General features: G+C 38.5%; 1 protein-coding gene and 2 long non-coding RNA genes across 4 annotated transcripts in view; 1 reads left to right on the top strand and 2 right to left on the bottom strand.

Moving 5' to 3' along the window:
* Positions 1-32,100: 32,100 nt before the first annotated feature.
* Positions 32,101-36,084, bottom strand: LOC116759574. Its single transcript, XR_004351476.1, has 4 exons — positions 35,935-36,084; positions 34,482-34,704; positions 33,675-33,795; positions 32,101-32,564 (listed from the first exon to the last, which is right to left on the bottom strand). It is a non-coding gene; the product is annotated as an uncharacterized LOC116759574 (long non-coding RNA).
* A 27,682-nt stretch (positions 36,085-63,766) lies between these two features.
* LOC116759575 lies at positions 63,767-274,732 on the bottom strand. Its single transcript, XR_004351477.1, has 3 exons — positions 274,657-274,732; positions 196,721-196,812; positions 63,767-63,864 (listed from the first exon to the last, which is right to left on the bottom strand). It is a non-coding gene; the product is annotated as an uncharacterized LOC116759575 (long non-coding RNA).
* A 5,226-nt stretch (positions 274,733-279,958) lies between these two features.
* The window catches only part of SEM1 (SEM1 26S proteasome complex subunit), a 23,217-nt gene continuing 14,817 nt past the window's right edge, over positions 279,959-288,358 (top strand). For both annotated transcript variants that reach the window (XM_032643918.1, XM_032643917.1), the window contains exon 1: positions 279,959-280,150. In XM_032643918.1, coding sequence (XP_032499809.1) covers positions 280,075-280,150 — 76 coding nt within the window. In that variant the 5' untranslated portion in view covers positions 279,959-280,074. The remainder of the gene's footprint in view (positions 280,151-288,358) is intronic.

Below are 288,358 nucleotides of genomic sequence, written 5' to 3'. Positions count from 1 at the left end.
AGCTTATGAAGTTACAGCTGCCACCCAGTTTTCTTCAGAACTTGTAGAATGTGAGGAACACATGCAGATATCTGAATTCATTAAAAAACTTTTTCTCCTTCCAGTCATCCCTATAACAGTTGATTTTCATTTAACCTCAGTGGGCCAGCCTCCATGACAGCCCAAATCACACTGACAATGAGGCTACCCAAATGCTTTTACAAGTAGGACAAAGTACATTAAACTGCTTTATATCAAATGTGTCCTTTTAAAGTGATTTTAGACAACTAGCTTGGGAGCACAGCTTGGAAGGAGGACTAAAATGGAAAGAGAGAGTTCAGGAAGGAAGAGGGCAAGGAGAGAAAAGAGGTGAAGGAAAAAGAACCACAGGAGGGATTATTTAGGCAGAGAAATCTTTAGTGGTCATAGACTGTGTCCTGTGAATTGCTGAGGTTATTTTCAGACTCAGTGTCTGTTCTCACTTTAGTGGCCTCCCTTTTCCCTGATCCATTCCTCTAAATCTGCAACCATTAAAATCAAGTTCTAGAAAATTTGCTGTGGAAGCTACCACAATATTTCTTGATAGGATGTTAGAGATATTTTATTGGATACAGATACATAAAGCATTGCATTAAACATCCCAGGAATGCTCATTTTGGTGATATTTAGCTGAAAAACATGTGGTCACGTTCACATGAGCTGATTTGTGCATTGTCTTACTTGTGACTTAACCTGCCTCTACAGTTCATTTTGTAAGCCAACTTTATGCATATTTTGAAGTCAAAAGTACTTTCTGGAAAAGCAACAAATGTTGGTTACTTCTTAGTCCTTAAAGATGGAAATCAGCATTATATCTTAATTATATTTAGAGTTTTGCTAAAAATTCTAATCTCTTCAATCTGCTCTTTTCCTTTTACCAAATCCCAAGAGCCTAGCATGTCACATGTGTGTAAAAGGAGAGAATAGACCTCCTTGTCTTTTTAATTAAAGTTTATGCAGCTTGCAGAAAGTAGTAATTTTCTAGAAAATTAGATCATTTTAGGTCACTGTAGCTCCACTCTTCTATCTTTAACATGGTTCTAAGCAAATCTTGCCCTTTAAAAACCATCAATTAAAAGCAAAGAAGTATTCAGATTTAAAGTACTTGGATTTAGAAATATGACCCCACCCCCACAAGAATAGGTATAAATGACGGACCCTACCATATATGCTCAGTGTGACAACTCACGTTGGTTTCTGTACAGCATATCTGAGTAACACGTGGCAGGTACCCATTCCTGCTTGTTGGAAACAGCATCACTGTTACCTCCTTCCTGATTCTGGGGTTTATGATTCACACGCAACAAAGGATCTTTTAAAGTCACTGATCATTTTCTAAACAAGGTAGAAATCAAATTCAGCCAGAAGTAATCAAGGTGTTGAATCAACAGATAAAAAAACCCATAACACTTGGCAAAGAATGGGGGTCTTTTTCTCATAAACCATGTTAGACTTACTTTTAGGGGATCCACCTAAAATTTCTAGTGGCTCCCCATTGCCTATAGAGGAAAGACGCACTTTGTAGTCTGCCATACCTGAGGAGTTTTAGAACCTGGGGTGACCACGGAGGGCTCTGGAGTCAGACTGCTGGATAATCTTGAGCCTCAGTTTCCTTTCTGTATAATTGGAATAACAACAGAATTGACTTATCTGGTAATGGTAGAATTAAGTGAAATAAATGCCTATAAAAAGCTTAACAAGGTGCTTTATGAAAAGTAAATGTTCAAAGAATACCAGCTAATGCTTAACATTAACATTAATATAGAGCTTAACAAGGCCTTTTGGTTTCTGTTTCTGCATATGCTATCCCCTTATTCTAGAAAGCTCTCCCTGGCCCATTGCACACCTGGCTAACTTCTCACCTCTCCACCTTTGGTCAAGTAATACCATCCTGGGAGTCTTTTCCGACGCTTGAAATTAGGTGTCTGTCTTTATGCCTCTGCTTTGTAGGTTTCATTGTCATTGTTGATTTATTTATCTGTCTCCCTAATTAGAGTATAAGCTGTGGCAAGCATAATATAGTATTTATCTTTCTTTCTCAGAGCTCACACTCAGCCTGATGGACAGCAAATACGCCATACATGTATGTTGAATGAATAAATATTCAATCTTTTCTTTCTGTTTTTCTTATTTGTAAATGAGTTGTAATTGGATGAATTCTTGTACATTTAGCTTTTGCTACTTAGTATCCCTCAAGGAGAGTGCTCAAAGGAAGATAACATTTATTCCCATAAGTAACTTTATGAAGAGTTTTGCTTGTGGACTCTGTATATTCAGGACAAAACATCTTCTGTAAGTTTCCCATTTTAACTGAAGAACTCATGGACAAGTTGGGTGACCTGTCCAATCCTTAGACATTTGACCATACTACTATTCAACATATGGCATATGCATGTTCCTTGGATAGTGATTTGGATTATCTGTATGAGTGTTAATAGTTAGGTTTCAACTATCTCAATGCCCTGGCCAAGTGGGCTTCCAATGAATCCAATTATTCAATGAGTTTAGAGGATATAAGTAAAAGGATATATGTAAAAGTCATCAATAGAGATTGGAGGGATCATAAACATCTTCAAAAGACCATTCAGGCTTGTTTCACTGGTATCTTGGGTTCAACAGCTCTTGAACAGAAATCCAGGGAAACCCTCACTATGGAAGGCTAATCTGATGGAAGAGCAGTATAAACCATGATATACGAGAATATAGAATATTGTAACCTACTGTACAGAAAATATTTACACAAGCCAGAGACCAATACTCTGCAGCTGAGCCCTCATAACTGGGTCTGCTTCGATAAGTAGGTCAGAATTCTTTGTAATCATTTCGTTAATTGTCAGAAACAGTTATTACTGGAGTGTTTGAAAGCAGTTTGTTTTCTTAAGATTAATCACCCCCTGCAAAGCTTATTTAATTAGATTTGTAAACTCTCTTCCACGAAAGGAACAGTTAAGCTGATTTGGCATCTTGGAATTATCAAATGTTTCAAAGGCACAAGGTCCAAATTAACTAGATTTTCCTGGAATAACGATAAATATATGGGTTAAGTGATCATAATGATGATTCCTGCTGTTCTGCTCATGTAAACGAAATTAATGTTTATAAACTTTCTTCTAGTTCCCTCAAAAATAAAATAAAAGCAGGGACTTCCCTGGTGGTGCAGTAGTTAAGGATCCGCCTGCCAATGCAGGGGACACGGGTTCGAGCCCTGGTTCGGGAAGACCCCACATGCCGCGGAGCAACTAAGCCCACGCACCACAACTACTGAGCCTGCGCTCTAGAGCCCGCAAGCTACAACTACTTAGCCTGCGTGCCACAACTACTGAAGCCCATGCACCTAGAGCCCGTGCTCCGCAAGGAGAAGCCACCGCAATGAGAAGCCTGCGCACCACAACGAAGAGTAGCCCCCGCTCACCGCAACTAGAGAAAGCCCGCGCGCAGCAACAAAGACCCACCGCAGCCAAAAATAAATAAACAAACAAATAAATAAATTAAATAAAGCATACAAAATTTAAAAATAAAAAAGGAATTTCCACACCATTGTGGGAACAATAGAATTTCCATCGATGATGAAGGGATATTAGGCTCTTCAAACTAAAGAACAAAGTAAATAGTTTTACATGGTTGCAGGTCCAGAGAATGGGCCTCACAGCTGCTTGCAAGAAAAGGTCATGCAGCTTATGTTCTTGCACCCAGGCAAGGTACTCCTATGCTATCAGTCCTACTCAAAGCCCAGTGCAGCCCTAACCCCACGCTCACAATGTTCCTATGAGGCATTTCAGTTACCTGCTCAGACAAAGGGAGATCAAGGAAAGGGGAAAAAAAACGGTGAGACAGGAAATTTGTTTTTGCACCAGGGCCTAAGATGATATGGGGTATGGAATTTTAAATAACTAGTCAGGAAATGGTAAGGTTTGCCATGCGAGTGGATCTTTCCACTTCTGCCACTTCTTTTGTGCCACTTCCTATTTATTTATGCTCATATTTCCATGAAGGATTTGAAGTGGCTTTAACAACTGACATATAAAATAAATATTTTAACTCCTCCCACTCTCACTCCAGACTCAAGTTAGGGAGTTGCTCGCAGCAGGCTGACCAAGAAACTTTTGCCAATGGAACTAATCATTCACTAGTTTTATGATTAACACAGAGACATGCATAAAAACCCTTGCTTTCTTTTTCCTGTGTAGATAATATTGGTCGAGAAAAAGACAGCCTTCTTTCCTCCCTCCAAATATCAAAATCAGTTTTCGCTACATAAACATGGCCTAGCTAGTCCATCTTTCAACTGTATTTAAAAGATATTAAAACTAGAGTCTACAACTTCTCTTGGAAGACTATTTCTTGTGGTTGCTGAAAGGATAGTGTGAAAACTTTTTATTGTTTCAGATTGGACCTCCCAAGCCTGACTGTGAATTTTTATGCCCGAGTACCTAAAAAACTCCAAGAAAAACACAGCTCAAACCACCACATTTTGCTTGCTTTCAGGTTCAAACCCTATAAAACCACCACATTTTGTATGGTTTCCACCCCAAACCATAAGTTGGCATGGGATCCCACTCGATGCTTTCTGCTCAGGTCTAATTGAAATGTTTACCAACCTTGACAACATTTTCGACTAACTTGTCACTAACTTGGAATGCAGTTGAAACAAACTGAGTTCTCAGCAATAATTTCTTCATTAGGATCCTTTTACCCGACCCCCTGCCACCCAACTGGGGACACAGAGTCATTGCATTGTCCCCAGTCAATCATTGTTACTTCCTCTGTGACATTCTACTCATGCTTGCCTTGTCTCGGACCTTTCTAACTCTTTTCTTCCCCTAAAAACGAACCTCTTCTGTGTATTATTCCATCACTTTGTGTATTTTGAAGCTAATCAGATAAATCAGCTTTTGCATTAAGGAGTTAATGGATTTAAAATTTTTTTAGGGAATGCATAGGGCCCTAGATTATAAGTTCCTTGTGGTCAGGCATGATCTCTTGCTGACCATTTGGAGTTTCCAGGTCAAATATCAATACAAGATTTTAATTTGCTAAATCTGGCACACCTAGGACCGTTGTATCTCCACCTTCTAGAAAACCCCCCACACGGGTGCTCAATAAATATTGGCTGACTGAATGAATAAATGAAAATAGCAGGGGGATATATACCTCGGGATCTTTTGATTCTCTCTAAATTACACTGCATAGGGAGTTGGCTTACCCTGTAGGCCTGGACCTATTTTGTATGGTCTTAGGTATCTGCGTTTTTGAGAGAGATTGGGATAGGCGTGGTCTTGACTGTCTTCATTCTGCTTTTTTTCGTGTGACCATTGTTCTAGGAGGGCATCCTTCTTCCTTGGAGGAGCCTGTGGGATAGGAAGGGGTAAGGGAGTGAACACCTGCTATTAGCTCATAGCTCACCAAGGGAAGAGCAATCCTGACAATTGGATTGGGAGGTCTTGAGAGAGTGTGGGACATTAACTGATTGCTTCCTGCTGCCATTCTTTCTCCACCAGAAGTGGGAAGCTCCCTTGATAACCACGTATACAAATAGGAGCCTCCTGGGAATCCATGGGTACTTGGAGTGGGGAGTAATAATAGCAGTTTGGGCTGACTAGAATCTTTTATAAATAGTCCTAATGCCCCCAAAGTCATCATCATGAGAATTCGTAAGGCCTCCATGGAAGGAGAAAAACTGTCTCAACATGTTTATTTTATAATTATGTTAAATTATCAATTACATTTATTACTGAAACTGCTGTAAAATCATAAGGGTGCTTTTACATTAGGAGCTAGGGGCCACTGGACATAAAGGCAGTGTTTGACTTTGTCTTCATTTTTGCATCTACTGTTTTCTTCAGGAAGTTCCAGAACTTTCCTAGTACTTTGATACACTCTCATAAAAATGTGACTTGGAAAGGGAAGAACTTGCATCATATGTTAGCATGTTGTCTGTTTGTTTAGAGCTGTGACTAAAGTTCATGGGAGATCTATCTTCATATATTGGCTGCTCCTGAAAGACAAGGGAATGACTTTAACCTTGAGACAAATCAACTCTAAGCCAGACTGAACCGAGAATTCACACTCCATCCCACATACTCCCTCAAGTTCTGTTCTGTGAGTGGATTATCTCTGATGCTTGTTTATCTGATTTCTAGAATCTTTTTCTGGCCTTAGGCACTGACAGATATAGGAAACTATGTGCTGTCTGGCTACTGAATTCTGTTCCCCTAACAAAACAAGGTCAAAATGCCTTAAAGTCCTATCTAGGAAGAGTACTCTCAAAGGTGTGGAATTTTGGTTTTCTACACATGATGATTAAAAATGTGGGCTTGGGAGTCAGATCTATGTGGAATGGAATCCTGTATCTGTCCCTTTACTAGCTTGAATCAAGTTGCTTTACTCTTCTCAGCTCCAGTTTTCTCATATACTAAGGGGAGATACTTAGAGTACTTACTGTATAGGGTGCTTGTTAGAATTAAATGACCTACTGCATGGAGAGTCCTAGCTCACATATAGTACAACAAAAGAAGATTTTCTTTTAAAACAGACTCTCAGAATGTTTCTGTTCAACAAAACACACCTGTATGCCTGGATTGTGCTTATGAGCCATGATGGAAACTGTGGCAATAATGTCCCTGCACCTGGTTGGCCGCATTCCTGGCCCTTCCCCTGAATGTCCAGCTTCTGGTTTAACTGGAAGTTGGGAGGCAGGGTCAGGACACTCTTGCGCCCTCTGACATAGCGAAGACTGGAGCCCTCTGGGAAACTGCCTCTGACATTCGTGGCTGCTCACCCCCCACCAGCTTTCTGGGGGTTGTTTTGGGGATGGTGCATTCCCAGCACTGTAAAGGTGGTGGCTGAGCCTGGGGCTCTGCTGGATTTCTGGCCCTGCTTCCAAACTTCCAGTGCTCTTCTGGCTCAACCAGAAGTTGAGTTGTGGGATGGCCTGGTGGTGTGTGTTGGCCTGGGAGAGTGGGTGGGGTGCAATGGAAAACACTTAGGCGATGAATTTAGAGGCCCTGGGGCTGTTGGATTCTTTTCTTAAGTGGAATTTTACTTCATGCCATTTATCCTTTCTGTCTACTCTTAGCTTTCAAAGGGTTCAATCCCACCAGGAGTACAAGGGCCATTGCAGGTGAATTGTGGAAATAGATTAGAGGAAGAAGGAAGAAATTGAGATGGGTTCCTTCCTTCAGCAATGTCTCTTCTCCTGGAATCTCTCCAACACTCTTTCTCCTCCTAGCAGTTTTTTTCCCCCTGTTAGTCTTTCTAAAATGTCCATCCATTTCTGGCCATCCACAGAAAGAGAACTGAGGTTAAAGTTTAAGGAGCCTCAAAATTCTTGTTTTTCCTTCTTTGTTCACCCTTCTAGCCCTTTCATTCTTTTTTTGCTCTTCTTAGAGCATGTTAAAAGGGAGCTTTTAAATTAATACTCAAAACATGGGGAAAAAACTTCAGAGGAAAATAAAACAGAGGGAAACAAGGCTAGTAAAGTAGGAAGACGGAGAGGAGGAGGAGAAGGAAGTGTGAGCCCCTCAATCCCAAGATGACCAGAAATGGCCCATGGTTAATATGGAGAGGGCAAGGCCTCTTGTCTGTCTTAAACTTCAGAAAGGAATTTGCTGAAATTTGGTAAAAATGGAAAGGAGAATTTGAGGGGGCGAAAACCTCACCCACAAGACTAGTGATTATATTGAACAATTCAAAGTGTTGAGGAAATCTAGCCATACGTCTGCAGATGATGGATCCAGATAGACCAAAAGGATTAGAATTATCTCCTGATACTGGTAATTTCATTTTGGTGACGGATATGGTATATTTTATATATAAGGTAAGCATTATAACTATAGGTTTGCTGTAACAGGCTTTATTTTTTTATTGAGTGTACATTTAGTTCACATTTATTTATTTTGAGCATATTTGGAACATCCACCAATTCTGGTAGAGTCAGAGCAAAATAAAAAGATAATTCCTCTACTTATGGGAGCAATAAATTAAGGAGGAGACCCCCTGCAAATAGGAAAAAGCCAATTAACTTATGTCATGATGGGGGTGGGGGAAATAGGGAGGGGTTGGTAAAAACGTCTGGGGATCTAATGTATAACATATTGACTATAATTGATAACACTGTGTTATATACTTAAAATTTGCTATCTCTTAGAGATATTTAAAGACCTTGAATGCTCTCACCAGAAAAAAAAAGATAAATATGTGAGGTGATAAAATGTGCTAATTAATTAGGTGGGGGAATGCTTTCACGAGGTATACATATATCAAATCATCACAATATACACTTAAATATCTTAGAATTTTATTTGTAAATTATAACCTCAATAAAGCTGGAAAAAAAACTACTAAGAAGAGCAAATGCTTTCCTTTCATGGGATTATATTACCTGTATGGCTATATATAATAAACTTTCTAATGCTATTGCAATGGTAAAAGACCCCACTTGGAAAGAATCCCAGGTGTGTCATTCCTCCAGCAGAAGGTCAGGGAGTGGCCACATTTGTCTTTGTGTCTCCTGTGCTATTACAGTGCTGGGCACACACCAGTGTTTCTCAAGCCAAACCAAACTGATGGAGAATAGTGAAGGGGGAAGTTATCTGTTTGTTTGCTTATTTCAGCTTTCTTATTCTCTTGTTGGCAATCTGGTTTAGGAACCTATTCCCATTTTTCTCCTGAGACTAAACTCCCAGAATATTCTAATTAAAAAATATTTTTGGCCCCTATCTGTTAAGCGCTTATTATGTATCAGGCCTTTAAATACCTTGGGTGCTCAGTACTCCTCACAGGTGATATCACCTAATGCTTGCACAGTCCAGTGATACAGGGATCCTGACTGTTGTAGGCAGCACCTTGCTCATTCCAGGGCTCAGTACAGCTTAAACAATAGTAGCAACAGCTGTGAGAGGAATCCAAGGACCAATTTGTTGGAATAAAACAAAACAGGGTTTTACCATATGGGAGATATATCTCAGATGGGTTTACTAGATGTAGGATGATTTTTCTTGTAGCCTAAGGGCTTTCTGGAGGGAATCTGAAATCTTTTCACTATGCCCACATCATTGCCAGATGTGGAAGCAGTGAAATAGACCTTATCCTGTGTGTGCGCGCACACACACACGCATATGTGCACGTGTAAAATGGCAAATTCTGGCTCATAAACTGAATTTCAGTTTACCTCACTCTCACTTTCTTATGCAAAAGTTTCTTCATGAACCCTCTAAATATGCAGCAGGACTCCTGCCCCCCCCATTTGAATAAACTATAGGTCATATCATGTGCACCAATATGTAAAACCAGAGGCAGTAAAATAATGATAAACATGGTAATTTCATAAAAGCGCTTGTTAGTCTTGTCCTCTAATAGCGGGAGGTAATGGAGTGCTCCACCAAAACTTAAAAATTCATAATGATTATTGATACCATTAATCAGAATTTGCCATGTGAACAGCTCAGGGATCTGTTGTATTAAGCTGTCATGTGGTTGCAATTGTACTTTTTAAACTGCCATCAGAGGTAACTGTCAGCAACACCATATCTTCTCTCAATTACGGCTTCAGGTCCCCAGGGCTCCATCCTGAGTCCAGGGCAATTTGTACAGTTTGCTAATGACCTGCTGATTGTCTGCACAAAAGCAAAATTCAGGCAACACAGTGATTCCACACAAAAGCAAAGGACTGTCTGCTGTCAAAATAATACCACACTCTAACTTTGATAAAGGTTTTTTAACTGACTACAAGGTACTATTTGGTGCCAGAACGGGTGGCAGAAATAATGTTTATTCAAATAACTAACAAGTTGGCAGCAGGGAGGAAAATTTCAGGAGTGTGTGTGTGTGTGTGTGTGTGTGTGTGTATGTGTAAAAAGGATACTGTTTAGATAGCTGTTTCTGTTCAGATATTTGGTTCTGATTTTGAAAGGTACAGAAACTAGCAAATATCTGTTTCAACTGAATATTCATGTTGGTAATTATTAATATACTTTAATAATATGCCACCAAAGTGTTTTATTTCTAGGTAGTGAAAATGTGTGCTGAACACTACATTGATCTATCTACCTATTTATTTCTTGACCTACCTCTATGGTGTGCCTCAGGGAGCAGGTTTGGGGTTGTAGAGGGCTGGGTGAAGCCGTCTCAATACTCTGCATGGGTGTGTCTGCCCCATAGCATCTCCGCTCTAAACCTGAGGACACAGAAGAGAATCATTTAAAATCCTACCCTGCTCCTCTTTTTCCCTGCCCCCATACTCCACTGGCTCTGCAGGCTGGCCAGTATGTATGTGTGTCTAAGGGGCTGGTTCCTCCTTAGGGGACTTGTCACCAAGTCATTTATCTGTTTAGTGATGGAGGAGAACTCCTACTAAGGCTGTGACCCAGTTTCCAAAGCTTTACTCCAAGACCTGATTTATTTGATTGTTCATTCATTCATTTATTATTTTATTTATTTATTTAGTTTGTTAGTTAGTTATTTTTGGCTGCGTTGGGTCTTCGTTGCTGTGCAGAGGCCTCCTCTAGCTGTGGAGAGCAGGGGCCACTTTCCCTTGCGTGGGCTTCTCATTGCCATGGCTTCTCCTGCTGCGGAGCATAGGCTCTAGGCGTGCAGGCCTCAGCAGTTGTGGCACGCAGGTTCACTAGCTGTGGCACACGGGCTTAGCCCCTCCGCGCCATGCGGGATCCTCCCGGACCAGGGCTCTAACCCATGTCTCCTACATTGGCAGGCGGATTCCCAACCACTGCACCACCAGGGGAACCCCATTCATTTATTCTTTCACTCATTTGGTGATTTTTAAACCTGTTATTATATATCAGGCCCTATCTAACCACTGGGATGATAATGATGAGCCTCAGCCATTAAGCCCCTTGTGGACCAGTAGGAGTGAATTGGCAGTTATCAAATTCTTGATAAACTGTCAAGGATCCCTTCTCAGCTCAGTCTTGACAGTGACTCTTTTTTTTTTTTTCTTTTTCCGGTATGCGGGCCTCTCACTGTTGTGGCCTCTCCCATTGCGGAGTACAGGCTCCAGACGCGTAGGCTCAGCGGCCATGGCTCATGGGCCCAGCCGCTCTGCCGCATGTGGGATCTTCCCGGACCGAGGCATGAACCCGTGTCCCCTGCATCGGCAGGCGGACTCTCAACCACTGTGCCACCAGGGAAGCCCCCTCAGCTCAGTCTTGAAAGGACTTAAAGAGAATGTGAGTTGCAACATGTTGGCAAAATGAAAGCTCCTCCACTAAACTGTAAGCTTGTTTAGGGCAAGAAGTGAGCCTTGTCCTTGGAATTATTTATAGCTCTGAGCACAGGAAGCATATATATCACATGTCTAAAAAATATCGGTGCAATTTTTGGAATGTGTAAGAATCTTCAGCAATGGACAGTAAATTGCAGATGTCAAGAGTAGGGGGTTTTGGGGTCAGTTATGGGTTTGGCTTCCACTGATATAGCTTCACTTAGTAACTTGTGATGGCTCTTGCCTCATCAAATTATTATCCATTTTGGGCTTCCCTGGTGGCGCAGTGGTTGAGAGTCCGCCTGCCGATGCAGGGGACACGGGTTCATGCCCCGGTCCGGGAGGATCCCACATGCCGCGGAGCAGCTGGGCCCGTGAGCCATGGCCGCTGAGCCTGCGCGTCCGGAGCCTGTGCTCTGCAACGGGAGAGGCCACAGCAGTGAGAGGCCCGCGTACCGCAAAAAAAAAAAAAAAAAAAAAAAAAAAAAAATTATTATCCATTTCGAAACATGTGTTTAGCAACAGATACACCAGTGCATGTGCTAGGTGTTGTGGAGTCAAGAGTGAAAGAGATAGAAACAGGATCTTTCCTCCTGTAGCTAGCTCACAGTTAGAGGAAGTTTAGGGATCTCAGAACAGATACAGATAATTCCAATAAAATGTGTTTTGTGAGAAACAAGTACTACTGTTACCTAGACTAAAGGAGGGGTCAGGAGGTCAGGGAGAAGAGTGCTCCAGGCATTAGGGACAACGTGCAAAGGCCTGGAGGCGAGAATGATCCATGGTGCATTCCAGGGACTTAAATATATTCAGAGTCATTGATTTGTCACCTGCAATGAGAGGAGCTTGAGATGAGGCTGGGGAGGTGAGCAGGGCCAGATCCTGAGGGACCTTGTAGGGAATGCTAAGTAGTTTGGACTCCATTGAAAATCAAAGGGAATTTATTGAAGGGATTTGAGTAGGGCAGTGCCACAATGAAATTTGTTTTTGGATGATTGCTCTGGCTAGGCTACGTATTGGATGCAGGATGGAGAGGGTGAGCTTTACCAGTTGGGAAGGCTTTTGCAGTTATCTGGGTGGAAGATGGCCCATAGTCAAACAGTATGGTATAGTGGAGAATGCATAAGCTTGAGAATCCAACAAGACTTGGCTCTAAAACTTACTGTCTATGTGATTTTTAGCAAGTAACTATTTTACATAGTTTATTTTACACTTTCTCCTGCAAAATGGAGTAACTTTGACTGTCTGACGTGGGACTTACATACTGTACATAAGCTGCCAGGTATTATATGACACACACCTTCAGTAATGTCCCTTTCTGCTGCTCTTTCCTCTCTCCTGGAATTTCTTCCCCTTTAATGTACACCTTTATGCTTTTAAATAGGATCTTTTGTTACTGTTGTTGTTGGTCCTTTTTATCCCTGGACCATGTATATGGTGAAGGCTCCTCCTTTTAAAAATTCTGCCTTTGTGACAGCTGCAGTTCTCCCAGAATGTTCTGGCCTATCACAAGGTTACCTCTGAAGAAGCTGGTTCTGTTGAACACTTTATTCCGGTCTGGGCCATGTTATAACCAATGAAAAGCAAGCTTGGTAAAGATGAAAATTTTCACTCCTTTCCCTTTTGGAACGTTCTGGTAACTGCATTCTCCCCCTCATGCCCTTGGAATGCAGCTTTGGTGTTATCTTTGGCCATCCTCTGGGCTGCTTCTTAAGCACTTGTGGAGAGAGAACTTTGTGTTTTTTACAGAACAGACCTTATTTTCACTCTGAGAATATTCCAAAATCCTGTCATATTTTCCTTTCTGACATCTCTAAAATTCTTCTTTTCCCATTGATCTCCAATAACTAAAATCCTTTTCCATATTTTGGCCCTCTTTTTCTTCTATTCCTTATAAATACCTCTATTGTGGTCTCTGTTCTTGAATTCTGTCTCTGTTAAAGCAATCTCCTTGCTGCCTTTATTATAGCATCTTTTTAAAATGCCTTCCCTGATATCTATCATCAGCATTAAATATGGACTTTAGGGACCTTCACCGATCTTCATTGCCTGATTATTTTTTTCCCTGCTGGTTCCCTATATATCTTCTTAATTTCTTAATATATGACCTCCTTATATGTGTTCTTTTTATTTTTTTCATTCACTTTTTGTTTTCCTAGGCAGTTTTCAAGCTGTCTCCTCCCTAGCCTAGTACATTTTCTTTCCTTTTAACATGCCAAACCCAGCCTCAAACAAGTTTGTAACCTGAAACCCCTCTTATTTCTCCCATAGCTCTTTTCCTCATGTTTGCTGTCCCCCTCTTCATGATGATGGTCTTTTCTTTATCAAGTGATGCTATAGCTATGTGATTGAGTGTACGTATACTCTCTTTTGATACAAGCAGATCTATCATTTATTAAGGAAGGTCTTTGCTTAGTTGATTAAGTCCATTCTCTTGCTTTCATTGCCACCGCCTTGGTTTGGGGCTGACAACTGGTCTCACTGTCTCAGCTATCTTTCCCAGCTATTCTGTCCTTCACATGGATCTCAAAAATGTCTTTCTGATTTGGTCCCTTTCTCTTCTGAAACAGAACAAAACAAAACAAAACAAAACCACACAGCTTCTGCTTTCCCTAGCCTGTAGAATGAGATTTACCTTCCCCAGATGTGCATCAGGAGTTTTCATACATGGCCCCTCTTCACCATTCTAGACTCATCCTGTCACTTTTTAACCCTCGATCCTAAATTCCAGTCACAAAGAACTGCTGGAGGAGGTCATTTACCTTATTTGAAGGTTTGGAGTGGACTGCTACAGGACAAATATAGTCTGCAGAATTCTTTGCCATTTTTTTAAAACCAAAAGATTTCATGTAAAACTCTGTTTTTCTGGCTTCTCTCAGAAAATAGGGCAGTACTGCACCATATACACACCTGGCAACAAAGAGTTAAGAGTTGAATGGTGGCTGTCCCTTTAGATGAAGTGTGTTCTATCTCCAATTTGCCACTGTTTCTGTCACTTCTTTTTGTGTCCCCAACATTGAGAGAAAGTGTCATTTGCCAGTTATTACTGCTCTTGTGCTTTGTTCTGTCTTAAGTATTAAGAATATTAAGTATTAACAGTATTAAGAGAGAATTATATCACATCTCTATATCTACAGACTTACTGATAGATAAGTAAAAGATGGGTAGATACTGTTTTGCATTTCAAGAAACATATGGGGCCCACTTCACTCTTTCATCCTTAGACCCCGTAGGAATCTAAGTTTGGATCTCTGACAAAGTGACTTAGCACTAAGGGTCTGTGTTCAAATCCTGCCTCCATCACTTACTAGCTGTGTGGTTTTGGGCAGGTTACTTTAGCATCCTCTGCCTTACTTTCACCTCTGCAAATTGGGGATAACATTAGCGTGTACCTCACAGAGTTTTTATGAAGATTATATGAGATAATCTATGTAGAGAATTTAGTAGAGGGATTGGAACATGGAAAGCATTCAATAAATCTTCACTACATTGTTATGACTATTATTATTATTATTCTATTTTCCCCAAATCTAATGGTGGGAATATCAGATCCGTGAGGGACATGGTTTTGGGCAGAGTCTTTTGGTGCCTGTTTAACCACACCTCCCTAGCACTCAGTTTTGCCACTTATTAGCTATGGGCCTAGTCAAGTTCTTTAACCCCACTGTGCCTCCATTTTATCATCTGTAAAATGTTAACAATAACAGTATAATAATAGTAGCCACATCTTTGGTTCTGATATATCATCTGAGATAACTATGTGCTATGTATTATGGTGTCTGCCACATAGTAAGTATGCAGTAAATGGTAGCTGTTATTCTCATCAGCTACCCTGGCAAAATTTTGCCTTTGTGTCCCTGGAGATGTCACTTGATAGTTGTAAGGAGCCAGGGAGCCAGGTGATCCACCTGTATGTGATACGTGGGGCCCATACTTTTACATGAGCTTTTCAATAATTGAGATATAATTCATATACCATAAAAGTCACCCTATTAAAATGTATAATCCAGTGGTTTTTGATATATTCACAAAGTTGTGCAATCATCACAACTATCTAATTCTAGAATGTTTTCATCATCCCCCCAAAGAAACCCGGTATCCGTTAGCTGTCATCCCTCAAACTTACCCCCCAACCCTTGGCAGGCACTAATATGATTTCTGTCTCTAGGGATTTGCCTATCCTAGATGTTTCATGTAGATAGAATCATACAATATACGGCTGTGTACATTGGCTTTTGCCTGTGTGTTTCCCCAAAGAATAAAGCTGTACCCTTTTCCAGAAAACAAATTCCTACTGGGAAGATAAAGGAAGCCCTAAGCAGGAAGTAAGAAGTAGGAAGATAGCATAGGCCAAGACTGACCTAAGAGGAATAAAACCAAACAGACATGCATCTAGGGGCCAATTTGAGTAGGCTAGGAATGCTGAGGAGCTGTAAACTGTGACTATAAAGAGCAACTAAGCTAGATTCCTTTGGATTCTTCACAGTCAGCCCTCAAAACCAATATAAGGGTCTCAAATGCCCATCTGTGAATTCACCTGGGAGTTGGTTAAAAATGCAAATTCTGGGCTTTTCCTCAGGCTCGCTGAATCAGAATCTCCAGGATGGAGGTTTAGGAACTGCCACGAGCTTCTGCCAGGCAAGTGGGTTTGGAAATCATTGGACTACGTGGAACATGCTGGTATGACACTGAGCTGTGTTACTGTGTTCCATTTCAATGATACTGCTCTGTACTGTTGATGCTCTTCTTAAGTACGTATGTTGATCTTCCTTTTCTTTGTGCATCTCAGACCTGCTGCACAATGATACACAAAGTAGGGGCTCAGCACATTTTAGAAGATTGGTCATACAGGAACCTTGAGGGTATGGCTGGATTATTGCTGGCCACAAAGTCATTAAGGTCAACAGGGCCTAAGAGGAGACCTTTCTGGCACATTCTAAGCATTCTTTCTTTGAGATTTCAAGGCTGGGGTTTGTCTTCAGGGCTCTGACTTGTGCCCCAATGGTCAACAGCCCTTTGATCTCTGGGCTCCAGAGGATGTCCCCAGAATAGACCCTCAGGGGGACCTTCCAGCCATATGCATGGTCCTGATAGGTAGAGGAGTAACAACAGAAGCACAGGGGTGGTTCCTATACCTCACGGATCAGAATCCCCCAGGGGACCTGTTAACATTCCTATGCCTCCCCCAGACCCACTGAACCAAATTGTTGTCCAGGAAGGGGAAATTACTACTCAGACACTACCCAAATACTGCTGTAGAGTTTGAAGAACCTGATCCTCCCGCCTGTGTCTGGAGCTAAAACAGTGGGTTGTGCTCATGGGGATTTACTTGGGCAGGGCAGTGGACTAGAATTTGGGAGATCTAGGCTTAGTGTTGGTACTACCATTTAGTCGGTCCCTGTGTGACACTGGGTAAGCCACTCACCTTTCAGTGTGCTTCGTTGTAAAATGAGGGATTTGGACCAGGAGAGACATCTAGAATGCAGACACGATCATTGGTATCTGTAGGAGGCTTCTCTATAGGCTTGGATGTCAGCTTTAAAGGATCCTTTTCTTCATGTCTCTGAGGACAGACCTGCTATCTCAGTCTGGAGTTAGCCGCTGTTCAGTGTCACTGGAGGCAAAGTTGCTGAAGCCCTCTGTTTGGACGCTGCGGGGTGGTGTGGAATGGTGGTGAGATTAAACAAGAAGCATGACAGGCCCTACCCCTTTCCTTTCTCCTCCTCTCCTCTCTCTTCTTCCCATATTCCAGTAAATAAGAGTTTCATGTATATAAGTCCATTTTTAAATTGAAAATATCCCATGGGAATGTTAAAGTCACCAATTGTTAATACTCTAGTATGAAACACTCAAATCTAGCCATTGGAAGACTTCCTGTTTAGTATTTGTGGTATTATAGAAATTTGAGTGGATGGGTAATAGCACATACACTTGGGTTCCTGGAGCCTGAGGTAGGGGACAGAGTGGCACAGCAAGGGAGGGGATGGCAGCCAAAGATAGTCATTGATTTGGTGGTTTTGCCTAGACCCTGGCAGTGGTGCGACAATACGTCTCCTGTGATGCTTTGGGCAGAGATGCCCTAAACTAGTGATGCTTCACCTAGACCATCTTCGAGTGAAGTTCTATCACTCTTATTTTGTTAATTATACTGGAAATCTATCATTTTGATTGTCCAGGAACTGGGTAAAGTTTAGGTCACTGTACTTCTCCCTTTTCATGGGATCTTAAATCCAAATTTATCCCCCAATACTATTCTTTATTCAACTCTCACTCAGGTCACAAAATCAAACTCCATTCAGGTGAGCCCTGTGAAACACTGTGAAGAAACAGTGGCTGGTTTTGGATTCTGTGGGCTCTCTCCTTTTTCCCTAGTTTGTCTCTCCCTAGCCCACTCATTCTATATCCTTTCTACATGCGGATTCACTTGTATTTAGTAGCAATTATAATTTTTCCTCTTTCTTTGGTTTAGCGAAATAAACAAAGGAACAGAGAATCCTTAGGCATACTTTGTGTGTTCCTGTAGTCTCTGCCCCATTGTCTGAAAAACCAGACTTCATTTAGATGCCAGTGAATCCATCAACAGGTTTTGTTTAAGCCATGTATTTACCAAGATCCTCACTTGAGCAGTGGCTTAACTTTTGAATCTTTGATTTATAATTTTACAGTTGCTGAGACAGAAAACCCACTCCTTTGGAGGAGCATGGCCTTTTCCTATACTGCTTCCCACCGCTGCTTCTGAGCTTCTTGAACCCTGGCGCCTGGACACCACTATTAAGAAGACCTTATGGATGGGCTACCTACCGCCTGAGAGAAGAGGAACATCAACTGCAGTTTCTAACTAGATTGCCTTCTTCATTTCAAGTAATGGCTGCCATCAGGGTCAAATTAAAGACAGACCAGCTGGACAGCTGCTTGGAGGACTAACCCATAAGGGCACTAAAATGTCCACAGTGTGCTAACACATCTATGGAAATATAGGGAGAGGAAAATAATACCAGCTGTTCTTTTAGGGAGAACTCTGTGTGGGGCTGGAAGAAATGGTTTGAAGTTTCTTGGTGGTGGAAAGTAGGTAGTAATCAGAATCTAGAGGAGCATGGGGATGGTTTACTGCAGGGATCCTGTTTTTCCTACTGGGATATATAAATTGGGTGCCCCAGCTGGATTGTTTGTGACCATGGAGGGTAGGCAGACTACCCCAGTGGTCCTCCTGCTCAATTCTTCTCCACACACAGCTCAGCCTGTCCTCTAGTAAAGATCCTGCAAGCAGTGGTTTGAAGGAGACACCAATTTATTAGCATACACATCTCCATTCTGCACTCTAGGGCTTGTAAATGAAGACACAGTCATAGATTGTCTCTCTTCCAGTTCTAGAATGTTAGCCCTTAATGTGCCTTCATTTACTCGGGGGATAAGGGTTGTTAGCTAACAGAGCAGATCAAGTCAAATGGAGCTTGAATTCTGGTGGGCTGGGTGATCAGATCCTGTGTTAACTAGATGGAGACCAAGTGGAACTGAGATTTTCAAAAATATTTCGCTGAAGGGTGGTACTGTCAATTATTTGCAAATGAGGACATCAAGGAACATTCTTGGAATCATGAAATATAGAACTTGTGGTCGTGTTCAATAATTTAACAGACAGTTAAGTACCTAGTGGACACTGTGGAGACTTAAGACCAAGATAGACATGGTTCCTACCCTCATGGAACTTATATTCCAGTTTCTCTTGAGTGTGAAGAGCAGTGGCTACAGCAAACAAGTGGCCACAAAGATATTCTCAAGTCCAGGATTCCAATTAATAGAGTGCTTTCTCTTGCCTTAATCATGCCTAGTGACCAAGCTTTTACAAGAATTATAAGTCTGCATTCAGGACTAGAGCCACATCTTGTGTCTTCCTGTCCAGCACTCTTCATTATAAGTCTGTGAACCAGTGTGAACTGTTTCCCTAGCAAGCTAAAGTCCCATGGTGTCAAGGGAAGGGCTTAGGATTAGTAGGATTTCTGGAAGGGGTGATATTCAGTGACTTGGGTCAGGAAATATGAAGGGATAGAGCCAGCAATTGCTTCTGTCCTATGTAGGAAAACTGCAGTGTGAGACATGCTGGGCTGGAAACTTTGAGACCCAGATTTTATTCTAAGACTATCAAGCTATGTGACTATGGTCAAGTCACATGACATTCCACTTGGAGGTATCTTGAATGACTTCAAGATCCCTTCCAGCTCTAAAAATGTTAACATCAGGCCCTGGACTACAGGACAACTGTCTAGTTTCTAACTCAACTGTTCCTAAGCTGTTAGGTCAAATAGATCTGCAATAGTCATTTGACTGTTATTTTTTGGAGGGTTTTTTTTTTATCAACCTTGTAGGATACAGTGAGTCTGTCTCTCCCATTTGGAGTTGAGAAGGTTCTAGAAACATACCCTGTAGAGCTCATAGAGGCTTTATTCCCTTTTTAATCCTTTCTTCTCTCCCTGCCTTTCTCCCTCTCCTTTCCTTCATCACATTTCTATGGAGCATACACCACATGCTTTGCACTGGGTGTGGGCTAGGTTTGGAGATACAAGGTAAATCTGACATTTTCCCACACTCCAGAAGCTTTCACGGGAGAGGGGACAAAACCCTCCTTCCCTTCATCTGCTGGCTTTCCTTTTGATGATGTTCCAGGGGAGTGTGCTAGTGGGTAACCGGCTACAGGCAGGTGCCTCATTCTGCTCAAGCAATTTTGAGGTGCCCTGAGATACACATCCAGGTAATTATTTCAGCTCAGGGTCACCATGAAAAGATCTATGTCCAGATAAAAGGAAGAGATGACTTTTCACTTCTTGGAATAAATCTGAGATAATCCGCTATACAGTGATGGTCACTGTCTACCCCATCCTCTGCAATCCATCTTTGCTCAGTAGGGAGACTCTAGGTGACTAGTTCCTAAACTTAAAAAAAAATCCCTCTCAATAAATAGACATCTTTCTTGTATACTGTGTTTCATATATACACTATAGCTGGTGGCCTCTTTAAAAAGGAAAGGGAAAACACTAATCACACAAAAAGATATTGTTATATATTCTTACCTCATTGTGAATCCTATGTAAGTGCCTTCTCTTTATCTTTGTTTCTTCCATCATTAGCAACTCTATTTGACAGTTATCTCTAAGTGCAGAAAATACTTTATGGAAAAATAAATCAATGGAATTTCATATTCAGAACTGCTGACACAAACTGTTTTATTTGAGACTTTTATCTTGGGAAATAGTTTTAGGGACTTCAATATCTGGCTTAAACGCTGGAATTAATTACTCTTGACTCTCAATTTTGCCTCCCATTTGAGGTCGAGGAATGTACTGACACCTCCAGTTAATGCTTATACCTCTCTGTGGCCAAGAGCTTTAATTTTCTCTATTGCTTTCATTTTTCTTTGCAGCTGTACTGCATTACTAAATGGATTGATTAATGCTTCATCTCTTCTCCTTGTTCTTACTTTACCTCTTGTAAATATACTAAAAACAGTGTAAGGTTTACAACATCAGATGGCTGATAGGACTTACAAGAGAAACAAAGGGCCTGATAACTCACATAAATGGAAAATCGACCCTGGAATAATTGACAGCGTATTCAAATATCTTAGTGCAGTGTTACTCTCATTAAGCAGAAGTGGTATCAGTAAATCTATACAACTCTACATATTCTAATGAAAAGGGAAAATGTTTTCTTTTTACATGCTGGAGGAGCTGTAGCAGAAAAGGGAATATTTTGTCAAACGTTTCATATTTCCAAATATCTGGATGTTGGCCATTATGAAGAAAAAATACAAATGATGGACTACCTCTTATACGCCTACTCTGAAGTCTTGTAGCTCCAGCCATTGACTCTAAGGCAATTTACATTTGTTTTCTCTGTCCTTCTTGAGAGGAAACAAAAATCTAATTTTTTTAAGCAATTAAAATTCTTTTGCTTCAGCTAGGATGAAAGAATTAGGAGTTCTGTCTCCTTGTACATTTCATCTTTCTTAATGATTGACAGAAAACAGATAAACTGAGACATCTCTGAATTGGGGTTGAATGTACTCTCTTGGTGGTCCCATTGCTAATCTGTTTGACTATTTTGCAGGATTTCTTTACTCTGTAATGGAAAGGTGTATTAAATATGAGGGGTGCAAAGCTTTCTGAATACAAATGAACTTATTTGCCAAAATTTAAATGCTCCTTCTTGTCAGTGAGTGCCTGTCTCGCTTAACAGGATCCAAATTGAATAATAAAGAAAATTAGACTATATTGTACCTCAAGAGAAATCGTGCATGAATTATAACATAATAGTGAGGGGGAAAGGGGTCATATTTTTGAAAAAAGAGTAGATGATTTGGATCATATAAAAATGATTAACTCAGAGAAAATGAATTCTTTTCAAAGAAATATACTAATTCAATGAGCAGGATTTCCCATGCACAAGCAATCTACACCTTTGGCTAGCTTAGAATTTTTTTTGGCTGTGCCACATAGCTTGTGGGATCTTAGTTCCCTGACCAGGGATTGGACCTGGGCCCTCGGCAGTGAAAGCACCACGTTCTAAACACTGGACCGCCAGGAAACTCCCAGGCTAGCTTAGAATGAAACTCATAATCATATGGAAATGCATGGTAGATTTCAGTGGTTACAATTTACTACCTTATTCCATCATATACCTGTGATGGAGTTGGAAATCCAATAAACATCCATTGAAAAATGAACACAGATCTCCAGAGAAGTACAATAGGGAGACAGAATTTGAGAAATTGCCCCAATTCTTTCTTTAATCATGGGGTAATGAGGCTGTCCCTTGGTCAGTGTGTTTATTCCCATTGCCTTGATGTTATCACTAATAAAGCTGATGATCACAATGCCTTTCCCCTGCCAGCATTCGAGGGGCACTGTGGGAAGAAGAGGGCAGCCCTCTTGACCAGGGAGACAGGCTGGGAGAACTTCAGCAGCCACACAAACTGTTGACCATGCTCACGGATGGAAACTCGAGTAAAATAAACCAGTAGAGGGGAAGTGAGGAAGAACATAAAGGTGGGACTGTGCAAAGACAGGAATTGGTCCCTGTCATACACTTGAAATAGGAAGGTACCTGTTGGAAAAGGATGAAGTGAGGAAGGATCCTAAAGGAGAGAAAATGAAGGGAAGAATGAATGTCTCCAGAGTTTGCTGAAATTAATTATCCTGAGATTTCAGGAGGAGGAAAGGAAGATCAAGAGAAACGGAAGAAGGCTCTGAAGCCTGTGAAGTTTCAAAAACAAAAGAAAACGCAAACAAAAAAGTTTAAAAAGTAAAGTCATGCTTTTCTTGGAGAAGAGACTGGGCATTAACAGAAAGTTTGATGACAGCAGGATTTGTATTTAGGGGTTTACTTTCAATCTAAGAGAAGTTTTATATGACACAGATGCAAAAGACATTAGTGTCTTTTGGCCATGATACTGGGCTTCAATTGCAAAGGGGAAAAAGAATGGTCAGCGCATCTCAGATAAACACCAACTGTGCCATATTTCATTTGAGATTTGTATTATCTCCAATTAAGTAAAAAAAAGAGACCTAGTGAATTTGATTGCCTCTGTAGGAAGGCTTGAGAATTAGAAACCTAGATTTCCCACATGGGATGATAATTTGATATTAAAAATTAAGAAACAGAGAGTCTGGGGACATTAAGATCCATCTCCACCATTTCAAATCATGATCCACACCTTCAGAGAAAAAGAGCTTGGGACTTGGAAAGTAGAAAGGAGAAGGGAAAGAGATGACTGATGAGTGGGTGAGCAAGAAGGGGGAAATGAATGCTGCAAACCAAATAACTACACAAATTGTGAGAAAATTAAATGAACAACAGAGTTTGAAAGATAAGTGGTTAATGAGGAATATGAGATAATAAGACATTTAAAAATAGGAAATTACTGTGGAAAGTGAAGATGAATGATGAATTACATGGGAGATGATTAAGGTACACAGGAAGGCAAGGAAGGGAGGAGGTAACTGGGATGGAAAACAAAACGTGACTAATAGGTGGAAAGGGCAGGCTTGAACTCTCGGCAGCCTGTCCCCCAACCTCTGGAGAATGTGCACAACCTAGAAATAAAGGAGGAACAGATGAAAAGAGTTCACGGTTAACGTGAAATCGTGAGGACAACAGAGGAAGCAGTAAGTGCCATTTGTCCTCAGGAATGAAAGCATTTCTAGAGAAATGTATTAGTCTGGGTTGTCCATTCATCTACGAGTAGAATTGTCTTCATCTACTTCTTACAAAATGTTAAATTACAAAATGAGTGCTATTAAAGAAATGCTAAGCACTGTCAGGGGAAGTTGAAGAAAAGATTGCATCTAGAACAACTGAAGTGGGGACAAAGTGAGCAAATCTGTTCACAGTCTTTTATATAAAATTTTGAAATTCAGCCTCTTGAGGAAAAAAACTGGAGAGAATTTATCCAAATAGAAATGTGGGCAGTGATGGCGGAGGGGAGATTTTTTACTGTTGTAAATATTTTAGAATATATTCTTCTACAATATTTTTTTTTTCTCGTCAAATGAGTGAGATTAAGCTAAAAAGTTCCTGGGTATTGCTTTAAACACACTGGATGAGAGGGTTTACAGCAATGTAAAGTATTCCTAGTAGTAGAAATAGCATAAATTTTTAAGAAGATTAATATCTGGAGCAGGTCTAAATGCTTGTGATCATCCTTTCGCTTTCGTTTGTGCAGGGGATTCCTTTCAGCCAGACAGTACCAGACCCCCTTCAGAGGGAAGCTGATAAAGTAATTTAGGTGGAAAGGCCTAATGAGATAATGATGTTAAGGCCAGTTAACACCTAATAAGAACATAACCACCAGGGATGATATTGTTGCTTATTAATTATAATGATGATGTGGAGGAAAGAGACAAGGTGGCACTCATTTAGCAGAGAGCACTCAGGAGTAAAGCTGTTTTCTCAAAGGGCAAGTTGCAGGCAGTTAGAGTTAGAAGTAGGGCAACATGTAGCCGAGTTTGAAATTTATGGCCGTTGGGTTATACTGGCAACCACAGAACTGGAGGCCAAGCAGGAGGTAACAGATGCCTTCCTGATGGTGACCAAGACTGGAATGGAGACTGCTGTGGTTGCAGGGCCGGGCCATGCTCAGAGTCAGAGACTCCGGGCTGAGTTTTGGGGGCTGTCCTCTTGCCTCAGATTCCACAGTGGTCATTCGTGGGCAGACAGGCAGGTGTCCAAAACTGGACTGGGTGTGTTTCCAGTTCTGTGACCTTCCCCTCCACTCCACTTGGTCCTGGGAATCAGACCCATAGCATAACTCTTCAATTGGTGATGGTGCCCTTCCCTGTTGAGGGAGCCCAGAAGATCCTTTGGGCCTGTTTTTAGAGTCACAGACTTGATCTGTTGCCTTCATCTGCTGACCTGAATGTAAGGTTTCTTGGTGTTAGTCATTGCCCCTGCTCTGCTTCCTGAATTTCCCGTGGGTGTGGTTCATCCAGGGCAGGGGAATTGTATAAGTTCATTGCAGATACACTGGTGTCTGTATTAGTCACAGAGCAGGAGTCGAGGATATGAGAAAGAAGCAGCCATGTGAAAAAACTTGAAGCTTTTGGAAATCTTGAGAGTCCTCAAGGGAGGCACAGCAGCTTGAAGTCCAGGAACAATCTGGGTAAGCAGATTTGGGGCCGTTAGGGATACTGGAAACTCTTCTCCTGATACACTGTCTTTCGCCTCACTATGTGGGTCTCTATCTGGGTCCTAGAGACTAGGCTGTCACTCACTCGTCTCTGGGTCTTTGGATGCCACCTCTGCAATAATAGGACGTAGTTTTCCACACCTTCCTGTGCTATTAATTTTATTAGCTGGATGAGGGCCATCTCACAGGATTTTTCTTGTTCTATGTGATGACGTCACTGACCCTGCCATAGAAAGGAAATAAATTCCTCATCGTTAACTTCTTAAAGCAAGTATTTTTATATTTATTAAGTGTGTGGTTTGAGAGGCAGGAAGTGAAGAGTGCTGGACAGGAAGACAGAAGATGTGGCTCTATTCCTGACCCTTAGACATATCCCTGTAACCTTGGGTAAATCTCTTGCTTTTCTGAGCCTCAGTTTTGCCATCCATAAGGTGAGAGTTTGCTGAGGGTAATCTTTATGATTTTAAAGTTATTTCCAGCCTGAAAATTCTACATTTAAGTGTATATGTGTGTAAGGATCCTACCTCTATTAAACCTTTATGAGAGAATGACAAATACTGCCTTAAATCCATGGTTCAGAGTGGACAATTAAGGTTGGAGTTACTGATGAAACAGTGGCATAACTATTTATTGAGCACTAACTAGTGACCTGGCAGCCACAACCTTAAAGGCAGGTGTTTTACAGGTGAGGAAATGAAGGCTTCGAAAGGTGGAAAAGATTGTTTAAAATCCTATAGTTAATGAAGGAGTGGGGCCAACATTCAACTCTGCTCTTCCTGAAACAGAAGTCCTTGACCTTAATCAACGTGTGCCCATCTTCCACTCTTTAGAACCCAACACTTATGTCCCATACCTGCTGGAACTAGTCACTAAAGTTTTCTTCAGTTACAGTGGTTCTCAACAGGTGATGGAAGGAAGGAGCAACGCAGGGAATGGCTTGACAAATCTCCCTAGTTGATTCTGATACACACATCTCGCTGCCTCTAAACCCACTCTGAGACATCACCGGGTCAGTCACACTAACATGATGACAGAAACAGTACCTTACTGGAAAACTTTCTGCCATGTGCCGGTTCTCACTTCTGCTTCTCTCAGCATGGCTTGGGGGGTAGGTAGAGGCACCAGACACAATTATTTCTCTTGTCTTCCAAATGGGAAATTGAAGCAAAGAGAATAGAATAATGCAACTTCACACACCCAGTGGTCAAAGAACGACATGAGGACTCATACCTTAAGACTCCAGCCACTACAGGACATTGTCTTTCTAGACAATTCAATTAATAGTGTATTTTATATACAGGGAAAAACATTACTTTTTTCCCCTTGGAGTTTCCTAGTAGATGTGTCATTTCAGTGACATTAATTTATTCAGAATATCTGTAAACCCAGCCTCTATGAATAGTGTCAACTGTAATAGCCATTAACAAATACCAAATGGAGGAGAATGATTTCTTAACTAGGCGTTTTTATGAACAAAAAATGACCTTCACTGATTGGTCCCAGAAAAATGCTTTATCAGGGTTGTTAAGAGGGTTCAGGCATTCAAAACAGAGAGATGCTCTTCATTGTTCATATCTTCTTTGAAAGTAATAAAAAGATTAATTCCTTTTTGAAAATAAAAATATTAGCACCTAGAATTTCAAATTACTTTTCAAGAATTAATTTTAATGCCACATAGACAAAGCCTCAGACTTAGTTTTCTTTTTTTTCCAGACTTAGTTTTAATCTACAGTTCTTTATAGTTTAAAATGCCTTCTTTTGGTCTTTCTGTATTTTGGTTTCTTCTCTTTTCCTTTGCTGAATAAATTCTAAATTTTTGCTCAGTATGGTTGAATTCACTTCATTGTGAAACGTTAGAAATATCCAGCTATAGGATTTGATTAAGTAAAGATAGAATACAATATTGCCATTTAGAAGAATGAGGCAGCTCTATATGGAATGATGTCTAAGATATATAGTTAAAATTTAAAAAGCAAGATATACAACAACATGTATGGTAATCTGCCATTTATATAAATACAACATATCTGTGTTTATTCACATTGCCTAGCTGTGAAAGAGCATTTAAGGATCTGGTAATAGTGGTTGCCTCTGGGGAGAAACTGACTGCTGGGAAATTAGAGGGAGATTCTCTGTATACCCTGTTGTCCCTTTTATATAGTGTATCATGTTCATGTATTATCTATTCATTCTTCTTTATAAAGACAGAGGTAGAGCCTTTTTTATTGAGATGGAAAAATACAAAAGACATGTTCGGTATAAAAAGCAAGTTGAAGAATAGTATGAATAGTATATGATTCTATTTTTATAAATTAATTATACATACATATATGTATGTTATAAAGACACCCATACACATCTCTAAGGATATGTACCAAATTAACAGTGGTTCCCCCTAGAGAGTAGAATATGAGAAAGAACGTGTATGTGTGTGTGTGTGTGTGTGTGTGTGTGTGTATGTGTGTGTGTGCTTTCATTTCCTTGTCCTGTGTACTTCTATATTGTCTGCTTTTTTTTTACACAAACTACATACTAATTCACAATAAATAACTTATAAACCCAACCAAAGGATTGCACTTGACTTCTACACACCTATAATCAAAATTTCCCAGAACAGCCCTTCCAGTCAGCCAATTTTTGTTTTTTATATCCCACAGATTCACTTCAGATCTCTTCCTTGACTTCTTCCCTGAAGTTTTCTGAACTTTCTGTTCCTTTATCTTTGCTCTCCTACATTCCCCTCTATGAGTAGGGCCCAGATAAGGTCATGACCAAGAAATGATAGTAACACTAGTGACAGTTCCTCTCTCAACTTTCCCTTTAAATCAATCCAGAATGATGCAGCTAAAATCCCCCTCATTCTTACTTTACAGACTTCAACCTTGGGTTAAATCTAACTATCTATTTCAAGAAAATTTCTCTGCTTTCTGGATCAATCCTATCAGCACATAAATATGCTATAGCTCCAATCTCAAACAAAAACAAAACTCTTGGCTTTGTTTCATTTTGTTTGCTTAGTTTTAGTGGTGAAACCTCCACTCAACTCTCTCAACTCCACACCTTCTCCAAATACTGTTCCATTTCTCTGTGCTCCTTTACAGCAATTTTCCTTGAAAGAGCTGTCTTTCCTTTTGTAAAGACACTTCCTCCCCTACCATTCATTCTTTTTTTTTTTTCCCCATACATTCTTAAAACCACTCCTCTCAGGCTTTCTGCCCTACCACTCTCCCTCAACTGTCTTGTCAAGGCCACATAGGGCATTTACTTGCCAAATCCAATGATCAATTTTTAATCCTCATTTTCTCTCTCAACTCATTTACAGTTGATCACTTTCTCCTTCTTGAAACGCTTTCTTCTCTTGGCCTTCTGGACACCTTTCTTGGATCTCCTTCTCCCTCACAGTCTGCTGCTTTTTCGTTTCTCCTTTATCCTCTTCATCTTGAAATATCAGGACTGCTCAAGGCTCAGTTCTTGAGTCAACGTGCCTTCTCTATTTAAACTCATTTTCTTGGTGATCTCATCTAGCCTCTTGACTTTGAATACCATTTCCATGCTGATGTCTTTCAACTTTTATGACCAAACCCCAACCTGGCCCTAAACTACAGACCCCTTGTCTTCAAGGCCTATAATGCTTCCAGTACTCACACTACATCCCTGAACTCATCCTCTATCACCCCTTTCCCTGTTCTCAGGTCATATTGACCTTCTTGCAGCTTTTTGAACATGCCAGGAATACTCCCACCTCAGGACCTTCACACTTGCTGTAGCATCTGTCTGCAGTGCTCTTTTCTCAGATACCCACATGGCTCAGTTCCCTCTCTTTATTCTGCCCAAATGTCACCTTATCAGAGAGCCTTCCTTGAACACTTTTAGAATAGCACTTGCCTATCTTGCTGTGCCCCTTTACCCCTTTATTTTTATTCTGAGCAGTTACTATAATCTGAAGCATTATGTATCTATTAGACTATTATTTGCTCATTATATATCTGCACTGGAATGTAAGGTCCATGAGAACAGGAACTTTATTTTGTTCACCACAGTATTCTCAACATCAAGAAAAATGATTGTTATAGAGAAAAGTGCTCAAAAAAGATTTCCTGAATATTGAATAAGGAATGTTGAGGGATTCACTATAGTTTCCTTTAGCATATTCAAATTACATGAAATTTGTCTTAAGGCAGTTTATTTCTCCATCTCAACTTTCTCACGTTTTCTTTTTAAAAATCTGTTTAAACTTTTTATTTTGAAATAATTATAGACTCACAAGTATTTGTATAGTCCAGGGAAGTGCCGTGTACCCTTCACCCAGCTTCTCCCCAAAGTTACATCAGATATAACAATCCTTTTAAAAAAATTATTATTAGTTCCTTGGTGTCCTTTCCTAAAGTTTCACCTGTTCTCTTCTATGAGCTTTTCTTTACAGGCTTCCGGAACTCTTCATCTCTTATTTCTTGCCAAGCCATTGATGAGCTTTCTTCAACACCAACATCAAATCCCTTCTCCAAGATAACTGTCCTAAGCATGGGAGGGATAGAATACTTCAATTAAGTGTGAAAACCGGGTTTTATTTTTAATACTAACAAATAATCCAAAAGAAGAGAAAAACTGTTTCATCTCTTAAGCTTGCAGGATCTATAGAGAGATACTGTCTCCTCTGTAAGTTCTGAATAGCAACCTGCTTTGCTGTGATTTTTAAGGACATGCAAAATGATAATTTGTTGACTCCAGTGTGTACTTTTATCTTGTTTATGCAACTATTTAGAAAGAGTTGAATAAAAGCAAATATATGATTTTCTATATATGTATTCATATTTCTTTTAAAAAATTATTCTGCTGAGTACATGTCATTCACTTATTCAACAAATATTTATTGTGTACCTACTATGTGCCAAGACTCCATGCTAACAATGGTCTTTTATCCCCCAAGATGATATGGAATAAACATTACCTTTAAGACGCGACACGTCCAAAAAAATAGATTGAAAACTCCTGCTTTCCAGGTAAGTAGGTTACTCCCCAATGGAATGGGCATTCATGTTCAGGAGACAAGGGCATTATTATGCTCTACTAATTGGTTTTCAGGGTTAAAAAAAATCAATGTTCCTTTCAATGTGTCTGAAATATATAAAATAACCTACCATTTAACAAGATAAGACTCACTGATTTAATGATCAGTACAAAGAGGATATGACTGGGATATCACCAACCTCTATAGTTAAAATGAGCATGTATTAAACTCCTTTAAAAAATTCCTTTCCATATTAAATATTAATTAGAAACTTGCCCCATGTCAGTGTTCTTCTCTTATAATTAATCCTTCTCCTTTCTAGTATTAGTAGGGTGATCATTTGTCCCGTTTGCCTGAAATGTTCTAATTCACACCTGTTGTTCCAGCGTAATTGTCAATTGCACCCCCTTTTGCTCTCTAAAAAAAAAATCTTGGTTTGGATGATAAATTATACAGTCAAACTAAGTATTAGGGTCTCTGGGATGAACGATCAAGGCGCCATTCCTATTTATTGGTATTACCTTGTCACAAGCTGTAAAAACAGTTTTCCTTTTGATTGTTTCTTCCTGAGTTGTCACAAAGACCTTCACATAAAACCACTCTGTCCCATTAAAGCAATTATTGAAACCCCCTTCAGTAATGACCACTTGTTTTAGTTTTCCTCCTCAGATTCCAAAGATGAAATGTAGACATTGCTTTTGCTGGGTCAGCATCATAATTGTTCAGAGGCACAGCCTCGTACAGGGAAAATTTTGCCTATCTAATCCACAAGAACCTTAAAGAGACATTTTTCCTTGGTAACATTATCTGGTAGAAATAGTCTGTGATTCACTACTAATTTTAGCCCAAAGAAAGGAAAACCCAACATACTTAATTTCAATGGAAAATATGTATTTCTGGACCAAGATACCTAATGTCTCTAGACTACAACCAGGGAATGAATAATGGAAAGGTGAATTTGGGTGGCCTCCTTAGATATAATCTCCGTTAAAACTATTTAATCTCTGTGGTTCACAAGGAAAGCTTTTCTTGAGTTGATGAATGGAATGACATTTCTGAGATTAAATATTTCTCTAACTATATTCTTGGCTGATTCTAGTAGCTGCACCACCACTGATTCATTATTTAATTTTGGAAAATTGATCACTTTTTTTTCTTCTGAGGTTGTGTCCTCCTAGCACCAAAGCACTCAATCAATGTTTGTTTTTTTTTTTAAAAAACACATTTTAAAAACATGGGGGGACTTCCCCGGTGTGCAGTGGTTAAGAATCCACCTGCCAATGCAGGGGACATGGGTTCGAGCCCTGGTCTGGGAAGATCCCACAGGCCGCGGAGCAACTAAGCCCGTGCGCCACAACTACTGAAGCCCGCGCACCTAGAGTCCGTGATCTTCAACAAGAAAAGCCACCGAAATGAGAAGCTGGCACACCGCAAAGAAGAGTTGTCCCCACTCGCCCCAACTAGCAAAGCCCGCACGCAGCAACGAAGACCCAAAGCAGCCATAAATAAATAAATAAATAAATAAACAAACAAATAAATAAAATAAAATAAAAACATGGGATCATGAAGACAAAACAACTAATGAGGGAACTAAATTGTTTTTCACCTGATTGTTTGCCTGTTTCTTAACCCATCTGTAAACTGTGGATAATTCTGTTGGTTTTTGTCTTCCTGATGCAGTTGCTATGAGAGTAAATTACATACTTAGGAAAACATTAGCAACATTTGGGATAACAGAGGCTGAATGACTTTATCATTCTTATTTGTAGTTTGCCTGAAAAATTCAACTGAATGAGATGAAGTGGCTAAAGTGTGTTTTTCACTTTTCTTTTTTTCTTCTCTACTTAAAATGAAAGTACATCTTTAAAAAATATTATTACTGATACAGCTTTATCGGAAGACACTGATGGATCCTGAAATGACAATGACACTCCCCTGTTGTTGTTGTCGTTGTTTTAAAATCCATGCTTTTATCAAAATTAAGAAGGTATCAGGGCTTCCCTGGTGGTGCAGTGGTTGAGTCCACCTGCCGATGCAGGGGACTCGGGTTCGTGCCCCGATCCGGGAAGATCCCACATGCCGCGGAGCGCCTGGGCCCGTGAGCCATGGCCGCTGAGCCTGCGCGTCGGGAGCCTCTGCTCCGCAATGGGAGAGGCCACAACGGTGAGAGGCCCGCGTACCGCAAAAAAAAAAAAAGGTATCAGGAAAACCGGGCTCCTAAATTCCTTCTTAACCCAAGGGACTGGGTTGAATAGCTAAAGAAATATTTTCCTGATCATTATCTCTTTCCTTATTTCAGGCACGAACTCTATCTCCTTCACCCTACCTCATCTGTACCTCTAGAAAACGCATAACGAAACCTGGAGCGCCCCCTTTCTTATGAGTCAAGACAGCTCCTTTCCCACGAGTTCCAGGGCCTGTTTGTGAAACATGGCCTGGGCAATTTCCCCAAGAGTCCCACAGTCCTGAGTGGACAGGCAAGTCCCATGATTCGGAAGTAGTGGCATCGAGTGGTTGGGGAGGTGTGGTGACAGTCCAGGCTTCTGGTCTTCCAGGAAACCAATTTCATTGGTATAATCTTAACAGGTCATATTATATATTATATACCAAAACCATCTGCAGTTCTCTTAAAGGATAAAAACCTGCAAAAAGAAGATAAAGAATTGATAAGATAGTAAAAGATATATATATTTTTTCTGATTAAAAATAATGACCTATTCCTGACTATGGGATAGGAACTACCAGAAAGTACTGTATCTTCTTTTGACAAGGTTATGCTGAGTAGCCTGTGTACATCTCTACATTTCTCAAGAGGTTTACTTATGGTGTCTCAGGCAACAATATAACAAGGATTTATTGATGTTCCAAAGTGAGGGCTTGGGTGTCAGAACTGCGAAATCTGAGATATAAGATCATTTGGTTGAAGAGCTCTAGCTTCCTTGAACATTCTTGTTCCTCCAAAAAACCTTGGAGGCTGCCATAGTAACTGTAAGTTTCCCAAATGAGAAACTGGGGCAGAGAAACAGAGTGGGGGTGGGGTATTTGTTTATGGTGGAGGGGTGACATTTTTTCACAATATATTTTGCTGGAAGGTCTACACTCTAGCAGCAGGACCAGCCCTAGGAAATGCTGTTAAGTGGTTCTTTGGCAACATTTACTTATTTTGGAATGGCTCTTCCTCTTTCCTACTTCCCCTGCCTAGAGGTGTAATTCTGTAATCTGTTTACACAAGGTCCCCTCACTGTGGCCCTCACCTGAGCTGATATGCTCTGGACCTTTTCCACTTCTCATGTTGACCAAATTTTCTATCAAATTCTACCTGCATTGTGCCCCATTCCCACTGGATATTTACTTCCACTTTCAAGAGAGCAGGGCATTATCTGGTAATCTAATTAGAATGAGAGTAGAAAGGGTAAAAACAGTTTAATACACCTCTTACTATGGATGATTAGCATTAACTCAAAGATGTGAATTTTTAGTGGTGAAGTTTCGGAAGCTCTGTTGCAAATTGATGGGAGTAATATTTTAAGGACATAGACACATTTTTTTAGCACACCCTTAAAATCATGCACAAAGACAAATACCTAGTCTGAGTAAGGAAGGCCCGGCCCCGGAGCCTGGCACAGTCAGAGTACCTGTTTTGCATAGCCCGGTCTCATCACTGGTGAGGGAGGAAGTGCTGGCAGGGAGCAAGACAGCAGGAGAACATGCCTAACTCCTCTGTCAACAGGTAGACCAAGGACTGTACATACCTTTCTCCTGGGGGCGGGGGGTTGGCACCGAGAGAGGGTGCTCAGCACCCCTCCCACGTGCACATGCACCCTCATCCAGGCATTCCCGGCCTCACCCCGTGGTTTGCCTACAGGCTGATTCCTAAAAGATCAGAAAGACAAATGATTCAGAAGTGCCTGCAGCTGATTCCTACTTAGAATATGTAATCTCACAATCCGTGCCTGTTTTCTTTTAAGTGCTTATATGCCTCTGATCAAATCTTCACTCTGCTCTCTAACTGTCCCTTTGAAAGCAGCAGCAATGCTTTATTTCTGATTACATGATGACTTAAGCCAAATAACTTTAAAAATGCCCATGGCACTTTTGATTTGACACTGTTTATGTTTCATTTTTGCTATCCTCATCTAAGATTTTCTGAATATCTTCGTAGCCTAGCCGGGACACATTTGCTGAGTTACTGAGTGGGCAGGGCTCTGATTTAAGCTCTTAGGAAAATTTCCCATGTGACTTACAGTGATTTTCAGTGAGAATCAAGGGCACCATTGTTGGTTCCTAATAATTATGTGGTTTCTGTATGTAAACGCGTGTCTTTCACATACATAAATGCACACAGGGCATAGGATTTCCAGTGCTGGCTCAAGTGTATGTGCCTGAATACACTTTTCCTCTCTCACTCAAAAACAAATACACCCCAGTCAGGAGTTACATTTGTTGGTTTGAACAGTTTGTTGGTTTGTCACTCCCTTTCTTGGGCTTCTACCTGTTGGGGCTTGTGCTGGGGCTCCCAACACTTTAGTTTCCACATCTGTTGGATTGCTTTCGCTCACCTTGAGAGATCACTGTGAGGCAATATAGCTCATCGATGTCATCACAAACTGCTCTGCAAAAATATGTCTCAACCTCTGTGATGCCAGATTCAAAAGAGCTCGATTGTGTGTGTCTGGTCAAGTGCATGTGCCTGTGCATACACACACACAAACATCATGAATCTGTGGTCTTCATTTACTGATTGTTCTCTCATTTGAGGTAACTTCTCCACTGCTTCTATAGCTATTAGATAATAACAAACACACAAAAAATTCTTAAGGAAAACAACCTAAAGCCATAATTTATCACTTTTAAGAAAGAATGGCATTGCAACTAGACACATAACTAAACAGGGGTTTTTCTGGGAAACTGATGAGGTAAATACATTACAGAACTACAATAAACATCATCTGCTTTATCAGCAAAAGAGTAAATAGGTAGTTATGGGACTTCCCTTGTGGTCTAGTGGTAAAGGATCCGCCTTCCAATGCAGGGGACGCGGGTTTGATCCCTGGTCGGGGAACTAAGATCTCACATGCTGCGGGGCAACTAAGCTTGTTCACCACAACTACTGAGCCCATGCGCCTCAGTGAGAGAGCCTGCGTGCTGCAAACTACAGAGCCCATGTGTCCTGGAGCCCGCGCACCACAACAAAGATCCCGCGTGCCAAAACTAAGACCTGATGCAGCCAAAAATAATAAATAAATAAAATTAAAAAATATATATATAATAAAAAAGAAAAAAAGAGTAAATAGGTAGTTTTATTATTCCTTTAAATGGTGATAAAACATGAAGAAATGCCATTCAGAAGGTTTTGGGGTTTTTTTCACATGCAATGCATATCTGTGTGTGCAAGCCCACACCATTCCTTTCATTAAAACCACAATATTAACACTGTCTAGAGATTACTACAGTGGTGCACAAGGCTGCAGTGATGCTGCATTCACAGAGTCCTCAATAAACCTGAGCAGGAGGAAGTATATATGAAAAATAAACAAAAAATTGAAAGAACTGTAAATTAGGTTCAAGGCTACTCCCTGTAGAGAGGAAGCTATTGGTTATCATGATTGCACTACATTAAAAAAATCCCCACCATATCATGTAAGTCTTTAAATAATAATGGCAGATAATTTTTGAGTACCGACTATTTCAAGCACCATGCTTAGCACTTTACTTGCTTTCTCATCTGAGACTTATAATTTTTCTGTAGATGAAACTATTAACATGCCCATCTTATAGATGTGTTTTAGAAACATGTACGTGTAAATGCCAACACCTAGAACACGTGAATCTGAAATTCTCCCAAACAGATCTACATGACTTGGGAGTGGTGTTAGGCTATATAGAGAGGGTAATATTTTTTCTTAAAGTCACTATTGATGGGCTCCATAGCATCATGATGTTTCTATGCATGTGCACATGTGCAAAACACATTTTAGGTTTTGTCACCAGTTTTCCCCCTTTGTCTATTACCTTCATATTTATGGTGGACAAATCTCACTTTGAAGTCTCTTGGCTCGGAATCTCTTTTCCAGTAAAATTTCATGGTAGTTCACATTTCCCAGGAAGTCACCTTTAGAACTTTCAAAGGGATATTAACTTTTTAAAACACAAACATACAAAAGTCTTACACTCACCATGAGACAAAGGTTATGTCTCCCAGTGCATCTTCCCAGTTACTGCATACACCCTGAAGGCTAATATCATTTAAGCCAGGACCCCACCCTGTTCCTTTTCTGTCTTTCTTGCGGCTTGGGGCCTTTACAGCTTTCACATCTCTTTGCCTGGTTTTGAGATCAGGCTCTCTGACACCGTACCTCTGTGTTGCTTGGAGAGGCAACTTAAAATATACAATCTCCAGACGGGAATGATTTAGCAAAATTAAAAACAGACAGGGGGCAGAAAAGGCGGGAGGTGTCAAATGTTCCTTCCACCCCACTATCAGTTTGATGTGGTGGCCTTGTTCCTACCTAGTCCCCCTTCATGCTGACCACTACCCAAAGTTAAAATGCCTGAAAGGTTAACAGAATACACATGGATAGAGATATGGATACCCTTTCTTCTGCCTTGTAAAGCAACACATGGAGTTTTAATTGTGGCTTATTTCAACTTAATTTTGCTTCACCCTTAGGATGAAAGAGACTTGTTTCAATAAGTCTCAAGAGGTATTGTAAAACGTATAAGTACTTCAAGAATCTGCTAAGCCACCTCAAAAGAATACTGGTGGATATTGAGCACTTGATTTTGGAGTGAGCTTCCTTCCTCTTTCCAAACACAAACATGGTCATATTGATGCACTGATATCAAAGTTGCAGAATGTATAACACACACTCTTATTCATTATTAAAACACACGGGTAAATAAAAACTCTGCTTTGGTTAGAAACAAATCTAATAGAAAACAGGCAAAAGAGGTATGGACAGAGAAGCAGTATCATGTCATGTATCCTTTCCGCAGTCCCTGCCTGGGGTGAGATAAGGAATAAGGCAGCTCAGTAGTGCGAGGAGGTTTTATTACAAATGGAGAATTTCCCAGTTATCCCAGATCTTGAAATCAACCTGGTTCAACATGACCCATTAAGCCATCATTAGGCCCAAGGTAAAGACTGACATGGGGATGGGATGGCTATCACCGAATGCAGAAATGCATTGCTCCACTGTTTTCAGAGCTTATGTTTATTTTAAAATCCATACCAGACAAAAGGCTACTACAGGTTACGTTGTGTCTAATCTCTAGCATGACTCCTGAACAGGGTCATAGTATGTACTTAAAGCTGTGTTAGACTGTGACCAACTTTCAAAGTGGTTTCAAGCACAATTTCTGAGTTTCAGTGGGGATGAAAGCCCTTGTACCCTGCTCTAGTTTCTTGCTAGTGTCTTGCATGACTTTCTGCAAGATATGACCCATGGAATTCTGCAGCACAAAAACGATAAGATGTTTGCTATCTTTCATTTTCATCAAATAGTCTGTATTTACAATACTACTCCAGTGGTTTCTGACTACTGCTTAGGGCGATTTTGCTTAGCCTAGCGGAATGTCCTGGAAAGTAGTGGCAGTGATTTAGCCTCCAAAATTGGAACACATTGGTAGAGACAGAAAGCCTATGAACAAATAGTGGGCATGTGCCAGAGTAAATAAGTGTGGTTCATGAGTTGCGGTTAGAAATGTCTCTCTTTCAGTATGCAGGGCAAAGCTTTTGCCAGGATTTGCCATAAAGTCATCACACAAAGCAGTTTTTCCTCTTGGTAAGACGGACTCAATGGAAGAGGGCTTCTAGTTTCACAGTCTACTGTTGGGGCTGCAGTCATAGGTCATGCGAAGGAGATCTGAAGGGAGGGGTCCTTTTTTCAGCTAGCCTTTCTCACTCTGCCTGCTGCCAAGCTTATGTGAAAAAAGAATGAAACCCAGGAGGGAGTGAGGAGGAGGTTGGAAGGGTTGGAAGAGGAAAGACTCTTTTGTAAGGCTCAAAGCTCCTCCCAGGATCTCATAACAAACCACAGAGTCAGTTTGCTTCCTCTCTTTTCCAAACCCAAACTTGGCCCTTACTGTATAACTCCTTCGAAGCACTTGGTGAGGCTATCATTACTGGGTGAAGCATTAAGACACCTTCCTCGGCAGAGTCCTGTCAGAGAGGCTCAGAGGCTGAAGGAGACAGACAGATATGGTTTCCACGTTAGGCTGTTGGCATTTTCCTTTAGAACTTAACTCCTTGACCACACATTACAGGAGGATTTAGTACATTTGGATTGGAATAGCATGGTTTCTGGTGCAGTGTGCATGCTTGCCCTCTGAGCTTGGAGTCTGGTTTCATGCAGTTTTTTTCCTGTATAGACTGTGCAGTCTTAGCAACCACTGAAATCCAAGAAGAAACTGGTTTTTCTTTTAACTGAAGAAGCCATTAATCAATACTCCATGAGACTCATTCATTATGGGAATATTGTTGTAGGGGCATGTATAGTTCACCTTTTAAAAAGGAACATAACGAGAGATGTCATTTTACAAAGTCTTCTTACGATCACCACTGTCATCATACCATAAAAGAGTAAAATATGGATAAATGTTTTAGAATCACCTCAGATATGACAACTTTGGAAATAAATCTGAAATATCGTTTCTGCACTAGTTAACAGATTTCCTGATTTATTCCCATAATTATGGATCCCACAGTTAATTTCAACATATATTCATTGGATACCCACTATGTGCCAGGCATTATTCTAGGTACCAAGAATATAGAGATGAAGGTCTCAGAGACTTATTTGCTGAAAAAACCTATATAAGCCAATAGCACTTTGTCATATATATATCAAATATACATTTGACTACAGAAAGTTATGTTCCATTTTTCTTTCATCTGAAGATCTCCAAACCCTTTCCTCAAAGTCTCATAACCAAGGACTCTGAGGTCCTAACTGGAGCCATAACTAGACTTCATATTACTGAATAAGTCCATTCCTCAGCCCCAAGAATCAATAGGCTTTTGCCATAAGTGAAGTTGGGAGACAGAATGAACTAGTGGGATGAACATGGGCTTTGGAGTAGATGAATCTGTGGTACCTTACATCCCTGCATCTCAATTCCTCCTTCTTCAAAGTGGGATAATAATATCTATCTCAAGGTTTTGTGAGGATTAAATAAGTACATGAAATAGTTGGAACATGGTAGCCATTCAATAAATTAAAGCACTTAGCCCTTCCCTTAAGCACTAGTTACATTGATCCATAATGATCCCAAATTTTACTTTACTGTACTCAAGTCTCCTTCTTACAGGAATTGATGTTAAGAAGTAAAATGATCTATGTAGGTATTTAGATATCAGAACTGAAGTGACAATGAACAGAAAAGAAAGAATCAAAAAAGGAAAATGGAAGGACATGTACACTCACCACATTAGCTGACCTGGCAGTTCAGTGTTGGCCTGAGTACTAAATGAATGGTGTGCTAAGTGGAACTGTCAGGGGCTAACTAGGATTTGCTTAAATTTGAAACTGGACATTGTAGTCTTGCTTTGCTTGTTTATCAGACTCCTAACTCATTCCCCCTAAAGTTTACTCCAACAAAAGGCCAGCACCTTTCCTTTCCAGTGTCCCAGTTCCTTTGATGCTCAGATTTGTGCTCTTTTATGCTGGCTCCCAAAGATGCAGTAGCAATTTTGTCAGTCAAGCTTTTGCAAGAAGCACTGCAATCATATGGCTTCTTCACCTGCTTTTCCCCTGCCAGTCACAAAGAACAGGCATGCAAAATGCACAGGCAAAAAATAACAACCAGTTACTGGAAGGACAAAAAGGTTTCATGGTATATATGTCATTCCTATCCAAGGTTCTGAAAATGATGCTACATTGTCATGGCTGTATTCCCTGCTATGGCTCCATCCTTCCCAGCTAGGGATAAAAGCCTAGTTTAAGAATGGAGAGATGCATTCCACATAACAAACATTCAATTCGCTTCAAGATGGCTTAACTTTTTGATCATTCTCAATTTAGTGATTATTTTAGCAGTAGAAACACTTTTTTCCTCATCCCATCAACTGTTTTTTTTTTATAATTCACATTATATTACATATTAACAAAGAATTATAATATTTGATAAATTATGGCAGAGTCAAAACCTAGCCATCATCATTATGATAATCTCAGCCATACCCTATGAACACATTAAAAATTGATTTGATGAGTCTTTATTTCCTTTAAAATCCCCCAAAGATATATGTGAGAAAAGAAGATGCTATGGAACCTAGTGAAAGCAAATCATGAGATTAAATTAGAACAGGCTAAATAACAGGCTTTTGGTTTGGTCAAACTGGAGTAAGCAAATAAAACTGTTTTGGCAAAGAAGAATTCCCTCTCTCTCTCTCTCTCTCTCTCTCTCTATCACACACACACACACACACACACACACACACACACACACACAGAGGTCTGTAGACTAAGTTTCTTTACCTGTATTTGTTTCCTCTATCTTGCCTATCCTTGCCTGATTCTGCATACTTCCAGTATTTAGGTTATCTAACTTTCTATTTATTTTGGTAAAAAAAACTCTTATGTTATTTCAGAGGCATAAGAGAAACACAATTGAGAAATGGTGTAAATCAAACAGATCCACCTTTCTAACTTGAGATGTGGTCAGGGTATCTGGACACTGTCAGAGCATTGTAACCCACATCCCAAAGTGACTTTGTTACATGAAAGTAGTTGAATTTTTTTCCTCTTTGTAACCTCATGAAATTTCCACATTAAAAAGCAATCACATCTTTCAAACTAGAAATGATTGTGTTTGGCACCATGGCCTCTGGTGTAATGGGTTGAGCTTGTTTTCACTAAAACGAAATCAGCTTTCAAAATAAATCATCTGTAACAACATTCTACTCCCCAAATCGTATAATCCTATTAACAGAATTTCATTTTTTTCTTCTTTTTCCATTGTCCCTGGACTGACAAGATTGGCCAAGTTTCAACATGGAGAACAGAAAGACTTGGAGGACCTGGCTAATGCAAGCAGATCTACCCAGCTTCTGCCTTGCCAGATCTTAATGAGCCCTTAAATGTAATCATCTGTGTTTCACCTCCACCCAATGTGCTTTGTGGGTAACGTGGTTATCCAGTCACTCAGCAATTCAAGCCATTCAACAAATGGTCCAGTTGGGACAACCAAAGGACAGTGGGTTATCATGGTTATCCCAGTGAATAAGACCTTTATCAAAATTACATAAGAGTGCCAATGTGCTGAATGAAAATGTATCCCAAGTGGCTGCTGGGAGAATCTTTGCCAGAAGTGTAAATTATGTGGCAATATCTAAAAGAGCACGTTATAATATCAGATTTCTCAGGAAAGTGTACTTTTCTTTGAGGGTAAAAAGAAGAAAAAGAAACATCTTATAATAACCAACTAGATTTGTTTTCTTCTGCCAGCAGGAAGAAAGAGCTCCTAGAAAATGTTTAGGGAGTTCCCAGCCAAAAGGTACTGTTCAGCTTGATCTTTGCCTCTTCCAAACAGTATGAAATACTATGTGCATTTAGGTTTATCAGTCAGGAAACTGACAGTCTGTGAGTTCAATTTCTTATTAAAATAACCCATCTGAAGCAGCTGGAAGCTGTGGTCAATTTAGAATTTTCCATAGTAAGTGACAGGTCAAAAATATTATTAACCTAACCAGGTCCTGTCCTGCACAGGCTGCTCCATTTGGGGCTGAAATTCACAGACCGTACACCTCATCTCCCTGGAGAATCTCCTTCTAGCCAGTCCTTGGGGAAAGCTTTTCTCTTAAGCCACTCTCTTCCAGCACAACATTTACATGTAGGTTTAAGAGTAACTCAGTTCTCCAGTCAATGCAAACTCGATGTTGGTCTGATCTTGTCCTTTGGAAAGCTCTTCCCAGGACAGAGGCTCATGTTAGACTCCTTGGTTTTCAGTTTTTCTTACTCTATTGGAGAACTGTTAACACTGACTCTAGAACACAGCTCTGGGTTTGGAGTCTGTCTCTGCTGCATATTAGTGTGACAAACTTGGCCAAGGTTTTTAGCTTTGTTAAGCCTCAGCTTCTCTGTCAATTGAACATATATAATAAGATTACCTGGCTTAAAAGACTATTGTGAGGACCAAACAATAACTGAAAATTAGCAGTTATCCCTCTACCCCTTATAATAATTGTGAGGCCATTTTGCATAAAATTAATTCCTATATGAATGAAAAACAGCAAATAGTAGAAATAAATGATTTTGTAATTTCAAACCTAAAAGCATTTCACTCAAACTTGTATTATAATAAAAAGGGTAATTAGATGCAAATGGAGGGTTCTAGATGTTCGCCATTTGCCTCCCATGAATCCCCTAGAGATATAGTGGTCTCCTTATATTACAGATTAAATAGTATTTGAGAGTTGATTGATTTCTTAGACCATGAGAAAAGTAACTTTTTTCTATGGGAAGTTACTTTTGGGTCTGAAATAGTTTTAGATAAACTGGCAAGGATCATAGAGCTTGAATGCATGATAATTGGCTTTTGTAAGGTTTCCCGCTGTTTAAAATTTTATGGTCATTATTTCAAACCGGTGAAAACAGAAGTTACATTAAAGAAAGAAGGATATTTCTCTTTCAGCCAAAAGTTTAGTAGTTATGCTGAAATGGATGAGCACTTTTTTCCCCTCTATGTAAGGCATCTAGCCCTAGGGAAATAGGCCATATTGCTTATTGAGATTTCAATTAAAAAAATTAAGTACTATCTTTCTCTGAGGGAAATTTATGTATAGAGTTTTATCAGAATATTGAATAATTATACTTAAAGGGATGGATTTTCTGGATCAATTGTGAGATTATTCTTATTTTCATTCTTTCTCAATGACTGAAATACTTGTTTTTATTTATGCTGCCTAGATCAAAAAGATATTCTCTGTATGGTTGGAGATATGAGAAAACAAATGTTCATCTTGATTTAAAAATGGTTAGTTGTACATAAACCAGGTCAGATTTTGACAAATAATTTCTTATGACAAATTGGGGCATTTAGGGGCCATATTAATACCATATTTCTTCAAGACTGCTTGGGCTGGGAAAGAAGTTAATTCAAACTAGTTGTCAAAAAATTCAACACCCATTTATGATAAAAACCCTCCAGAAAGTCAGCATAGAGGGAAGTTAACATAATAAAGGCCATATATGACAAACCCACAGCCAACACTGTCCTCAATGGGGAAAAACTGAAACCATTTCCACTAAGATCAGGAACAAGACAAGGCTGCCCACTCTCACCACTATTATTCAATATAGTTTTGGAAGTTTTAGCCACAGCAATCAGAGAAGAAAAAGAAATAAAAGGAATCCAAGCTGGAAAAGAAGAAGTAAAACTGTCACTGTTTGCAGATGACATGATACTATACATAGAGAATCCTAAAGATGCTACCAGAAAATTACCAGAGCTAATCAATGAATTTGGTAAAGCAGCAGGATACAAAACTAATGTACAGAAATCCCTTGCATTCCTATACACTAATGATGAAAAATCTGAAAGAGAAATTAAGGAAGCACCCCCATTTACCACTGCAACAAAAAGAATAAAGTACCTAGGAATAAACCTACCTAAGGAGACAAAAGACCTGCATGCAGAAAACTATAGGACACTGATGAAAGAAATCAAAGATGATACAAACAGATGGAGAGAGATACCATGTTCTTGGATTGGAAGAATCAACATTGTGAAAATGACTATACTACCCAAAGCAATCTACAGATTCAATGCAATCCTTATCACACTCCCAATGGCATTTTTCACATAACTAGAGCAAAAAATTTCACAATTTGTATGGAAACACAAAAGACCCCGAACAGCCAAAGCAATCTTGAGAAAGAAAAATGGAGCTGGAGGAATCAGGATCCCTGACTTTAGACTATACTACGAAGCTACAGTAATCAAGACAGTATGGTACTGGCACAAAAACAGAAATATAGATCAATGGAATAGGATAGAAAGCCCAGAGACAAACCCACACACATGTGTCACCTTATCTTTGATAAAGGAGGCAAGAATATACAATGGAGAAAAGACAGCCTCTTCAATAAGTGGTGCTGGGAAAACTGGAGAGCTACATGTAAAAGAATGAAATTAGAACACTCCGTAACACCATACAAAAAAATAAACTCAAAATGGATTAAAGACCTAAATGTAAGGTCAGAGACTATCAAACTCTTAGAGGAAAAATGCAGGCAGAACACTCTATGACATACATCACAGCAAGATCCTTTCTGACCCACCTCCTAGAAAAATGGAAATAAAAACAAAAATAAACAAATGGGACCTAATAAAACTTAAAAGCTTTTGCACAGAAAAGGAAACCGTAAACAAGACGAAAAGACAACCCTCAGAATGGGTGAAAATATTTGCAAATGAAGCAACTGACAAAGGATTAATCTACAAAATATACAAGCAGCTCATGCAGCTCGATATTAAAAAAACAAACAGGACTTCCCTGGTGGCACAGTGGTTAAGAATCCAGCTGCCAATGCAGGGGTTCGAGCCCTGGTCCGGGAAGATCTCACATGCCACAGAGCAACTAAGCCCGTGAGCCACTATTACTGAGCCCGTGTGTCACAACTACTGAAGCCCATGTGCCTAGAGCCCGTGCTCCACAACAAAAGAAGCCACCACAATGAGAAGCCCATGCACCACAACGAAGAGTAGCCCCGGCTCACTGCAACTACAGAAAGCCCACGCACAGCAACGGAGACCCAACGCAGCCAAAAATAAAAAACAAAAAAGCCCCCCAACACCCCCCCAAAAAAAACCAATCCAAAAATGGGCAGAAGACCTAAATAGACATTTCTCCAAACAAGATATACAGATTGCCAACAAACACATGAAACGATGCTCAACATCACTAATCATTAGAGAAATGCAAGTCAAAACTACAATGAGGTATCACCTCACCCTGGTCAGAATGGCCATCATCAAAAAATCTACACACAATGAATGCTGGAGAGGGTGTGGAGAAAAGGGAATCCTCATAGACTGTTGGTGGGAATGTAAACTAATACAGCCACTATGGAGAACAGTATGGAGGTTCCTAAAAAAAGTAAAAATAGAACTACCATATGACCCAGCAATCCCACTACTGGGCATATACCCTGAGAAAACCATAATTCAAAAAGAGACATGTACCACAATGTTCATTACAGCACTATTTACAATAGCCAGGACATGGAAGCAACCTAAGTGTTCATCGACAGGTGAATGGATAAAGAACATGTGGCACATAAATACAATGGAATATTACTCAGCCATAAAAAGAAACAAAATTGAGTTATTTGTAGTGAGGTGGATGGACCTAGAGTCTGTCATACAGAGTGAAGTAAGTCAGAAAGAGAAAAACAAATACCGTATGCTAACACATATATACGGAATCTAAAAAAAAAAAAAAATTGTTCTGAAGAACCTAGGGGCACAACAGGAATAAAGACGCAGACTTAGAGAATGGACTTGAGGACACAGGGATGGGCAAGGGTAAGCTGGGACGAAGTGAGAGAGTGGCATGGACATATATACACTACCAAATGTGAAATAGATAGCTAGTGGGAAGCAGCTGCATAGCACAGGGAGATCAGCTCGGTGCTTTGTGTCCACCTAGAGGGGTGGGATAGGGAGGGTGGGAGGGAGACGCAAGAGGGAGGAGATATGGGGATATATGTATATGTATAGCTGATTCACTTTATCATACAGCAGATACTAACACACCATTGTAAAGCAATTATAGTCCAATAAAGATGTTAAAAAAATTTTTTTAAATAAAAGGGGTAATATATGAAAAAAACCCCACAAACTAGTTGTCAAAATATCTGAAAATAACAGATTGGCTATTTATTTAACAATATTGTTTATTGTAAACATAATTATTAATGTTTACTGGGGCAATTTTACATACTGTAAAATTCTTCCATTGCGAGTGTACAATTATGTTTTAAAAGTAGGGTTATAGATTTGTGCAACCATCATCGCAATCCAATTTTATGATGGATTGACCAATTATTGATCCTGAGTTTTCGACTGTTTAGACAGAGCCTCAGTGATGTGCATCCAAACTAGAAGGGTCCCCAAACAAGTTCACCATTCCCAGGTTGTATTACTAACCTTTATCATACAGTGATGAAGTCATTTGTACACAGGTCTGTGTCCCTGACTAGCTTCTGAGCTTTCTTGGGGTGAGAATATGGCATAAGGAAATACTTTAACACATTACCTTAGAATATCAAACTCTGGAAATGTTTCTCTGTAGATGGTAACCAGTACCAATGGCAGCCTCAATGTTTGAGGCACAAAGGTCCAGCATCAGACCTGCTCTCCTGGTTCCTCAGGTTCTCTAACTTTTGGTTACCTTTCTTCAGTGTGACTATGCCCAGTACTGGAAATGTTTTTGGTGAGTGTAAAATAGGTAAAGCCTTCCCACCACTTTGGGATGCTGACTTAGCATTTTTGAACTGCGGTTAAAAGGATGTCTTTACCAGCAAACAAAAATGGCACTGACCTGAGAAGGTGCACATGGGCCAATTCTGAATTGCAGGGCAGTGGGCAATCTGTTGGTACACCTGGTTCTCTGAAGCTGCTTCTCTCAAGGACTTATCCTGGAGCTCCACTGTCATCTCAGTCAGTATGTTCATAGAGCAAGGGATACTTTGTAAATATCATACCAAATTCGCAGTTGAACTTTGCTGCTCTCTGACGATAATCATTTTGCTCCCAAGCAAACAGATGTTGAACATGGCACTGCAGCCATTGAAACTAGCCTCCTTCACTCTGATGACAATAGCATTCAACCAGGACAGCTTGTCTGACCCTCTTCTGCAGGCTGCCAAAACATCTGGTTGAAAAGTAAAACTGGAGTCAATCAATTCACTGCCTTGATACATGATGGAGCCCCCCTCATCCCCACCCCACAAGGCCAAACTCATTTGAATGGCTTTTCTTAAAAAACTGGCAGCCATTTTGGCAGCCTGTACAGAATAGAGAGAGCCTTAACGAAAAATACTATGCAGCACTTACTGGCCTCATGGAACTTGATGATTTAAACCTTATGCTTCAGTAGTAGTGAGCACAGCTGCAGGCAGCCCAGGTAGTCTCATAACGCAATGCCTGACAAATCTCTCTAAACAAAGTAAGAATTTATTGTATCTGTCAGCAAAGACTCTCACCTCTCCGGGTCTCTTTACAGGGGGGTGTGTTCGAAAGGGAGATGTGTTTGTAGCCTGCTGAAAAGAGGGACAAACACTCTATTAAACATTAAATCCTTTGGTCCCCTTCAGAACACTAAATCCTGACTCCTATAGACAAAAGACAGAACCTATACTCAGAGTTTACAAAGTAAATGAAGCTCTGAGCTGAAGCAAGCAAGGGCATTACCCCATTAACCTTGGACAGACAACTGGGCTTATATCATGGTCTGGAATCTTGCCCTTAAAATCCACAACTGCTGTGTATTACATGATTTCTTGTCTGCTAACAATTACTCCCATGTGGTAGAATGACTTTTTTCTCTTGCTCATAATAATATGTCAATTTCCCTGGGGCACAGGTGTCATCCAAAGAAGGCCTTATCTTCTACAGGAATTTTTTTTTTAGAAGTTGGCCAGGCCAGATGGCTACCACCTACTTAAGTGCCTCTATATTCTCACTAATATTTTCTGGCCCAAGTATGAATATGTAAAAGAAAAACAGGAGGGGACATTGGGCTTTTAATACTTTTGTAGAGTGATGGGTCAAAGGCCAGAAATCATGTAAATAAGACTTTTCACTTCTGAGAATGACATGAATTTTGGCCAGTTCAAGATGGCAGCCTCTTCACTTGAGCATCTAAAATTTCTAGATCATAAGAAAGGGCCATAGTGTTATGCTGGCTGGTCAGGTTGAAACAGAACAATGGGCAGTTGAGGCGAACTCATCAACCTTAGAGCCTCAGATTAAATTTGCAGCACAGATGGCAAAATATACAACATTTCCCCTTAGCTCCTATCCCATAATACTCTATGATCCAATGATGGAGCTTGGGTTGCATTTAGACACTGTGCACAGCTGTATTAGATATATTGCTGTGCCTTATGGTCACATATTTATATGACTGCCTTCTCTATTAGACTGTGTCTCTGTGAGGACAAAGACTGTATCTTTGGCATCTTGAATCCCCAGCTTCAAGTTCAGGGGCACAGTAAGTACTTGTGAATGAATGAATCATGGCAGTGTAAAGAAACTATAGGCATGAAGGGATACATCTTGAATAACTCGGTGCTAAACTTAGCTAAAGTTCTAGGATTGGGGATTTTTCTAAGTTCAGATCATCAGGTGACGAATAATTCATCTTCCAATTTTGGCTAACTTCAGCCTAACTTTAAGCTACCATGTGTTTGTCTTCCTTTATGAAACTTGGATCAAACATAATGTAAGATCACCTTTAACAGATACTACTATAAAATCAAATTAGTTAGACATATGCTCAAAATATACTTCTAGTCTTTAAAATCAGCACAAAAGGCTAGAGACACCATTAGTGACTGCCATCTCTGACTAACAACCACAGAAACACCGTTAGGTTGCCACTACCTTTGACAGAAAGATTATACAGATTTACATATGTCTAACACCAAACCCAAAGGTTTACATTTCTATGAAAGAGATTGTTTTTGCATAGTTACTGACTCTTCTTAGTTATTAAGGCAACTCAAGGAGGAGTTAAACCTAATTTTACCTGTTTAATATACAAGATAATGCTGTTCACACTCACTTATGTACATAACGGGGTGGCTTGGGATTTAGATAACTTTAAGTTTTACATAACTTGATTTCTACTCGATTTGTGTTTAATAGGTACCTTAAAGCCTGATTGTGTATATACTATACTTAATTTACTATACTTTTTACCCCAGGGAGCTCAGAGTGGTAGGTCAGGTATCATTTTACTCATTCCCACTACATTTCAATAAAGTGGCAATATTCTAATGCTAATTATGGCTTTGAGGAGTTGAAGGCAAAGATCAGAAAAGAAAAAGAAAACAGAACACAGAACAGAAAAAGTGTTTAAATTCCTGTGCTCTATCTAGCAATATTCACATGCCAAATATTTATAACTTGTGCTAGTTAGGATAACGCTAGCTGCTATAACAAGCAGGCACTAAAATGTGTAAGGGTTCACACACAATGGAATTTGTTTCTTGCCCATAAAATGTCCTGAGTTGTTTAAGGCAAATGGGGAGTGGGGAGGAGGGGGTGTTCCTCATCATTCAGGGACCCAGGTATTGATATCTGGAGTTTCTGCAATCTTTAGCATTTAGTTTCCAAGGTCATCATAGTGTTTTTTTTTGTCTGGTGGATGGAGGAGAATAGGGCAAGTGTGGGAGGTTTTACGAGTGGGCCTAGAAGTAGCACACATCACTTCTACTCATACCCAACTCCCCTACCCCCCGTTAGCTAGAACTCAGCTACATCACATTGCCAAGATGCAATTATCTTCCTGGCTAAGAAATTACCTTCCTGGCTGCACAACCTATGTTGCCACAACTCCAGACCATGAAGGGGAAACAGATTTTGGGGATTAGTTAACTGTCATTGCCACATAACCTAAGTCAAAGCTAGGCTTTTCTGACCTTATCCTTTGAAGCCTTTCACCAGTCTGTCCTCTCCCACTGGGGTCACCGGGGTGATGATTTGACGTTAGGGCAACCTGGGGTCTTTTGGACAACAGCAGCCACGCTGAGGGTCACGGCTTACATGTGTTTGCTACTTGACCAATTTCTGTTAGTTAAGCCTGGGGCTTCCCAGGCCTTTAGCTGGTGCTAGTCTAACGCCTGGGTCTATGTAACTGGGGTTCAAGCTCATTCTAGTGACTTTCTGTGGTATTTCCTAAGGCATCTGCATTAACTACAGACCAGCTTGCACCCCTGTCTATTGTGTTGGTGGACCCAATAGTGTTTGTTGTGTATCATTTAAAACTCCTTTATAAATAGCTGTCTCCTGTGTAAAGTGTAATCATCTCCTACTTTTTGCTGTTTATTGTTGGAAAGTCTCTTGGGAGCTAGAAAATAACAGTTCTTGAAAAATGTTTTTTTTCCTACTTCTAGCTCTGTTTCCCCCCGCCCCCCCCTTCTCATATTATATCTTCTGATGGCTTGAAAGTACCTTGAATGTACCCACAGGATCTGTTTTGATTATACCCATGAGCCAAACAGGAGTTTTTCCAGGATGCTGAATGACTACATAAATAAATTGTGGGGGAAAACCCCACCTGATTCAGATGTCAATAACTACGACTAGCATTTATTGAACATGTAGTATTAATATTGGCCAGGCAGAATGCTGAGCTCTCTATAAACATCATTCCATTTAATTTTTATATTCACTTTTGGAAGTTGATATATTAATTGAACTTTATACATGATGAAACTGAGGTAGAGAGGGGTTAAGTAACTTGCCTGGGCTACACTCATTGTAAGTAGTAATACTATAAATGGAGCCAATATTTGCATAACTCCAAGTCTGGGTATATCACCATTCTGGTGTCCTGCCAATAGATTACATTCTCAAAGTTTCTATTTTCCATGGGTTCTCCATGTATGAAAACTATATAACTCATTCGTATTCTTGGAAAATAAATGGTACACTAAATAAAAATAGATATTTCAAGACATTTTTCGTGATCGTCTTGTTCCTCCCATTAAACTATACGCACTAAAGAAGAACAGACTTAGAATCCAGAGCACATTTCCCACCAGATGAGTCAAGATTTGCAGCTATAACTGTAGTACTTGACAGCATTGCTTAATAAAAAGATTTAAATCCACCTACTACTTTATACTCAATAACAGATTATACCACCCCTAAAGGCAAAACAGTATGAGAAAAATGATAATATAACTGTTCCCTAGTGGGTATTGATTAAATGTGAGCATTTTGAGCTCATTACGTTGTTTAATTTAGGTTGGGATTATTAACGCAAGTTAAGTTCAATTTAGCACAACTGACAAAAATCCAGGAATATCAATGGAAGGAATAAATGACACATGTGAGCCATAATATTTAAAATTTTAAGACTTGATATATCTTAAAGATATTTATTTTCATTTACTTATTCTAATACCATCTGGAGTCAGAGAGGTCTGACACAGTGTGTGACTTCGGGCAAGTTACATAACCCTTCTATGTCTCAGTTTCCTCATGTTTAGAATGAGGATAATAATAGTGCCTAACTCACAGGGTTTATTATGAAGATTAAAAGAGACAATGCATATGAAATACTTGGAAATCACTAAGCAAGAAAGAGTGCCTGTCTTAGTTTGCTTGGGCTGCCATACAGAATACCACTGACTAGGTGACAATAACAGAAATTTATTTCTCACAGTTCTGGAAGGCTAGAATTCCAAAATCAATGTGCTCTCAGGGTTGGTTTCTGGTGAAGCCTCTCTTCTTGCCTTGCAGGTGCCTGCCTTCTGACTGAGTTCTCGTGTGGCCTTTCCTCTGTGTATGTGGAGAGAAGAGAGTTCTCTGATATCTCTTAAAAGAATGCTAGTTCTTATAAGTATACCAGATTTATTGGATTAAGGTCCCACTCTATGGCCTTATTTAACCTTAATAGCCTCCTTATAGGCCCTGTCTCCAAATACAGTCACACTGGCAGTTAGGGAGTCAACATATGGATTTCAAGGGGATACAATTCAGTTCACAGCAGTGCTCAAAAACAGCACAATTATTTTTTTCATTACTTCATTTTTATTATATATTCACTCAGTATAAAGCTTTTTTCATAGGGATATGAGACCACGTTACTGTTTTCAAAGTTAAGCTCAACTTAGATTCCTTGAGGGAATCTCCAGAGCAAACGTAGTTTAGGAATTGATCAGAGTTACTGACAGAGTGAGATATTAATTTGATCTCTGAGACATGCGGTGGTGGTGGTATGTTTGCATGTGTATGTGTGTGATGCTATCTAGAGAGCACACCACAAATAAAGTCTTGAAAATATTAGTTCACTAGAATTGGGATTTTAGGATATCTTGCATGATTAAGGCTCTGATGAAAAACGAATGCTTCTTTCCTTTCCTTTTGCCATTTTTTTCTCTAGTTAAAATTGAGCCAGGTCTCTGAATTGGAAATCTGGAGTTGATGCTCAACTAAATGATTTTTTTTTTTGCATTTTGTACACTGCCTTCTTCTTTCTGCCTTATCCCGTCCAAAGCATCTGACAGGCGGTGGGACTCCCTATCTTGAAGAATCAAGCATATATTCTAAAGTTTAATGCTTGAATTATTCATTTGGATTCTGGATTTTGGGGTCATTTTGCTTTGTCAACCAAAGATTGACAACACGGAGCAAATGTCAGCAAAACAACAGGCATTGGCTTCTTAGTCAAAGCAATTTTGAAAGCAAGTCCTAATCTTAAAAAGAGCTCTTTCCAAGGCTTAGAAGTGACAGGCTGCCTGGGGGTGGGGGGAGTCTGCTCTGCTGGGCAGAGCCACCTGTACTTCTGTGTAGAATAATTTTGAAAGAGCTTTTTTCCCTCTTCTTTTGGCAGGACATTTGTCATCATAATAAAGATCTGGTATTTACCAGACCCTTTTAAACAAATAATCTGAAAGCAACAGGAGGAAATCTGCAATAATTTACAATCAGCTCTTAGAGCTGTTTAGCTTTTTCACAGTATGCCTGAAATGAGCAATGTTTATAAGAAGTTCAAGACTTCCACAAGCAAACCCATTCTCCTGAAGGTGATAGCTTGCTCCTGACACTCTGAACCCAAGGCCTGGGGTTTCACATCATGTTCTTAGAGCAGTATCTGAGCATTTGGTCTGCAGCTCTCTAGAGGGCTTTATGGGGGAAGGACCACTCTGGGGAAAGGACTGTTCTCCCCAGAGCTAACATTTCTGTTACACAGGCTTCAAGACAAGTGAATCTAGATCTATGCTGGGGGTGGGGGAGGTTTGGGAAAAAAGAAGAGTAGAAAATCTGATCCTTAATTCCAATAGCATATAAATGAGGTAAGATGACATGACCGATGTACCATCAAGACCCTATAATGAAGTACTGCACGATGCGGATGCAGAACTCATTTCAAGAGCTTTATTTCCCAGCAAAGGGAAAGGACAACTGTGGACTGAAATGGAAAAGGTGAGACTTCAGTTAAGTCTTTTCATTCCTTCGGTAAATATTTATTGAATATTTTCTACATAACAGTTACTGAGTTGAGCGGAGGATGGCGATAAAGAAGAAATGGGCCCTCATGTAAAAGTGCTTATGTTCAAAGGAGAGAGGCATTAAACATCTAAAAAAGAAGTTCAGGTCAGGAAAAGGGCAATGAGGGAAATAAAAAGGTATTTACAGAATAAAAAAGTAATTTTTAGACAGTGTGGTCAGGGAGGTTCTCTCTTAGAAGGTGACATTTTAGCTCCTATTGGATTATAGGAAAGATCCAGCCATAAGAACATTTCAGGGGGGGAGCACCGCTGAATTGGAAACCACCAATGCGAAGGGAAAAGTTGATGAAGCTGGGGTTGACTGAGCCTGACAGAGTTGTGGGAGAGGACCCAGAATTACTGATGCTGGATGTGGGGAGAGGGAGTCATTTTAAGGAAGAAAATTGACTAACTTAGAATTGTAGTTCATCCTTCCACCTTGGCCCTTTACTGATATACCTTCCCTTCCCTGCAGAGGTATGCTAGGTAACATGCTCAGAGCTCCTTGAAGCACAACGAATACAGTGAAACCAAAAGCTGATTGTGTCCATCAACCAGCCATTCACAGAGCACCTTCAGACCTGGGAGTTCAGGTCTCTACCTCCTTTGTTCCTTTTAAAGAGCTTACATCTTTTCCATCTCTATGAGAAGAGGAGACAATTTACTGTTATGATATTTGCTTATCATTAAAATGTGAACTGTGCCTTCCTAAAGACAGTTAATGGTGTGTGTGTGTGTGTGTGTGTGTGTGTCTGTGTGTGTGTCTGTGTGTAATGGCCTTGCATCGCTGAAGCCTGACTTGGGGTAGGCCCCAGTTTCCTTCCCTTGCCTCCTGCCATTCACTCATGTGTCAGTTGAGATCTGCCAGAGCCCCTCTCTAATGGTTCCCAGGGCTGTGCTTAGTTAGGGCCATGGAGCCAGGGCAGCCTTTTTCCATTGGGGCTCATTGCTAGTACTCCCTTCTCTTATAGCTCTGTGAAAGTATGACTTTAGTGTTTCTGGTTCCCATTCTTTGGAAACCATTGTGAAGGGCTTTCATCATAGTACTCAGTACTGGGCCACCCAACATGGCACTGCATTCTGTCCCTGAATCAAGTGTATGTGTGGTGGTGTATTTTTTCAAATAGGTCATTAACCAGAAGACTCTGTAGCTCCCATCATAGTGTTATCTTGGGCAGAATATCACCTTGGTCTGTGTTTATTTGTAAACAGCCTCAGGCCCTGAAGTAAAAGAAAGATTTGTACCCATTAGATATACAGGATAAGACCCACATATCTCCCTAATTTACCCTGGAAAGAGATCTTGGTATAATTTTCTGTACAGATGACAATCTCTGCTCTTGAACAAATTGCTTCTTAGACTGCCTTCCTACACATCAATGTGTATCTCTGAAAAGAATCCATTGTTGTTTTCCTAATGAAAGGGGAGCAAAAAAAAAAAAAAAAAAAAAAGAAACAAAGAAAGAAAAAAAGGATGCCAAATCTTTATAAAAGGTATCTCCTTTACGATAAAATCTTTAGAAAAGCCCTAAAGGTGGGAAGAGGTGAATCAGCTGGTCTCTAATTCATACAAGGTGGGGCGGGGGAAGACATGCTAATGTTATTAGGATACTAGACAGAAATATAAACGATCTCATTAGTACTCAAAGGGGTAAATATAAACATCAAATTCCAATTGTGAATAACCTAAAATTATAACTAAATTATACATAGCCAATATTTTCAGGAAGGGGATCTTTCCTGTCTCTGTGATTAGAAACAAAAGAAACAATTTTTGATGAAAATAAAATTGATCATATTATGACTACATTGTTAAGGATGCAGTACATCTACAAATATTTACTTCTCCCAGTGCCTTTTTAAATGCTGAATTTGAGACTTACAGTATTAACTTTGACTCTACACACGTCTTTCCTATGAGAAGCTTCACACATTTGGGAGATATTAGCCCATCGTGGAGTGAAGAATAGAGAGGGAATTCTGTGTAAATTTTCAGGTGAGATTCAGTGGGGTGTTTATAACTCACCTCAGCAATCACCTGGGTTAGGAACAGAATTGCACCTAGGAACGTCCAGTCCAGGGCATTAGTCACTGGTCAAAGAAGAGGTGAGCAGTAAATCAGTGCAGCAAGTTCCATGAGGAAGACGGACAGGAAAGGTGACCAGCCTGTGACCATGCTGCCCCACTCAGATCTGTATTGTCAATTATGGCTTCCTGCTGGGCACCTGAGGCTGAGGCAGTGGCATCTAATTGCACCCAGTATTAATGGAGTGTACATGCTCTGCCCATCACTGGGAGATTACCGGATTACCCGGGATTAAAAAAAGGGAAGGTTGTCGGATCAGCTGACACCAGGTCCAATTTAGGCTTTAAAACTGTAACAACTTCTCGGATTTTAAACAAGCCTATCAGCAACTTTTCTTTTTCAAGGCTAAAGCCACCTTTCAAGGGCTTCTCAGAATTGGAAGGCAATGAACTTACAAGTGTTCCTGAGTCCATAATGGGTAGGTATCCAAGTTTCAGGTTCCTCGTCTAAATATCAGGATAATAAAATCTATTACTTCTTAAGGCTGCTGAAAGATTAAATCAGACAAACTAAGTAAAACCCATAGTACTGCCTAGAATACAGTGAACCCTCAATAAAAATGAATAATTATCATATACCAGCAATCTTTGGTGCTTTTTACACATTATTTCCTTTTTCTGGAAATATAAGTGTTTTCTAAGAAATAGAACTTGGTCTCATTTAACTTGTTTCAGACCATGCTATAAACAGATAAATGTATTCATCTATCCATCCACCCATGCATGCAGCAAATATTTATTGAGTCTCACTTACTTTTATTTGTGCCAGGCAAAGAAGAGAGACAAGGTCCCTGCTCCCATAGAATGTAAACTCTTGTGGAAGAGATAAGACTAAACAACAACCAAAGATATATACTGTGTAAAATATTAGGTAATAATAAATAGTAGGAGGAAAAAAGGTGAGAGGATGGAGAACGATCAGCAGAGATGGAAGTTGTCTTTGATACAGTGGTCAGTGAAAGCCTCTGTGGAGGTGGCATCTAAGTTAAGGCAGGAATAAATGGAGAGAGATGAGGTATTTGATGATCTGGGAAACAGTATTCAAGACCAAGGGCACAGGGAGAGCAAAGGGGTAGGAAGGAGATTGGCGTTTTTAAGGAAAAACAAGAGAGCCTCAAGGTCTTACTTCACTTCTGCTATAGCAGCCTCCTGGCTGGTGTCCCTGCTTCGGCTCCTACTGCAGTCAATTCCCCAAGCAGCAACCAGAGTGCTTTTTAAAAGAAACTTAAATCGAATCACGTTAGTCCCCAGATCACAACTCCACAGTTTCCAGTTTTCTGAGTGGTTTCTCATCTCACTCAGAAAAAAATCCAAACTCCTCATGTGGCTTTCAAGGGCCATCCAAGACCAGCTGGTCCTGCCAATCTTCTCTAGCACCATGCTCATCTAGTTTCCTCCTCTCCAGGAGGGAGGGAATGAGGTCAGCATGGTAAGATACCACTTAGGAGCTGTTGTAGTCAAGGTGAGGATTGAAGGACTGAGTGGCAGTGTTGGGCGGGTGGTGGCGGGGGTGAAGCATTTAGATATATTTGAGAGAGATGCTGATGAGATTTGCTGAAGGATTGGCTGTGGGCTCTGGCTTTATAGCTCCTTGGTTTCTACAAGTTGTCAAGTGTTTTTAACGGCTGCTCCTAGTTTGGGCTTCCTGTTTCCCTGGAGGGATTATTCTTCTGTAGCAAACTAAAAGGCTACACATGGAAAAGCTGATTTTTTAAATGATCAAACTTTCCTCCCATGAAATTTCATCTCTGCATGACCCCAGAATTGAAGTCAATTCTTCAGGATTGTAGTGAAACCTCAGCAACATGGGTGGATGTTCTATGGGTGGATTATTCAGGGCCTTGAAGAAGGGGTGGAAAGGGAAAAGAGATGAAAATCAAATCATACCTATCAGCATTATTTATATGCTGATACAATTTTCATGGAAACATATTGACAGTATTGGCTAAAAGTGAGTTTTGAATTATCTGTAAGTCTCTATTATTTTTACTATGGAACTTATTTTACAAGGTTGAAAATATTAAATGTATGAGAATGTATTTTGTAAAAAACAATATCCTAGGCCTGTCAATGGCCTCCAAGACCCTGCGTAATCTGGTTGCTATTGTCTCTTTCACTTTGTTCCATTCATATTATTCTCTCACCTGGTTCCAGTGAGCTGTACCCTGACCATTCTATTTAAATTTCACCCAGCTCCCCAGTCCCATCCTATTCCCTCGCTCCTGATGCCCCTTACCCAGTTCTATGAATTCTACAGTGTGTATTCTTACCTACTATATAATTTACTTTCGCATTTTGTTTGTTTATTGTTTGTCTCACTAGGATGAAGCTCCTAGAGGGCAAAGTTTTTTAACATATTTTGCTCACTGAATAGATCAAGCACCTACAACAGTGCCTGGCACGTACGAGCTTCTCAGTGAATGTTTGTTGAATGGATGGATGAATGAATGTTTATTTTTCTATTAACACGTTGGGGTAAGGAGCAGAATGAAAGAAATTGTAGGATGAGGACCTAAGCTATACATGCCTACCACAAATTCAGACATAACCTCCCATGAGTAGTATTCCTAACATCCAAAAAAAAAAAGCCTAGTGACGAGGAGAAATGACTGGACAGAGCTACTCAGCTGATCCTCAGCTTCCAAGCCTTAAAGCCCTAGGGGCTAAGTATCACCCTCAAGGCCTGCTCCAGTAGGAAGCAGTTACTAAATGAGGAAATAACTCATCCTGAGAAGGAATTTCTAAAATAAGGGCATCAAAAGAAGTTGGTACCCTCATTGCATCTGATCCCTCCCCCTTTGGACCAGGGCCAGAGTTCTCAGGAGATGGGGCTGGAAAAATAGTGGGGCTAATAAAAAGGTAAGTCACAAGGCAGCACTGTTTTGCTGCCTAGTAGCGGGTGTGATGGCTGTGGGGGGAGCATATTTCCCTATACACCCACTTCAGTTTGGAAACTATTGGCATGTCATGGGAAAATGGCCTCATAGGACAGGAGTAGAGAAGCTGCTCCAAGAATTTCATGCATGGTCTACTGGTAGCTGGGTCTTGACTGCAGCAGATTTGTGAAATTGCACAGTGATTTCCCCCTGGGACCACAGACCACAGTGTGGGGTCAGGAGGATTGCTAGGAGTGGAGGGATTTAGAAGAAAGCATTCTCCGGCCACCTAACTAGGGTGGGGGAAGGCCCAAGAATGGGTATATAATTTCTGTTGCTGGGGTCTTGCTATACCGAGACTGGTGTGCTTGAGGAAATTCCCATTTGGTCATGCTTATTGCTGGTGTCACTGTCAGAATGGGGCAATAGAGGGATTTTCAAGTCAAGGAAGGTCTTTCTAGGATTTACACCATGTAGCCCTGGTTTGGTATTAATATGCAGCAGTGGAGGAAATGAGCCCCTGCACTGAGAGGTATGACTAGTATTCCTGGTCACTCTGCCAGAAAAATCATCCAAAATCCCCATGGACTTGGGAATTTTGGGAAGGAGGCAAGGACAGGATCCAGGATCCTGTCAGTCCTGGTCAGTGTCATAGGCTCTAGGTTCAGGGTGCCATGGTGAAGACCTTCCTACTGGATTGTGGAAATTACATTTGCAAAATGAAGTTGGCAGCATCAAGGTGAAGAAGTAAGAACTAAGAAGCCCATTTCTCTGCCATAGACATACAAACTGACAGCACAAGAAACTGCTGAGTTTCCTTGGAGGCATCATGGTCCCAGAGTTGTACAACTTTGTGAAGAATGATGTCAGGAAAGAAAGATGTGATATTGCAGAAGGATCTTGTTCAAAGTCACAGGAAGCAAATTCTTTACATTAGGAAGTACTGGCCATTTGATGGATATAAACTTTGTGAGGTTCCATAATTTCCTATTTTTTTATTGTCCCGGGGCACCCCAAACTGTTTTGGAACAACACAAGGTATAAATGAGCACATGAGTAAAAATACACATTTCCTTTTTGTTTCCTCTCTTGGCAGCAGCAGGCATGCCTGACTTACTGCCAAGTGGCACCGGGGGATGGAGACATACACTGAGTGGGGTTTCCTTTTAGAGTCTGAAACCATAAGTTTGACCTGTGGGCAGTAGTTCCTAACTTTGGCAGATCTTCTGGATTACTGTGGGGACAGCTTTGAAAATTATAATCACTGTGATCCACCCCAGACTTGCTTGGAGGGTGGGGCACAGGCGTCTGTATTTTCACAAGCTCCCCAAGTGACTCTTGGGGAATTCCAAGGGTCCAGTGTCTAGAGGTTCCATGGAAGGGAAAGCCAGTTTAAGGGACCTCTCTGAGATGCTAAGAGATGCCTCTGTGGGATGTGGTGTGTGTGTGTGTGTGTGTTTAGAGAGATGGGAAGGAGAGGGATAAAAAGTAGATAGTTATGTCTTGAGATGAATAAAAGGAGGACAAAACTTCACAGTAGTTCCTGCAGAACAGTCACCATTTCAGAAATCCTTTGATTCTGGACCTTATTCGAGAAAGAAGGAAAGGAAAGCAGACTCACTGAATGCTTGTTATGCATTTGACCCTGTGCTAAGTGTATGAGTTCATTCATTTATTTATTCACAACCATGAAGTGCATCCCACATGCCAAGCACTGTGCTAGGTGTTGAGATTACAAAGACAAGAAAGACTACCCAGAGAAATATGTGCTATAATTGAGGGGAGCATGGGGCTCTGGGAAGGGCTTTCAACCCATACTGGATGGGGTAGGGGATGAGTCAGGGAAGGTTTCCAAGAAGAGGTGGCACTTAAACAAAATTGTAGATAATTCTAATTCTAATATTAACTACTGTAAATAGTCCAGTATGGTTGGAGCAGAGAGAGTTATGGGAGGGATAAGAAGGGATAGGGATAGGGGATGATAGAGCCAGAGATGAGACTGGAGAGGTAGATGTACTGGAGCCAGGTGATGAGTTGCTTGACTTTATCCTGAGTGCAGTGGGTGATACTGAAGGAGTCAGAGTGGGCGACAACAGGATCACATTTGTGGTTGAGAAAGAACAATATGGTGGCAGCACAGAGAATGCATTAGGAAGGGGGTGAGACTCGAGGTGGGAGCCTAATGGCCTGGGATGAAGCGATGGGAGTGAGAGTGGAGAGGAAGGGATTGACAGGACTGGAGAGAGAGGGACGAGTCAAGGATGGTGCCCAAGTTTCTTTTTTAGCAACTGATTGGCTCATGGTGCCACTTACCATTCACTATTTGCTTTAACATAGTTCTTCGGTTTGCCTTCATAATTATCTTATGTCATTTTTAACAGATCAAGATAGAAAAGCTCTGAGCAAACAGAAAAACAGAGGAAAGCTCAAGGTCTCCAGCTTGTAAGCTGGGAGCTGGGATCCAATTTCAGGTCGGCCTCGGTTCTGAGACCATGCTTCCAATGCCCCAGGCACATGAAAAACTTAATAAGGCTAAAAAAAGAATATGGCTTTGAGTAGGCTACATTCACAATAGAGACGACATGAGCTAAGATCTGAAAAGCAGAATCCCAGAACCTGAAATTTATTCTTTACTGCAGTTAGCATGGTGAGATATGACCTCCTTTTTGACAAGGTCGTCAATGTTCTCTCTCCAATGCTATGCAGCCTCTTTATACCTCACTGATGGCAAATAGGATTGAATCAAGATTTTAAAGAGGGAAAAAAATTGCTGTTAAAAATGTCCTTACCAAAAAAAAGTGACATGGCACATCTTATCTTAAGCTTTGTCTCACAGATTTGCTTACACCACCTCTGAAAGTAATTTGTTTAAAAACAGTTATCTTGCTGGAGGAGTTTAATAAAAATTTTAAAGTTTTGGGTGGAAAATACATCTTTACCCAGAATCTTGTATGGTAGTAATGTGACACAATGCTTTAAAGAGAGTACATTTTGGGGACTTCCCTGGTGGTGCAGTGGTTAAGAATCTACCTGCCAATGGAAGGCACATGGGTTCGAGCCCTGGTCCGGGAAGATCCCACATGCCACGGAGCAACTAAGCCCATGCGCCACAACTACTGAGCCTGTGCTCTAGAGCCCACGAGCCACAACTACTGAAGCCTGCGTGCCTAGAGCCCGGGCTCCGCAACAAGAGAAGCCACCGCAATGAGAAGGCTGTGTACCGCAACGAAGAGTAGCACCCGCCAGCTGCAACTAGAGAAAACCTGTGCGCAGCAACAAAGACCCCACGCAGCCAAAAATAAATAAGTAAATAAATAAATAAATTTAAAAAAAAGAGAGAGAGTACATTTTGTATTTAGGCTCTCTGAGCCAAAGGGTTATACAGAAGTCCTCTGATATCAGGCCACTGACAGAAATGCAACATTCAAACCCACCTGGGCAATATATGGGTCATCCCTGCAGCCATTAGGTACATATCAGTCTGAATTTGAACTTCTGCTGTTTCTTTGGCTGGGACTGAATTTAGCCTGCATGTCTAATATCTTTGAAATTATCTTTTCCTCTCAGTCTGGATGGAAGCAGCTTCCTCATTAGTGGAATAGGAAACTATTTATAGGAAAAGAAAATATATAGGAATATTTGTAATATTTCTAGAATACGCTTTTTCATGCTTTGAGTTGGCTGCATATTAAAGATAGGTTTGATTTAGATTTGCCTCCTATATCTTTCCCTCAATGCTTATTTTTATCCAATTTGTCTCCCTAAATATACTTTTCCTCTCTCACTCAAAAACAAATACACCCCAGTCAGGAGTTACATTTGTTGGTTTGAACAGTTTGTTGGTTTGTCACTCCCTTTCTTGGGCTTCTACCTGTTGGGGCTTGTGCTGGGGCTCCCAACACTTTAGTTTCCACATCTGTTGGATTGCCTTCGCTCACCTTGAGAGATCACTGTGAGGCAATATAGCTCATCAATGTCATCACAAACTGCTCTGCAAAAATATGTCTCAACCTCTGTGATGCCAGATTCAAAAGAGCTCAATTGTGTGTGTCTGGTGAAAAAAAAAACAAAAAAAAACTAAGGTGGTCTTCTGATGCTGAACAGCAAGGTGAGGGGCTGGCAATCTTCATGTTTCTTATGGGCCTGGACTGCATTTTCTTCAGCTGTCCTTGCTAGCAGTGAAGTGCTCTAGCATTCTTTCCCATTAGTAGCAGCCTGCAGGCTTACAGGTCAATTATTTTTCTTTTCCTTTTACTTAGAAGGGGCTTCTTTCCCTACTTTTTAAGAGCAGGGACTTTGAGACAGTAACCCCACCCTTCCACAGCAGGTCACGTAAATGTCTAGGCGCCACCCTCCCCCAATGGGCAGTCGGCCCATTTATGCAAGAGAACAATAAGGAGATGGTTCCTTGGCTTCTGCTTCTTTGGCAATGGAGGAGAAGGAGGTGGCTGAAGCTAGACACGTTGTACATGCCCAAGCCTTTTGCAAAGTCTCACCCTATTGAGCAACAAGAAGGCGACTGTCTCCATGTTAACACCACCAATGACAATGTTAAAACTGAATTGGCTAGGTTTTTTCATTGAAATCCTGGCTTAAAGGGTGTGTCCATGTGCCTGCAAAACATAAATGGAAAGAACTAAAAGGGAAGAGAAGCAAAGTGAAATGACTCCTTTCTTGGCAAGGAAAAAAAGATTCCATTTTAGAATGAAGGCAGTTACCACTATAGCTGAACAAAGAGCTAGTTTAAAGACAATAACCAATCACTTAAATAGAGAGGTCTTTACGTCTGTGAAACTCAGTCACCTACAAACTGAACTATCTAGGTAACTGTTAATTTATCATTCAGGCCAAATGTGTTTTCTGCCATCATTTTCAAATTCTTGTGCTGAGCTAGAACCGTGCCACACCTATTATTGCAGGTACTCTTCTGCCTCTTTGCCTTTGTGCCTGCTGTTCTCTCTGCCTGAAATGCCCTTCTGGTCTTTTTACACTTGGGGAATGCATATTCACTTTCTAAATTCTGTCTCAAAGATCTTCTCCACCTTTTCTATGCCCCGGAAAGAACTGGTTGCTCCTGAGGGGCTCTGTTCAAATTTTACCACAGGACTACGGTTTTCTTGAATTTGAAGGTTGTTTCTTGTTCATTTCTGTATTCTTGGTGCTCTGTACAATTCTACACACTATGCATAATTAACTTTGCTCTAACCATAGGGAAGAAGCCTGCTAGTTATCCAGACTTCAGTTAATGATGATATTTGTTAAGATGGGATCTGATTTCTGACACATGTTCTGGATTTTTGGTTTCATACAGTTTTTCCTATTTTCATACAATCTGAGGGTGAATGTGGAGGATCTATATTGCTTTAAGAAAACTTGTACTCCAAGTCAGTAAAATCTTCCTTTTGAGTAGAATCTAGGACTTTGGCATTTTGCCATGTAGGTGAAGGGAGAGAGGTTCAAACATGACTGAGAAAGCCAGTGTAGGTTGAAGAAAAAGGAGGAATGATATCAAAAAGGCAAACTTTGTCTTCAGTACAAAATGATGTTTCTTAAAATTGGGTGTGTCAAACCAAAGCTACCTTCAGGCAGGTTTTACTTGCATAACCTGCATATATTCAGAATCTAGAGTTTTGACTGACCTTAGTTTCAAAGGCAGGATTTTTATGTGAATAAATTCTTTCATCCATTTAGCAGATCAATCGTCAGTTTTCTTAAGACTCCAGGCACATTTATCCTCTGCATTCTTTCACCTATAATAGAAGAAAGCCAGAGCTCTGAATTCATTTAGTTCCTCTCAGTGCTTTACATTAAAAAAAACATTTCCTTAAAATTAAATAAAATGAATCCACTTAATTTTTAGGAAAATTTAACATGTAAATCAGCAGAACACACACAATTACCCATAATACTGATACCTGGAGGTAACCACTGCTAACATATTTATTGGCTCATTCATTCAACAAACATTTCTTGGTATATAAACTTATTTCCAGAGGTATTTGTTGCATCTATATGCCCATAACCACACTTTTTATTTACAGAAATGGGATCATAATATCCTTATTGTACTATTAGTATTTAATGTACTATTTGTACACTTCTCTCCTAGGCGTTCTGTTTTATGGATTACCATGATTCATTTAACCAGTTTATTATTATTAGGTATTAAGGCTGTTTCTAAAGTCTTGGTATTACAAACAGGGCCATACGGAACATTCTGTAGATACTTCTTTGTCTTCTTGTCCAATTGTTTCCTTAGGAAAATTTTTAAATAAAAAATTCTGGGAAAAAAGGAATGCAATTTTTAAAGATTTTGATGTATTAGGCTAATTTTGCTCAGAAACATGGTTATCACTCATTTTTTTATTGAATTATAATTGCCCTACAATATTATATTAGTTTCAGGTGTACGACACTGATTCAATATTTTTATACATTATGAAATGATCAACATGATAAGTCTAGTTGCAATCTGTCACCATACAGAGTTACTACAATACTATTGACTGTATTCTCTATACTGTACATGACATCCCCGTGACTTATTTACCTTACAGCTAGAAGTTTGTACCTCTTAATCCACTTCACTGGTTTTGCCTAACTCCCCAACCACCTCTTCTATGGCAACCACCAGTTTGTTCTCTGTTATCTATGAATCTGTTTTGTTTCATTTGTTTTGTCTTTTAGATTCCACATGTAAGTTAAATCATATGGTATTTGTCTTTCTCTGACTTATTTCACTAAGCATAATACCCTCTAGGTCCACCCATGTTGTAGCAAATGGCAAGATTTAATTCATTTTTATGGTTGAGTAATATATATATTTATAATATTTATATAATATATATATTTATATATAATAATATATAGTATATATTATACTCTATAAATAGTATAGTATGTATAGTATATAGAATACTATATATAGTATTTATATATATAGTAATATATATATTATATATATATATATATATATATATATATATATATATATAAACATCTTCCTTATCCATTCATCTATCGATGGGCACTTAGGCTGCTTCCATATCTTGGCTATTGTAAATAGTGCTTCAGTGAACATTGGAGTACATATATCATTTGGAATTAGTATTTCCGTTTTCTTCAGATAAACACCCAGAAGTGGAATCGCTGGACCATATGGTAGTTCCAGTTTTTTAATTTTTGAGAAAGCTCCTTACTGTTTTCCATTGTGGCTATACCAATTTACATTCCCACCAATAGTATATAAGGGTTCCCTTTTCTCCATATCCTCACCAACACTTATTTTTTGTCTTTTTGATAATACCTATTCTAACAGGTGTAAGGTGGTATCTCACCATGATTTTGATTTATATTTCCCTGATGATCAGTGATGTTGAACATCTTTTTATGTGTTCATTGGTTATCTGTATGTCTTCTTTAAAAATGTCTATTCAGATCCTCTGCCCATTTTTAATTGGGTTGTTTGGTTTTTTTTGATATTGAGTTGTATAAGTTCTTCATATATTTTGGATATCCACTCCTTATTGGATATATAGTTTGCAAATATTTTCTCCCATTCAGTAGGTTGCTTTTTCATTTTGTTGCTGGTTTCCTTCACTGTGCAAAAGCTTTTTAGTGTGATGTAGCCCCACTTGTTTACTTTTGCTTTTGTTGCCCCCCCACAAAATTGTTAAGATCAATCAATGGATAGATCATCTGGACAGAAGCAAAAAGGAAACACTGGCCTTCAATGACACATTATACTAATGAGCTCAATAGATACATACAGAACATTTTATCAAACTACAACAGAATACACATTCTTTTCAAGTGCACATGGAACATTTTCCAGGATAGATCACATGTTAGGCCACAGAACAAGTCTCAACAAATTTAAGAAGACTGAAATAATATCAAATATCTTTTCTGATTACAATGGTATAGAACTAGAAATAAATTACAGGGACAAAATTGGAAAAAATACAAATCTGTGGAGGCTAAACAACAGGCAACTAAACAATCAATGCATAAATGAAGAAATGAAAAAGGAAATTTAAAAAATCCTCGTATTATGTGTTAGAGTGCTTGTTTTTCCCATACCTTTACCAATATGGAGTATTATCATATTTAAAACTTTTACTAATCTGATATGTTAAAAAATAGTATATTGTTTTAGCTTTTATTAACTCCTTAGTTGTGTTGAACTTGCCTTTGTTGTACATTTGTGTTTCTTCCTTCACAAACTGCCTGTATATTTTTTGCCTTCTCTTTAAAATTAAAGTTATTGCTTTTTCTTATTGATTTGTGAAAACTCATTATATATTAAAGATATTAACCTCATTACATAGTAAGGTATTCCTGAAATATTAACCTGTTCTTTTGTTTATTGTTTTTTAGTGTTTTATTACTCATTAGAGAACTTTCATGAAAAATAAAGGGAATTCATAATCTTGCTCTTAATGTGGATTTGTTTTTTTTCTGAAGGCCTCTGCTTTGTTATTCTTCTCAAGATTTGTAAAACTGTGAGCCAGAAGAGTGATTGGTCAAACTGAATATCTAGATATGGAATCTAAAAAGCAATATACCTAAGCTTCTTTTCTAACTAAATGGTTTATTTTCATTTCTGTACCCTACTTTTGGCACCATGTGGCATCATGTGAAGATAATTTTATAAAATATAAATGTTTATATGCCAAGGGAATATTCTTATAGTTCCACAGTTTGTTGGATTAGATTGTAATCTTTGGGATTCAGGAATGAAAGATCAAAATTCCCAGGAATTGTCAGGAATTCCTGAAAGTATAACTTGTTTTTATCTTTAAAATACTTCCCACATTTTTTGTATTCTTTACTCACAATATTATGGATATTTAAAAAATTTATTTTACAGGCATAACTTGGAGATACGGTGGGTTCAGTTCCAGACCACCACAATGAAGGGAAGAGCACAATAAAGTGAGCCACATGAATTTTTTGGTTTCCCAGTACATATAAAAGTTATGATTAGGGCTTCCCTGGTGGCACAGTGGTTGAGAGTCCGCCTGCCGATGCAGGGGACATGGGTTCGTACCCCAGTCCGGGAAGATCCCACATGCCACGGAGTGGCTAGGCCCGTGAGCCATGGCCGCTGAGCCTGCGCGTCCGGAGCCTGTGCTCCGCAACGGGAGAGGCCACAACAGTGAGAGGTCCGCGTACCACAAAAAAAAAAAAAAAAGTTATGTTTACACTATACTGTAGTCTAGTAAGTGTGCAAAACCTTATTGTCTAAAAAACAATATACATACCTTAATTCAAAAATACTCTATTAATAAAAAATGCTAACCATCATCTAAATCTTCAGTGAGTCATAATATTTTTGCAATAGTAACATCAAAGATCACTTGTCACAGATCACCATAACAAATATAATAATAATGAAAAGTCTGAAATATTGTGAGATTAGCAAAATATGACACAGAGGCAGGAAGTGAGCAAATGCTGTTGGAAAAATGATGCTGGTAGACTTGCTCCACGCAGGGTTGCCAGAAACCTTCAATTTGTAAAACGTGCAGTATCTGAGAAGCTCAATAAAGCAAAGAACAATAAAACAAAGTATGCCCGTAATGAGTAAGAAATATCAAGTTTGGAAGTATTTACAAAGAACTTATTTTGCCTATAGCAAATATTCAAATGCTGTAAAATGCCAGCGAACACTATTGGGTAGTATTCAAACAACATAACACTCAAATCTCTCAACACTATGCAGAACCATGTCTCTCAATTGCCAATTTAAAAACTCGTATTGCTTCCCAAACTTGTTATTTCTTGGGATACCACTCATAGGACTTGTTTAAGGTATTCTGTGTATATAAATGTACTAACATTTATTTTATTTGCAAGCATGACTCACTGTTAGCACCAGCCAGCACTGTAAATGTTCACTTATAACATAGCAACAGCTACAAGCCAAACTGACTGATTAGACTGTGACCTCTTCTTCCCTCTGTGCTCCTGTTCCCATTCCCTGAGATTCTGGTCAACCTTAACCTTCGACTGTTTGTATTCACATTCCCTGCTCCTGCTTTTGACCTGATGTCAGTGGAGCTCTTCAAATCAGTAACATCTTTATATTGACAGCTACATTTTAGTTCTTGCAGGAGAATCAGAATAATTTTTCCAGTTTTCCTAATTTCTTAACAGATTTTCCTGGAGATTTAGAAAAACACATCAATAGCCCAAGAACTACTAGGAAGGAATTCCCCCATGGATGGGCTACCAAGCCTGACCCCTCCAGGACCGACCAGGGCTGCTCCTTGTGGACCCAGGCTGGGTGCAAGGCAGTGACATGACGGGGCCACACAGGACTGGGCTTCAGGAACCCTGGGTTTTAATCCTGGTTGATCCATTAACTATAGCTCTGGAACCTGAAGTCAGTTTCCTAATTTCTCAGGGCCTCAACTTGCATCTTTAAAATAAAGCCCTCTTGTTAGTTTAAGAGAAGCTGAAAGTGTATAGGAGAAGAAAAAACGCTTCTCGTCTGCGAGGCCTTGAGGTCACTGTGAGGGCAGAAGAACAAAGGTGTGTCAGGAAAGTCTCCTAGGTGGGATAGGGGTTCTCCGAGCCCCTGGAGGAGAGGCTGGTGGCTGGTGTTGGCTCTGCCGTACCTCGCTGGGTGTGCTCCAGCCAAATGTGCAATTGGGAGTGCAGGCTGCAGCCAGCAGCAGACTCCAGCTCACCCAACTGGTTAATTTCCAACTTTCCTTTTCCTTTTCAGACATTTTAGGATTCTCTGTGCTAAATCCAGACCACGAAGAACCTTATTTGTTAGTATATGAAATAACGATAAAATAATAATAAAAATGTCTATCATTAAGACTAAGTTCCGAAGTCAAAACCAGCAACAAGTGTGATTACCTCAAATGTTTCTGTCGATTTGACAAGGTGGGGTGGTATGGGGGAGCAGTGTGTTTTTCTTCATAAAGGTAAGGGGTTGGTGCTAAGTATAATTCAGTGAAAATTAATAATAAACATGTTAATTTGCTTCTGGGAGCAACAAGTGTTGTTTAATGTAATTAGGTACTGTTTGCCAATTCTAGGCTTGTCAACTTAACTTGTTTTGAGTAGGAGGAGTTCTGAGCAGTGCAGGAGGAGTTAGATTAGAAAAATATCTTGGGAAAGAGCTATCTAGTTATGCCACATTTAAAGGTTTAAATTGCTATAAAACATTTACCATCCACAGAGGAATTAAAACTTCCTGGTGAACAGTCTCAATTTCACATACATATTACTAAAGTGGATTACACAAAATACACACCCACACCCACACGCACACACATGCACACCCTACATTCCCTATCTAGCCTACTCTTTCTCATCCTTCCAGTCTCTGAAGCCTGCCTGGAGCCCCCAGGTTCACATCAGGCACCTCCTGGATATTCCCTCAACACCTTGTCCTTTGTCCATCAGAGCGTGAATCCCAAAAGGCTGCGTGGTCTCTGAGAGCACAGACCCCACGCTGTCCATTTCACAGCTGTATTCTTACCATTACACACAGAGACTGACATAGAGAGTGAACTCAATACATATTTACTGTGGGCCAGATGCTGAGCCAGACACATCACATACAAAATCTTATCCAATCCTCTCAACAACTTTGTAGGATAGAGATTATCATTACAATTTATCAACGAAGAAACTGAGGTCTACAGAGACTAAGTAATTCATTGATGATAACAGGGCTAGTAAGTCCCAGAGAACTGATTTCTGAATATAGTTATTGGTCATATGACTGTATTTGCTGCACTGATTCAAAGACATGAAGGACATATTCACTGGCCTTGAAGAGCTTACTCCTGAGTAAGAGTTCTGTGTACATATTCTGTCGTAGTTAATTCTTGAGACTAAAATAAAACATCTGATGTGTTCTGAAGAGATTTTTAAAGAGGCACTCATTAGGAACATTTTGCATAATAAATTTTTTTCCACAGGTTTCCTATAGGTGGGGTAACTATTGCCTTTGTAGTTTTGTTATAAATTTTTCAAGAGGATACCACATATTTGGGCTTGGACATATATCGACTGATTCTTCATAGCTCATTGACATTTACTGTTCTTTCTTAAAATCCAATTTTGATTTTATCAAAATCTGCTCAAACCAACTTAAATGAAAAAGCACAGGATAATCAAGTTATCTAGTTATACAAAAGAGCACATGCTAATAATCACATTCATAGTTGGATATTTCATGATTACTTTTGCTCATAGGTGCTGAAAGTAGTTTTTTAAGGTGATCTGATAAATTTCAGAAGGACAAAATCGATAGCATTTTGCAAAAGAGGTATTTTTTCAAGAGCTAGTTTAGTAAGTGAGGAGGTTTAGGGGCTCAGGAATCAAGACTGAATGGAAGAGGATTTAGAGATAACCCTATTTCTTGGGGAGAGAACCAAGTTAAGGAAAAGAGTTAAGAGGCCATTCTGGCATGATAATTGGAGATTTTTTTTAAAGGGCAGAAGTGCATGCCTTTCAAAGGACCTGTCTTTTGAACCTGGGGCAGAGCTTCTGACCTTCATAAGCCTTCCTTCATGATGAGTGATATATACAGCAATTCACCCAGCTGGCTTTGGTCCTAGTTACTCTGCCTTGCTTCTTGTAAATCCATATGGCTTTGGATTAGATTTCCCACTCATGAATTTGCTCTAGGACTCTCAGATTCTAGGCTGTTTGGAGTTGAAGTGTCCTAATGATGTGGCCTGGCACAGTCCATATTCAAGGCTATTTATTTCATTGGATGGTGCACGTTTTATTACCTCATGTTTGACCTCAAGCAGCTGATCCAGGCCTTCCCCTGGGTCAGGTTTTTCCTCTGCTATTTTGTAGCAGATAGCTCTTAGGGATTTCACTCTACCTTGCTGACCATGATGGAACAGTGCAGTTCTGAAGAGGGGTATCACCATCTAGAATGGAAAGGTTGGAATTCAGAAGTATTTCAAATGAAAAGTTAACAGGATATTGTAACTAATTAGATGTAGGTGGTAAGGAGAAGAATCTTTGTAAAACAAGGTTTTGAGCTTAAGAGACTGAGGAAATGGTGCCACCTATGAGAGAAGTAAGAAGGACTTAGTTTGTGGTAAAAGATATTGACCTTGAGACTTCTTGTCAGGTACATATAGAAGGAATTTGAGGCTTTACATGGAAGCCTGAAATAATCTTTTCTGGAGATAGAGACTGGTGATTGCTGATATTCTATGGCTGGAAGGGATTTCAACTAAAAGAAGCGGGGAGGTGGCTTATGGTGGAACCTTGAGGCGTGATCACACAATGAGATGCAAAGAAGACAGGAATCTTTGAAGGAGATTAAGCCAATCTTGTGAGAAAGAAAAGAGGAGAACAAGGTGAGGACTTTGTAAGAGAATCTGAAGGAAAAGGCAGCGTCAAAAAGTAAATGGCCAAATGTCAAGGACTGCAGAAAGCTCGAGCAGGAATCTAATTATGGGGAAAGCGCTGATCAGCTCAGAAGAGCAGTTCCAGGAGAGGGCCACCTTAGTTTCTCTTGGTGCCCTGGAGGAATCAGCTCTTCTAAGAGGAGAGGGAGGACAAGAGCTTGGAATGCTATCCCAGGATGAATCTGAAACCAGCATGGGTGGCCATGGAGAGTGAGGTATCATGTGGGTCGAGGCAAATGAAAGCAATACATAGCTAGCCTTGAGACAGAAAGCCCCTAATTCTATAAAGTTAGTATTCTTTAACCACTAAGCCAAATAAAGAGCACAAATGTTGGAAGCCAAAAGAGACATTGCAATGGCCTTGTAATATAAAGTTAACCTCACACAGTTATTGTTATAATTTAATCTGTTTATTTTAATCCAACGAATCGACACATTTCCAAGAATAAGCAAAAGCAGTTATACAAATTTGCATAAACTTAAGATCCAGGGCCAGAAAGGCTAGGCCCAAAGATTTCAGTTGGAAAGGATAGGGAATATAAATGTTAATGATGAGTGAAAACTATGTGATCTTAGCCTGAGATGCATTCTTTGGCCTTTTCTGAACTAAGAGTATTGCAGAGATCATGCAACTGCCATGGATACTGCAGCAGACACACACAGTAGCATTTGATTAGAAGTCGATATCACATACATGGCTGGTGACAGGCACCAAAATCAGCTGTGTTCATGTTATGACTCGAGTAAGCGTGGGCAGGGATTTGATGGCTATAGAAAAATCACCAGCTCTTTTTCACCATTGGGCAAGTGGAGGTCACACTGTCACTTAACCTCTCCAGGTTAAATTTTCCTTGAAAGAAAAATGAGGAGGTTGGACAGATTATCTCTAGTTCCATTCCAGAAGTAAAATTCTGTAATTTTCTGACTTTAAGATTCATCTTCTTATATCCATTAAAAAATTAAAAATTCGACATAAGATGTTTGCTGAGCTCTTGATTAATTTAAGTCTGAGAATAGGATGGACTACAGCAGCTTTTGTAGACAGACAGAAATTTACGCAGACGTTAGTCCTCAGAATTCTTGATTTTGCACCTCTATTGTTAAAAATACTGTTTGAGCACAAACTTCAAATGTATGCATATTTATTTATAGCTAAATATATATACTGTTGGACTTATACATATATTACAAAAGAGACACAAAAAATGAGAAAAGTATGACATAAGAATAAAAATAAATCTAAAGCGAACATCTAAGGATCTTTCCCTACCCTACATCTTAAGGTATTATTTTGTGCACTCCATTGGGCAAGCATGGTCTTTGGAGACCATTTAGAGATAGGTATTTGCCACCTTACACTAAAGACTTAGTAGTGTGGGAAATGATTTTCCAAGTCAGCAATTATGCTATTTGATAAGAAAGTCTTCCTAAAACCTAAATATATTAAATTAGGAAATAAAAGCAAATTAATAAAACATGGTAATCCCTTGCTTTTCAAAAAGACAAACTCTTCTAGACAGCATATCTGAAAGTAACATGGTGAATCTGATTTTTACCAAGCAAAGTTGGCAAGAGAATCTGCATTTAAATGAGGAAAAGCCATATTAATAATGAAAAATCTCCCCAAATCCCATGTACTACACTTGATTAAAATTATCGAGTAAAGAGGTTTAGTATTATCACATCTGTGGTGTAATAATTACTATTATTCACCAGAGGGGTCATTTCTGTTGGTAGGTCGATCTGCTTCCTAGACATTTCATTTTCCTTGCTAACTTTTGTCAACACTGAGCTTGTTCTGGGGCTGTCAGCCATATCTCTGATATGAATGTTTACATTTGAGATTTCAGATTATGTAGAATAGAGTCACGTTCTACTCTATTATAGATGGGGGCACTTATGGAGTCTAAGCTATCTAAACTGCTAATGACCTTCAAATCCTGTTTCCAATTCTCCTGTCAGAACCAGAGGAGGCAAGAATGATTTTCTTTACAAAATGTAAATGGTAGAAAGAAGGTTAAGTTTACAGGTCATTTCTTTAAACAAATCTAAATAACTTGACTCAGACAAGAAGAGCTGATTTATATCTACCACAACAAACATAAGACACATATCTGTACCATCACTTGAATGGCTTTAAGAAGCCATTAAACCTGTTGGCCCTTTACTCTAAAAACCAGTAGTTTAAGATAAGCTCTGTTAAAAATAAATTGCTGTCGTTAGCAAATATTATTCATTAAACAAATAACATTCATTAAAGTAATTGATCCTTTATATTAGGATTCATCCTCAAAGCATGTAACTCACTTGCTGCAAAACAGTATTGACAAGAATGGCTGGGTCTGTTCGGGGACCCAGCATCCTGGGCCAAGGAGATGCAAGGTCAGTTCAGGAACCACATAGGCTCCCAATGGTCAACACTGACGCATTCTGACCTACTCTGACCCATCCTTACCCACTGTGGTCCATCTTTATTATGGAGAAAATAACATCTTCCATGTTCTATGGCACAGAACTTGAAGGTCTCAGCAAGGATGTGGGAAGAATAAAATCTCTTTGGGGGAAATGTACTATATATTGTCTTTGGGCATTTGGCATCCATTTATATCTCACTCTCTGTCTCCCTCCCCTGTACTGAAGGGCTGAGGATAAAATTTGCATTTTTCAGATTCCTCAGCAGCTAGGATTCTGGATGTATTATGATACGCGCTTGGAAGAGATGTGGAAAGCAGGTGGAAGTTGAAGGCTGTCTTTTTGCAAGAGTGGCAGCTGACATCTAAGCTCTGGACTCTACATTTCTCTTAGTCAGCAGCTTCATGAGTCGGAAGCAGCCATGTTCATTGCAACAGATGTATGAGTAGTAGCAGTAAGTTCCTAAAAGCTGGTTCACAGCTGACCATGAAACCAAAACACCTGTGGCAATCCCCTGACTTATGCTTTTCTAGCCCTGCCAATTATTGTATGATCATCTGGTTTCCTGTACTAAATCCCTTTCTGCTGGAAATACCTAGAGTGGTTTCTGTTTCATGCATTAAATACAGAGAGTCAGAAAGACTTTTGACCCTATGCATAGATAACCTCTGAAGGCCACTCTGTGGATTGGAGTGACTCTCTCTTTGGCCACAAATACAAGCCCATTGGTTTTCAGAGCAAAATGTCAGTTTTGCTACATCAGATCTTTGTTGGGATATTAAAACCTTGAATGCATGTTCTCCAGTACCTACCAAAAGCAAATTTACAAAACATATATCTGAGAAAGATATGTTAACTCTTCCTTCCTCTGATCTTTTAAGCTTTATTCCTGTAATATAATTTTAATTGAAGTTACTGAAAGTTAAGTAAGAGTTTTTCAAATAACCCTTATGTAAGAATCTGAGTGACCAATTTCTACTAGCATTTATTGCCAGAAAAGCATTTGTTTCTTTTGGTGATCTTCATAATAAGAATGATGTAACCCTCATTTTCTTTCCCTTATTTTGCTCTCTCAAAAGCTCAAAGTCAAATTAGGAATTAATTGTAAGTGCTTTTCCTGGCAAAATTACTTTTATCCTCTGTCCTCTTGGTTTCCAATCATTTACCTCTACTTTACGCATTGTACCCATTAGGAAATGTGTACATGGAATTTACTTAGAAATAAGGAATAAGGGATATCTGTACTATATATAAATAAAAATAGAACCATTTCCTCCCTACTCTGTATGAGTAACTGCTATTAGCCTTAGTGCTGTTTTCTATGTAAAGTCTAACAACATCATTTTATATTTCTTAGACATCGATGCAAAAACCTCTTGGATGGTGTATCTTACACATAAAATAAAGAGTGCCAAGGAGCTCTTCTGAAAAACAATTATCTTCTCAATGCTTTACAATTCTTTAGTCCTAAAGCTGATTCACAAAAACATGAGTCAAAGCAAAGCAAACAAGAGTATTGTAAACAGCAAAGAGTTAACTTGAAAAGTATGAGTAACAATGAAACACAAAAATCCCCCTCAGCTTTTTTGTTTCTAATATTCTCCACATACAATTTCCTGTTAGTCTTTCTGACTTTTCTGAGAGATATTATTTTCCTTTCCAGTACCAATTTCAGCAGTGATGGCCTAAAAGGTTCTGGTGCCCCAAGTGAGACTAGATTATAGGACTCCATATGGGGTCAAAGATAGGAGGGTTCTTAAGGATTTTTACCAACAAAACAAACGCGGTGGGGTTTCACGTCACTTTAAGTAAAGATACCAATACAAGCAAATTCTCCTCTTGTCATATTGATAAAGAAGCAAAAGACTCCTCCCGTCACACTGGTGGGAGCACTGATAAACTGAGTGGGGAACTGAACTATGAGCTGGGGTGTTTTGTGAAATTCTCCACTCTGATGTATATACACCAAGTGGAGAATGTACACACACACATACAGATATTTGAGATCAAGAAAGAGATTTTAATTTTTTAAACAATACGTGACCTTTAGTAGGTGTCCAGGAAGTCTAGCATAAGCACAAGAAGTTTCTGGGAAGAGTTCACCATCAATGACGAATTTACTTCCCGCGGTGACATAAGGGATTAAACGATCATAAAGGGGAGGTGGGAAGCAATGAGAAACACACTATCTCTTGCCTATTTTTTCTTCTTGAAGGACTCATGCTTTCTGTGAGTTCCAGTGTCTTGCTGTCTGAGGACCAGTATGCAAAGGGGCTCATAGACTTCTTGTACCTTTGTCTTAGTACTCATTGTCTCCATACAGGCAAGCTGCTTCTAACAATTGTTAGTAATCTCACTCCTTGGACTGTTGTAATCTTGAAGGAGGGAGGAAGTAATTAGTGCTTTTCAGGATGTTGGAGAAGTGCCAACAGAATATTTGTATTCATTTTTCCACTCCAATGTCCTGAAAGCCAAATATGAGTTCCATGAACTATGAATTGTTCCCCTTCACGTAACAGTTGTCTTCTCAATTCCATAAAAGGTAGAATCAACACTAATTCAGAGAAGCCTTGCTTGCTCTACAAAACACTGCTTTACTTCTTCAGGATCAGGAGGAAATGGTGCCTAGGGTTGTGACCAGAGGCTCTGTCTGGCTGTATTCCTCGCCGGCACAGCACAGGCTTTGCAATCAAGCAAACTGGGCTGGCGTTCTGGCCGCTTCACATCTCTCTCTAAACCTCAGTATCTTCATATGAGAAATAGGGACAGCAATTGACTCTCATATGGCTGTGAGGATTAAATAAAATTATGCAGGTAAAGTATTTAACCAAAGCCCAGCACCCACTAAGACCTCATTAAATATGAGCTTCTGAGGTAGCTTCAGGGACTAACTCCTGCTGCCTCCAATCTCCTGCTCATGGTGTCTTGGGTTCTGTCTGTACATCTGTGCCTTGCACTTTGCATTGCTGACTGGCTGGTTCTTCCCATATGTTTTATTTAAAATTAAGGATTTAATTGTGATTAGTCGACAAAGCTAATTACCATCTTTTTACTGAGTGAAGCCCTTTCAGATCATCTTTCAGTTAAAGGTAATTCTATCACAAGATACTTTATTCTGGGACCATTAGAAAACGCCAGTCAGTTATTATTAATTCTTCCATAACCTCTTCTATTAATTAGTCTTGCTTATTCAGGACTAAGACTAGGATTATGATCTGGATAGTATCTGTATTATTTTAAAGACTTGTTTCCACCCGCTTGTGTCTAATTTCAGGGCCAGTTAGAATGCTCTTTGTTGAGGATCAAACAAGGGGCACCAACTCTTTAGTAAACTGCAACATAGACTCTCTAGAACTGGTTCTAGCCTAACCCTTGAAGAGAAAGCAGGCCAAACTCTGCTTCCTCATGGTGTTACATTTCTAATTAGCTGCAGAATTCTTTCTACTCCAAATGGCCCCAAGCACCCAAAGGCAACAGCAATCTAAACTAGCTTTTAATTTTTTGGAAGTCATATTAGTAAAGGTCTTGTTACGTCATGTGAAATGCTGCCCGGCTGTTTGCCAGAGATGTTTAGAGGCAGCCTGTTACTTTATGGGTGGCTAATACCTGAGGTAAAGTCAAGGAAACACGAAAGTTCTCATATTACTTGAGGTTAATTATCTGTGTGGTAAGGCTTAAATATTCAGTTTAACATTTCTGATTTGTTCATCTCTCCATCTAGATGGGCGTTAACTCGAAAACTGAAGGCATGTTACTATCAGTAGAGTTTTGGGTACTGATTTTTATGAGTGCTATGGATGAGCGCACTTAAATTTTTTTTATTGTGATTTTTGTACAACAGAGCAGCCAAGAAATAAAGCAGGAGTCCGTGAAATTTCACATATATGAGAAAATCCAAAGCATCTTCATATTAGGGTTAGGATAATTTCCATTTCTCTGAAAGTAAAAAACCTAAATCTCAATTTTCTTAATGTACCTAATGTCTTTATGTAATGTATTTAAGGGAATTATTGGAACAAATCAGTCATTTTAATTGCCATTAATTTTTCTTATTTTTTACATGAGATATGCATTAATTTCTCTGTGGCATTATTAGTTTTAAAGTTGAAACAGCTAGGTTTTAGCTTTAGTATCTGGCCAGGAGTTAACACACAGCTGGGTAACTATGCAATCATTCTAAGAGAATTTATCAGGTTGCAGGAAAATTGTGAAACCAATGGATATTTTCATAAAACAGATCATAGACTCCTGTGGAACTTATAGATAAATATTATCAGGAAGGTTCTGAGTCACCTGAAGAGAAAGTGTTAACCAAATCAGCACAGAAATGTCTAGTTGTTTTTCTCTTCTTGGTATATAGAACTAAACCAAGGATGAGGGCTATGTGGGCACGGACTGTCTCTACTTCCCCCTACCCCACAGATAACAATTTGTGGACAATATGAAATTTAAATGAAAACTAATATGAGTGATAGTGATTCTTTATTTCTTATACCTTTGCTGAAAGTCAGCTTGGAGTAAAATGGCTCAAACGCTGACTCTGTGAAGAAACAGTGGTCACAGAACTGATGGCAATTAGGATCATGACAAGTGTTGAGAAATTTTAAGGATTCTGCCATGAGTTTGTCACTTTCACAGCAGGGCATGTCATGACATTTGAGTTGGATTTTAAACGTACAGTTTGAAATATTCAGAATCTTTTTTGTCTGAATATGGGTCCTAAGAATGTCTCTGATATGAATGAGAGATGGGTGAGTGCCATGGCTTAGAATGCCTACTTTGGAACTGTTCTTTCCATTTTTTCATGTTTACTGCACGTGAACACAATAACTCCCCATCTAAGTAGGTGGAGAGCTGAACATAATTTAGGTGAAATCTCACTGCTCATTTCTGTGGACACTGGTATCACCAAAACATCAGTGCTCAGATGAAGCAACTGGGGAAAATAACCAGTGCCAAATAGGTCTTGGTTGGGAGAGACTGCAGAGCATAATTGAATTTGTTCCTGTGGCCTCCAGAAATCTCAGTCACCTGAGGTCTTCAGTGTTAACTTTTCCATTTTCTCTTTCAAGAAATCAAACCCGAGAAGAACCAATTTAAAGATGTTTCTGTTAGTGATGATTTCTCTGCTGAGATGTATACGGTTTTCCCATCTAAAAGAGGCTGCCCAGCATGGAATTGGGTGGAAAGGTAAGGGAGGGCAGGGAAATTATTAGGTATGTCCTTCTGCTCCTTTCTGAGTGTTATGAAATAGTTGTATGGATAGTAATAGTGACAGGTGAGCCTAGCAGAAAAAACCCAAATAATATACAGAAACACACAGTATCCAGAATCTATTATTTTTCTGGTGTGTGTGAAAAAGATATGCAAGAAGAAGTCACACAGCCTGCTCATATAAAAAAAATTAAATTAAATTAAAAAACTCCACAAACCCTACTTCCTAAAGAACAAGCTAAAAATCAAATACATGGAAAACCTACAGGAATTAGTTCAGATTTTCCTATTTATCTTTTCTATGTCTATCTCAGTTTCCAGGAGCATGAGGAGCATCTAGTCTGAGGATACAGCAGCCAAGCTTAAATGATGGTCCATCACACAAAAGTCCCTCTAGTCTGGCCGCATATTTTAATACCTGAGCAGAGGAGGCACAAAGGAGGGCCAGCTGCTTGACACTGTGAGCCATTCCCACCTGATGTTTTTTCAACACCCTCTGTGTGTGTAGCTCTACTAGGACTTTGGCAAAGGTCAGCTTTCTAAAGATCTTTTGTAGGCAGGAGACTTAGAGAATTTACATTCTAGAAAGTGCACATTGACTAGGAATGTAAGATCAGCCCGACTTCCCTGCTCCTTCATCTTGCTTTTGCTCCTCTAGCATCTCTGGCATCAGCACATAGCTGTCTCCAAACTGCTCCAGTTCCCAAACCAATCCTCACCAAGGCAGGGATGAGAGCAGCAGCTCTCAGTGGTGGAAGGAGGCTTTGCAAGAGTCAACTGCACTTCTAGAGTTAGGGTCTAGGGGTCCAGACACAGCCTTAGTTGTTACCATCAAAGCTCCTTGGAATCACCTCTCCCCCAAACACGCTCATACCGTGGTCACTGAGCCTCCTTCCTGACAATTAGACTCAGCTGCTGTTCCTTAGGCCTGGGGCCTCACCGGAACTCCATCCATCTCAGCTTGCAGGGATACTGCTCAATAACACATTTCCTGTTGAAAACTGCTTGCCCTCCTAACTCCTGCACAGAGCAGGGGCAGCCTCCCCTTCCTCTAAATGACCAGGGTGCTTGATCTTTTCTTTTCTGGTGGAATTTATCACATTGTACCTTATAATACAACTATTCAAATTTTAGAATGTCAGTTTGTTAATGACAATACCATTTCATCTTTGATTCCCACACAGTGCCACTAAGGAAGGAGCTAAAATTCTCCATGTCTTCTCTGGGCCTAATCTGTGCCTTACACGAGGAGAGGTACAAAAAAAATTTGCTAAATAAATGATTTTTACATCCAAGTGTTCCTTCAGCCTCTGGTTCTCAAGCCTTGCTAGTGGCTATGAGAAGGTAGTTGATCCTACATGCAGAGTTTTAAGGAAGTAATTAGGTGTTCGAATGCATACTGTAGAAATGAAATTTTGGATTTTCAAACTCTCCAGCCAGGGACCATCTTGGAGGACTCAAGAGTGAGTAGATGACTGACAGCAGGAAAATGAACATTCATCCTGATGCTTTATTGTACTTTTGCAAGAAAAAATGAAGACACTATAAAATTCATTGTGGTATTTAGGCACTCATTCATTCACTCATCCATTTACAGATTACTCATGAAAAATGATTATTTTTCAGCTGGTATTATACAACATATTAGTCACAAGCTGAGTTCAGCATGTTAAGAATTCCAAGGGTTATTAAATGATTCAACGTGTGCTCCGTGTAAAACAGTTATTTTTCCTAGAAGGGTGCATCTCAAACTTTAACATGCATACAAATCACCTGGGTGGTCTGGTGAAAAGGCAAATTTTGATTCTACTGGATGAGATGGAACCTGAGATTCTGAATTTCTGACAAGCTCCCAGGTGATACTGATCCTGTTGGTTCATGGATCATACTACTAAGAGGGAAGGCTTTAGAGGAGTTTGTTCTGCTCTGAGTAACTTTCTTTAAGAGTCTAACAGAAGAAAGACCTGTGCATGATCTAGGTTTTTCCTTCCCAGTATAACGCCATGGGCAAAAGAGCATCAACTTTTTGAGCATCTATAAAATGAGATAAAATCAACTCTGCCTATCTTAAATGAGTTGTTACGATTGTATGAGATGTATGTGAGTGCACTCTACAAATAAAAAGCACCATGATTAATGCTGATAATGACAATTAAGTACTAATTTCACACTTCAGTTGAAATGTGGAGTCCTGAATAATGAAAACTTAAAATGCGAAAAAGACAAAAGGTTTCATAACACGGATATCTCACTGGTCTGATTTCTTGACTGACAGTAGAGTTGGGTGGCTTCTGACACAGGGTGGTGCTTGGGTAAGAGACACGTTAAAGACTGTTTTCAGAAAGCTTTGCTGTGTGCCGAGCGGGGGTGATTTTTCCTTTGTTGACATGTAAACAGGACATCAGTAAAGAAACAAATTCCATACTAAGGCTTTGGTGTTAAATTTTGAATTTACATTTTTATCTCATTTGACTTGCACATTAACCCTAGGCATTGATATTATTTATTCCTATTTTAAAGATAAGGACCCAAGAACTCCATGAAGGCAAGGGCTATATTGTTTTGCCCATCAGTATATCCACAGCAGTAGCACAAAGCTGAAACACAGTAGGCATCCTAAACTATCTGTTTAATGAATGAATCAGACTCAGAGAGATGAGGTGCCTTGCTTATGGTGACATGCAATTAAGTGGTAGAGCAAGGCATTGTCCCAGATCCATTTGGCTTGATCCCTGGAGTTTCTCATTCAGCAGGTCTAAGCTGAGCCCAATTATTTGTGTTTTTATGAGTCACCCCATTGGATTCTTTTGACTCAATCATTTTTGAACATGTATTTATTAAACATGTAATATATATCAGTCACATTCTAGGCGCTAGGGCTCCATCAGCAAACAAAACAGGCAAGAACCTCTGCCCTCATGGAACTTAAGTGTCAGTGGGACATCAGGCCAGCTTGAGAAACTCTGCATTAATACTGTGATGATAATAGGTTCTGTTTATTCAGTTAAAATTAGCATCCAAGGGAGATTTCATTCATCCCTTCACCAAATTTGTTGTGAGAGCTAAGAGCATTCTGGGCAGATGAAAGCAAATACAAAAGGTCTTCTTTTGATAAGGAGTAAGGGCTTTTGGGGTGGAGCAATCTTTTTTTCGTGGGCCTGTTTGGCATCCCTGGCCCCTGGCATTAAATGCCATGAGCACCCCCTCATTTTCAGTTGGGACAACTGAAAATGCCCAGTCCCCCTTTCCTGTTGAGAACCACTGGATGCACTGAAGGAGAAGTGTACTGGTGGGAGGAAGCTCTGGCTGAGCCTCAGAAGGCCTTTGGAGTCTTTGAAGGCCTTTCAGCCCCTAGAGGATTTTTTGGTTCCCCCTTCTGGGGATCAGGCTCTATTTAATTACGTGGAGGTACTTTATTAAGACAATGTTGTATTTTAATTATCTGTAAAGCTCCCACAGATCATCATTTTAGATTTTTGAATTGTTGCATCGAAGGGTCTTGATTGTTACCAGTTAACATGCATTGTCTCCCTCCCCCACTCTCTTATTCAAAATGATGAATAGAAATTTCAAGCAGGTGAAAGAAGGGGGCAAATGACTCCCTGAGTTTTAAGTGTCTGCTACTTAAAAAACCTGTAGTTACTTATTCGCTTAAATGAGTAACCTGCATAACTGCCATATTTTTAGTCCTTAAAAATCTATTTTTGCAATGGAAATCTTCATGCAATCAGTATAATCAATTGCAAAATTAATAAACCTGGGCGATCCTCAACACAGCTTTTTTTGCTTTGAGAAATGAGGGGAAGAATATCTCCATGTGTGGTTTAGACCTGGAAGATTTTTAGCAACAAATTCTGAATTTTATGGCCTTACTTTGAAGTTGCTGATGATGCTATTTTTCTGTCATTTTCTTAAACGTTTTTGGTGCCAAACTCAGCTTTTAAAATGGTCAGAAGGCAGCAACTCAGGGAACCTTTTGCGGTGGGGCGGCGGGGGGAACCAATTTCTGAAAGAACTTTGCATAAAATTTCTGTATTAACTATTCCTTATTTTAGAAAAATAGCAATGCTAGTTACATATTCATGGAAACGTGGAGGTAAATGGGAAATCAACTGTTCATCTCAAGATTTTCATCTTGTTAAATAAGAGGTGTGCTTCATTCATTGTCATAATATCAGGAACAAAGTTGTTAATGTAGGTGTTATACAACAACACAAAGTTCAGATGGTTGAGGACTGTGACTTCCTATATGGAATCTAAGAAAGCTTTTAGTGGGGTTTGTGCTGGGTGGGTGGCAACTCATATTGCTCTAAGAAATGCAATTAGTTGCTGAAAAATGGCTCTGTTTAAACAGTCTCAGTGTAACCATTGCCAAAATGTCTTTGTCTGGAAGACACTATCCAAGTAATGTTATTGGAAATGTCATAAAAGAGGCAAGGGAGGTGTTTTTAGTCCTCCCTGGGCATTGCTTGTTTTGTGAATATTAATTTATTGTTTATTGCATGATGTAAAGCGAGTCAAGTGTCCCTCACTGAATGCTCCATAGTCTCGTTCTCCTGAATTGTGCTAGCTCTCACGTGGTACTGGAGTGCCTACTCCTGAATAGCTGTAGCCTGCTTGAAGTCACCATAGGGAAGCTAAGTTCCATAATTTCTTATAGTCCGCATGTAGTCTGAAATCGAAGTCTGCAGAAAATTTTAGACATCTATATCTATAGTTATAGTATATATAAACCTGGCCAAATGATATAACATATTTTTAGAGGTCCTTTTTCATCCAAGTCAACAACAAGGCATGCTGTCCAAATGAAGAACATTTTAATTGTCGATTTTTTGAAGTTTTTGTTTACTTTTAATCACTCTCTAAGCGAAAGTAATAAAACGAAAAGGGAGGGGTACATTTTCTGTTCATAATGGGCCTCATTTTGTTTGGCATAGCACAGAACTGCCTCCAGTTTAAGTTCTGTTAATGAAAAGTCCAGTGGTGTAAAACGACAAACTCAGGAGTAGTTTGCTATAGAAAACCTAAGTCAAAATTGGTTACATCCACAAGAGTTGGTTTTCATTTTGCTTGGTTGGGGAAAGAAAGTAAATTAATAATCCAAGCCCTAAGCTCAATTGCTAATACTGATATTCTAAAAGCGTTATCTAAGTAGAAATTTGCAATAAATATATATGTAATCATGACATATTTTATAGAGTTGAAATTTAATTTTGAATTATTTTTCTATTTAATGCCAAATAAGAAACACAGTAAATTAATGGAGAGCACCTTTTTAAAATACAGCCTAGTGGATTTTTTAAAAATCTGTTCATACTATTGGAAATGTGAAAGTAAAATAAGGTTTTTTACTTTACAGTTCTTTTCCTTACTTCTTTCATGTGTTTGAAAGCAGAACTGTTTTTTTCATGAACAGTTAAGACAGAGGACACAATGAAATACAAGTGCTATGTAAAGACATATCCTCATTTAACAACTAGCTGCTATAAAAATAAATTATACCATATGACTCAGGGAAGTTGTTAATAATTCTACTTTGTTTACATTATGCTTAGAAAGCAACATAGCTTAATGAGATCAGATATTAAGCTAATGGTGTGTCTTGGAGTCATAACGTTTTCAAGCTCTGCCAAAACCATAGGCAGATTGAATGTGGGTAGTTTTTACTGATAGTGTTTTCAAAAGAGGAGATGAATAAGGCCCTACTTGGTATAGAGGTTATGCATTCATTACCTAGGAAAGAGTATTAAGTACACACAAATTACTAAGCTGCTTTGAAAGGACACAAATAACATAAATGGGGAAAATTCAAGAACCATGGAGGTATTTTTATTTAAGAACTATGAATAATAATCATCATAAAAACCTATAGAAAGCCCATAATAATAAGTGACCAAGTAACCAAAAAAGTCATGTGGTCATGTTCTAAAGCAGGTGACCAGTGTTTAGAATTCCCATTTTCTACAAAATAAAATTTCTTCCTACTCCCAGAGCTCTTTGGATGAATTAGTTAAAATGAAGTGGGCCATAGTTTTTCATTTTTATGATTCAGAGAAACATTACACTTCTTAACCATGGAGTTGCCTACTTGATGTTTAAAATAAATGTGATATTCAAGTAGATAACACTCACTCTCATCCACCTTTTATTAAGGGCATGACTGACTGTTCATGTGCTAGAGCAATTTCTCATTGTTTTCATGAAAAATGCAAAAGTAAAAGTTACTGGCTGTAATTTTAGTTGCCATAAACCTGGATGTCTCTAACTTATAACACTTAATTAGAGCACAACCACCCAGCACAGCAGAATATCTAGCAGCAGATTCTTTGCAGGTTTGCTTTTTGCTTTTTCAAAATCAGCTTGGTATTATTTCCTCTCTCTCCTTACACTCAAGCTTTGCAAAGTGCCAAAAAATAAAAATAAAAAAATAAAATAAATAAAAAGAAGCAATCCCAAACACCCACTTTGCCAAATTAGTGAGAAGGCAGGATCTGTGAAATGTAGAAATTATCCGTTTGCACCAGTAGAACACGTCAGCTGTACGCGCACAGCTGCCATGTCAAGCAAATGCACTTTTTCTAAAGGAAAGGTACAGCATGTGTCAATACTTTCAGCTTTACATAAAAATAAATACATTTCAAAATAAGTAAGACAAGGGCAACAAGAAAAATATTTTGCAAAGCTTATTGCTAACTATTGAGAGATGACGTGATGCTATTTTGTTCTTGCATCCAGAGAGTGACAGAATTTCTAGGGATGGAGGGAATGTACATAGTATAGTTTAAATTAGTTCTAGATCCAGAAAGGCATTGCCTGTCTTGAAGACAATGCTGTCAGATGAGTATAAGCTGGCAAAACCTGGTGCTGTAAGATGTGTGTGTAGGTTATTAAGCCATATTACCTCCCAATTTTTCTATGAAACTAATTCTAGTTAAAGGAGCAAAAGGAAGTGAGTGTTATGGATGGTGGTTAGTCCATCATCCCTTCAATTCCTATCTTGGTGATTACAGAAGTCTCAGAGAAATAAATTCATAGGCAGTCTCTTCTTCTTTATAGAATGGTATCTGTATTGGTTATTATTGCTGCATAACAAATCACCCCAGGAAGTTAGTGGCTTAAAACAACAACAATCATAACATAATCTCATAGTTTCTGTGGGTCACAAACTTGGGATGGGCTCAGTTAGGTGGATCTAGCTTGCAGTCTTTTACACAGTTATAAATAACTAGTAGTTGGTGCTGAAATAATGGTCTGGAGCAGTTGCTGGCTGGCCTGGCATATCTCTTCCTATCTATCTCTCTATCTTCCCATGTCTCCATCTATCTATTGTCTTCACATACTGTCAGGGCTCCTCCATGTGGCCTCTCCTGGTGGGCTATGTTAGGCTTCCTCACAGTATGGTGGCCGAATGGCAGTCTGACTGCGTACATGGCTGCTTAGGACTCAGTATGAGTGTTCCGTCCAACAAGGTGGAAGATATAACAGTTTTTTTTTTTCTGACCTAGGTTCAGAGTCACACAGACTTCTACCACATTTCATTGGTTACAAGGAAAGAGGATAACTAGATTCCACTTCTTGATATGGGAGTGGTAAGGTTTAGAAGATCTTGTGGGAACAGAGATATTGGGATGGCCATCTTTGGAAAATACTGCCAGTGTTTTTTACTCTGAAAAGGTTATTTTTGCAAAGTTGGGGATGGTGATATTTTGAGTAAAAGTAAATGTACTCTCTGCTAGTAGGTAACTGATGATGAATTATTATAGTAAAAAATTAAAATAATAAAAGGAATCTAGTAGTCTCTTGACTCCTTGAGGCAAGATGTGTTATTTGTTAGTGATACCGCTATTCCATGGAAATTCTAGTAATTTCCCTCATCATTAGTAGGTCTTTGTTATTTCTTCTGCCTCAGGCCTGCCAGTAGGTCTGGAATTACACCCTTAGTTGAAACAGATTCACTTTTATTACAAAGATCCAGCAACAGTGGGAATAACAGAGAAGTAAAGGCCATTTGGCTCAGTTAGGTTAGGAAAGAGGAGAAAACTCATGTCGACATTGAACTGACAGAGGGGATAAACTATCTTATGCCAGTCTGGTAATCTCTCTTGGTGCAACTTTCCCCTTCTGTGAAATAGAAAGGAGCAATCCTGACAAAACAATGGTGAATCAAAGCTCAGAAAAATATTTGGGAAACAATTTGCAAATACATGGTTCCATCTGAATGCCAACTGGAAGATGCAATTATAGCTCTTGGATTGGCTTGCCTACATGTCTATGGCATGGTCTTTGTCTTTGGACCATGGACCCATCACCAGGACACTTCCTTTGAATTTTTTTTTCCTCTAGTGGGGTTGGATTTCTGCTAAGACACCCACATTCCTACCTGGTCTTCCTCTCCAGCAGTGGAATGTCCTTGCTTGGTAGCTGGCAGGGTGAGCTAAACCCCTACTAAGAGGAATAAAATACTCTGAATTTTCTGACACTTTGGTCTATTAACAGCAAATTTTCACTAAGTGAGAAAAATAAGTCCGATCACAAAGGTCTGCAAAACCTCCGAGGCAAATGCCTACTGAAATCTGATATAAACTTGAGAATGAGCAGTACATAGGCACTTGCATACTTGAAAGCAGAAGCAAGAATGTGGTACTGTAAGAGGAATGTTTAGTTCACAGGCATCAGAAGCCTACCTTAAAAGGGTAACCCAACAGAACAAAGATTGTTTCACTACTTGGAAGTCAGTGAAAGCTCATACTCTGCAAAAGGATTTGGTGGTGCCCAATGAAAGGGCTACCTGACTGATTATAGTACTACAGAATATCTGAGTTGGAACTCATCTCTTCAAGATCGTTAGGCTCTTCTGAATGTGATGTTCTGAGATGAACATTGCTCCAAAATTCCAAATCTATGGGATATTTAAAACACACTTACTGCAAGGCCTCAGAGGCAGATTGCGGTCAGCTTCATGCTACAGGATAGGAAAGGTAATACTTCTTGGTGTTTAGATAAAGATGACCACTTATCTTTGACACTCTCAGCTACCTTTCCATTCCCATTAAATAATTCCTGATTTTAAGATATTTGGAAGGAATCAAACCCCAACCGATCTTAAAAAAGCAGATTAGAGATATAGTAATTATTGCCCAGATAAGGAGATAAGAAAAGTTTCTAACAATCCTTTAAGTCAAATTATTTACCTTCAAGAGGCTCACCTGGATGGCAAGCACAGCTTGGTGCTTTTGTAAAGTCCTCGAACTCTCTTCTAAAAGAAGCCATGTTTAAGTAATCATCCATTTATACCATTTATACTGGCAGATAACTGCACACCAAGCGACACTTTGTACTTTTCAGAGAAAATCTGCAAGAAACAGATTTTCCTAAAATGGGATTTCAGTGATATTTTGAGTTAAACACAGTGTTTCTATTGTTTCTGTACTTTAGAGTCTTTACTACCAGTGAACAAAGAAAAGCAGTGATTCCAGAGACTTTCATAAGGCAGATAATATAGATGGTATTCACTCTTTTGCATTGTTCCTAGTGAAAAACTTCCACTGGGCTAATTCATCTTGGAAAAAATTTCAACTTTGTATGCACTGTTGAAAACTGGGCATGAGAACAATAAGGTACTCCTTGAAAACATAATATTTCATGGATTCAAGATGCATCAAGGAGGCATAACCCCAGACAGAAAGACTGAGTTGCTCTGGATAGAAAATTGATACAAAATGTAGAACTTTGAAACCAAAAACCTGCCTACTTTTGCTTAGCAATTGCATACTGTGGTTTCTCAATGTGAGCTTTGTATAAACAGATTAACTTTGTTTTCTAAGTGTTTCCAAAGAGCCTGGAAACTAAGGATCAAGTACTGCTTCTGCCCAGCCCTCAAAAACCAAGGAACTCTTCCCCAAGCTCAACACCTGTTGTTGAAAATCTACCACACAGTGGCCTTCATCTTCTATGCCAACAGATGTGAAGATGCCCAGAGGTACCTCAGGTGTTTGTGCTTCTAAGTCTCCTGGGGGCACCAGGAAGGGGAGGGAAAATGATTCCGGAATTCCAAAGGTCACTGCTGGATCGAAATAATGAAAATTGCCCACATGTTGGAAAAAACTCAGATGTGATTACTGGAAAGTCTGGCAATCAGACCAAGAAGAACTAACTGGGTTAGAGTTTCATTTACACTTAAAAAAAAGGGAGAGAGAGAAGGAAAGAAAAGAAAGGTGTGCCAGGGTAAGAGAGAAATAATTATCAGCCTTCAGGCTACCATAATTAACAAATTCAAACAGAAAATGGAAGAACTCTTAAGGGATCAAGTGTAACAATCACTCATTTCTGAAAATAAATTTAAGAATTTAAGTGACTGAAGAGAGTGAAAATTAGACTATTTTTTTTTGCAATAAAGGAAGACTACAATATATATTTGAATTTTCTTTCAAAGCACTTATTGTGTCTGATAATCATTTCCTTACAACTATTTTATTCTAAGGACAGCTTTTCTTTCTAATGTATTTCTCACTACTCTTTACTTGGCGGTACTGGAGCTCTGCATGGTGATGCTAACATGATTGTATATGTAAAAATATGCACTTTCTGCGTAAAATAAACTTGATGATTAATGTCACAATCTCTGCTTTGAAATCCTTTTACTCTGGTTATTTAGGAGGTTACCTAGAGGCACCGTGGGGTAGTACCCACGGGGTTTGGAGGCTTAGTCAGAACTTGGCTCTAATCCCAGCTATATGGTCTTGGGTACAGGTTTTCCTGTATGTATCATTCCTTCACCTAGCAAGTAAAATAGGCACCTGAGAAGCGACAGGGTAGGTGTATGTGCTGTAGTTACACAGAGATTGTCATCTCACCCTCACAGAGCTTTTAGGCAATTTCACTTCAGTGTGCCCCATTCTAGAATAGAAGCATGACCTGGAGGTTCCCAGGAAGGACTGCTAACTGAGTGCTGAGGGTGCGATGGGGTGGGGTGGGGTGAGGAGGGGAGGTCAGGGAATAGTCCTCAGAAGATAAGACTGGGACCAGAGGCTCTAGTAGGAGTTAGCCAGCAGAAGAGCAAGGAGGGGTTGTGGAAAGAGAGCTTTAGACAAAGACAACAACATGTGGAGACCCAAAGGCACTTGATGTGCAAATACTTTCTGGGTGGGCTTTCAGCCTAATATATGTGTTTTGAGACAAGAAAAGGCAAGAGTTTTGTGAAGAACTAGAATCTTTTGGAGACAAACTGCAAAGATGATAAACTTATGAATAGTATCTGTAGTAGTTATCAATGGTTCTCATTCAATTTTCATTTTTTTTTAGTCCAAAGGTTTCATGGAAAAGCACACAGCTGAAGGCCCAAGGCTTTGCTTAAAGTGACAAGTGGAAATTTCTTATATGATACCAGCACCCCTGAAGCTAGTGAGGATGCAAGCCAGGCTTCCCCAATGTCTGATGCATTTTCCAAAAGAAACACATACTTTAGGGTGAGGCTTCTAAGTTTTTAATTTGTATAAAAATCACCTGGGGGTTTTGTTAGAATGCAGATTCTGATTCAGTCTGGGTGGGCCTAAGACTTGGTGCAGAATTCTGATTCTGAGACCCTGGGTAGGCCTCAGAGTCGCCATTTAAAGTTCCCAGGTGATGCTGATCCCTGTGATTGAGGACCTCACTTCAAATAGCAAGGTCTTAAAGCACTTAAGGAAGGCTCAATTCAGGGAGATCAATGTACTGAAAGTTTCAGTATTTTGAAATACTTTACCTAAAAAATACATTCTGTCATTCGTTCTCTCTCTCTCTCTCTCACTGACACACACACACAGGTGTACATACTTAAGTTCATCCTGAGGACTATACACAAATGTATAACAACTAACCAACCAATAGAGAATGTAGCAACTTTTCTGGTTATTATTATCAGTCTACAAATGGGTTAAACACATATCCTGTCCACCATCACCCTTTTTAATGTTTATGCATTTATACTTTTCTTTCTGTTTTGTTCTAGTGTTATTAGTATCAAAGTAACACAAATACATGTTGCCTCTAATGTCCAAGAAAGTCCACCAGGTGTTGTTTGTACCTTTATCTTCATAGAGGAAGGCTCAAGGTGCATCAGTATGTCTATTCTTTAGAAAAAATATCCCAATATGCTCCAGAACACTGAACTCACAGAAACTTCCCCATGGGGCAGACCTGTGAACTTTCTTTACGTCCCCTCTCTGGCACACATACCTTATTAAGGCTTTGAGATCCTTGCCTTTTCCCACTCATCAGATCCAATTAGTATACTGTCCCCAGAAAATGGACTGGGGTGATGTTTTGTGGGATACCAATTCAATCAAGGTCCCTGTGAGAATGATACAGAGATAAGTGGGTATTTAAAGCTATCAGCCTTGCCTGTGTTTGTCCAAATATCCCACCCCGATCATGAGAGCCCTACTCCTTCCCAACTAGTCTCCCATGTTAGCAAAAGAGACCTGGTGCCTGGTATATTTAAATGAAATAGCAATTCCAACTCTTACAGTCAAGCCCTGGCCTGGTTCTCAGCCAAGTCTGCCTTTCAGCTACATGAGATGAGGAAATTATATGGCACCATAGAGGCTTTCTGGTTCTCTACAACTGCCTTAGGTTGGAAACTGAAGACTTTATGTTTATCTTTTTCTTTACATACACTCTCCAGAGCAGCTGTAAGTAGACATTCCCCCACCCCACCTCCAACATCTTGGTAATCACTAATATTACCACAGCCACTACCTGCCAGTGCCTTGGTCTCTATCTTCACTCAAGGCCACAATTGGTGATAATCTGAGTGACCGTGATGCTATGCTGTGGATTACCGGTGTTTTCTATTCCTCTGCCACTCTGTGCACTCTTCAAATAGGAGCAACTCAATCCCAGAATCCCATTTTGAGGATCTATTTGTCACGCCCCCATACCTGGTACCAATTACTGCCTCGGTCAGAGTCCCAGCAGCAAGCACAGCACACACACGAGGTTTAATGGTAGTTTAAAACAGGACTGATCCAGTTGTCTCCAGAAATGCCCATCAATCTGTGCTGGCTGCAAAGAGCCAACATTTTCTTCTATTAACTATACAGTATTACCTTTCACAGGTAAGTTTTATAAACCATCTAGAATTCACTTCTGTATATCATATAGATTCATTTTTTCTCCATAGAATAAGCCAGTTTACCATGAACCTTCCTAAAAATCATCACTGATCTGTGATGCCACCTTTTTTTTTTTTTTTTTACGGTACGCGGGCCTCTCACTGTTGTGGCCTCTCCCGTTGCGGAGCACAGGCTCCGGACGCGCAGGCTCAGCGGCCATGGCTCACGGGCCCAGCCGCTCCGCGGCATGTGGGATCTTCCCGGACCGGGGCACGAACCCGTGTCCCCTGCATCGGCAGGCGGACCCTCAACCACTGCGCCACCAGGGAAGCCCTGTGATGCCACCTTTATCATATATCAACTTCCCATTTATGCAAATGTGTTTCTAGGCTCTGCATTTTATTCCGTTGGTCTATTTGTGTGTTGCTTTTATTATTCTGGCTGTGTAGTGTGCCTGAATATCTGGTAGACAGTTCATGTGCTTTATAGTCATATACATATATGTCAGATTCAGTATATTACGATCTTCACACTATCCTTCATGCTCAATTACCAACAGATGATTTTAAACTACCATGTAGAGAGGGTGAGGGGTGATCTTTAGTACTTCTGTTTTGCTGAGCAAGGTATACAACGAAAAGATAAGCTGAATTACTGATTTGTCACCTGTGATCTTCCTTCTCCACCATTTCCTACACAGTGCTCCATCTTTCCTTTCAATAATACTGACTATGGGCTGAATTATGTCCTCCCCCCACTCCCCCACCCCCGCCAAAAAATGCATATGTTGAAGTCCTAATCCTAGTACCTTAGAATGTGATATATTTGGAGATAGGATCTTTAAAGAGGCAATTAAGTTAAAATGATGTCATTAAGGTGAGTCCTAATCCAATATTACTGCTGCCCTTATTAAGAAGAATAAATTTGGACACAGAAATGTACAGAGGAAAGACAGTATTCAGACACAGGGGGAAGTTGGCCATCTACAAACCAAGGGGAGAAGCCTCAGAAGGCATCAAAACAGTTGACACCTTAATCTTGGACTTCTAGTCTCCAGAACTGTGAGAAAATAAATTTCTATGTTTTTAAGGCACCCAGTCTGTAGTACTTTGTCATGGCAGCTCCAGCAAACTAATACAACCAGGTACTGAAAGAATATCAGTTTAAAGAGGTGCACCAGAAAAGAAGTTAACGATGTGAAGTAATGGATGTGTTAACTAATCATATTGTGGTAATTATTTCACAGTCTCTGTATATCAAATTGTCATGTTGTATACCTTAAATTTACACAATGCTACATGTCAATTGTATCTCAATAAACCTGGAAGAAAACAGTCATGTTAAAAAAAAATAAAGAGGTGCACCAAACTTTAGTCTAGTTATCATGCCCATATACCTTAACCTTGCCCTGTCCAAACCTATGGCTCTATTTTGGTCTTTTTTCTGAGGAGTAGACCAGCTCATCAACTGTATTTTTGCCACTCCTCCATGGATATCTATCTAGCACCTGGAACTCAAGTGCTCCAAATCTAAGTCGTGATGTTTTCCTTCAATTCTGCTAATCTCTGGTTGTCTCTATCTTACATAATGGCCATGGAGAGGCCTAAGACTCATTCTAGACTTCTGCCCCTGCCCTCCTATACATCCCTTTGAGTACACATCAAAAGAGTCAGTTTATCCTACTTTGGCTCTTTTCTCAGGGTGTGCTGTTATTCCCTTGATAGGGAGGGTCTAGAGCTTCAGCAGGGTGTGAGACGGGACTTGCTCCCTGCTCATTGGCTGTTGCTGCCCTGTCAGGGGCAGGGTCTGCTCCCCAGTTGTTGGAACGAAGCCCTGAGGGTTGGCTTGATCAGGCTCTGTCACCCTTGAGTGCATGCTCTGCCCCAAAGGAGGTGATTGCTGTAGCAAGTGAGGCCCTTGCGCTCACAGAGAACCTATGCACTGTTTGTGTAGGTGTCTGTGGCTCCGTTCAGAAGCAGCCCAAGGTTGCATCCCTTCCTCTGTTGTGCCTGTCCCAGATCTGGTGCAAAGCTGTGGTGTGGAGTAGGCTGGGGCTGGGGGTTGAGGTGCTGTGGCTGTAGCAATTGAGGTGGCTGTGCTTCTGCCAGAGATCTGGGCTGCCTCTGTGGCAGTTTTGACCCAGCACCTATTTTCCCCAGATCCAGCACTAAGCTGCAGCGTGGAGTGGGCGGGTGGAGCCGGGGTACTGTTGCTGGGAGAGGAACCGCTGTGTGCTCCTGTGGGCACTGACACTGGCCACTGCCGCTCCACCCAGATCACAGTCCAGAACCCCTGGTCTGTTTCTGCATGACTAGACTGCATCTTTTCCCAGGGCTCTCAGTTGGCCCAGATCTTACAGCAGGCTGTGGTGTGGAGTGAGTGGGCCTCAGGTGTTCACCCTGTTCAGACTGGGATGTGAAGTGAGTCGGCTGCTGTCTGTGCAAGGCTCTCTCTGCCTTGATTGTCGGCAAGCCAGCATGCACACACCCCTCACAAGTGGAGTCTAGGCTCCACCAGCCCTTCTGTCTGTCCCAGTGATTCTCCCAGCAGCCACGGGGGCTTGTCTCCTCCACACAGGATCCCAAGACTGTGATGTCCAGATTGTGGCTTGACCTGTTGGCGCCCCAGGGTGAGGGTCCACCCATGTGAACCTTCTCTTCCTTACAGCCCCTTCCCTGGGGTGCAGCTCCCGACCCGATGCCTCTTTTCTGTCTTACCCAGTTACATGAAGATCTTTCTTGCAGCTTTGATTGTTTAGTTCTTTGATGGTTTCCGGTTAGTTTTCTGGGAGAATTATTCCACACGTAGATGCATTTTTGATGTGTTTGTGGTGGGAGGGAGCTCCATGTCCTCCTACTCCACCATCTTCATCTATGATTCTATTATTTAAATTAAAAAGTTCGAATTCCTCAGCAAGGCATTCAAGGTCTTTTATAATCTGGTCCAAACTACCACTTCAACATTTTTATTACCACATCTTCCTCTTGGCCAAGTAAGCTTCACTCCTGCCACACCAATAGATTTTTTTACATCCTCCAGTACAAAATATATTCTCACACTTTGTTTTTGGTCATGTTAGTCACTGCATGTGATGCCTTTCATTCCCTATTTTACTGTTAGAACTCCACACATCCTTTGAGGCCCAAGTAGATTGGTATTTTCTCCAAGAAACCATCCTTGTAAATTGGCACTCCCAATTGTGATTGGCAGTTTCATACTTTGCACCTCCTATTGTACTTTTTGAATCCCATTTCCTTCATATTTACTACATTTTGTTTTAGTTTGGTATCACTGGCCTTCCCCAGGAGGTAGGAAGCTTTGTGAAAGCAAGGGCAATTTTTTTGTTCATTTTTCTATACCAACCCACTATGTACTGTAAGGCTTTGTACACTATAGGTGATCTTTAAATGACCTGAATGAGTATAAGGGTTTGCAAAGTATCAATTCTATAAGAGTTTTGAGTTTGAAAACATGTTACCATTTAATTAACTTTAGTTCACTTATTTTGTGGAAAATATGGTTTACTCGTTCACAGACCCAAAGGCTGATTTCTCTTTTTGGCTATAAAGTAGATCTTAGAAAATATTATGAAAAATGAAGTGCAAGTTAATCAGAGAAGTGAAAATTAAATTTTCCTTGAAATGTCCTCAGATTTAAATTCAGAGAAACCATTCAGAAGGCAAAAATGTGGTTAAATTTGCCAAATCTAAAATATTTTTAGTAATACTTTATGGTGATTGTCAATCTTCTCAGGGCTCAGACACAGACTATGGAAGAAGCAGGTCTACTTTTCTGAATCTAGAGGAAATGCTATTTGGAATTGAAAGTGGCCTTGCAATCTGAGAGACTATATAGCAAAACATACAGCACTTGAGATGTAGCCAACACTAAGTAGACTCAAACCTTTCATTATCTTTACCCTTTCCCCCAATTATTTTTGAAAGCAAGTCTGATATAAGTACCATTTACTCCTAGGACAGGATCCTGTGGAGTCAATGCCTAACCCATTACACACTCTCAAGTTATGGTATCCTTTTGCCTTAGATTCAGTTGTTGTGTTTGTTTCTTGCTTTAAGGAAGAAACTTCTTAAAGTTTCTTACTGTAGAGTTGTGTTGGAGAAACAGAGGCTGTTCTAATTTAAATGTCTTATATGATTACTGTGTGTGCTTTTTAAGGACTCCCCAGTGATGCCTTTTAGAGCCCTGGGTCTTCAGAGTCCACGATTTGAAAATTGCTGACTTAATAATTTAATTTAGCTTTATGGAGGAAACATAATAGTTATTTTGCTCTGACAGCATGAGTTCTGAATGTTTCCACTCCCTAGAAGTTGATAAGGCAACTCTTCACTAGATTTCTTAAAATTCAGCAAGGAGAACTCTCTTAGTGCTGGTTAAATGAAATGCAGTTAGAAAATTTGACAGGAGAAGGTAAAATATTTGACATCCTCTGCATACTCATATATAATGCTCTCCATACATGTGGATTCCATTTCTCCACCCAATTCCATATTCACTGTATAGAGTACTGAGTAGAGTTCTCTTTGCTATACAGTAGGTCCTTAGTAAAAATACTTAATGTTTTAAGTTGCCAAGGCTGTGAGTGGCTGGAAGGCTCTCACACTGCCTTTGGTTTGTCTCGTGTTTTCCCCCTTAGAATGTAAATTGCTCAAGTACAGCTACCTTTTTGCCTTTGAGACTCCTTTTCAATCAGCATAAATAAATGATTATTGACCTTTAGGACAATGGTATCAGGCTGGAAAGGGTGGTAGCCCAACCACAGACAAAAATATTGCTGCCTAGATACAGCAGCTCAATCAAAAAGTTGCATGCACATATTCTTGCTTTGAGTAGGGCCTACCGTATGCCTCATTTCACTAGTTTTGTTTTCCTTTTTGGAGGGTTGCTTTTAATGTCTTTGTCTTTTAGTTATGCAGCTTTGTAGCTGCAGTCAGTCTTCTCCACCCTTGCCCCAGGCCTACCAGAATAAGGGTAGTTGATTTATGCATCAAAAGTCTGATAGTACATAGACGGTCATTCATCGAAAACTAAGGGGGCTGTTTAAACAGTGGTGGTCATGCAAATTAGTATGATTGCTGGCCCAGGTCCTGAGAGAAATTAGGTTGAGCTGAATGGAAACCAAGCTATGAGAAAGTTTGATTTTTTTTTTTTTTTTTTTTTGCGGTATGCGGGCCTCTCACCAATGCGGCCTCTCCCGCCGCGGAGCACAGGCTCCAGACGCGCAGGCCCAGCGGCCATGGCTCACGGGCCCAGCCGCTCCGCGGCATGTGGGATCTTCCCGGACCGGGGCACGAACCCGTATCCCCTGCATCGGCAGGCGGACTCTCAACCACTGCGCCACCAGGGAAGCCCCAGAAAGTTTGATTTTAAATAAGGTTTGAGAGCATACGTTTCTACTCTGGTACCAGATTTTTTCATGTCCCTATCGTGAATTGCTACCAGTTGCATGAAATTAATAAATGTGTATAATAGGGCTATGGAGATTGGCTGGGGGGTGAGTCTGTGGTAACAGCATTGTTAGATAGATGTTTTTAGGCAGATAGATGTTTTAAATTTATCTTCACTGTTTTGTTAGACAACATGAATTATTTTGAGATATAACTTTTTTTTTTTTTAATAATTCTCCCACACCTGCTTCCCCCACCCCGTAAGGAAGCCTGACACCAAGAGAAGGAACAATAGATTCCTTTGACTCTGACCCTCTGTGCTAGTCTGACTAGAGTTTTGTTTATTTAATTGAAAGATATTTGACATATAACATTGTACAAGTTTAAGGTGTACAATATGTTGATTTGATACACATAATATGATTATAGATTGTAATATGATTGCCATTGTAGCATCAGTTGGCACCTCTATCAGGTCACACAATTATTATTTCTTTTTTTGTGGTGGGAATAATTATGATCTAGTCTCTTAGCAAGTTTGATGATTATAATACAATATTGTTGTCTATGTTCACTATACTGTACGTTAGATCTCCAGGACTTATTTATCTATTGGTTGCAAGTTTTGACCAGAGTTATTTTTAAAGATGCTGTGGATAGTTTCCCTTCCAACTGGTCTTTCTCTGTCTTTGGCTATTCTGCCCCACTCTCCCAACAATGGACAACTTGGGCAACTGATAGGGCGAAGCTCGAGAAGTTCTGGACTTGTGCAGTGAAAAACAGGAAGTGGTGCAACATACCTTTGGCTAATCCCTCTGAAGTCCCACCGCCCCCCTCCATTAATTTCCTTGTGCTATTTCTAGTTGGCAGCCACTGCTCAGCATCTCAAAGAGATGGTAACTGGATTTAGTGGGACTTCTCTAAATCCCAGAGTCATGGTGTCATTAAACTCTCATGATTCTATTTTCACTTATATTTATCCTTTATTCTCATAAATAATATCAAGACACTCTCTATGTTGAATCAGCTATGGAGGATACTAAACAAAAATAAACACAAAGCTCTCACTGGATGCATGACGCCCTTCCTTAGGTTGGCTTTTACATTCTGAAACATACATGGAAGAGTGCATATAATGTAAATGTACAGTAAAAAATAATAAAATGAACAGCAATGTACCCTCCACCCAGTTTGAGAAATAGAACATAACAATACCTCTGAATTTCCCTATATCATGGGTCCCTTCCTAATCCTATCACCTCTTGCCTTTCAGAGGTAACCACTATCCTGAATACTGTTGTATTAATTCCCTTGCTTTTCTTGTTTTTTTTTTTGTTTTTTTTTTTTTTTTTTGCGGTACGCGGGCCTCTCACTGTTGTGGCCTCTCCCGTTGCGGAGCACAGGCTCTGGACGCGCAGGCTCAGCAGCCATGGCTCACGGGCCCAGCCGCTCCGCGGTATGTGGGATCCTCCCGGACCGGGGCACAAACCCGTGTCCCCTGCATTGGCAAGCGGACTCTCAACCACTGCGCCACCAGGGAAGCCCTCCCTTGCTTTTCTTTATGGTTATACCACATATGTATATATCCTTAAATAATAAATCACTTAATTTCATGAGCTTCTGAACTTCATATGAACTGAATCACATCTACATGTATGCTTCTGTGACCTGCCTTTTTCTGCTCAACATTATGGCTTTGAGATTAACCTGTGTTGTCGTCTAAAGCTGTGTTTTGTTTATTTTTATTGTTGTATTTAATCTATTGTTTGATCTCAATTTTTATATCTATTCTCTTATTGATGGATATGTGGGTTGTTAAATTGTATACACTAAGATTATACATTATACCTTACATTAAGATATTAAATAGAAAATTTCTAAACAAAATATTTTCAAATTGTTTAATCATATTTCCTTTTTGCCTGAAATGGCTATATGCAATTCAACTGAACTTTTCTCTAATTCGTAAACTGCTCAGGCATTATCATAGCAGTCACGTTGAAAAGATACTAGTGATATGTCGCTAAAAGGGCACATCAGCCACAGACAGACAGAAATATATTCTGAAGTGGGTTGAATAAGTGCTCCCCCTGAAAGTCCATGACCACCAGGAACATCATTATGTGAACTTATTTGGAACTAGGGTCTTTGCAGAGGCAACTAATTAAGATGAGGTCATATTGGATTAGGGTGGGCAGTAAATCCAATGACTGGTGTCCTGATGAGAAGAGAGGACACAGAGAGACACAGATGCACGGAGAAGAAGGCCATATGACTATGGAGGCAGAGATTAGAATAATGTAGTTACAAGTCAAAGTATGCTAAGGATTGCTGGGAGCCACCAGAAACTAGGAAGAGGCAAGGAAGGAGTCTTTTCCTAGAGGCTTCAGAGGGAACATGGTCCTGCCAACTGATTTCAGACTTCTAGCCTCCAGGACTGTGAGAGAATAAGTTTCTGTTGTTTTCAGCCACTCAGTTTGTGATCATGTGTCATGGCTGCCCTGGGAAACTAAAACACCCTCCATGAGTAAAGATGGATGAGATGCACCTCATGGAGCTTTGTATTCTAGAAGACCCTGCCTAGTTTCCCAGCTTCAAAACTCTCAAGTAGCTGCGTCTTGGTGGGGCTCCTTGGGCACCAGGATCATGACCTCCTACAACAGTTCCACAGGCTGAACTGCTGTCCACAATGGTCCATCTGCAGTTGGCTGACGGAGTTGATGTCAGGTTGTAGAGCTCCTGTTGGGCTGTACTCAGTGAGTTCAGGCAGTGCTGAGGGGCAGCTGACATTATAGGGCTTGTCTTCTGGAAGGACTGTGGGCCCACCCACTCACTGTGCCTGAACAGTCCTCCTCAGTCCTGGAAGAGGCCGTGTCTGGATGGAGGTGATTAGCCTAGTGGAAGCTCTAGCTGCCCCAAGTCCAGCTGATCACCCCAAGGGTTGACAGGATTTTCACACTGGCTGGGAAGCTCAGCTCTCAGCCAGAAAGCCTCAGCAAGTACCTGTAGGGCAAAAGTTGCCTCCAGTGTTTGAACAAGCACTGTTGGCTCTGTTGGCTCTTATTTTCTTATTTCTGGCCTCTGAAGGAATCCTTTACTTCTCAACAGCTTTGCTATAGATTTTAAACATTTTAAATGTTTTATTTAGCATATTAACTTGTGCTGTACTAGAAGGTTTTCTTTGGACATTTAGTCTATCATTTGAGCCTAGCCACTGAGGGCTAGAATTTAGCTGTCCCTTGCAAAATGGCATTAGTGGTTAACCAAGAATCATATTCTACTGAAGAAATATAGGTATTGTAATCTGTTAGCTGTCCATGTTCATTCTTTAATTCAATAGTCATCTATATAGGTAAGCCAGTGTACTAGATATCGTTAGGAATCCAAAGACAATAGAATCACCTTAAGCCTAGCAGACTATCTATAAATCAGATTAAGTATCTGGTAATTTTGTTTATAGTTTACCCATGACATAATTCTGTGTATTAATTACAAATTTCAAAAAAATAAAAAGAATTTCCTTCCATTGGTGTTAAAGGAGAAACATCTAGATACGGCTGTAGATTTGCTTGATCATAATGTCTAAATTTGGGATTACTTATGAATTAATCTGCCAGTTACAAAGATATCTGTAACAGGGAATGCCCTTACTTTATTTTTATTGTTTTGAAGAGTTAAAAATTCCTTAATTTTTTATTCCTGGTACGACTACCACAATTTACAGGGCAATATACCTGATATAATGAAAAGAAAACGACAAAGCTACAACAGATAAAAGACCTCAGGAATGTACATCTAATTGACACTACATTGCATTAATAAATAGCTGCACTTTTTGCAAACTGTGTCTGTGACAGTCCTGAACAAGAAGGGTTTCCTGTTAAGCTGCAGTACCTTTTCTAACTATGGATCATCATTCCTTCTATGGCAGATTTTTACAGTTGCTCTAATGCTTTGGGGACGACTTTCTCAAAGTAACCTGCAGTTTTCTTGACAACTCCTTGCTCTCTCTCCTGCTAAGAAATGTAGCCCTTTTCTTCTGAGTTTTTAGAACCTTCTGCTACCATCCACCACTTCCACCACCAGATCCATAACCACCACCATAGGGACTGCCCAAACTTCTTCCACCAAAACTGTCCCCCTTTATGGGTCCATAATTTGATTGCTGTTGTCCACTATAATTTCCAAAATCATTATAGTTCCCAACACCACCATAGTTACCTCCAAAACTTCCTCCTTCATTATAACCATCATATCCTCCACCGCTGCCTCCATATCCACCACCTTGGTTTCCATATCCAGGTCTACCACCACCAGCCTCCTCTTCCACCAAAGTTTCCACCACGGCCAAAGTTACCTCCACCACACATAAGTTGCCAGATCCACCTCCACGACCTCTTTGTGATCCAACAGACTGCATTTCTTGTTTAGAAAGGGGCCTTTTTCACTTTACACTTATCCCCATTAATAGTTCGGTACTTCTGAACAATAATTTTATCAACTGTATCATGATCATCAAAAGTTACAAAAGAAAATCTTCTCTTTTTTCCACTCTGCCTGTCTTCCATAACTTCTATGGTTTCAATCTTGCCATACTTTTCAAAGTAGTCTCTCAAATTATATTCTTCTGTATCTTTTTTTTTTAACATCTTTATTGGAGTATAATTGCTTTACAATGTTGTGTTAGTTTCTGAGGTATAACAAAGTGAATCAGCTATATGTATACATATATCCCCATATCTACTCCCTCTTGCGTCTCCCTCCCACCTTCCCTATCCCACCCCTCTAGGTGGTCACAAAGCACCGAGCTGATCTCCCTGTGCTATGCAGCTGCTTCCCTGTATCTTCTTTAATACCACCGACAAAAATTTTCTTCACTGTTAGATGGGCATCAACCTTGTGTGGTTGAGCACACATTGCTGCATCCACCCCTTCAACACAAGAGATACTCACAAAACCAAAGCCTCTGGAACGTTTTGTTTGGGGGTCTCTCATCACCACATAATCTGTAAGTGTGCCCCATTTCTCAAAATGCTCTCTTAAGCTACCATCTGTAGTTTCAAAGCTCCGACCACCAATAAACAGTTTTCTCAACTATTCTGGTTCCTTTGGATCATGGCCCTGCATTTTGAGACTGGACTCACCTCTTCCAAATTGAGTTCAATATCGCCTCTACTTTAAGTGTAGTCAAGTAACTTAATTTCATGTAGGCAGCTTCCTTTTTTGCTTGTAGGGAATGTAGGTGTTGGCTCTTGTATTCTTTTTGAATGTTATTTCAAAAGCTATTTCTGTGTACCATCTGGTACACCATTATTCAGCTTCTTTAACAATAAATAGCAAAGTTGTCACTAACCTACACAAATGAGGGCTGTTCCAACTCTGCTTTCCTGAACTTGAGGCACCAACTTGATTAGAGAAGGGAAACTAAAGACTCCACTTTTCTCCCCTACTATCCCTCATCACAGCTGATCAAAGTCCTTTCTCCTGTACAATCTACCAATGGGGGAGGGGTACTGGTTTGCATGAAATTGTACAGTGAGTGATTGAGAGGTCAGCCTCTGAAATTCAAGTCCTGGCTTTGAAATATCCTAGCTGTGTTACTGTGGTAGGCTCTAACTTCAAGCCTGGGTTTTCCTCATGTGTAAAACTGGGTGCAGTAGTATGTTTTGCAGGATGAGAGTAAATATTAAATAGGATAATGTATGAAAAGTGATTACATATATTATCTGGCATTAGTTCAGTGTTAAATAAATGTTGATATGAAGCTATGACACATGTGGTCCAGTCTTACAGCAGTATAGTAGTCAAAGCCTGGAAGTTGAAAAAAATCTAATATGCTCAGTCTCCTTACTTATACTTAACCAACCCTCTGAAGAGGACACATAGCCTTTAGAAACACTTCTTAAACCCTCTTTGCTTTCACACCTACTCAGTCAGTTATTTGACTCACCTTAAACTCCTGCCCCATAGACAAAGAGCCTCTCCTCCTCTCAGTCCTCCCTCTTCTCCCAATTTTGAATCACCTAACAGCAAGGAAAGACACTTCTCTGGGGAGATCTGAAGAAGAAAATGAGTGGGCAAAATCAAAATTCTCTTAGTGGTTGTTAACCACTGTTTGTCTGATGGTGATAAAATGGCCAACATACCAATATACAAAAACTGCTTTCTCCCATCACATTTTATCAATTCTGATGTCCTTTTAAAAATTATCATTCATTCACACATTATTGTAAGATTCTGCAGCCAGAAAACTGAATCACTGACCAGTCAGATTCAAAGGACTCGTAGTTTTGATGGTCAGGGGAGCAGGTAATTTTGGAGCAAGGTGCTCCAAACACTGAGTGATAATAAGAAAACCATAATACCATTTAAAGTATGATGTACATTTGTATTACACTTTACAATTTTATGAGTGTTTTCACATAAGTTATTTAATCTGATTCCCCACAAAAATCTTGTGAGGTTGGCAGACTGAGGATAATTGTCTCCATTTTAATAAATGCAGAGACTGTAACATAGGAGACTGACATGGGAGGTGCTGCAGTGAGTGGCTTCAGACAGTCAGAGAGTCAGATGAGAGCCCTGGTCACCCAGGAGGGAGGCTGATGAGGGGCACAGGAAGGGAGGGCCCCTCTTAGCCCTGCCATGGACCCTGAGGAGAAGAGCATCCCATTTGGTACTGACGCCTTAGCTTGTTGATTCTTGCTGTATATCCTTCCAGGCATTTTGTGGCTATCTTATGATGTTGGCACCATAATGGAATTTTATCTGCAAAACACGTTAGCCTAAGAGAAAATTCTATTAACACTTGCCTTTCCTTTCTTCTACTCTGATATTAAAAAAAAAAAAAGAGTTAAAGAAAAATTATGTTTTTTTTTAAGAAACAGGAAAGATTTTCTTAGGTTGATTTTTAATAACTAAGGATTGTTAAACATGTCTGTTGTGGCTTTTAGAGCACAAGGTACCACAGTCAAGTAAGACCTTTTATCCCCCAGTAGAGAGAAATGGTACATTTTATTCAATACATTAAGTTATGTAGACATTAGCCACAACATGTTGATTCAGCTTCACAGGAAATGAAAATCAATACCATCTGTGTGGATAGCGGCTCTACATTACCACAGCACACACTGTAATGTGTTCATTGCGTCTCAGCTCCAAAACCTCACTTTATTTAGAATGACATTATTGTAAGATTTTTAAAAGTCACTTTAATATGCATGTAAAAATCCAAATCAAGAAGTCAACAGATTTTGAATCCAGATTTTAGAAGCAATATTCTCCAGCTGCTTTGAATTTGCCTAGCATTTGATAAATTTTGAAACTGTCATGAGATACAGGTCTTGAAAGTCTGTGAGATATGGCCCAAGTGCCTAGCATCGAGCCCAGTACACAGCAGGTGCTCAAAAAATGTTTGTTGAATTAATGAATCAGCACAAGATGCACTATCAATTTCATAACATATTCTTGGGGGGCTTCCCTGATGGGGAAGAATCTGCAGTGGTTAAGAATCTGCCTGCCAATACAGGGGACACAGGTTTGATCCCTGGTCCAGGAAGATTCCATGTGCCACAGAGCAACTCAGCCTGTGTGCCACAACTACTGAAGCCCGTGTGCCTAGAGCCTGTGCTCTGAAACAAGAGAAGCCAGCGCAATGAGAAGCCCATGCACTGCAATGAAGAGTAGCCCTAGCTCGCTGCAATTAGAGAAAGCCCGTGTATAGCAACGAAGACCCAACGCAGCCAAAAAAATAAATAAATAACATATTCTTGGGAAAAAAGAAACCTTAAAGTAAATGTACCCATTGACTGCAAGATGTACAATGATTTAATTTTTAAAAATATTTATTTATTTATTTGGTTGCCCCGGGTCTTAGTTGTGGCAGGCGGGCTCCTTACTTGCCATTCTAGGGCTCTTTAGTTGTGGCTCGCCAGCTCCTTAGTTGTGGCATGTGAACTCTTAGTTGCGGCATGCGTGTGGGATCTAGTTCCCTGACCAGGGATCGAACCCAGGCCCCCTGCAATTGGGAGCATGGAGTCTTATCCATTGCATCACCAGGGATGATTTTTAAAATGTGAAAAAAACTGATTAAGACTCTACGGAGGGGGCTTCCCTGGTGGCGCAGTGGTTTAGAGTCTGCCTGCCGATGCAGGGGACGCGGGTTCGTGCCCCGGTCCGGAAAGATCCCACATGCCGCAGAGCGGCTGGGCCCATGAGCCATGGCCGCTGAGCCTGCGCGTTCGGAGCCTGTGCTCCGCAACAGGAGAGGCCACAACAGTGAGAGGCCTGCGTACCGCAAAAATTAAAAAAAAACACGGGTTCACTCCCTGGTCGAGGAACTAAGATCCCACATGCCGCGGGGCAACTAAGCCCATGTGACACAACTACTGAGCCTGCACACCTCAACTAGAGAGACTGCGTGACGCAAACTACAGAGCCCATGTGCTCTGGAGCCCACACGCCACAACTAAATAGAGAAAACCCGCATGCCACAAGTAGAGAGAAGCCCGTGTGCTGCAACGAAAGACCCAGCATGCTGCAACAAATATCCTGTGTGCCGCAACTAAGACGCCACGCAGCCAAAAATAGTAAAATAAATAAATAATAAAATAAATAAATATTAAATGTATGTTTAAAAAAAAAGAATCTAGGGAAAGCAGTAGTTGCTCTAGGAGAGGCAAGTATAAATGCATTGGAAGTCTGAAGGACAAAGAGTTTAATTTCAGACAGAGGGACCAGATAATTTTTTTACTATAATTATCTGGAGGCACTGTTAGGATGGGCCCTTTTTTGAGAGCTCCAGAATTCCTGAGTACGAGTGGCTTGGAGGAAACAATCTGGTTGGGAAGAGGATGACGGAGCAGCTAAGGGACTTGTTCTAAAAATGCATTTGTTTAGCGAGCATGCTGATTTCTTTAGATTGTATGTTTATTATCTGGAGGACCTGGATAGGACTGGAGGGGAGGAGGGGTTGATGGTGAGTATGTAGAATTAAAAAATTTTTCATTTTAGGCATATAGGAATTTATGTCTAGATCTGTATCTTTATCTGTCTACTCTCTGTCTACTTGTCTATCTCTCTTTTGCTTTCTTTTAGTGAAAGCAATAGACTCAAGTTATCTGTCTTTATTGAAAATAATCAATATTTATATTTATTCTATACTATTATACTTCATCATCCTCTTCCATATTCAGGGAACTTCCTGAGTGAGCATCTTTGTCTTCTCCATCTCCATACCCACAGCATTAGTTAGCACAGAGCCTGGCTTTCAGTAGGTGTGAAATAAAGTTATTTATTGAAAGGAATGCCCTTGAAAAGCATAGATGGTATGGTTAATTCTTTTCAGCATGATCACATATCAGTTCATCTTTCATTTTGTAGACAGAATGATGAAGCAAGATTAGAGGCCCAACTTAGAGTCATAAATAAAAGTCAGAAGAAAACCTGAGCAAGAATCCAGAGGATTCAAGTCCCAGTAGTGTATTTTGCATCATATTATCCAAGTTCCAGCAAAAATCACATGGATGTTCCTTGCACATGAATATGTCCTTTGTGGGAATTGGGACCGTTTTATTATTATGTCAAACCTTTAAAAGTCAGACATGCACTTTAAATTGATTTTTGGGGGTAGGTTTTGACCTCTCTTGTTACTACTGTCACATGCATGTGCAAGACAGCTGATGGGAGAGGATGTGTAGTTGCCTCCAAGTAATTACATGCTACGGAGCCTCATCATTTCTGGTTCTTTAATCCAAATTTCTTAACCAACTCCTTTCAAATTGGATCTTTAGTACAGCCATTCTAATTCTATAGCTTCAAAACAAAGTCATTTTTAAAAATATTTATTTATTTTTGCTGTGTTGTGTCTTCGTTTCGAGGGCTTTCTCTAGTTGTGGCAAGCGGGGGCCACTCTTCATTGCGGTGCGCGGTCCTCTCACTATTGCGGCCTCTGTTGTTGCGGAGCACAGGCTCCAGATGCGCAGGCTCAGTAGTTGTGGCTCACAGGCTTAGTTGCTCCGCGGCATGTGGGATCCTCCCAGACCAGGGCTCGAACCTGTGTCCCCTGCATTAGCAGGCAGATTCTCAACCACTGCGCCACCAGGGAAGACCAACAGAGTCATTTTTAAGCTATTTGAACTTAAAATATTTGGAAAAAAAATCTGAACGATTTCTGAAAGCACAAAACAGGTATTTTCTTCAAACTCAAGTAACTGAAATAACTGAAGATATTTAGTTCAAATTGCAAATAAATTCACCTTTGGATTGAGACAAGGCAAGAGAAATATCAGACCCAAAGGTCAAAAGGAACATTTTGGAGTAAGTTATAAACAGAAAATAGGGATTTAGAATGGAAAAGATGAACTCAACAATAAGATGGGGTCATGACACCTTGGTAAGTATTTTTTATTATTTTTTAAAACTCACTGTGCTATCCCAGGACTTTATTTTCACTGACTCTAATTGAGAATATTTTAGTGATTTTGTGTGTGTGTGTGTGTGTGTGTGTGTGTGTGTGTGTGTGTGTGTGTGTGTTTAAAGGACCAGGAAATGATACTCTGTACTTTGTTATGTCTTGGTTCAGAGAAATTTAAAGCATATAGAAATCTTGGGCTAGATCTCTTCTCCATTCCCTGACTCTCCCTAGAACACTTATGCCAAAAATTACCATTCTCTGTGGTATCAGATTCTCAGGGAGAAGTAACTGTTTAGAGGAATTCATTTTCCAAATGCCCAAATTTCACCAGATTCAAATAGTGCTGATGTAAATAAATAAAAATTGTAAACTTGAAAAGTGGATAAGATTATTAGATGTGCCTGTCGATAGGTAATTAGCACAAGCACATTTGTGATTTATTGGAAAGTTCAAGGGCAACTGGAATGACTTCTGTTATTCTGCAGTTGCATGTTGGAGTTAAATCTGGTGTTTTCTGGAGCTGCAAAAGTCTGTAGTATGATATTCATCATCATTTTAAATGTGTTTATTGAGTGGGAGGTCTCTAATTAGGAATCTGCTCTCATTCCAGTTGATATTGGGTTAAAATGTACTTTTTCACCAGCTACTTAAAAAGAGTTCCTAATCCAGCAACTCCACTCCTGGCTATTTATCCAAAAAACAAAAACACTAATTCAAAAAGATATATGCACTCCTGTGCAGCATTATTTACAATAGCCATGATATGGAAGAAACCTAAGTGCCCATCAATAGATAAATGGGTAAAGATGATGTGGTATACATACACACACACACACACACACACAAACACACACACACACACACACAATGGAATATTACTCAGCCATAGAAAGAAAAGAGATCTTGCCATTTGTGACAAAGTGGATGGAGCTAGAGGGAATTATGTGAAGTGAGGTAAGTCAGACAGAGAAAGAAAAATACTGTATGATTTCACTTATATGTGGAATCTAAAAGACAAAACAAATGAACAAATATAACCAAACAGAAACAGAGTCATAGATACAGAGAACAAACAGGCAGTTGCCAGAGGGGAGGGAATTTGGAAGAGGAGAGAAATAGGTGAGGGAGATTAAGAGGTACAAACTTCCAGTTACCAAATAAATGAGTCATAGGGATGAAGTGTACACTGTGGGAAATACAGTTAACAGTTATGTAGTATATTTGTATAGTGACAGATGGTAACTAGACTTATAATAGTGATAATTTTGAAATGTATAGAAATATTGAATCACTATGTTGTGTACCAGGAACTAACAATGTGTTGTAGGTCAAGTATGCCTCAAAAAACAAACAAACAAACTCACAGAAAAAGATCAGATTTATGGTTACCAGAGGGGGGCTGGGGGGAGAGGTAACTGGATGAAGGTAGTCAAAAGGTACAAACTTCCAGTTATAAGATAAATAAGTACTAGGGATATAATGTACAACATGATAAATATAATTAATACTGCTGCGTGTTATTTATGAAAGTTGTAAAGAGAGTGAATCTTAAGAGTTCTCATCACAAGGAAAAATTTTTCTATTTCTTTAATTTTGTATCTATCTGAAGTGATGGATTTCACTAAACTAATTGTGGTAATCATTTCATGATGTATGTAAGTCAAATCATTATGCTGTACATCTTAAACTTATATAGTGTTGTATATTATATCTCAATAAGACTGGAAGAAAAAGAAAAAAGGAAAAATAAAAAGTTCCTAAAGCCAATCATCAGTGTAAAAAAAAGATTTAGGAGAATATCAAAAAATATCAAAAAAATATTTGTTGACTGACAACGGAGAGGGTTGGGTTGGAACATATAATACTATATGTTCCATATATTAATAACATGTAATTCTTCCAACTCAAAAAGTCCATATATTAATAACATATAATTCTTCCAACTCAAAAAAGTCTACACCCTATCAGGTTTATACTTTATCTGTCCTCAGTGGGAGTGGGGTGGCTCTTCTCACTTTGCAGTGATTTGTCACTCTGCCTAACTAACTGGCCAGTCTCTTGTCCTGATTTTCCCACAATTGCACTGTAGCTTCTAGCAATACCAGGTGTCTCACTTTTCTGCAACCTGTCTCCATGCCTGTACCCTTGCTGTTCTTTCTCCGTCTGAAGTGTCCTACTCATTAATCTCAGCTTTGAGTCAGGACTCAAATGCTACTGCCTGGATAACGGGACATTCTCCTCTCACTCCCAGCATACGCAGGTAAGGTAATCTTCTGATTGTATTTGCTGGCTGGTTTGCATGTCTGATTCCTCACGAGACTGAAATATTCTTGGGGGCAGGTGCTTTGTGTGTCTGTATTTTTGTAACCCTGAAACCTGGCATAGTGCTTTCACACATGGTATGTGCCTTTGAAATATTTACTGAGTGAATGAGTATATTCCTTGGTGTAAATCATAAACATAAATTTATACTGCCCATATATCTTATAAGATTTCTCATATCTATCTCTTTCAGGTATAATTTTCTTTATATAAGTGATGCATGCCTAAAAACATATTTTTAATTTTGAGAATTTAATAAAATTCTAGATCCATGCTGCATTGTCCTATAAAGGAGTTGCTAGCCACATGTGGCTATTTAAATTTAAATCAGTGAAAATTAAATAAAATTAAAAAATTCAGTTCCTCAGTGGCAGCACCAGCCACATTTTAAGTGTTCAATAGACACATGTGGCTTTTAGCCATTGTATTAAACAACACAGACAGAGAACATTTCCATCACTGCAAAAAACTGTATTGAACAGTGCTACCTTAGAGAAATTGGATATCTTTGGTAATGTTTCAAATTCTTCTGTAAAGTAAATAATCATATTCAACTAATTACCTTTGAACATCTGAATGCTAATATAGCCAGGTTTTAAAATACTAGTCTTAGATATGTTACATTCTCTGGTATAGACAAACCCTTTTACAAATATTTTAAACAGTCTATATTTAAATGTAAAAAGTGTTCAGAAAAATAAAATATTGAGACTAGTGAGTCACATGATGACCTAGGTGCACCATTTTCTTACTCTCCCTCCTGAGACACCAATAAAACTAAGCAAAAAAATGTTTTAAGTGTTCTCACTCCACAACATGAAGAGAGTAAGACAAGGATCATCAGTGGACAAGGGGATTCAAGAGGTTTATGAAATATAGAAAGTTGATGAAGCACACTGGAGAAAGTGGCAGCCTATACTATACCTGGAGGGGTATAAGTCACCACACTTGGAAACATTTGATGCAGAGGGGGTCAGGAATGAGTTGTGCAGCAAGACAGGAAGATTTGTTAAAAGTCTGTCAGTTGGAGACAACCTACAGCCTGGCGCAATCAAGGAAAAGTTACCTATATCTGTCTCATTCAGTCATTTTAAAACATCAGGGGTAAAGAGAGTATGGAGAGAGACAGAAAGAGGCACCTACAAAATAACTGCCTGGCAAGAAGCTTCTCATCAGCAGCCCTGGGTACTGGAAGATAATGCAGCAAGGCTCTCAAGGTTTTTTAACCATTAGGTAGGAGGATAGAGTGCATTTTTAGACATGTTCCATACATCTTTTCTTAGGAAGTTACTAGAGCGTATTCTCCACCAAAACAAAAGAGTAATGAGTAAGGCATATGCTCCTTTGGTGGACTGGACTATTGCTTCCTATTGTTCACATCTCCCCTGTCATTGACGTATACATTCATGTCTACATTTCCCTACTCCTTTGATGTTGGGATTGCCCATATGATTTGCTTTGGCTAGTGGGACACTGGTGGATGCCGCACGAGCAGAGGCTTTCAGTATGCTTATTTGGCGTGTCTTGGTCTTTTTCTTTCTTCTTCCATCTTCCATGAGAAGAGCGTGCCCCAAATAGCTGCCGGTACCACATGAAAGACACATGGAGCAGTCTTGAATTCAACCCACATTCTGAAGCAGAGTGAGAACAGTAAATGTTTGCTGTTACCACTGAGATGTCAGGGCTGCTTGTCAGGCAGCATTACGGTTACACAGCATTTTTGTAGTAATAATTATTAAGAAGCTTTCAGGAACAATTAATCCAATTTGAGAGTACTGACATTCCTCCTCTAGGATGGTAACTGTGCAGCAGACCTGAAAGCAACTGGTCCAGTTGGGAATATGAGGGTTAATGGCTCTGGGAGGGAGATCTTCAAGAAATAAGAAGAATCAACAGAATAGAAGGTATGATTGAGACCTTGGGAATATAGTTAAGGCAAATGGAAGAGCACAAAAATGGGAAATCCATTCCAACTGAATTGCAGGAGCACAGCAGTCATGATATTGGACTCTTTAGAAAAGGGGTCTTGATCCTATTATATTATTAGCTCTGTAGTGAACACTATTTATATAGATGTAATTAAGTAAGATCCATTTATAGTTCCCCCCCCCCCCGCATGGGTATACACTTATATCCAAACTCCTCAGGTTGTGAACATTAAATGTGTACAGCTTTTTGTATGTCAATCATACCTCAATAAAGTGGTTTACACACACACACACACAAAAATGATTAAAAGAGAAAACAAAGCAGAGGAACAAAAAGGAAACAAAACAGACAAAAAGCCAAAGAGGGAAAAAACTAACTATGGTAAAAGTCCCTCAGGTCATCAAAAACCAACTTCCTGAGCTAGAACGACCAGAAACCTAGGCCCAGCCAGGGATTTGTATAGGTGCTTGGAATTCCATAAAAATGGCTCTTTATGAGGTAATAGCAAGAAATGAATCTATGAAAGCTAGGGATAAAACACAGTGGTTTTCTCACTTTCTGGTCTCAAGACTCTTTTATTCTTTTTTTTAAAAAAGAGACACCTGAAGCGCTTTCTTTTTATGTAGGTTATAGCAATTGGTATTTACCTTACGAGAAATTAAAACCTATAGGTTGCTTCAGTGGTCTTTTCATTTCTAGTTTGAAAACCTATTATAATTTTTGGTTTTTAAAGAGCTCATTAAAGTCTACACTTAAAACATTAATTCTTTTGTCCTTAAACTCAGAATGATTGGTCTCAACGGACAACTTAGCTGGCATCATGCTACTATATGAAACTGTTCCATTGTGTAAGACACAATAAAGTATATCATTAAAATCTGTAAAGTTAAGAGGAAGATAGTTTTCAACATAATTTTATTTCTTATTTACAGTTTTGCCCAGCTTCTTTGCAGTAGATTCCTTTTCCATGAGCCCAGATAGCCTGCTATGTCCATTCCTGTATCTTTATTTTTTTATTTATTTATTTTTCAATAGGTTTGTGGGTTTTTTTTTAACATCTTTATTGGAGTATAATTGCTTTACAATGGTGTGTTAGTTTCTGCTTTATAACAAAGTGAATCAGCTATACATATACATATACCCCCATATCTCCTCCCTCTTGCATCTCCCTCCCACCCTCCCTATCCCACCCCTCTAGGTGGTCACAAAGCACTAAGCTGATCTCCCTGTGCTATGTGGCTGCTTCCCACTAGCTATCTATTTTACATTTGGTGGTATATATGTAAGTCCATGCCACTCTCTCACTTCATCCCCAGCTTACCCTTCCCCCTCCCCGTGTCCTCAAATCTATTCTCTACGTCTGCGTCTTTATTCCTGTCCTGCCTCTATGTTCTTCATAACAATTTTTTTTTTAGATTCCATATATATGTGTTAGCATATGGTATTTGTCTTTCTTTTTCTGACTTACTTCACATTCCTGTATCTTTAAAGGCCGAGGTTGCAGCTGTGGGGCAAGAAAGCAGCAAGTTGTCTCTTTTTAAGCCCAACAATTCATCGTGCTCGTGTCTGACTTATTCAGCATGGGTAGGGGAATCCGGGTGCTGGACATGGCTCCAGTATCTCAGAGGAGGGAACTGAGGAGTCCCTTTATTTATTCCTTCACTAATGCTCTTCCTTTCTTCATGTAGATCTGAGTTTCTGACCTAATCATTTTCCGTCTCTCTGAAGAATATTTTTTAACATTTCGTGCCAGGCAGATCTATGGATGAAAAATTCCTTCAATTTTTGCCTGTGAAAATCTTTATTTTTCCTTTACTTTTGAAGGATAATTTTACTGGATACAGAATTCTAGGTTGGTGGTTTTGTTCTTTTCTGCATGCATGGTTTCTGAAGGAAGGTCTGATGTCATTCTTATCCTTGTTCCTTTATAGATAAGGTTCTTCCCCCCACCTCTCCGGCTTCCTTAAAGATTTTCTCTGTCTTTGATTTTATAGTTTTAGGTATTTTCCTAAATAGTGTTCTCTGAGCTTCCTGGATCTAAGGTTTTCTTTCTGTCATTATACTGCGCTTTATTATGAAACTTTTTATCAGATTTAAGTTTTTAAAACATAACATGTAAAACTAATTTATTTTTAAAATAACTACAGCATTTTCCAACCAAATAATGCTCTATAACATCTTTTCATATTTAACATTCTTTTTCAATCTTTTTAATGATCCCCTTCACATAAATATCTATAAAAACACCTAATTCACTTTATTGTTTCTTAAGAGTCCAAACCCTCACAGTAGTTAAATCTGAGTCAGTCACTTTCCATTATTTTGCAATAGCCAAAAAAAACAAAACCAAAACCAAAAACCCTCTAGGCTGAAACTTGACTTAAACTTATTTTAGCTGCAAAAGAGCAAAATAAAAATTTCCTTTTTTGTATTGGCAAAATTTTAAAATATCATACAATCAAGTTATCCTTATAGTTTTAAAAACATGATTGTTTTTAACGTTGCAGTAGTTGGATGTTGGGTAGCCCATGGGAACAGGTATCAGGGTAGCGGGGGAGGTGGGCTCTTATTCAGGTCTGTTCAAAGGGGAGTATCCTCTTGAGCCTTGGTTTTCCATCTGTAAAATATGCATAGTGCCTGCTCTGACTCTTCACAAAGAAAGAAAAGAAAAATTCCTGATTTGGGGAGCTTCAATAGCCCTGAGAGATCATTTTGTCAATTTTGATGAGAAAACAGAGGCAAAAGTGGGTTGAAAACTTGCTCAAGGGCAAATATCAAGGGAACACATAGAATCACCGTATTTACATTTGGCATTGACAGTGCAAAAGCTAATGTTTTTATTTTTATAACCCCAGTGCATCCTGTGTAAACTCATTATAACAGTATGAGCCTTATGGGCCACTTACATTACAATAACATATTTCTCAGACAGAAATCTGCTGGTATGGAAAATATCTGCTTTTTAAATGGGATCAATCTCCATCTCCATAAGCTGTCCAATAACTGCATTATCAGTTCCTACATCTTGTCTTTTCTGATAGTTACCAAAATCTTTGGGTATATTTTTCAAAATATTTATAAGCTGAGTCAGGGTCTGTGAGTTGAAAGCTGAGGTAGGAGTTAGCAGGATGGAAGAGACGGGTACTCTGGACATAACAACCCTGATGGTTGAAGGCACTGAGATGGGAAAGAGTAGTGTGTTCACCGCATTACAAGTAATTTGCTTCTGGACTCATCCTCTTTTGTTAAAGCCATTCGTCTGTGCTCTCCTTCCTAGAGGCACAAGGAAGAACTTGTTGGGTGGGTGGGTGGGGACATCCTCGATTTCTTACCCTTCTCACACTTAACAGAGGTCCTACTGATTCTGTTAAAGATTCTGGAATGTGCCCCCTTGTGTTGTTGATTTTACCACAGTCTTAGTTCAGGTCAACACTTTTGCTTAAATAACTAGTTACTAGATTACAATTAGCCTCTTAACTAGCTCACTGCCCTCACCCAATTGACTCTCCACAAACATCATTATGTTTCTCAGTCACTTAAATGCTTTCAACCTAAAGATAAAGACCAAATTCTTTATTGTGACATTTAAGGCTGATTCCCAGTGCCCGCTCTGGCCTTGCCCTGTGCTCCTGCCCTGCGAGCACTCACACTGCTCTAGTTTACTGGCCTTTGCTGAGTCACCGGCTCTTCCGGTGATGCTGTCCTTGTCCTCCCCCTTTTCTCACATGGCTAATAACAAATTAACCTTTTCTCTCCTTCCTTCTCTCTCTCTCTCCCCTCCTTCACTTCTTCATTCCACAAATATTTATTGACACTCTTTTATGTGCCAGTCATTGAAGGTGCATTAGTGAGCAAAACAGGAAAAGCTCTGCCCTCAAAGACCTTACACCCGTGTGTTTGTGTTGGGGGTGACAGAAACGAAGTGTATTAACTAATAAATAATGCTGTATGTTAGAAGATGATAAGTGCTGTGGAGAAATAGTAAGCTGTAAATGGAAGGGGAGGATGCAGGGAGAGATGTCATCTTAAATAGAGTGGTCAGAGTAGGTCACACACACAGAAGATGGCATTTCAGCAAAGAATAGGATGAAGTAAGGAAGGGAGCAATTTGGTTATTTGGAGAAAGGATGTTCCAGGCAGAGGAAGCAGCCAGTGCAAAGGCCTGGCATGTTCAAGGAGCAGCAAGAGAGCTAGTGCATCTGGAGCACAGTGAGTGAGGAGGACTCACAGAAGAAGAGGTCAGAGAGGTTCCTGGGGTACCTGACAGCCATCTAGGTAGTGGTAAAGACTTCAGTTTTTATGCTGAGAGAAACTGGGACCCAGTGAAGGCTCTGGAGCTGAAGAGAGACATTATTCGACACATGTTTGAAAGAGAAGAAGTAGGGAGAGCGGTAAGAAGGCTACTATAGAGGCTTCCCTGGTGGCGCAGTGGTTAAGAATCCGCCTGCCAATGCAGGGGACACGGGTGTGAGCCCTGGTCCAGGAAGATCCCACATGCCGCGGAGCAACTAAGCCCATGTGCTACGACTACCGAGCCTGCGCTCTGGAGCCTGCGAGTCACAACTACTGAGCCCATGTGCCACAACTACTGAAGCTGGCGTGCCTAGAGCCTGTGCTCCACAACAAGAGAAGACACTGCAATGAGAAGCCTGTGTGCACTGCAATGAAGAGTAGCCCCTGCTCGCCGCAACTAGAGAAAGCCCACACGCAGCAACGAAGACCCAACACAGCCAAACATAAATAAATAAAATAAATAAATTTATATAAAAAAATAAAATAATGCAATAGATAGATGGTGGTAGCCGGGACCAGGTGGCAATAGAGGCTGATGAGGTTTGGTCAGATACTGGGAGTGTATATATATTTTTTGCATTTTAAACAACTTTAAACAAAATATCATTGAATAAACTTGACTCTTTTTGGTGTACAGGTCAATGAATATTAAAACACATACAGATTTAAATAGTTACCACCACATTCAGAATCTAGAACAGTTCCTCAAACTCCTAAAACTCTCTCAACCTAACCCTTGTCAAACACTGTTCTCTATCACTATAGTATGATATTTTCAAGAATGTCATATAAATAGAATCATATAGTAGGTAACATTTTGAGACTGGCTTCTTTCACTTGGTACAATGTCTTTGAGATTCATTCAAGTTGTTGCTTGTGTTCATAGTTTGTTCTTTTTCGTTAATTAGTAGTATTCCATTATATGGCTGTACCACAATTTGTTTATCCATTCACCTGGTAAAGGACAGTGGGTTGTTTCCAGTTTGGGGTGATCATGAACACTGCTACTATAAAGTTAGTGTATAGGTGTTTGAATGAACATATATTTTTATTCCTCTGGGATAAATGCTCAATAGTACAAATTCTAGGTCTTATGGTAATTGCATATTTAACTTCATAAGAAACGGCCAGATTATTTTCCAGAGGGGCGTACCATGTTACAGTACCATTAGCAAAGTAGGAAAGTTCTAGTTGCTTTATATTCTTGTCAGCAGCTGGTGCTGTATTTTTTATTTTAGCCATTCTAATAAGTGCATTAATAGTATTTCATCATGGTTTATATTTGCACCTCCCTAATTCCCTAATTTGGGAATTAGATGGCTTCACAGGAGAATTCTATCAAACATTTAGAGAAGAGTTAATACCTATCCCTCTGAAACTATTCCAAAAAATTGCAGAAAGAAGGAACACTCCCAACCTCATTCTATGAGGCCACCATCACCCTGATACCAAAACCAGAGAAAGATATCACAAAAAAAGAAAATTACAGGCCAATAACACTGATGAAAATAGACGCAAAAATACTCAACAAAATACTAGCAAACCAAATCCAACAATACATTAAAAGGATCATCCACCATGATCAAGTGGGATTTATCCCAGGGATGCAAGGATTCTTTAATATCTGCAAATCAATCTGTGTGATCTATCACATTAACAAACTGAAGCATAAAAACCATATGATCATCTCAATAGATTCAGAAAAAGCTTTTGACAAAATTCAAAACCCATTTATGATAAAAGCTCTACAGAAAGTGGGCATAGAAAGAACTTACCTCAACATAATAAAGGCCAAATATGACAAACCCACAGCTAACATTATTCTTAATGGTGAAAAGCTGAAAGCATTCCCTTTAAGATCAGGAACCAGGCAAGGATGTCCATTGTCACCACTTTTATCCAACATAGTTTTGGAAGTCCTAGCCATGGCAATCAGAAAACAAAAAGAAATAAAAGGAATCCAAATTGGAAAAGAAGAAGTAAAACTGTCACTGTTTGCAGATGACATGATACTATACATAGAGAATCCTAAAGATGCTACCAGAAAACTACTAGAGATAATCAATGAATTGGATAAAGTTGCAGGATACAAAATTAATATACAGAAATCTCTTGCATTCCTATACACTAAAAACAAAAGATCAGAAAGAGAAATCAAGGAAACAATTACATTTACCATCTCATCAAAAATAATAAAATACCTAGGAATAAACCTACTTAAGGAGACAGAAGACCTCTACTCTGAAAACTATAAGATGCTTATGAAAGAAATAGAAGATGACACAAAGAGATGGAGAGATATACCATGTTCTTGGAATGGAAAAACCAATATTGTCAAAATCAGTATACTACCCAAGGCAGTCTACAGATTCAATGCAATTCCTATCAAATTACCAATGGTGTTTTTCCCAGAACTAGAACAAAAAATTCTAAAATTTATATGGAAACACAAAAGACGCTGAATAACCAAAGCAATCCTGAGAAAGAAAAATGGAGCTGCAGGAATCAGACTCCCTGCCTTCAGACTATACTACAAAGCTACAGTCATCAAAACAGTATGGTACTGGTACAAAACCAGAAATATAGATCAATGGAACAGGATAGACAGTCCAGAGATAAACTCACACACCTATGGTCAACTAATCTATGACAAAGGAGGCAAGAATATACAATGGAGAAAAGACAGTCTCTTCAATAAGTGGTGCTGGGAAAACTGGACAGCTACATGTAAATAAAATGAAATTAGAACACTCCCTAACACCATACACAAAAATAAACTCGAAATGCATCTAAGACCTAAATGTAAGGCTGGACACTGTAAAACTCTTAGAGGAAAACATAGGCAGAACACACTTTGACATAAATTGCAGCAATATCTTTTTTGATCCACCTCCTAAAGTAATGAAAATAAAAACAAATATAAACAAATGGGACCTTATTAAACTTCAAGGCTTCTGCACAGCAAAGGAAACCATAAACAAAACAAAAAGACAACCCACAAAATGGGAGAACATATCTGCAAAGGAAGCAACCAACAAGGGATTAATCTCCAAAATATACAAACAGCTCATGTGGCTCATATCAAAAAAACCCAACACAATCAAAAAGATGGGCAATAGATCTAAATAGACACTTCTCCAAAGAAGACACACAGATGGCCAAAAAGCACATGAAAAGACGCTCAACATCACTAATTATTAGAGGAATGAAAATCAAATCTACAATGAGGTATCACCTCATACCAGTCAGAATGGACATCATCAAAAAGTCTACAAACAATAAATGCTGTAGAGGGTGTGACGAAAAGGGAACCCTCTGACACTGTTGATATGAATGTAAGTTGGTACAGCCATTATGGAGAACAGTACGGAGGTTCCTTAAAAAAACTAAGTAAAGAACTACCCTATGATCCAGCAATCCCATTCCTGGGCATATATCCAGAGAAAACTCTAATTTGAAAAGATACATGCACCTCAAAGTTCACAGCGGCACTATTTACAAGAGCCAAGACATGGAAGCAACCTAAATGTCCATCGACAGATGAATGGGTAAAGAAGATGTGGTACATATATACAATGGAATATTACTCAGCCATAAAACAACAATGAAATAATGCCATTTGCAGCAACATGGATGGACCTAGAGATTATCATAATAAGTGAAGTAAGTCAGACAGAGAAAGATAAATATCATATGATATTGCTTATATGCAGAACCTATTAAAAATGATACAAATGAACTTATTTACAAAACAGAAATAGAGTCACAGATGTAGAAAACAAACTTATGGTTACTGGGGGGAAGGAGTGGGAGGGATAAATTGGAAGGTTGGGATTGACATGTATACGCTACTGTATATGAAACAGAAAACTAATGAGGACTTACTGTATAGCACAGGGAACTCTACTCAATACTCTGTAATGACCTACATGGGAAAAGAATCTAAAAAAGAGTGGATATATGTATATGTATAATTGATTCACTTTGCTGTACAGCAGAAACTAATACAACATTGTAAATCAAGCATACTCCAATAAAAATTTTAAAAAAGAAACTGCCAGACTCTTTTCCAGAGGGGCTGTACCATGTTACAGTCCTACTAGCAAAGTATGAAAGTTCTAGTTGCTTTACATTCTTGTCAGCTCCTCGTGCTGTCAGTATTTTTTATTTTGGCCATTCTAATATGTGCATAACAGTATTTCATCATAGCTTAACATTTGCGCCTCCCAAATTCCCTAATTTGCATTTCCCTGTGCACCTGTTAGAATGGCTAATGATGTTGAACATCTTTTCATGTGATTATATGTTATTTGTATATACTCTTTGGTGAAGTTTATAGTCAAGTCTTTTGCTCACTGGAAAAAAAATTGAGTTGCTTGTTGTACTACCATTGAGCTTTGAGAATTCATTACATACTCTGGATACAAGTTGTTGTTCGATATAGTTTTGTAAATATTTTCTCCCAGTCTCCATCTTGTCTGTTCATTCTGTCAACTTCCACAGAGCAAGCATTTTTTTTAATTAAATTTAAAAATTTGAGATTATTGTAGGTTTATACACAGTTTCAAGAAATAATGCAGAGGAACCGCATATGCCCTTTACTTAGTGTCAGCCAATGGTAACAGCTTGCAAAACTGTTGTACGATATACAGCCAGAATGTTGGTATTGAAATAATCAAAACACAGAGCCATTCCATCACCACAGGCTCTCTCATGTGGCCCTTTTGTAGCCTTATCCACTTCCCTCCCAGTCCTACCTCCTCCTTAACCCTGATGACCACTAATCTCTTCTCTATTTCCATACATTTTGTTACTTCAAGAATGTTACATAATATAGAATCATACAATATGTAATTGTTAAGATTTACTTTTTTTCACTCAACATAATTCCGTGGAGATTCATCCAAGCTGTTGTTTGCATCAATAATTTGTTCCTTTTTTTTCTGAGTGGTATACTCCATGATATGCATGTACTATAAATTTGTTTAACCATTCACCCACTGAAGGACATCTAAGTTGTTTTCAGTTTTATTATATTATGAACACAGTTGCTATGAATATTTGTATACAGTTTTTATGTGATAAGTTTTCATTCCTCTGAGATAAATACCCCCAAGAGTATAACTGATTGATGACATAGTGGTTGCATATTTACTTTTTTAAGAAACTACCAAACTGCTTTCCAGGGTGGCTGTACACTTTATATTTTCACCAGCAATATATGAGTGATCTAGTGTCTCTGCATCATTGTCAGCAGAGAGCGCTCACTATTTTTCATTTTAGTCATTCTGATAAGTATGTAGTGATATCTCTTGTGGTTTTAATTTGCATTTACCTAATCACTACTGATGTTGTGCTTTTGTTTGCCATCTGTATATCCTTTTTGGTGAAATGGCTATACATGTCTTTTTCCCATTTTCTAATTGGATTGCTTTATTTTTTCTGTTGAGTTTTGAGAGTTCTTTATCTATTCTGAATACTAGTCTTTTGTCAGATATGTGGTTTGTACATCTTGTTGTTTGCATTTTCTTTAATAGGGTCTTTCATAGAACAACATTTAAAAACTTTCCCCCTCCAGCTTTATTGAGATATAACTGACATATAACATTGATAAATTTAAGGTGTGCAATGTGATAATTTGATGCACGTACATATTGCAAACATTTTAAACCTTGATGAGGTTTGATTTATCTAATTTTTTTCCTTATGGATCACGCTTTTGGTGTCAGGTCCAAGAGCTCATTGCTTAAACTCTGATCATGAAAAGTATCTTCTAAAATTTTTATAGTTTTACATTTTACATTTATATCTCTGGTGCAGTTTGAGTTAATTTTTGCATATACTATGAAGTTCAGGTTGAGGTTCATTTTTGGGCATATGGATATCCAACTGATCCAACACCATTTGTTGAACACACTGTCCTTTCTCCATTGAACTGCCCTGGCAAACTTGTCAAAAATCAGTTGGCCATTTATTGGTGTGGAATCTAGTTCTGCATTCTCTGCTTGGTTGCACTGATCTATGTGTCTGTGATTTATCTCTTCATCAACACTACACTGTTGTAATTACTGTAGCTATATAGTGAGTTGTAAAATTGGTTAATATGATTCCTTCAGTTTATTCTTCTTTTTCAAAATTGATTTTGCTGTTCTAGGTCCTTTGCCTTCCCAAAAAACTTTTATTTATTTATTATTTTTTTTGCGGTACGCGGGCCTCTCACTGCTGTGGCCTCTCCTGTTGGGGAGCACAGGCTCCGGACGCACAGGCTCAGCGGCCATGGCTTACGGGCCCAGCCACTCCACAGCACGTGGGATCTTCCCGGACCAGGGCACGAACCCGCATCCCCTGCATCGGCAGGTGGACTCTCAACCACTGCGCCACCAGGGAAGCTCCCCCAAAAACTTGTAGAATAAGCTTTTCTATATCTAAAAAAAAATCTTGCTGCAATTTTGACTGGAATTTTATTAAATCCCTAGATTAGTTTGGTAGAGAACTGACACTGTTAGTATATTTATTCTTCCAATCCATGACCACTGTAGGCCTTCTTTGATTTCTTTCATCGGCTTTTTGTAATTGTCATCATATAGGCTCTGTCATATGTTATACTTGGGTATAAATCTAACAAAACATTTTAAATCTAACATTTTTCTTGAAGCTATAATAAACATATATGTATTTAATTTGTCAATACATATATAAATTATATAAATTAAAGTTTTAGTTTCCAACTGTCATTGCTACTCGATAAAATAAATTGATTTTTGCCTGTTGACTTCATATCCTGCAACCTTGTTAAAGTCACTTATTAGTTTTAGGAGATGTTTTGTTTTATTTTTAGAATCTTTGGGATTTTCTTATAATCTTATAATCTTCATATAATCATGTCATCTCAGGATAGAAACAGTTTTATTTCCTCTTCTGTAATGTGTATGCCTTTTATTTATTTATTTATTTTCTTGCCTTATTACAAGTGGCAGTATGAGTGGTGCTCACTGACATCCTTGCTTTGTTCCTGATCTTGGGGTAAAGTATTCAGTCTTTTACCATTAAATATGATATTAGCTGTAGGTTTTGGTAGATGTCCTTTATCAGTTTGAGGAAATTCCCTTCTAGTCCCTATTTGTTGAAAAATTTTGATCAGAAATTGACGTTGAATTTTGTCAAATGCCTTTTCTGCATCAATTGATAAGATTATGTGGGTTTTCTTCTTTGTACTATTAATATGGTAGATCACATTGATTGATTTTAAATATAAAACTGCAGCCTTGCATTCCCAGTTTAAAATCCACTTGTTCATGCTGCAGTATTCTGTTTACATATTGATAGATTTGATTTGTTAATATTTTCGTGAGGATTTTTGTGTCTGTGTTTATGAGAAGCTAACTTTGGAAAGCTGTTTAATATTTCTGAGTTTCAGTTTCTTCAGTTCTAAAAATTAATTTTGTTGCCCCTACTTGTGTCACAGGGTATTTGTAGATGCAAAATAGAGATCAGCTAAATGATAGCGTTTTTTAATATGCAAAGTGCTAAAAAAACACAAGAAATGAGGATTGCCACTTTAACCTTTGATTTGCCTCCTCAACTAAATAGCAAGCCACTTTTTGTAGTCTCCTTAGGAGTGGCACTCTTTTTTTTGTCGTTGAAAGATCCCTATGGGAGTGATAATCTATATAAACTTCTCAGCAAATCTGAGATAATTAGGGCAAGTCACCAGGATATTGGGGAATTGGTATAGAAAGCTTTGGAACTCCTAGGAGACCAGGAATAATATTTCCAAGTAAGGAAAGGACATAGTGGTCCAGCCTTTGGAATGTGGTGTTGCTAGTAATGCAGAAAATTTACCTGGAGGTTGTACTGTAGAAAGGCAAAGATGGATGCCTTACTGTGCTACTCTGGCTGACTCTCAGCAGGGAAGAATACAGTCAAATGCATCACTGGGTGGTGTCTCTCAAACACCTCCAGCACAGCCTCTGTGAACTTGCTTCAAGGCCTTAATCAGGAGGGATTGTAAAAGCTAAAAAGGGCCAGCATTTGATCTGGGCCCATGAAAGAGTTTAATCACTGTGGGAGCATGTACAGGATTTGGGACAGTGATGGGAAACGCTCACACCAAAAAACCTCTACCTTCCTCCTTTCACCAAAACCAAAGCTTTCATGAAAATCAGTGCAGACAAATCAACTCCACTAGGACTTGTACCACCACAGCTAACAGGAGCCTAGTAGCTGCAGCAGCAACCGCAGCTAATGCCCCTCTACAAGCATTTTTTTTTTTTTTTTTTTTTTTTTTTTTTTGCGGTACGCGGGCCTCTCACTGTTGTGGCCCGTCCCGTTACGGAGCACAGGCTCCAGACACGCAAGTCCAGCACCCACGGCTCACGGGCCCAGCCGCTCCGCGGCATGTGGGATCCTCCCGGACCGGGGCACGAACCCGTGTCCCCCGCATCGGCAGGTGGACTCTCAACCACTTCGCCACCAGGGAAGCCCCTACAAGCATTTTTTAAAGTGGCAAAATACTTGTTATATTGACCAGTTTGTCAGTTATTATGGTTCTTTCCCCATCTAAAATGATCCTAAATTTATACTCAGAGATCCATGCCAATTCCTTTGTTAATCAGGATGGGAGGACAGGTGTACAATCTTTGCAACATCATTATCCACAGCATCACCGGGAATTTAAAATCCAATGTCACTATAAAAAAATAACCAATAAAATGATGCAGGAAATAAATTCTTAATCTTGTAGAATAAGGTAAGAGAAGGCAGAAACATGTGAAGCTAATTTCTCCACAGGTTTACATGGAGAATGTCCCTTTCTGGATGAAAATCAAAGACTAGTGCTTGCTTCCTAAAGCATACTGGGAAATTGAATTTAATATTATAATTGGGGCTTCCCTGGTGGCGCAGTGGTTGAGAGTCCGCCTGCCGATGCAGGGGACACGGGTTCGTGCCCCGGTCTGGGAGGATCCCACATGCCGCGGAGCGGCTGGGCCCGTGAGCCATGGCCGCTGAGCCTGCGCGTCCGGAGCCTGTCCTCCGCAACGGGAGAGGCCACAACAGTGAGAGGCCCGCGTAACGCATAAAAAAAAAAAAAAAAAAAAAAAAATTATAATTGTTATTGTTTTGGGAAAAATTTTTGTAACTTCTTTTAGCAGTGCTCTCTTGCTAGAAAAAAAAATTTTATCTTCTTGGTTTCATAAAAAATCCAAAGGTTTTATTAGAGGAGGGAGTTTTGAAAAGAGGATGTACATTTTACCTAACTTCTCTATTGTTAGTTGGAATCTATATCTATACTTATATTTAGCTATTTTTCTTTTAAAATCTTTCTTGTCCTCTTATGTTTCCCATTTTTTCATCCAATTTTATCTGTTTCTCTTGTACATTGGCAAAACAAATACAACTTTAATAAAATTATCCAAACCATCTCTCTGAGAACCCAGGACCTGGGTACAGTAGAGGCAGTGTGACTGAATTGACTGAGCAGGACTTGATAGAAGAGGGGAGGTTTCCAGATTCATTTCTTATGAGAATATCAACCTACATGGCCATCCAACTGACTAAGAAATCTTTTGCCAAAGATTCTTATTTTAAGGTCCCATCTTAATACATAAGCAACTTTGTCATTTTCTGGTTGTTAAGGGCAGTGTGGCTTCTTTAGTACCAAAGGGCTATGGAGGGCTGCATACTCTGATACCCACTCCCTTGCAAAGCAGAGCCATGTTGGAGGAGATCATTGTTTAAGGGGACCAGGTGTGCCAGAGGGTACCCTTGGGATGTCAGACCTACCACTGAGCTCTTATGAGATGTGAGGGGGTCCAGTTGGCTCCTGACAACTCACAAAGTGCAGATTAAGTAATAGAGGCAGAGTGAGCACTAAATTCCTTCTGTACTTTTCTTTGGAACTATTGGAAATGTGGTAGAATGTGTAAACAAAGTTTTTAAAATACAAGTAAATAGGACAGAGTTCAGAGGAGAACAAAAACATTGATAAAGGGTTTGTATAAGTTAGCCTCCGGAAAAGGAGGTGCAGCGTATTGAGCATACTCACTTGAGAGGCAAAAAAATACTGAAATGAGACATAATAACAGTCTATAAACACATTCAAGAATGTTAAGAGAGATTCCAATTACCCTCATTAGTCAATAATGGGCTTAAACTTTAGAAAAGTCACAAAATGTAAGATATTTGGAATCAATGATCTTTTAGAGGCTCAAAGACAGAAAAAAAATCCTGCAGTTCTCCAACTGAATCAGTTAAATTAGGAGCTACACATTTAGGTTTGTATGTTTTTAACACATGCGAGATGAAGAATATTTAGGTTTATGGCTCAGCGTTAAATTACCTATTTGCATAAATAGACATTGTGTTGATGAAAACTACAGTTTGGAGGAAGGAGAAATACAAACTCATCACCCACGGAGATGATTTAAAATCTTAGAGTCATAGAGAGCAGGAGAGTTAAAACAGAAGCTAAGCATATTGAATATTAGTACAAACTAATCAAAAAGAAGGTTAAGAAACTAAGCAGCATGGAAACCATTATGATACTGAGAGTTCCCGTAAAGGACAAGAGTTTATTCACTGTAGAGAAGAAAAACCCTTGTAAATTCATTAAGGCAGTTAAGAGTTACAGATGCAAGAATCTTAGACCTTTGCAAGAGTTCTTAAGCCCTATAACACCTGTGAAAACCACGCTGAGAAAGTGACACTAATCACCTACAGTAGTCTAGCTTGTAGGGAAAGTCAAGAAAGATGAATAAACCACAGTGTACTGCTGAAATGAATCCTAGAAGCTGAGCAGAAAGTGGGTCAAAAAATTGAACGTGACAGATGTTTCAATCAGATTGGAAGTATCTAAACAAGTACAAAATGGAACCATAAAGAAAATCACAAAAGAAAAGCTAAAAATCAAAAGGTTTTGAAAACCTACAGGCTGCTATAGAAAGGAAAGGATATTAATACAGACTATTACAAAGGACGAGTCTGCAGAGCTGACCAAGATTACAAAGAAAATCTCTCTGGAGTGATAATGGTGAAAAGGGACACAAAGATTCAAGGATATGGGCTCAGGGTATATAGTCAGGGGACTTCGAGTAAGCTCACCACATGCAGGGAATTAAAGAGAGGGTGGTTGACAGAAAAGAATAAAACGTTATTAGGGAATGTGTCTCTTTGTGCCAAGTGCTATCTTCTGAATCCAAACAAGTGGATGAGTGAAGGGAAGATTTGCAGTTGGATGAAGAGCCTGTAAAAGGCACATGCCTGAATCACAGAAATCAGACCCTGGCAAATGCCTGTTGGGTGACGGAGTTCACCTGCTATCTCATTGTGCTGTCACTCCCAGCATGTGGTTGGCAAATGCTGTGTCCAGTCAGGTTCCAGGCTAGCAGAACAGTGTCTTGTGCACAGCAGGCAACCTTTCAATTACTATATAAAAAAAGGGACGTTAATACTCATGTATTAACCATTTTTGACAGACAAAATAGAAGTTTAGGCCCTTTGGAATATCAGTAGAGAGTCTCTGAGGAAAGCGTTCAGGGAGACAGTGTACACTCACTATAACTGGAAGTGAAAACAAATAAAAGGCCAGGAACAGAGGACGATACCTGAGGGAGTGGTCAGAACTAAAGGACTGGTGACTTCATAGGTGTCTCGGAGAAACTATAAGTGGGCATATATTTAGTATAGTGGAAACGACTCCATCAACATTGACAACTAACTTGAATGAAAGACTCACCCTAAAGCAAAATAAAATCTAATCTGGAATACTGATGAATCTTCCAGTCCATGCATATTTAATGTTGTTAAAGAGGAGGTAACATGATATAGTGTTTATTTAAAATGACAGTGGGGTGGGATCATGATGTGTACTTGTGGAATTTTAGTTCTGTTCTAGAAACTACTCCCCCTCCCCCCTCCCCCCAAGGTACAAAATAGATCCTCTTCTATTTTGCACAGGGAGAACACAGAGGGAAGTGGTTACAGCAGTGCTCTGAGCAAAGTTAAGGCAAAAAATAAGAGAGCAGGCATTCCCAGCCTCTTATGTAACCATGACAAAATTTTCCTGAGGAAGTTGGGAAGAAGCAAACATCCTTAAAATACTATTAATAGATAATATAATCCCTGTTTCAAGGGAACTTGGAGGAACTGCAGCTTCAATGACTGAGCAAACCCACCAATAGTTATAAGAGCCCTGATATAAGAAAGAAAGCAGCAGAACCAGAGGAAAAGAGAACCCAGATCCCAGGGTCTCCCATTAACCACTCCTAGCTAAGAGTTTTACAATTTCCTCGGCAGATAGGAGCACTGGAATCATCAGAATCTCATCTGAAGTAAAGCGTCTGAAAATAATTATTCATAAATATATGTGTACATACATATATTGTATACACGTATATTATAGCATATGCGTAATTATTATTCCTTAGGATAGGCACTTTGGTTGTCTTCATAGCAAAGTCATCTATTGCTGAAAATAAATATCTGAACTGAGCAAACTCTGATTATAGCAGCTAAAATTCTATGTAGAGGTGGAAAAGCTTAGGACTCTATTGGAACTACAGGTTGTACTGTGACAAACTCTGACTAAATTCACAATCTTGTCAGTGGGAGGATTTTTTTAACAAATGACAGCATTAGTTTCTTGTGACATTATTTTTACTTTTATCTGTATTAAAAGTCATCTGAAGTTAATTTAGAGATGTGAAATTTCTCCAGTCAGAATAGAGCTTGGAGTAGAATTCTTCTGTTGGTCATATCCCTATGTATTTATGTTGCTAGATCTCATTGACCATTATTGGCCACATCTCTCATGGAGACATGAGCTGGTGGTGCAGCCAATCATCTTAAGTCATGTGATCACAGACTTTATTCTTCGCTATACTCCACACTTGCTATGTAATGGGTGAAAAGGAATCTAAATGTGTGCCTTGGTTTACGTATTTGTTAACTAGACGTAAGAAACTAGATATTCCCCAGCCTTGGAAAGCTGAAGTGAAGGCTAATGGGCAAATATAAAGCACTTTAAAACATAACAACTGTATTGATAACAGAAACAACAACGTGCCAAAGATAAAAACAAAACCAAGGAGTACTGTAGCACGCTATTTTTCAGAACTACATTAGGGAGGAAAACTTCATTTTTGTTCCTTTAAGTCGGGAGGAGAATTTCATCCTTAAAACTATGGATGTTTTCCCTGAGATAATGTCCCATGACTTGCAGGTTTAAAGATTTTCTAAATTATTACATTAGCAATAGTAACTAAAACTCATCAAAGTCTGATCTTGGCAAATTAGGTGATTCTACATGTACTTGTTGAATATTTTTCAAAACTGGCAATTCAGCAGCACTTAAAGTATTGTGCCATTGAAAATTTGTCATATCACCAGTTGATTTCTGATTTCATAATAAATGATTATAATTTACCTGGTCTCTTTAACACTTTTGCTAATGGTATAGCAAATACTGTTGATATAGGAGTCATAAAAACATAATGAAAACATCATGATTTAATTTTCTTTGATTTTCTTCACTGGTATATAGTATTTTATCAACCTTAGGTTTCTAGATGTAGTCATACCCAATTATACATAAATATTATAAGTATCAGGTAACAGAATCTAACTGGCTTCCCTGACTGATAAACCCATCCTCAGTTGGGAAATAGATTTCTAACATTAATAATAATATAAGCCTCATATGATCTGATTAGTTGACAATTCTGATCTTAAATATTCTGTCTTATTAAGCCATAGTACTATTTATGTCCATTCACCAAACTTTGCATTTTATTAGTTTTCCCATTTATAAAGTCTTCTAGAATTTGTAAAAGGTGATAGGGAAAAACATTTTCTCACAAGGAATCAAAACATTAACAGTCTTATTTTGTTCCCAGAAAACGTGAGGATCACAAAGATAGATACAGCAAGATAACACAATTTAGTGAGAAATCTACAATGAAAAGAAAAGACAGGACCAGCTAATGAGCCCAGGAATGGACTAGAAACTGAAATGTGCACTGTTGAGCCCTATTTTATTGTGAAAGATGGGTTTCCAATTAGGTTCCACGCTTTTTAATGGCCAATGCAGAGAAGGAATGCCCTGAGTTATGTGCACCTCAGGGTCTTTATGATAAATGTAAATACACTGTCTCAGAGAAGCACAACTATTTCACATACTAAGAGTAGAAAGAAGTTTCTCAAAGAGTCTGCATAGAAATTGTCCTGACCAACATGCTTACATCAGTCTCAGGAATAAGTTTCCTAGAACTGTTCCTTAAAGCACCCAATGGAATCAATTTAGCAAATATACAGGAGATGAGGAATGGGGGATAGTTTACTGGGATCTGCTTCCTCAGTGCTCTGAAGGTTCACAAAAATAACTGCTACATAAACATGAGGATATGAACTCTTACTAATGAAAGCCTCATAAAATAACAGTATCAACTTCCTACGCATATGAGTTCTATTTAATATTCATTTTAAAATGGGAAGTGCTATCATTGTGCCTCTTCTTGAAAAGCTCAAATATGACTTTTTGGCTTTTCCATATGTTATCTGCTTTCAAAGAATTGTTTATAACCAAAGGGAAGTGTTTAACAAGAGCATATTCTTTTTTTTTTTTAACATCTTTATTGGCGTATAACTGCTTTACAATGGTGTGTTAGTTTCTGCTTTATAACAAAGTGAATCAGTTATACATATACATATATCCCCATATCTCTTCCCTCTTGCGTCTCCCTCCCTCCCACCCTCCCTATCCCACCCCTCTAGGTGGTCACAAAGCACTGAGCTGATCTCCCTGCGCTATGTGGCTGCTTCCCGCTAGCTATCTGTTTTACATTTGGTAGTGTACATATGTCCATGCCACTCTCTCACTTTGTCCCATCTTCCCCTTCCCCTTCCCCATATCCTCAAGTCCATTCTCTCTAGTAGGTCTGCGTCTTTATTCCCTCCTTGCCCCTAGGTTCTTCATGACCATTTTTTGGGTTGTTTTTTAGATTCCATATACATGTGTTAGCATATAGTATTTGTTTTTCTCTTTCTGGCTTACTTCACTCTGTATGACAGACTCTAGGTCCACCCACCTCACTACAAATAACTCAATTTCGTTTCTTTTTATGGCTGAGTCATATTCCATTGTATATATGTGCCACATTCTCTGTTGATGGACACTTAGGTTGCTTCCATGTCCTGGCTATTGTAAATGGAGCTGAAATGAACATTGTGGTACATGTCTCTTTTTGAATTATGGTGTTCTCAGGGTATATGCCCAGTAGTGGGATTTCTGGGTCATATGGTAGTTCTATTTTTAGTTTTTTAAGGAACCTCCATACTGTTCTCCATAGTGGCTCTATCAATTTACATTCCCACTAACAGTGCAAGAGGGTTCCCTTTTCTCCACACCCTCTCCAGCAATTATTGTTTGTAGATTTTTTGATGATGGCCATTCTGGCCGGTGTGAGGTGACACCTTATTTTAGTTTTGATTTGTATTTCTCTAATGATTAGTGATGTTGAGCATCCTTTCATGTGTTTGTTGGCAATCTGTATATCTTCTTTGGAGAAATGTCTATTTAGGTCTTCTGCCCATATTTGGATTGGGTTGTTTGTTTTTTGATTTTGAGGTGCATGAGCTGCTTGTAAATTTTGGAGATTAATCCTTTGTCAGTTGCTTCATTTGCAAATATTTTCTCCCATTCTGAAGGTTGTCTTTTCATCTTATTTGTGGTTTCCTTCTCTGTGCAAAAGCTTTTAAGTTTCATTAGGTCCCATTTGTTTATTTTTGTTTTTATTTCCATTTCTCTAGGAGGTGGGTCAAAAAGGATCTTGCTGTGATTTATGTCAAAGAGTGTTCTGCCTGTGTTTTCCTCTAAGAGTTTGATAGTGTCTGGCCTTACATTTAGGTCTTTAATCCATTCTGAGTTTATTTTTGTGTATGGTGTTAGGGAGTGTTCTGATATCATTCTTTTACATGTAGCTGTCCAGTTTTCCCAGCACCACTTATTGAAGAGGCTGCCTTTACTCCACTGTACATTCTTGCCTCCTTTATCAAAGATAAGGCGATCATATGTGCGTGGGTTTATCTCTGGGCTTTCTATCCTGTTCCATTGATCTATATTTCTGTTTTTGTGCCAGTACCATACTATCTTGATTACTGTAGCTTTGTAGTATAGTCTGAAGTCCCCGCTGCCCTGAGGAGCATATTCTTTTTCATTGTCCCAGAAGAGATAATTATGGAAGTTTAGATGTGTGACTGCATATGGATTTTAAATAAATTATTATGACATTAACAAAAAAAAAGAATTGTTTATAAATGCCTTAAAAAATAAACAGCACGAAGTTCTTATGACTCTCCCTGATTTATAAACATCCCATTTTCCTGAGGACTGGTGCCTACAAGCTTTTTGGTATGGGTAATGGCAGACTCTGGGAGGGCTCATACCAAGGAATACTTCCCAGAACTTCTGCTGCCAGTGTCCTTGTCCCCACAGTGAGGCACAGCCACCCCACCCCCCACCTCTGCAGGAGACCCTCCAACACTACAAGGAAGTTAGGATAAGAAAATTAAAGATTCAATGTGAAGAAGGCAGACAGCAGAAGCAAGAAGAACTACAATCCTGCAGTCTGTGGAATGAAAACCACATTCACAGAAAGATAGACAAAATGAAAAGGCAGAGGACTATGTACCACATGAAAGAACAAGATAAAACCCCAGAAAAACAACTAAATGAAGTGGATATAGGCAACCTTCCAGAAACAGAATTCAGAATAATGATAGTGAAGATGATTCAGGACCTCAGAAAGGGAATGGAGGCAAACATTGAGAAGATGCAAGAAATGTTTAACAAAGACCTAGAAGAATTAAAGAACAAACAACAGAGATGAACAATACAATAACTGATATGACAAATACACTAGAAGGAATCAATAGCAGAATAACTGAGGGAGAAGAACGAATAACTGACCTGGAAGACAGAATGGTGGAATTCACTGCCACAGAAGAGAATAAAGAAAAAAGAATGAAAAGAAATGAAGACAGCCTAAGAGACCTCTGGGACAACATTAAACGCAACAACATTCACATTATAGGGGTCCCAGAAGGAGAAGAGAGAGAGAAAGAACCCGAGAAAATATTTGAAGAGATTATAGTCGAAAACTTCCCTAACATGGGAAAGGAAATAGCCACCCAAGTCCAGGAAGTGCAGAGAGTCTCAGGCAGGACAAACTCAAGGAGAAACACACCAAGACACATAGTAATCAAACTGACAAAAACTAAAGACAAAGAAAAATTATTGAAAGCAGCAAGGGAAAAATGACAAATAACATACAAGGGAACTCCCATAAGGATAACAGCTGATTTCTCTGCAGAAACTTTACAAGTCAGAAGGCAGTGGCATGATATACTTAAAGTGATGAAAGGGAAGAACCTACAACCAAGATTACTCTACCCAGCAAGGATCTCATTCAGATTCGACAGAGAAATCAAAAGCTTTACAGACAAGCAAAAGCTAAGAGAATTCAGCACCACCAAAACAGCTCTACAACAAATGCAAAAGGACCTTCTCTAAGCAGGAAACACAAGAGAAGAAAAGGATCTACAAAAACAAACCCAAAACTATTAAGAAAATGGCAATAGGAACATACATATGGATAATTACCTTAAATGTGAATGGATTAAATGCTCCAACTAAAAGACACAGGCTTGCTGAATGGATACAGAAACAAGACCCATATATATGCTGTCTACCAGAGACCCACTTCAGACCTAGGGACACAAAGAGACTGAAAGTGAGGGGATGGAAAAAGATAATCCATGCAAATGGAAATCAAAAGGAAGCTGGAGTAGCAATACTCATATCAGATAAAATAGACTTTAAAATAAAGAATGTTACAAGACACAAGGAAGGACACTACATAATGATCAGGGGATCAATCCAAGAAGAAGATATAACAATTATAAATATATACGCACCCAACATAGGAGCACCTCAATACAGAAGGTGAATGGTAACAGCTATAGAAGAGGAAATCGACAGTAACACAATTAATAGTGGGGGACTTTAACACCTCACTTACACCAATGGACAGATCATCCAGACAGAAAATTAATAAGGAAACACAAGCTTTAAACAATAACACAATAGACTAGATAGAATTTAATTGATATTTAATTGACATTCCATCCAAAAACAGCAGATTACACTTTCTTCTCAAGTGCACATGGAACATTCTCCAGGAGAGATCACATCTTGGGTCACAAATCAAGCCTTGGTAAATTTAAGAAAACTGAAATCATATCAAGCACCTTTTCTGACCACAATGCAATGAGATTAGAAATAAATTACAGGGGAAAAAATGTAAAAAACACATACCCATGGAGGCTAAACAATATGTTACTAAATAACCATGAGATCACTGGAGAAATTGAAGAGGAAATCAAAAAATACCTAGAGACAAATGGCAATGAAAACATGATGATCCAAAACCTATGGGATGCAGCAAAAGCAGTTCTAAGAGGGAACTTTATAGCAATAAAATCCTGCCTTAAGAAACAAGAAAATCTCAAATAAACAACCTAAACTTACACCTAAAGGAACTAGAAAAAGAAGAACAAACAAAACCCAAAGTTAGTAGAAGGAAAGAAATCATAAACATCAGAGCAGAAATAAATGAAATAGAAACAAAGAAAACAGTAGCAAAGATCAATAAAACTAAAAGCTGGTTCTTTGAGAAGATAAACAAAATTGATAACCTTTAGCCAGACTCATCAAGAAAAAGAGGGCGAGGACTCAAATCACTAAAATTAGAAATGAAAAAGAAGTTACAACAGACACTACAGAAATACAAAGCATCATAAGAGATGACTACAAGCAACTCTATGCCAATAAAATGGACAACCTGGAAGAAATGGACAAATTCTTAGAAAGGTATAACCTTCCAAGACTGAACCAGGAAGAAATAGAAAATATGAACAGACCAATCACAAATAAGGAAATTGAAACTGTAATTATAAATCTTCCAACAAACAGAAGTCCAGGACCAGATGGCTTCACAGGTGAATTCTATTAAACATTTAGAACATAGCTAACACCCACCCTTCTCAAACTCTTCCAAAAAATTGTAGAGGAAGGAACACTCCCTAACTCATTCTATGAGGCCACCATCACCCAGATACCAAAACCAGACAAAGATACTACAAAAAAAAAAAGTTACAGACCAATATCACTGATGAATATAGATGCAAAAATCCTCAACAACATACTAGCAAACAGAATCCAAAAACACGTTAAAAGGATCATACACCATGATCAAATGGGATTTAACCCAGGGATGCAAGGACTCTTCAATATATGCAAATCAATCAAAGTGATACACCGTATTAACAAACTGAAGAATAACAACCACATGATCATCTCAAGAGATGCAGAAAAAGCTTTTGACAAAATTCAACACCGATTTATGATAAAAACTCTCCAGAAAGTGGGCATAGAGGGAACCTACCTCAACATAATAAAGGCCATATACAACAAACCCACAGCAAACATCATTCTCAATGGTGAAGAACTGAAAGCATTTCCTTTAAGATCAGTAACAAAAGAAGGATGTCCACTCTCGCCACTATTATTCAACAGTTTTGGAAGTCCTAGCCATGGCAATCAGAGAAGAAGAAGAAATAAAAGGAATACAAATTCAAAAAGAAGAAGTAAGACTGTCACTGTTTGCAGATGATATGATAGTATACATAGATAATCCTAAAGCTGCCACCAGAAAACTATTAGAGCTAATCAATATACTTGGTAAAGTTGCAGGATACAAAATTAATGCACAGACATCTCCTGTATTCCTATACACTGATGATGAAATATCTGAAAGAGAAATTATGGGAACACTCCCATTTACCATTGCAACAAAAAGAATAAAATACCTAAGAATAAACCTAAGGAGGTAAAAGACCTGTACTCAGAAAACTATAACAGATACAATGCAATCCCTATCAAATTACCAATGGCATTTTTTACAGAACTAGAACAAAAAATCTTAAAATTTATATGGAAACATAGAAGACCCTGAATAGCCAAAGCAATCTTGGGAGAAAAAAACGGAGCTGGAGGAATCAGACCCCCTGACTTCAGACTATACTACAAATCTACAGTAATCAAGGCAATATGCTACTGGCACAAAAACAGAAATATAGATCAGTGGAACAGGACAGAAAGCCCAGAGATAAACCCATGCACCTATGGTCACCTAATCTATGACAAAGGAGGCAAGGATATACAATGGTGAAAAGACACTCTCTTCAACAAGTGGTGCTGGGAAAACTGGACAGCTACATGTAAAAGAATGAAATTAGAACACTCCTTAACACCATACACAAAAATAAACTCAAAATGGATTAAAGACATAATATAAGACCAGACAGTATAAAACTCTTAGAGGAAAACATAGGAAGAACACTCTTTGACATAAATCACAGCAAGATCTTTTTTGACCCACCTCCTAGAGTAATGGAAATAAAAACAAAAATAAATGGGACCTAATTAAACTTAAAAGCTTTTGCACAGCAAAGGAAACTATAAACAAGATGAAAAGAAAACAACCCAGTCAAAAAATGGGCAGAAGATCTAAATAGACATGTCTCCAAAGAAGACATACAGATGGCCAAGAGGCACATGAAAAGCTGCTCAACATCAATAATTATTAGAGAAATGCAAATCAAAACTACAATGAGGTATCACCTCACACCAGTTAGAATGGGCATCCTCAGAAAATCTACAAACAACAAATGCTGGAGAGGGTGTGAAGAAAAGGGAACCTTCTTGCACTGTTGGTGGGAATAGAAATTGATACAGCCATTGTGGAGAACAGTACGGAGGTTCCTTAAAAACGTAAATATAGAGCTATCATATGATCCAGCAATCCCACTACTTGGCATATACCCAGAGAAAACCATAAATCAAAAAGACACATGCACCCCAATGTTCATTGTAGCACTCTTTACAAGAGCCAGGTCATGGAAGCAACCTAAATGCCCATTGACAGATGAATGGATAAAGAAGATGTGGTACATAGGTACAATGGACTATTACTCAGACATAAAGAGGAATGAAGTTGGGTCATTTGTAGAGACGTGGATGGACCTAGAGACTGTCATGTAGAGTGAAGTAAGTCAGAAAGAGAAAAACAAATATCATGTATTAATGGAATCTTAAAAAATGGTACAGATGAACCGGTTTGCAAGGCAGAAATAGAGACACAGATGTAGAGAACAAACATGTGGACACCAAGGGGGGAAAGCAGGGGGAGGGTTGTGGTGGTGGTGGGATGAATTGGGAGATTGGGATTGACATGTATACACTAATATGTATACAACAGATAGCTAATAAGAACCTGCTGTATAAAAAATAAATTAAATTAAATTAAAATAAAAACATCCCATTTTCCTAAATGTAAGGAGAGTAGGATTAAGTTAAATAATCTTTAAGGTTTTTTACTTTAAATATTTAATGACTTCAATATATGTCATGGTGCCACTTTCTTTTTCTTTTCTTTCTTTCTTTCTTTTAAAGCAAAGAACTGTTATTTTCTCAGAAGCCTCAAAAGGCAAAGGAAAAATCAGTGGATTAATCCCTACAATGGATTCCAATGTCATCCTAGTTTCAGGAGGTGTCCAGTTACAGAGAAATATTTTAGTAATCGTAAGGTTCAGACAGACCTTACGTGACCCTACTCATTCCTGACCAGCAAATAGTTTTTGTTTAATTTCGAAAGAAACCAGACAAACTCTGCAAGGTTACTTGTAATCATGACACCATTCTTAGAATTGCCATGTGCTGGGAACATGCCTTCTCGCTTCCTCCTTCTATCTACAGTATAAATCTGAAGGACTTTGTTATGGCTCTTATACTTGGCACATCTTAGGCCTATTTAGAACATCAACACCATCAATCACAAAATATGGGGCCGACCAGCTGGATGAACCCTGGCTATCATGCAGGGGTTATTTGTCATCTGGGCATGTCTGTTTGGTATATAACACTCCTTCAGTCCCAGAACAATTTTCCCCCTCCGAAAATATTCTCTTTCATTCAGGAAACACGTGATTAATAAAGGACAAGGGTTTAAAGCTGGAGGTCAAGGCTAAAAGTCTTAACCAAACAAGTGCATTGCTTACTAACGTTTGCATCAGCGGTCAAAAATTCCCTTGAAGAGCCCCCGCACTAAAGAAACATAGTCTTAAATGCCATAAATTTCAAGGGACTCCAGCAACTATATTCATCTTGAGGGATTTATTGTAAAATAATGTTGTACATCTGAAAAATGTTTTGCTGCAGAATAATAACACTGCATCAAGCATTTAAAAGGCCCCCACACTTACAATTTATTATAAAAAATTAAGGTTGAAAAGACATAGTTTAACCAATACAATATGCAAAGGAAGTTTGTACTATAACAGTAGAACAATTTGCATTAAAACTAAATTGCTTTCTAAGATGTCTATTTATACTAAAATGGATTTAAAAGCAACACTCCTTCCTTCATATTTTTTGTCTTATATATATGTCAATCTACAATACTTTATGGTACTTTTCCATTAGACAGTTTTTCTTTCTTTTTTTTTTTTTGTTTCGGTACGCGGGCCTCTCACTGTTGTGGCCTCTCCAGTTGCGGAGCACAGGCTCCGGATGTGCAGGCTCAGCGGCCATGGCTCACGGGGCCCAGCCGCTCCGCGGCATGTGGGATCTTCCCGGACCGGGGCAGGAACCCGTGTCCCCTGCATCGGCAGGCGGACTCTCAACCACTGCGCCACCAGGGGAGCCCTAGACAGTTTTTCTTTTATCTTTGTTTTCCCTTCTTCCACCAAAAGAACCTTGTTACTTGTTTATAGAATATTGGGTTTTCTTCTTTCTAGGCAATTGTTACAGTTCCACTCTGTCTTAATATTTGATATTTATGAATTGTTTCTGTGTGTGTGATGACATTAAAAAAGCAAATTTTAATAACAAAAATGAAAAAATTGTTGGTTAAGCCTTAAAATTATCCTAATATTGACTTAACTGGAATCAACTCCATTTCTCAATATGGAAAAACGGATCAAACAATGTTTATTTCCCCAGTATTCTAAAGGGAGTCACACACTCCCACTGGACATTTAAACAGAATTTCTCAGAAGAAAAGTGGTAAGTAGATTGTATTATAGGGCTGATGATGTTGCAAGGCCTAAGGAGCACATGTCAGTCATCACGTGATTCATCTTGTACAGACTTCTGAGTTCCTGCACATATGCCACCTGAGGTAACCAGACTTGCTGGAATTCAGTTTCTTTATCTCTCTGCCAAATGCCAAAGTAATAAAAATAGAAACTCAGTACAAAACATACTGTATTAAAACTATGTTTCCATTGAAATTCATAATGGCAATGCATTTATCCTGTACACTGCCTTAGAATCATAGCCTTGGGGGCATAAAAAGGTTTTCAAAGTCATCTGGTCTGTCTTCTCATCCTATTGCTGTGTAAACTGAGCCTTCAGAGAAGAAGTGGCAGAGGCAAGACTAGCACCCTTGTCTCCCATTTCCCTGTCCAGTGTCCCAGTGCCATGGTATAAATCCTTCTTATGGCTCAACGGTTGGTGCAGAATCTTTGGATAAATCTGACTTGCGCACAGCTGGGCAATCTGTTGCTCCACTACTTATGCTAAAATGATAACACTGTATATTTGACTGTTGATGGGGTCTTCTTGGCACTGTACATGCATAATGCTCTCATTTAACTCAGCTGACCCTGTTAAACAATGACAATGTGTGTGAGGCCTGAGTTTGTTAGCATTCATTGTTACAAAAACAGGGTTACTGACCTTGTCATATTGATCAGCACACGGCAGTGTGGATCCTGAAGGCAAATAAAGAATTTCTGGTGGTGATGTAAGAACTATGCTAATTAGTTTCTCCCTCCATTCTGCTCCTAGGCACTGAATAACTGTACAGTTCAGCTAGAAGACTCACTGAGCCCTGGACTAATAAAACCTAAGAATTTTTATAAATAATAATAAAAAATGTTTCAACATGCCTTTCAGAACAAGAGTGGCTTTTGCAGAGCAGTGTGACTGGGAGGAGGGACCACCTTATTTTTTGCTGTTGCATCCCTGCCCCCAGCAGAACTGAAACAACAAAGTATATGGACTTCTCCCCTCAAAATCCCATTAAAACAATCATCTATCTATATTCCCTTAAAATTATTTTCTTGAGAATGAGTTTTCAAAATGCTACCACACTATGACTAAGACAAGAACATACGTTAGACCTAATTTACATATCTAAGCATTTGGATGTGGGTAGTTTTGCCTCAGTGGAAAAACAAGCTAAGTTAATTTTTTGACAATACAATATTACCTTGGTACATCTTGTTCTCCCTTTCCCGCGGGGTCTTACACGAATGAATCAGAAAATTGCTCCCTTATGTTAAGCCTGAGTCTGCACCTGTGTTAAATTCACATGGAATTGAAATTGGGGGTGTGGGGGTGGGGATAAATGTCAGAGAAACTAATAGGATGATATATCTAAGCTTGAATTCTCAAATGGACTAGGATCCATTGCAGAGACCATCGATGGGAACATTTGTGTAGGCATATTGCTTCACATCTAGAATTGAAATTAAGGATATATAATATATAATCATGTTGATTAGCTGTCCTCAAGTTCTCAAGTTTACTGTTAGAAGCATCTGCCTCCAGATTTTAGGAAATTCAGATTACTGGATATTTGGGCATGCCAACATTTTTACTTTACTTTCTTTGGGTATCCTAGGTCACTTTCCAGGTATTAAAACAATCTCCATGTTTTAGACATCTTAAGAGAGATCATGAAAAATAAGCAAGTCATTGAAACAAAATATAGACAGCAGTGAAGAGTTGAAAGAAGGGAAGAGATGAATGACCTTTAGATTTGCAAAAACAAGGGGACTTTGGATGTTGTGGACAGGTGGGTGAGTGGGAGGTGGAGAGAGCATGGGTCAGTATAAAAGTGAGAGGAATTAAGTGAGGAAAACAGAGATGTGGAGAGAGTTGTGTCCATATTCTAAGTCTGCTCTTATGGAGATGGTTGGAAGGAGTCCGTTTGCCTCACAGTGAGGCAACCTTGTTAATGAAATTTCACATCTGCTTGTTTTATGTTTTGCAGTACAGCACTGACGTTTTTCGGCAATATTGTCCAGCATTTGAGATGCATTCTGGATGAAGACATCTGTCTGTTTGAAAGGTTTTGGTATCAGAGGAAGGAAGGAAATGAGAAAGAAGTTTGGGGCTCTGAGAATAAGACACCTCAGTTTTATCAGCCATGAAGTACATACCACGGAGGACGATTATTTGCATACTGCAATGGAGGCTGGTTAAAGTCCAATCAATTGAATCCAGATGTGAATTTCTTTTGAGATTTTTTTTTTTTAAGTGAGGGTTGCCAAAACTTCATGGGAGCAGAGACCACAAGCTATTATAAGCCAAAGGACTCTCAAAGTACAAGGAACGGTTTTTGGCTTATTAGAAGTCCCACTTCTTTAAGGTTGGTATTTGAAATAGAACAAGTTTGTCTGCGATAAATTAGTTAGAGGATATTACAAATAGCTGGCCCTTGCCTAAATAAAATCTTCCAAAACAAGTCTACAAAAAGTGTTCCTGATAATCATCACATATTTAGGGAACACCACAACTGATAGTTTATGCTCTTTTGGTGGGAGGCAAATTCTAGGAAAAACAATCCATGAGAATCCATCACCTGGCACATACCGGTAATGAATGGAGTTTGAATAAAATGTCAAAGGTATGCTTTTAAAAAGGTATAAATGTTCATAGGAATCTTAGACCTCTTAAGAAACTAACAGGAAAGTCCACTAATCTTAGAAATTGATTAGTTAAGAATATTAGGAAATCATCTGGTAGGGGAATTCTGTTGTTCTTGTGTTTTCTTTTCAAATGTGACAAATCTTGATTAGTCAAAACCTTACCCTTCCCTTGGGACTAGTATTCGTGAAGGAATAGTATACTCGAGGACTAAAGTTAAGTAGCAGTATGAATAGAAACATTTTGTTTTAGCTTATTTCCTAAATGTATTGAACACAAGAGTAAATAAATAATTTTACTATAACTCCATCATCTTAACAAATCAATGTCTTTTCATATCTCTACATTCTCTTCAAGTCCATATCATGCATTTTTTTAAAGAATATTACAGGTGTGCTAGGATAGACACTTTTTTTCTAAATAATAACTTAATGGAAGCCTTGTCATTTGACCATTTAAATATTATTCAATGTCTTGAATTTACGGAGTATCATGTATGTACTTAGCAATCTGGCTAATTATCATTTGGTAAGAACATTTTGTTTGTGTTGGACTAGAACTTTTTCCCTGAAATATCAAAGAAAACCCAGAATTCGTTTAAACTCATTTTAGAGCTTTGGCTTTTTCCTGTATTTGTTTTAGGTCACTTAGTGTTACTTTAAAAATGTATAACCAAATTTGGGAATGAGAAACTCAGAAATTAGAAAAGTGCTTCCTTAGACTAGATAGAATCCATTTCAATTACACTGAATTTAATTCAACCCCAAACTTATTTTCATGTGCTAGGTATTATAAGGACACAATCAGATGAGGCTAGCTTGTCTCCCAGGGCTTTCTGATGTCTATAGTCCAACATGCCTGGCTTGGACTAAGGCAGAGTTTAAATACAGGAACAAGCAAAGTTCTTGGAGAATTTCCACCCGAGGAAATAGAGAGGTTAATTCAAAAGCAAGGGCTTATTGAAGTAGATGGAAATTAAGCTGGGTCTTGAAGGATGAGAGGGCATGGTTTATTTTTGTTTTGATCCTTTGATAAACTCATTTTGATAAGTGACAGAAGTCCTATGAAGGCAGTGAATTATGCAAGAGTAACTTTAAGCTTCCTTTAATGAATGGGAATGGAGAGAGACACTCTTGTTCTGAACTCATACTGTGTATCAGGCTCTGTGTTAAGTAAGCCTTTCTTAGGTTATTTAGCCGTGAGCAGAGTGGCTTCATGAGCATGAGATCAGCCCGTTCGCACAGGACACTGTGCTCAGAAGGGCCCTGTACTTGGAGCTTAATGCTCTGCAGTTAGTGTTTTGAAATTCTTCATAATTTTATCTTTGAATTTGTGGTTTGTAGGTGAAATCTGATAGAACATTGAAGTATGCGCTGGGGATTTGAAGCCTGAACTCACATGCTGTCCCATGTCTCACCACCTCCACACCTCTCTGGACAGGTTCTCAGCCCCCAGCTCCCCACTACCTGGAGCTGCATGCAACACTTGACCTCCCCCTTCCCCCATCCCCACACATGGGAAATAGGCCACCCTTCTTCTGGGTGGCAACCAGGTTGCATCGACAAGGAGAGGCTGTGATCCATCATTGCTGTCTGTTCCTGCTGGAGACCTGGACATGACCATGGGGGAGGATCATGGTCAGGCGTGTGTCCCCTGGGGCATCTCAGTGCAGCAAGGAGGTAGCTAACAACTGGAATGACTGGCTGGAGGCCTTTTGCCCAGCCCTGATCCAGGTACTACCTATGTTCTAGCACAGAGGTAACAATCCCTTGGGTGTTATCCATTTGCCAGTGGGTTGGGAAGACTGACATCCCCACCCCAACCAAGGCCCCACATTTTCATTTTGCTCTAAGGCCAAAAATGTATGTAGTTGGCCCTGACCCTGAGGCAGGTATTACTGTCCTCCTACTTCAGATGGAAAACTAGAGTCTAAGAAGAGCTGGTAAGTGGCAGAGAAGGTGGTCTCACTCTAAAGCCCATCCTCTCTTCACCATGGTGTGCCATACCACCTCCCTTGAGGTGAATGAGAGGGGTCTCAAAGTGTTGACTTTTGGTGCATGCCCATTCCCTTGGAGTGGCCTGAAGGTGACAAGGAGCCCTCGTTTAATAACACAGATCTGCACTTAAAGGACTCAAGGTCTTTATGGTTTCTTCTGGTGGACAAGTGTGAACATTTAAAGAAAATTTTGAGCTCCAGGCTCATTCTTATGACTGAATTTTGTCCCTCTAAAATGTATATGTTGAAGCCCTAATCCCCCAATTCCTCAGAATGCTACCGTATTTGGAAACAGGGCCGTCAAAGACATGATTAAGTTAAACTGAGGCTGTTAGTGTGGTCCCTAGTCCAATTTTACTCATGTCTTTATAAGAAGAGGAAATTGAAATACAAATTGCTGAGTGTGCACATGAGAAATACCATGTAAGGACAAAGGAAGAAGACTGTCATCTGTAAGCCAAGGAGAGAGGCCTCACAAGAAACAAGAAACAAGAAGAGGCCTCACAAGAAACAGAAAACAAGGAGAGAGGCCTCATAAGAAATCAAACCTTGATTTTGGACTTCTAGCCTTCAGAACTGTGAGAAAATAAATTTATGTTGTTTAAATCACCTAATCGGTAGTATTTTTTTATGGTAGCCCTAGCAAATTAATATAACCACTGAGACCCTGATATATTAATCCATCAATATTTGCTGGCCTAAAAAAGCATAGGAACATGATTCTATCAAGTGTTATAAAAATGAAGAGGTATCTATAAAAATACCTAGGAGAATGAGAGAGAGAAAACGGGATAAGGTGAAAAGAAAAAAATAAAGATACTAAGGTAAGGAACCATTAGGTGTTGCTCTTCACCTTTATTTATTTTTTATATAAATAAGTGATATGTGAATAATATATGTTCATTGTAAAAACATTTTTTAAAATCCTAAATCAGTGCAGTAAAAAAATCGAGGTCTTTCTTTCCCCCTTCATTCCCCAACTCACTTTCCACTTCGGAAGTAACCACTGATAGGAATATTCTCTCAGACCATTTAAAAAATGCATTTAAGAATATATGTATAATATTTCTGTATATGCGCAATGTTGATTATGAAATAAATGTGATTATATAATATGTATTGCTATGCAATTCGTTCCTCCTTTTAACAATATGTATAGGGGATTTTTCTTTATCTACCACACTCCTTTATCTCATATAATCTCCCTGTCTACCACACACCATGGTATGGTGGTTGTATAATTAACCTAACCATCATCTTACTGATAGATATTCAAGCTGCTTCCAATTTCTTATGATCACAAAAAATAGTGCAATGAACATTTTTGTAAATATATATTTGTAACATTTAGATTTCTAATCGCCATATTTCTCAGTCACTCCCCTGATTCCACTTTTACTTCTGGATTCCTTTTTGGAATTTATGGCTAAGACTGTCTTTTCCTACTGAATTAGGTATGTGAAAGTAGGCTGAGATGCTTTTTCTTTAATGCCACTACAACCAGAATTATGTATGATTTCCTGTTTCCTTGGTAGAGCATAAAGAAAATACTTTAACTGTTAAAGCCACACTGCACACTGCACCAAGGGCCAGGAGTACGCAGTAGGCCACAGAGGAAAGTTTAAGCTGTTGAGCTTAATACATAAATTCTCTGTGGTTTGAGGTGGAAAGACAATAAAGCTTTGAGCTGGGGCATGACTCAGCATCCTCCACATACCCAAGGGGACCATGCCAACTTAGGATGACACTAGGGATTTTCTCTGGGATGGACATGCATGTATGGTCTTTATTACTGGGAAGGTGTAGGAATACCCTGATAAAGGCTGGGCTGGGCAGTTCTTCCCAATTTCAATGTTCCAGTTCAAGAAGCCCCTGCCCAATGAATAATGGCGCCTTACTTTATGGCTGTATGAAGCAACTAGTGGGACTTTCCCAAGAAGAGCCAAGTTAGTGTCACTGTGAATTGGTAAATATAGTCTTTTGGCAAAAAAAATAAATACCTGGAATGACTTATTCTAATAGCCTAATGGATGAAGAGGCATACATATTAAAGAAAAATATTTAAAAATTGTAAGCATTTAAAGATGGGTTAAATATATTCTATCACTAGATTTGGGCCCTTCCTTCTTAAGTCTACAAAGCAATAATTCTGAATCCCTTCTGTGTCTGAAACCTTCCAGTCTCTGTTCTCTTTGGCAGAACTTCATGCCTCTTGGCTTCAGGCAGCAATTTTTCAAGAAAGCTTGCCATTTTGGCTTACTTCACCTTTATTTCTCGTTTCCTCTATCCACTCAGGCTTCAAAAGCCTCTAATTAGCTGTTTACCTTAATTATTCCAACTAGGACTTCATCTGGTCTTAGGTTCTCCCACTTCTGAGGATCCAAAGTGCCAGTGTCTCCCTTTCTAGGAGAATCTTTCTGCTTTTCTGAAAAATGCATTTCCTCACCTCCACTGTGTCTTGTGGCTTCCATAGCAGGGAAAGGGGGAACAGAAAGAAAACTGCCAGTAGTCTTGGGTGCCTGATTCTGAGCCACATCTATTCCATTTAGAGAAAACTGAAATCTCTTACACAGACCCCAGCAGAAGAAAGGGCTTCCACTCAGTCCAGAACTCACAGACTAGCTACTGTGGCAAATATAAGACCTCAGCACTGCATGGGATTAGCTCACCTCTAGGATCCCCAAGACAATGGAGGTACGGTGGGTTGGTGCCCTTTTTCTTCACCAGACATCCTTTTCTGTCATGTCTTTTAGCTCATGAGCATATACAGGCAAATTAAGCTGCCACGTAACTTGAGGACAATGTGTAGTAGTTGTGAAGCTGGTTTAGGTCAAGGCACTACCACGAATAGACAGAGATTCCCTGGGGTGACCTGTGTTGCTACTTACCAAATAATTGAACATGTGATTCTGGGTTTTCCTAGGCTGTCCAAAAAACAGACTCATTATTTTACATAGACGTATTTGCTTACTAATAAACTAACTGTTAGCATCTTGATGAATAACACTTTGTATTTAAATTTTTACATATGGAAATGTTTTGCCACATATATTGTCACTAGCTTGTGCCCTGATTAACCTAAGAACTATCTTTCTCAGTAGGTGCCATCATGAGCTGACACAGTCTGACCAGTTACATGTTTAAATCTGATAGAAACAAAAGTCTCTGCCACAAAGCTTCTGAGCTTCTGATTTAATCTTGGTATTAAATTTGAATTTGGAATTGACTAAGCCCAAGATAGAGTATGAAATGCATCACTTAAACCTCCTCAGGCAACATGGAGCATGAATTCTATTTACTATCTTCAAAAAGAACCAACTTCTTGGTCTACTGTGAGACTGTCTGCCTAAACTTTCTGAAGGGTGGTCTGCCAATCACACCAAAAGGAAAGACTCCGAAGATTATTTTAAGCATGATGGGTTATTTTACTTGGAAGTGTTCTACCACTAAGTTCTTTAAAAATGCTCACATATTTTAAATTTTATTTAAAATTCAGATTCTCTATTTCTCATTTTATCACCACTTTAATCAGGCATAGCAGATTGAAATTAGGTATCATAGAATAACTTTGCATGTTGAGACTAACAATACTGCAGTTTATTCCATGTGATGATTTTTTTCTCCCCCGTACCTGTCTGAGTCACCAGGCATAAATGAATATGCAAAGAACAGGCCTTCATACTTTGGGATTCTCAGATTCCGAAATAAGAAAATTAAGTCATCTAGTTCCAAGACTTGTGAAACAATACCAAGTGTATAAGTCTTTATTTTGTGCCTAATGACTGAAAAGCAAGTTTTGATGTGCTGCTGGAGAAGCACTCCACAAAATAACTGGTGTGGATAAAAAATAAATAAATAAAAAAGGGTAAATATGCCACAAGCTATTTGCATATGATAATTTTATAAAACATTCCCTGTGAGAAATACCTGAGGGGAATTAATTCATAATCAGTAGGAACGCAGTGGGAATGTGTTCGTCGAAATAAGTAATCCAAAATTATTCTTGGGCTGTGAAGTTTGTTTACTGCCTTAACTAAAGTGTGTATCAAACGTAAGTGCATCAGCACTGGCTGAGGGTTGGGAGAGTCACGCACAGCCTTCACCTCCAGTGTTTTTCATCCATTCTATTTATATTTCTTGGCAAGAGGTCCAAGCCACAAAAAGGTTTGTCCCAATATTATGTGTGTGTGTCTTTTGCATAGTGATGGACACTGCTCCTTTTCAGAAGGAGTCTCAAAAGTACAGGTGAATTCTTGAAAACTAAATAAGAGTTGCCAATTTTAAAAATTATTTTAAAACTCAACACCTCTATAGGAAAAGACCAATGAGTATTCTTCATCACAGAAATAAAGAACATTTCTTCCCACTTAGAAATTCCCAGGCTCCTTTCCACCCTTCAGATTATCCATACCTGTATGCACGTATATGTATGAATGTCTTGTTCATTAAGCACCTTGTGCCTGGTGTTGGGCTACAAAGAACTTAACAGACATTGCTTCATTTAATTCTCACAACAATGTTGAAAGGTATGTATAATCATTCAGATTTGAGAGCTGAGAAGACAGGCTCAGAAAAGTACCTTGCCTATGGTCTCACAGCTACGAGACCATAGCTCTCTGCCACTATGGAGTGGCAGAAGCAGAATTTAAGCTCAGCTCTGTCTGGATTCCAGAGCCAATGTTCTTAACCACAATACACTCCTTCATTCCTTGTACTCTTCTCAGGCTGCGTAACTCTCTTTGCAGAAATCTTTCCCTGGTTTTTAAAAAACTTTATTTATTTTTATTATTATTATTTTTATTGGAGTATAATTGCTTTACAATGCTATGTTAGTTTCTGCTAAACAGTGAAGTGAATCAGCTATATGTATACATATATCCCCTCCCTCTTGGACCTCCTGCCTTCCCCCATCCCACCCATCTAGGTCTTCATAGAGCACTGAGCTGAGGTCCCTGTGCTATACAGCAGTTCCCACTAGCTATCTATTTTACACTTGGTAGTGTATATATGTCAATCTTAATCTCCCAGTTCTCCCCCACCTTCCCCCTCATGTCCAAATGTCCATTCTCTATGTCTGCCTTTCTATTCCTGCCCTGCAAATAGGTTCATTTGTATCATTTTTCTAGACTCCACATAAATGTGTTCATGTACGATATTTGTTTTTCTCTTTCTGACTTACTTCACTCTGTATGACAGTCTCTATGTACATCCACATCTAAGAGGATGATTTTGAAGCCAGAATGCCTGGGTTTAAATCCTTATACTAATGTGTGATCTTGGACAAGTTATTTATCTCCTCTGTGCCTCCACTTCCTAATCTATAAAATGGGCATAATAATTGTACCTGGTTCATAGGACTGTTGTCAAAAAATATGAGTATATATACTAAGTACCTGGCACATAGTATGCACTCTTTAAGTATTTGCTAGTAGTAGTAGTATAATGCTTTGTATTTGATCATTCCTCTCTCCTGATATCTGACTATGGTCCTAGGTAACCTGATATTCATTGACATATAACTCTTGGTACCTCCTTAGTAGTTTTGGGTTACTTTGCACTCAATGCCCCTGCTCTCAGCCTACAACCTAATCATTCCAATCACAGACTGAATGTTTAGCTGAGCTTTAAATATCTAGTAGTGAATCTCTTCTCCATGCCCAAACTGGGAATAAACGCCTGGCTTCAAACTATCTTCAAGGGCTAGAATATTTCTCCTTTGTGAAAAATAAAGCAAACAACAACTATAGCAAGGAAGGAAGGAAAGAAGCAATTTTAAACAAGAAAGTGAGAGTGAGAAAGTTGGGGGGGAGGGAAAGAGGAAGGAAGGAAGGAAGGAAGGAAGGAAGGAAGGAAGGAAGGAAGGAAAGAAGGAAAGGGGAAGGGAGGGAAGCAGAAAGGGAGGGAGGGGGCTTCCCTGGTGGCGCAGTGGTTGAGAGTCCGCCTGCCGATGCAGGGGACACGGGTTCGTGTCCCGGTCCGGGAAGATCCCACATGCCGCGGGGTGGCTGGGCCCGTGAGCCATGGCCGCTGCGGAGCCTGTGCTCCGCAATGGGAGAGGCCACAACAGTGAGAGGCCCGCGTACCGCAAAAAAAAAAAAAAAGAAAGGGAGGGAGGGAGGAACAAAAGAAGGAAGGAAGGAAGGATATGTTAGAGAGCAACATAGCAGGGAGCTTGCAAGCGGAAAGAAGAGTCTTATGCATGATTAAGTTTCTGTAACAGTCTTTAAGAGGCTCAGAAACACATACCATTTGTGACTACCTGTGTACTTCCATGATGATGCCCTTCTAGTTATCAGAAGAGTCTGAAAAGGGAAACCAACACCTTCTGAGGCAAAACGTTAGTTTTTCCTCCTTATTATTCCTAGAATGTTTTCCCCCAAATCATAAACTTCCATTCAATCTAATAAAAGAACTGGAGATTTTTTTTTCTAATTTTGAAAAGTTTTATTTTCATTTTCCTTCACCCCAAAATATTTCCTAATTTCCCTTGTGATATATTCTTTGACTCATGAATCATTCAAAAGTGTCTTATTTAATTCTCAAATACTTGGGAATTTTCTAGGTGTCTTTTTTTTTGTTATTTTCTAATTTAATTTTCTCTGTGGTCAGAGAAAACTGTGTATGATTTTAATCCTTTAAATTTATTGGTTTCGAGTTTTGTTTGCTTGCTTTTTGCCCAGAATATAGTTTCTTTTGCTGAAAATCCATATCTGTTTAAAAAAACAAGTGCACTTTGCAGTTGTTTGTTATTCTTTAAATGTTAATTGAATATTTGGTTGATAGTGTGTTCAGTGTTTGGAGATTTTATTGAAAAGACCTGACTTCACAAATTTAAGGAGCTATCTAAATTTCAGTCTGGAAATCTTGGAGGCATCAGAGAATACACTCTGGGTGCTTTACTCTTACTGACATTCAGTTAAATTCAACACTGTGAAAAAGCTCTCTAAGGAAATCCCATTAATATATTTTTGCAAATATGATTGTCCACAAATCAATGGAAAACTACATTTAAAACAACCTCACTAAATGATTCTCTTTTCTGCTAGTTTTTATTATAAATCTAAGCAGCAAAAAATGAAGAAAAATGATGATGAAGGAATAGTTTAAGACAATTGCATGACTAGGATTTATACTTAATTTCTATCAGACTGCACAAAGAAGCTTTCTCAGTTAATTCATGTCTCTGTATTTTAGCTTTACTCAATCATGTAAAAAAGCAACATCATTAATTACACAAGTGAAAGGAGGCATTGAAAAACTTCTGCATCCTTTCATTAACTTACAAAAATACAATTAGTAATTATGAGTGATTTCCTGGAGAAAGTCCAGAGCTGAATTAAAAATATCACTAACCACAGAGATCTTCATTGGTCCCTTAGAGGAAAAAATGCACTGCTATGAAGCTTATTTGCTGTACTTGCTTTTAAAACATTAAAGGACTAATTCATAAGGCAGCCACACAACTTTTGTAATGTTTTAAATTTTCTTTTGTGATCTCTGGGAAATGTGAAGAATGTTCCTTTCTCTAAGTAAAATGCATTTAGTCTAGAATGAGAATAGTTATTTCTTCATTCAGAAGTCATGGATATTCTGCCCCCAGAATGAGATTTTTGTTTTATTTTATTTTTTATTTATGATTCTTTAAAACTTTAATAAAAAATTTATTTTTCATTGAAGTATAGTTGACTTACAATATCGTATTAGTTTTAGGTGTACAACACAATGATTTGATATTTTTATAGATTATATTTCACGTAAAGTTATTATAAAATATTGATTATATTCCCTGTGCTACATATTACATCCTTGTAACTTATTTATTTTATAGCTAGTAATTTTTTTTTTTCTTTTCTTTTTTTTTTTTTTTGCGGTACGTGGGCCTCTCACTGCCGCGGCCTCTCCCGCTGCGGAGCACAGGCTCCGGACGCGCAGGCTCAGCGGCCATGGCCCACGGGCCCAGCCGCTCCGCGGCACGTGGGATCCTCCCGGACCGGGGCACGAACCCGTGTTCCCTGAATCGGCAGGCGGACCCCCAACCACTGCGCCACCAGGGAAGCCCATATAGCTAGTAATTTGTACCGTTTAATCCCCTTCACCTATCTTGCCCTTCCCCCACCTTTCTGCCACTCTGGTAACCACTGGTTTGTTTTCTGTATCTCTGAGTCTGTTTCTCTTTTGATATATTTGTTTATTTGCTTTATTTTAATGAGATAGTTTTTTTAAGGCATGTTCTTTTTTTTCAGTTTTGGCATATCAGTTTTTAATGGGCAACTTTATGCTGATTTGAGAAAGATAGAAACAAATTTCCTAAAATATCTAAAATCACTAGGGCCAACTGTACTACTCGTGTCAAATGTTATTCAGGATCTTGTCATCTAAATCTGTTAAAATTATTAAAATGGGTTTTAATTTCAACTTGCTGCAGTTGTGGAGACAGGCTCCTGGGTATCCAATCAATTCTTCCATGTTGATGCTTTGGGACTGTCCCCCTTTGCATCCCTGTTTGAAGAGACATACAGTACAGACTTTCCTCAGGGTATGGCAAGAGATGAACTCTTCCTGTCAAATGTATGGCTCATTGAAGGCAGCTGTGTTTTGACTGGGATGAAGCAGGGTCAGCAGAGCTCTCTACTGGCATCAGGCAGAAGGGGAAGTTTGGGGAGCATTTGGAGCAGGACTCCAGAGAATTCTCTTACTCATATTCATCTGCTTGCTATTTATGTAAAATTTCAACCTGTTTGATGATTTCTCTCCTTTTTCTCTATTGCCTTTTGTAAAAACAATAAACTCAGTGTTGGGAGACTGCTGAACAAACTATAAAGTTCAGTCAATTCCTGGTTTTTTAGAATGCAGATGACCTGCTTTGCTGTTTCTCTGGCATCAGATTTTAATCTCAGTTTATATTCTGTCTGTTGTCAGCCTGATTCCCTGCTCCATCTCTTCAGTTGGGGGTTGAAAATTTAAGGTTAGATGAGGAAATGTCAGAAAGTTAGTCTTCTACCCCCCTTGAGGAGGAGGAGGAGGAGAAGAAGAAGGAGAGGAAGAAGAATGTGACAGAAGTCCTCCTTACACCCTTCACCCTTCACCCATTCCAAACTAAATATAGAACTACCCTATGATCCAGCAATCCCACTCCTGGGCATATATCCAGAGAAAACTCTAATTTGAAAAGATACATGCACCTCAAAGTTCACAGCAGCACTATTTACAAGAGTCAAGACATGGAAACAACCTAAATGTCCATCGACAGATGAAAGGATAAAGAAGATGTGGTACTTACATGCAATGGAATATTACTCAGCCGTAAAAAAACAATGAAATAATACCATTTGCAGCAACATGGACGGACCTAGAGATTATCATAATAAGTGAAGTAAGTCAGACAGAGAAAGATAAATATCATGTTATTGATTATATGCAGAATCTATTAAAGATGATACAAATGAACTTAGTTACCAAACAGAAATGGAGTCACAGATGTAGAAAACAAACTTATGGTTACCAGGGGGAAAAGTGGGGGGGAGTAGCATAAACTGGGAGATTGAGATTGACATATACACACTACTATAAATAAAATAGATAACTAATAAGGACCGACTGTAGAGCACAGGGGACTCTACTCAGCACTCTGTAATGACCGATATGGGAAAAGACTCTTAAAAAGAGCGAATATATGGGGCTTCCCTGGTGGTGCAGTGGTTGAGGGTCTGCCTGCCGATGCAGGGGACGCGGGTTCATGGGCGTCTGGGAGGATCCCGCATGCCGCGGAGCGGCTGGGCCCGTGAGCCATGGCCGCTGAGCCTGCGCGTCCGGAGCCTGTGCTCCACGGCGGGAGAGGCCACAGCAGTGAGAGGCCCACGTACCGCAAAAAAAAATAATAAAAAAATAAAGAATGAATATATGTATATGTATAACTGCATCACTTTACTGTACACCTGAAACTAACACAACATTGTAAATCAACTATACTCCAATAAAACTTAAAAGAAAACAAATACAGGGCTTCCCTGGTGGCGCAGTGGTTGAGAGTCCGCCTGCCGATGCAGGGGACACGGGTTCGTGCCCCGGTCTGGGAGGATCCCACATGCCGCGGAGCGGCTGGGCCCGTGAGCCATGGCCGCTGAGCCTGCGCGTCCGGAGCCTGTCCTCCGCAACGGGAGAGGCCACAACAGTGAGAGGCCCGCGTAACGCATAAAAAAAAAAAAAAAAAAAAAAAAAAAAAAAAAAAGAAAACAAATACAAAAGATTTGGAATTACCTGTTTTTCACTTGCCTCTGTTGGCTGGAATTTAATAATTAAAAGTTAAACCTTTGCCAATATATACCAATATCTATCCCAAACAAAATACAAAGCAACACTATGTGGTAGGGGTGGGATTCTATAGTGAGGGCTGAAAAGCGAGGTATCACCAACTGCACAGGGATGCCTACCTCACGGATCTAGACACAGTTGCTGGCAGGAGAGGAGAGGAGAGGAGAGGTACGGAGTGTGTTCAGAACAAAGGCCTTTTTGAAACCACAGGGTTTCTTTAAAAAAAAATTTAATTCTAGGGACTAAAATTAAGGCTTCCTTAGTGTAGTTTTACAACTCTGAAAAGAACTGATTGTTCTAAAGCCACACCTTGGTTACTTCCTCAGCAATTATTACAATGAAAGATCATTGTCAGATGCATGTTCAGGAGGAGGAAAGATACCCACATTGTAATAGGCCTGGATTCGACAGGGGCTGGTGCCCTGAGGCAGCATATCTCACACAGACCTGACAGTCCTTTGGGCATGCATCACAGCGCTGCTGCATGCCCTGCAGCCGGCAGACCCTTAGAGTTGTGAGCAAGAGCTTTTCAGTCTCAGAAATAGAAAGGGAAGTCAAGAGGAGTTTGCTGTCACACACACACACACACACACACACACACACACACACACTTCCAATTGCTTTTAGTGGAGAAAACATTTTGTTTTTATCATGTAGACATTGACAAAATTACAAATCTTGCAAGAAGATGTAGCTTCTGCTCAAGAAGCATTTGTTCTTTTATTCTCCGATGGAGATAAGTGTATACAAGGGTCCTTAAGATGCTATGACTTGAATGCAAGTTCCTGCTTGGAATAACTACTGGTTTTGAGGAAATGGAAGAAATATTACAAAAGGGAAGCAACTCCAGTCTTTTTTTGTGGGTCATTATAAAAAAAAGTGCCCAAAGAGGACTCACCTACTCTAGACAATGAAACTTCAGTTTAAGTTCCAGTTCTACAATGAACTGGCTGTGAATGATTATTTTTAATTAAATTTTTTTTTTTTTTACCTTCTTTACCCCCTGCACCCTTTCCCCCCCATTTCCATAGCCCCTGCCTCTGGCAACCACCAAACTATTCTTTGTACGTATGATTTTGGGTTTTTTTGTTTGTGCTTTTTTTAGAATTCCACTTACAGGAGAGATTACACAGTATTTGTCTTTCTCAGTCCGACGTATTTCACTTAGCATAATGCCCTTGAGGTCCATCCATGTTGTCATAAATGGCAAGAGTTCATTCTTTTTATGACGGAATAATATTCCATTGTATACATATATGCCACAATTTCTTTATCCATTCACCTATTAATGGACACTTAGGTTGTATCCATATCTTGGCTATTGTCAATAATGCTGCAATGAACATGCGAGTGCATATATATTTTCAAGTTAGTGTTTCTGTTTTCTTCAGATAAATACCAAAAGTGGAATTCCTGGATCATATGGTAGTGCTATTTTTAATTTTTTGAGGAACCACCATACTGTTTTCCATAGTAGCCACTAATTTATATTCCCATCAACAGTGCACAAGGGTCCCCTTTTCCCCTCAACCTCACCAACATTTGTCTTTTTGATAGTAGCCATTCTAATAGGTGTGAGATGATATCTTATGGTTTTGGTTTGCATTTCTCCGATGATTAAAGACATTCAGCATCTTTTCATGTACCTGTTGGCCATCTATATGTCTGCTTTGGAAAAATGTCTTCAGATCTTCTGCTTATTTTTTAATTGAATTGTTTTTTTGCTATTGAGTTGTATGAGTTCTTTATTTATCTTGGATATTAGCCCTTATCAGATATACGATTTGCAAATACTTTCTCTCATTCAGTTGGTTGCCTTTTTATTTTGTTGATGGCTCCTTTGCTGTGCAGCTTTTTTTTTGTTTTTTTGCGGTATGTGGGCCTCTCACTGTTGTGGCCTCTCCCGTTGCAGAGCACAGGCTCCGGATGCGCAGGCTCAGCGGCCATGGATCACGTGCCCAGCTGCTCCACGGCATGTGGGATCTTCCCAGACCGGGGCACGAACCCGTGTCCCCTGCATCGGCAGGCAGACCCTCAACCACTGCACCACCAGGGAAGCCCCACAGAAGCTTTTTTTTTGGCGGTACGCAGGCCTCTCACTGTTGTGGCCTCTCCCGTTGCGGAGCACAGGCTCCGGATGCGTAGGCTCAGCGGCCATGGCTCACAGGCCTAGCCTCTCCGTGGCATGTGGGATCTTCCCGAACCAGGGCACGAACCCGTGTCCCCTACATCGGCAGGCAGACTCTCAATCACTGCGCCACCAGGGAAGCCCCCCCCCAGAAGCTTTTTAATTTGATGTAGTCCCACTTATTTATCTTTGCCTTTGCTGCTCTTACTTTTGGTGTCAGATTTAAAAAATCATTGCCAAGACTTATGTCAAAGCTTACAACTTCTGTTTTCTTCTAAGGGTTTTATGGTTTCAGGTTTTACATTCAAGTATTTAATCCTTTTTGAGTTAATTTTTGTGTATGGTGCAATGCAGTTTTCCTGTTTCATTCTTTTGCATATGGCTGTCCAGTTTTCCCAAGACCATTTATTGAAGAGACTGTCCTTTCCCCTTTGTATATTCTTGGCTCCTTTGTCATAAGTTAACTGACAATATATGGGTGGGTTTATTTCTGGGCTCTCTTTTGTGTTCCATTGATCTCTTGTGTCTGTTTTTATGCCAATACCACACTGTTTTAATTACTATAGCTTTGTAATATAGTTTGAAATCAGGGAATGTGATGCCTCTTCTTTCTCAAGCTTTGTTCTTCTTTCTCAAGATTGCTTTGGCTATTTAGGGCCTTTTGTGGCTCCATACAAATTTTAGGATTGTTTTATTGTGAAGAATACCACTAGAATTTTGATAGGGATTGCATTGAATATGTAAATTGCTTTGGGTAATATGGATATTTTAACAATATTAATTCTTCTAATGCATGAGCACAGAATATCTTTCCATTTATTTATGTCTTCAATTTCTTTCTTTAATGCCCTGTAGTTTTCAGTATACAGGTTTTCTGCCTCCTTGGTTAAATTTATTCCTAGGTATTTTATTCTTTTTGATGCATTTGTAAATGGGGTTGTATTCTTAATTTCTTTTTCTGGTAATATGTTTGTAGTGTATAGAAACAGAACAGATTTTTGAATATTGATTTTGTATTCTACAACATTACTGATTTCATTTAATAGTTCTAACAGTTTTTTTTGATGGAGTTTTCAAGATTTTCTATATATAATATTATGTCATCTGCAAGCAGTTACAGTTTCGCTTCTTCCTTTCCAATTTGGATTACTTTTATTTGCTTTTCTTGCCTAATTGCTCTGGCTGGGACTTCCAATATTATATTTAATAAAAGTGGTGAGAGTGGGCATCCTTGTTCTTGTTCCTGATCTTAGAGGAAAAGCTTTCAGCTTTTCACTACTGAGCATATGTTAGCTGTGGGCTTATCATATATGACCCTTTTTTATGCCGAGATACGTTTGCTCTACACCTGCTTTGTTGAGAGTTTTTATCATAAATGGATGTTGAATTCTGTCAAACATTTTCTGTATCTATTGAGATGATCATATGACTTTTACCCTTCATTTTGTAATGTGGTGTATCACTTGACTGATTTGCAGATGTTGAACCAGGCTTGCATCCCTGGAATAAATCCCACTTGATTATGTGTACGAGTCTCTTATTATATTGTTGAACTTTGCTTGCTAATATTTTGTTAAGGATTTTTGTATCTATGTTCATCTGGGATATTGGCCTATAATTTTCTTTTCTTGTGGCATCCTTGTCTATTTTTTAAAAATTTTCCTTAGAGTGTTTCATTATATGTAAAATGGGCACATCAATAACCTTATAGGTACTTCCCAAAGTTGTCATGAAGGTCAAGTGCAGACCACAGTGTTAAGAGTTCTACAGAGAAACAGAACCAACAGGATATCCATATATCTATGTCCCTATCTATCTATCTACCTATATACCTATAGATAGATATAGATAGACAGATATAAAGATTTATTATGAGGAATTGGCTCATGTGACTATGGAGGCTGAGAAGTCCCATGATCTGCCATCTGTGAGCTGAAGAACCACAAAAGCCAGTATTGTAATTTTAGCCCTATTCCAAAGGCCTGAGAACCAGGGGAGCTAATGGTATAAATCCTAGTCCAAAGGCAGGAGAAGACCAATGTCCCAGCTCAAGCAGGCAGGCAGGAAACAAAAAGAATAATTCTTCCTGCCTCTGCCTTTTGTTCTATTAAGGGACTCAAGGGATTGGATGATGCCCACCCACATTGGGAAAGGCAATCTATTTTCCTGAGTCCACCTGTTCAAATGCTAATTTCATCTGGAAACAACTGGACATACCTGGAAATAATGTTTAATTTGGGCATCCCATGGTGCAGTCAAGTTGATATAAAATTAAGCATGGCAACCATCCAGGCTGAAGTATAAACTAGTTGTCTATGCCTAATCGTACCTGAGTAGTAGATGAAAATTGTTGAAGAAGTGAAACTGGCAATTTGCTCTACTGTAATTAGATGAAACCCTGAACATACATAATGCAGTTTCAAGGAAGACAACTTTGTGCCTTGAGATTAACAAACAAATACATAAACAAATGGAGTTCCTCATCTAATACTAGTCTCCAAATAGGTAAAACCTGGAGCTCTTTTTCTATGACTTATTGACTCACTAATAAAACAACCTTTTGCCATTCTGATATGTAATGACTCTTGCAGATACTCTTGGGAGAAGTCATGTATTTTTATTCACGGAGCCAGTCCCCAATTGATATTAGGAGGCTAGCCTTTATACCCTCTGAGTTCACCAGTCAGTACAGGTGGGCTGCCCCTAGGGAGGAGGCACAGCCTAGGGTAAGACAGCTTCCTTCTGTGCAGGAAAAATTCATGAAAAGGGACACAGCTGTGAGCCATCAGCAGGCAACACTGCTGGCAGCTGGGTGAAGGAATGCTTCAGTCAGCATCCCTCTCTTCCCTGGAGGGAAATCCAGGGGGGTAATCACAGCATCCACTGCAAACAGTTTCCCAAAAGTCAGATTGCTAATTAGAGAGTGTAACTATATTTTAATACATGTTTGCAGATTATTGTCCTTAAAAGTTATTGTAATTTGCACTTCCATCAACAACGTATGAGAATGTCTATTTCTCTGAACACTCACTAGCACTTGGTATTGCTTTTCAAAATATTTGACAATGATACATTATTGTTATTTTAAGTTGCATTTCCCTGACAATTACTGAGATTGAACGTCTATTTATTGGTGATTTGCATTTCTGCTTTGATAATATTTTTGTGTCTGTAAGTGTATGGCCTTTACTCATTTTTCTGTTGTGTTTCTACTCAATTTATAGAAGCTCTTGCATATAAATGACATCCATTGTAATGTGTTGTGGTAGTCTTTCGGCTGCCTCTTAAAATCTAATTCTCCACTTCTTTGCCTCGGCACGCGGCTAGAGTACATTCCCTAGTCTCCTTTGCTGTAACATGTGTGTGTGTGTGTGTGTGTGTGTGTGTGTGTGTGTGTAACTGTATTTATGTTCCGGACAGGGGATTATGAGCCGAAATGTCTGTCATGCCTCCAATTTGTGTTTTTATACTCTTCTACTGGGTGCATGCAGATGACAATGGGTAGGGTGGAGCCCCAAGATAAAAGGAGCCTGGGTCCCTGAATTACCATGTTAAGTAGCTGCCTGCCAGCCATGAACCCCCAGTCTGGACTGTTAGGTGAGCAGGAAATAAACCTCTGCTATATTTGAGCTACAATACATTTGGGGGATGCAGTATTTGGTTTGCAGGTTAGCCAACAGTAATGCAGGCGTATTGTCTTATTTTCTTCCCAGTCTATCATTTGTAGTTGACCATACATCCATGGTGTGTTTTTAAAGACTGCTTAGGGAAAGATGCACATGCAAAGGATACTCAGACGAAAGGCCAGAGAAATGGAAGGAAAACTAGGATACTTTGCAGAAAACTCAGCATCAAGGAAACCGAGGGAGAAGAGGGTTTCACGAAACCAGCCATGATCAGTCATATTTCATACAGGGAGAAAGGTCTAGTCTGAGGAGGTCTGAAACCTAGCAGATGTTTCGATGATTGGTTGGTGCCAAGATGCCTCTGGAGGCAGGATCCCACCAGAAAAGCACAACTGTTCCTCAGTATTCAAGGGGGATTGGTTCTAGGACACCCCGTAGATTCTAAAATCGGCGGATGCTTCAAGTCCCTTATATTAAATGGCTTAATATATTAGAAAGCTTTCCTGTATTGAAGATACCTTATTTAGAAAGCGAATGCTGCCCTAAATGTCCATCTTCTGGTAATGAATGTGTCAAATCTGTAAAAAGTCTGAAAGGTGACCACCCATGCCCTTGAACAGCAGTAAACGCACAGTTCAATCCTGAAGTGTTGATTCACACATGTCCTTAGGCCTGGACATCTGGGTGATTCCAGCTCAGCTCACTAGAATTCATCAGCAGACAGGTCCTTTGAACTGTTGTTAATAAGTCTAGAGAGCCTAGCTGGCCATTTACACCTGAACTAGCTGGGCCCTTCCTAAAAAGCACAACATTCACAAGCCTACTATTCCCTGCTGTCTGAACGTGACATATCAACTTTCTGTTTTTCACCTACACCTTATTCAACTCTCTTGTTTTCTCAGGTGAGCCTCCAAAAATTACTTCTAGGGACAGAACATTCTGGGTTACTGAATCTCAGGACAGAAATAAATTTTTTTGCTTGCAGTTAAAAACACAGTAAAATTCTATTGCACAATCCCAGCTAAGGGATTAAAATAAGAGGAAGTATATTTTGTTTAATCTTTTAAATTAAGTGGCCATGGAGATAATTTACCCACTATAAAAGTGAGAGATGGAAGAAAATTCAGACACATTGAAAGACATCAATACATGTACTTGTTAAAAGTATATGGTGCTATACTTTAAATATCTAGAACTGATGATTTTTCTAATTACCTATGACATGTGAAGTCAATTGTCCTTACTACTTTCAGAATGACACATTACAAATGAATAGATATTAGACCTTTCTGCTCTGCTGCTCATAGAAACATCTGATGAAGGACAAGCACTTGGATATGTCACCTTATGTCTTAGAAAAAAAGAAGAATGCAAAGATTATAATAGGAAAAGATAGAGTCATTCTATGCTACATGTCTTTAGTAATTCTGAGCATAAAATTATTCTTTAAAGAAAAGTTTTATGTTTCTTAATTTAAAGTATATAACAAGGTTAAACTACAGAGTTAAGAACCTTCAGTCTTACTTGATTCAAAATGCTTATTAGTTCCTGGCAATTAAACAGCACACACACTATCCATTTTAAAGTAATTTATCTCTAGTTTCTTCTTATGAACATATTTAGAAAACCACATAAAATCTAGCGGGAGAAATAAAAACAGGGTCTATTCACTTACTTATGCCTGCCCATTATATGCTATTAAGGCTTGAAGACGTATGTTTTCTTTTATAGTCATTCTATAGTTTATTCCTATTAGTTATTAGCAAACAAATTAAGTGAAAATTCACATTTCAAACAATGGAGATTATCCAGGATTCCAAGACACTCACTTATTCCATATAATTTTGAATAGATTGCCCATAAAATTGTTTTGTTTTTCTATCTACAGAGTATCTGTATAATGTGAAAACATAGGTAAATAATCAAAATGTCATCAAAATATCTTCAGTCTGTAAAAAATTTATATCAATGTTTCTACACTATATGTATATCCTGCGCATTTGGTCATATCTTTTGTGTGGAGCAGAATATCATGGAAGGCAAAAGCATGACAGTCTGTTGAGTCTAGACCTGACACATGGTTAGTAAATAAATACCATCTTTTGAATTCCACTGCACTTCATCTCTTCTTATCTTGCATGTGATAGCCACTTTCCACGTTGTATTCTTGTATTCTCAAATATTCTTTCTTCCTCTCTGGAATGTGAGCACTTCTAGACAGACCATATTTCACTCTTTACTGAGTCCCCAACATGCTGTGCATGTAGTTGGCTCTCAGTACACTTTTGTTGAATAAATGACTTCCAAGTGATCTAAAGAATATTCTATTTTGCTTTTTTTTAAAAAAATAACACATATCGTTTTATATATGAAAAATTTCCAGTGCTTTCCCTAGAAGAGGTATTAAAGCACTATTTCTAACCCCAATTAATTGGATTAGGAACAAGGAGGAAAATCCCAGTAAATAATTAGGCATTATTAACTTTGACACCAGAGTAGACAACAGTTTACATAGGATTATAGGGGAACCTAACTATGGAGCCGATTTTCTCAATACTTTTTTTTTTTTTTTTTGCGGTACGCAGGCCTCTCACTGTTGTGGCCTCTCCCGTTGTGGAGCACAGGCTCCGGACGCGCAGGCTCAGCGGCCATGGCTCACGGGCCCAGCTGCTCTGCGGCATGTGGGATCTTCCCGGACCGGGGCACGAACCTGTGTCCCCTGCATCGGCAGGCAGACTCTCAACCACTGTGCCACCAGGGAAGCCCAATACTTTTTTTTACATTTCCACATTGGTCTTTAGAAAAATTGTAAACAGGTTTGCACAGTGTGCAGAGTTGTTCTTTATGGTTTGTGGTGTTTTTTTCCCAAATTATTCACTAAAATATTATGGCTATTATACACACACACTATAAAAGTGTAATGTGTTTTTATGTAATACAGTTCCTTCATTCCTTCATGTTTTCCTACTCTCTTCCATGTCAGAACATCTCTATCTCTACATATATAACTTTCTAAGCACTCTTCCCGACCCAAATCCAAAATAGTTCCCTGTACTTTTTGGTTTTCTATAAATATTACAACTAATTGCTTTACAAAAAGGTTTCCCAGATGTTACTAGTCTGAAATTTTACTCACACCCTCCATGCCTAAATATTGATACATTCATTGTAATACCACTTTTTGTATGCTAGAACCATGAATGATGTTGTTTGCGGGGACACACACTAAAATAAGGTCCTTTCTAGCACTTCTTATAAATAAAGGTCACTGGATAGGTTCCAATAAAGATGTTACTGGTGTTATGTCAAGTTTCATTCTATGACAAATCGTGGTACAGTAAAGCTTTGGTTTTTCCAACATCAAGCCACTGGGGTTCTTTTTGTATGACTGAAACGTTGTGTTGATGGCCTTGAAACTACTTATCCTTAGCTACATTTATAAGTTGTATGAATACCTTATGGAATTGCAATGGTTAATTTTACAGGTCAGATTGACTGGGCCAAGGGATACTTGGAGAGCCGGTAAAACATTATTTCTCGGTGTCCCTGTGATAGTGCTTCTGGAAGAGATTAGTATTTGAATTAGACTGAGTAAAGAAGACTCACCCTCACCAATGTAGGTGGGCAGCATCCAATCCACTGCAGACCCAAACAGAACAAAAAGGCAGAGGAAGAGTAAATTCTCTCTTTCTTCCTGAGTTGAGATGTCCATCTTTCCTTGCCTTTGGACATCAGAGCTTCATTCCCCCTCTTCTCAGTCCTTTGGTCTTGGAATGGGAGTTTCACTATCAGCTCCCCTGGTTCTCAGGCCTTTGGACTCAGTCTGAATTATACCACTGATTTTTCTGAGTCTCCAGCTTATAGATGGCATATTGTGGCATATCTTAGCCTCCATAATCACGTGAGCAAATTCTCATAATAAATATCCTTTAATATATTTTTATATATCCTCTTGAGTTCTTATTCTCTGGAAAACCCTGAGAGAAATTCCAAGCGATATGATTCTAGAGTTGAGCGTCCAGAAAGATAATTGATCACCAGAGGCTGTGAACTACACCACTCTTTTGTGCATCTTTAACAGCCCAAAAGCTCATAGAATTCCAGGCCTGAATGGAGTCTTGAAGGTCATAAATTCATCCCACCTAATGCTTGAGTAATCCAATTGTCACTTGACAGTCCCATCTTTCAAATATCTGAAGAGACTTCTCCAACTCAGATTACCAGTTAAAATTGTCAATTTTTCCTCACGTGATGTAGATTCAAATCTCCTCACCCATCCAAGTTACTGTCCCTGGAAAGTTCTCTAGTTCACATTGAAAAGGCATAGTCTGGACAAGGGTAGTACTTTCACATTCATTCTTTTGTCCAATAGCTGTTGAGGGTCTCCTGTGTGCCTGGCACTGTACCGAGTACTGGAGAGACACAGATAAACACAATACACACAGCTTCTGCCCATGAAGCCTGCTACCTAGATATAATCAATCTGTCAATACAGGGCAAGAGGTAAGTCAAATTTTTGCCACACCAAAAACTTAGTTTGGGGATTAAATAGTAAATGTAAAGGAGTAGAAAGAACACAGGTCTTAAAGTCGAGACAGACCTGGATTAGAATGCTAGCTTATAGTTTATTATACATTACACATTTATTTATTGTAAATTATATATGTAAAACTGGATGTGAGAACCTCTAAGTATTTTTAACCTGTAAAATGGGTATAATACTTATCTCACAGGGTTAAGAGGACTAATTCAAACATTCAATGCACACAGCTGGTGCTTAGTAAGTATTCAATTCCTTTCCACCTTTTCAGTGATTTGTAGAATGCTAGTGTTACATGAAGCAAGGTGTTGTGGTCAAATTAGTTGGAAAAATAAAAACAGTTAAGCAAAGTTACTTAGGGTTTCTTTTTGATTAAAACTCTTTTCAGAGCTTTTAACATGCTAAAATGTTTTGTGAATTTCTAAAAGAACATGGCTTGCAGCATTTCCCAAATTTATTTGACCACAGAACACTTTCTGGATAGTACACAGAATAACATCTTGTGTTTTTTTCTGAACATGGTGTGAGAAATGTTGTCCTAGTGGGATCTTTGGATATGTTGCTCTGCCCCCTGGGCATGTCTGGAAGTATGATTGTCCCTCTGGGTCCTGGGAGAGGCCCATTCAGGAAAATTTATTCCGAGCAAACACAAAGTGGGCAAATATTTTCCCTCTGCTTCAAGTAACAAAATGGAGTCAGCAATGAAGTAAAGGCTTAAGTCATTTTTTTTCACCTATGATGTTTAGGTATAGTCCTCAGGTTTCGGAAACCCTGAGGAATTACTGTAGTGAAAATACCATGAGAAATAAATTACCAGGAAGGAGGAAAAACTGAAGATATTATGTAGTAGGCTGGGCAGAGTCAAGCATGCTGTCCCCTTTCGTGAAATTAAATATTTCTGTTTATATGATGGAAAATCTGTGCTGATTCATTCTCATTAAGGCTCTAGCAAGTTCATCAGAAAAACTTTATAGAGACCTTGGGGAAAACTCAACAGGGGGGAATTTCCTGTTGGGGGCTGGAGGTGGGGAGACAGTATTTTCCCTTTATTGGGGTTTGCTTTGTTAATTGGTGTTCGAAGAAACCCTATTTCTTTCATAATTGAAGCTAAGCAGAATTAACGTTAACTAAAAAATCATGTTGGTGTTCCCAGAGCACATTCAAGCTGTTAGTTGGGAAAAGGCTTTTCTCATAGCTTTGTTTGCATGGGGAACTGTAGGGTGAGCAGTTTCAACAGGGCGAGAGAGGGAGCTGCCAGTTTATTTCTGGAACACAGCAGGATGTGTTTCAAAAGGCACTCAAAATAAAGAGCACACTAAAAAGTACCAAAAATGATCTACTTTTTTTTTTTTTTAACCAGGAATAGAGCCATCTTTGGGACTTGCAAAACAGGATGCTGTATGAGAGTGTGTGTTGCTGTGTGGCAATGCAGGTGGGGGAAGGGGGGCTTGTATTCATGTTATCAGTATTCTAAAGAATGTAGAGTTTTAAAGCCTTATTATTTGAAGTAGATGGCATTTTTGTTTTCTTGTATAAATCTGTACTAGGGTCTTTCCATCGATTATTCTTTAAGGACTATTTTACTTCACCCAAAGAGAACTTCAATAAATAGATACATTGCCATCAAATCCCTGAGGTCTATGGACTTCCTTGGGGTATAATTAACTTGGAAGGCTCACTAGATCTAAACAACTACCTCAGACAGTACAAGGGAAAAAAAGCAAAATACTGTATATATATTTTCTGCAAGTTCTGGAACTCTCTGATTATTTTTTTAAGGTGTGAGTTACATGCTGCAGAATAAGAATGTCTAAAACTGAGTTACATTTGAGTACAAGTAAACCATCACTAACAAATTCTGAAACATGAAATGACTTTCAAATTCAATGAAAATAATTATTAGGTTATTTGTTTATTTATGTATTCCTCATTTCTTTCTTAAAACATATGAAGTAGCTTATAACCAAGATCACATATAAAATAAGTCTGATAAAATAAACCCAGGAATTGGAAATGGGATCTGTGAAAAGAGGCAATAGAAAGTATGCTAACTTCACAGGCTAGTTCAGCTGTTCTGTGTGAGCATCAATTTTGATTCTGAATTTCCTGAAAGGCAGAATTCAAAGGGAAGCATCATGAATTATTATCATTAGAAATGAAGACGCATATAAACAAATTCCTTTTTGAAGGCAAAGTTTCTCTGGCACCAAATTCTAAAGGAAAGAAATTTCTTTGCATGTGCTTTTCTTTCAGCACATAAATTCTCTTTTGAAAATTATTTTTACATGTACAAATGATTCATGAGTACATTTTAAAACTACAGAAGTATACAGATTTAAAAGTTCAAGTTTTCCTTCACCTTTTCAATCTCACTCTCCCACTTGGAGGTTACCTCTATTAAGAGTCTGGTGTATATCATTCCTGACCTTGCTCTAAGACCTTGCTTCTCCCTCCCCACTCCATGTATGAGCCACATATATGGATTATTTTTTAGCTTGCTTTTGTCTATCTTTATATCTTAAAGATCATTCATAACAATATAAATATTTATATCTTATTTTGTAAAACTACTGCATACGGGCTTCCCTGGTGGGGCAGTGGTTGGGAGTCCGCCTGCTGATGCAGGGGACACGGGTTCGTGCCCCGGTCCGGGAAGATTCCACATGCCGCGGAGCGGCTGAGCCCGAGAGCCATGGCCACTAAGCCTGCGCATCCAGAGCTTGTGCTCCGCAACGGAAGAGGCCACAACAGTGAAAGGACCGCGTACCGCAAAAAACACAAAAAGACAAAACAAAAATCTACTGCATGGTTGTTCTAAAATTTATCCAATATTCTCCAATATTGACTTGTATCCAATTTTTTAAATATTATAAACAATGTTATAAGCACTATATGCACATGTTTAAATGTTTTTGTGCAGTGGATATAATCAATACTTAGAAATGGAAAAACAGGGTCACAGGACACACGTGTAACAAAATCCATAATTCTCAAACTTTTGGTGTGGGAGTGTTCCCGCAGGTGCCGGTGCTCTTTGGGGAACCCTATCCCATACTGCTGAAGATAATTCCATCATATGAACACTTTTCCTATCACATATGACATTTTCCTATCACATGATATGACAACATTTTACGTAGGTGATAGCATAACACACCACAATCTCACATGTCAAAAAAGCTAAGCTGGCACACAAGGATTAACTCTTTTTGAGGATCTTTGTTTCTAATGTTTTGCAACTTGTTCATTTCTCTTTTTTTCCACCTTTATTAAGATATAATTGACATACAACATCGTGTAAATTTCAGGTGTTCAACATGATGATTTGATACATGTATATACTGTGAAACAATTACCACAATAAGGTTAGTTAACAGTGCCATCATCTCACATAACTGCCTTTATGTGTGTGTGTGTACTGAGGACATTTAAGATCTACTTTCTTAGTAACTTTCAAATATACAGTACAGTATTATTAACTATAGTCACCATGCTGTACATTACATCCCCAGAACTTATTCCTCTTACAACTGGAAGTTTGTACTCTTTGACCAACATCTCTCCATTTCTCCCATCATCCAGCCTCTGGCAACCACTATTCTACCTCTCTTTTTCTATGAGTTTGTTTGTTTTGTTTTGTTTCAGATTCCACATATAAGTGATATCATACAGTATTTGTCTTTCTCTGTCTGACTTATTTCACTAAGCATAATGCCCTCAAGGTCCATCAATGTTGTCACAAATGGTAGGATTTCTTTTTTTTTAAGGCTGAATAATATTATATTGTATATATATATATATATATATATATATATATATACATTATAAATATATATGTATATACCACATTTTCTTTATCCATTCATTTGTTGATGTGTTCATTTATTTCTTGACTATTAACACTCAAGAGCAGATAAACACATTAGTAAATAAATAATAAGGAAAAATTTAAGTAATTTTTCCATTCAGAGTGAAAAATCTTACTAGAAAAACCTAAGTTCAGCAAGTTCCAAGGGAAAATAGTTTGAGAATCAGTGCTGTAGATTGTCAATCACAAAAATAAGAAACGATTTGTTATATATAAGACCACCACTGAAAGAGCACTTTTATATTTTTAGCAAGTTACCCTTCAAAAAGATGTGATGTCTAAAAGAAGCTTATAATGAATTACCGATAAATCTCAGATCGAAATTATTCTTTTCCTGTTTATATGGTTCTGAAATTTACTTCCTGCTTCTACATCAGTCCATTCGAACATACACACACAGGTTTTGATTCTGCATAGGCACACTCATGTTTTTAGGTGATTTTTCTGATTTTTAAAAAATGCCTGAGAAGCAGAATGACTCCTTCCATCCAGGGATCTAACAATTTTAAAGAAATACTGAATAAAGAGAGAACCACTGAAGCAAATTATAGTCTGCTTAAAACCCCTGAAGTTATCAGGAACAAGACAAGGTTGTCCACTCTCACCACTATTATTCAACATAGTTTTGGAAGTTTTACCCACAGCAATCAGAGAAGGAAAAGAAATAAAAGGAATCCAAATCGGAAAAGAAGAAGTAAAGCTGTCACTGTTTGCAGATGACATGATACTATACATAGTGAATCCTACAGATGCTACCAGAAAACTACTAGAGCTAATCAACGAATTTGATAAAGTAGCAGTAAACAAAATTAATGCCCAGAAATCTCTTGCATTCCTATACACTAATGATGAAAAATCTGAAAGAGAAATTAAGGAAACACTCCCATTTACCATTGCAACAAAAAGAATAAAATACCTAGGAATAAACCTACCTGAGGAGACAAAACACCTGTATGCAGAAAACTACAAGACACAGATGAAAGAAAATAAAGATGATACAAACAGATGGAGAGATATACCATGTTCTTGGATTCGAAGAATCAACACTGTGAAAATGACTATACTACCCAAAGCAGTCTACAGATTCAATGCAATCCCTATCAAACCACCAATGGCATTTTTCACAGAACTAGAACAGAAAATTTCACAATTTGTATGGAAACACAAAAGACCCCAAATATCCAAAGCAATCTTGAGAAAGAAAACGGAGCTGGAGGAATCAGGCTCCCTGACTTCAGACTATACTACAAAGCTACAGTAATCAAGACAATACGGCACTGGCACAAAAACAGAAATACAGATCAATGGAACAGGATAGAAAGCCCAGAGATAAACCCACGCACATATGGTCACCTTATTTTTATTTTTTTTGCAGTACGCGGGCCTCTCACTGTTGTGGCCTCTCCCATTGCGGAGCACAGGCTCCAGATGCGTAGGCTCAGCAGCCATGGCTCACAGGCCCAGCCACTCCACGGCATGTGGGATCTTCCCGGACCGGGGTATGAACCCATGTCCCCTGCATCAGCAGGCGGACTCTCAACAACTGCACCACCAGGGAAGCCCAAAGTCACCTTATTTTTGATAAAGGAGGCAAGAATATACAATGGAGAAAAGACAGCCTCTTCAATAAGTGGTGCTGGGAAAACTGAACAGCTACATGTAAAAGAATGAAATTAGAACACTCCCTAACACCATACACAAAAATAAACTCAAAATGGATTAAAGACCGAAATGGAAGGCCAGACACTATAAAACTCTTAGAGGAAAACATAGGCAGAGCACTCGATGACATACATCACAGCAAGATCCTTTTTGACCCACCTCCTAGAGAAATGGAAATAAAAACAAAAATAAACAAATGGGACCTAATGAAACTTAAAAGCTTTTGCACAGCAAAGTAAACCATAGACAAGATGAAAAGACAACCTTCAGAATGGGAGAAAATATTTGCAAATGAAGCAACTGGCAAAGGATTAATCTCCAAAATTTATAAGCAGTTCATACAGCTCAATATCAAAAAAAAAAACAACCCAATCCAAAAATGGGAAGAAGATCTAAACAGACATTTTTCCAAAGAAGATATGCAGATTGCCAACAAACACATGAAAGGATGCTCAACATCACTAATCATTAGAGAAATGCAAATCAAAACTAAAATGAGGTGTCATCTCACACCAGTAAGAATGACCATCACAAAAAACCTACAAACAATAAATGCTGGAGAGGGTGTGGAGAAAAGGGAACCCTCTTGCACTGTTGGTGTGAATGTAAATTGATAGAGCCACTAAGGAGAACAGTATGGAGGATCCTTAAAAAACTAAAAATAGAGCTACCATATGACCCAGTAATCCCACTACTGGGCATATACCCTGAGAAAACCATAATTCAAAAAGAGACATGTACCACAATGTTCATTGCAGCTCTATTTACAATAGCCAGGACATGGAAGCAACCTAAGTGTCCATTGACAGATGAATGGATAAAGAAGATGTGGTACATATATACAATGGAATATTACTCAGCCATAAAATGAAATGAAATTCAGTTATTTGTAGTGAGCTGGATGGACTTAGAGTCAGAGTCTGTCATACAGAGTGAAGTAAGTCAGAAAAACAAATACCGTATGCTAACACATATATATGGAATATAAAAAAAAAAAAGTTCTGAAGATCCTAGGGGCAAGACAGGAATAAAGACACAGACATAGAAAATGTACCTGAGGACATGGGGAGGACATGGGGAGGACATGGGGAAGGGTAAGCTGGGACGAAGTTAGAGAGTGGCATGGACACATATACACTACCAAATGTAAAATGGATAGCTAGTGGGAAGCAGCTGCATAGCACAGGGAGATCAGCTCAGTGCTTGTGACCACCTAGAGGGGTGGGATAGGGAGGGTGGGAGGGAGACGCAAGAGGGAGGAGATATGGGGAATATATGTATATGTATAGCTGATTCACTTTGTTATAAAGCAGAAACTAACACAACATTGTAAAGCAATTATACGCCAATAAAGATGTTAAAAAAAAGTCCTGAAGTTGTTCCTGGTACAATTTGAGCATAAAAGAAATAGAACTTCAATCTTACAATAAGCACTAGAATCTTCCAAATGCATGCTTCTTACTGTCTGAATTTGTTATCTTCTAAAACTCACGAAGTGAGTGTAACCCCCATAAGTCTTTGAGATTCTGAAATTCAGAAAAATTTGAGATTCAATTGTTCAGACGAACAATTCCACTGATCCAGTTCTCTTCCAGCCAACTCACACAAGCTTCCTATGTCAGCCTCATTCATCAATTATTCAGTTCAAACTTTGAGTAAAGGAGGAGAAAATGCAATGGTAGTCAATCACTTCAGAACTACCAGCTTTACAAAGTAGACAAATGATGGGTATCCCACAAGCACATTTATTCACAACACCCATAACCATAAAATAGCTTCAAAAATTTGCCCTTGGCCTTTTTATTTTCCTAAATTGGGATGTATTTGATTGGATTTTAAAAGGATTTTGCATGTTAATAGGAATGAAAACATCTTGTCTTTTATCCTATCCATATTCCCACAAGATATTCTCAGAGATTTTGACTTGGAAGATCTGAGGTGGGAAATTCTGATGCAGGGTCCAAAGACTGTACTTTGACTACATTGATCCCACTGCGACTTAATTCCTAGATTTCTGATTTCTTATAGAAATCATTCTCCTCATGTGAAAAGGAACCATTGTACACTGTTGATGGGATTGTAAACTAGTGCAGCCATGGTGGAAAACAGTATGGAAGTTTCTCAAAAAACTAAAAATAGAACCACTATATGACCCAACAATTCTACTCCCAGGTATATATACAAAAAAAAAATCAAACCCACTAATTTGAAAAGATACATGCACCCCAATGTTTATAGAAGCATTATTTACAATTGCCAAGATATGTAAGCAACCTAAGTGTCCATTAATAGATGAATGAATAAATATATGAATGGATAAAGAAGATGTGCAGCAACATGGATGGACTTGGATGGCATCATGCTAAGTGAAATAAGTCAGAGAAATGCAAATACTGTATGATATCACTTACATGTAGAATCTAAAAAATACAACAAACTAGTGAATATAACAAAAAAAGAAGCAGACTCACAGGTATAGGGAACAAAATAGTGGTTACCAGTGGGGAGGGGGAAGGGGCAAGGCAGGAGTACGGGAGGTGGGAGGCACAAATTACTGGGTGTAGCATAGGCTCAAGGATGTATTGTACAACACGGGGAATATAGCCAATATTCTGTAATAACTATAAATGGAAAGCAACCTTTGAAAATTGTATAAAAAATAAAAAAAATTTTAGAAATCACTCCCCTCATCTGGTTAGCCTTTTAAGAGCAGAATCCAACAATGATTATAAGGAACCAACAAGAGGGAACTGTATCACTTATTCCTTTTCTTCCCACATTTCCTTCGATTTGAATCCTAACTTGGTCATTTGAATCCTAGGGCATGGCATTCCTGAGAACTGACTTTCATGTCTGCATGCTTTTACTAATATTACCCATGTTCCCCCTGGGCTACTACTGACCCACCTTAACAGGTGAAACCTGATTTAGACTTAATTCTAGATGTACCACAAATTGTAGGTCATGTGTTCCACCACAACCATGGCACTGAGATTGATATGGATCCTAGCAGATCTTAAATATCCTTTTACGAACTGAATCTACAACTGACTAGCAAATTCCAAAGTTTCTGTGATGGAGCCACTAGCAATGCATTCCTCAGAGATGTGTTGTAAATATTAAATGAGGTAATGTATCGAAGGAGCTTAGCATAGTGCCTTAAAACAGGGTAAACATCCAACAATAGTTAGCCAGCAGAAAAAAAAAGCCAGATACAAGGCAACTCCAGAAGTTCAGTGAGGCAGATTTGCAGTGAAGGCTCATCTCCCCTCCTCTCTCCTGTTCTTAGGTTTAGATTCTTCTTGTGTAATATAAAAGTGAGCAAATGAGGTTATATAAGACAACTGATTCTCAACACCATCACCATCTAATACTCCCCAATTTGTAAGACTGATAATGTACATTAATTGTTTACACAAAATAACCTCTGTGGGGCACACAAACTAATTTGAATCCAGAGAGAGTGAAAGCAGTTACCCTCTGACTCAGTACAGTCATTATGAGTATAATGCCATTAGGAATGATGCGATAGACTGGTCTCCAACAGTTTATAAAGAATCTCTTTGATATTTTCTCGATTTACTCATAGGACCTGGCCCAGCATATTGTGCATATCTACATGGTCTGGGCCAGCCTCCAGCAGTACAAGTTACAAGGTAGGCTAGGGAAGTGTTTATTTGGCCAGGCAGAGGTCCAGTTTCTGAGACACAACATCAATCTCCTGGGCATCCAGTCAGATCCCACAAGATCCTTACCCTCCTCCAACTTAAGGTCTAAGGTGCTCCAGCAAGTTCTGGATTTTACCAGCTAATGCAAACAGTTCCTGTCCCACATTTTCACCATGACTACCTTGCTCAGCATAAGAAGAATTATGCCTTTTCTTGGCAGTCTAAAGCCAGCTGCATCTGAAGACCTAAAGAAACTATTGAGGTGACTGATTGGGGACGGGGAATGGAGGAGGAGTTTGACACAAAGCTTGGTGTTAGATCCAAAACACAAAAAGTAGTTTTGAGAGAACTCTGACACTCAGGAACTATGTATAATTATCCATCTAATAATTTAATAACTTTCTACATGACCTGGTAAGAAGTTGGGTGCATTCATCATAGACCCCTTATAGATTTCTTATCACCCATGTCTCACCTTGTACAAGTTTTCAGTGCTGAATATTGGAGCACTTTTTAAAAATACCAATACCTGGGCTTTATCCCACTCTAATCTCTGCAGGCAGAACCTAGACATTGATGTTTATTAAAATCTTGGTGACTCTAAAGTGCAGCCACTGATCCAGTCGTTTCCAAACTCAAAAGGTTTACTACTTATTTCATTGCTTATTGTTCTGCTTGGCCAAACACCATACCTGCCTCTTATACTAGTAAAATAAGAAAGAATTTGAGGTACAGGTATTTGTGTGCTCTTGGTTCTGAAGGAGAAAAACCTTAGCCCTCAGAACTCAGAAAAGATGTGGCCCAGAAGGCCAAGCCTGAACTCTCCAGTCATACTAGAGGTCTTCCATGACCAGTACTCTCACCAAGCCTTGTTCCATTAGGGGATTCCTGGCCTGGCAAAGGGGTAGGATTTGAGGGGATTTAATGGCAGGGTCTCAAGTAAGGACATGTAATGTGAAGGCCAGCACCAGCTTTCTCAGTTGACTCATAAAACTGGGAAACACACAGTTGAAAATCATCTTCAGAGAGCAAGGTGCATTAGTTTCCTATGGCTGCTCTAATAGAGTACCACAAACTGGGTGGCTTATAACAAGAGAAATTTATTCCCTCACAGTTACGGAGTGACAGTTATAGAAGTCCAAAATCAAGCTGTTGCAAGTGCCATGCTTCCTCTGAAGGTTCTAGGGAAGAATCTTCGCCTCTTCCTAGCTTCTGGTGGTTGCTGGCATTCCTTGGTGTTCCTTGGCTCGTAGCTGCATAATTTCAATCTCTGACTTGATCTTCATGTAGCCTTCTCCCCTATGTATAGTTGAGTGTCCAAGTTTCCCCCTTCTTCTAAAGACATCAATCATTGGATTAATGCCCACACTAATCCATTATGACCTCATCTTAACTCGTCTATATCTGCAAAGACCCTATTTCCAAATTAGATCCCATTTACAGGTATTGGGGGTTAGAACTTAGACATGCCATTTTGGGGGACACAACTCACCTCACAACACAAGGATTAGCTGTGTAATCTGCTTCCTTGGAGAAATCCCTCCTGCTGCCTTTAACCTCTTGACTTTTCAGGTTTTGACCTCTGCTTACTGACTATATAATTGCCTTTTCTGCCATCCCTCAACCCCAACTGTCGCTTCCATATCTCAGAGAAACAGATTTTTTTAAAGTAGGAATAATTTTTACAGAGGATGTCTTCTGTATATATGCATTAATAACACATGCATTTTACAAACGAGGACACAATAGCCCAGAGAAGAACAGAACCTACCCTTCCCTGTCTATCTACTCCAGAAAGGAGCCTCTAACTTTATTCTTGTTTTAACTTCTGACCTGAGCATACCACAGATATCTCTGTTTCAAAATCTGCCACATTTGGCCACCACTTCTTTTTTACTTGGTTATCTTCCCACACCTCCCTAATATCCCAATTAGCCAGTTTTTTTTTTTTTTTTAACTAATCCACCAACCTCATTTCTGAGTACTTATTGGCAAACTTTATTAATCCCTAAATCTTAGCCCACCTTAGACTCTGGTTTAAACCCTCCTTTTTCACAATCTAAGAAAGTCCCAAAGATAAAATTAAACCAGATCCCCATCCTGTATGGTGACCCTTTATGCTATCAGTTTATTTTTCAGCACAGTCATAAAAAAGGACCCCAAAGATATGGACCTATTCCATAATCTGTATAATCCATTCCCTTGAACCCAAACAGACTTCCTCTGAGCCAAACCTACTTCCTTGTTGACCCAAGGCTCTCTATCCTGGTTGCTGCTTAGAATATGATTAGAGAACTTGGGACTTACTACATGAAAGGCAGTCTTCTATTTTTATGTTTGTTCTTCTGCATTAGAAATCCTAAGGGATGGTCTGTTCACGCCTCGCTGGGCCTATAACTGAAATACCACTGGGAGCTTTCCCCGTACTTACTGACAGTTAGATTAACTGCTGTTTATTTCTGGCTCTGAAATGACTTTTCCTTTCTGTGAACGTGAACAAATAATTGTTATAACTATTTCTCTTTCCTTATAAAATGATATGCTTATTGCCTGTTGGTAGGCGTAACAAGGTTGTTACCAAGTGATTATATATCAACCTAAATTATAAAACATTTTATGCTTATTTTACTGGTTATGCTGCAGTACACATCAATTCAGGATGCATTTATTTATTAATTGGGCACCTACTATGTACCAGCATTGTACTACAGGCTTGTTAGGCAAATAGTAAATGCCCAATATAGGCCTGATTGATCAAAGTATAACATATGATCCCCACTTTCAAGGAATCTAGAGCTTCTGTAGTTAGGAGTACTTTCCTTATTTTGAGTCAAATGCAAAGTACTTAAATAAATTAAATGTTCTGAGGCAAATCTACACATGAATTACCAAGAATAAGAGCAAAGAAAAGGACAAGGAACTAATATTTATTAAGCACTTAGTATACACTAAATACCAACATTATACTATAATTTTTAAAAATTTTATTATGGTAAGAACACTTAAGATGAGATATACCCTTTTAAATTTAGAAGCAAGTTTTAAGTTGGCTGTACTGCTTTTTAAAATTATTTTTAACATCTTTACTGGAGTATAATTGCTTTACAATGGTGTGTAAGTTTCTGTTTTTATAACAAAGTGAATCATCTATACATAAACATACATCCCCATATCTCCTCCCTCTTGCATGTCCCTCCCACCCTCCCCATCCCACCCCTCTAGGTGGTCACAAAGCACCCAGCTGATCTCCCTGTGCTATGTGACTGCTTCCCACTAGCTATCTATTTTACATTTGGTACTGTATATATGTCCATGCCACTCTGTCACTTTGTACCAGCTTACTCTTCCCCTTTCCCATGTCCTCAAGTCCATTCTCTAAGTCTGTGTCTATATTCCTGTCCTGTCCATAGGTTCTTCAGACCCACTTTTTTTTTTTAGATTCCACATATATGTGATAGCTTTTCTCGGTATTTGCTTTTCTCTTTCTGACTTACTTCTGTCATACTCTGTATGACAGACTCTAGGCCCATACACCTCCCTACAAATAACTCAATTTCATTTCTTTTTATGGCTGAGCAATATTCCATTGCATATATAGGCCACATCTTTATCCATCCATCTGTCGATGGACACTTAGATTGCTCCCATGTCCTGATTACTGTAAACAGAGCTGCAATGAACATTGTGGTACATGTCTCTTTTTGAATTATGGTTTTCTCAGGGTATATGCCCAGTAGTGGGATTACTAGGTCATATGGTAGCTCTATTTTTAGTTTTTTAAGGAACCTCCATAACTTTCTCCATAGTGGCTGTATCAATTTACATTCCCACTAACAGTGCAAGAGGGTTCCCTTTTATCCACACCTCTCTAGCATTTATGGTTTGTAGATTTTTTTGATGATGGCCATTCTGGCTGGTGTGATGTGATACCTCACTGTAGTTTTGATTTGTATTTCTCTATTGATTAGTAATGTTGAGCATCCTTTCATGTGTTTGTTGGCAATCTGCATATCTTCTTTGGAGAAACATCTGTTTACTTCTGCCCATTTTTGGATTGGGTTGTTTGTTTTTCTTGATATTGAGCTGCATGAGCTGCTTGTAAATTTTGGAGATTAATCCTTTGTCAGTTGCTTCATTTGCAAATATTTTTTCCCAGTCTGAGGGTTGTCATTTCATCTTGTTTATGGTTTACTTTGCTGTGCAAAAGCTTTTAAGTTTCATTAGGTCCCATTTGTTTATTTTTGTTTTTATTTCCATTTCTCTAGGAGGTGGGTCAAAAAGGATCTTGCTGTGATGTATGTCATAGAGTGCTCTGCCTATGTTTTCCTCTAAGAGTTTTATAGTGTGTGGCCCTCCATTTTGGTCTTTAATCCATTTTGAGTTTATTTTTGTGTATAGTGTTAGGGAGTGTTCTAATTTCATTCTCTTACGTGCAGCTGCCCAGTTTTCCAGGCACTACTTATTGAAGAGGCTGTCTTTTCTCCATTGTACTCTCTTGCCTCCTTTATCAAAAATAAGGTGACCATATGTGCGTGGGTTTACCTCTGGGCTTTCTATCCTTTTCCATTGATCTATATTACTGTTTTCGTGCCAGTGCCATATTGTCTTGATTACTGTAGCTTTGTAGTATAGTCTGAAGTCAGGGAGCCTGATTCCTCCAGCTCTGTTTTCCTTCTCAAGATTGCGTTGGCTATTTGGGGTCTTTTGTGTTTCCATACAAATTGTGAAATTTTCTTTTCTAGTTCTGTGAAAAATGCCATTAGTGGTTTGATAGGGATTGCACTGAATTTGTAGACTGCTTTGGGTAGTATAGTCATTTTCACAATGTTGATTCTTCCAATCCAGGAACATGGTATATCTCTCCATCTATTTGTATCATCTTTAATTTCTTTCCTCAGTGTCTTATAGTTTTCTGCATACAGGTGTTTTGTCTCCTTAGGTAGGTTTATTCTTTTTGTTGCAATGGTAAATGGGAGTGTTTTCTTAATTGCTCTTTCAAATTTTTCATTAGTGTATAGGAATGCAAGAGATTTCTGTGCATTAATTTTATACTCTGATACTTTACCAAATTCATTGATTAGCTCTAGTATTTTTCTGGTAGCAACTTTGGGATTCTCTATGTATAGTATCACGTCATTGGCAAACAGTGACAGTTTTACTTCTTCTTTTCTGATTTGGATTCCTTTCATTTCTTTTTCTTATCTGATTGCTGTGGCAAAAACTTCCAAAATTATGTTGAATTAGAGTGGTGAGCGTGGGCAACCTTGTCTTGTTCCTGATCTTAGTGGAAATGGTTTCCATTTTTCACCACTGAGAATGATGCTGGCTGTGGGTTTGTCATATATGGCCTTTACTGTGTTGAGGTAAGTTCCCTCTGTGCCTACTTTCCGCAGAGTTTTTTATCATAAACGGGTATTGAATTTTGTCGAAAGCTTTCTCTGCATCTATTGTGATGATCATATGGTTTTTCTCCTTCAATTTGTTAATATGATTTATCACATTCACTGACTTGCGTATATGAAGAATCCTTGCATTCCTTGGATAAACCCCACTTCATCGTGGTGTATGATCCTTTTAATGTGCTGTTTGATTCTGTATGCTAGCATTTTGTTGAGGATTTTTGCATCTATGTTCATCAGTGATATTGGTCTGTAGTTTTCTTTTTTTGTGACATCACTGTCTGGTTTTGGTATCAGGGTGATGGTGGCCTTGTAGAATGAATTTGGGACTGTTCCTCCCTCTTCTATATTTTGGAAGAGTTTGAGAAGGATAGGTGTTAGCTCTTCTGTAAATGTTTGATAGAATTCACCTGTGAAGCCATCTGGTCCTGGGCCTTTGTTTGTTGGAAGACTTTTAATCACAGTTTCAGTTTCAGTGGTTGTTATTGGTCTGTTTATATTTTCTATTGCTTCCTGGTTCAGTCTTGGGAGGTGGTGCTTTTCTAAGAATTTGTCCATTTCTTCCAGGTTGTCCATTTTATTGGCAGATAGCTGCTTCTAGTAATCTCTCATGATCGTTTGTATTTCTGCACTGTCAGTTGTTACTTCTACTTTTTCATTTCTAATTCTATTGATTTGAGTCTTTGCCTTTTTTTCCTTGATGAGTCTGGTTAGTGGTTTATCAATTTTTTTTATCTTATCAAAGAACCAAATTTTAGTTTTGTTGATCTTAGCTACTGTTTCCTTCATTTCTTTTTCATTTATTTCTGATCTGATCTTTATGATTTCTTTCCTTCTGATAACTTTGGGGTTTTTTTGTTCTTCTTTCTCTAATTTCTTTAGCTGTAAGGATAGGTTGTTTATTTGAGATGTTTCTTGTTTCTTGAGGTAGGATTGTATTGCTATAAACTTCCCTCTTAGAACTGCTTTTGCTGCATCCCATAGGTTTTGAGGAGTTGTGTTTTCATTGCCATTTGTTTCTAGATATTTCTTTATTTCCTCTTTGATTTCTTCAGTGATCTCTTGGTTATTTAGTAGTGTATTGCTTAGCCTCCATGTTCTTGTACTTTTTACAGATTTTTTCCTGTAATTGAGGTCTAGTCTCATAGCGTTGTGGTTGGGAAAGATAGTTGATACAATTTCAATTTTCTTAAATTTAACAAGGCTTAATCTGTGACCCAAGATATGATCTATCCTGGATCCTATGTTGGGTGCATAAGTATTTACAATTGTTATATCTTATTCTTAGATTGATCCCTTGATCATTAGTTAGTGTCCTTCTTTGTCTCTTGTAATAGTCTTTATTTTAAAGTTTATTTTGTCTCATATGAGAATTGCTACTCCAGCTTTCTTCTGATTTCCATTTCCATGGAATATCTTTTTACATACCTTCACTTTCAGTCTGTATATGTCCCTAGGTCTGATGTGGATCTCTTTTACACAGCATATAGACAGGTCTTGTTTGTGTATCCAATCAGCCAGTCTCTGTCTTTTGGTTGGAGCATTTAATCCATTTACATTTAAGGTATTTATCAATATGTGTGTTCCTATTACCATTTTCTAAATTGTTTTGGGTTCGTTATTGCAGGTCTCTTCCTCCTCTTGTGTTTCCTGCCTAGAGAAGTTCCTTTAGCATTTGTTGTAAAGCTGGTTTGGTGGTGCTGAATTCTCTTAGCTTTTGCTTGTCTGTAAAGGTTTTAATTTTTCTGTCGAATCTGAATGAGAGCTTTGTAGGGTACAGTAATCTTGGTTGTCGGTTTTTCTCTTTCATCACTTTAAACATGGCCTGCCACTCCCTTCTGGTCTGCAGACTTTCTGCTGAAAGATCACCTGTTAACCTTATGGGGATTCCCTTGTATGTTATTTGTTGCTTTTCCCTTGCTGCTTTTAATATTTTTTCTTTGTGTTTAATTTTCGATAGTTTGATTAATATGTGTCTTGATGTGTTTTTCCTTGAATTTATCCTGTATAGGACTCTGTGCTTCCTAGACTTGACTGACCATTTCCTTTTCCATGTTAGGGAAGTTTTCAACTATAATCTCTTCAAATATTTTCTCAGTCCCTTTTTTTTCCTCTTCTTTTCTGGTACCCCTATAATTTGAATGTTGGTGCATTGAATGTTGTCTCAGAGGTCTCTGAGACTGTCCTCAATTCTTTTCATTCTCTTTTCTTTATTCTGCTCTGTGGTAATTATTTCCACTATTGTATCTTCCAGGTCACTTATCCGTTCTTCTGCCTCAGTTATTCTGCTGTTGATTCCTTCTAGAGAATTTTTAATTTCATTTATTGTGTTGTTCATCATTGTTTCTTTGCTGTTTAGTTCTTCTAAGTCCTTGTTAAACATTTCTTGTATTTTCTCCATTCTATTTCCAAGATTTTGGATTATCTTTACTATCATTACTCTGAATTCTTTTTCAGGTAGACTGCCTATTTCATCTTCATTTGTTTGGTCTGGTGGGTTTTAACCTTCCTCCTTCATGTGCTGTGTATTTCACTGTCTTATTTTGCTTAACTTACTGTGTTTGGGGTCTTCTTTCTGCAGGCTACAGGTACGTAGTTCCCTTTTTTTTTTTTTTTTTTGTGGTATGCGGGCCTCTCACTATTGTGGCCTCTCCTGTTGTGGAGCACAGGCTCCGGACGTGCACGCTCAGCAGCCATGGCTCATGGGCCTAGCTGCTCCGCGGCATGTGGGATCTTCCCGGACCGGGACACAAACCCGTGTCCCCTGCATTGGCAGGCGGACTCTCAACCACTGCGCCACCAGGGAAGCCCATTCCCATTGTTTTTGGTGTCTGCCCCCAGTGAGTAAGTTTGTTTCAGTGGGTTGTGCATGCTTGCTGATGGAGGGACTGGTGACTGTGTTCTAGTGGGTGTGGCTGGATCTTTTCTTTCTTGTGGGTAGGTCATCGGGTGGTATGTTTTGGGGTGTGTGTGAACTTATTATTATTTTAGGCAGCCTCTCTGCTAATGGGTGGGGTTGTGTTCCTGTCTTGCTAGTTGTTTGGCGTAGGGTGTCCAGCACTGTAGTTTGCTGGTCTTTGAGTGGAGCTGGGCCTTAGCATTGAGATGGAGATTTCTGAGAGAGCTTTTGCCATTAGATTATATGTGGGGCTAGGAGGTCTCTGGTGGACGAATGTCCTGAATTCAGCTCTGCTACCTCAGAGACTCTGGCCTGACACCCAGTTGGAGCACAAAGACTCTGTCAGCCAAATGGCTCAGAAGAAAAGGGAGAAAAAGAAGTAAAATAAAATAAAATTAAAAAGTTATTAAATTAAAATTTTAAAATTATTATTATTAAATAAAACATTAATAAATAATAAAAATAAGACAGAGAGCAACCAAAAGAAAAAAGCAAATCCACCAGTGATAACAAGTGCTAAAAATTATACTAAAAAAAAAAAATAATGGACAGAGAGAAGCCTAGGACAAATGGTAATTGCAAAGCTGTACAGACAAATCATACAAAGAAGCATACACACACACACTCACAGAAGGAGAAAAAGAAAAAAAAATATATAATAAAGGAAGAGTGCAACCAAACCAATAAACAAATCTACCAATGATAGTAAGCTCTAAATACTAAACTAAGATAAATGTAAAAGCAGAAACAAATTAGATGCAGAAAGCAAACCTCAAGTCTACAGTTGCTCCCAAAGTCCACCGCCTGAATTTTGGGATGATTCGTTGTCTATTCAGGTATTCCACAGATGCAGGGTACATCAATTTGATTGTGAAGATTTAATCCGCTGCTCCTGAGGCTGCATGGAGAGATTTCCCTTTCTATTCCTTGTTTGCACATCTCCTGGGGTTCACCTTTGGATTTGGCCCCACCTCTGTTTGTAGGTTGCCTGAGGGCATCTGCTCCCTGCCCAGACATGACGGGGTTAAAGTAGCAGATAATTAGGGGGCTCTGGTTCACTCAGGCCAGTGGGAGGGAGGGGTACAGAATGCGGGGTGAGCTTGTGGTGGCAGAGGCCGGTGTGATGTTGCAACAGCCCGAGGCACAATGTGTGTTCTCCTGGGGAAGCTGTCCCTGGATCATGGGACCCTGGCAGTGGCGGGCTGCACAGGCTCCCAGGAGGGGAGGTGTGGATAGTGACCTGTGCTTGAAAACAGGCTTCTTTGTGGATGCAGCAGCAGACTTAGTGTCTCATGTCCATCTCTGGGGTCCGCACTGGTAGCTGTGGCTTGTTCCGTCTCTGGAGCTCATTTAGGTGGTGCTCTGAATCCCTTCTCCTTGTGCACTCCAAAACAATGGTCTCTTGCCTCTTAGGCAGGTCCAGACGTTTTCCCAGACTCCCTCCTGGTTAGCTGTGGCACACTAGCCCCCTTCAGGCTGTTGTTCACGCAGCCAAACCCAGTCCTCTCCCTGATGATTAGTGATGTTGATCATTTTTTCATATACCTGTTGGCCATTTGCATGTCTTCTTTGGAGGAATGCCTGTTCAAGTCCTCAGCCCCTTTTTCTTTTTTCTTTTGCGGTACGCGGGCCTCTCACTGTTGTGGCCTCTCCCGTCGTGCAGCATAGGCTCCAGATGTGCAGGCTCAGCAGCCATGCCTCACGGGCCCAGCTGCTCTGCGGCATGTGGGATCTTCCCGGACCAGGGCACGAACCCGTGTCCCCTGCATTGGCAGGCAGACTCTCAACCACTGCACCACCAGGGAAGCCCCCTTCAGCCTATTTTTAAATGGGGTTATTAGATTTTTAGAATTGAGTTATATGAATTCCTTACATATTCTGAAGATTAATCTTTTATCAGATATATGGTTTTCAAATAATTTCTTCCATTCTATAGGTTTGGTTTTTGCACTGTTGATTGTTTTGTTGTTGTTGCTCTGCTGTGCAGAGTTTTTTAGTTTAATGTAGTCCCACTTGTTTATTTTTGTTTTTGTTGCCTGTGATTTGGGTATCATATTCGTGAAATTATTACCAAGACCAAGGTCATAAAGATTTCCCCCTATGTCTTCTTCAAGGAATATAACACTTTTCGGTCTTACATTTAAGTCTTTAACCCATTTTGAGTTAATTTTTATGTATGGTTTAAGATAAGTGTCCAATTTCATTCTTTTGTGTGTGGTTATCCAGTTTTCGCAACATCATTTATTAGAAAGACTACCCTTTCAGCATTGTGTATTCTTGGCTCCCTTGTCAAAGATCAGTTGACGATATATGTGTTGATTTATTTCTGAACTCTCTATTCTGGTCCATTGGTGTATATGTATGTTTTTATGCCAATACCATACTGTTTTGATTACTATAGATTTGTAATATATTTTGAAATCATGTAGAGTGAGGCCTCCAGCTTTTTTCTTCCTTCTTAAGATTGCTTTGGCTATTTGGGGTCTTTTGTAGTTCCCTATGAATTTTAGAATTGTTTTTTCTATCTGTAAAAACTGCCATTGGGATTTTGACAGGGACTGTATTGAATCTGCAGATTGCTTTGGTTGTATGGACATTTTAACAATATTGTCTTCCAACTGATAAAAAAGCTCTCTTTCCACTTGTTTGTTTCTTCTTTAATTTCTTTCATCAATCTGTTGTAGTCTTCAGGATATAATTCTTTCGCCTCCTTAGTTACATTACACCTAACTATTTTCGCTTTGGTACTATTTTAAATAGCACTGTTTTCCTAATTTCCTTTTCAGATAGTTTGTTGTTAGTGTATAGTAATGCAATGGATTTTTGTATGTTGATTTTGTATCCTGCAACTTTATGCAATTCAGTTATTAGTCCTAGAAGTTTTTTAAAACGGAGTCTTTAGTATTTTCTATGTATAAGATCATGTCATCTTCAAAAAGGTTACACTTTTACTTCTTCCTTCTCATTTTGGATGACTTTTATTTCCTTTTCTTGCCTAACTTCTCTGGCTAGGATTTCCAGAACTATGTCAAAGAGAAGTGGTGAAACTAAGCCCAAAGTTAACAGAAGGAAGGAAATAACAAAAACAGAGCAGAAACAAACAAAATAGAAAATAAGAAGACAACAACAAAAATGAAACTAAGAGTTGATAAACCCTTAGCTAGACTAAGAAAAGGAGAGAGAAGAGTCAAATAAAATAAAAAATTGAAGAGCAGACATTACAGTTGATGCCACAGAAATAAGGAGGATTATAAAAGACTGCTATGAACAATTATACACCAAGACACTGGGTAACCTAGAAGAAATGGATAACTTTGTAGAAACATACAACTTACCAACAGTAAATGAGGAAGAAATAGAAAGTGTGAACAGACCTGTAACTAATATGGAGAGAGTCAGTAATCAAAAACTTCCCCCCCAAAAGAAAAGCCCAGGACCAAATGGTGGGTTTCACTGGTGAAATCTACCAAACATTTAAAGAATAATTACTGCCAATTCTCAAATTCTTTCAAAAAACTGAAAAGGAGGGAATACTTCTAAACCCATTTTATGAGACCAGCATTATCTGATATCAAAGCCAAAGACACTACAAAAAAAGAAAACTGCAGGCCAATATCCCTGATGAACATAGATGCCAAAATCCTCAAGAAATACTAGCAAATAGGACCCAACAGCATATTAAAAGGATCATACACCACGACTAAGTGGGATTTATTTCTGGGATGTAAGGATGGTTCCACAAAAATCAATTAATGTGCTGCATCACACTAAAAAAAAAAAAAAGATAAAAATCACATGATCATGTCAATAGATGCAGGAAAAGTGTTTGACAAATTGAACATCCTTTCATAATTAAAAACTCCCAACAAACTAGGAATAGAAGGAAAGTATCTTAACATACTAAAGGCTATTATATATAAAGCCCACAGCTAACATCAAGTATACTCAATGGTGAAAAACTGAAAGCTTTTCATGTAAGATTAGGAACAAGGCAGGGATATACAATATATATATTTACATATATGTACAATTTTAATATCTTCCTAGCAGACTGACCCTTATATAATTGTATAGTGTCCTTCTTTGTCTCCTATGACAGTTTCTGACTTAAAGTCTATTGTGTCTGACATAACTATAGCCACCCCTGCTCTCTTTTGGTTACCATTTTCCATCCCTTCATTTTCAGTGTATGTGTGTTTTTAAACCTAAAGTGAGTTTCTTGTAGTGATCATATTGAAATATACAGACATATCAAATCACTATGCTGTACACCAGGAACTAACATAATGTTGTAGGTCAATTATACTTCAAAAACAGACTTATACAAAAAGAGACTAGATTTGTGGTTATCCAAGGCGGGGGTGGGGGTGGGGTGAAGTTGAGGAATGGGAATTGGATGAAGGTGGTCAAAAGGTACAAACTTCCAGTTATAAGATAAATAAATACTAGGGATGTGATGTACACCATGATAAATATAATTAACACTGCTGTACTTTATATATGAAAGTTGTTAAGATAGTAAATCCTAAGAGTTCTAATCACAAGGAAAAAATTTTTTCCTACTTCTTTAACTTTGTATCTATATGAGATGATGGATGTTTACTAAACTTATTGTGGTAATCATTTCATGATGTATATAAGTCAAATCATTATGCTGTACATCTTGCACTTATACATTGCTGTATGTCAATTCTATCTCAATAAAACTGGAAGAAAAAAATAAAGTGAGTTTCTTGTAGACAGCACATAATTGGGTGTTTTTCAAAATCCAGCCAGCCACTCTATGTCTTTCCTTGGGGAGTTTAATCCATTTATATTTAAAGTAATTATTGATAGGGAAGGATTTACTATTGCCATTTTGTTAGTTATTTTTTAGTCTTATAGTTCTTTGGTCTATCTTTCCCACTCTTGTTGTGTTCCTTTCTGTTTTGTTGATTTTTTTGGCATTGATTTCCTTTGATTCCTTTCTCATTTCCTTTTGTATAACTTCTATAGGCTTTTGTGTGTGTGGGGGGGGTTACCTTGGTGCTTCCGTAAAATATCTTACAGTTATAATAGTCTATTTTAAGGTGATAATAAGTTAGATTGCATATAAAAACTCTACACTTTAACTTCTCCTCCAACACACAGTTTTTTGTTATTTCACAATTTATATCTATTTATATCATGGATCTTTTAACATATTTTTATTTATAGCTATTTTTAATACTTTTGTCTTTTAACTTTAATACTGGAATTAAAAATGATTTACCCGTCCCACTACAATAATATAGTATTCTGTATTTGTCTATGTATTTATCTTTACCAAACAACATTATTATACTTTATCCTCACCACAGTCCTCTGGGGCAGGTATTATCATTCCCATTTCCAGATGAGGAACGGAGGCTCAGAGATATTTTGAGGACTTGCTCAAATTTTCACCAAGTAAGTAAGGAATGAAAATTTAAATGAACTGGACGCATTGAATGTAGGTCTGTTTAACTATAAAAGTTGGTGCCTTCATTACTATACTAGTTTTCTAAGGCTAGATGCCAAAGCCTGGAGCATGATCCCATTGTTTAGTCCTCTTTGTTGTTGTTGAATTAGAGGTCTTCAGGTTCTCCTGCCAATACATGACCATTCTCTGGGAGGAAGAGCTTAGCCTACACCTAAAGTGTGACGATCCAACTTCTTAGCTTTATGGTACAATCTTCTTTTCTTATTTTACAGGATGTCTCTTGCCTGTGTCATCCATTCCAGGTATTCTCATTATCCTCTTACCTCTCCTTCTCACTCCCAAGATTAGGGAAACCTTGCTTCTTCTCCTTTTCCTTCTTCTTCAAGGTCAAGGTCACCATCAGCCAAGGTTGTTCAACATGGGAATTTCATTTTTTGTTTCTTTGCTCTATTTCATTCCTTCACTCATTCAACCAGTCACCAAGTCCTATAGATTCACCCACGACATCCCCCCAACCATCCTCTTCCATGTCTTCATTGCTATTACCAGAGTTCAGGCTCTCACCACCTTTCATTTGGACACTTACAAGAGCTTCCTTATGGGTCTCCCTGGTTCAAGTCTCTCCTTGTTCCATTCTACCACTCCCCAACTCCACCCCCCTACACATACTGCTGCCCTGGCTTGGATCATAGAGCCAGACCTGAGCCAATCCCAATCAGTTTTAGGAGCCTTACCAGTCCACCTCTACCCTGACAGTTCTAGGCTCCAGTGAGGCCAAATTTTCTTGTTATTCTTTGAAGGCACCAAACTCTTTTGCACCTTGACCTTTGTACAAACTGTCTTCTCAGCCTCTAATAAATATCCATTTTTATATTTCTCCCAAATAAACATCTATATGCCCTCAGAGAATAAACCTAAATGCAATCACCTAGTGAGATATTCCTTGACTCCTTGAGACTGTTCTTTCTACCCTCTTCTGTGTTCGTCTTCCTACCTCATACATGCCCCTATTACTACTTTTAACACACTATGAAAATTTTTTGTTTGTACTTATGATGCCCCTTTAATCTGAGAGCTTCTTAACAGAAGGGCCACTTCTTAGCATCTGTTTTATTATGAAATATTTTAAGTATTAGTAAAAAGTATGGCTAATAATATAATGAACACCATGAACTCATCTTCTGGCTTTATCATATTTGTTTCAGATCTTTTTTAATAAATAGAATATTACATGTAGATTGAAGACCTCTGTGTACCTTCTTCCATCCCATTCCCTCTCTTGCCAGAAGTACCCACCACCCTGAATGTGCTCTCTCTCATGCCCACACATATTTTTACATTTACTTCATGTGTATGCATGTATGTATCCATAAACAATAACTTTGCAAGTTTTTAAAAAAAGGTTTTTAAAAATATCATCCTGTGTGTATCCTTCTAAAACTGAATTTTTTTCTACTATTGTGTTTTGGTGGTTTAGCCACTCCTTCATTAGTTTTAACTACACAGCATAGTATTGTTTTATAAACACAGCCTTATTTATCTGTTTTTCATTGATCTTTAGGCCTTTTATGATTTTTAGAGTCCATGTCTCCTTGAGCACATTTGAGAGTTTCTCTAGGATGTAGAAGCACTGGGTTGCAGGTTATGAACATTTCTAACCTCAGGACATACGGTCACATTATTTGTCACAGTGGTTACGTGTATTTATGCTCCTCCTAGCAATGTAGAGTTTCTTCTAACTCCCTCTTATTCCTATAGCTTAGCAAGAGCCTGGCACACAGGAGATGTACTATATCTGCTGACAGTGACTGAATAAATAAGTGAATGATGCTTGAATGTATAGAACATGAGCTAGAAGAAGCAGAAATACAAGTACTTTAAGTGAAATCACCAATAGAAGGTCTAGACCTGTGCTGTTTAAATGTAAATTAATCAAAAATCAAATTAAATAAAAGATTCAGTTCCTCAGTTACACATTTTGAGGGCTCAAATGTGGCTAGTGACTACTGACTACTACAACAGACAACACAGATAAAGAATCCTTCTCCATGACAGGAAGTTCTATTGGACAGTGCTGGTCTAAAAAACAGATCTTTCTCTTTTCCTCTCTTTCCCCCTCTTCCACTTCCAACCCTCCTCAAGCATCTAGTACTTTCTTAGTCCTTTCTGTATTCCTGGAATTCCCACTGCACTTGCCTTCTTGGGCTGGAATTCATAATTCATGATTTCTCATCTGATTTTTTTCAAACTGTGATAAAATACATATAACATAAAATCTACCATTTTAACTATTTTCCAGTGTACAACTTAGTGGCACTAAGAACATTTACACTGTTATGCAACCATTAACACCGTCCATCTCCAGAACTTTTTCATCTTCCAAACTGAACCGCTGTGATCATTAAACAATAACTGCCGTTTCGCCCTTCCCGCAGCCCCTGGCAACAACCATTCTACTTTCTGTCTCTATGAATTCGACTACCCTAGGTACCTCATATGTGTAGAATCATACAATATTGTCCTTTTGTATCTGGTTAATTCCACTTGGTATAATATCTTCAAGGTTCATCCATGTTGTATCATGTATCAGAATTTCATTCCTTTTAAAGGCTGAATAATATTCTATTGTACGTAAATAGCACTCTTTAGCTGATTTTACCTTTGTCTCTGTCCCTAGCAAACAAATGCAAACCACAGCATTAACAATTGATACAGGTTTAATACAGGGACCCTAGATGCAACACTGGAAAGAACAATGCACCTGGAATGAGGAGTATTGGGTTTTGGGTTCTGGTACCCACTTGCTACATGATAGCTGGGTGGCCTTGGAAAGTTACTTTAACTCTCCAAGCATCATTTTCCTCATCTAATCTAAAAAAGTAAGATCTTTCTGTCATTCTAAAATCTTGTGGGTTTAAGAGTGTTCTCCAATGCATTGATTCAAAGTCAACAAAGAAAGTGGATTTGAAAGCTTTGTAGTAAGGTGAGTAAGGGACATACTTTGGAAAAGAGTGGCTTCTAAAACTATCCAATTCCACAAAAAAAGAAAAGAAAAAAGAGAGGCGGGGGAGAGAGGCAGCTTATACTATGAGAAAGGCCATAATGCATTAGATACGTCTGTGTATGATGTCTCCCAGTCTAGAGCTGGGCATGAGTCTAGGAGAATTTTTACCTATTTCATTTAATTTTCAACTAAGTCTCTGAGACCTTCTATATCTTGTTATTTATTAAAACTTAGTCCCATATAATATTTCAAAAGAGGAATTAAAGTTCAATATTTTGTATATTATCAATTTTCTTCTATATTGTTATTATTCTCTAGCTTATTTCCTTTTACTTTTTCCATTTGCAAATGATTATGATCCTCTCATCTTTACCCTTTAGAGATATGTTTGTTCCTAAGTGCAATTAAGGACTACCCCAGAAAGTAGACAGTAGCAGTGTGGCCAAAAATGGAGCAGGGATTGATTACATTCCTCTTACTGTACTCTGGCTGGGGAATGACGTGAAAAGGAAGGACAGAACTCTGAAGGTCTCATCTTCCCATGCTTTCTAAATTTCATCCCTAGCCTTAGTACTTACTTATGTTTTCACTGTTGTGGTCTCTGAATATTCTTCCATGGACTCTAGGCAAAGAAACCGATGTACATTTTTTTATGCCCATTTTCTTTATGTATGTGTTTTGAGGATTTAGCCATGTGGACACATATGACACTAATTCACTAATTTTAACTGCTGCATAGTATTATGTTTTATGATCACAGCACAGTTTACTTATCTGCTCTTCCATTGATGCTTAGGCTATTTTCAATTTGTCATTGTACATTTCTCCATGAATAGATGTGAGGATGCTTTCAAAACCCTCCTGCTTGAGCCAGGTTTAAGAAATTTGCTTTCCTTATTTTCTGATATAAAATTTCTATGAACCCCAAAGAGTATATTCATTCACCAGAAATAAACTGAGCTCCTGCTGAGTGCAGAGACACCGGGTGAAGCAGAAACTAAGTCCCTGTTCTTGAGAAGGGGCCACTGGTATGGGATAATTATCAAGTAACAGTGCAAATAAATAGAACATTACAAGTGTCATAAATAACTTGAAGGAAAAGTCTGTTATCCTGTAACCATACAACAGGAGAATGTGTTCTTGGTTGAGGGCATCTGTGTTGGTTTTCCTGAAGTAGTGATGCTTGGCCTAAAAGAGAAATGAGAGAGAACTAGCCTGGTAAGGGATATGCAGTTTGGGCCAGGTGCGGGTAAGCAGAATCACAAGCAGAGCGGAACAGCAGATGTACAGGCCTTGGGCTGGAAAAGAAACTGGCCATTTTAGAGAGAAGGCCTATGTGACTGGGACAAAGAGTGAAGGGAAAGAAGGTGTGAGAAAAACTCGAGAACTATTTGGGCCAGAGCACACAGACCCTTTTGGCTTTTAGCTAAGATAAAGGAATGCCATGGACTCGTTTTAAGCTAGTAAGTGATAGTATTGAATTTGGATTTTGAAACAACAAATTCGCTGGCTCCAGTATGGTGGAGGCCTCGTTTGGATTCCTGCTTCAGTTTCTGCTGGATCCATGTGATTGAAGGTAAACACCTTATATCACTGGCAGGACTCAGTCATTCTCCTGAAGAGTGACTGAAATGAGGAAATGCTCTTACGTAGGAGGATCTGCTCTTAGGGCAGGATGCACAGCAGAGCGAGGAAATGGGTTGATATTTTCATGAAGTGGTGAGAATCTTTAGAGAATCAGGAAATGTAAAAGAGGAGTCAAGGTAGGGGAGAATCTGTCTAACGAAGAGAAAAGGAGGGGGAGAGGAAAGAGAGGCTGAGAGCCTGGCTTCCTAAGAAACCTTTTGGTCAAGCCAGTGGGTACAGAAATCAGAATGAACCAGGCAAAACCCAGGGGTAAGGCATTAGCAGAGACTTCAGTTGAAATGTGGAAGGAAAACATAGCTCTCTAGGCAGTCCAAAGTGGACCAAATAGCCCACAAATTGCACAACACAGCAACTAAAATCCTCTAGCCTCTGGGAGGCCTGAGTGCGCCTAGACTCAGCCCATGATTAATCTCTCCTTCTTCTTAGAAAATCAGAGTCATGATCTGTGACTTGTGGTACCAACATCATAATGGCTCCTGCTGGGTAATTCTCACACGCCACTCCATGCTCCCCGGGCTCTGGCCCCGGTCTCAGCTCAGTAAACATACTTGACAAGACTATCATGACTCTTAAAGAACCAACTTTCACTTCACCTATTATCTAGCAGTATGTTTTTCCTTCTCATGCTTTGAACAGATGTTTACTTTCTAAGACAAAGGGGAAAGAAAATGAATTCCAAGACTCAGTTTGCAGTTGGTGAAATGCTTTGCAATCAGAGGGGGAGAGAACTTTTCTGGAAAACAATGATTTTATTTGGCTTTTTCAAAAAGTATGTATTACCATAAGAATGACTCAGCCGCTAGCACAAACACAGTTGCAGAGAAGAACCTGACTGAAGCATAATTGATTATGCTGGACAATTACAAATGCCCTTATTAAATAATCGCATTTAAACCACATGATAGTTTTACAACTGATTTATAAAAACAAAATTGTGAAAGTTTAAGTGACATAATTGTTCTCAGCATCACTACAATTTTCAAATGAAGCAATTTAGCTTTAGAAGCAATTTCACTTCTCATTGCGATGTTATTTTGGTGTCAGGCTGCAAGCTTCTGTTCCACTCCAGAGTTCTAGGAATGATGGTTAACACTTCCCTCTCCTTGGTTAAGCCAATGATGCATTTTTCTAATATACCAGTCCTTCACATTCTGCTGCAGATCCAGCAGGTTATAAAAAGAATGATTTGTAGGCCTCCAGCTATTTACATGGTTTCCATTTAATGAGACTATTAGCTTCTGCATAGATGTGGGAAATGTAAATCTTTCTGAGACTGGGGGTATTGGTGAACTCAGAATAAAAATGGCAAAAACAAAGTATCTTGTGTTTGAAGGTATCAACCAATAATGTTAAGACTTTGCATAGTTTTCTCTCAGAACTATATCCCTACCGGAAACCATAAGGGAAATGGCCCGCTATCTCTGGCACATCTCCTGGAATGTTAATCAAAAGTCTGTATTTTCAGGTGCATGAATAAAGACCTTGAAACATTCAACAGATAAAAGCCAATGCCATTAACATTCCTTTATTTAGTTTCTGTGAATTAAATGGTTTTATACAACTACTGTCTCAGTATCACACTCACAACTCCCAAGGCATGTTCTACACTGGTAATAAGAGCTAAACCTTCTGTATTTCATTTCAGTCTTGCTGATAGCATTTATCAGCAAAATCTGGCTAAAAACAGAATATGCAACTTAAGCCTGATCATAACTGGGCTGCAGAGGAGGAAAGTGGGGGATTATCTGGAGACTGGGAGCACAAATATAAGATTGTATTGTCATTGTGTGCTATAGGCCTTTTACAAACTATAGTGTAAGCCCCAGCTGACAGGCCTTTTCACAACTGACAGAGGAAAATATGAAACTTAAATTCTTCATGACAGATAAATCTGCTGAATGAAAGGAAGACCAATAGGATAATGGTGGGACAAAAAACATATTGCTTTTTGGTAACTCCCTTAAATCTACCTCTTTTGTAAATATACAAAATAGGCATTCAATGAATATCTTCTAAACTCCTATCAGCTTTGCTAAGCAAGCTGTTAAGTTGGAATGATAAAAATAAGCATCTTTTCTTCAGCAGATGAATACAGAGTCTTATTAAACAGGGGTGGCAGATTAAATTTAATATGTCGGCATGAAAGATGCTTCCTGGATGACTATCAACTGGAGTGGATTTCCTGAACCAAAGTTGACATATTACTATTGTAGAAGGCTGATTAATTGAGATATTAAATATACCTAATCCACCATGATTGGGATCTTTGTCAAAGTTTTTAAAAATATGACTATAAGTAATTGCTCTTTTCTGTCAGTGGGTCCCCAGTCCATGAAATGTAACCAGAGACCATCTTTTAGGATTAATATCATTGGCCTTTCCAGTGGTGATACATACTTTTTACCCTTGTCAAGGGCCCTAGGGTTCTTTGCCTTTCCCATGCTAGTTTAGTATTGGCATTTTTCCCTAGGAAAATTCACCCTGGTTGGCTATACTAGTTCTGCCCAATTCCAGTGTGGCCAATGGTAAATGACCTCAAACCATGAGAGGCCAGATTAAACTGAAAAGTACAGTTTCTTGTATAGGTTTTTAATCCTTGTGGCTATTTAGCTATTTATTGTGTCACCTCACTGCTCCTGGAGGAAGCTTTCTGAGCAGCAGCACCTCTAGGCAGAGAGGAGAGATTAATGCAGGTTCCTCAGTAGAGGCTGCCTCTCCTGTTAATGGATGGCTGAAGTACCTTGGCAAATCCCAGCTTGAGTTCATAGACAGGTCTTGTTGAGATATCCTGAAGCAAGTTACAGTACCCAAGAGCAGATCTGCCTTAAACTGTCACTTCCCATGGTTGCCAAGTAATTCACGGCTAATCTTCAGCACCGAACTCAAGGTGAGAACTGGAGAGGGAGGGAGGGAGGGAGGGAGGGAGAGAGAGAGAGAGAGAGAGAGAGAGAGAGAGAAACAGAGGGAGAATGAATGAGTGAAAGAAAAGATGAAACAGGTTAAGAGTGCTGTGGGTCATTTTTCTGACCAGTATGGGTTCGTCCATTAGCCAGACAGTCCTGGAATGTCTGGCAGCAGGACTAGGACATAGTCTCAGGCCATGGGGTTCTCCCATTGAATCACAGGGAAGAGGAAGAAAGACAGCGAGAGTTAGACTATGAAAAGGAAGAGGGCCTGGAGGAGAAGGAGGAGTGGAGCCAGCCTAGAGTCTGAGAGAAGAATCCAGGCGCCATGGTGTAACAGCTGCCTCAGGTATGCTAGCCAGTCTCAGCTCGTTCCCAGCTCTTTCTGGCAAGCCCCAGGCTCAGGCACACAAACAACATACTCGTGCATGCACACCCCCACGTGCGCGCACACATGCAAACACTCACACACACTCTCAGAGCCGTGTCTGTTGTAAAGAAGCTTCTGGCCTGTCCACAATAGTGTTTTTCAGATACTCACCGAGAGAACTGGGCTTGCTGGGCAATTTTTTCCATAACTGTGGTAAAACTGCCTAAGACCTTGGTAAATAACAAAATCTACTCAAATACAAAGGGATTTAACTTACTTTAAAGGTTATTATGTTTTGTCTGCTGGATTAAAATTGCTTCCAAAGTTATTAGAGAAACTTAACATTAGCACTTACTTTTCTATAAAGAAACAAACCACACACACACAAAGGTGCAGCATTATACAGTAATTATCCAAAATGCTACCGCTTGGAATAATAAGGATGCTGTGTGTTTACATAGAATCATTCTTTTCCAAAGAATTCAAATAGCTACACCACTCATATCCCATTATTCCTATCAACAGTCTTCTATGAGCTATGTGGGTGGCAAGGATAATTATCTACATTAGATAGGAGGAATAACTGAGGCACAGAGAAACATTCAGGATCACACAATAAGGAAACAGCAATTGTGGATTTACTATATAAAACATTTTACCTGTATAGAGTTTTGCTGTTTAAGTAAAATATATATTTCTCTTTTCCACTTGATTCTCTAAAGACAATTTGCAGCATCTTTCCTTTTTGGGGACTCATCTCTGACCCCTTCTTTGTGTGCAATCTCTACCTTAGCACTTATCAGAGTTGTAATACTTCATTTATTTGCCTACCTCTTTCCTGATATTATATTCTTCTTGAGGGCCAGCACTTGCTCATCTCTGTACCTCCAATGCTTGAAAAATAGCTGATGCTTCTTAAATGTCTGTTGGTTGAATGAATGAAAGAGAAAACAATGAATGAATTAATGGACAATCTTCTAAGAAGAATTTCTGACAAGGTAACAGTAAATGCAAATATGGGCTTAAACTAAATATGTCTTATCTGATTTTACCTTTGCTGTGACAAATATGTCCACCTCACAAGTCTTTTAAAAATCCAGTGAATACATTTAGAGCTGATTCCTTCCCTGCCTGGGCTGTTGAATTTACTGTTTGGAACAATAAACTGAGACTTGCAAATATATAGGGCTCCAGATGGTCTACTGTAATTATTTTCCCCATAGCCTTCTTTTTTTGATATCTAAGAGAAAGCATTTAGATATGGAGGTTTTGAGGAGTGTTAATATATAGTTATTATGCTGTCCCCAAAACCCTTTCCTCTGTGTATTGAATCTTAAAGCCAGATTGTTACTTGGGGTAAGGGGTATAAACCCCCAAATAACAACAGGAACAATGAGTGCTCTTCAAGGAGACTACAAATCTAACTCTCTTTTATACATTTTTCAGTGATCAACACAAAAAAGGCAAGGTAATATATGTTCATCTTTACCAGATGTACTTTATGTATCCCCTTACGTTGGAAGCCTAGCAGGAGTAGAATGTCACAACAGACATTTACTGAAATACCTGGGGAAATGTAACAAAAAGTGTTAGAGGAAAATGGTCTTTCAGCTAAATTACCTAATATATTTGCTAATGGTATCTGATTTAAAAGCCATAAAAATACCAAGTTAAAAGCACATAAGAAGATGTGTTATATTTATAAGTGTTTGTCACCTTGGCAACAAAAGCTATATTCCAAATCTAACACTAGCTATGATGGGCCAAGACCTTTTAAAATTGGTAAATACTCTTTATGGCAATGATCTGCTTTCAGCTACTGAATGTTAGAACTAGAAAAGGCAAGTTCTTCATTGCATAACAAGTTTTTTTTTCTTGTTGTTTGTTTGTTTGTTTTGCTAGCTTTCTACTATGGGTAAGCTTTTTCTTTCAATTAGTTACGATGGTTTATCATTAACAAGAAAAACATTGCATTTTCAAATAAAGCATCAGTCTTAATTTTTCCCTTCTTGTACTCAGAAATGCAGATATAATAACTTGAAGGTTCCTAAAGATAGAGTTTATCTATCAACTGTACATTTCAGTTTATCAACCACATCACGGACCCTGGTCCATGGATGAAATACCACAGGTGTACACTATAAAATTGACCTTATGCTGCAAAAATCATCCTCCTAGAACACAAACACAGTAAGATAAGCAAAATGAGAAGACAGAAAAACACACAGCAGATGAAGGAGCAAGATAAAAACCCACCAGACCTAACAAATGAAGAGGAAATAGGCAGTCTACCTGAAAAAGAATTCAGAATAATGATACTAAAGATGATCCAAAATCTTGGAAATAGAATAGAGAAAATGCAAGAAACATTTAACAAGGACCTAGAAGAACTAAAGATGAAACAAGCAATGATGAACAACACAATAAATGAAATTAAAAATACTCTAGAAGGGATCAATAGCAGAATAACTGAGGCAGAAGAATGGATAAGTGACCTGGAAGATAAAATAGTGGAAATAACTACTGCAGAGCAGAATAAAGAAAAAAGAATGAAAAGAACTGAGGACAGTCTCAGAGACCTCTGGGACAACATTAAGCGCACCAACATTCGAATTATAGGGGTTCCAGAAGAAGAAGAGAAAAAGAAAGGGACTGAGAAAATATTTGAAGAGATTATAGTTGAAAACTTCCCTAATATGGGAAAGGAAACAGTTAATCAAGTCCAGGAAGCACAGAGAGTCCCATACAGGGTAAATCCAAGGAGAAACACGCCAAGACACATATTAATAAAACTGTCAAAAATGAAAAACAAAGAAAACATATTAAAAGCAGCAAGGGAAAAACAACAAATAACACACAAGGGAATCCCCATAAGGTTAACAGCTGATCTTTCAGCAGAAACTCTGCAAGCCAGAAGGGACTAGCAGGACATATTTAAAGTGATGAAGAAGAAAAATTGACAAGCAAGATTACTCTACCCAGTAAGTATCTCATTCAGATTTGATGGAGAAATTAAAATCTTTACAGACAAGCAAAAGCTGAGACAGTTCAGTACCACCAAACCAGCATTACAACAAATGCTAAAGGACCTTCTCTAGGCAAGAAACACAAGAGAAGGAAAAGACTTACAATGACAAACCCAAAACAATTAAGAAAATGGGAATAGGAACGTACATATCAATAATTACCTTAAATGTAAATGGATTAAATGCTCCCACCAAAAGACACAGATTGGCTGAATGGATACAAAAACAAGACCCTTATATATGCTGTCTACAAGAGACCCACTTCAGACCTAGAGACACATACAGACTGAAAGTGAGGGGATGGAAAAAATTATTCCCTGCAAATGGAAACCAAAAGAAAGCAGGAGTAGCAATTCTCATATCAGACAAAATAGATTTTAAAATAAAGACTATTACAAGAGACAAAGAAGGACACTACATAATGATCAAGGGATTGACCCAAGAAGAAGATACAACAATTGTAAATATTTATGCACCCAACATAGGAGGACCTCAATACATAAGGCAAATACTAACAGCCATAAAAGGGGAAATCGACAGTAACACATTCATAGTAGGGGACTTTAACACCCCACTTTCACCAATGGACAGATCATCCAAAATGAAAATAAAAAAGGAAACACAAGCTTTAAATGATACATTAAACAAGATGGACTTAATTGATATTTATAGGACATTCCATTCAAAAAGAACAGAATACACATTTTTCTCAAGTGCTCATGGAACATTATCCAGGATAGATCATATCTTGGGTCACAAATCAAGCATTGGTAAATTTTAAAAATTTGAAATTGTATCAAGTATCTTTTCCAACCACAACGCTATGAGACTAGATATCAATTACAGGAAAATCTCTGTAAAAAATACAAACACATGGAGGCTAAATAATATACTACTTAAGAACGAAGTGATCACTGAAGAAATCAAAGAGGAAATAAAAAAATACCTAGAAACAAATGACAATGGAGACACGAGGACCCAAAACCTATGGGATGCAGCAAAAGCAGTTCTAAGAGGGAAGTTTATAGCAATACAATCCTACCTTAAGAAACAGGAAACATCTCGAATAAACAACCTAACCTTGCACCTAAAGCACTTAGAGAAAGAAGAACAAAAAAACCCGGAAGTTATCAGAAGGAAAGAAATCATAAAGATCAGATCAGAAATAAATGAAAAAGAAATGAAGGAAACGATAGTAAAGATCAATAAAACTAAAAGCTGGTTCTTTGAGAAGATAAACAAAATTGATAAAGCATTAGCCAGACTCATCAAGAAAAAAGCGAGAAGACTCAAATCAATAGAATTAGAAATGAAAACGGAGAAGTAACAACTGACACTGCAGAAATACAAAAGATAATGAGATATTACTACAAGCAACTCTATGCCAATAAAATGGACAACCTGGAAGAAATGGACAAATTCTTAGAAATGCACAACCTGCCAAGACTGAATCAGGAAGAAATAGAAAAGATGAACAGACCAATCACAAGCACTGAAATTGAAACTGTGATTAAAAATCTTCCAACAAACAAAAGCCCAGGACCAGATGGCTTCACAGGCAAATTCTATCAAACATTTAGAGAAAAGCTAACACCTATCATTCTCAAACTCTTCCAAAACATAGCAGAGGGAGGAACACTCCTAAACTCATTCTACGAGGCCACCATCACCCTGATACCAAAACCAGACAGTGATGTCACAAAAAAAGAAAACTACAGGCCAATATCACTGATGAACATAGATGCAAAAATCCTCAACAAAATACTAGCAAACAGAATCCAACAGCACATTATAAGGATCATACACCATGATCAAGTGGGGTTTTTTCCAAGAATGCAAGGATTCTTCAATATACGCAAATCAATCAATGTGATACACCATATTAACAAATTGAAGGAGAAAAACCATATTATCATCTCAATAGATGCAGAAAAGGCTTTTGACAAAATTCAACACCCATTTATGATAAAAACCCTGCAGAAAGTAGGCATAGAGGGAACTTTCCTCAACATAATAAAGGCCATATATGACAAACCCACAGCCAACATCAACCTCAATGGTGAAAAACTGAAAGCATTTCCACTAAGATCAGGAACAAGACAAGGTTGCCCACGCTCACCACTCTTATTCAACATAGTTTTGGAAGTTTTAGCCTCAGCAATCAGAGAAGAAAAGGAAATAAAAGGAATCCAATTCGGAAAAGAAGAAGTAATGCTGTCAGTGTTTGCAGATGACATGATACTATATAGAGAGAATCCTGAAGATGCTACCAGAAAACTACTAGAGCTAATCCATGAATTTGGTAAAGTAGCAGGATACAAAATTAATGCACAGAAATCTCTGGCATTCTTATACACTAATGATGAAAAATCTGAAAGTGAAATCAAGAAAACACTCCCATTTACCACTGCAACGAAAAGAATAAAATACCTAGGAATAAACCTACCTAAGGAGACAAAAGACTTGTATGCAGAAAATTATAAGACACTGATGAAAGAAATTAAAGATGATACAAGTAGATGGAGAGATATACCATGTTCTTGGATGGGAAGAAACAAGATTGTGAAAATGACTCTACTACCCAAAGCAATCTGCAGATTCAATGCAATCCCTATGAAACTACCACTGGCATTTTTCACAGAACTAGAACAAAAATTTCACAATTTGTATGGAAACACAAAAGACCCCGAATAGCCAAAGCAATTTTGAGAACAAAAAACGGAGCTGGAGGAATCAGGCTCCCCAACTTCAGACTATACTACAACGCTACAGTAATCAAGACAGTATGGTACTGGCACAAAAACAGAAATATAGATCAATGGAACAGGACAGAAAGCCCAGAGATAAACCCATGCACATATGGTCACTTTATCTTTGATAAAGGAGGCAGGAATGTACAGTGGAGAAAGGACAGCCTCTTCAATAAGTGGTGATGGGAAAACTGGACAGGTACATGTAAAAGTATGAGATTAGATCACTCCCTAACACCATACACAAAAATAAGCTCAAAATGGATTAAAGACCTAAATGTAAGGCCAGAAACTATCAAACTCTTAGAGGAAAGCATAGGCAGAACACTCTATGGCATAAATCACAGCAAGATCCTTTTTGACCCACCTCCTAGAGAAATGGAAATAAAAACAAAAATAAACAAATGGGACCTAATGAAACTTCAAAGCTTTTGCATAGCAAAGGAAACCATAAACAAGACCAAAAGACAACCCTCAGAATGGGAGAAAATATTTGCAAATGAAGCAACTGGCAAAGGATTAATCTCCAAAATTTACAAGCAGCTCATGCACCTCAACAACAAAAAAGCAAACAACTCAACCCAAAAACGGGCAGAAGACCTAAATAGACATTTCTCCAAAGAAGATATACAGACTGCCAACAAACACATGAAAGAATGCTCAACATCATTAATCATTAGAGAAATGCAAATCAAAACTACAATGAGATATCATCTCACACCAGTCAGAATGGCCATCATCAAAAAATCTAGAAACAATAAATGCTGGAGAGGGTGTGGAGAAAAGGGAACACTCTTGCACTGCTGGTGGGAATGTGAATTGGTACAGCCACTATGGAGAACAGTATGGAGGTTTCTTAAAAAACTGAAAATAGAACTACCATACCACCCAGCAATCCCACTACTGGGCATATAACCTGAGAAAACCATAATTCAAAAAGAGTCACGTACCAAAATGTTCATTGCAGCTCTATTTACAATAGCCAGGAGATGGAAATAACCTTAGTGTCCATCATCGGATGAATGGATAAAGAAGATGTGGCACATATATACAATGGAATATTAGTCAGCCATAAAAAGAAATGAAATTGAGCTATTTGTAATGAGGTGGATGGACCTAGAGTCTGTCATACAGAGTGACGTACGTCAGAAAGAGAAAGGCAAATATCGTATGCTAACATATATATATGGAATTTAAGAAAAAAAAACGTCATGAAGAACCTAGGGGTAAGAAAGGAATAAAAGACACAGACCTACTAGAGAATGGACTTGAGGATATGGGGAGGGGGAAGGGTAAGTTGTGACAAAGCGAGAGAGTGGCATGGACATATACACACTACCAAACGTAAGTAGATAGCTAGTGGGAAGCAGCTGCATAGCACAGGGATATCAGCTCGGTGCTTTGTGACCACCTAGAGGGGTGGGATAGGGAGGGTGGGAGGGAGGGAGATGCAAGAGGGAAGAGATATGGGAACATATGTATATGTATAACTGATTCACTTTGTTATAAACCAGAAACTAGCACACCATTGTAAAGCAATTATATTCCAATAAAGATGTTAAAAAAAAATCATCCTCCTAAACAGCTGGGTGGAATATGTTTAGTTTAATAGGGGATCTTACACATGTAAGTTTTCATACACCTTTACCTTCCTAGTGAGCTGCATGAGGACTGAAACATCACCTTTCACTGTGTCTCACTAAAATTCTGCTTCCTACTTAAAACTAGTAAAAATGGATGATTTGGTAATGGAAACCCATGTTTTAAAAGGTGGATTTCAGATGGACTTGAAGGAGGTTTAGATATGGACTCTTACCATTCTTTGCTCATTTCCTAAGCTCCAATCTGATTTCCAAATCCTATTTTAAAATGTTTGGGCTATGTGCCAGTCAAAGATTGTAATTCCAAGAGTCTAACTAGATTCCCATGTGGTTGAACCAATTTTCAGAAGTAAACCATGGAAAAGGTCTGGGTAAACACACATTCTCTGTGGGCTGTGGCTATTCACTGAGAGCCTAGACAAGTTGTCTCTGCAGCCAGCTTGGGAAAACCCAAGCCCAACTCGTGATTTGTAATCATGCTCAGCAGGTTCTCAAACAGACAGGCAACTCAAAGGGCTGAAGACTATCTCTCCTAAGTAACCTTCTCTAACACAAGTAGAGCATGTCCTTCTGCCCAGAAGAATCAGTAAAAATGTCCTACCATAAAAGCAGAGGCTAAATAGTGCCAGAAAGTATATAATTGCTTTCTTTTTATTTTCTAAAGAATAAGGTCTTCTCAGTGAACACAGAAAATAAGGTTTAGTTTATGAGACAGGGACATTAATAGTGCAGAAAGAGAATGTTCTAAAAGAGAACATAAGCCTCCAGCTTGAAACTAATAAATTAAGGTTGCAGCTTTGAGTTCAAATATAAACCTACAAACCATGTGAACAAAGCTGACAAAATATACTCAAACATAGTTAACCAGATTTACCTTCCATTGACTGAAGCCGAGGAATCACATGGATTGACACGTATTCTAGCAGTTAAACACATTTTTCATTTGATTGATAAATGTAACTCACCTCTGGAGAATGTGTTCTGGTTATATCACATTACCACTAAGCCCTTTGTTTAACTCCTAACAAATCATTTACCAAGTCATAATCTGTTGGGAAAAAACTTTGTCCATTTTTGCCTCAATATGATTTTTAAATAGCTTTGATGGAAAATTACAGCACCTTGTTTTAAAATCATCATATATCATATTATTTAAAGTGCTGACTACATAATCTCATTTTACACTCCAGAAAATACAAGCAAAAGGCTACTGATGGCCCGAATTTCACCAAATGCAAAGACACAAGATACTTCAAAATAACTGCCTTAGCTGAGAGACAAATACAACATGTAGCATCATTCAAATTTCTTCCTAAGGGGATAATGAACCCACGAGGGAATAGACTGATTTTTTTCTTTTTTTGCAGTACGCGGGCCTCTCACTGTTGTGGCCTCTCCCATTGCGGAGCACAGGCTCCGGACGCGCAGGCTCAACAGCCATGGCTCACGGGCCCAGCCACTCCGCGGCATGTGGGATCTTCCTGGACCGGGGCACGAACCCGCGTCCCCTGCATCGGCAGGCGTACTCTCAACCACTGCGCCACCAGGGAAGCCCTAGACTGATTTTTTTTTGCTCAACTTTATACCCTCTACATAGTAGGCAAGCAATAAATATTTGTAGAATTGAAAATGAGTATTACAAAGATGAACTTCAGTAAGTCTACTTTATGCATTCCACATGCTATCCACAAATTAAGGAATGGTTGTCTACACAAATATGTAGCCAAGAAAAGATATCAGAAGTAGGAGTAAAATAAAATAACATGATCCTTTTCCAATTTGTTGATGTTTTTGTGTGAACACGTTTGCCTTTTAGACCTGAAAGACGAGTAAAAATTAGGTAAAGAGGATGGGACCATAGTAGTGTAACGCAAGGTGGAAAGTGAGAATTAGAATGGCAGGAACATTAAGGAGACTTGCCTTTCTAGAGTGAAAGTTGTAGGTTTAAGTGAGGAGGAAATGTATTTCAGTAGGTAGGGTGGGGCCAGCCGTAGACCAAGAACGGACACTATTTGTGAAGAGCCAGGCCTTGCACAGTTTCCCTCAGGTGATTCCTCATGACACAACTTTGCAGTGGGTATGATTTTCCTTACTTACAGATTGGAGAGAGTCTCAGAAAGTTTAAATGCCTAACCTGGTGGTTCTCTGCAGGTAAAGATGAGACATAATCCAACATTCTTTCCACTACACTATATTGTATTGAAATATTGTATTGAAAACCTGGCAGACAGACATAGAGATTAACATGCATAGAAAGCATTTAAACCAAGTCCAGAAAAATCAAATCTAAATAAACAATTAAAAAATACAAATGGCTCAAGAGGGCCCCTAGCTGCCCTGGGATTTTTCCATGTGTGAAATGAGCAACATCAGCACATAATCACGTTCTTAACCTCAACAGGGTGACCTGATTAACTTTCAGTTATACATTTCAAAGTAGTACTGATTAAGACTTTGCTGCTTAGAGTGTTACTGTTCATCATTCCAGAAAACCTCAGGTCTGATTTGGAAAACATAAAATATTCTAAAGGTGGATCTGGTTACAGAAATTTAGACATTGTCTTTTACTGGCAACCTGACAAATCTGCTGCCTACTCTCCTCCCTTTGTGGTTTGCATGCTGCTTCCATATACGACACTGGCATCCCATTCGGAAGTTGTTTGTTGTGCTTTGGTTTATGTTTCATACAACAACTTCCCTGAGCCACTTCTAAGAGAGGATAATAATGACAAATTTGAAATTTTCTCCCCAGAAAAGGAGGCTGTGGTGAAAATGCGAGACGACATTTAAGCAACTACCATTAAAGGCATTTTAATTTTCTGTTGACAAACATGGTTTTCCAAATGATTTACAGTGAAGTTTCTGGGCTGACAGCCATACAGCCTGTCTAGGACTATGTTTTCTGGTTCTACCAAAGTGCTAATGAAATCTTCATTCTTCCGCTGGTTACTTTCAGTGGGGGACCTAATAATGTCTTGAAAATCACAGTGCTATTTGGGTTCCTGGTTCCGCAGCTTGTGCTCTCACTTTCCTGGAGTGCCTCGTCCCCATCTCTTAGATCAGGCTGTCCTAATCCCAAACGCTAATAATGTCAGACCTGAGAGAGGAGTGCTTTAAGGTGCACTGGCCCCATGCTCAGCAGCACGCATATCCTCTCAGCAAAAGCGGCCTAGTTCTCAGGCCCCAGTTCTGCAACCTGGAGTTTTATCTTGTTTCAGATTCAGTCTCCACTAACTTTAATGTTTTCCTATGTTGGGGCAGGACAGGAATATGCAGACGTAGAGAATGGACTTGAGGACACAGGGAAGGGGAAGGGTAAACTGGGATGAAGTGAGAGAGTGGCATGGATGTATATACACTGCCAAATGTAAAATAGCTAGTGGGAAGCAGCCGCATAGCACAGGGAGATCAGCTTAGTGCTTTGTGACCCCCTAGAGGGGTGGGATAGGGAGGGTGGGAGGGAGATGCAGGAGGGAGGAGATATGGGGATATATGTATATGTATAGCTGATTCACTTTGGTATAAAGCAGAAACTAACACACCATTGTAAAACAATTATACTCTAATAAAGGTGTTAAAAAAAAATGTTTTCCTATGTTGAATGCCATCTGTCTTTTTAGCTTGATAGATACCCAGTCTCTCTTGAAGAGTGAAGCTCTGTCACGCTTTTGTTACTTTTTCCTCTCTGGCCTCGTGTTATACACAGGTTCTGCAACTTCCCTGGTGCTTAATGACTGCCCTTCTACTTGTCTAGATTTTTAGTTTTGTTTTCAGTATTATTTTGTATGATACCCTCATTTTACAGACAAGAAAATCGAAACATAAGAAAGTTGGAAGGTTTGCCTAAGGTCTCAACACTGATGACTGGAACTTAGGTCTGTGAATTTTGAGACATATATGCTTTATATATTGTTGGGTTAAGGCTATTAGATGTTTCCTTTTAAGATATTCACTTTAACTTGCATTGTATCTAATATGTCAAGAAATCTTTGGGAAAGTAAGTTGTCCCCAAACTTAAAAAAAATGTTAAAAATAAAAAGCAAAAAACCTACCCTTGTTCAAGGATATTAGTCCATAGGAGGTTTAGTTTATATAATTTTAAGAAGCACATTTTTTAAAAAAGCATGAGCTTGTTTTATCAGTCATCCTGTTTCTAAACTGTTATTATGATAGACCTCCATTTTATTAAAATGTTCTCTTTCCCTTTAGAAGAATTTTTGCTATAATATAAAAAGTGAGGAATTGTTTTCCATTTCAAAAGTTGGTTTTTACTATTCTAGTGTGTGAATTCTAGCTGAGAGCATGCCCATTTTTATTTCTCCACATCTATGTCTCACCCTGTTATTTCCCTCTTCATTCTACCTAGAACAGTACTATCACTCCAATGGAAGGATTTTTTCACCAGTTTCCTCCCTAGGCCATTAATATGTCAATAGACCTCTGCTAAGTCTATTACAGTTTAAGACACCTTACTTTATATTAAAATACAATTAGATACACAGTTATTTAAAAAAATCAATAACTATGTTTTAAATGCTTCACATTTATGGGAACTAGAGATGTCATATGTTCTTCAAGGGTTTTCATTGAACAAAATAATAAACAATATAATAAAGCCATAAAACCTTATCACTATGGATCATTTAATCGGAAATGAAAATAATAAGACATTACAATGAGACCTCAGATGATGAGAATTTTTGTTGAATTTTATCCCTCCCACATGTCCTGCCTTTTTCTGGAATGGTAGCAGGTGACACACAACTGGCTGCTCACATTTACAAACTGGGTCTACACAAAACCTTTTCTTAGCCCTTAACTCTGTGTTCCTGTTATGTCCCAGTCATGTGGATGTGACCTGCTGCCACTTATGGAGAAACAATCTCTGAGGCATCTGACTTTTATCTGACTAGACATCTATGTTTTTCAGAAAATAACTGCAGTCAAAGACAAAGCCAGTCTTTTTTCTTTTTATGGTTTTTTATTTTTGTATCTTGTTTAAGAATGTCTTCCCTACTCAACCCTGCTCAGAAGTCTTAAAGCTATTCTACTGTACTTTCTTCTCAAAGTTTTAAAATTTTGAAGTTTTGCCATTCATGGATAAATCAACAAACCATTTTGAAGTGTGTGTGTGTGTGTGTGTGTGTGTGTGTGTGTGTATGAACAGAGTGAAGTAGGGCTTTTAAAGAATTCCTGTAACTAGTTTTCTCAACATATTGGAGTGACTAGTTCATGCTTTCCCAATTGAGCCTCATTGCCAGCCCTGTCATATATGAAGTTTCCATACTGCGTGAGTCTCTTCCTAGCCATTCCATTCTGTTCTGTCAGTTTCCCCAAAGTAATAATATCACTTTACCTTATTTGTGATTGCTTTCAAATACATGTATATCTGATAAGGCAAGTCCCCTCACCTTGTTCTTCTACTTCTTCAGGAGTATCTTGGCTATTCTTAGTTCTTTGTTCTTCCAAATGAATTTTAGAATCAAGTTTTCAATTAAAAAACTATCTGCTGTAACCACACTAATATCAGACAAAAATTATCATGAGGAAGTCTCCTTAATTACTTTGTAAAATTTGAATTCTTATAATGCAGCACTTATCTACAAAATTTTATAGCTCCTGTATTCTTGATGACATAAGTACATATTTGTTGATGAGTATATAGAGGAAATACAAGTACAAAATTAATTTGGTCATCCTTGTTCTATATTAGATTTGCATATTCCTACCTAATTGGCTCATGTGATCCTCTTCTAGATCATTTATATATTTGTATAAGTTAGGGTTCTATGTTAGTCAAGGTTCAATCCAGGAAAGAGAGACCACTTTAGGTATTTATAAGCAGGAAGAATTTATATAGAAAATGAGTTCTTATGAAATCATCATAAGTGTGGAAGGATCAGGCAGTACTCTGGGCCTTTAGAAGGGATTGCAGAATAATACAAAACTGATTCACAAGCTACTACTACCACTGAGGCACTACTGGAGCCATGCCTGAGTCAAGAACCTGCTACCACTCTGCTGCCACTGCTGCTCTGGCTCTGGGTACCCAAGAAGCTACAATGCAGGGATTAGATCAGAGCAAGCAGCCACTGCTGCTGTTGCTGCCATCACCACCAGTTCTTCTCACCAAGGAAGCTGCAGGTGGACAGCAGGACACTGTTTCAAAGAAATCTGATTTTCACAACCATGTTTTTCAGGAGAGAGTCAAAAAGGGACAGAAAAATGGCCTCTGCCTCACTTCAGTCTAAATCCTATACTGAGGTCTCAAAGTTTTTGTAAAACCTTGAAAGTGGAACACATTTAGTTTGTCAGAATGATAGATTTGAATATTTTAGTACAGATCTTTCAGTTATACAGGTAAGTTTTGCTTCATGTTTTAAGTATCTCATTTCACAGGTATAGAAAATAAGGTACTTCAAGGAATATAAAGAAAGAGTTTCCTTTGCATAATGTCACATAAATGGATATAACCAGTTATGGAAGCCCGTCTTTTGTCAGTGTTCCTATACATGCCTTAATAATTAAAGAGCTCTGTCTTTAACTGGCTTTCTTATATAGGAAGTATATTTTGGATTTTCATCCATGTATAGCACTTATACACAGTACATTTCAGAGAGCAACCTAACTTATATCTACCTGACTTATCTGATGTTTGCATGTGTAAGGTCCCTAAGCTGTCATGATGACAGCATGATTCAAAATTAATTACAAATGGAAATTCACAGGCCCCTAGAAAAGAAAGCTTCTCCCACACTGCTCAGAAAAAACTTAATGCAAGTATATGGGAAAGAAAGTTGCTGCCAAAATGCAATTATGACCCACAACAGACTGTGTTCCCCAAAGTCACCACCATTCTATTAGCAAGAATTCTTCAAAATAAATTCTAATGAAGCTCCCAAAACCTTGTAAGGCCGAACATTACCAATATGAGTTCCTTATTTGCTTGGCTATGGGTCAGGGAAAATCTGAAGGAAATTATTTGTTTCCAAGTCTCTCTTACTCTCACTCCCCCTTCCACATCACCTCCTGTGATGATGGAGCTACTGTTACAGTTCTTACTCTCTCTAGGGTCTACTATTTCCCCATTCTACTAATGCCCAGGATATGGGACTTCCTTTGATCAATGAGTGTTTATAGATGTCATGGGCACTTAAGCTTGAAGCTGTTATATGGTGGAGCTTGTTCTCTCTTGGGCCTCTGCCTTTGCCATGAGAAGAACATGCCTCGGCTAGCCAGCTATTCACAGAAAGATGGGGAACAGAGCCTCTTGGTTGACATATAGACCTGCATTTTGAACCTGAGAAGCCCAGATCCCAGCCAGCCTAGGGCAACTGATCTCCCCCTGATTTGCGTATGCATGAGCAAGCCTAGTACAGATCAGCAGTTGACCTACAGATGTGTGGTAAATATATGATTATTGTTGTATGTCACTGAGATTTTGTGATTGTTTATTATTCTGTGTTATTGCAGCAGTGGCTAACAGATTCACTCCTAATTCTCTCTCTCCTCTCTTTCCCTCTCTCTCTTTCTCTCCTTGTCTTTCTTTATCTTCTTCACCCTTGAGAAGTATCCCTTCTCAGCTGGTGCTGGTCCCTTAGTTATGTCAGCTGTCTGCTAGATAATAAATCCCAGGTAATCTACTTTTGAAGTTTATTACATCAAAGGAAAGGAATCCACATAAAAGGATTTGAGCAGGCAATTCTCATTAGCAATGCCTCTTTTCTAACAGGCATTTTTGAAATGTTTTTATTATTCACGTGTACATATCACTATCATTGTGATTAATTTTCACTATAACACCATATAAGATGAATCAAGGTATATAATAAAAATGATATTGAGGGTAACTCTGACTTGTAAGCCATTTGTTATCCCATATTATGGTATTTTCTAGGATATAATCAATTGTGAGAGGAGTCTCAAAAAATCTGGACTTCCCTGGTGGCGCAGTGATTGAGAGTCCACCTGCCGATGCAGGGGACACGGGTTCGTGTCCCGGTCCGGGAAGATCCCACATGCCGCAGGGCGGCTGGGCCCGTGAGCCATGGCCGCTGAGCCTGCACATCCGGAGCCTGTGCTCCACAACGGGAGAGGCCACAGCAGTGAGAGGCCCGTGTACCACACACACAAAAAAAAATCCAAGCCCCCACATGCAATATATAACATCTTTTTTTCCCCTGATCTCGTTTGTTCTTTTTTTTCCAGCCTGTCTATTATGGAGCAGTTTGCCAGGCACAGAGTTACCATTCCCTTTTCTCCTTTACCACGGAAATGTCAGTTGAAAATGTGCCAAGTTCCAGATACAATAGAATCATAATACTACCACTGTGCTTCTGGATTAATTAATCATAATGAATGAAGTTTTTCGTGATTTTGTATGCCAAGCCTGGAAGCATAATTTAATTTCATCTTTGACTTCTGTAGCCTGAAGCAACCACTTAAACTCAGCTGTCATAAAGCTTTTGGAGGGAGATCAAAAAACACTAAATAATAATAAAAAAAGATTGCAAAAAGGCATAAGAGGAAGTAGAAAAGAAATCTTTAAATATATCAAAAGAAGGGCATATATGTATGTATAAAAGAAGGGCACAATACAATATTGTTTGTTTCCAAATATGAGAATAAAATGTGATGACACTACCTTAAAAAAATCTTTGTTTTTTCCTCCCAAACTATCTGGAAATAGTGTTAGACATAAACAAAACCCACACTGGAACACTGAATGGGAACACTGAGAGCCTCAATGAAGACTAAACTAATTTGAAATCTATCAGAACTTATTTTCACCTTCAGAACCAGTAAATCATCATGAAACCTCTAAGTTACCCCTGTAACATGGACTTTTAGTACTGTTTTTGTTTTGTTCTCTTTGTTTGTTTCTAATGTAAGTCCCATCCTCTTGAGGGCTCTCTGTATATGAAGTCAAGTTGCCTGTGGTTTAATTTATAATATATAATATTCACTGTTTTCATTTATTGTGAAAATTAAAATGACCATAAAGAAAAATATAAGAATCCTCTGTAATCCCACCACTTTGAGATATCCCCAGCTAATGTTTGGGTGTAAATAATTTCATTCTTTGTTACCCAGGGTATGTGTGCGTATGCCTGGTGTGTGTATAACAAAATCAGATAATGGAGTACACATTGTTTTTACTTTTAATAAGATAGCAGGAATATCCTTACTTGTCATAGTGTTCAACGCCCTCCTTTTAATGGTTACCTATTTCAGTGATGTTTCATAGAATCCCAAACTGCTCAGAAATAAATAAATAACATTGATGAACGTCTAGCAAGAGAGGAGAGTACTAGAATAAGCTCAGTTTGTGCTTGCAAAGACTTTGAGAATACATCTTGGATCTCCAATATTATTTGAATGACAACCACAGAATTTTAAACTTCAAGCTCATTCACCACGATTATAAGTCCCTGAAAACTAGAAATTAATAAGCCTGGTATTTCTGAGAAAATAGTTCCACTTTGAGGATGTTTTTTCTGTATCCTTCGAGAATGATATCTCTGCATTCTTTGCCGCTTTGCTGCTGACACCAGTTAGACACAGCTTTCAGTAATACTCTAAGCATCCACCCGATCCCAGGCATCCATCCCATTGTGACGTGACAGAAGCCTAGCGATTTAAATGAACATCTCCATGCTTCTTAGCAGCAAAGAACTGGAGAGAAGCAGTAATAAAGCAGCTGACAATACACAGAAAACATATTGAATAGTCAACACCTTCTATCCACCCGTAGGATGATTTCTGGGCAGGATTAGTAGGGAGGAGACAAGAGGGAGTACGTGTAAGTTTAAATCTGCAACGAAAGAGATGAGGCAAAGAAGCATGAGCAAGATGGGATGGGAATAATTATTTGATCAGAATGATGAAAATATAACACAAAAGCCACAGGAATCTATTAGGGTTGAAGGGAGAAAATGTGAAAGAACCAAATGAGTTTCATTATAGGAATAGGCCTCAATCCAGAGATTACAGGTGCTTTGATGGTAACTGGGGACCCCCGGCAAAGCAAATCCATTTAATCTTTGATTACCACCTCTAGCCACAGTGGAATAACTGTGGATTTAATTTTAGGTTGAATCTACGACTTCAGGAAAAGTATTTGTTTGAATTTTCATCCCATTTAGACTTTTAATAATCATTTTATAAAATGGTGTCAACCCTGCCCAAACCCATTCTCCACTGATGTTAGCAGACAAAGCACTGTATATGGTAGACATTTACTCATACTTCTTTTAAAATGGAAAACTAAACATCAGACTAGTTATAGTTACATATGTGTTCAATTTTCCAAGAAAAAAATTCCTACTGGTTTGTAAGTTGGGAAACAATCATTGTGATGACATTTCCCACCCATCAACCCCAAAGTAGCTGTGAAACAATTCATTGTTCATTTGATGTAGCAATTTTCACAATACAGAACCCAGTGGAAATCTGGAACTGTTTCCCAATGATACCTACCTTATGACTCTAAGAAACTTAAAATAAGTCCCAAAGGACACTCTTAAGGATTAGAAAAGTCTTCCTCTGCCCCAGGATGAGATTATTTACTTATACTGAGGCTTCAATCTGTTTCCAACAGAAAATAGCAGCCAATAGTGCTGTTGACTGACTAGCTAATTGTCCTAACGCAAGGTCCTTGTGCTATAGCACTTGTGTAGACATTTCTCAGAGATGACACCCGTAATCGAATAGAAAGCCCATGACAATACTTTTCCCCATGGCAAATACTTGGTAGCAACTCTGACTCTGTAATACCGTAAGACTTGGCAACAAAGTCTACCAACAGAAATCTCCTCTGGTCTTATGCATGGTTTGAGGGGCCACTTCTTCCCCATTAATCAACCTACAGAGGCCTCTCTTTTTGGAGTTTCCAGAGAATTGGGCTTTTTATTCTATTTCATTTGAAATGGAATTTTACCCGTCTAAGTTCTTCAAGGACAGGTGCCATAGTATAGGTTTTCCAGCCACAATGGTGGGCGTGGGCTGACTTGCTTACCATGTACTCACTGTGATTACTCAATGATGCTAAGACTTACATGTGATGCCTCCCTTCAGCATCCCTTTCTCTGCCCATCCTGGGAAAAGCATTGCTTGTTAGATGCTAGATAAGTTGCTCTTTACTGTTTCTGTCAGATATCATTCAATGAGGGACAGTAATGTGCCTATGGAAATACAGTGAATTGCCTGTTTCATGGCACTAATCTGAAAGCATCTTTGAATTCAATTCAACAGCCTGACTGCCAGATGGCTCTTGAAACCATGTAAGAAAAATGAAAATGTGATTCTTATCTGCCAAGTGCCATACTATAAACAATGAGCATGATATGCTGACTGACCAGCTGACTGGTAGGTGGATTATGTTAACACCTGAAAAGCAGAAAGAGATGTGCTGAGAGGAAAAAGAACAACATTTTACTCATTAAGTTTGCCTACTTGTAAGTTTCCTAGTTTTTTTAAATAGAACTTTTTCCATTTTGTTAAAAGGATAAATGGTTTTAATCCAAACAAAACTGTAAAGTAGTTAAATTTATCTCTGTCACTCATCCCCTTTCTACCCGCTCAGAGAAGCCACTTGTCCAGATCATGTTTATGGTTCTCCTACTTTATCTATGCCCCTCCCCATTAAATGTCATTTGAGGGAAGAATTTGATACTTTCATTCACATGGGATTGAAAAGAATTCCACTAGAATGTGAGCTTTACAAGGGCAAAGACATTTTTTTGTCTATTTTGTTCACTGGCACATTCCAAGCACCTAGACAGGACCTGGCACATAATACTCAGTAAATACTTGCCGTTGAATGATAAGTCTCAATGCTTTTCCTGACCCAGAGGTAACTGCAGATTTTATTTTATATTCTCATGTGTGTGTAAGAAAGAGGAAGAGGTCAACTGGGCTACCAGAAGCCGAAGACTTGAGATATTTGGGATCTCATACCTTTACAGGTAAAAGTAATGTGTACAAGACAAAATTGTGAGAATTCTCTCTTCCATAGCCTGTTCTCCTGCTCCTCTTGAGAGGAAGGAATGGGCTGCCTCAAAGGTACCCCAGGGAGAAGGTGAGGCCATGTTGTGGGAAGCTGCATGGCAACCATGCTGTGTGCCTGTTCACACCCAAGAAAGAAGATCGTGTCTGAGATTGTAGCAAAGGCTGAACACCTTTAGTATACCATGACCTAGTAGAGCTAGAAGCTCAATGCAAATCACTTAGAGGATAAATGCAAGTTTCCTGGAAAAATTCTTTAGTACCACCTAGACCGTTAATTTCTGACATTGCCTAACCTTTCTTGGTTTCTGACTCAGTTTCACTCTCTCAGTTTCACTCTGAAGTCTGAATTCTAGAACAACATCAGAGAGAGCTCCCAATATATCTACTGTGACTCCCTTTTCCCCTCCCTTGTCTCTGCTTCCCAGATTATAAATATAACCTGACTCTGGTCATGCAGGTGTGACGCTGTACAACATATTCCAGGGTCTTGGCTCTGCTCTACCTCAGTGCAGGGGGCAGCGGGTAGGTTTAGGAATGTGGGGCTTTTATCTCTAATTCCTAAGGAAAGAATACTCAAAATATTTTAAAATTTCATTCTTATAATTATTTGTAAGATTATCAATGATTTCAAATGTAAAAGGAAAACCTTTTTTTTTTAATTAATTAATTAATTTTTGGCTGTTTTGGGTCTTCATTGCTGCGAGCAGGCTTTCTAGAGTTGCGGCAAGCAGGGGCTACTCTTCGTTGCGGTGCATGGGCTTCTCATTGCAGTGGCTTCTCCTGTTGTGGAGCATGGGCTCTAGGCATGTGGGCTCAGTAATTACAGCACACGGGCTTAGTTGTTCCACTGCATGTGGGATCTTCCCGGACCAAGGCTCGAACCCGTGTCCCCTGCACTGTTAGGCAGATTCTTAACCACAGTTATGTAAACAAATCTACTATAATAAAAGTTAATGCAACAGAAAAATTTAGGAAATACTTACAGAAATAATTTATAGTATATCATCTATTTGCAAAATCTTCCCCAACCCCCAAAGTGGAGTGTGGATTTGGTCTACCTAGCATCACTCCTCTTGGTCACAGAACAATCCTTGCCTTTTGGGGGAGCTTCTCCTCCCCTACAAAGACTCATGAATAATGCACATGGGTCTGGTCCCTCATATGACCCTAGCAGACCTCAACACATCACTTCCCAGGGGGATTCTGTTGTCTCCCTCCATACAGTTTCTCTATGAGCTGAGAATATGTTTTATCTTTGTTTCCCTAGTGCTTAGTACAGTGCTTGGTACATAGTAGGTATTCAATAAGCATTTGTTAAATGAATGAATGAATTCAGAGAGAGTACCAACTACTTAGTAAAGATAGTGTGATGATGTTGTTAAGTTATAGGAAGAAAGCAGAATTATTTCATTCTTAATTTTCCCTTCATCTTTTTTGGCAAGAAAAATGATTTCCAAACAAAGTAGTAGATATAGACTCTAGAGCAGTGATTCTCAAAAACGTGGTCCCTGGACCAGCAGTATCAACATCACCTGGGAACTTGTTAGAAATAAAAATTCTCAGGGCCCATCTCAGATGCCCTGAATCAGAAACACTGGGAGTAGGGCCCAGGAATCTGTGTTTTAAAAAGCTCTACAGATGATTCTGATAATGCTAAAGTTTGAGGACCACTGGTCTAGAGAGGTAAGAGAAGTAGTAAGATAAAAGAATATAGTATCTATCTATTTTAATGAGTGAACATGTCTACTCCTAGATATTTTATGCTCCCAGGATGCTGAAAGAACTGGCAAGTGTGGTCTCCAAGTCAACATTAATTCTTTTGGGGACACTGTAGAAAGTAAGTGAGGGCTCTAAAGGGTCTTGATTTTAAAAGAAGGATGAAGATGATCACTTTTGGAAATTACTTATAATGTGAAGTTGATTTCTGGCAAAATATTAATTGTTTGCTAAACAGACAATATGTGAGCATTTGGGAAGTGATGCAGGAGTCTAGAACTGAGTCTGGATTAACTAAGAAAACTGATGCATCAGTCATTATTTATCTTTTTTTTTGGATAGGGTTAAACACATTGTTAGTCTATAAACCCACTTATTCTAGAAGTAAACATGCCAAAGACACTGATGATTATTGCTCCTCTGATCACACTTTATTTTAATCTTTTTTTGTACATCTCTCTTCTCTACTAGATTACAGGCTTCTTTGTCACCCCAATGCTAGCACAATTTCTGGCACATAATTTCACATTCCAAATGCTTATGTAAATTGAATCAAAAGATATCCTTGGGTAGAAGATAAAAAATATAGCCTGGATAATAATACATTTAACTGGAAATATAGCCAGGAGTATTAATGAATGCAATTTTATGTTTGGTACCTACTAAGTGTTTGATAAACAATTGCTGAATGAAATTATGTCAACCTGAAGCTAGTTGAATGTCACAACAATTTTTGGTCTGGTATTACTCAATATTTATACAGTAACCTGGATATAAAAGACCAATTTCTTCAATAGCTTAATGTGAAAGATGACAGAATATTCAAATTTATCTCAACAGGGAGAGACAAAGGTGGGAAAGAGAAAAAGCAGTACCATCTGCCTGATAAACTCTTATCTCCTTTCATTCTTAATCTAATTCCCTAAGAATATTACCCTCTTCTCTCAAAATTCCAAAACCCAAATCTTAATCCTCCTTCCATGAAAATCCTACCCAACTGGACTTTTTAGGACTCTGTTTTAATAAATGAAGAAAGCAAACTTCTGAGACTACTTTTCCTAATTTTGGGTTAAGGAAGCCCAAAGATGTTCATCTTAGCAGCTTGCCCACCACCTAGTGCCATATCCATAATAAAGTCTCAATAAATGTGTGACAGATGAAGGAAAACACTTTCCGTTTGACTACACAACCTCTTGAACCACCAAATGATTTCTTAAAACATTTTAACAATCATCACCATTTTTTCTTATCTTTACAGCCTTAATACATTTATTTCATCAAAAAGCCAGCTAACTTTGGGGAATCTAGGCCCCAGTACGTTAGAGAACAGGAATGATCTATCTCTGCCAGATATAGAAGGGACTCAGAATCAGGGGTTTGCAGTTACAAATGAATACAAGCTTCTTGGTGTTGAAATGCATTTACAGTTGGCAAATCATTGCTCCTTGTTTTTAGAATAAAAGTTTCTTTAAAAGGCTCAAAAAGCTTCTTTGACATCAACTAGCTTGTAAAAAACACCATTTTGATTATTTAAATTAAACGAATCAAAAACACATGGGTTAAATTTCCCTTAAAATACATATGGTTTTCAAAATGAGAGGAAAAGGTGCTTGGCAAAAAGCAGCTTGGGTTTTATTGAACCCAAAACTTTTCAAAAATAGTTTAAGCTGCTTGATGGGCCCAAACCATGCTTATTTAAAATATGATTAAAAAAAGAAAAGAAAGCCAAAAAGATATTTAATAAAAATACTCAAAATATAACTTTTTATAAAATATTTGTAATAAACAGTTTGACTTTAAGAGGGTTCAAATAATTCACTTAATGGATTCCACAGACCTACCAAATTCTTTGAAATTGTGACTCAGGAAAATTACATTTGGCATAATACCTTCATACCTGTTTTCTTTTCGTGAGCTACAGATCATCCTTAACCTCTTTAAAGAATGGCAACATGCATTAACACTGGAAACATTCTCAGGCAATCTTGACACTTCGTGAAACTGTTTGTAAGGAGCTGTTATGGTTTACTGCCATTTTTTCAAAGCTTTTTTTTTGTTTTCAAAGAAGACATTTAATTAATCCAAATTGCTTGGCTAATACCATCCCGTCCTCCTTATCCTTCTCCACTGTTCCCTTTCCCATCCTGTTCTTCCCCCTAACCAGAGAGTCTCTAAGAATATTTTCTCTAGGGAAATATGCATGGTGTTAATTTCATAGATTCATCAGAACTCCGGGAGAAAAACATGCCTCTGTTTTCTACGGTCAGTACCATTATCAGTCATTCATTTGTCTAAGCATAATTTATTAAGTATATACTATTTTCAGTGTTGGGCTAGACCTACTGGCAGTACAAAACTAGGTACAGTCATTTAATTTCTTACAGGGGTTACTAGATGAGTCACATATTCTCAAAAATGGCAAAAAGTTAACCTGGAAGTAGACTCAGAGTTCTAGTCTTTTCTACCTATCAACATCATCCTCTCTCTCACCTTCCCCTGCCTCTCATCCTCCCAGTTGAGGTTACTGTTGAGGAGAGAAATCTTTTTAGAAATTTGAGACATGTACCCCTAGGGCTAGCCAACACAAGTCCCATATTGCAGAGAGGATCACTACACATATGTGTGGGTGGCTGGGTATATAATGTATTTATGTTTGTGTGGGGCATATAAAATGTACACGTGTGTATGTACCAGCTTAGCTTAAGTTATGCTGCGATAACAAGCAACCTTAAAATCTCAGTGACCTAGACAAAACAAGTTTTTTTTTTGCTTATACTATTTATTTGTCACTAGCCACCTGAGACTCTGTACCCTACTGTCTTCATTGTGGGTTCCCAACCCAACTGAAGGAACAGTTCCTCACCTGGGACATTCCCTGTGGCAGAGTGAAAAGAAAGAAGGAAAAGCCACCAGATGGCTCTTAAAAGCTTTTGCTCAGATATGGCAAGTATCATTTTCACCCATGTTTAATTGCCCAAAGTAAGTCACCTGATCAGGTTTGACATCAACTCACATAGGAAAGGGACATTTTGAAGGATGATATACCTAACATACCACATGTAGACCCAGTTATGGTGTCAGAGGTAAAATCTGACCAAAGGTATATCTTAGCTCTATTCTTCAAAGGGTTTGCTAATTTATATTTTGAAACTATATCACAATCTCCTTTCAGGGTTAAGTGAATGAAGTACTATTGAGCTGGTTACCAGACACTTTTGTACAGGGAAGGATTTCTTCTTGGACAGCTGCTTTCCCCCTAGTATCTTCATTGTTCCCTAGCATAACATTGCTGAATGAGAAGATTTTCTACTTGTCATCTACAGTATCCTATTAATCTTTCCCTTAAGAAGCTTAAATTTGAGTCAACAATACCGTAGACTAAAAAAATCTATTTTTGCAATGTTGCTAATTTAAATTTTCTGCTTGAGAATCATTATCATGCTCAGACTGAACTTATTTTATGTTTACATTAATTTTTAGATACTTCTATGAGGTTCTTTTTCTAAAGCAATGAAAAGTATCCTTTTTTTTCCTTTTCCCATAACTCAACAAGTCTTAACTGATTTTATTCATTTGCCTTGGAAAAAAAATTCATTTTTGGATTAAACCAAGCATGGAAAATCTTAGCCTCAAAGGAATATTTGGGAAGATGGCTATATAAACAAAAGAGCTTGGGATTAGAAAGACTTTTAACATTTAACAACAACAATGCCAGCTTCAGGGCCACAGAATAAATAAAGAGAACATTGGTTTGTTCTTAGTGATGATAATAATAAAAATAGCTAACAATATATGCAACAGTAATAATAATAAGAAAATAGCTAACTTTTGTTGCACATTTACCATGTGCCAATACTGTGTATATTATCTCATTTAATCCTCACATCAGTCATATGACATAGGTACTATTATTATCTGTATTTTACAAAAAACGAAACCAAAGCTTTAAGAGGTCAAGAAATGCAACCAAGATCTCCAAGTTAATACTATATGGCTGAGTAGATCTAACTAACTCTAGAATATGAAACTAATCACTGGAATAGCCCAGTGGTTCTCAAGAGTATTTCCTAGAGCAGGAGTAGCAGCAGCACCTGGGAACTTGCTAGAAATTCACATTCTCAGGCTCCACAACTGACCTAGCAATCAGGAATTCTAGGGGTTGGTCCAGTAATCTGGCTTTCAATAATACAAGCTTAAGTTTGATACACACTGCATTATCCTATGCTTCCTCCAACAATATTTTTTTTTTACCAAAAACTTTCTCTTTCTTCTTTTCACTTTTTTATTGAGATACAGAATACATATAGTAAAGAGTATGAAGTACACTCTTTCCTGATTTTGAAATGTCTAAGAATTTTTGTTTGTTTGCCACTTATTATGGATGTTATGTTGTTTAGTGTTGGATTTTGTTACCTTTCTTTAAAGAGTGCTGGATTATTTTTGATAAACTGTTGTTACTTGCATTTTAGTTTGATCATTTTGAGACTTGTTTGTAAGAATTTGTGGAGTGGGTCTAGAGTAGCTGTTTACTGTAGGGATAGTTTAGCCCCTACTAACAAAAATGTGACCCTTTTGTGATCTCTATTGAATGCTCCAATTAACCAGTGAGGAATCTCCAGTTTGGCTGACAAAAGCAATTTCAAGCCCTGTGTGAATTTTGAGCAGTTTAGCTTATGGCTCTGTTGCTCTTTTCCTGAGCTCAGAGAGTTTTATCCTATGTGTGCAGGTCTTAGTGTTCAGCAAAAACCCAAGAGAAATTCTATGTAGATTTCTGAAGCTCTTTTTCTGTTTAGCTGCCTTCCCGCTGGCATTCTCTGCAACTTCTAGCCACTTCAGAATCCCTGAGCTCTGCTGTGTTCTCTTTGACATCCTTCTTCCTGTTCCACAATTCAGAGTGTGCCTCCAAGCAGTAAGCTGGGGTGATCATATGGCTTAGTTTATTTACTTCCCTTTTCTTGGGGACCACAGTCCTGTACTTTCTGTTGTCCAGTGTCTAAAAAAAATGTTTATGTATTTTGTAGAGTATTCCATGTGCTTTACATGAAAAGGTAAATCTAGTACCTGTTACTCCATCATGACCACTAGTGGGATTTCACCACATCTTTTTAGAATGGAATTGTCAAGTTGATTCCAAATTTTTTTGTAAAATCAAAGGATCTAAAATAGCCAAAATAATTTTAAAAAAACAACAAAGTTAAACTTAACACTACCTCATTTCAATATGGTCTATTAAGCTACAATGTGGTATTAGAATAGACTATGTATTCTCAGTGTGAGTGATATCACCCCTAAGAGGGTGGAAATTAGCTCCTGGAGGGAAATATTCTTATTCTTTTCATGTAAAAAGCATATATATATATTACATAAATATATTTCAGATATTAAAAATCCATGAGGGAGAGGAGCAATTAGGAATAAAAAAGTCTAGAAAGACTCCTTAGGAGGGTGATAATAAAAAGAGGTTGAGAGACACTGAAAAAGACAGTTAGATAAATGGAACAGAGGAGAAAGTCTGGAATAGACTCACACATAGTGGTCAACTGAGTTTTAGTCAAGCCACCAAGAGGAAAGTCTTGTTAAAAAATAGTGATATAACAACTAGATACTCAAAAGCATGCTTAAGGAAGAAAATGAACCTCAACCTCTATCTTAATCCACTCACAAAAATATACTCACAATGGCTCATAGTTCAAAATTTAAAACCTAGAAACCCAAAGCTTCTCTAAGAAAATACTGAAGAATATTTCCACAAACTTGGGAAAATAAAAACAAAGATTTTTTTTTTAAGGACACAAAAGTACTAACCATAAAAGAAAATACTGATAAACACTTCATGTCTTCAAAAGACACACCATTAATAAAGTGGATAAACAAGCCACAGACTGGGAAAAATGTCTGCAACATACATATCTAATCAAGGGGTCATATGCAAAATATATAGAGAGGACTTATAAAAATAACAATTAAAATAACAATAGTGATTTTTAAATGAGCAAAAGACTTAGACAACCACTTAATAAAAAGGCAAATATATTTTAATAAAAACAAGAAAAGATGTTTGATAGCATCAGTAATCATGGAAATCTAACAAAACACTCTTTTACCCTCACTAGAATTGTTAAAATGAAAACGATTAATGATTAACAGTACCAAATGTAGGCAAATGTGTGGAGCAACTAGGACTCTTCTGCGTTGCTGGTGGAAGTGTAAAACGGAATGATCTCTTTGTAAAACTGGTTTTCATTTCCATATAAAGTTAAACATACATTCATAATATGATCCAGCAATTCCACTCAGGTATTTACCCAAAATCAATGAATACAAATGTTTATAGAAGAGGTTCTCAACTGAGGATGAATCTCACCACTCCAAAGCAAGAAACATTTGGAAATGTATGGAGACATTTTTGATTGCTACAACTGGGGACTATTACCATATAGTAGGTAGAAGCCAGGGATGCTGCTTAAAAACTTATAGCACACAAGACAACCTCCACAGAAAGGATTTTCCACTCTAAAAGTCAAAAGTGCTAAGGCTGAGAAATCATGGTCTATGCAAAAACTTGTAAATGAATGTTCAAAGTAGCTTTATTCATACTAGCCCCTAACTGGAAAATCCCAAATATCCATCAACAGGTGATTGTATAAACAAATTTTGATGTATTCATACAGTGGAACAGTAATTGGCAATATGAAGAAGCAAGCTACTGAAATATGCAACAATATGGAAGCATTTCAAAAATATTTTGTGGTGAAAAAAGCAAGACATAGAAGAGTATGATTCCATCCATATATACGAATGTATAGGAAAGACAAAACAGAGAGCAGATCAGTGGTTTCCAGGAACTGGAGGTGGAGAGTGGCAATAGATTACAAAGAGGCCCAAGGGAACTTTTTGGAACGATGGAAATGTTTTATATCTTGATTGCGGTGGTGAACACACTGGAATATACTTTTTTCAGAATTGTTGAAATGCATGCTTAAAATGAGTGCATCATATTGCATGTTTATTTTGCCTCAATAAAGTTGGTTTAAAATAAAAGTCTGCAGGGATAGTATAGTATCTGTAGATCAATTTGGGAAGAATGGATATCTCAAAAATATTGAGTCTTCTAATCCATGGGCATGGTTTATCTCTCCATTTATTTAGTTCTTCTTTAATTTCTCTCAGCAAGGTTTTGTAATTTTTTGAGAAGTTTTACACATCTTTGTTAGATTTATTTTTTTTTATTTTATTTTTTTTTTTTGTGATACGCGGGCCTCTCACTGTTGTGACCTCTCCCGTTGCGGAGCACAGGCTCCGGACGCGCAGGCCCAGCAGCCATGGCTCACGGGCCCAGCCGCTCCGCCGCACGTGGGATCCTCCCGGACCGGGGCACGAACCCGCATCCCCTGCATCGGCAGGCAGACTCTCAACCACTGCGCCACCAGGGAAGCCCTGTTAGATTTATTATTAGATAGTTGATATCCTATGATGCTATCATAAATGGTATTTAAAAATTTTTCATTTTCCAACTGTTCACTGCTATGTCTGGTTGCTTTTAACTTAGAAAGCCCTGTAGAACTACTGATATGAAGGGGAAAAGCTTTAAATAGGTATAGCAGCACAATTCCAAAAGCATGAATGAAGAGAACTGGTTTTATTTATAGAAAGTAGTTCCAGCAAGTATTATGCATTATATTTTCTATAATGTCTGCTAGGTTTCCAGCACATTTACTACCAGAGCGTATAGGCCAAAGTGTATCACTTACATAGTGAGGCGGCCTCATTTAGATCATGACATTTTGTGTGGCAGCCATGGAGGTTCCCTGCCTTTATCTCCCTTCAAGAAATGGCTTCCTGTTCATCTGCGAGGAATGCAGTTAGTAAACAGAGTATCTGTATCTCGAACCAGGTATCCGTGCTCTGGAGCTCCCTGCTGGGTTGGCCAAGACTTCGTTGGATTTCTATCATGGTCTGAGGCTCTTCCTGCTGACTTGGGCTTCCCCGGGCCCTTTTCCTTGTAGATGTATCAGAATGGTATCTCAGTCTGAAGGCTTTCCCTGCCCAAGTCAGATTCCTCCTCCTCATGTCTTGCACGTGGACCCTTAGCTCTCTTCCCAAAGACTACATTTTATTTTACCGTGAGTCAGTTTACAGCTGCATAGCCTCCAAATTAACATCTCTGCCCATCATGCTAAAACACCACTCTCTCATTGGCTGGGAACACTGTTGAGTTTTCAAGCTCTCATTGTAAGAAGGCTTTTTTTTTTTCAAAAAAAAAAGTACTGCCAATTCTTTATGCTTGGTTTGAGTTGTAAGGCTGAGATTAAGAAAGGAAGAAAAAACATAGTATTTTTCTTTTCAAAAGTTCTTTCTTTAATGGAATACGTTGTTTGAAGGCTTTTGTCCAAGTCTCTGGGGTCTACAGAGGTAGAAGGTTTCTGGATTTCTCATCTCTTATTGGTTTTCTGAAAATGCCCGAGACGTATAGTGGTTCTTATTTAGACTCTAACAACATTGCCATGCTTTCCTTCTATTCCTGTGTGGTCTTTTCAGGAAAGAGTAATTACCCTGTGGCTTCTCTACTACCATTCATTCATTCAACAAATATTTATTCAACACCTACCATTTTAATGCATATTTAATGCCAGGCATTTTAATGCATATTTTATTCTATTAGACAAAATAAAACTAAAGAGAAAAATTAAAGCAAAGCACAATCATTGTGTGAATTTTAAAACCTGGAATAAAAGAGATTTTTTGTTTTGTTTTATAGCAATAGGTCAAGGGAAGGTTGTATAAAGTGGGTGGTAGGGAAAGGGAATAGAGTTAGATAATCTGTTGTTCTTTTAATGCTTTGTAGGATAGTAGAAGCATCTACTTTGCCAAACTGCATCTCAAACTTCACCTATCCAAAATGGTGCTCCTGATATGCACACCCCAAGTCTCTCTCTTAAAAAATACCCCATTTTAGTAAATGACAAATCCATTCTTTCAGTTGCTCAGGTAAAAATCCTTAGAGTCATTCTCCACTCTTCTCTTTTATATTTCATATCCAGTCCATCAGGAAATCCTATGGACTAAATTCTACCTTCAAAAAATGCCCAGAAGCTAACCACTTATCATATTTCCCACAATACTCTAGTCCAAGCCACCATCATTTGTCTCTTGGTTATTGCAGTATTCTTCTAACTGATATTCTTTTTTTCAATTTAATTTTATTTATTTACTTATTTATTTTGCCTGTGTTGGGGCTTCGTTGCTGCACGTGGGATTTCTCTAGTTGTGGTGAGTGGGGGCTACTCTTTGTTGTGGTGCGTGGGCTTCTCATTGCAGTGACTTCTCTTGTTGCGGAGCACAGGCTCCAGGTGCATGGGCTTCAGTAGTTGCGACGCGTGGGCTCAGCAGTTGCAGTGTGTGAGCTCAGTAGCTGTGGTGCGTGAGCTCAGTAGTTGCAGCACGCGGGCTCTAGGGTGAGTGGGCTTCAGTAGTTGTGGCTTGTGGGCTCTACAGCCAGGCTCAGTAGTTGTGGCATACAGGCTTAGTTATTCCACAGCATGTGGGATCTTCCCGGACCAGGGATGGAACCCATGTCCCCTGCACTGGCAGGCAGATTCTTAACACTGTGTCACCAGGGAAGTCCCCTAACTGATATTCTTGTTTCTGTTCCTGGCAACTAAAGCTTACTCTCAGGAGTACCCAGAGTGCTCCAGGGCTACTCCTCTGCTGAAAATTCATTGCCTCTCCATCTCTGAATAAAAACTGGAACCAAAGTCCTTCCAGTGACTTTCACAGCCCTACATGATCTGCCCTCATTTTCTCTCTGACATCTCCTATTCTATTCTTCACTCTCTTCTACCCCACTGATCTCCTCAGTCACGGAGCATGTACCTGCCTCAGGGCCTTTGCACTTGCTAATCCCTCTGCTTGGGCTGCTCTTCTTCCAAAGATCCAACCTGGTTTTCTCCTTAACTTTCAGGTTTTACTCAAATTTTGCCTTATCAATGAGGCCTTCTCTAGTCACTCTGTCTAAACTTACACACACCCTCAAACCCTCTGCCCCCAAAGATACATCCTATCCTTGTTCCTCTTTCAGTTTTTTTCTTAACACTGATATCTAGCTAAAATCCTGTATATTTTTACTAATTTATCTCATTTACTTATAAATAAGATTGTAAGCTCCAGGTAGCATGAATTTTTATCTGTTTTGTTCAGTCTTGTATCCCCAGCATCTAGAACAGCTTTTAGTACATAGTTGGCACTCAAAAAATTTGTTGAATGAATGAATCTTAAGATAATATAAGCAAAATTCCAGAATGGAATGTATTTTGCTTTTTTGCTGTTTCTGTACTGCAAGTTCAAAGTCATCTTTTTGTTGTTATTTTTAAACAAAATGAGAATCAGTGCTTTATAAAGCTTGTATGCCTAGCACCTTTATTTACATATGTATTTTTAAAGGGCCTCACTTGAACCATATACTATACTTAGAAGTCCTACTTTTAAAGGTCTCTATAGAAGGAGATTCCACAAGTCTCTCAGTAACTCTACTATTTAATTCTCATTATCAGAATCTTCTTTTTATTCCAGCCCATCTGCTGTGGTCTAAATATTTGTGTCCCCTCGACATTCATTTATGGAAATCCTAATGCCCAATGTGTTAGTATTAGGAGGTGGGGCCTTTGGAGATACTTAGGTCATGAGAGTGGAGCCCTCATGAATGAGATTAGTGCTCTTATTAAAAAAAAAAAAAAAAGATCCCACAGAACTCCCTTGTCCCCTTCTGCCATGTGAGGAAACAAGGAGAAATCTGTAACCTGGAAGAGGGCCCTCACCCACCCATGCTGGCACCTTGATCTCAGACTTTCAGCCTCCAGAACTGTGAAAAATAAATTTATGTTTTAATAAGCTATCCAATCTGTGTTATTTTATTATAGCAAATGGAATGGACTAAGACACTATTCTAAGAATTTCAGGCCTCTGTTTTGGCCTATTCCTTTTGTCTGTTTTCAGTGAAAATGGGTAGAATTGGCACCTTTGTAAGTTAATCTCTTCTCCAAATCGAATCATTCCAGTTCTCCTAACTCTTCCTCCAAGTTTGGATTCACCAGCTCCTTAGCAACTTTGTGGCTCTTCTGTCAATTGTGCTCAAGGTTGGTATGCTTTTTAGTGAGAAATTCTCTCTTGGGCACAAGCTTTGATAACTCAAAGACCACTTCAGTGAGACAAATGGAGAAAAACACACACACCCCTTCTTATCTGCCACCACAAACTGGCCTCATAATTAACACAATGCGCGGAGTTTGCTTTCTATCAATTTAGGATAAATATCACAAAAGAGCTCCATCTACACCAACACTGTCCTTGCTCAGGCCCCCAGCTTCTCCTGATCTGACTTCTGCAGTAGCCACCCTAATAGTTTCCTTTTCTCATCACAATCCCTTCAAGTGTTCCTCCACACTGACCACCATTACCTCAGAAAAAATCTAGAGTCTCAGGATGCCACAGAAAGCATTTCTTGATCTGGCCTCCATCTCCCTGTCCAGCTTGACTCATCACCTAATCCTCCCAGGCCTTGTACTTTCGATTCTGCTTACTGAATTAACTAGAGTTTCCTGAGTACACCACAACCTCACAATTGCTTATTTCTGTTTATGATGTTTCCTTTGCCTAACTGTCCTCTCCCAAGTTATCTACCTGCCTACAACTCTTAGGGGGTGGGGGAGGGGGGTCTTGGAAGGGACTCAGTATAGAATATCCCTCTTCCCTATCTCAGTTCTGAATAAATTGAAAAATAAAGTAAAAAGATGAAGGAGTTGGGAGATAAAAATAGTAACCAGATTACCCTTGGAGCTCAGACTGGAGGTTGCGGCTTTTAGGTGTATGAACCCAGTGAGGATGCTCATAAAGAACACCAGAGTTGGGCAGCTCACCAGCCCATTGCAGCAGCACTGGGTAGGACTTAGCCTTGCCTGGTGGTGGAGGGAGAGCCTTCCCCAGATGCACTGTTACATGTGTGCCCTGCAGGCAGTGGATCCCAGCAGGAAGAAGAGAGAAATTGAGCTTGGTAAGCCCAGAGATCTTTTGTAAACTTTCCACTTAGGTCAGTCATTTCCTTCTCATTAAGACAGGGTAAGTAAAGAGGCAGAGAGAGGCCAGGAATGTGCTTTGAAACATCCTTTCACATGGACACCAGAAGTGGGAGAAAGGCAGTCCTGTATAACAGTCTTCAGGCCTCACTTCAGTGCTTACTCCCATGTGTATCTTTCTCTAGCCTTAGAGATTTAGAGGCTCTTTTCCCTTTTCAGTGGTTCTCAACCAGGGGTAACTTTTTGCCCCAGCAGACATTTGGCAATGTCTAGAGACATTTTTTGGTGTCTCTACTAGGAGTGGGTATGCCACTGGTATTTAGTCAGTAGTGGCTAGGGATGCTGCTGCTGCTAAACAATGCACAGAATAGTTGCCCCAATAAATAATTATCCAACTCAAACACTCAATAGTGCCAAGGCTGAGAAATCTTGCCCTAGGCATACCCTGCCCCTAGTTTGTGCTCTCCCACCCATATCTCCTTAGAGTCCCCCAAAGCAGGTATTATGTGTTTCAATTTTGGATTTCCAGTACTTAGACGTGATCAATAAACATTTGTTGAAAGACTTAATGAATAAATGAGTCAGGCCATAAAAATTAAAACTACAAGGAAATAGTCAACCAAATCTCTAAATGATATAGAGACCAGTTATATACACCCTAGGGTTTTGAATCTGAAGGTGGAAATGCATGGTGCCTGTGATTTTTTAAAATTCTGTGTAAAATGATGTATGTTCATATTTGCATTTTTCTGAGTAGATAACCTAGATTTTATCAGATTCCCAAAGAAGGTTATTGCTCCAATAATGTTAACAATCACATTTAACACACCAGTTAAAAATTATACCTTGATAATTAGTGTATCAGTCCCTCTTTCTAGGAAACGTCTGGCTGTACCTGTCTGCCATGAAAGGATTACCTTGTGGTTCTGACTCATTATACTGAAACTTAAGAACCACAAGTGCTTGTTTTTATGCCCAGAGCCTCCCGTCTTTGACTTTCTCATTGTTCTGTTATTGTTCATGACCCTCAGGTCACATTTGCTATACCTAAGGGTACAGCAAGTATTGTATCCTGAGCGTTTCCTTAATCAATCTCCCTTTTTCTGTATTTCTAATTATGCATTGAATTTATGAGGACCACATTAGAATTTAATAGGGAGACTAGAAATTATCTGTCCAAAGCAGTCATTTTACAGATGACAAAATGAAGGCCCAAAAGAGATAGGTCAGTTGTTCAATATCAGGGAAACTGCAAGGATCAAAAACAGATCTGTTTCCTGGTTTAACCTGTTTTTTAGCACATAACCTTATGTTTTAACTATCATGACATCATACTCATTGCCCATCTTGATTCTTAAGAAATTTTAACTCTTGTATGTAATAGAAACTGCCTGCCATTTCCTGAGATTTGATCATAGCAAAAGAGAGAGAGACAGAGAAAAAAAATAAAAGAGGACTGACAGACAATACAATGACTGAGTAACAGTTACCTTTGAAGAGGTTCCCTGTACATTATGTCTTAACATAGAGTTCTTGGAAAATAAGGGTTGCTGAGAATGTTCTCTTTTCTTAGGTGAAAACAGAACTTAGCACCAGACCACTGTAGGTCCCCAGGGCTGACTATGCATTGAGGTCTGGCTCGGACAGGTCTAATGAGCTGGGGTCTTATATCATGAGTTCCAGAGGACAGGAAAGGCATGCACCTTCATGACGCCAAAATGATCATCTGGTAAGGAAACTGGCATCAGGGGAACAGAACCTCCTCTCTAACAGAAAAGGGCATGTATCCACACATCACCTTCTATCAACCTGGTATTAACCCTGCTGCAATTCAGAAACTGTTGCTCTGCCGCATTACAGACATATACGAAGGATTTCTGGTGAGAAAGAGGAAACATCTCTTAAAACTCGTTGCTTTTTATCATTTTGGCCACCTAGTAGCTGTGTAATCTTCAGCTAAACACCTTCCATTTCTAAGCCTTGGTTTCCTCATTTGTAAAAAAGATGATAATGACGGCAACTGCCTTATAAGGTGCATACAGGATGCTTAGCTATTGCAGAGAACCCAGTAAGCTCTTACTAAATGTTAACTATTAACATTTGAATATTTTTAATGGTATTGTTTTAGAGAGTAGAAGTACTCTAGCTAACCATTATAATTTTTCAGTTTCTTAGGGAGTTAAATTCTGCTTGGAAACTGAGCTTTCTCTTTCAATAATTTAGATGAAACATCTCCTTGACATTTCAGATGAGAACTTTACCACTGAGCAAGAGGAAAAGTTTGGGGTTTAATTTCATATTCACAATTTACTAATCAAAATTGCTGTACCTGATTTTCCAATTGACCTGTACAGAGATTCAATACCTGGAACAGATACACTTGACCAAATTAATTTGAATTTATCTTTAGCTTTACAAGCTACCTTCAGCATTTAATATTATTGATTCACTAAAGTTGTGTAGAGTAACTGATGTGGGGGTATGGTGCTGACTGTGCAGAGAAATCTGCGTAAGGAGAGGAAAATAAAAGCACAAACCAGCTCAACTGCCCTTATTGATCTGACTAGTTGTTAGATACAAAAATAAACCCTTCCAGTTAAGGCTTTAAAAATAATTTTTTCTGGCTTGGTCCTTTCAGGGTGTGTGTGTGTGTGTGTGTGTGTGTGTGTGTGTGTTTACATCCTATATTTTGAGATTATGGGAGAGCCTGTATGAACGATTAGAGAATAAGGCATTGGGATTTATTTCTTTTGGACTCTGGAAGCATGGATGTGTTTACTATTATACTCTTGGGTTCCTGGTTCTATGCATGTATTCTTTCTTGTTTTATATCTTATGTTTCCCCTTTTGACCCCAATACCCACTCCATTCACCAACAGACATTCTAATTTAATATGTCCTTTGATATGCACATATCTTTGAAAACTGCATTAATATGTGCATTGCTTTTGTCACTTAACAGTATGTTTTTGATATCTATCCATGTTGCTGTATGTACATCTAGGGTATGATTCTAACTGCTGTATGGTATTCCAAATATGCATTTGCTGTATTTCATTTATATATTCTAGTAGTTGCACCTGGGTTGCCTCCCACTCTTATCACATACCACCTCATATGTAACTATTTACGGATCTGTGAGAATATTTTGTGAGGTATAAACTCAGGAACAGGACTTACAGGAAACTGAATAGACTATATCTATATACTTTTTAAACATAAGTAGTGACAGACTACTCTCCAGTATGGCTCTTCCTGTTTCCATACCTACTTCTAGTTTTCCGCTTTCCTGTTTCCACCTAGACCTTACTTGATATTATGTTACTTCTAATCTTTGCCTCTCAGGTCAGTGAAATATGATATTAAATAGTTATTTTAATTTTCTATTTTTCCCTGATTATTAGTGAAGTTGGGCATCTCTTCATACATCTATTAGCTATTTGGATTTTTCATTTTGTGAATCACTTCTATAGCCATGGTTCTTTTTTCCCCCAGCATTTTTGTGTTTGTAGTTACCACAGAAGCTCCCGGTTTATTCTAGTTTTAGAGCTAGCAAATATTTTCTTCCAGTGACCTGTTAGCCTTGTTTATGGTACCCTTCACTAAACAGAAAATCTTAAATTTCATATAGTTACAGCCATCAATTTGGGGCATCCAAGAAGCCATTCCTTAAGATGGAGTTAGAAAATATTCTTTTACATTCTATATATTAGCTTTATAGTTTAACCTTGCATTTTTTGGTTTTTCATTCATTTGGAGTTCATCTTTGTGTATGGTATAAAGTAGAGACCTACTTTATTCTTCTTCATGTGGTAAACCAGCACAGCCAGAATAATACGTTAAAAACTTATTTTTCTCTACTGCTTTGTAATGCTTCCTCAATCATAAACCAGGTTTTATATATCTATGGGTCTGTTTATAAGCTCTCTGTTCAATTACACTGGTATCTTTGTCTGTTCTTGTACCAATACCACATTGTTTTTATTGCTAAGGTCGGGAGTGTATCTTAAAGCCTAAGGTGAGTCATCCAGCTTTGCTATTCTATTTAAAAATTGTCCTAGTAATTTGGGGACTTTTTTTCTCCCATATAAATCTTATAATCTAAAAACATACTGCTGGAATTTCACTAACATTTTCAGGTCAATATTAAGAGGAAAAAATGTTATGTTGTCCTTTTATCTGTTTACTCAGATTTTCTTTTACATTCTTAACAGAGCTTTAAAATTTTCCATGAGGTCTTGTGTATTATATAGTTAAATTAGTTCTAAGTACAGTTTTGATTGTTACCATAAATGGTATTGCCTTTCTATTAATAGTTTTAGCTTATTATTGCTGGTTGAAAATTTTAAGCTGATTTTGTTTGGCAAACTTGCTGAACTCTCTCAATACCTCTAATACTTCAATACTTTGTTAACTCCTTTGAGATTTTTTAATGTAGACATAAAAAATGGCAGTTGTTTGTTCCATTCTAATCCTATATCTATTATTTTGTCTTCTAGCACTATTGTATGGCCAGAACTTCTGGTGTCCTATCAAATAATGGTGACCATTGCAGCTAACCTTCAAATTTCTCTATAAACTATAATGCTGGTTATAAATTCTAGTAGATAGGCTTTATCTAGGGAAAACTTTTCCTTCTAATAACAGTTTTTAAAATAGTCCTTATCAAATTCTTTTCCCACCACTGTTTGAATAACAAACTTTTTTTCTAGTCCCTTAATATATAGATTCTATGTTAAACCACCTTTGTATTCTCAAGAGAAAAACTTCTTGATCATGATACTATTGTTTTCTTAAAATACACTGCTTGATTCTATTAGCAAATAATTGTATTTAGAATTTTCTCACCTATGTTCATAAGTAATATTGTTTCTTATACCGTTCACATCTGGGTTTGAAATCAAGGTTTTACTAGCTTTATAAAATGACTTAGGCTGCTTTCCCTCTTCTCCTATTTTCTGGGATAACTCATATAAAATTTAACAGTTCTTTAAAAATTTAGTAAAACTCTACTGTAGAATTGTAAAAATGCTTTTATTACCATAAAATTTTAATTGTGTTAGTCTATTAAACTTTTCTGTTTCTTCTTGGGCCAGTTATACATTTCATGTTTTTTCTCTAAATTTATATATTTTACCTAGGTTTTGTTGTTGTTATTCTCTATTTCATTGCTTTTTCAACATTATCTCTAATATCTTCACTTCTTTTTCTTTGAGTTTACTTTGTTGGCCCTTTTCTAGCTTCCTTGGTTGAATTTTTGGCTCATTTGTTTCAGACTTCCTTGTTTGCTGATAAATATATTTAAATCTTTTGAATTTCCTGTATAGTCCACATTAGCTATGTTTTGATTGCCTTCTAGTTACCCCCATTGGTAAGGGAGGGACTCTCCCACCCTAAATAGTATGAGATGGCCAAACACTAAGACACCTGACACTGGATATATGAGATTGACAGCAGTGCTATCAGTCACATAAACTCACAACCCAGGAGAAGAGGATACTGCATACCATGGAAGGCTACAGGGGTTGTACTCGGGAACACAGTGAACAAGCAGGGGCTGGGGGAGTCAGGCTTTGTCGTATCAAGAGGGAGTGGTGACCCTTGGTTCCCATAGGAGGATATGATTGGCTTGCTTAAATAATTTATGGGCTGACAAGGGAGTGAAGCCCATTTGGTTGAGGATCAGGTGAGATGCAGCCAGTCCAGCTGATAGGGAAACTAGCCAGGTGGGGAGCCTTTCCCAGTGCATCATATTTAATGAGAGTAGGGGAACTCATGAGTAGGCCTTTTGAAGTCCTCTCAGTTTCAGATGTCAAGGCAGCACATAATATTGCATCTTAATTTTGGGCCTCACACCACAGGCTATGTCCCAGAAATTTTGATATGTAGTGCTTCCTATGTGTTTATAAATTTTCTTATGATTGGCTCTTCAACCTAAAAGTTATTTAGTTATATATATATATATATATATATATATATATATATATATATATAAACATTATAAACATTTTTATAACATTTTTAAAGGTATTATTTTACTTTTTTCTTAACAACCAAATTTATTTCTTTATGGTAAGAAAATGTAGTCTGTGTAATGTTACATTTTTGGCATTTTTTTGAGGAACTTTCTTTCTTTATGACATAGTCACTTTTTGAGACTGTTCCATTTGTGCTTTAAAAGAATATGCAGTTTGTGGCAGGATCAAGATGGCAGAGTAGGAAGACCCTGAGCTCACCTCCTCCCACAAACACATCAAAACTACAACTACATATAGAGCAATTCTTGCTGAGAATGACCTGAGATGAGCAGAACAGCTCTTCTACAGTCAAAGCTATAAAGAAAAAACCAAATAGAGTCTGGTAGGAGGGAAGTGAACTAGTCAGGACCCACAACCCTAGTGGGTGACCCAGAAGAGGAGGCAGATATCACAGGCTAGGGGATTCTCCATAACGACTGAGGGGTTTAAGCCCCACATTAGGTACCCCAGCCCTGGGGTCTGACACCAGGAAGACAAGCCCCATTAGTTGGTTTGAAAACCAGTGGGGCTTACTGAAGGGCTGTAAGAAACCAAGACTCTGCTCTTGAAAAGCATGCGCACAGACTTCCTTGTACCCAGTCCCAGTGCAGGAGCATGAGATTTAAAACTGCCTGGTGCTCCGGCTGGCCTGCCAGGACTGTCCCAGCACATATCAGCCTGCACCAGGCTCCTGCTCCAGCCCCTCCTGCTCCAGTAGTACTCTTCACTAAGGCAGAGACCACCATTGCCAATGCACATGCTGGGGAAGGAATTAAGCCAGCTTGGGCCCCGGCCCTGCCTCTAGCCAGGGCAGAGACCTGGAGCCAGCTCAGAAGTGTGGCTCCAATCCCTTGGGCCCCAATCCAGCCTCTGAACAAGGCAGAGACCCAGAGCCAGCTCAGAAGTGTGGCTTCAGCACCTTGGGCCTGGCCATGCCCCCAATCAAGGCAGAGACTGCCATTAGACACAGGAGAAGCCCAATAACCTCAGGGCTCCTACTCTAGCACCTTGGGCCCTGGTCCGGCACCGTAATAAGGCAGTGACTGCCACTGAGCCTAAGAGAAGGCCCAGCTCACACCTGGCTCTGGCTCTAGTCCATCCATCTCTAGCCCTACGTCCCACCAAGGCAGCAACTGCCAGAACATCCCTGGAGAAGAGATGACTTGTGCTCACTTCAGATCCAGCTCTCCCACCAAAGCTCCTGGGCACATGCAGACCAAACAGGCATGTTCCCACACAAAGACAAGCCTTCAAGACTGGGACAGGTAACAATTTTGCCTAATTTCATAGAGAAAAACAAGAAAGTCAAACAAAATAAGAAGACAGAAGAATATGTTTCAAATAAAACAAGATAAAACTCCAGAAAAAAACCCTAATGAAACAGAGATAAATAATTTACCCAATAAAGAGTTCAAAACAACAGTAATAAAAATGCTAACTGAATTTGGGAAAAGACTAGAAAAACACAGTGAGAACTTCAAAAAGGAACTAGAAAATATAAGAAAGAACCAATCAGAGCTGAAGAATATAATAACTGAAGTGAAGAATACACTAGATGGAACTAACAGCAGATTAGATGATACAGAAGAACACATAAGTGATCTGGAAGATAGAGTAATGGAAATCACCCAATCAAAAAAGCAAAACAGGGGCTTCCCTGGTGGCGCAGTGGTTGAGAGTCCGCCTGCCGATGCAGGGGACACGGGTTCGTGCCGCAGTCCGGAAAGATCCCACATGCCGTGGAGCAGCTAGGCCCGTGAGCCATGGCCTCTGAGCCTGCGCATCCAGAGCCTGTGCTCCGCAACAGAAGAGGCCACAACAGTGAGAGGCCCTCGTACGGCAAAAAAAAAAAGCAAAAGGGAAAAAATTTTAAATGAAGATACTTTTAGGGACCTCTGAGACAACATCAAGTGTACTAACATTTGCATTATAGGGGTCCCAGAAAAAGAAGAGACATAGCAAGGTGATAGAAAATGTATTTGATAAAATTATGGCTGAAAAGTTTCTAAATTTAATGAAAGAAACAGATATCCAGCTCCAGGAAGCACAGAGAGTCCCAAATAAGATGTACCCAAAGAAACACACACCAAGACATATCATAATTTAAATGGCGAAACTTAATTTTAAAGGCAGCAAAAGAAAAACAAAGAGTCACATACAAGGGGACCCCTATAAGGCTATCAGCTGATTTTTCAGCAGAAACTTCACAGGCCAGAGGGGAGTGGCATGATATATTTAAAGTACAGAAAGAAAAAAATGTACAACAGAGGATACTCTACCCAGCAAGGTGATCATTCAGAATTGAAGGAGAGATAAAAAGTTTCCCAGACAAGCAGAAATTAAGATTTCATCACCACTAAACTGACCTTATAAGAAATGTTAAAAGGTCTTCTTTAAGTGAAGAAGCAAAAGGCTAAAACAAGAAATTTTTTAAAAATAGGAATGGAAAATCTCACTGGTAAAGGAAGATATATAGTAAAGGCAAAGGATCAACCACTTAAATAAGCTAGTACAAAGGTTAAAAGACAAAAATTGTAAAAGCAACTACAGCTACAATAAACAGTTAAGGGGTAGACATGAAGATGTAAAACATGACATCAAAAACACATAATACGGGGGAAGAGGGAGTGAAAAACATAGATCTTTTAGAATGTGTTTAAACTTAAATGACTATCAGTTTAAAACAAGTAGATTAATTATAAGTCTACATATAAGAACTTCATGATAACCACAAATCAAAAACCTACAATAGGTACACAAAATTAAGAGAAAGGAACCCAAACATAACACTAAAGAAAATCACCAAACCACAGGGAAGAGGCTAAAAGAAGAAGGAAAGAAGAGAGAAGGAGAAGAACTACAAAAACAATGAGAAAACAAGTACAAAATGGCAATAAGTACTGTACATACCTATCAATAATCACTTTAAATGTCAATGCACTAAATGCTCCATCAAAAGACACAGGGTGAGGGCCTCCCTGGTGGCGCAGTGGTTGAGAGTCCGCCTGCCGACGCAGGGGACGCGGGTTCGTGCCCTGGTCTGGGAAGATCCCACATGCCACGGAGTGGCTAGGCCCGTGAGCCATGGCCGCTGAGCCTGCGTGTCCGGAGCCTGTGCTCCGCAATGGGAGAGGCCACAACAGTGAGAGGCCCGCGTACAGCAAAAAAAAAAAAAAATTAGAAAAAGAAAAATAAACAAAGCCCAAATCAGCAGAGGGAAGGAAATAATAAAGGTCAGAGTGGAAGCAAATTTAAAAAGACCAAGAAAGAATAGAAGAGATCAATGAAACCAAGAGCTGGTTTTTTGTAAAGATAAACAAAATTGATAAACCTGTAGACAGGCTCATTAAGAAAAAAGAGAGAGAACCCCAATAAAATTAGAAATGAAAGAGAAGTTACAATTGATATCACAAAAATAGAAACAATCATAAGAAAATAGTAGGAAGAGTTGCATGTCAACAAATTGGACAACCTAGAAGAAATGCATAAATTCCTAGAAGCATACAATCTTTCAAGACTGAATCAGGAAGAAACAGATAATCTGAACAGATCAATCACTAGTAGTGAAACTGAATCAGTAATAATAAAAAAAAAAACTTCCAACAAACTAAAGTCCAGGACCAATGGCTTCAAAGGGGAATTCTACCAAACATATAAAAGTGAGTGAATACCTATTGTTCTCAAACTATTCCAAAAAACTGAAGAGGAGGGAACACTGTTAAATGCATTCTACAAGGCCATAATTACCCTGATACCAAAACCAGACAAAGGCACAACAAATAAAGAAAATTACAAGCCAGTATCCCTGATGAATGTAGATGCAAAAATCTTCAACAAAATATTAGCAAACTGACTTCAACAATATATAAAAAGGACCATACACCATGACCAAGTGGGATTTATTCCAGGGATTCAAGGATGATTCAATATCTGCAAATAAATCAATGTGATACACCACATTGCAAAAGCAAAGGATAAAAATCACATGATCATATCAATAAATGCATAAAAATCTTCTGACACAAAATTCAGCATCCATTCATGATAAAAATTCTCAACAGAGCTGGTAAAGAGCAAACATAACTCAACATAATAAAGACTATTTATGACAAACCCACAGCTAACATCATACTGAATGGTGAAAAGCTTTGATTTTCCTCTAAGATTAGGAAGAAGACAAGGATGACCACTCTCATTTCTATTTAACATAGTATTGGAAGTCCTAGCCACAGCAATCAGACAAGAAAAAGTAACAAAAGGCATTGAAATTAGAAGAGAGGAAGTAAAACTGTTATAATTTGCAGATAACATGATACTATACATAGAAACCCCTAAACACTCCACTAAAAAACTATTAGAATAAATGAATTCAGTAAAGTAGCAGGATATAAGATTAATATACAGAAATCTGTTGCACTTCTATACACTAATAATGAACTATCAAAAAGAGAAATCAAGAAAATAATCCTATTTATAATCACCTTGAAAAGAATAAAATGCCTAGGAATAAATTTAACCAAGGAAGTGAAAGACCTATACTCTGAAAACTGTAAGAGATTGATGAAGGTAATTGAAAATGATATAAATAAATGAAAAGACATCCCATGGTCATGGATTGGAAGAATTAATATTGTTAAAATGGCCATACTACCCAAAGCAATCTACAGATTTAATGTAATATCTATCAAAATACTCATGACATTTTTATCAGCATTAGAACAAATCATCCTAAAATGTGTATGGAACCTCAAAAGACCACAAATAGCAAAGAAATCTTGAGGAAGAAAGAACAAAGCTGTAGGTATCACACTCCCTGACTTCAGACTATACTACACAGCTACAGGAATCAAAACAGTATGGTACTGGCACAAAAACAGAAAGATAGATCAGTGGAACAGGATAGAAAGCCCAGAGATAAACCCACGCACATATGGACACCTTATCTTTGATAAAGGAGGCAGGAATGTACAGTGGAGAAAGGACAGCCTCTTCAATAAATGGTGCTGGGAAAACTGGACAGGTACATGTAAAAGTATGAGATTAGATCACTCCCTAACACCATACACAAAAATAAGCTCAAAATGGATTAAAGACCTAAATGTAAGGCCAGAAACTATCAAACTCTTAGAAGAAAACATAGGAAGAACACTCTATGACATAAATCACAGCAAGATCCTTTCTGACCCACCTCCTAGAGTAATGGAAATAAAAACAAAAATAAACAAATGGGACCTAATGAAACTTCAAAGCTTTTGCACAGCAAAGGAAACCATAACCAAGACCAAAAGACAACCCTCAGAATGGGAGAAAACATTTGCAAATGAAGCAACTGACAAAGGATTAATCTCCAAAATTTACAAGCAGCTCATGCAGCTCAATAACAAAAAAACAAACAACCCCATCCAAAAATGGGCAGAAGACCTAAATAGACATTTCTCCAAAGAAGATATACAGAATGCCAACAAACACATGAAAGAATGCTCAACATCATTAATCATTAGAGAAATGCAAATCAAAACTACAATGAGATATCATCTCACACCAGTCAGAATGGCCATCATCAAAAAATCTAGAAACAATAAATGCTGGAGAGGGTGTGGAGAAAAGGGGACACTCTTGCACTGCTGGTGGGAATGTGAATTGGTTCAGCCACTGTGGAGAACAGTATGGAGGTTCCTTAAAAAACTACAAATAGAATTACCATATGACCCAGCAATCCCACTACTGGGCATATACCCTGAGAAAACCAAAATTCAAAAAGAGTCATGTACCAAAATGTTCATTGCAGCTCTATTTACAATAGCCAGGACATGGAAACAACCTAAGCGCCCATCATCGGATGAATGGATAAAGAAGATGTGGCACATATACACAATGGAATATTACTCAGCCTTAAAAAGAAATGAAATTGAGCTATTTGTAATGAGATGGATAGACCTAGAGTCTGTCATACAGAGTGAAGTAAGTCAGAAAGAAAAAGACAAATACCGTATGCTAACACATATATATGGAATTTAAGGGAAAAAAATGTCATGAAGAACCTAGGGGTAAGATAGGAATAAAGACGCAGACCTACTGGAGAACGGACTTGAGGGTATGGGGAGGGGGAGGGGTGAGTTTTGACAGGGCGAGAGAGAGTCATGGACATATACACACTAACAAACGTAGTAAGGTAGATAGCTGGGGGGAAGCAGCCGCAAGGCACAGGGATATTAGCTCGGTGCTTTGTGACAGCCTGGAAGGGTGGGATGGGGAGAGTGGGAGGGAGGGAGACGCAAGAGGGAAGACATATGGGAACATATGTATATGTATAGCTGATTCACTTTGTTATAAAGCAGAAACTAACACACCATTGTAAAGCAATTATACCCCAATAAAGATGTTTAAAAAAAAAAAAAAAAAAAAAAAGTACAATGAGATATTACCTCAAATCCATCAGAATGGCTATCATCAAAAATGCAAGAAATAACCAGTGTTGGTGAGGGTGTGGAGAAACTGGAATGCTAGTACACTGTTGGTAAATTGGTACAGCCATTCTGGAAAACAGTACAGAGGTTCCTTAAAAATAGAACTACCATGTGACCCAATAATTCCACTCCTGGGTATTTACCCAAAGAAAACAAAAACACTAATTTGAAAAGATATATGCACCCCAATGTTCACAGCGGCATTATTTACAATTGCCGAGATACAGAAGCAACACAAGCACCAACTGATAGACAAATGGATAAAGATGTGATGTATATATAATGGAATATTAGCCATAAAAAAGAATGAAATTTTTCCATTGGCAACAACATGGATGGACCTGGAGGGTATTATGCTAAGTGAAATAAGTCAGACAAAGACAAATACTGTATGTTTCCACTTATATATAGAATATGAAAAATGAAACAAATAAAGAATACTTTATAACAAAACAGAAACAGACTCACAGATACAAAGAACAAACTAGTGGTTACCAGTGGGGAGAGGGTTGAGGGGAGGGGCAAGATAGGTGAAGGGGATTAAATGATACAAATTACTAGGCATAAAATAACTAAAAGGATATAATGTAAAGCACAGGGAATGTAGCCAATATTTTATAATAACTTTATATGGATAATAATCTATAAAAATACCAAATCACTATGTGTATACCTGAAACTAATATAATATTTTGTCAACTATATTCAACAAAAATAATAAATAAAAATAAAGAATATGCATTTTTTGTTTGATGGGCATAAATTTCTGTACATATCCATTAGCTCAAATGTATTGGTTGTTTAAATATTTTGTTGTTGCTTATTTTTGACACTTGGAGGATCAATTACTGAGAGTTGTGTCTTGAAACTCTAGCTTGCTAACTCTACTTTCAACGGTTTGAAATTTGCCTGATAGGTATTGTTCTAATCTTTCATTTTCAACGTTTTTTAATCTCTTCATTTAAAATTTCTCTCTTCTTATGAACATGCTGCTCAGTTTTGTTCTCTTTTTGAACCTGAACATTTATGTCTTTTGATTGGTGAGTTTATTCAAATTTATTGTAATTATTATTCTACTAGGACTTATTTCTATAACACAATTTTGTGTTTTCTTTATTATTATTTTTGTGTTTTATTTCTTTATTTCCCACTGTATCAGGTAGCTCTTGTGCCCTGCTTTACATACTCTCACTCTACCTTTTATTCCAGTCTTTCTTGCAGTGATCAACTTTACAGGGGTATGACCTGATAGTACCCTGACTCACCTGCAAGTTGTATCTCTTGCTTCTTGCTTTCTGCCCCAAGGCTTATCTGATGCAGCAGCATGGCATGAGCTGTTTATTCACGGGCAGACTGAAAGTGTGAGTTTGCAGCTCACAGGCAATACATTCCCTTCTTTCAATCCTTGGGAAGGCAGACAATTGCAAGGAACATTTTCCATAGCTCCTTAGAGGGTCCCACGAGGACCACTCTTTATCTGTCCACAGCTCCATAATGCATCCTTACGTTGGTTTTTCCTCCTTTCCTTCTGTTTTGCTCCTCCAGTCCCCTACTCCTGCTCACTGCAATCACTTTCCCAAATAAACTATCTATATGTAAGCCCTTGTGTCAGATTCCGCTTTCTCAGGAGTATCTAGGCTAAGACTCCTAACTTGCTTTGAAATATGGAATTTTCTTCAACTAGTTTGAAAGTTATATACTGTATAGTTTTATTTTTCATTGATATTTAATTCATTAAAATGGATGCTTTCCTCATCAATTTCATGAGCTAATAACATCTATAACTGGCTCTCTCTCCCTTCCAAGAAACAGATGTAATTTAGCTTATGTTCACTTTTCTCTGGTTGATCTGCTCCTGGCCATTTTGGTATCACACAAAATTTTGTTTGGAATTATTATAGACATATCTTGTTTCTCTTCCTGATTCTTGCATTTTAATATGAAATCAAACTTTACTCCCTATACAGCTATAGAATCCTGCAATATCTATTTCTCTTCCTCTGTAAATATTTGTCCAAGAGTGTATTTAATGAGAGTCTTATGTTATATATTTTCTCAGTCTTACCTCACTGAGAATATAAAACCCAAAGTTCAAAGATCTTTTTCTTTAACACTTTGTGTTAACCAGTAACACAAATATTACTCTATTATCTTATTCCATCTAGGGTTGCTGTTGAGAAGTTAGATAATAATAATAGCTAACACTTACAGAATGCTTACTATATGCAAGCATAGTATATATATTAAATATATATACATATATATATCTTAGAATATTCTAAGAAATTTACATATATTAACTCATTTAATGTCAATGACAGCAATCTCATTCTTGTTCCTTTGTAGGTATAATTCCCTGTCCCCATCCCCTACCCCCATTTTGAAAGCTTGTAGAATTTTTCTTTTTTGGTTGATGATCTTAAGTGTTAGTATATTGCTGTTAGGTTTGATTTCTTTTTTCACATACTCTATTTATCAGTCCATGGGTCTTTTTTATCTAAGGTATTATATATTTCCTGAGCTCTGAAAAATTCTAGTTTATCATTTCCTCAAATATTTCCTTTCCTCCATTTATTTGGTTTTGGTTTTGCTTTTTTTCCAGCTTATTGATCTATAATTGACATATAACATTGTGTGAGCTTAAGGTATACAATGTGATGATTTGATACACTCATATATTGTGAAATGATTTGCCACAGTAAGTTAGTTAACACATCCATCACCTCACATAATTACCATTTTTTTCTTTTTTTGTGGTGAGAACATTTAAGATCTACTCTCAACAACTTTCAAATATATAATGCAGTATTGGAAACTATAGTCACCATGCTGTACGTTAGATGACCAGAACTTATTCATCTTATAACTGGAAGTTTGTACCCTTTGACCAACATCTCCCCATTTCCCTCACTCCTCCAGCCCTGCAACTACCACTCCACTCTCTGTTTCTGAGGGTTCAGCTTTTTTACATTCTATGTATAAGTGAAGTCATACATTATTTGTCTTTCTCTGACTGACTTATTTTACTTAGCATCCATGTTATCAAATGGCAAGATTTCCTTCCTCCATTTATTTGTTCCCTCTTCCCAAGACCCCTGTTATATAGATCTCAACTTTTTAAACAAACTTCTATCTTCTGTATCTCTTGCTTTCCCAGGAAGCCTGATGCTTCCTGGGAGAGTTCTCCATCTGATCTTCCAGTTCACTAATTCATCTTCAGGTATATTGAGTTCTTTACTTTAACTCTCATGTTTTGATGCCCGAAATTTCTTTCACTGATTCATTCTTACAATGATTTGTGCCTGTTTTGTGTTCCTAATAATCTCCCTTATTTCTTTGACAATTTTATTATGCTTAAAAATTTTTTCTTCCCTCTGGTGCATTAATTGTGCTTCATCTAGTGCAGGTTGTTCAGTTTATCTTCTTTTAAAATGCTTGCACCTCAAAAAATTAATACTTTAGCTGGTAATGTTTCCAAGCTGAATGAGCAAAAGCCTAGACTCTGTCTAATACCCATCAGAGTGCACTTGGCTTCAGGGAAGAGATATTCCTCAAGGAAGAAGGTCTATGGTGTTATGTCACCATAGACATAACATGGTGTACGTCACCCTCCTATCACTCACTCTGCTTGCTCTGCCATCAACTAGGCAAGCTGCTTTGAAATCTTCCTATGCCTTGGCCTATGGCACTAATCTTTGTCAAGAGCTGCCTCCCTGAACTGCAATCACCTATCTCATGGGAAATAAGAAGGGGAAGGGGAGGGAAGAATACTTAAGGGCTGGCCTCTTGCACGTGATTTTTATTAGTGTCCACCAAAGATAAAAAGCTCTTCCTCAGCTGGCTCTGATCCAGAGCATAGAATGGTCCTCTGCTTTGGGCTACCACGTCCCTCACACCTGGGCCTAACTCTCTTCTGTCCTCCCAGGAGTTTCTCACAGTTTGAATGTCAGGTTCTAGGATTCCTCAACCTTTTTCTTCTCTCTTGGCATCCCCAGGAGTGGGTCAGGGGACTAGAGCTAGCTCCCTTTCTTAACAGAACCAGCCAAGCACTTTCTGGGTCCTCCCAACTGTATCCCACTCCTCACTTATAAAATGTATTTAAGAAAACATTTCTGCTCAGAAATATGTTAAGGCTGAGTCTTTCATCCAGAAAGTTTTACTTCTACAATGATAGAAGAGGGTGTCTCACAGACTTGAGGTGGCAGTTTTGTGTGAAGGTGTTGAGCATTTAGAAAGAATATAACCAGGGCAAGATGGTTTGATAGGCCTTGACAAGTACATATACCTCAGCCATATGTACTGGCTTCCAATAACTCTGCAGAGAATTTTTCATTCATTCCCCCCTTTCTTTCCTTCTTTTCTTCTTCTTTTCCCTCTCTTTCCCTCCCTTCCTCCTTCTCTCTCCTTCCTTTCCACTCTCCCTCTCTCTCTCTGCATATAAAATAATCAGAAGCTGCTTGCCCACAGCAATGTGAATCCATACAGTGGGACTCAGGTAAAAGCAGATCTGTAGCAGGAAGTTTGGTGGAAGGGCAAAGAGAAACACTTTGGTCAGAGGATTATGTCTAGACAAGGGTGACTGATTTGACTCCAAAATTAGTGTTGCAATGTAATTTCCCCAACAATAGGTGATTCTTATAAGCAAAGCAAAGCAAAGCATTATATCGTTCTTCTTTGCTCTTCTAATTTTAATGTCCCCTCAGATTTCCACCACTAATGTGCTTCTTGCCAGAAGCAAGCCAGAATGGTTGAGTAAAGACAGCTGGATTAGTCACTCCAAATTACTTAATAGTTTACAAAAGAAAAAAATTACCAGAAACCTATAGTCAATTTTTGTTTTCTCCCAAAGTGAAAAGGTGCAAGGGACTATTCAGAAAATGTTATTTTATTTGTATTATACATTTATGTAAATTCACAAGAATAAATGTTCTAATGACATCATCCTCCCTCTTTTATTTTATTTTGCGGTACGTGGGCCTCTCACTGTTGTGGCCTCTCCCGTTGCGGAGCACAGGCTCCAGACGTGCAGGCTTAGCGGCCATGGCTCACGGGCCTAGCCGCTCCGCGGCATGTGGGATCTTCCCGGACCGGGGCACGAACCCGTGTCCCCTGCATCAGCAGGCGGACTCTCAACCACTGCGCCCCCTCCCTCCTTTTTAAGTAGATAATTAATTGACGGGTACACTTTCCAAAAGAAGGATTTCACCAAATAAGGGCCTTTGCAAATGCAAATGCACAAAGCACACACTCACTGAATAAAAAAAAAAACTGCCCTCAAAGAGAAAGAATATACCTAAGTAACTGCTTCTTAGAAATAATAATGTTATTCGTTTACTTCAGATTTTCTTCTTCAGATATCTCAATTCATTTGATAAAGGAAAATGGCTTTTAAAGCTGTTCTTTTGCATTTTTGACATCTAAACTTATTTCATTATGGCCAGAACCTATTTCAACCTGTTAATTTGTCCTTCTAAGTATGTCATAATCATTCCCTCCCTGCTTTCTATACCACTATCACATCCTTATCCCCTGTATCAGTTACTATTGCTGCATAACAAAACACTCCAAAACTTAGTGGCTTAAAACAAGTATTTATCATGTAAAGTTTGCAGGCTGCCTGGGGTTAACGGAGGCTCAGTTGTGCCCCAGCTCTCTCTCTCTAGGCTAGCCAAGACACGTTCTTCTCTTGGTGATGGCAAAAGCAAGTTCAATCACACAAGTGCTTCTTGAGTCCACTAACATTCTATCAGCCAAAGCAAGTCACATGGTCAAGTCCAGAGCCAAGGAGTGGGAGATACAGGGTGGGAGAGAGAGGTAGCAAATGTTTAAAATAGTAATATAACCTACCACATCCCTTTATGTTGTGGAACAGCAACCTTTTATTCTGTTCTGAAATCATGAATGGGTCACAATTTCCAACTACACTGTGTATAAAGTCTTCTTCCTGTTTTTCAAAACCCCTTATAATTTGGCCATTCTTCATTTCCTCAACATATATCCTCCATTCTAATGAAGCCAGACTCTTCAGTATTTCATGAACAGCCTTTTCCTAGTCTTACTTAGATACCTTTATTCACAACAGTTCCTCTCAGCCCAAAATGCCACCTTCTCTCCCCAGTCCTAATTACACCTCCTTCACCAAGTTCCCTAGGTAATTTTCCTTAACTTGTCTCCCTTTTTTGCTATTGAATCAATGTGTTATTTCTCCCAGGGAAAGATTTGTTGTTCATTTATTGATTCAACAAAGTTTTACTTAGTATATACTAGATGCCAACATTATAGTAAGTGTTGGAGATAACAGGGAAAAAGACCCAGTCCCTGTCCAACAAGACAATCCCTTTAGGGAATATTAGAGTGTGATAGAGCTGTAGAGAGGTGAACATAGGCGGTGTGGGAGTAGGCAGGACAGGCATTTAATCCTGTCTTGGGGGACTATGGAAAGATATTTGGAGAACAAGTTGTCCATGGTTAAATTGGTGTGATGAATGAGAGTTATTAAGGTGAAAAAGGAGTGGGAGAAAGCATTAAGGGTAGAAGGAACTAAGATGAGGAAGAAAGGGCAAGAATATCTGGAGGGCTGCCCACAATTCAGTGTGGCTGAGGCACTGAATGTGAGACAGAGAGAGGAGGGACATAAGGCTGGAGAGGAAAGCTGTGTATAATATGAGCTGAAACTCATCTTGAAGGCAGCAGGGAAGTAGGAAGTGTCTTAAGCAGGGGCATGACATAATCAGATTATTGTTTGGGGTTTTGTTTTGTTTTTAAAATTGAGATAGAATTGAAATATAACATTATATTAGTTTCAGGTATACAACATAATGGTTCAATATTTGTAATTATTGTCGAATAATCACTACAAGTCTTGTTAACATCCATCACCACACATAGTTACAGTTTTTTTTTTTAGGATGAGAATTTTTAAGATCTACTCTCTTATTAACTTTCAAATATACAATGTGGTATTATTAACTACAGTCACCATGCTGTATATTACATCCCCAGAAATTGTTTATCTCATACCATGCTGTATATTACATCCCCAGAAATTGTTTATGTCATAACTGGAAGTTTGTACTTTTTGACTCCCCTCACACATTTTGTACTCCCTCTGGCAACCACCAATCTATTCTCTGTATCTATGAGTCTGAGTTTTTTTTAAAATTCAGATTCTGTATATCAGAAAGATCATATGGTATTTGTTTTTCTCTGTCTGACTTATTTCACTTAGCATAATGCCGTCAGGGTTCATTCATGGTGTCGCAAATGGTAGTATTTCCTTTTTTACGGCTGAATAATATTACACTATGTATATATATAATGTTACATAAGTATATACTATATATAATTATATAATATAATATTTTATATATATATATATTTTTTTCTTTATCCATTCATCCATTGATGGATACTTAAATTGCTTCCCTGTGTTGGCTATTGTAAATAATGCTGCAATGAACATGGAGGTGCAGATATATTTTTGAATTAGTGTTTTCATTTTCTTCAGATAAATACCCAGAAGCAGAATGTTGAATCATATGGTAGTTCTATTTTTCATTTTTTAAGGAACCTCCATACTGTTTCCCATAGTGGCTGTATCAATTTACATTCCTACCAACGGTACACAAGTGTTCCCTTTTCTCCACATTCTCTCCTGTTTTAAATCTTTTAAAACAGACTAATTTTTTAAAAGATCACCTTGGCTGCTCTGTGGACCATGGATTAAAGGGAGACAAGAAGAGAAGCAAGAAGACCAGTCAGGAGGCTGTTGTAATAATCCAGGAGAGAGATGAGTGTGGCTCAAACTAAGGTGGTAGAGAAAAGTAGATGATTTCAGAGATATGTGGAAGTGGATTTAATAGGACTTGGCTATTAAATGAAATAAGGCTGCAAAGCAAATAGTGGTGCCACTAGTTTGGGGAACCTGAGAGGAAGAAGAGGAGAGATGGAGAAGTGGAGAGCAGGGCAGAAGTAGGATGAAGATGTGGATGATGAAGGGCAGTTGGGAGAGGGTGCCACACCTTGATGCTAATTAAAGAATGATGCTTGCAGATATCACCAAGCAGGCATATAAGGAGGACGTTGCCAGTACCCCTGAGATCACTCCACATAGGTGGCCATCTAGCCTGCTCATGTGGTATGGTGGGGGTGGAGGGTAAATTCAAGCTGGAGTGGGCCTAGGAGGCATGCTTCGCCCATTGTTGCCTGAGACACAGATCAGCCTGGCTGTGGTTACTACTGGCAGGGCACAAAGTTGTTGAAGGTAAGACTATGGGCCTTTGTGCATTTCTCCCCTTATTGGACTTAGAATAGTGATAGTTAACAATTCCTCATTCCTTCAATACATATCCACTGGGGGGGTTCCTGAGAGATGCAGCTCATCCCTACTCATTTGATATTGCCAAACTAGTAAGACTCCATTAAATAAGAAATGAAAGAATTAAGTCTGAGGAAGTTAAAGTCAGTTTTGCATTAAAAAATTACCTTCCTTAAAAAAAAAAATTACCTTCCTTGTCAGGAAACTGAAATTAATATTTAACCTGTATATCTTGAGAAATAAAATTTCCTTTACTGGAAGAACAATGAAAATATATGTATTGGATCTTAAAAACAAAGGCAGATTTATAGAGTTTTATGTTAATATAAGTGATACTGGAAGGTTGCCCCAAAAGAAAATAGTGCCCATAGGAATGACAGCTACACAACTCAAGGGAGGCAACTGTGTACTTGATGGCTTGCAGTGTATTCAGTTACTGGGTAGATCAGCAACTCAAAGTCCTCAGCAGTGCAAAGGGGTATTAGATCACCCACCACCTCCCCCCTCCCCCAACCAGGGCAGGATTCTTCCCTCTGGTATGTTCATAAGGAGTCTGTTCAGTCTCGTTTTAAAGGTCTTAAGCTTGGAGGTTTTAATCACCTCCTTTAGAAGAATCTTCCCTCCTATCATAGGAAATATGTCCTTAAGGGAAATTCACTGATACTTAACCCATATTTTACTTGTTATAATTTCCTATTATCCTAATTAAAACCTTCCTCTGAGCCTTTCCTTGTGACTCATTCACCAAGTATCACCTCTTCCTCTGTGGTGTTTTTGCCATTCAGATCCCTTGCATGTGGACAGTTATCCTGAGTCTGTAGTCAGCCTTAATAGTTAGGAAATGTTTAAGCCTGTAGTACTAATAAATCAGTTCAAGGTATAATTAGAGGCTTAACTCTGTGTGGAGAAGATGTAACCCATTTGTTAATAACATCACTTAGGTCTTTTGAAAACATTCTTGCCTAAAGTAACTGAGTCAAATTAAGAATGAGCCTTAAACAAAATGTCAAAATAATGGCCTTCTAGGACAGTATGAGCCCAATTCCTTCACTGAAAATGCAGCTAAGAATGCTCTGTAGCTTTCTGCTAGTTATTCTAGAGGCAAGTTGACCGAGCTTCTCCAAAGTTGATTAAAATTCAGATGTAATTAATATTCACTGATGTGCTAGATGCTTTTATTTAATCCCCACATTACACTCATTTTACAGACAACTATAACAAGACTAAGAGATGTTAAGTAACGTGCCCAACGCCACACAGTTGGAAGTGACAGACTCAGGGTATAGACTCGGGTCTTTTGATTCTAAATCCTGAGCTCCTGAAGTGTCATTCACCTAATTGTGAGATGATGAGATGATTACTTAGTGGACTTGAGTTTCTCCACCACACCAGAGGCCTTATCAAAATACCTGCTTTGCATTTTCTGTTGTGCCATAAAGCATACGGGCATTAAGAACAAACATGTTCATGGATGTATAAGAGCCATGGAATTCATATTTTCCACCTTGTAGTAATCCATGCCTCCTTGCCCAACCTACTTCACAATACTCATTTTGTATTCTTGTATATAGCCACTGCCCCTTTTTATAGATCAGGTGCTCCAAAAACTTTTCCCAAAGATCACAAAGTAGAAACTGTCTAAGTTCAAAATCAAACAAGTCTCTCTGACTCCAAAGCTCTTCCTTTACTTATTTGTTGAAACTGAACTGAATGAAGGAAGCCCTACTTTGCTTTCTTATTAGGGATGTTGTGGGGAAAATAACCAAAGAATGATTGCAGCATGCTTTGCAAAGTGAAATATGCTAGTGAAGAACTGAGAGTATCGACCTCAGGAATTGTGCACATGATGAACTTTAAGATTCACTAAAACAGTTTCTCTGTTGTGTAATTCCTCCTCCTATCACTGTGCTAAATATGCAATGTCATCTCTTATGTATTGTAACCTGTGCAGCTAGCTCTAATTCTACCACTACTCAGATAAATTATGTTTAAAATTGAAGTCAATAATTTTTTTTTTTTTTGGCTGCATTGGGGCTTTGTTGCTGTGTGCGGGCTTTCTCTAGTTGCGGCGAGTGGGGACTATTCTTCATTGCAGCATCTTCTCTTGTTGCAGAGCACGGGCTCTAGGTGCATGGGCTTCAAGTAGTTGCAGCACGCGGGCTTAATACTTGTGGCTCACAGGTTCTAAAGTGCAGGCTCAGTAGTTGTGGTGCATGGGCTTAGATCCATCACATGTGGGATCTTCCCAGACCAGGGATCGAACCCGTGTTCCCTGCATTGGCTGGCTGATTCTTAACCACTGTGCCACCAGGGAAGTCCTTGAATTCAATAATTTTTAATGAAGAGATCATTCTGTATAATTACATAATATTTCAAAAGAGCATGTAACCTGACAAACACTACCTGAGCCAGGTGATCAAGGTCAACATCAACAGTGGTAAGTTATGTTGATAGCACCTTTGATGTCATGGGATGAAAACTGCACTTTTATCTCTGTGGTCTTGCTCCCAAAGATGGTAAATCCCAGTCTAATCATAAGAAAAACATCAGAAAAGTCTCAAAGAGGGGCATTCTATAAAATACTAACATAGATATAGATACAGTAAGTCCCCTACACACGAACCTTCAAGTTGTGAACTTTCAAAGATGCGAACGTGTGTTCGCATGTCCAACCACGTAAGGCGTGAGTGAAATTGCAGCTTGCCCTCCATCTCCTATTGCTGATGATCCTTCAGCTTTACCAACTCCCACCTCTTTTCCCTCCTCCAGTCAGTAACTCTTCTTGCCTGTTCACTCGATGCCAGCCCCATGTGCCAGCTGTTGTACTGTACTTTTCAAGGTACTGTTCTGTAAGATTGAAACTGTTTTCTTTATTTTTGTGTTTGCTTTTTATGTATTATTTGTGTGAAAAGTATTATAAACCTATTACAGTACAGTATTACATAGCCGATTGTGTTAGTTGGGTACCTAGGCTAATTTTGTCGGACTTATGAACAAATTAGACTTACCAACACACTCTCATGATGGAACCCGTTTGTATGCAGGGGACTTACTGTATAGCTAAAACCAAAATACTTGAGTACTCCTCAAAACTGTCAAAGTCATCAAAAACTTAGAAAGTCTAAGTAATCGTCACTGTCAAAAAGGAGCCTAAGGAGACATGATGACTAAATGTAATGTGATATCCTGGATGGGATGCTGGAACAGAAGAAGGATATTAGGTAGGAACTAAGGAAATCTGAATAAAGTATGGACTTTAATTAGCAATAATGTATTATAGTGGTTCATTAATTGTGACAAATATACCATACTAAGGTAAGATGTTAACGATAGGGGAAACTAGCTGTGGGGTACGTGGGATCCTCCATACTATCATAATTTTTCTATAAATTTAAAACTGTTCTAAAAAATAAAGTTTACTTAAAATATAACTAAAACAAAAAAGCATGGAAGTAGGATCTTGCTTTGAACAAATTTGTTAAAATGTGTATTCTCCCTCTCTTGTTCTCATGTTTCTTTAAAAATTCTAAGGACACAGAAAGAACAGCATTTTTTTTTTAATTCACAGGAAATAAGTTTATCATGGAAGTGTAATAAATTAGCCTTTTCCCATCCTGCCATCATAATAGAGATTAAGAAATTCAGGGCTATTTTTCTTTAGCTTTATTATTGATTAATTATAATCTTGAAAAAGTCATTTTTCCATTTGTAAAATAGATAAAATTCTATCATGTGGGAGGCTTATAAAGTTTAATGAAATGAAATAAACAGGTAGTCCATAGAAAGAATTACTTTAGGGCTAACATTCAAATATCAGAGCTTTTAAAAATAATCAATTTTCATCCATTTCAACAGCTGACCAGAAGACTTGACTTTCCTGTCAACGAAGAGACCTATAATGATTTTACTCCTTTGTTGGATTTTCTTCACAAAAACGAGCACGCACTTAAACTTTGCTTAAATACCAGGACTTGCTGACACAAGCCGGGGGCAGAATTGCATAGACAATCCACACCCTGGCTCCTGCTCAGTTTTTAAAATCCAGGACACAGTGTAACCCAGCAAGTTGCTGTTTCATGAATCAGCCCCTTGATGTGAGGGAAAAGTCCTTGGCAACCTGGCTGTGCTGTTCTAAGGTAAGAGAAGTGATTGCCTAGAGAGAAGACATCAAGGCCACCACACGTACAGACTTGCTCTACCCAGGACATGGGGAATTTTGTTTTCCTTGGAATCAGCCCCAGAATTCAGAATTAAGCTAATTACAGCCTGCTTTTCTAATATCCTAAAAATGCATACTTTTCATAAGACCCTAGGTACTAGCTTTCATATTCGTGCTTGCTTTGCCTCTGCTCCCCATCCCTGAGCCCTTGGAGTTAACACAGCATTGCTTGATCTCATCAGGTAATATTAGGAAGAGTGAGGCAATCAGCTGTTCAATTCAGTCACAGGTGTGAGTATGAAAACAACCCCATGTGTAATCAGAAGTCACAAGACAGTAAGGGCAACTACAGGTTCTGAAAGGAGACCTGATTAGGTCTATGCCAGAAACTAGGAAGCTGGGGTAGGAATGGTCATCAATTCTGTGGTGTCTGTTTTTCTTAGGGTTTCTGCTATCAGTGCCTGAGTCAAGAGAATCTCACCAGGTGTGACCAACCAACCAATTACCTCCAGTCTCTGGCCCAAGGAAATTTACAAGGGCTCCTTTTTGTCCCTCATGTAGGCCTGTGAACTCATGCTGATAAAGACTTACGACTTATGGTAGCTACTGACCAGAATTTTACAGAAAATAAAATCACCAAGCTCTGTGGCTTAAGTTTTAATATTACATGACTTGAAAGTTATAAGACTGAACTCTATAGCCTGCATTTCTTTTCTCTTTAATACTGTTCCTACCTCATCTTTCCCTAGAAACTCCTCTCTTCTCATCTGCAAGACTGTTTGTGAGTGAATCATGTACTCTCTTCTACGTTTTTGTGAACTGTATATATATGGACACCATTTCTGCTTTAAAAGTTTAGACTAAGTACTACAGGAATGATGACAACAGAAAAGAATATAGTAAGCATGGAGAAAGTTGTAAAAGCTAATAAATCATATAAAATTCTTCCAGTCATAGTCCCTTTGGCTACGATGACACCCTTTGGCTTTCAGTCCTTATTTGCAACAGTGAAGTTCAGAAGCAATAATAAGGAAAAGTGTTGACTGAGTTCCTATTTGTGGATAATATTTATTTTTCAGGAACTCTCATATGTGTGTTAAACAAATTCAGTGGGCATTTTCACAACACAGGAATCAACCCCCATGAACGTATTATTGGGATACTTACACTCCTTTCCAGAAGTCTCTGAATGCTTAGGAGTTAATCAACATGCTAAAAAGGAGAATTTGACTTCAAATTTTATTTTTATCATGTGACTCACAAGAGTAAATAACCAGAATTTTATTAAATATAAATGTGATTGTGAAACAAATGCACAAGGCTCTGTGGCTTGGTTTCTAATTTCATTGTCACCTCTCTACTCAGCAATGTTGCATAGACTCAAAGTTACTCTAGGATCTTCTTCCTCACTTAGTCCTTAGATCCAGAACTCCACCTAACAGAGGCTTATGTTCCATAAAGTCACCAGAATAGTTTATTAATTTATAATGCAAAATATTTACACTAAGAATGTTAATATTTTCTCTAGGTATAGAACTCATGAGCTAAGGATAACCATGGGTTTAATGACTGTGGAGCCAGGGAACAAAGCAAAGAGAATGTTTTGAAGCTGAGGATAGCTTGCGGAAACTTCCTCTTACAGTTGAGACATGACAGAGTTATATCTGCCCAGGAGCCTAAACAATCCTGTCAATGGTCCAGGAGTACTTAGTTTAAGGACATACCAAAAAATTCTTACTTCACAATTTTCATTTTTTCAGATGCCTTATGAACCCACACCTTTTGAATTCTACATTTTCACCCCCATTGCAACCCTCTTAATAACATTTGGATAATGAGTTTTACATTCCATTTACCTGACTTCCTATAGAAAGGAAGTATCTATGTATCATTATATTCATTGCTGTCAGTCTACAGTAGAACTCACCTTTTTTTTTCTTTTTCATTTATTTTCTAGCATTCATCTTATTTTGGCCTGTTTTGTGTATCCAATTACTTTAATAGCATATGAGAGTAACGTACCACATTTCAAATTTGTATTTATATCATCATTTGAATGGGTACCACAAGCACAAATGAGCAAAATGGTGTTATAAAAATCACAAAGAAGCATCATCTAGGACAAACATTGCTCTGTTCCTCATCCTATAAGTGTGAATGGGAGAATTAATATAGGATGACATAATGGTGAAGATCTTAGCACTTTAATATGTAACAATAAGTAAGGGAGTACAGTTGAACAAACCTATCTTGTAGTCAGTCATTACTGACGTGAGGTTTTAATTCAGAAGATGTTTGTTTGTTCTAAATACAATGCTTACAATGCTTTGATAGACTAGTAGGAAAGCACCCAAAGAGGAAAAAACAGTATTTTAATTAATATTAATAAATATATTATAATTAATATAGCCTATGAAGTATTTTTACCTAAATTTTAAGAAGATCCTAGAATCAACAAATGGTGCTGGGATAACTGTATATCCACATTTTTTAAAGAGAATGAGGTTGGACCCTTATTATATGCCATATACAAAAATTAACTCAAAATGGATCATAGATGTAAATCTTCATGACCTTGGATTAAGCAATGGTTTTTAGAGGTGACTAAAAAGCACAAGTGATAAAAGGAAAAATAGCTAAATTGGATTTAATTAATATTAAAAACTTTTTAACAGTAACTATGTGAGATGATATGTTAATTAGTTTAACTGTGGTAATCATGTCACAATGTGTATATATATCAAATCATCACGTTGTGCACCTTAAATATACAAAGCTTTTATGTTAAAATATACAAATAAAAAAGATTTAAAACTTTTTGCTTCAGTGGACATCATCAAGAAAGTGAAAAGACAATCCACAGTATGGGAGAAATTGCAGATCATATATATCTGATAAGGGACTTTTTCTCAGACTATATAAAGAACACATCACAATAAAAAAGACAACTTGAAAAAGCTTTTAGCAAAATTCAACACCTATTTATGATAAAAACTCACCAGAAACTGGGCACAGAGGAAACATACCTCAACATAATAAAGGCCATATATGACAAATCTACAGGTAACATCATAATCAATAGAGAAAAGCTAAAACGCTTCCTGTGAGATCAGGATCAAGACAAGGATGTCCACTCTCGCCACTATTATTCAACACAGTTTTGGAAGTCCTAGGCATGGCAATCAGAGAAGAAAAAGAAATAAAAGGAACACAAATTGGAAAAAGAAGAAGTAAAACTGTCACTGTTTGCAGGTGACATGACACTACACATAGACAATCCTAAACAGGCCACCAGAAAACTACTAGAGATAACAATGATTTCAGTAAAGTGGCAGGATACAAAATTAACACACAGAAATCTGTTGCAAGTCTGTACACTAAGAGTGAAAGATCAGAAAGAGAAATTAAAGAAACAATCCCACATACCATCACATCAAAAAGAATAAAATACCTAGCAATAAAACTACCTAAGGAAACAAAAGACCTGTACTCCAAAAACTACAAGACACTGATGAAAGAAATCGAAGATGAAAAGATATACCATGTTCTTTGATTGGAAGAATCAATATGGTCAAAATGACTATATGACCCAAGGCAATCTACATATTCAATGCAATTCCTATCAAATTACCAATGGCATTTTTCAGTGCTAGAAAAAAAAAATCTTAAAATCTGTATGGAGACACAAAAGACCCTGAATAGCCAAAGCAATATGAAAAAGAAAAATGGAGCTGGAGGAATCAGGCTCCCTGACTTCAGACTATATTGCAAAGCTACAGTCATCAAAACAGTATGGTACTGGTACAAAAAGAGAAATACAGATCAATGGAAAAGCATAGAAAGCCTAGAGATAAACCCAGACACCTATGGTCACCTAATCTATGACAAAGGAGGCAAGAATATACAATGGAGAAAAAACAGTCTCTTCAATAAGTGGTTCTGGGAAAACTGCATAGCAACATGTAAAAGAATGAAATTAGAACACTCACTGACACCATACACAAAAATAAACTCAAAATGCATTAAAGACCCAAATGTAAGACCACACACTATCAAACTCTTAGAGGAAAACATAGGCAGAACACTCTATGACATAAATCACAGCAAGATCCTTTTTGACCCACCTCCTAGAGAAAGGGAAATAAAGACAAAATTAAACAAATGGGACCTAGTTAAACTCAAAAGCTCTTGCAGAGCAAACGAAACCATAGACAAATGAAAAGAGAACCCACAGGATGGAAGAAAATATTTTCAAATGATGTTTGCAAACTTTACAAACAGTTCATGTGGCTAAATATTCAAAAAAAAAAAAAACCCAATCAAAAAAATGGGCAGAAGATCTAAACAGACATTTTTCCAATGAAGACATACAGATAGCCAAGAGGCACATGAAACAATGCTCAATATCACTAATTATTGGAGAAAGGCAAATCAAAACTATGATAAGATATCATCTCACACCAGTCAGAATGGCCATCATCAAAAAAATCTACAAACAATAAATGCTGGAGAGGGTGTGGAGAAAAGGGAACCCTCCTACACTGTTGGTGGGAAGGTAAATTGGTACAGCCACTATGGAGAATACTATGCAGTTCCTTACAGAACTAAAAATAGAGCTACCATATGACTCAGCAATCCCACTCTTGGGCATATATGCAGAGAAAAACATGGTTTGAAAAAATACATGCACCCGCTTGGCTGCATGAACACAGCCTGAACGGAGGTAGTACACCACAACTAGCCAGGAGGGAGTCCGGGAAAAAGCCTGGAACTGCCTAAGAGTCAAGAGACCACTGCTTCAGGGCGTGCGAGGAGAGGGGATTCAGAGCATGGCCTAAACGAGCTCCAGAGATGGGCGCAAGCCATGGCTATCAGCGGGACACCAGAGACGGGCATGAAATGTTAAGGCAGCTGCTGCAGCCACTAAGAAGCCTCTGTGCAAGCACAGGACACTATCCACACCACCCCTCCCAGGAGCCTGTGAAGCCCACCACTGCCAGGGTCCCGTGATCCAGGGACAATTTCCCCGGGAGAACACACAGCACACCTCAGGCTGCTGCAAAGTCATGATGGTCTCTGCTGCCACAGGCTCACCCTGCATTACGTACCCCTCTCTCCCCACAGTATGAGTGAGCCACAGCCCTTTAATCAGCTGCTATTTTAACCCCATCATGTCTGGGCGGGGAACAGATGCCCTAAGGTGACCTACACGCAGAGTGGGGGCCAAATCCAAAGCTGAACCACAGGACATGTGAGAACAAAGAAGAGAAAGGGAAATTTCTCCCAGAAGCCTCAGGAGCAGTGGATTAAATCTTCACAATCAACTTGATGTACCCTGCATCTGTGGAATACCTGAACAGACAACAAATCACCCCAAAATTGAGGCAATGGACTTTGGGACCAACTGTAGACATGGGGTTTGATTTCTGTGTCTAATTTGTTTCTGGTTTTATGTTTATATTAGTTTAGTATTTAGAGTTATTATCATTGGTAGAGTTGTTTATTGATTTGGTTGCTCTCTTCCTTTTTTTAATATATATATATATTTTTTCTCTTTTTGTGAGTGTGTATGTGTATGCTTCTTTGTGTGATTTTATCTATATAGTTTTGCTTTAACCAATTGTCCTAGGGTTCTGTCTGTCCATATATATTGTTTTAGTCTAGTTTTTAGTGCTTATTATCATTGGTGGATTTGTTTTTAGGTTTGGTTGCTCTCTTCTTTCTACTTTTTATTACATTTTTTAAAATTTTTAATAATTTTTTAATTTTAATAATTTTATTTTTTTCTTTCTTTCTTTTTTTTTTCTCCCTTTTCTTATGAGCTGTGTGGCTGACAGGGTCTTGGTGCTCCGGCTGGGCGTCAGAACTGAGCCCTCTGAGGTGGGAGAGCCGAGTTAAGAACATTGGTCCACCAGAGACTACCCAGCTCCATGTAATATCAAACAGCGAAAGCTCTCCCAGAGATCTCCATCTCAATGCTAAGACCCAGCTCCACTCAACGACAAGCAAGCTACAGTGCTCGACACCCTATGCCAAACAACTAGCAAGACAGAAATGCAACCTCACCCGTTAGCAGACAAGCTGCCTAAAATCATAATAAGTTCACAGACACCCCAAAACACACCACCGGACATGGTGCTGTCCACCAGAAAGACAAAATCCAGGCTCATCCACCAGAACACAGGAACCAGTCTCTCCACCAGGAATCCTAAACAACCCACTGAACTAACCTTAGCCACTGGGGGCAGAAACCAAAAACAATGGGAACTATGAAACTGCGGCCTGTGAAAAGGAGACCCAAAAACACAGTAAGTTAAGCAAAATGAGAAGACAGAAATACACAGCAGATGAAGGAGCAAGGTAAAAACCCACCAGACCAAACAAATGAAGAGGAAATAGGCAGTCTACCTGAAAAAGAATTCAGAGTAATGATACTAAAGATGATCCAAATTCTTGGAAATAGAATGGAGAAAATATAAGAAATGTTTAACAACGACTTAGAAGAACTAAAGAGCAAACAAACAATGCTGAACAACACAATAAATGAAATTAAAAACTTCCCTAGAAGGAATCAATAGAAGAATAACTGAGGCAGAAGAATGGATAACTGACCAGGAAGATAAACTAGTGGAAATAACTACCATAGAGCAGAATAAAGAAAAAAGAATGAGAAGAATAGAGGACAGTTTCAGAGACCTCTGGGACAACATTAAACGCACCAACATTGGAGTTACAGGGGTCCCAGAAGAAAAAGAGAAAAAGAAAGGGACTGAGAAAATATTTGAAGAGATTATAGTTGAAAACTTCCCTAACATGGGAAAGGTAATAGTGAATCAAGTCCAGGAAGCGCAGAGAGTCCCATACAGGATAAATTCAAGGAGAAACACGGCAAGACACATATTAATCAAACTATCGAAAATTGAATACAAAGAAAAAATATGAAAAGCAGCAAGGGAAAAGCAACAAATAACATACAAGGGAATCTACAGAAGGTTAACAGCTGATCTTTCAGCAGAAACTCTGCAAGCCAGAAGGGAATAGCAGGAGATATTTAAAGTGATGAAAGGGAAAAATCTACAACCAAGATTACTCTACCCTACAAGGATCTCATTCAGATTCAACAGAGAATTAAAAATTTTACAGACAAGCAAAAGCTAAGAGAATTCAGCAGCACCAAACCAGGTTTACAACAACTGCTAAAGGAACTTCTCTAGGCAGGAAACACAAGAGAAGGAAAAGACCTTCAATAACAAAGCTAAAACAATTAAGAAAATGGTAATGGGAACATACATATCGATAATTACCTTAAATGTAAATGGATTAAATGCTCCAACCAAAAGACACAGACTAGCTGAATGGATACAAAAACAAGATCTGTATATATGCTGTCTACAAGAGACCCACTTCAGACCTAGGGACACATACAGACTGAAAGTGAGGGGATGGAAAAAGATATTCCATGGAAATCTAAATCAAAGAAAGCTGGACCAGCAATTCTCATATCAGACAAAATAGACTTTAAAATAAAGACTATTCCAAGAGACAAAGAAGGATACTACATAAAGATCAAGGGATCAATCCAGGAAGAAGATATAACAATTGTAAATATTTATGCACCCAACATAGGAGCACCTCAATACATAAGGCAAATGATAACAGCCATAAAACGGGAAATTGACGGTAACACAATGATAGCAGGGGACTTTAACACCCCACGTTCACCAATGGACAGATCATTCAAAATGAAAATAAATAAGGAAACACAAGCTTTAAATGAAACATTAAACAACATGGACTTAATTGATATTTCTAGGATATTCCATCCCAAAAAAACAGAATACACTTCCTTCTCAAGTTCTCATGGAACATTCTCCAGGATAGATCATATCTTGGGTCACAAATCAAGCCTTGGTAAATTTAAGAAAATTAAAATCATATCAAGTACCTTTTCCGACCACAATGCTATGAGATTAGATATCAATTACAGGAAAAAAACTGTAAAACATAATAATACATGGAGGCTAAACAATACACTAATAAATAACGAAGAGATCATTGAAGAAATCAAAGAGGAAACCAAAAAATACTTAGAAACAAATGACAATGAAAACATGATGACCCAAAACTGATGAGACGCAGCAAAACCAGTTCTAAGAGGGAAGTTTATAGCAATACAATCCTACCTCAAGAAACAAGATACATCTCAAATAAACAACGTAACCTTACACCTAAAGGAACCAGAGAAAGAAGAACAAACAAAACCCAAAGTTAGCAGAACGAAAGAAACCATAAAGATCAGATCAGAAACGAATGAAAAAGAAATGAAGTAAATGACAGCAAAGATCAATAAAACTAAAAGCTGGTTCTTTGAGAAGACAGACAAGACTGATAATCCTTTAGCGAGACTCATCAAGAAAGAAAGGGAGAATACTCAAATCAAAAGAATTAGAAATGAAAAAGGAGAAGTAACAACTGACACTGCAGAAATACAAAAGATCATGAGAGATTACTACAAGCAACTCTTTGCCAATAAAATGGACAACCTGGAAGAAATGGACAAATTCTTAGAAAAGCACAACATTCCAGGACTGAACCAGAAAGAAATAGAAAATATAAACAGACAAACAACAACCACTGAAACTGTGATTAAAAATCTTCCAACAAACAAAAGCCCAGGACCAGATGACTTCACAGGTGAATTCTATCAAACATTTAGAGAAGAGCTAACACCTATCCTTCTCAAACTCTTCCAAAATACAGCAGAGGGAGGAACACTCTCAAACTCATTCTACAAGGCCACCATCACCCTGATACCAAAATCAGACAAAGATGTCACGAAGAAAGAAAACTATAGACCAATATCACTGATGAACAGAGATGCAAAAATCCTCAACAAAATACTAGCAAACAGAATCCAACAGCACATTAAAAGGATCATACACCATGATCAGGTGGGGTTTAACCCAGGAATGCAAGGATTCTTCAATATATGCAAATCAATCAGTGTGATAAACCATATTAACAAACTGAAGGAGAAAAACCATATCATACCAACAGATGCAGAGAAAGCTTTCAACAAAATTCAAAAAATTCATTTTTGATAAAGACCCTCCAGAAAGTAGCATAGAGGGAACTTCCCTCAACATAATAAAGGCCATATATGACAAATTCACAGCCAACATCATTCTCAATGGGGAAAAACTGAAACCATTTCCACTAAGATCAGAAACAAGACAGGGTTGTCCACTCTCCCCACTATTATTCAACATAGTTTTGGAAGTTTTAGCCAAGCAATCAGAGATGAAAAAGAAATAAAGGGAATCCAAATTGAAAAGAAGAAGTAAACTGCCACTGTTTGCAGATGACATGATACTATACCTACAGCATCCCAAAGATGCTATCAGAAAACTACCAGAGCTAATCAATGAATTTGGTAAAGTAGCAGGATACAAAATTAATGCACAGAAATCTCTTGCATTCCTATTCACTAATGATGAAAAATCTGTAAGAGAAATTAATGAAAAACTCCCATTTACCACTGCAACAAAAAGAATAAAATAACTAGGAAAAAACCTACCTAAGGATACAAAACACCTGTATGCAGAAAACTATAAGATACTGATGAAAGAAATTAAAGATGATACAAACAGATGGAGAGATATACCATGTTCTTGGATTGGAAGAATCAACACTGTTAAAATGACTATACTACCCAAAGCTGTCTACAGATTCAATGCAATCCCTATCAAACTACCAATGGCATTTTTCACAGGTCTAGAACAAAAAATTTCAATTTGTATGGAAATACAAAAGACCCTGAATAGCCAAAGCAGCCTTGAGAAAGAAAAATGGAGCTGGACGAATCATGCTTCTGGGCTTCAGATTATACTACAAAGCTACAGTAATCAAGACAGTATGGTACTGGCACAAAAACAGAAAGATAGATCAATGGAATAGGACAGAAAGTCCAGAGATAAACCCATGCACATATGGTCACCTTAGTTGTGATAAAGGAGGCAAGAATATACAATGGAGAAAAGACAGCCTCTTCAATAAGTGGTGTTGGGAAAACTGGACAGCTACAGGTAAAGGAATGAAATTAGAACACTCCCTAACACCACGCACAAAAATAAACTCAAAATGGATTAAAGACCTAAATGGAAGGCCAGACACTATAAAACTCTTAGAGGAAAACATAGGCAGAACACTCTATGACATAAATCACAGCAAGGTCCTTTTTGACCCACCTTCTAGAGAAATGGCAATAAAAACAAATATAAATATATGGGATGGGGCTTCCCTGGTGGCGCAGTGGTTGAGAGTCCGCCTGCCGATGCAGGGGACACGGGTTCGTGCCCCGGTGTGGGAGGATCCCACATGCCGCGGAGCGGCTGGGCCCGTGAGCCATGGCCACTGAGCCTGCGCGTCCGGAGCCTGTTGCTCCGCAACGGGAGAGGCCACAACAGTGAGAGGCCCGCGTACCGCAAAAAAAAAAAAAAAAAAATATATGGGATGTAATGAAACTTAAAAGCTTTTGTACAGCAAAGGAAACCATACACAAGACGAAAAGAGAACCCTCAGAATGGGAGAAAATATTTGCAAACGAAGCAACTGACAGAGGATTAATCTCCAAAAGTTACAAGCAGCTCATGCACCTCAATATCAAAAAACCAAACAACCCAATCCAAAAATGGCTAGAAGACTTAAATAGACATTTTCCCAAAGATATACAGATTACCAACAAACACATGAAAGGATGCTCAACATCACTAATCATTAGAGAAATGCAAATCAAACTACAATGAGGTATCACCTCACTCCGGTCAGAATGGCCATCATCAAAGAATCTAAAAACAATAAATGCTGGAGAGGATGTGGAGAAAAGAGAACACTCTTGCACTGTTTGTGGGAATGTAACCTGATACAGCCACTATGGAGAACAGCATAGAGGTTCCTAAAAAAAACTAAAAATAGAACTAGCATAGGACCCAGTAATCCTACTACTAGGCATATACCATGAGAAAACCATAATTCAAAAAGAGTCATGGAACACAATATTCAGTGCAGCTCTATTTACAGTAGCCAGGACATGGAAGCATCCTAAGTGTCCATCAACAGATGAATGCATAAAGAAGATGTGGCACATATATACAATGGAATATTACTCAGCCATAAAAAGAAACAAAATTGAGTTATTTGTAGTGAGGTGGATGGACCTAGAGTCTGTCATACAGAGTGAAGTAAGTCAGAAAGAGAAAAACATATACCATATGCTAACACATGTATATGGAATCTAAAAAAAAAAATGTTTCTGAAGAACCTAGGTACAGGACAGGAATAAAGATGCAGACATAGAGAATGGACTTGAGGACACGGGGAGGAGAAAGGTAAGCTGGGACGAAGTGAGAGAGTGGCATGGACATATATACACCACAAAATTTAAAATAGATAGCTAGGGGAAAGCAGATGCATAGTGCAAGGAGATCAGCTCAGTGCTTTGTGTCCACCTACAGGGTTGGGAGAGGGAGGGTGGGAGGGTGATGCAAGAGGGAGGAGATATGGGAATATATGTATATGTATAGCTGATTCACTTTGTTATAAAGCAGAAACTAACAGAACATTGTAAAGCAATTATACTCCAATGAAGTTTTTAAAAATAAATAAAACTAAAAAATAAAAGTTCTCTTTGTATATCAAAAAAAAAGGGAATACATGCACCCCAATATTCACTGCAGCGTTGTTTACCATAGACAAGACATGGAAGCAACCTAAATGTCCATTGACGAATGGATAAAGAAGATGTGGTACATATATACAATGGAATATTACTCAGCCATTAAAAAGAACGAAATAATGCAATTTGTGGCAACATGGATGGACTTGGAGATTATCATGCTAAGTGAAGCAAGTCAGACAGAGAAAGATAAATATCACATGGTATTTCTTATATGCAGAATCTATTTAAAAATGATACAAATGAACTTATTTACAAAGAGAAACAGACTCACAGACTTAGAGAAGCAATTTATGGTTACCAGGGAGGAAGGGTGGGTGCGGGGGATAGACTGAGAGTTTTGATTGACATGTACACACTGCTATATTTAAAATAGATAACCAACAAGGACTACTGTATAGCACAGGGAACTCTGCTCAATATTCTGTAATAACCTAAATGGGAAAAGAATTTAAAAAGAATAGACACATGTATATGTATAACTGAATCACTTTGCTGTACACTTGAAACTAACACAGCATTGTTAATCAACTATGCTCTACAATAAAATTTTTAAACAAGATCTTACTAACAAATAAATGTCCAATCCGAATAGCTAAAAAAAGGAAAAAAAAGACAACTCAATTTAAAATTGGGCAAAGGATTTGAATAGATATTTATCCAAGGAAGATATTCAAATGGCTCATAAGCAGTTGAAAAATGAACAATATTATTAGTCATTAGGGAAATGCAAATCAAAAGCACAGTGAGATACTACATCAAAACCATTAGAATGGCTATAATCAAAATGACAGAAGATGACAAGTGCTGCCAAGATTGTGAAGAAACTGGAACCCTCAAACATTGCTGATGGGAATGTAAAATGGTACCATGCTTTGGAAACAGTTTGATAGTTCCTCAAAAAGTTAAACATAGAGATACTATATGAGTCAGCAATTCCACTCCTACCGAATCCACTCCTAGTTACATCCTAAGAGAAATGGAAACAAATCCACATAAATTTATAATACCCAAAAAGTGAAAAACCCAAATGGGCATCAACCAATGAATGGATAAACACAATGTATTGTGCCCACACAATTTTACATTTTTTGACCATAAAACAGTAAGAAATACTGATACATGCTATAACATAGATGAACCTTGAAAACATTATACTAAGGGAAAGAAGTCACACCAAAGACCATATATTATATGACTCCACTTGTATGAAATGTCTAAATTAGGCAAATCCATAGAGAAAGTAGATTAGTGGTTGCCAGGGCCTGGTGGAAGGGGAAATGGAGAGTGAATGCTAATGGGTATTGGGTTTCTTTTTGGAGTGATGTAAATGTTCTGGAATTAGATAGTGATGATAGTTGCAAAACTGTGACTATACTAAAAACCTGTGAGTTGTACACTTTAAAATGGTAAATTTTATGGTATGTGAGGTAGGTATATGAAATCTCCACATTTATGGTAAAGAAACTATGGTTCAAAAAGGCTGAGAACTTTAAGACTGATTAAACCAGTAGGTCTCAAAATGTGGTTTGCAAATCACCAGAATCAACATCACCTGGAAATTTGTTAGAGGCACACATTCTTAGGTTACACCCCAGATCAAAGGAGCAGACCTCTGGAGGTCAGGCTCAGGATTCTGTTTTAACAAGCCCTGAAGGTGATTCTGATAAACACTCAGGTTTGAAAGCCACTGGGTTAGTTACAACTTTAAAGCCTCATTGCTCTTCCACTCACTAGACTTGTAGTCTTTGGCAAGTTTCTTGACCTTTCTGTGCCTCAGATTATTCATCTGGAGAAATGATTCCTTACAAGGTTATTATGAGGATTAAATATTTAAATACAAGTAATGTGCTTGGAAGACAGCTTGCCACTTAATGAGTTGAGTATTCAATAAGAATCAGCTATTATTCTATCAATCAAATGCAGATCCCCTCATCTGGTGGAATTAAGCCACATACATGTTTAAATTTTCTAGCAGCCACATAAAAAAGTAAAAAGAAACAAAATTAACTAATAATAATATAATTTATTTAATACAGTGTATTAAAAATATTAGCATTTCAACATGCAATCAATATAAGAATTTTAAGATAGTTTACATTCTCTTTTCCAAACTGAGTCACCAAAATCCAGTGTACTTTATACTTTGAGCACATCTCAATTCAGACTAGTCACATTTCAACTGCTCAATAGTCACCTGTGAGTAAGAGAACACAGCTCTTACTCAAATGCTGTGCTCTTTTCCCTCTCTAAAGTTCCTGTGCCTTCAGCACGTAGTAATCTCTGCCTAAGGATTTTCAAAGAGTGGAGGGCCAAATGAAGAGAAGTCAAGAAGCATCCTTTCCTGACCATGTCCCATCTTAACAGGTGATGCTGGGTTGCAGATAGGCCTCCAACCCACGTTCTCGACTACATACTGTTATATAAGAATGATCTGGTAAATTGCCTGAGGAGAATTTTAATGGAGTAACAGATCCCAGGCTTTCGTGTATTGTTCGCTCTGGTATCCACAGGGTCTAGAAAACTTGCCTGGCACAGAGCAAGCACTCAACACATTTTTTTCCAGTTAATGAATGAATATTAACAGTCCTTTTCTAACTTAACCTCTAATTTTATTACCATTTTTTCAAATATCTGAAAACATCTAATAATTCCTTTAATATTGCCTTTATTTCTTATAAGCAGATCCATTTTTGTCTTCCAAATTGATTTTTAAGCTCCTCCTTATCTTTAAATATTTATCAAGCCCCTAGTAAAGATCAAGTTTCATAGAGCATGAGCCCATAATAGAATTGCTGATATTAGGGGTTTATTTTCTGTGACAGAATACATATTTCATATATGTACAAACATCATATAAAAGTCACAGATAAAATTTTGTTTGGATTTTTCTATTGCTGGTCTAAGAATAAATGGAAGCAAATATCTAGAGTTCCAATATTGATGAGCATTCCTCATTCTTAGTAAAACTCTAGGACATATTTATACATTAAGGGCCCACAATGCTGCATAACGCTGACATGATTAAAACTTATAGACTGAAGGAGCATGCAGAAACAGTGCTGATGTGTGGGTGGAGCGGTTTCCCGGGGAGGCTGACACCTGGTATGAATTAGTTTCTTCACTGAGTTCCTAGGATTCTTGAAGCAAGATAGCGTGTGTAGTTTACTCAGAGTAAGAGATGGGGTCCTAATAACAACCTCCAAGGCCTCCCAGACCTCACTGTAGTAGTCTTCCTTAAGCTTACTCCCCTCCAGCCACACTGGCCTCCTTCCTGCTACTCAGACACACAAAGTTTGCTCCAACCTTCCAGCTGTGCTTTAGGTTCTCTTGGACTAGAATGCTCTTCCCCCAATATCCACTTGGCTACCTCCTTTTACTTCCTTCAAGTCTTGCTCTGACGTGTTTCCTCCCTGAGTTCTACCCGGACTGCACATTAAATACAGTAAGATTCCTGGATTCCACCCTTGCCCCTCATTTTCCTTACCCTGCTTTTTATCCTCCTTAGCACCTACCACCTTTTAATTTATATCATCCTATGTTGTTTATCGTTCCTCACACTAGAATGTAAAAGCCACAAGAGCAGAGATCTTGTCTGTTTTGTTCACTGATGTACCCTATCCTAGAGCACTGGCTGGCCTATAGCAGGCACTCATATCCTTGTACGATGAATAAATGAATTAGTTCACTCATAGACCAGGCACTTTTATAGATTTCTTTCCCTTTTCAATTTTTTAAAAATAAATTTATTTATTTTTGGCTGTGTTGGGTCCTCGCTGCTGAGCATGGGCTTTCTCTAGTTGTGGGGAGCAGGAGCTACTCTTCATTGCGTTATGCAGGCTTCATCATTGCAGTGGCTTCTCTTGTTGTGGAGCACGGGCTCTAGGCACGCATTGGCTCTAGAGTGCAGGCTCAGTAGTTGTGGTGCACGGGTTTTGTTACTCCGTGGCATGTGGGATCTTCCCAGCCCAGGGCTCAAACCCAGGTCCCCTGCACTGGCAGGCGGAGTCTTAACCACTGCACCACCAGGGAAGCCCTCTATTTTCAATTTACTAAATTTTTTCTACTATTAAGGTCACCTGGGAGGTTTTGCAAGTCTGTCTGAGAAGTTGAACTCTCCCAACCTGTTGGTTGGTCTTGCTCACTGAAGGGTCCTGTCTCTGGAACTTATTCTGCTGGGCAAGTTGCCAAAGCCTAAATTTGTCCACCTTGGGGTATGATGCAAGATTTAGGTTCTTTTTTTTTTTTTTTTTGTCTCTTTGGAAGGGTGTGTTTCAATTTTGGCTGGCTTCACTGTTTTGTCTGGGGCTTTATTCTTGTGTTGAGTTTTATTTTTTCCTGGGTTAATCAAGCAATTTAGCAACTATTCTTCCCAGAGCTATGGAATAGTAGAAATTAGAGCTGGAAAAGACCTCACAGTTGATCCAGTCCATCCCCCTTGCCATTGAAGTCTTGCTCTACACAATACAGTGTCCATGGCTTTGTTCAATGAGGTTTTAAATGTCCTCAGAGATTCCTTTGGGAGCCTACTCAACTAACCTAATACTCTTAACAATTAACAAAAATTCTCACTGTTTGTCTAAACTTTCCCTTTCATATTTTCATTTTATTTTCCCTATTGGTAGTCCAAGGTAGCAAGCCCTTTCTCTTTGGGGATTTTATACCTTTCAGAGAAGTGTGGATTACATTTCTGCTCTGTCTGTTCCTAGCCAAACTATACATGTGTTCCTCCCTTAATCTTTCTATATTCTCTGTTTAATTTTATTTTTGCTTATTGAATTCCTTCAAACTCTTCATCTTGATTATTAGTATGTGTACTTTCACTAACCATCCATTGAACCACTGTAACATAATGCTTTTCCTTCTGAAACCTGAAGACAAAGCACTGCCGTCTACCATGTGACATTGCAAATATATCCAATTCACTGTCATAAACAACTAGAGTATTTTTATTCACCAGAATATTAAATAAGTTCTGTGCAATGCTCTTCACTTGAGTTTAAAATTTTGATGATAATTGTGTAATGTTGGATATCTCATTTAAGGCCTTTGCCCTTTTCTTTTCATATCTGCAAAAGGAGAGAATATCCGCTTCAGCCTCCTTTACTGTAATCTTAATGAAAGTAAATATATGGTTATAGGGCTAGAAAGAAATCTTTCAGAGATAAAAACCTTTCATTTCCCAGCTGTTTTTCAAACAGAATCACACAGGTTAAATTGTTTTCAATACTATGAAGTTCAAATGGCATTTTTTTGTTTGTTTGTTTACAGTAATTTATGCTAGATCAATGCATCTCAAACTAATTGTAGTAAAGCGAAAATTTTTTAAATCGCCAAATGCCATGGACTGAGTTTTGTAAAATACAAAATCACAGGGTTGGGTGAAGTAGTAATGTCAACTGCTCTAAGATTTTCAAATTTACACTCATCTTCTGTATTTATCTTGTCTCAGATGGGCACTGGTCCATGGACCTCATTTTGAGTAGCCTTGATGGACAATCATATTCCTTACCTTCAGATTCAGATACTTTTCAAGATAAATATTCTCTTCTGATGATTAACATAATACTTGCTTTTACTTTTCAGCTTGTTTTCTGCTCCCCTTCAAAGTCAACTTTTAAAAACTATTGATAGAAGAGCCAATCAATTAATCATTTCCCCAAAACATCTAGTTATATGTTTCCCATTTATTTGTCTTCACTCTTTCAACATGTAGTAATCCTTAATTTATTTCATAAAATTAAATCTGAATGAAAAATACTTTTAAGAAAGAAAACAACAACTTCCTGGAGTTTATACCAGGTCAGTGAGTTATATGATGGTTTCCTGGTCACACATGCTGGTAGCTTCACTTCTGGAACTCTCACTAGTCTCTAGCAATCCTGACCAAGGCCACACTGATAGCAGGCAGAAATCCACCAATCCAGGAAAGATTAAAAAACACTCTCACTGGGGCTTCCCTGGTGGCACAGTGGTTGAGAGTCTGCCTGCCGATATAGAGGACACGGGTTCGTGCCCCGGTCTGGGAAGATCCCACATGCCGCGGAGCGGCTGGGCCCGTGAGCCATAGCCGCTGAGCCTGCGCGTCCGGAGCCTGCGCGTCCGGAGCCTGTGCTCCGCAAGGGGAGAGGCCACAACAGTGAGAGGCCCGCGTACCGCAAAAAAAAAACAAAAAACAAAAAAACACTCTCACTTATTTCACCCTGTCTGGCATTCTGCCATCAACTTGTAGTTTTTGGATTCAAGACACAGATTATATGTCAACAATAACCAGAGTAGCTATTACATAAGCTGGTTATGGGATGCACGTGCTTTCAACCGGTATCTTTTACAGTTTGGGTATAACAAAAATTTAGTTTTAGCACTCTCTTCTGAAATAAGCTTCTCTTATTTTTAGTGGCTTTTAATTACTTTGAGAGGGATTTAAATAAAAATATACTGAACTATCATTTCTCCAGGGAATTAAAAAAATAAAGTTTATGGGAAAACATGAAATGTGGGGAAATATTAAACACAGTAAACTGCACAAATGTAATACATAAGTTAGACATCGAGCTTTTTATGATCTAAGAATCTATTCCAAGAAAAAGAAAAATTGAAATTCGAAGGCTTATGAGCTTGTTTCAAAAAATAGTAAAAATAAGTTCCAGCTGGTGTAAGAGCATAGTAAAGGTACAACACAGTACGAGGGTAAATAATAGCAGAGGATGGGTGAGGCATTGGTAATGGGAAACTTTAAACATAGAACATTTTACACTGCTTTTTAAAGGGATTTTTACAAAGATAAGGAAAAAATATATACACACACATAATATACAGAAATAACAGAGAAAATGTATTACAACAATATATCTCTATCAATAACAGGGAAAATGTATTACAATATATCAGATGAAGTTTTCTTTACACAATTTTCCAAGAGCAAGCATATGGCTAATATGGATTAATCACTAATGAATTTAATAACGTGAACAGATTATTAGCTCCTAAAGCTAGTTATTTTGTTTTCAAATGTTTCAATGTGCCAGATGTTTCATAAAAACAGTTTTTATTATTTAAAATGATTTATGAAGCTAAATGCCGAACTTTTATTTCTGTGTTAAAATTTAAGAGTTAAAAACCATTTAACAGACAAACAGAATTTGCAGTTCAGTTAGCAGTCACTGAATGTGAAAAGAGTGCTTAAAATGCTCCTCTTTAGAGCCATTCTCGTTCCCATAGAAACCAATGTGAGATCCAGGAAAACAAGGTAAGTTCTAAAATAATCACCATTATAAATACCCATTATATAAATGTAAATACAGGCAATTGAAATGATTTAGACGATTTTGAAATTGCATATCATTTCCCAAACCATAATGATTCCTTCAGAGTGGTTCTTGTCTGTCACATAAATACAGCATTTACTAAATTTTTAAAATTCTTATGATTTACTTGTGAGACCATAATTGCCTTCTCAAACAAGTCTTGGGCATGCAAATATTGATTTTTGAACATGTATTCTGGTGCAAGATGGGTCTTTTTTTTGGCTGGGCTTTTACTTTATGGTAGATTAAGTACTTATCATTATTAGCATTTGAATTTTACGTAACCATTTCTCTATTCATTATTAATTGCTTTACAATGAGATCTAGAGATTTTAGTTATTTTACAATTACAATTTTTCTCATTTTTATTTGTCCAAGCATTTTGTCATGATAAAAGATCCAAGAAATCTTTTATTGGGATTGTAATTCCTCTCAAAGTCCAGAACCAATCATTGAGTGTACAGTACTCATAATATTAATGAAGATGTGAATGTGAGTTGTTATACATCCCTCTAAGAAGAGCTAAGCCTCCTAATGATTAAGGAGCAAGAACATTTCAGAGGAAAAGTTCCAACAATGAGAAGCAAACATTTGAATTTAGCATGGCTGTTGAAGGAGTTCTGGACATGCCACCCCAAGATATGCCGCTTTGTTATATTATTGTGAGCTGAACACATGAAAAATGGCAAGAGCTTTCTCTGAACTTCCTTTTACCTGCCTAAAGACAGATCCTCCAAAAGGAATTCAATTGTCATAAATCTCCTCCCGAGGATTGACTCTTATCACCTGGGAAGACACTAGATTTCAACTCCAAACCCAGATAAACTTTGTCACAAACTATCGTCATATCTCCCATCTATTCTTCTAAGAGCCCATTTATCATTCTTAAAAATCATTTACTCTCCCCTAGGTTGCCTATGTCTCCCACCTTCCCCTATTAAGACAGTATATAAGCTCTCAGATCTCACTGCTATTTGGGGTGTTCACTTTTTTTTCTGTGATGCCCCAGTGTGTTATAATAAAAATTACTAAATTTGTTTACCTTTAATGCTATTAATCTGCCTGTCATAAATTTATTTTATAGACCCAGCTATTGAACCTAGGAGAGCAGACGGAAAGTTTTTTCTCTCCTACAATGTTAAAAGAACCACAACAAGTTATGGACTAGTCACACAGTTTTGTTGGCTGGATGAATTTTCAGAAACTCAGATATTTTCCCTTACATTTCACTGAAACCCTCGATTCTTAAAAGGTGGTCTCCAGACCAGCAACATTGATATCACCTGGGAGCTTGTTAAAAAAGTAGAATCTCAGGTCCTAGGCAAGCCAAATGAGTAAGAATCTGCATTTCAACAAGATTAACATAGATATGAATGCACATTATAGTCTGGAAACACAGTCAGTCCCAAATATTTGCTCCAGAAAAATTTAAAAGTTTTATTCTGGTGGACTGATGGAAGCTAAAGAAGCTACTACCTAGGATGTAATTTCTAAATGGGGAAAGACCATGTCTGCAAGTAATTTTCTAGGACCCCTCAACTGGTAAGTAGCAAAGCCTGAGTTTGAACTCAGGTAGAGCCAAAGCTTTTTACATACCTTGAAAAGACATCATAGAGACTTGAGGTGTAGGTCGGCCTCCTCAGTTCTTCATGGCCAGCCAATTAGCTGTTCCTTCCTAAAGTCAAAAGGAAAGTGCCTTTGAAATTGGTCCTTCAGATATCAGCCATTTAACAATCCCTCACCTGGACACAGATATAGAAAGGTCAGTCTTATTGATCCATTCTGCCTAGTTACTGAATGGTCAACTCCACAGCAAACTTAAGGATTCAGGTATTTGTGATTTAACTTATAGCATGTGGATCCCGAATGGAACTTTTAGGTTTCATTTGCTTGAGACAAATGGAATCACCTACTATAAAATCTGCTTCTAACTTGATTTCCTGTGAAGCCAAATGTAATCAACTAATTATAGATATGACCTGATATGTAGGTAAAGGAATAGTTTTAACTACAATGCTTCTCACTAGAGTTGTGGAGGGTTTCCCCTCCAGAGAGCTAAGTCAATCCTAAGGTTGTTTTCTTCTTCATTCTACGGCTTTGCCCTCTGCCCTCTGCATGTCTATCTACATTTATGCGTTTTTGCCATTTTCCTACATGTGTGTATGTTTAGTAGTGTTAGAAAGAAATGATTCCAGGCGTTCTTGTGTCAACTGTCTGCCTCTTCACACGTTGATATGGTTTGTTTCTTATCCTTTAAGAGAGCCCTTAGGATCTAATAGCTCCACCACTTCTTAGTACTGTGGTTCTGGCCACATCACAACTTCTCTGTACCCATAAGTATAAAATGGATTTTTTGGTTCTCACTTAATAGGGCTGTTGTGAGGAAGATTCAATAAGTAAATACACAGAAAGGGCTTGGCACAGTACCTCATACAAAGTAAACACTAAATACATGTTACCTATTATTACTTTATTATTATTATCATTGTTGTTATTATTATCATTATTATTAACTTGTGGAGGGCCTGACTTCCTTGCAAAGTATCACCAAGATACCATCTAAGAAACAAAACCCACGTTTAGAGACTTTTAGGAGGGTTGGTATGCAGGATCTGATATATTTAAAATGTACTTCAGAGAAATTATGTGATTTGCCTAAACCCCTGTTTAGTAGGGGTTTGGATTGAGTTTGGATTTATATGCTGGTCCATCAAATACATATTCTTATGTGCTTAATTTAACTAAGTAATAATGCTGCTTACACTTTAATAGCTACCATTTTCCAAAGTTTTTCCATGTGCCATGACCATTAAAATGAGAAGTTGTTCATTGTGCCATGTGTCACGATGATTAAAATGAGAAGTTATTTCAGTGGTTCCAGCTTTCTGGATTTAACGAATTAGTAAAATTTTTTAATTGGGGATTTAACATAAGGTTGTTTTTTAACAATTTATTGCCCAAAGACATATTAGTACGTCTTTTGTTACCCGAATGTTACTGACCAGAGACGTATCAATACGTTTTCAGAGAGCGATACAATTAACATCACCCTGTGAAGTTGTTAGAGCTTAAAATTGATCATGGGTTCATTATACAACTTATGTTGTTATCATTCATATTTTGCTCCGTTAGGTTTTTGTTCCAACCTTGTGTATATTATAAACACAAATTTATTACCGTAAAATTTTCAAAAATGATGCATCATGAAATTTTGAGCGAAGAAGAATTTTTCAGTGTATTTTATGCAGATACTTTCTTTGATTGTCCGAGCGACATATATACTACTGTCTCAGAAGATGACAGTTTTTCAGAATATAGTCCTGATTCAGATGATGTGAATATTCGACCCACAAAAAGACAAAATACCTTAGTGATTGATTTTGATATGGCAAGTGAAAATGAAACACAGTGCTGGAGAATGCTCCTTTGCTTCTACAGAAGAGTGGATTGAAGACAACATTTCATGAAAATTAGAAGATCTTACAGGTGTGTCAGGTATAACTACTGAATGTAATAACTCACAAAGTGTTAGTGAAATAACAGAATTAATTTTTGGTAAAGACTTTTTTGAGTTGGTCACTTCTCAAACAAACTTGTATCACCAACAGAATAAAAAAATCACACAAAAAGTATGATAAGACTTTTAAATGGACTGATGTAACCAATAGTGACATGAAGAAGTTTCTTGGATTAATAAATTTGATGGGACAAGTAAGAAAGTCACACTGGAAAGAATATTGGTCGACTGATCCCTTACTTTAAACACTTATCTTTCCAAAGATTATGAGGAGGCGAAGGTTCAAATAAATAATGACATTGCTTCACTTTAACGATAACTCAGAAACTCCACTTCCTACAGACAGAATTTCAAATGTTAAACCTCTTCTGGATTATTTTCTACCAAAGTTTCAATCGATCTATATACCAAAACAAGAGCTATCACTTGAGGAGGCAATGATAAAGTGGAGAAGACGACTCAGATTCAAAACCTACAATCCTGGAAAACTTGAAAAATACGGAATTTTGGTCAGGATGGTTAGCGAAACTGCAAATATATATGCAACCTTCAGATTTACATGGGTGAAGGAAAGAAACTGCAAGAAACAGTATTATCAGTCCTACAACCTAATCTTGGTTCATGGCACCATATTAACCAGACAATCTTTACAACAGTGTGTCCACATCTGAAATATTGTTGAAAAATAAAACCAGAGTTTGTGGGACTATAAGAGAGATTGTGGTCTACCAAACCAATTAAAGGAGAAATCTAAAAATCTAGAGGGGAGAAATGACATTCTTACGGAAGGGAGAAGTGATTCTTCGCATAAGGAAAGACAAGAGGCTAGTCTGCATGGTGACAACTATTCATGATGCCTCCATAGCATCTACAGGAAAGGAAGACAGGAGGACTAGCCATCAGATAACTAAGCCCACTTGCATATTAGAGTAAAATAAATTTATGAAAGGAGTTAATCGATCCAATCAATATCTGGCAAACTTCAATATCCTCTGGAAAACTCGAAAATGGTATAAGAAAGTGGTTTTCTATTTGAGTAATTGCAGTTCATTCAATGCATTTAAAATTTATTGTAGCCTTAGTGCACAGAATAAAATGACTTACAAGCAATTTTTGTTAGCAATAAGCTAGAGAATGGGTAACTGACCATTCTGGTGAATGTAGCGGTACTCCCGCACCTGGACCTTCTTGTGGCATTTCTAAGAGTCCCCTGAAAAGATCCACCTTGTCGACTATAAAATAAAATAAAGGAATATATTCAAGAGGAAATAACACCCACAGGACTAAAAAAAAAAAAAAAAATGCCGCCAGAAAGTGAAAAGTCTGCTCTTCCAGGGGAAAGCGCAGTGAAACATGGTATATTTGTAATAGATGTTCTGTTCCCCTGCACAGAGGTGCCTGCTATACTGCCTATGGCACTCTAACGAAATATTAGAATGCTTTAGTAAGACATGTTTAAAGTTTCAAATAAATACATTAAGTGCAAAAAAAGTTGTTGATATTTACTCAAACACGGGTGTTTCAATATTCACTTACATAACAAATTGCTGGCCACAGGCATTAGTCTCTACAAAAATCCCCGGGTCAATAATATGTTAAAATTATTCCTTTAATTGAATATATTCAGTTTTAGGGGAAAATCATTATACTGCCACTGATTTTGTTCTTTTGCTAAGAATTAATACAAACGTCACCACATATCAGATTATATAATAGGCCCAGAAACTAGAATTTGAAATTCTTGACGTCTTGGTCAAAAATTTTATAGCACTTCAAAAATTGAGATATACGTACTTCATGTAACATAAAATTAACCATTTTGAAGTGTACACTTCAGTGGTTTTTAGTATATTCACTATGTTTTGCAACCATCATCACTATCCGGTTCCAGAGGGTTTTTATCACTCCACAAAAAAACCTTCCACCTACTAGCAGTTAGTCCCAAATCACCCCTTATCCATCTCCTAGTAGTCATTAATGTTTCCGTCTCTTCAGATATGTCCTTGGGAAAATCTTTTATCTCTGCACAAAATGGCTGTCTCAGATCTGTGATTTGTTTTTTATTCTTTGCTGCCTAATCAAACTGCCCAAAACTTTACCTTGGTGTGTGAGTTGTCAGCGGCATATGTAATATGTACAATAGAGGGCATAATAGAGAGTATGAAACTCTAAGAGATCTCACTGTCTACATTTACTTCCAATTTTAGATCTTCCTCATCTTTTCTTTCATTAATTTGGTATTTACTTATATAACATGCCAAATTACACATCCTTTGAACTTAATTTGAAGACAGCTAATGTTTTCAGTAATCAATACAAGTCAAAAGAGTATTATAAGAACCATCTTATTTTTTTAAATTTACATCTAATTATAGGTTCCCAAATTCTGGTCCAAATCTGTGCTCTTATTTAGTTGCTCCATTCTCTGTATGCCCATACACTCTGTTCATTTCTCAGATAATTTTATTTTAAAATAGAGATTCAAATGTGTTACTATGTTTCATTGTGATTTATCTGTTGACATGTCTCTGAGTGGAATATGAACTCCTTGAAGGAAGGCCTTTGTCTCCACATGTTTGATTTTCAGCACAGTGCCTGGTACATGATATAAGTTAATGTTGTTGAATGAAGGAATGGGATTTAAATATACAAACATATGTATCAAAATTTACAATAATACCCGATTATGTATCTATATATTACACACTATTCCTCTATTATACTATATATACATATACCATGTCAAGTTTTTTGTAGTTCACAACTATATTCAAAATGACTTATTTTGAACACCATAAAATGTTACATATATCGAGTTTTACACAGTATTATAATAACCTCTAAACTAGTTATCACACACACACACACGCAGCACAATGTTTAACAGGTTATTTACCACAGCTTAACCGCAAGACAGAAGAACACTGAACAATGGAAAAGCTTGGAGATTAAAGTCAGGCAAACAAATCTGCTTTTGGGTTGTCTAGCAGTACCTCAGTGACGTAGGCTATTTTTTTCTGAACCTGAATTTCCTGTGATGTGGAGACATTTAATACCATGTTTAGGGAACTGGTTTAAGGATGGAGTTAATCTAATTTAAGGGCCTGGCACTTGGCAGGCTTTTAATGAACTTTAGTCGGTACTTCATCCCTCAGCCTAAACCAAGTAAAGGTGGGGTTTTTTCCCACACATTATGAGTCTTTTCCTGTCACGGAAACCTACCCTGTTCTCAGTTTGTCAAGTCAGAGGGTCCGCGTAAGACGGTAAACGCACAAAATAATCCACCTTGCTAACTCTGAAGGGCTGTGAAACCCGCAGGAAGCGGGGGGCGGACCTCCAGTATCCCAGCATCCCTCGCGCTATCCGGTTGCTCTTCTCCCGCGTCTCTATGATAGAGCCGGCCTGGGAGGCTGCAACGGCGGTGGGGGCTGTGGTAAGGCGAAGTGAGAGGTCCAACTTTCTTACTGACTGAGAGGTTTTGGCCGCGGAGGGTCGCGATGTCAGAGAAAAAACAGCCGGTAGACTTGGGTCTGCTGGAGGAGGACGACGAGTTCGAGGAGTTCCCTGCAGAAGGTAACCGGCTCGCCCGCGGCCTCTGGGCCGCGCGGACAGTGACTAAGGCCTCCGAGTGGAGGCGGCGCGGGAGGAAGGGCTCGGCCGGGAGACACCCGCGGGAAGTCTGGACCCCCGCTACTGACTCTCAAGGCTCTGCACGCGCGACCCTCCACGACCGACTTCGGGTCGAGGTGTCACGGTGGGACTCACCTCAGCGGTGAGGCTAAATGCCTTCTGCTTCCTCACTGGGAGGAGCCACGGGGACCCTGGTTCCCTAGCCCGGTGTCCGGGATGGTGGGGCCTTTTCCTCTTCAGCCCGGTTACCGCCACCCCGTTCATGTCTACATAATCCCTTTTCCCTTTATTTATTTTTATTGTTACTATTATTAGTTTTAGCAGTCTTCCTTTGCTTTGAACCCTTCCAGAATTAAATTGTTGTTCCTAGTTAGGCCGATGCTGCCTACATTTAGGACTTAACATATGAAGCCTGTTAAGTAGAACGGGAGGATCAGGTGTTAGGGCTTAATTCCCGTTATTGCCTTCCTCTTGTTCCTCATTAATTTTTGATCACTTAACTTCAAACTAACATAAGTTTAAGTATTTATAAGACCGTAAAACGTCTACATTTTTATTAGCTTCATGGTTACCGAGAGGAGCTTTAGTTTTCTCATTGTAGGTACCAGCAAATAGCTAACATTGTTTGGGTGGTTGCTTGTCTGAGTATTTTGCTTCTATTAACTTAATTCATTTTCACAAGCCTAGTAAGTAGGAGCTGGTATTTACATTTTTCAGATAAAGAAACTGAAGCTTGAACAGTTAAGAAACTTGCCCAGTGTCACGTAACTGGCTAGAAATGTTGGGAACCTGGCCCAGTTGACACTAGCACTCTTAAAACTCTTTAGCTGTACTGCTTCTGTTTGTTAGATCGTTGTTGCCAATCAGGGTTTCAGAATTGTTGGTTTTATCAACTAATTGCTATGTGTAAGGTAAATATTTATGTTATAAGAAAAGGAGGTTACTATTGGGTGACCTTTCTGAAGGTGTAGGAAGAGAACTGTGGTTAATGGTTACAAATCTGTTACATTAGTTACTGCTTCACCAAAATGGTCCTGAGTTGTACTCCCTCATGATCCTACTGTGCATAAAGCCACAAAGCTGTAACATCTGTTATTTTTATTTATAGTGTACTGGGTTGTTTAGTGGAAGAAGACCTTGGAGCACATACTACACAAACTCGTAAACTAACCCAAAGCACATCTATTTTCAGTTCTGGGATTCATTATGTATTGTGGGGATTGTTTTTTGTTTTGGTAGTGGATTTATCTGTGCAGACATGTTTTCTTGATCTCACTTTCAAGTTGGTTCATAATCCTCCAACAGTGAGCTATGTAGTAAAAAACTGGCTTGAGATCAGGATCTGCTTCTAACGCAAACTTCATATTTGATATAGTTAGCATTTATTGTTTATCATATACAAGATACCATGTTAGGCACTTTATCTACATTATATAGTCTAATTATCAGATCTCTGAAGAAACTGAGGCTCAGAGATTTTAAAAGCTTGCCATTAAGTGGTCGTCAGGATCTGATAGGTCTTTCTGAGTCCCCAACCCAAGCAAACTTTAACCTGAATCCCTAACGTTTAGCCAAGTGCCTGGCACATGGTAGATGGTCAGTAAATGCTTGTCGAATGAGTGAACCTGTGTTTAAAATAAGTAGTCGAGAATTGACTGCTTAAAAAGGATCTAAAGATAACTGGGCCTGATGATACATATGATGTTTCAGCAACTTTCATTTCATCAGCTTTTGCAGAATATGTAATTCTTGTACTAAGTTTATGTTGGGAACATCAATTTGTTCAAAATGTTGGTAGTTACATAGTAAAAAAAAAAAATCTCATTAAAGTTAAAAGGAAAAGCAAAGAATATTTTTTCTGAAGACAGGCCTCCCACAACAGACTGGTTTATTATCATAAGTAACTCACCATTTATTGGTCACCTTACAGAAAATCTGTCATCTTCTGGTTTGAATATGTAGAACCTCATTCATTCAGGAGATTTTCTATTTAGAATGAGCAGTAACATTTGAAATGCTTTTGCTTGTTTAGGTTTTTGTGTGTTTCTTCTCTGGTTTTTAATTCAGACAGGTAAAGTTGGAGAAGCAGTACTTTGAAACTGGCCTGTTTTGAATCTTTCAGTATTTGAGTTTTCAGATCAGTTTTTAGTGCCCTGAATTACCAAGTCCTTTGCCTTTTCTGGAGATTCTTTTTCTTGTGATTGTCTTTATGGTGACTATGCCATTGACAAACTCACAAGTAGATACAACTTAAAATTGCCTGTAATCATCTAATCAATCTAGAGGAGGTCTTACTTTCAGTGGCCCATTGGGTCTCTGTGTTCCAGAAAGTGAATGATGTCCATTGTCTAGGGTAGCTTGCAGTTAAGAGCCTGTTACATGAAAGCATTACTGAAATTATGTATCCCTGGTTTGACTACAGAATTGTATATTTTTTGAGGGTGTTGTTGCTACATCTTATTCCTGATAAGAACTTGTTTGGTAAGATGTCAATTCAATCATTATAAGGAAGGAGAATTTCTGTTTTGAAAAGGAAACTAAGATAATGCGTTATCATGGAGACTTCATTGTTTCTTCTGAATAGCTCTTCTTCAGTGTGAGGTGTGACGTGTGGGGTGATTTCCTGAAGGTGCAAAGAAACAAATGCTCCTTTTTTATCATTTGGACTGTGGATCTGTGTTACATTGGCAGTTCCTCAATTCTAATTGGTGGGTGTGTGATCTGGTCATTAAGTAGGAACTGTTAAAAATCATGTTTAGGATCTTTGTGAATTCTGCAACTTCTTGACTGTTTAAATTCATTGACTATCAGATTTGTTGGAAGACATTCAACGTTTTGGGAATGATTTAATATAATTTTGGAGGCTTGGCATGGTTAGAATTTTAGAACTGGAAAGCAACTTAAAAGTCTTGAGAAGCTAGAACTTGTCAAGATCATACAGCTAGGTTAATAGTAGTAGGGTGGGGCCTAAAACTGAAATACTCTATAATTTATTTGAAACTTCAAACAATTTTTCAAATCAGACATATATTGAAAAGGTATTAAAATATTTTCATTAATCTCATTTCTCTTACAATTAGAAGTGGATGAGAGTGAAAATGGGAAGAACAAGTGGGCCTTTCATTTCTTTTATTCTGTTCTTCCTATGCCAGAATTGAGAGATTTCTTTCCTTTTTTTGAGGGAAAGAATATTTAAAATGAACCTGAGTTTGCCTTCAGAAGCAATGGTGTTTACAAGAGAATACTATTATACCAAGTAGTTTATAATTTTTCTATAATCACTGGAACTGCTGTGTTATCTGAAGCAGGCTGGTGGTTCCCTAATGCTGCTAGCATTCTGGAATAACTGAGGCACTCTCGCCTGTGCCTAACAAAGTAGGACATCTTATAGTGGTTCTTAACCAAGGAAGTATTTTTGGATATCACATTCACTTGTCAAGTGAGAAAGTAAAATAACTGCCAGCATATAGTGGGTAAAGGTCAAGGATTTTAAATACTTGCTATGCATAGACCAGTCCTGCACAAGGAAGAATTGTCCTGTGAAAAATGCCACTGAGAAATATTTATGTGAACATTGGATACCAACTGGACTAAATCCTCAACAAAAGAGTTCCTTAGAATCTTAGTTAAATACTGACTATGTCAGATACTGTACTAGTCAGTTTACCTAGAGCCAAAAGGGCTTTGGTATTTTCAGTTATTAAATGTAATATAGTGGACACATAAATAATGTCACATATTTAAATTAGTTGCATGGTGGTAGCAAGAAATGAAGAATTCATGTTACTAAAATCTTTTAAGAAAAAAGATAGATATAATGAATGATAAAGTGCCTATTCGATGTCCATTCATGGTAATCATATGCAAGAAGAAAAGTTTTGAGCTCCAGGATGGAATAAGCATGAATGAATGAATAAGCATGAATAAGCATGAAGCATGATGAATCTAGGATCAGACCTAGGTTCAAAATCCACCATCCATCAACTTTTTGTTTTCCCTCAAAATTCACAATTTTATATGTTGTAGAATATGAATACAACAGAGAAGTCATTACCACCAAAAAGGTAACAAACATATCCATCACCCCCAAAAGTTCACTCGTGTCCCTTTATAATAATCTCTCCCTGTCAGTCCTCTCCACATCCCTTCCCATCCCCAGAAAATCACTGATCTCCTTTTGACATGATAGATTAATTTGCGTTTTCCAGAATTTTATATAAATGGAGTCAGACAGTATCTTTTTCCTCAGGCATCTTGCACCCAGCATCATTATTTGGAGATTCATCCATGTTGTTGCGTTTATCAATAGCTTGTTCCTTTCTCTTGCTGAGAAATATTCTACTACATGGCTATACCACAATTTGTTTATTCTTTCACTTTCTGAGGAACATTTAGGTCATTTCCTGTTTTTTTTTCCAATTACCCTTTTTTTTTTCCCTTACAAATAAAACTACTGTGAATATTCATGTAGAAGTCTTTGTGTGAACATATGCTTTCATTTCTCTTGGTTTAGCACCTTGTAGTGAAATGACTGAGCGTTACAGTAGGTTTATGTTCAACTTTAAGAAACTGCCAAGCTGTTTCCAGTGTAGTTATACATTTTACATTCCCACAAGCAGTGTATAAGGGTTCTAGTTACTCTACGTCTTTGTCAACACGTGGTCATTTTAATTTTAGACATTCTGATAGGTGCAGTGGTATCTCATTGTGCATCAGTTTTTAACTTGTCGACTTGTACTAGTTACTTAAATCCTTTAAAATATTTTTGCAGCAAAATATGTAGGATAATTGTACAAGTAACTGCTTATTTAAAATTTAAACCTATGAAAAGGTATAAATTAAAAAGTGAAAGCACTGTTTCTCGCCAACTTTCCCCAAAAACATTACTTATGCTCCAGTATAATCACTGTTAAACAGTTCTTTCAGTGTCCTTCCTGAATTTATATATATGTATACATATATATATTTATTTGTGTGTGTTTGTATATATCCTCACAAAGGACCATATTACATATACAGTTTTTCTTCTTTTTACATTATATATCTTAGACGTGTGTTCACATTAATATAAACATCTACCTCATGCTTTTTAATAGTTGTGTTCTACTAGTCTATTGTATGCACAATAAATAATCTATAAATATCTATTGATATCTAGGTGGTTTTAGGTTTTTTGTTTGCTTGTTTTTATGTTTTTTTTTTTTCTGTTACAGAATATGTTGCAGCAAATATTCTTACGTCTTACATCTTTGTTTTTGTTTATAAGATAAATTCTTAGGAAATTGCCAGATCAAATTGGCAGGTTCATTTTAATTTTTTTAACATAATTTTTATTTTGAAATAATTACAGACTTACAGAGTAATTGAAAATACAATACAAACAACCTTTTTTTCCATGAGCCAGCCTGATGTTCATCACCCCTAGATATTTTAATGTGTATTTCCTACAAAGACATAACCTCAGTACAACCATCAAAATTGGAAATTAACACACAGATATATTACTGTCATTTAATCCATAGGTCCTTTTCAGGTTTCTTCAGTTGTCTTAATAATGTCTTGATTAAGAATCATGGATTACATTCAGTTGTCATATCTCTAGTCTTCTTTAGTCTACAGCAGGTCTCTTTGTCTTTGAGCTTTGTGATTTTGACACTTTTGAAGATTACAGGCCAGTTATAGAATGTTTCTCAACTTGGATTTGGCTCACGTTTATATATGATTCGATTTAGGTTCTGCACCTTGGTGGGAATATCATAGTAGTGATGCTGTATTCCCATTGCATCCTGTCAGGTGGAACATGATTCTCATTTATTCCATTGCTGATGATGGTAACTTTATTAAGGTAGTGTCTGTGAGACTTTTCCGTTGTTAGATTACTGATTTTCCCTTTGTAATTAATAGATATTTTACTAGGAGGGACTTTGAAACTGTGTAACCACAGTTTTCCATTCATTATCAAACTTTCAATTTATTCATTTGTGTATTTATATCAATATAGACTCATGAATTCTCATTCGATGGGTTATAATTTGTTGCTATTATTTATTTTGATATTCAGATTGTCCCAATTTGTACATGGGGAATCCCATCAAGCTGTCTTCTGTGACCTTTTGACAAGTCACCATCATTCTTTGTGCATTTCCTAGCATTCTGACACAAGTAGGTATTCCAAGCTAATCTTATACTTTTCCTGTTCCAGTCCTGGAATCAGCCATTCCTTTAAGGTGCATAGCTTTCAGTGGAGAATGGTATTTGGAAAGTAAGATCTTACCTCCAGTTGTGCTAATGGCTTTTGGGATGCTGTCAATGGAAGGAAATAGGAAATAGACAAATGTATGTACATATATACATCTATTTATGTATGTGTTTGTATAAAACCATGAGTTCACATAGGTATCTCTAATTTACAGTTCAACACCACAGGGCTCATTCTAGTTTTTTCCCTTTCCATATTTGTAACTTTCTTCCCCAGCAGTGAGAAACTTGGCTCCCATTATTGTAAATATTGGGTCATTGTCTATTATGTTATCCTCCTCCCTAACCAATGTTTGTTGTCCCCTACACCCACAGATCCCCTCCTTATCTCACTTAGGCTTCAACATTTTATGCTAGGCCACTGTCACTTCTCCTTACTCCAGCATTGGATGGTTTCTTGACTCTGTCCTGGCTATGACACACCAACCACACAACACTGCCCCTCCACAGGAATGCCTTCCTGGCTCTGCTTGGGCTCTGACACCTCATTCAGGACCAGGTGCACTTTGAATTTTGACATATTCTCAAATTACCTTTTACAAGGGTTACACAAATTTCCATCTACAGGTCACCTTTTACCTGCACTCCATATTAAACATTTTAGTCATTACAAACCTGAGAGATGAAAATGGAATCGCATCATTTTGATTTGGATTGATTTCTTTGAGCAAGATGGACCATTGCGTTTTTCCTTTAATTGTTACCTTCTTAATCCTCAGTTCCTTCATGTAATTTGTGGATAATAATCAGAGTCATGTAACGATTGTATGATTGTATTAGTCTGTTTGAGCTGCCATAACAAAATACCATAGACTGAGTGGCTTAAACAATAGAAATTTATTTTCTCACAATTTGTAGTTTGGGAAGTGCAAGATGAAGATGTTAGCCTGTTCAGTACCTGCTGAGGGTTCTCTTCCTGGCTTGCAGACTATTGCCTCTCACCATGTCCTCACAAGGTAGAGAAAGGGAGCTCTCTGGATTCCCTTCCTATAACAACACTGATCTCATGAGGACTCTACCATCATGACTTCATGCAACACTAATTGCCTTCCAAAGGCCCCATCTCCAAATACCATAACATTGAGGGTGGTTAGGACTTCCTCATATGAATTTCAGGATTGGGGGACACAGACATTCAGTCCATAAGAATGATATATGTGTAAAATGTGTAGCATAGAGTTTGGCACAAAGTTGGTATTCTGTGAACATTAGGCTCCTTTTTTTCTCCCTCCTAATCTACTTAAGGATTTGGATTTTGCATGATGTTTGGTATTTATTTAATTTGAACCATTTTCAACAAATATTTTGTAATTTTAGATGTATCCAAAATTAAGCTTGTTGAGCTTGAGGGTTATTTGATTATTTTTTTAATATTAAAAACTTATAAATTAAAAAATATTGTCAAAAGTTTTTCCAAAAGTACTTTAAAAAATAGTTTGATTATTCATATAAAATATAAAGATACATAACACAATAGTATGTATTGTTTAAGGATGCATACAAATGTACAAGAGGTATAAAGAGATACAGTGGAATGAACCCCCCCCCAAATCAAGATATTAGTGCTTGCCAGGGGGTTGTGAGTGGTGTGACTCAGGATATTAAACAGTAAAAACTACTTTGAAAAACTATTTGATTAGTTATTTAACTAGTTCAATAGAATGAAGAAGCATTAAGCAATTGTGACGGGTGTTCATTGTTACGTAGTAATGTTGTTTTTAAGCATAACTCATTGAAAGACATGAACAGTGAAAACAATGAGGGGAAAATAAAAGTTTCAAAAGCTATACTTACACTCTTCTGAAGTATTAAAAATTTACCAGATATCTTTTTTTCCAGTTTTGTGCTCTGTTATTGATGTAATGCTTGGTAGAAATGGTATCTTTATTCTGC

Source organism: Phocoena sinus, chromosome 9 (genome assembly GCF_008692025.1).
Source record: "Phocoena sinus isolate mPhoSin1 chromosome 9, mPhoSin1.pri, whole genome shotgun sequence".
Lineage (NCBI taxonomy): Eukaryota > Metazoa > Chordata > Mammalia > Artiodactyla > Phocoenidae > Phocoena > Phocoena sinus.
The sequence above is the reverse complement of the archived record's forward strand: the minus strand, read 5'-3'. Positions and strand labels throughout refer to the sequence as shown.